The following is a 233748-nucleotide window of genomic DNA, read 5'->3' on the forward strand; positions in this document are numbered from 1 at the left end:
TTCTGGGCCGATCCAATCTCGACCAATGGGAGGCTGGCGTGATCCTCCTGGCCACGTAAGGATGTGAATGTTTCATGAGTAATGTTATGGTGCCTTGTGGAGTGGTGGGGTGGGATACTTCTCCTCACTCCCATGGGTGCCTCAGTCTGGCGCTAATAGGACCATCCCTCAGCGGAAAGGCCGGATCGACTTACACGGCTCTGTGGAAGTAGTGGAGTCAGAGGAGATAGAAAGAGAGGTGGTAATGTTTACTAATACATATTATACGAATGGATTAATGTGATAAGGGTTTGATCCCGTAGTCAAAGTATCACTTGATCCTATAATGGTATGAAATGTTTCAGATAGATGAATCGGGTTCTTTTTGTCGCCTACATGTCTAAACAGAGTCAACTCTTCCGTAGGATGGAGGTCCAGTCCCTTACTTTAGGAAGTGATAAAACTGGACTTTAGTTTGTCATTTTTGTCTGGAACTGAAGCATCTTGATGTAAGCTAGATCGCTTATTTCCAATGAATGGACATCATGAAAAAGTACAATACCTAACTGGCATTGCAAATTAGTTATTTTAAATGGCTTTATGTAGATCTCAACTGTGCAAGAGCACATATTCAGCATAGAAATCAACTCAACCTACTGTATCACTATGGGCAATGGCAGTGTAGTCTTCAAGGAGTCTAGTCTGTCCATTTAGAACAACCAATGGACATATACTTTCAATAGCCATGTAACAGTAATACAACATACAAAAACAGAAATACAGCTTGTTACAGCTTTATGTTGGCACTAAAGCAGGACCAAGTAAACGTGTTTCTGTCTGACCCTGATTCATGTCCAACATAACTGCCAATCAATTGCACAGTAAACACCTACAGTTGAAACCAGAAGTTTACATACACTATATAGAAAGGCACATAAACTTTTTTTTCTCACCGTCTAACATTAAATCAGATTAAATTTTTCCTGTTTTTGGTCATTTAGGATTACCAAAATTATTTCTATTTGCTAAATGCCGGAATAATGAGAGATATCATTTTTCAGACAATTTTTTATTATTTTCTTGAGAGTCAGAAGTTTTCATACATTTCATTAGTATTTGGTAGCATTGCCTTTAAACTGTATGACTTGGGTCAAACGTTTTGGATATGCTTCCACAAGCTTCTCACAATAGTTTGCAGGAATTTTGGCCCATTCCTCCTGGCAGAACTGGTGTAACTGAGCCAAGTTTGTAGGCCGCCTTGCTCGCACATGCCTTTTCAGCTCTGCCCATAAATTTTCAATGGGATTGAGATCAGGGCTTTGTGATGGCCACTCCAAAACATTGACTTTGTTATCCTTAAGCCACTTTGTAACCAGTTTGGCAGTATGCTTAGGGTCATTGTCCATTTGGAAAACCCATTTGCGCCCAAGCTTTAACTTCCTGGCTGATGTCTTGAGATGTTGCTTCAGTATTTCCACATAATGTTCTTTCCTTATGATGCCATCTATTTTGTGAAGTGCACCAGTCCCTCCTGCAGCAAAACAACCCCACAACATGATGCTGCCATCCCCATGTTTCACAGTTGGGATGGTGTTCTCAGGCTTGCAAGCTTCCCCCTTTGTTCTCCAAATGTAACGATGGTCATTATGGCCAAAAAGTTCAATTTTAGTTTCGTCAGACCACAGAACATGTCTCCAAAAATTAAGGTCTTTGTTCCTGTGTGCATTTGCAAACTGTAATCTGGCTTTTTTATGTTTCTTTTGGAGTAATGGCTTCTTCCTGGGAGAGTGGCCTTTCAGCCCATGTTGGTACAGGACTCGTTTGACTGTTGATAATGACACACTCTTACCAGCTTCAGCCAGCATCTTCACAAGGTCTTTTGCTTTTGTTCTTGGGTTGAGATGCACTTTTCGGACCAAAGCACGTTTATCTCCGGGACACAGAACCCGTCTCCTTCCTGAGCGGTATGATGGCTGGACATTCCCATGGTGTTTATACTTGTGTATAATTGTTTAACAGATGAACATGGCACCTTCAGGCATCTGGAAATTGCACCCAAGGATGAACCAGACTTATGCAAGTCCACAATTCTCTTCCTGATATCTTGGCTGATTTCTTTTGATTTTCCCATGATGTCACACAAAGAAGCAGTGTGTTTCAGGTGTGCCTTAAAATACATCCACATGTGTGCCTCTAATTAACTCAAATGTTGTCAATAAACCTATCAGAGGCTTCCAAAGACATGACATCATCATCTGGGCTTTCCCAAATTATTTAAAGGCATAGTAATCTTAGTGTATGTAAACTTCTGACTTTGAAGAAAGTAATAAAAATTGTCTAAAAAAATCCTTTTCTCATTATTCTGGCGTTTAGCAAATAGAAATAATTTTAGTAATCCTAAATGACCAAAAACAGGAAAAGTTTAATCTGATTTAATGTTAGACGGTGAGAAAAAAAAGTTTATGTGCCTTTTTATGTAGTGTGTGTAAACTTCTGGTTTCAACTGTATGTTAAACATATAAACAACCACACTAAGCTTCATGTTAGTGCTGTTAGCTCTGAGTTAGCCTGTTAGCACATTAGCCACTACCATGACTTACAAACCAGTGCTCTATCAACTAGATACCACCTTAAAACCCTGGATTACAACTTGAAATTGAGTCTTACCATCAGTTGTCCCATATAAGTCGCCATAGACTGATGATCTCAACTGTAACCTCCATTAAAACACTTAAATCCAACCATCGTGGTTTATTTGGAGTAATCCAGAAGACAAACAAAAGTGCCCAGTGTGGATAGTTCAGTGCTGTTTTCCTCTCATTGATGGCTCTTCCTTTTGGCTGAAGTCACATTTACTGCTGCTACTACTACTACAGGCTAGATTAGCCAGAAGCTTGTACTCCCAGCTACCAAGAAGTGAGATGGTGCCCCCATCACCAGCCCAAACGATCCATGCCTTTCTGCATGACATGATTCTGTGTTGAATATAATTCCACTACAAGTCTACTACAACTCTCTGCTTGGCCCAGGCATGTTTATCTGCATCAATGAAAAATTCTAATTCAAGTTTTCAGCACCTCCAAAGTCCCCCAGAAATAGGTTTTGTCTGACATAAGCTGCCAATCAAATGAGTCAGCAATGGGCTGTCTTATGTAGATAAACAACCCCAGCTTCAAACAGGAAGTGGGTTGTAGTAGAATTACTTTGAGTTTATATTAAAGGATTCTTGACAAAATTTATTTTAGGGAACACAATATATATAACATGTTATTATTCACTGTTTACTAATCTGGCAATTGGTATATTTTTCACTTTTTTTACCTGCCAGACATCAGCCATGAAATCGTGTGTCTATATTTCTAAGAAGTGAAAGATGAGTCATTATTTTTGTTGGAAAAAAGCAGAAAACTTCAAGCATAAGTGTTGGTTTGTGTAACACACTGCAGCCATGCTGTGGCCTGCTAGTCTTTTAAGGTGATGGAGTTTATATTGCTCCTGACTGCGTTAGCTTCTGGCTCACCCACTGGAACAGAAATCCAGGAATAAGGCCAAAACACTGCAAAAGTGCACAATTTAAATATAGCAGGTTGGTGTTGCTGACCTTAAGCAGAGATATATGCAGTGGGCTACAGAGATCTGTTGAGTTCATGTCTTATTTACTTCACACCCATGGTGCACTCTTGCATGCAGAAGTGGATATACTCTTGATTTATGCCTACAATTTTAGTGACCCATCCAACAGTTGACTTCAGGTATGGATGATTACAAAATCATGTTGAGGGAAGGAAACTAAAAAAAAAGTAGCTCTGCCTGCTTCATTTGCATCAGTAGAACTGCAAAGTCTGGAAATAATAAGGCTTATACTGATGATTCCTCTCCAATAATCAAAGTTTAGGTGGTATGGGCATCTGATGAGGATGACAACTGGTCATCTTCCTGTGGAGGTTTTCCAGACATGTCAAACAGGGAGGAGACCCCATGTGGACCCAGAAATCAATGGATGGATGGAAGGATTGATGGATGGATGGATGGATGGATGGATAAATGGATGGATGGACGGATAAAGATGAATGGATGGATGGGTAGGTTGAGCTTATCTCAAATTGTTTGATCTACCCAAAGTTTTTTTGTAGTTTTTCAAAATAATGCAGGTTTATCCTTTGTCAGTGAGGACTTTAATTTTTGTTCCGTAACGCAAAACGGCTGCAAAATATTTCAGATATGCACTAAAAAAAGATTGATTGCAATTAACTATCAAAATACAGTGATCAATCACAATTGCAAAATAACTGAATTTTAAATATTTGCTTTTAAAAAGTGATCAATTGTGATTAAATTTAGAAATTCATTATAAATTTGTATTTCAAAATATAGTCATTTGAAACCCCTAATTTATTAATGAAAATTGTTCATTTGTCTTGATCCAAATCTTTACAGTGTGCAACACTGAATCACACTTGTTTTTGTCATCATTACCATCAATAGTTCAATGTTAACAATGCATTTTTAGTTTTAAAGCTGTTTAAATTCCTTGTTTATTGTCCAATCATTTAGCTTAAACCAGGTTATTTATTTTCATTGTTTTGTACAAAGTAAATATGTGATGTGATGCCAAGTTTCCTTTGTGCCTGTCACCGTTTGTACCCCTCTCTCTTCAGATCCCAGACTGCATCAGTAAACCGACACCAGATTCCAAAAGTGGCTCCTTACAACAGCCAAGGACAACTCAGTCAGAGTGCTGCATTTGTAAACACATAGAATTACTACACTGAGAGCAAAATGGCCAGAGGCATTCACAAGCAGAGCAGAAACAATTAATGTAGAAGACCTGACTGCTAAATCTATGTTACTGTGTTAAAACAGAGAGGTTTGGGGGATTTTTTTATGCAGCTTCTATACGCAAACACAAACAGGCTGCAGGAGACGGGCCGACTGTGAGATGGTATTTTGTGCTTCTGCTCCGTTGTTGCTCTGTACATCTGTTGATGCGGGTCTTTGGGACCATCTGACAGTGGAAGCAGCTGGGTGACAGGATTTTAGGCTAAGCCCTCTGTCGCTTTATATACACACAAACATGAGCATGCACACATGAGCACACAGAGTCACAAACCAAACACGGTCCTTATGGGACATCAAGCTGGCACGTGCTGGTGGACAGCGGGCTGCAGCTGGCACAGAGGGAAACAAACCACAGTGAACTGACTGTGTGTCGTCTCTGTGTGTGATCGTTGGCACTGCAGGTCTGATATGCCACTGCAGGAATCAGCACACATACTCTGCACCAGGAGGTGGGGGTGGCAGAAGGGGAGGGGGCAGCTTGGGCAAAGGGGGAGTGGTGCAATTTAGGAGTCTTGTGCTGTAGCAGCCTTTATGGGGCAACTGTTAGGTGTGATCAGTGTTTGGGTGCATGTGTCAGCACAAGCAAATGCCCAGAAATGGGGGGAATTGGACTTAACTGTCTGCATTTCTTCTGGCAGTGCCCACATCCTTAAGAGAGGTCTAACATCAGCTTTTTCAGAAAGTGTTTTGAAAAGGCAGGACTTATCAAAATATTCTCGGAAGGTGATTGGAGGAACGTTCTGTCTGCAACATTCATTACAGACCAAGCAGAGCGCACAAACAAAATGATGTATGCATGCGCTTCTCTTGAGCTGACAGGCTACCGCTGCTGCAGATTGTTAATGAGGGAGCTTCTTGATGATTTAAATTGATACCAAGGCCAGTCAGGAGATGTGCAAAAATATCTTCTCTGCCAAGACAAGATAATAGTGTTGTTCTTTGCCCTTGTTTTAAAAAGAAATGTGGTCCAGTTCCAATTAAACTTCCTGCTACAACCAAGCTAAGCTACCCCAGCACCAGCAAGTGAATCCACCAGAAAACCCCACTTGTAACAATCTCAACCTCGTGCCAAAGCAGACGAGAGAGAAAACATCATTTCTGTCATGAAAGCTTTCAGTGTTGCCCTTGTTTTAATAAAGAAATGTGCTGCTGTGACTGAGTAGGAGCTAATCACAACCACTGTACACCCCCTCACACAACAAACCCTGTCCCCGTAACACTCACAACATGCCAAAGCAGGATGACTGGAGAGCCAAAATATATTTTCTATCATGAAAAGCTTTTAGTGTTGTTTTATTTCTTAATTCATGCAGAATTGTTGTCAAATTCTGTTAAAATTGACTCTATACTAGAGCTTTATCCTCACTGCAGAGGAGGCAGCCATTAAAGACTACTAAACCCCGCCCATAGCTACTGCATCATCTCCTCGAATGACTTGGCTTGGTCCGAACAGTGTTTGGTTTGGCACAAACATTGTGGATTGGAGCTTCTCAAGATGGAATCGCCTGAGTCTGTTCTATCAGGATAGCTTATGCTAAAGCTAACTAAGCTAAAGCGAGCCCTGTTCACGCTGCTACTTCCAAAACAGGCCTAGCTCATGTAATCGTACCATAATCTAATGTAGCTAACTTAGCTTTGTTAGCTTTTGCTTTAACTCTGTTATGTATCTATATAAGCTAGGTAGCTTTGGTAGCTTTACCCTTAACTATGTTAGCTGGGTTAGAGTGTTTTCATGGAGGACAGTTCTCTTTCTTGTAAGAAGACTGTTTACTTGGCTTTATTAAACATTTTGTAATTTAGTTGTGCAGGCCAGGGTTATGACTTTTACCATTTGGTATTCTAACCTTCACCTTAACCCAGTGTCTCCCAACCATTTTTCCTTAGAGCCCCCCCACATGTACCTAAGAATAGCTGAGCCCCCCCCCCCCCCCAAGGACCCAAAAGAGAAGAAAAAGTGACACACTGCCACCAAAATCAACATATAGTTTGGTTTCAGTTTCAGGACTTTGGGTTAATAAATGGTCTGCATCTTTAAGTGTAGCTATATAACATTTATTTAACAGCTTATTTTGCTTGCATCAGTCTCATTAATGAACACCAGATATCTTTTTGACACCTCTATCATTTAATAGCCTTGGTGTTAAATCTATTCAACCAAGTTTTAGAGGATTTACAGCAAAAGCACACAACTTATCTTATATTATAAATGCTCCTAATGTAAATGGTGCTAGAGCACAGGCCGTTCAAAGCCTTGGAAGTTTCTCAAAACACATGTCAAATTTAGCAGGGCAGAAAATGTCAGAGGTCAGAAAATGTCAACAAACTGTGAATTTGCATTGGTTTTCCTTTCAGCTCGGAGCTCACACATATACACTCTGTCTACATATTACTGCAGCACTATTGTGTATGTATCACTCATTTGGATATCTCTGGAGAGAATCTGGCCTTTAGCAGCTGGTGGGATGAGCCAAAGGATGAGTTTATAAATCCTGAATATATGCATTTAATATACATACAGCCTTTATTTACATGAGCAGGCAGATGGGAAGATAATGTTCTCTTCACTGTGCAGTTTTTTAAGATTTCATCATGCAGATATATCTTCTTATGTCTCTCCTCACATATACCATGCACGTCGCTTTGTACATACTCAAGTGACAACAGTGCAACTCAACACCCTGTACAGTGATATGCAAGGTCAATATGCACCTCACACAACCTGAGTGACATCAAGAGCAAACTACCTTGAGGGACCAAACCTAATTCAAACAAGCTTCAGAATGAAAAAAAAATGCTACTTCATATGTGCAAATGGAAAAATCCATAATAATTTTCTTTGATTTTTTGCCATTTAATTTTTTGCCATTGCCCTAAAAATAAAAAAAAAAAAAAGAAAAAAAAAAGAAAAAAGCCTTACTGGGACTGGAATAAAAATGTTCTGGCAGTGACACCAGTAGAAGAACTTCACTCCTGTCATAACTTGCAAAATTATGAGAAGCTGAAACAGTTCTATACTGTATGTTAAAGTATGAGAATGGAAAATATTGTTCAAAATAATATTTTTATCAGGCAAAGATGACACATACTTTTATGTAAGCCCATTTCTGCCAAATAAGAAAGAAAAAATGTGAAAGTAAGGCAATTCTTAACAAAAAAAAATCCTAAGTCAAATTTGTGAGTTAAAAGTCGAAATTATGAGATAAAAAGTCATAATATTGGGATAAAAAGTCAAAATTATTAGATAAAAGTTAAAGTTTTGAGACAGTAGTCATAAATATGAGATAAAAGCCATAGTTATGATATAAAAATGAGATAAATCTCATAATTTCAAGGTTTTTTGTCTAATAATTTTGACTTTTTTATAATTTTGACTTTTCATCTCATAATAATGACTTCACTATCTCATAATTTCGACCTTTTATCTCATAATTTCAACTTTATCTCATAATTATGACTTTTTATGTCATATTTTTGACTTTTTACCTCATAATTATGACTTAAGATTTTTTAAAAATTGCCGTACTTCCATGTTTCTCTTTTTTAAGTGGCGGAAATGGGCTTCCATATACATCTTATACTTCCGTGGACTTGTAAGCTTTTTAATCTAAAGCACCGCCTAGATGTGTCATTTAAACTGCAGAGCACTACCTTCTCTTAGTTTTCAACTGTCCCTGCTGCTTTATAAGTCGAAATGCTTACTGCTATGAGTTATTATATTAAGCAAGCATATAAATTCAGACTAGCCAACAAAAAGCCTGATTAGGCTGTACCAGTGTGGCTATGGGAATAATTGCGTCTGCGTCACACCTGTCAACTAGCTCCGTTTGCTAACTGTTAGCTAGCTTGTCGTCCCTCTCGGTGTGTTCTTCCGTGAAATCCTCGACGATTTACCTCCCAGTGAGATTCAGAGGATTACAGTTTCACTTGTCTAGTAAGTACATGCTGCTTGAAACAACTTACACAATATTTATCTCAGTTCAGTGACGTAATTCCTACTTTTAATTTTAAGCTAATAAAGCTGCTAGTTCTGGAGTGGTGCTCTGGTAATTCTTTCTGTTAACGTCTCATTGCTGACAGTTTTTTTTTTTCGTGCTGTTTTTAACAGTATTTGCATTTTTTAAATTAGTGTATTTCTTGTTAAGTAGTTGCATTGTTGTGCACTCTATTGGTTATGAATAATGCTACAAAACAGTCTGCTTATTGAATAATACCAGGAATGTTTTTTAAGAATAAGTATTCATGTAAGGATTAAAAAAAAATGCATCATGGTAAAATATTTAACTTTTTCTTTATATTCAGATATGACAACTGTTTCTCTGTGATAATTTACGTTTAATAGTTATGCTATTAAATAGCAGTATTTTAGAAAAATGCCCATCTCAGTCACCAAAAAAGCCAAAATTTACTTCTTAGTATTGCTTTTGTAGCTTTACAGTTTCAATTCCCCAAATTCGGGGCACTGTTTTATTCACAATAAAACATGAATAATATATCAGAAGTTGAACCTGAGTCCTGAGATATTTTACCACCTCATTTCAAATATTGGCTCATTTTGAATTTGAAGGCATAAGATGAAAAATCTGGCAGGAAGACCCAGTGCTGTTGAGCAGCTATGAACCTCCTTCAGACAAGAATGGGACAACATTCCTCCCCCAAAACTCCAGCAACTGGTCTTCTCAATTCTCTGTTTTCAGACAAAAAAATAAATAAATGAATAAGAGGGGATGCTACATAAAGGCAAACGTGGCCATCTCCTTACTTCCTTGAGACTAGCTGCTGCTTTCAAATCCGAAGCAAGCTAGTGTTTTTTCACACTTTCAACATCTCATATGATGTTTATGTTCTATTGTTAATAGAATATCTATTTATGACAATGCAAATCATTGCGTTTTGTTTTTAATAATATTTTACACAGTGCCACAATTTTTTGGAATTGGGGTTGTATAATACTTCTCAAAACTTGATAAGCAACCGCGTCATAAGTCTGCAATATTTAAATGCTTATTTGGACCTTTGAGCTAATGATAATCTTTATCAGTGGAAAAATATCCTGCTGTTGTGAGGATACTGACATAGATAGGCCTATATTCGAGCTTTCAAATGACCTCACATCTATGTTGCTACTTTAAATAAGTGAAATACATTGGAATTAGACTGTTTTCTCAACATTTGTTCAAGAAGTCAAGAACGAACTATAAAGATTGACTTTTTGTCCACTACTGCCTTTGCTGAAGGAGAACAAGTGAATACATGAACCGTAAATAGAGATGATTTTCCTAATTCCACGGTAGTGTGAATGTAGGTGTGGGTTTTGTTTTGATTATATAAAAGCACAAATCTTTATCTACATTTAAGCCATTTATCTTCGTTTTTCTTGCCACACCTTGTGGTGTGACTCACCTGGTATTGACTCATTTGGTTTGCAATATGTAAGGAAATAAACCATTGATTTTGTAATATCACACATACCTTAGTTGGTTTGGGCTTGTCATAGAAATATGTTGCCTTGAGCCACATTAAGTAAAGGGTGAGTCAGAGCGTTTGAGAAATAATGCTGAAGAGAAAGTGGTTGGGCATATTAAATGTACTGAAATGTTTGTAGGCGGCTCTGATTCACATCTTAAATCTTTGCTGCTATGGAGCTTTTATTGCATGGAATTTAAAAGAATTAACAGAGGTGCTGTGTAGCTTTCTTCACATTTTAACTGTCAGCATCATTAATAAGTGAGCCACAAATCTGCAGCATGTAGGAGCCTGATGACTTGCTCAAGGGCATTTTTTCTGAATGGGCAATACTTGAATTTCCTGCATTCCATTTTCACAGCATCACAGTGGAAAAAGAGCTTTAGCAAAAAAAAAAAAAAAAAAAATCCATCTGAATTTATTTTGTAATATGGAATAGATGTGATTTAGGTTGGATAAACTGATACAACAACGTAAACACACATCCCAGGAGGACGTGCTAGCGAGTGAAATGCTGTTGATATGGCCAGTACATTGTTGTTTACTTGCAGTAAAGTTAAGCTGATGTGATGAAACACAGCTGCTATGTTCTGAACTAATTCGAGGCAAGAAATAGCTTTATGGGTGATGCCAGAAAACAAGAAGTCATAGTGTTTTAGTCTGGAGAAGATAAAGGCGTGGGTGTCTAACTATTTCATGACATGGTGGCCATTTACCAGGACAGTTACGGCCTACCTCAGCGCCATGTTTTTCCTGTTTGTTGACTGATCAAGAGTTAGATAGAGTCAGCATTTCCAATCTGATAATTCCATTCATCAAAACTCCTCATGGCAGTCCAGCGTAGAAGGGGATTTGCTTTTCCCCCACAACCAAGCTACTCGGGCAAATAACTGCACTCCAGTAAGCATTTTTGTGTTTAGGAGTTGGCCATTGTTCCTACTTTAAAGTTTCTTATCCTTTTTCTATTGGTATTCCAGAGGGTATTTCAGAGGGTGGTGCACGTTTGCTACTTTAATATGTCTGTGAGGCGTCCCAAAACCACTGTGATGGGCGTGGAGTTGGGACGGTTGCGCTTGGGCCATGCTCCAAAGCAGGACCATTCTGAGTGTGGCTTGGCGTAGCCCAGCCGGGCCAAACTGTTGATGGAAAATAAATCAGCACAGCTTGGATTGGCACGGCTTAAAGTCAGTGGAAAAGCTCCAAAGTCCAAATATCCCACCCACAATACTATCTGACTGGCTTTATAACACAACTACCAGCCAATCAACACTGAAGCCTGGGTGCCACTGAAGTGGGAAGTGTATGGCATCACTTCCTGTTTCCTGCTGCTAACAGTGTTGATCTGTGCTGTTTCTCATGTTAACAGAGCTAGTGCTAAATTGTTTATTTTCCTTCATTTTTTTTTAAAGAAAGTCAGATCTCTTCATGGAGTCAGATGTCACTGTTAGCTGTTTTCTCTCATAGAAGCGTGTTTTAGTTCGTGAGGGAGACAGCAGCGGCTGAATAATGTTTGAATAGTCTCCTTTATACGACGGAGCTCCATGTTGATGTTTCCTTTATAGTCACACAGTTAATAGCCCTGGGTTATTATCATTTCTTGTAACTTTTTTTAATGGTAATTATGATTTGTGAATACTTGAACACAAACTAAAAATACAGTAAAATCACATCAAAGTCTGAAGTAGCTATGCAAGACATAAACAGATTAGTCAACTCATCACCTCATTAAGTTGGCAATGATTAAACCAGTGATGGAAATGAGTTACAATTTGAGCTTTGTTTTGCCTGATGAAGCTCTAGTACCAAAACGTTGCAAATGAATACTCTCAGTTTCCTTTGAAATGTTTGCTGGTTACCTTGCCCTCCTGTGCACCTGTCCTAAGAAATAGTCGTGCAAAGCAACTCTTCAATTGATAATTTGAGAAGCTGAAATGAGAATGTAAAGGCTATTTAATGATTTAAACAATAGATCCATAACTGAAATAACCATTAATTCTTAACCAGTAAACCAGCCAAACAGCAGACACACCCTTCACAGTCTGTTTTTAGCTTTCTGTGATTTATTGTAGGAATAAGGATTTAACATTGTAGCTCATCAGTTGATGAAATTGACTTCATGTATGCAAAAAAGACAAACTTCAATTTCGCTTATACACAGTGAAGCTAAAACTCATTTTTAACTGATTTAAACCAAAAAAAGGGGAATGTATACTGACCCGCCTTTGCAAACTGATAGATGTTAAAATGTTTCTGTTGACTGAAAGTGTTATAAATGACACTTTAACGTGGAAAAAAAAATCATTAAACTAGAAACCAGTTCAGTTTTAAAATCAATAGTCTCAACTTGAGACTTGAGGAACGAGACCTTGGATAGATGAGGTCAACTCCATCTGAGCTCAATCAGATCAATTACAATGCCCTAATAAAATGGTAATTGAAGGTAACAGGGGGTATCACTTAAACATAATTGATTGATTTTTAAAGTCAAATGATCCCTCATCCATCTAAACTGAGGGGTCTTGGATTTGAATTGAAACTGGTTTTAACATATATTGTATGCACTCAACAGACAAACATGGCAAATTTAAATTTCTACAAAATAATTAATCAACATGTGATTAATCAAATCAATCAAGTTGTGTTAGTGCGAATCCAGAAAATCTGTAAATCAAGGTTGTTTGAGGTCATGCTAGGACTCAGCGATGGCATTTAGCGATTAGGGCACAGCTGGGAATAACTGGAGGATGGAAGTGCTGCTTGGCATGGTGCCCGATGTGACAGCTGACTTAATAAGGAAGACCTTTTATCCTGCAGATGAACATGTGGCCGACAGACAGATAATAAGACAGATAGTTTCTCTGCTGCTGGAGCTAGAGCTGGGGGAGGGGAGTCAGTACCTGGTGTAGGCCCACCTTTCTTTTAGTTGCTTCATTATTTGAGTCAAATGAATATTTTGGTTTGGAAGTTGAAGATATTGATCAACATGAATTAGCTTTTTGTTTGTTAAATCAGCCTCATGGGTTTATACACTTTTGAATAATGAAAATTAAGGTTTTGCTGAAACTGATTTAAATAATGTTTTATGCACTTTGGTCATGCAGCTTTTATCCTTAAACAGTTCAATTCCATTAAAATGAATATGATAGCCAAACAACAGTGTGATTCAGTTTTAAAGACAAAGAAAAACTAAGAAACAAACTGATCATAGACTCTCTAAAGGTGTTGAGCCCAGCAGTTTAATTGTGTAGATTGTCTTCAACTTAAATGGGATCTCCTGTTTCATGATTGCTGGACGGGCAGTGGACTAAGGATGCAGGACAGATTTGTTGTTTGTGTACAAAGTGCTTCTGTATAGCTCTCTTATAGCATTAGCAGTAAAAGGTCTTTAAAATTACAATACTTTGTAGGGCTGAACAATTTATGAAAATAATCTACTTGCATTTTTTTCCCCCTAATAATCTAATTTGCAATTATCTTTAGGTTACTCATCTTATGAGTTATTTAACAAACACAAGCAATAAATCATTCTGTTAAACAACATAACAAATTGTTGTGCAGTCCATTCAGCTAGGTTGGCCTTATGCCCAGCTTTAGGCCGGAAAGTCTGCAATTTAAATGCCTTGTCTGGTGTCTGGCGCAGCCTCAACCTAGACATTTAATTTTCCTCCTTTTTGACTCTCACCTGAACATAGCACAGCATATTGTCCAATGCTGTAACACTTACGGTCTAATGAAAGATTGGCCAACAATTACGATTGGCTGAAATTGGTGTCAAATGGTTATCTGATATATCATTGGTTGACAACATAAACAAGCCCGTGCTAGCTACCTACATGTAATCATGTTAACAGATTGTAAGCATGTTGAAAATACAGACCTCATTAAATCCAGAACAGTCAAGAGGACGCTCATTTATGGCTAGAAGCAGCAAAGATCACTTAAATTTGCATTGTACTCTTTGTCAATGTGATGTGGATGTCAGTACCAAAGGAAAGGGGGCCAGTGATAGGCATGCTAGCGCAGACAAACACAAGAGCAACAGATGAGCTGCAGGTTTATCATTCAGTCAAGCATCAGCAGCCACACAGGAATGTAGATGTGGAATGAAAATTGGCTGAGAGATCTTCAGTGATCACACTACATCATGATAGATCATAGATCAAATTGTCCTTCAATGAATACAGCATCTCAGAATCACTGTATGGTATCATGGACAAGATTGTGTTGTTGCGGGGATACTCTAGAGTCCTATTTGTTGTGATTGCTTCACTAAGTGCTGCAAGGTGTCCTCCTTTTTGGTGCTGTGGAAATGGCCACCCCTACATTCAGCTAACCGCATACTTTGTGCCGATGCTGAGCAAGAAATCTGATGTTTGCAAGTGAAGTGATGGTGGTCAATGATGTCTGGTGTTTTTATGTGTAACTGTTTAGTGCCTGGACCTTTATGATGCCAGTGCCAGCAACAGCATGCTATCTGCAGTGTACTACATGGCCAACAGTGTCTAACCTCAATTTAAACAAATCCTTAATCCTAAACAAGCTAATTGAACTGGCTAGGACAAAATGTTCTTACTAAATGGTATTTCAGTCTCATTCTATTATTGTGAGGACACAAACATCACCAGAACGAAGTGAGTTATCCCCTCACCCTCTGCTCCCCCTTTCTTCCCCCATATGTCTGACTGAGTTCCTGTTCTCATCCACACAGAAAGACGGGCCGCTGGAGATGCTGAGGGAAGAAAAACATACTTGTTTTTACGACATTAAAGGAAGGCAGCCTCGTCACACTGTTCCTGTGTGTGCTACCTTGTTTGATAAGGAAATTGGATCTTTACTTGAGAGGGGAGTTTAATGTGGTTAAAGCCATCATGAAAAGCCAGCAGTAACAGGATTTTATCCTGTGGAGCTCCAGCTGACTGCTGCCGTGAGGCAGGTCATTAGGGAATATCCATTGCGTGAGTGTGCATGTTGTGTGTATGTTTATCTGCCATCTTTTAGACACTACGTGTAATACACTGGAGAATATGTAGAGCTGTAGGACAGCAGTGTACCTGGTAGAGGGTCATATAATTCTAGTGAAAGGTTTAAACATATTGTTCTGCTCAGGTGGTAGATAGGAAATTAAACAGATAGGTTAGAAAGTATATTTCTAAAATCTTAACTGGTTCTGAAAATTTGAGGGATCCCAAGCATGACAAAAAATAATGACAGATTTAAAGGTTTTCTTCTTACCCCTAAATCCCATGTACAACGGCTGTGCTGCAATCAGCTTGCAAAGTGTGCTCTGGAGCAAACTGCTGCCTTTCTAGTAAATGGGCGCACTCACACTGCCTGCACTCCAGCCCAGAGTTTTATATGAAACCACATACTTTATAGAAAACATTTACCTACCAAACTAATCACCTTTGAAAGAAGCAGAAAAAACATGTGATGCCAAATCATCATGCTATCAACATCCTGCAACATAAGCAAAAGGTTATTGGGAGGTCAGTGGGTCACAGAGCTACTACAGTGCCAGTGATGAGGAAAGTTAACTTTTGAGGTGGAAAGCCACTGAATTTCACATGAACCCACACATCTTTTGTGGCAAACATGAACCTTTTAATCTTTCATACCGTACTCACCCATGGGAGGAGCAAATAAATCATGGAATCATGTTGATATGAGCGGCAGATCAACCCTAAAAAGGCAAAGCAATCAGCTGTTTACATACGATTCCTGGGTGAACTCATAGTTCTCCTCAAGCAGCTCAGGGCTCTGCTCCATTGCAGGTGCTCCTGACACACTTCCAGTGTGAGAAAACTGTGAATCTTACAGTTTGATCCTTCTCATGTTATTGAGAACTACCTGTGATAATTGGTGCTGCCAGTGCTGTATTAAACATGAAATAAGAGGAAAACCAGATTAGAAAAATATGCAAAATAGAAAGCAACACAGTAGAGAATAGCCTATTATCTCATGAGAACAATCAAATTAATATGAGAAGTGATGAAAATAAAATGTGAATTTCAGAGTCTTTAAAGTGTTAATCTTGACTCATGTTTGTCAGCGAATGACCAAAGAATAACTGGTGCAAAAACAGGATGAGGCGTTTTATTGAGAGTCTACAAAAGCCACCTAAATACACACTTGTAGCTGCTGCTTCTGCATATCTGTGTATGCCCTAAATGTTGCTAATATCCTTGACCCTCTCTGCTTTTACTTCCAGAGGTTTTTGAATACACCTCGAGGACCTAAGAGGCTGGCAGGTCTCAGCGCTGCCCTGCTGCTGCACCTGTAGCAAACTTTTTTCTCTATGTGGTTTGTTATGTATGCTTCCTCTTCTTTGTTGTTTTTTTTAAAGCAGTTATCAAACAGTTACAGGTTGGGAATGGGAACTGATAAGTTTGTATTGATATTGAAGCAATTATTGATTCTTCTTAGTGATTCAACTCTGTATCAATTCCCATATCGATTAATTCCTGAAAATTTTCCTTTTGGAAAAAGTAGACTAAATAGGTTTCACTATTAAAAACTCAAATTTTTTATTGAGTCTCTTTCTCTCTGAACACTGAACAAGATGTATGCCTCCTTAAGTGAGAGTCAATGACAAGCCCACTGCAATTACTGGCTATAATAAACAATCAAACATCAAGTGTTTGGGGGGAGAACAAGCTAAAACAAAAATGTTCTCTTGTGTTGGAAATGTCACAGTTAAGACAAACTGCTCTACCTTGAAATAAATTTAAAACTAGTCTCTGGATCCTAGATCTCTGGACGTATAAAAATAAACTGATGCCTGGCGTCATTGTTAGACATTGCACGTCGTGCTGTTTGCATCATTTTTTGAGAAATAAGCCCCATTTTCAGCCTCTTGAGGCTGTTTTTGTGACTGTCTGCACGTTTACTTCTTCAACTTCTCTGTTCTTGTTCGCTTCACTGACTGCCTCTTGTGAGACTGTGTTTTTTTAAGGCATGTGGAAGTAAGACATTGATTAGGGAATCATTAAGATTAAATGTAAATGATGTCGATGGATTGAACCAATTGGAACCGGTTCTCTATTCCCATCCCTAGATACAACCATTACCACCACCTAGATTGGCTGTCATCTATGATTGCTGTTTTCTCCATTCATGCTACAGACTGTAGAAAGAATTCAGACATATTTGTTTTTACAGGAACTGAATCATAGGAATGAATACAAATACCATTAAACCTGAAATAGCAAATGTTTATCTAGATCCCCACCCTTGTCATCTTCTCTCTTGTTCCTGCAAGTGTCATTTGAATACAAAGATATAATGTAAAGTCATTATTTTGCCAACTGAAAAAGTAATCGCCTAGAGTCAATGCAGTGATGTTCCCAAATGATTGTCACCAAGCCTTTTCTTCACATTTCCATGTGAAGGCAGCGTATGATTAGTTATGGTTGATAGATGTGATGCATACTTTAGTCAGTGCAATCAGTGCTTAGTACTGTGATTAAGAAGTGAATAAAGATTTAGATATGCAACAATTCAGTGTATATCTTGATTAAACTATGCATGGATGGACAAATTCAAAAAGTGATTTAAAAGTAAGTACCAAGGACCATCTGAAGGAATAACTTAATAACTTAATTGGCTCTCTATGTACATTTTTTGCAGATTAAGTGTTAATTTAAAAAACAATTAAAAGCTGCAAAATCAATTAATATTGTAGATTTCAGGTCGATGGTTGCACGTGATGCAGTATGCTTAACCGAAGGATCCTTGCTCATAGATGATGGGAAATCATGGAAACATTACGTTCTGGTCCTTTAGGAATGATTTGTCCTACTAAACCCCCTTTGTTTTTCTAACCCAGAACCTTTTACTAAAACATGTTTTGCTGAATAAAGAACATGTTTTTGTGTACCAAGGTGACTGTACATTTGAGTGTTCATTAGAGAACAATTTTAATAGTCTCTTGCCAAGGTCAGCGCCTTCCCTTTGCTATGTGTGGAATGAGTGAAGGCCTTCGTTTGCAGTGCCTTCAGCCGACTCCAGAGAGTCGCGCTCATTGTGTGGCAGCCAAGGGGGAACAAAGACATTTCCACTGGAGGAACTTTGGGTTCCTGTCGATAAGGAGGGCAGCGTTGTGAGGCCGGGCCGTGTTTATATGCTTGTGTACAGCGGGGATCTACGGCGCAGCAGAGGCTCGCACTTTCCAGACAACAAGTGGTGGCTGTATAAATAGTCACGCTTGGAGAAACATCAAAGAGAGGGAGAAAATTCCAACCCATGATCAAGATTCCCAACTCGACTGAAGTGAATGTGTTAACTGGGGTTTCGGGTTTTGATCGAGGAATTCTTTGGAACAACCTTAACTCACTTCTCAACGTCATTCCATTTTAATCCAGACAATACCTGGAAATGTTTCTGTCTTTATTCAATAACCTAGTCCACTTACCCTACCAATGTTAAAATTCTATTTTCATCCTTGTACCTTGTTACTGCTGGTTCATTCTTTAGGCAATGATTTGTTTCGGTAGTCTTCTGCTCTACTTGAGTTTATTCTTTTTACTCTTTTGCCCAAGTATTAGATTGAGAAATACTGTAATTTTAATTCTACACCATTGTCCACAGTCATCATACTATTTTGAGCATTATTAAAGCAGGGTTAAGCTCAACTTAGAAGTGAATGTTTGAAAAAGGTTCTCTCATTTTTGGTGTAATATTGCATTTAATAAGTGTTGCAAATGTACCATTTCAGTGCATGTTTTGCTAAAATGTCTGTACTTTTATTCACAGACTGAATTGCACATGCGCTCCTAAACTTTCAAGACAGGTTGCTCCTGAAAGGTTCTGGCCGTCCTGTTCATACATGCATTTTGCAGCATCCAGTAAACAAAACACTTTGACCTACAGTCTTTAAGCAGCAACATTCCTGCAAAGTTTGGCAGCTTTTTTTGCTCTTGTTTCTGGCCTGAATGTGCATATGTATAGGCTGTAGATCTCCATTGTCAGACCCCTTCTCCACTGGCTGGCATCTCTCCAGGCCTGAAGTGAAGCTTACACTGTTGTACCACAGTTGATGGAGGTAGTGAGCCACCTCTGCACTGCCAGGGCCCCTTCAAATAGATGAGTATGGCTGCAGCCCGGTTACCTCTTGTGTCATGACCTCTCCTTTCATACCCTTTTATCTCTCAGGCCCTCAGCCCATTGTCTGTATTTACAAGTAAAGCTGGCCACATACACAATTTTACTCCTGATTGGAGACCAGATTTGCCTCCTCCGATGATTGTGTTGTGTTACCCATGTGGAGACTCATTGCAAGTATTTTGAATATTTTCCTTAATCAAGGATTTTGTGTTTAGCTTATAATAATCCTTTCTACCTAAATAGTAATCTTAAAATGAATTAATCTATCAATTACAATTCTTTTGAGGATGCTTATTCACAGTTACGTTTGTTTAAATGCATTACATTTGTTTTACTCCATCAGAAACCCTTGACTAATCTTCTATCAGATTGCTAATGAAAGGTATGAAGTTTTAGCTTGTACAGGTCTATATCCATTTTCACAGAAATGCCTCTGTGAGGGAAAATTAGCAGTAATCTTTCCTAGGCAGGTTACTGTAATTTTTACAGTAATATTGGCTTTGTACTCTAACTGTACTGTAGGTTTCACTGCTGTCTCCTGGCCTTGTGCTTGCCTATCAGATGATGAATCCAAAGGACATTTATAAAGCTTTGATGATCTGATTGACTGTGACATTTGTAAAACTGTTGGCAGTGTAAATGAGCTTTATCAGTTCAATCATGGATGCTCCCTGGTTACTCCCGTTTTATCTGCTGTTCACTTTATTAAACGTGATCTGTGTCAAAAATCGCCTTTTATCATGGGACATAACCTTTTTTATCTTTACGATTTGGATTTCATGTTTCTTGGACATTTTTTGCCTAGTGTTAAAAGAAGCAGACATGGCTTGTCATGCTGTTCATGCTGTCAGCCTGCTTTAGGAGCTTTATAGATCACGTGAAATGTTTTTGTGTAATGGATGAATTTATATTAATATTTCAGTGGCCTGAAAATAAGACAATATGCAATGCTCATTTTAATTGCAGTATTCATAGATGTGATTGGTCCTTCCTCCATTCAAACAGATTTCCAGCCAGCCTTGCTATGGCTTATCACAACCATTAATACTCTAGTATCTGGGGAGACACAATACAATGAATGACAGCACAGGAGAGCACTATTGAAGTTTTTGTCACCAAAATTGCTGCTATTGACATGGAACCCTCTGAATCTTTCTCTTATCTGGACAGAAGGTCATGTAGCAGGAATAGTCTGTGAATAATCATCCAGTAAATCCAGCCATGTCAAATGTTTGATCTTTAAACTGTTATGACATTGAAATCTTTTGAATTAACATGAGTATTCTATTCTTTATCTGACAATAAAAATGCTACAGATTCTTCTCATTTTGAGCCTCATTCTATGGTGAGGTACTTTGTCTCTCGTTTTAAATGGATGTTATTACTGTTACCAACTCTACCAGCCTATTAAATATCAAATGTTCATTTTTTCCAAGGTGAAGTATGCAGCAGAGACATTTTCGATCTGAAACTGTCAATAACATGCCTTGGAAATCTGAAAAGAATCTAGAGGTGATACCAGGCTATTTTTTGATTTGGCCTTTTGCTTTAAACCTTGAAGACACAAACTTAGAGGAACAAAAAACCCCAAACTGAAATATAAAAGGGAAAATGGTTAGATCCATTTTTAAATAACGGTGTTTTATCTGTAGCCATGTGCAGTAGAAACAGAGGCAACAGCATAATTGGAAAATTGGTTTTTAGATCCAACAAGTCATTGATTTTGTTTCATTACATCTTCAAAATTGGAACCACTGGCAAAATGAGAGTCCAGCATGCTCTTCAATTTCCTCTTGAATTAGTTGGTGTTGGCTTGTGACAGCATTAGAAATCCTAACATCTAAACCCTTGTTCTTATAACCAAGCCTTTAATGACATTCATACTGTCTGCTGTCTTTCCTGCTCATTGATCAGCAGCTAATTGGTAAAAATGTTGAGGAGACGACATAGACATCTGAAGTCTTCATTCACTTACCCTGGTGTTTAGACACAGGCTTTCATGTACCAGATTCCCACGGTTTGATTTGGGACTTTCCAAACTGTGCAGACAGTCCGGGATGGGATGTTCTTAGCTAAAGTCACATTAGCTTTGGTCTCACAGCGGGAAAATATGATTTGAGGAAATCAATAATGAAAACTTCTCCAGTTAAGGGATTTAGTTTTGGAACAACTTTCATGGCACTAGAACAACTTGGTCTTTATTTTAAAACAGAGAATTTTCTGATGTCTTGGGGTCAAGTGATGGTACTTTGAGTTGCCCTTGCCCTGTTTCTCCTTTGTGATGACAAGGCTCTCTGATAATGCCATAAGAAAACTGTCTGTCCAAATTAACATGTCAAAAATCACAGCTTTCTTTTAAATTACTATCTTGTATTTCCTAATCAATCATCTAGCAAGAGAAAGAGGAGTATTAAAAACAAACAGTATTGACCTATAGACCTACAAATTATACATGTGTAGATTTACAGTAACCCATTTTCTATTATACAACGTCTTAACCTGATAACACTTAAAAATAGTTTTCTATCCTTGCAACTGTTGACAGAGAAAAAATATTAACTATTCCTATTTTTTGTCTGTTTTGTTAAACTGGAGTTCAATGCAGGAGATAGAACTTGACTTTGTGCAGCCAGTGGTTTAAGTGTGTATGTTATGATTAGTTGAAATTGGTCGTTTCTAGCTTGACATTATTATAACAGACTGTATAAAACATGGACATAGTCTCAGTGATGTCATCCACTGGTTTCTGGAGTGGCATTATGAAGCCATAGCGGTAGCCATATTGGAAATGCTTACTCTAACTTTTGGCTAATTGAGAAGATGGCAAAGAGGGGAGTCGCTAAAAGACTGTAGAACATATTGAACAAAGCCTGAATGATGTCATATCAGCCACGCCCCTTATTACGTAAGACTTGTTTCTTTCTTAAACTCAAAACAGATGACTTGTTAATAAATAATCACTGCCTTCACAGTGTGTGCCCATAAAGACCTGACATCTTATGACAAAAATAGTATTTGAATCTGGCCTTTAAAATGTTTATTTCTGCTGTAAAAGCCAGCATTTTAACTTGGACATTCAAGGAACTGCAGTTTTATTAAACTTCTGTATTTTGTAACCATGTAGGTTGCTCCTTTACTGAAACATGCCTGTCTGGCTTGACTAGATTAGACTAGCTATTCATCTAGCTGTCACGTTCCAAACAAATGAAAACAACAGGAAAAAGCCGTTCATTAAAGTTCAGAATGCACCCAACCATCTGTCAGATCAGCCTCTCCCCTGCTCCTGCAGACACACCATGAAGTAGTGAAATGAAGGTCCAGTTTCATCACTTTGCACTGAAAAGACAAAAGACCCAAAGATTGTCAAAATGGAAGTGGCCCTGCATAAAAAACCTAATTGTTCATCTGCAGTCTCAGTGAAGTTATGGTTTTATTGTTTATATGCATGTATGAACAACAGCATAAAAGAATGGGTCTGGAAGACACAACAGAAAGATCAAACTGAAAATCAATCTTAGATTTAGTAACAGATCAACAACTGAACTACATTTTTCACTGACCCTGAGCTGAATAACAATGACATTCATGTGTTTGCTTTATTTTGTCCATCTAGAACTCAAAAACTGGGTGTGAAGGGAAACAGACTTAGACCCAGTGACACCAAAGCCACATCTGACACCTGATAAGGAGCTTGAGCGCGGCATGGACACCAGCAGGCTCAGAGCCAAAGATACTATTCATGATGAGGGCTGAGAGTGCTGAGAGGTGAGAGGCATGTGTGGAGAGGGAGAGATGCTGATGTCTTCACATTAGGTCTATCAGAGGTTTCCTGTACGTGTGTCAAGCATGGGTGTGTTTGTGCCTTCTTTCTTTGCCAATTTGAATAATAATAGTAACATGGCTGGATCAATATGTGCTAACCTGATCTGAACAAGTGCTACAGTGTACATCAAGTGCAAAAAAAAAAAAATCACACCACTTTGTGTCATGCTTGTATCCTCAATAAATCCAGTGCAGATGGTTTTATAGTGTTACCAATACTCCTTCCTTCAGTGGCTGTTTTGACCCTTGCTTATCGATTTTTCTCCACAGAGGAGTCAATGCAGAGATGAGCACTACTGCTGCAGCAGAGAGGGTCAGGAAGTTTACAGCCAAACGAGGGAGGGAAGGATTCATACTCCACACACAGATGGAGGAGAAAATGAAGAGAACAGAGGAAGGAAACAAGGTTTGTATCTCAGGGGGGAGCTGGTTTATTTTTAAACACAATGGCTTGGGATAACATTAAAATATGATAATATTTGTGATTAGGGTGTGCAGGGAAGAAATTAATCTGGTTTTATGTATGATTCTCAGAGTTGTCTTTGCCACCTTTTCCTCACAAAAGCTGAGAATTTAATCACATGCATCTTGGCTACTAAACTATCCCATGCATGTTGTAAAATTGCACATCCACATTTGACTAGTTGGGAAACAGGCAAAGAAGAGAGTAATCTTTTACACAGCTCCTGGCAATTTAAGCCTGCTAAAGCATCAATATATCAAAATATTAAACACAACAGGCACATACATTACAACACAAAGTGTGTCTAGCTCCGGAGTTTTCAAAGTGTCGGAGAGTAAGCCTCCCCCAAGAAGAAATTATTCATTTGGTGGACCCCACCAACATACAATAAAAATTGAAAAAAAAAAAAAGATTAAAAGCAACCACAACTTCAAACACTTATGTCTAATCTTTAAACATTTTTAACAATACATTTTTGATATTTTGGTCTGCAAATGTCCTTAAACATCTGCCTTTCCCTCTTATTTAGTGGGAACTATATGTTTTCATTTGTAATTTTTTTTACTTTGTGGATTTTTTTTGTTCAAGGCTACACTCACAGTGCTTCTAGCCCAACTGGGCCTGAGCTAGTAACATGCAGTCACTGAGCCAACACAGTGGAGAAATACATGAACAACATGTCATGCACTTTACTCACTTTCTGGCTCATTTTGAGCTGCTTTTGTCAAATACAGCTCTAAAACACATTGCTTTTGGTTAAAAAATGATTAAGAGTAGCATGTGCATGCATGAGCAATTATACCATTCCAAAGCCCACCTCTTCCATCTGTGCTAGAGCCATAAGTGTACCATGCTTGAGCGTGGTACAAAACAATCACTCAGGTCAAACAAACTGGACTTTGGGCCTCATGTGTGCTTGGATAATGCAGTGATTTCCAGGGTGTGATGACAGCAAGGCCACATGAAATTCATCCATCCATTTTCCACACTGCTCATCCCGTTGAGGGCTGTGAGGAGCTGGAGCCCATCAGAGCCCAGCTGTCATTAGGCAAGAGGCTGGGTACAAACAATCAGGCACACTCAGACCTACAGCCAATTTAGAGTTACCAATTAACCTAATGAGCATGTCTTTGGCAGTGGGAGGAAGCTGGACGACATGTAGAAAACCCACGCATGCAGGGGGAGAAAATGCAAACTCTGTACAGAAAAGCCCTGACAGGGAGGTAAACCAGGAACCCTCTTGTTGTGAGGCAACAGCGCTAACCCCTGTGCCACTGTACAGCCCTTCACATAAACTCAATGCACACTATTTTGTACTGCTATAAAAGGGGGCAAATTTTTTGGGACAACCTCCAGGAAAATGTAGTACTACCAATGAATCTACAGCAGACATTACAGCTAATAAAAAAATAGCCAAGATTGTAATGAATCGTGTCATGAGGATAGCAATGCTTCTTCCTTTTGCCTCAACCTTTCTTTGTCAGAGACTTTAGTGTAAATGTCTTATACAGTGTGTTTACATATTGATGTGAAAGCTTGGGGGTAGTGGAGCACCTTTAAAATAATCAAACTGGCCAAAGGAGAGCCAGCAGTAAAAATGTAGGGAACTACTTGTCTAAGAGAGTACCTTTCCTCCTGTGAGGAACCTTTAGTTTGTGTTGACTTCAGCGCCCCCCGTGGACAAAGTGGTGCCTTTTTTTTTCTTTGCTTATCATATCTTGTACATGTGAAAGTTTTGTATGATGAAAATTTCCTTCCTAATGTCTTTTGACTATGGGTGCACGACATTGAGTTATTGCCGATATCCAATATTTTCAAACTCATTTTAGTGAAGAATCAAGTCGCTCCTGTACTAGAATTGACCTGCTCCCCTTATAGCTCTTTATGCTCTACATTCAAAATGCATTCTGATAACTGTACTCTGTGTTCTTTTTGTCCGTCTTTCTTCACATACTCTGAAACTTACCAACACGGTCCAAACATAACAATACCACCAGTAATCATGGGGGCTGTAGTGAGCAACGTAGCCAATGGTTCAAGCCAGAGAAGCCAAACATGACGGAAAAGAATAAAATGGCAGGATTTTATGGAGCGTACTGATGAAATATTCCTTAATATTGTGTTAGTTGTTAGAAACTAAAAGCATTTAATGTCAGCTTACCTGGGCATAGACACAGTCAAATACCACAGAGCAGCAACAAAGGAGTTGTGGAAGTCCAGAATCTTTTCACTGGAAAATGTTAGAGAAAATTTATTTCTTCAGACTTTGATTAGTCACTTTATCATCCAAAGCATTCTGAAGAATGACTAACTGGAGTGAATAACTAGGCTATATAGAAATGTAAAATCTGGTTGTTGATGATCTGTTTTTCTTTTGAAGTGAAGAAAGAACTTCAGTCTTTTGATAACTCAACACTCCTCTCAGGATCTGTAAAGAGAGAGTCGTTATCACATTCAGAAGCATAATTCATAGTAATACAAGCCAAGGGAAAGGGCGTAAAATGCATTATGAATTGTGGAGGCAGTCAGTTTTATAGTTTGTAATCCATGTCTAAGTTTGACTGAGGCTTTGAACCTCCAACAGAGAAAAGGGAGCTATTGGAGACATTTTTCAACTTTTGATGTCAAAATTCTGCCTAAAGTTTCAGTTTTATCACCCAAGAAGTAGCTTGGTTGTTTTCATTAAGAGCAGAGTGTTTTGTTGTAGATTAAATAACAGGTTTGTATATTTGTTTTAGCATTAGGATAGCAGATGGAGAAAAAGATCGACTTTATCCGCTGCTGTGATCTCTATCTGTCTCTTTTATCCGTTTAAAGATCTCTGAAAATCCAGCCATGTTACTGATGGACATACGTGTGAGTGTACATGTAACAGAGAGATCGTTTGTGTGTCAGGAGGGAGGCATTAGATTGATTTTACTTGTTAAAGTACATGTTGCATTCACATTTGGTAATACTGCCCCCTAATGGTGAATTATAGTCTACACAGCTGAACTGTGTGCAGGACATTTCTTTTGTTTTAGCTACACATGGGCATTTTTTAAGGAATCTTTAGTGCTGGCTGACACAAATTTTTTTTTGTCAGATCAACATTTTAGATCAAAAATGTTTGACCAGTTCATATAGTGTGACATTATAGATCATACTGCCCTGACTGATGGAGACAGATACTCTATTAAAACTGACAAAAAATTGAGGATGACTGAATCAAGGATTTAGAGTTATGTCAAGTCAAGCACCTGCTTTATTTAATCAAGTGTAACTGGAGTTGACTCAAACTGCTTCAATGTACCTGCCTCCATGCATGTATGATTTAGAGCAGTGGTTCTCTGGTGGGTCAGGACCCATAAGTGGGTTGCAGAGCTGTTTCCAGTGGTCGTGATGTGTGCCCGGAAAAAAGTGTCAAATAGTCTATGAAGTGCTTACAATTTATTCCCCTGTGTTTTTAGTTTCTGACAGCAGAAAGGAAACAAAAAAGTTCTTGACAGTTTATTTTCTAAATTAGTCTGGAGTTTTCATTGTTAATGTATCTGAAATTTCACATTTTCATACCATTTTTGAGTTTCTGTGGGCATTTTCCTGTAAATCTAAAGAAAAAAAGTCACCGGGACTTTTCTGCAAATCTAAAGAAATTTGATTTATTTTCAAAAGTAGCTAGTAATTATTTGGACTTTATGCAGCATATTTCCAGGAGTTTTCACCAGAAATATTAGGGATCTTTGGGGGAAACTTCCTTGAAGCTTTTTGAAGTTTTATCTGAATTATGTCTCAGGGGCTTTGGGTCATCTTTTGTTTATTTTAGTTAGTTATTGTCAGGGACAATGCACATTGATGAAAATGGACTCATTAATGTGCTTGATTGTAGCCATAGGCTTCTATGACACTTTTGCTGGAAGGGTGGGGGTATTTTCTTCATTGTCTTTGTTTTGTCATGTTATGTAATGTCTAGGTCCAAACAACACCATGTTTCATTAAATACATCTAATGGGGGAAATCAAACATACATTTATGTTGCAATTGCTCATCAAGGAGTTGGGGGTGGCTGTTTAGGGAAGACTAGTTCAGAACCACTGATTTAAAGAATAACACAACAGGAGGAAATTAAAGGAAGGGTGCATTTAGCACTATTAGAATCAGTAGTAAAGAAAGGAAATTTGAAAAACTGTAAGTAAGAGAATGTGAGAAATAAAAATAGAAATTCAAAAAAATCAGATTGAACTAAAATAAAGACATATATTATTTGAAATTTGTAAATGGTAAAATAGGACCAGAAAGACAGAAATATAGATGTTATTAAAAGAAGAGTTTGTTTCTACATGAAATGCTGTTTTTAAATGTGTAAATGTATGCATCTGAAGCATTAAAGACACAGATATGACTGATACTTTTTGCCTGCTTTTTATGTTAATTTTGCTTTTCCAAATCTAAACACATTAATTGACAGGTAATATATACATGTAAAGAAAAATACAATACTGGATATAAGACTAGCAAAAACATAAAAGAAGAAGAACTTTAAAGAAGATCCATTCAAAGAGCCTTAGAAAATTTAAATTAGACCTACAAATGGCAAAGATGCCAAAATAAAGTAACCACAGAAGACACAAGTCAGTTACTCACCTGAAAAGTGACATGGAGAGCACATTCTCAATAGTTAGTTTATGCCATAGCACAGTCATGTAGGATTGTTGGTTTCCACACAGACGTGGTAGGTCATATCTTGTAAAATCTTGTACTTGTATTTCGTAGCCATTAAGTTATTTTCTCTTACGGTTCACGGCTATTAATTTCATAGAGCAGCAGTCCAGAGGAGTTCAAACACTTCCAAGTGCACTTTTATGCCTCCACCCTGTTGATAGTGGCTGAAGTTTTGTTTTCAGGTTCTTTATACATCAGTATGTACGGGTGTACAGGCCATTCTTGTAAATGCAATATCTCAAGAATGCCTTGATGACTTTTCTTCAAACTTTGTACAAATGTCCACCCGGATATAAGTACGACCCCATTTGATTTTGGAGGCCTCATGTTCTTCCCTTGCTTGTGAGAGCAGTATCTTTGAATTTCTTCGAGGGAATTTCTTCAAACTTTGCATAAATGTCCGCTCTGACCCAAGGATGAGCTGATTAGATTTTGAAGGGTCAAGGTCATTGGGTGTTATTTTCACTCGTTGCCTTTTTCTATGGATCACACTACCACAGAAATCGCTGTAGCCCTTCTTCTTGACCCAGAGCTCTACTTTCACTGTCAAACATTTATGCAGCAGTTCTGGTTTGCGGTGGCAAGATTTGGGAATGTTTGAAAGTAGCGCTGTTTTAAAGGTTAGAGTCTGCAAAGTCTCCAAGTTTTAATAAGCTTTTGAATGCAGGATTCTTCTTCTGTCTTTAATATTCTTGCCCATATTCAATCATCAGTAAATATAAACCCTGTCTCTTGAGTTGTATTCTGTGCACATAACTGTGCCAAAAACCTGTAAAATTAGAAATGACTTTATTCCATGTTTACACCTTTTTGTGTCTGTGCTTTTTGTCCACACAGTCGCTTAATGATTACCAGTGTCCCCCATACAAAAGCACAACAAACTGCCTAATTAATGGAGCATCCAGCATTCCTGCCTTTTCTACGGGCACACAAAGGACGCCTTTTAGTGTCTCTGTGATAAATCAGCTGCTGCAGTCACTCAGTGACACTTGAACACAATGTAACAGTCATGTTTCTGCAGCGCTCACCGCCTCGGTGGCGACGCAACAATCACACGTTTGTGACCTCGTCACTACACTGCTTTTACGTATTGTTACGTTAACCGTGAAATTAAAGCATTAAGAGTGGTTAACTGTTAACTAGGAGCAATGTTAGCAAAGCAGTGAACCAGAAAGCTTTTAAATAATCATTAGGATGAGAAAAAAGTTACCCAGAGAGATATTTTTAAAGAAAATGTTCGGACTGTTCTATTTTAAAGGTCCCATGACAAGTTTTTAGATGGTTGTGAAACAGTCTGAAATTCATACTGATGCTTATGTATGTATGTACTGAGTCAAAGGAGACCTGTAGCAACAAGATTTAATATTTCTATTGAACCATTTTTGATCTTAAGCTGCTGACGGGGGTAGGTGTCACAACACTGATTGTGCTGCGTTTGTTTTCGCGTTTCCACTTCAAAGATTCCAGATGACATATACAGCTTATTCTTAAAAAAAGGCACTGTAAGACTTTTCATGAATAAATAAATACATAAATACATAAATTAAAGTTCCTCACAGGGTCTTTTAAGGACTTAAGATTCTGTTTTGACATTTGCACTCACAGATCAGAACATAAGAAATCTGGGTGTGGATATAATGTTGAGTTAGGACAGTCTTTTCACTGTCAAGGCGCCCTCTTGGCCTTGTCATGGTTGAAAAGGGGCATAAGATTGATAAAAATCTAAAATCAACCTAGACAAAATGTACTTATAAAAAAATATTGTAAATGCCTATGACTGCTGAAAGATGCATGTGGTAATAGAATTAACAAGAAAAACCTCTAAAGTACTTTGTCGAAATAAATAAAATGCCTTTATCATCACAGACTGGGCTTTGGGACCTTAAAAACACATTTAGGCATGTTTGGGCACACCTGCAAAACCCAAAAACCCAGATGCTGACATGATTTCAAGAAAAAGGCATTTCAATCATTTTTAAATCCCATGCCAGGATAACTAATAATCTGCATGGTAATCCTTGGTTGAATTTTTAGCATTTTGGAGATATGCCTGATGATGCCAAAAGGCTTCCCAGGATTCCATGGCACCCTGGTTGAGAAAGGCTGATCCAGGCAGACACAGATTTGTGAGCTCCTGGTGAATTTTCCAATAAAATCATGTTAATTTTTCTCGAAAACTTTGAAGAACACCTCAAAAGCGAACTTGTCGCTGAGGACGAGGAGGAGGGTGCAAGTTGCAGTGCTAGCAGCATTCATAGCTCACTAGATATTAGTCCGACCCTGCAGCCAGAAAATCCACACACTTTCCAAACCTGACTGTGATACAAAGACTAAACATGATGGGAAATTACTTTTTCCCTAAAATCAACGGAGTTCTGGAGGACATTTAAGATGCTAACAGGTATGTGCATGACTTCTCAGGGCGTAAGGACAAGGCAGGAGAATGTATTAGCAACATGGAAAATGATGTAATAAACCAAGAGAATGGCTGCTTAAACAGCTTACTCTCCTTAAATCTACAAAAACCTTAAGATTCTCACATTTGTATTAAAAAATAAGCAGGTTTCAACCTTTGCACCTGCAATTTACAGGATAGAACATAAGAAATGACCCATAAATCAAGGAAATGTATTTCAGATAAATTAAAGATAACACATAATTTAACAAAAAACAAACAGCAAAAACAATCCAGAAGTAACAAAGAAAAAAACCCAAACAAACAATAAAACATAAAATAGTAGGTCCAAAAAATGACACAGTGACAAACAAACAAGGCAGAAATGAAAACAATCAATACACAAAACAACTGTTGATATTTATTTATTCTTTTGGTTTGTTGTTTGCTTGTGTTTGTTTATTTTTTTAAATTTTTTATACAGAAGAATTTAGTTGTATTAGAGTCATTTTTTTTTGTTCCAGACAAAGAAAAAGCCTAAAATATAACATTTAAAACTAATGAGAAAGAGAAATTTTGCGTTAACTTAACAGGGCTTACTTTCAAAGTGTACATGAATGTTTAAAAAACAGTTGGGATTCATTCAGACAATTATAACTCAGAAACAGGTAAAAAAAAATACAGCCAACAAAATTAATCCAAAAACAGAAAAGACTCAACCAGGTGTTTTGTCCCCTACAATCAAAAATATTATCTTTGTCATACTTTTGATGAGTGACTGAATGTTGATTGTACTATTAAAGCAGAAAACATTGTTGCAATATCAACGAATATGTGGACAAACACATGAGATGGGTCTCAGGCAGAGAGGAGCAGCAGATGTGAGGAGAGAGGGTCCTAAAAGAGGAGGGCGGGGGGGCGGTAATCAGTGAGAGAGCTGACAGAGAGAGAGCACTCACCTCCATCAGCTTCATTAGTTAATTATATTGTCAGAGTTCCCATTAGTGCTTCTACACTTCACTGAACTCCTCCCTTTGTATCTGTGTCTAGTGTGTGTGTAAGCCTGTGTGTGTGTTTGTGTGTTTTTCTCTTCTAACACAATAGAGATGCCTTTAACACCGCAGGGATACACAGAATGAATACATTTATGTCTCAAACACATTCTTTTTTAAATGTCAGTCCAGCTCTGGATGTTTATCCATAGGAAACAAAGCCTAATGTTTCACAGGAACAATATTCATAGTATGAATCATTCCAAACAAAAGGGGACAAAAGAACCAAATTTTTTATTATGAAATGTTGGATAAGAAGCTTTGACCGTAAAGATGAGTGTGTTTAGTTTCACAAGCCTGGTCCGACGGGGGATAGTTAGAGCCCTGATCAGGGCACCTAACCCTCGCTGTACTTGTCCTGTCCTCTGAGCTATTTCTCTTCTATGATTGCATATTAACTGTGAAAGAAGGGAATAAAGAGTGGGATTTTTTTTATTATTTCAAGAAAACAAGAGATATTGAGATCTAAAGGTGAAAATTCAAAAATGTATATATTTACTTACTCAATTTATGACTTAAATGCTTGAAATTTTAAAAATTTATAAAATCAAAATGTATTACTTTTTGACTTGAAAATTTAAAAAAAATGTTGACGTAAGAAAACTGCTATAAAAATATCGCAAATGAATGTTTTTCACTTTTTTTTGGCCTAAATCTTTCAATCAACTTTAGTCCTGATTATAACTGCCACATAGTTATTATTTTCCATATTTTAACCCTTTAAATGCTAGTTTGGATACATGGTGTCACTGTTTTATATGAAAATCACACACTAAAAAAATGAGTTATTTTCTATTTGATACATGAGTGGGGCTATAGTTTTTTTTATTACAGTCTTGGATAAATATAAGAGTTGCAATAAATTTGATTTTAATGCATGATTCGATTTTTTTTTTTAATGTTCAGTTTTAAATGTCGGAACCTAATCAGCCATTTGTGGACAAAAATGTCCCATTTACTTCCCTCATAATCACTTTTTCCCTCTGACATAGCAGAATAAAAACATTAATTGTGTAATGTCACTGAGTCACCTGGAAGGAAAAAGTAAAATGTTGTCATTTTTGGTGTACACACCTAGATGGTGCCATGTCCCCATTATAAGCCTTTGCATGCAATACCTGCCATTTTTTGAGTGGTGAAACAGCTATAAAATAAACTGTAGTAATGTTTTTTTCATTTTCAAATTAAAGGTTTTAAATTTTGCATCAGATTTATTAATTGAACACCGTTATTTTCCAGTTTGCCACAATGTTGTTACTTTCAAAGTCAATAGCCAGCACTGAGAAGCATCCATCTACTGTCACGGGTCATTATTTAATTTTTATAAGGCTTTTTAATTCATAAAAGGATGACTAGAGCCTGAAAACTGAAAGCTCTTTCAGTTCTTTTTGCATAATTTGTAAAGAGAAAAGTGTGTCTGTGTGTGTGGTGGTGGGTGAGTTTACATTCAGTTTGGCTTGAAAAGTGTTAAATCTGACACTACACGAAAACAATCATGCATCAAAACCAATTTTATTGCTGATCTTTGACATGTCCTGGACTATGCTTGAAAAAGAAATCCCTCAGCCACCTGACATTTATATTTTTAGAAAATTTCTCTTTATTTGTCATTCTTTCATAAAAATGTGACTCATTGTATTCAAATCGGCAAATAATGGGTTAAAATTCCTCAAATGTTAAAAATTGTAGTCATTTTGGGCAGGACTGGCATTGATGAAAAGAATTTATCAAAAAATTGGGAAAAATATTTTTATATATTTTTTCAATGTTTTATAGTGAACATTTTTGTACATGGTTGTCTTATTTTGGTAGGACATTTATACAGAGTCAGCTATGGGCCCTTTAATTTTGAAATTAAATTGAATTTAAATTTAGAAATTTTTAAAAATATTTAAGAAAACAACCTTCCTACAAAAAATCATACCAATTGCAGCAGCACAGACAACTTGATCATAAATAAAGTGATTTCTTTTACTCCCTTTTGGACACAAATGTCCAGAGTGACACTGGAGAGTAAATGAAAATAAAATTTGCTGTTCTTAATCAACACTTTAATAAAAACTTTCAGAATCTAAACCTCCCTGTTCTCCTCATTATACCTTTGTTTCAATTGAGTGTTAGTGGGCAGACTGGCCACTAGAGGGCAGTGTTATTCTACATGAAAAAATTAAGGAACAATGGCAGATCTCCAAATAGTTTACATGCTGTGAGGTGAGAACCTGACTCTAAAGGAAGGCTAACTCACGGAGTTAAGACATTAATAAATGTCTCTTTATTTTAGAGTCTGTGTGATTATCCCTGCTAACTTATAGTTACAGTGAGGAGGCAGCTAAGTCTCCTCTCTGTACCTTTTTTCCTAATGACCTTGATCTCTTCTAACTCTCTTTAACCTCTACTATTAAAAAAATCAGACTCCATTAGCTCATCTGTAACGTAACAATTACGTTAGATATAACTGAATGACTTAAATGATGCACTGAAAGTGTCTACTTGATGTTATTTAGTCCTTTATTTAATCACCTCCTGGTCTGATAGAGGTGGATTCAGTGGAGCCTGAAACCAACGAGGCCTGGGATCAGAAGTTTCCAGTCAGACTGTCATGGAAAACTTAAGTTGAAATTTGTAGGAAATTTTTGAGACAATGTGAAAACACACCAGCAAATATATCATAGATGTCTAGTGGCTCTAAAATGTATCAGTCAGCAGAGACAAGTAAATGATTCAAGATGTTTACTTACATAGATGTTGTATTGAATCAAATGTATTTCACACTGAAGTGATGCTGCTTTATTATCAGAAAGTCTTTGGCGCTTGAGCACCAGGCAGCAAAATCTTCCCCCCATGGAGTCCAGACACTGGTGGTGGAAGTTTATAATCTCTTTGTACAGCTTAAACTTGGGTTAATGGCTGATTGTCATCCAAAGATCATGGCTTGCAAAGAAAAATATCTCTTGCAGTTTAAGATCAAGATCTGCATAACTAAAAACAGGTTGATGTTTTCAATCTTTTCTATCAATAACTTTCTCTCTACTTGTCTGCAGCTGTCTTTTGAGTGTAATAGTAGTTTTTTTAATATTTGGATTTATACAATTCTCTTTTAATCCAATCTTCTGGGAATCTGATTTCTGTATTTTTGAGATTATGTCTCTGAAAGTCATCAGATCTGTTGAACTTCTTTGGAGTGATATATTGTGTGTTCGTGGGTGTGTCTGGTTTTCATCAGAGACAAGTTTATGACCATCAAGCCAGTCAGTTGAGGTCAGTCCTTGGTCTAAATCCGACCCATGTTCTGGGCAACCATCATCCAAAGTTCACCTTGTTTCACTTATTAGAACAGGATGAAGCTGTAATTTATCTTCTATTTAAATGTCTAGATTTGCTGATTTATTTCTCAGATAGACCCCAGAATGACTTGAACTGTGGTCAGTAAATCTGTCGAGAAACGACTCGTGAAACTAAATAAGTTTATATAAACTCATCTGGAGTTTTACGCCTCCTCAGTCATCAGGATTCCATGATTCATTGGGCAACTGAGACTGGACACAACTATTAAAGGACTTGTTCAGGGAAACTCAGTGGGGTGATTTTATGATTTTCAGGACAGCAGTGGTTAAACAATCAAGTCTAGTCTCTGATTCAGCTGAATCTGAGTTTAATCAGGAGGATGTTGTTGCTTTGAGGTCCAATGTGTGAATGAGGGGGATTTTTAGAAAGAAAGAAGGTTTGATCCTGTTTTTTTCTCGTGTGTCATCACAGCAAAATAAGAATCCTTGTTTTTGGGTAACCCAGAATGAGCCTTTGGTTTTCTATGGAGATAGCTTGCCTTCTTGAAATGGGAAAATAAAACACACTGGTTTCCAACAATTCAGAGTGCACAAATAAAAACATTCATAAGCTATTTTTGTGTCCTGATGATACTGACATCATCAGGACACATCAGTTCAGTGTTTGCATGATATATATGATCCATGTGATGTATAAACAACGTTGACCTAACATAAACTTCACCTGGCTGACACATAATAGTAAATTAACCCTAACCCTCCTCTAAGTCCGGTCTGCCCGTATGAAGGAGAATCCATCCAGAGCTACAGTTGTGTCTGTGTGTAGTGTGCTCAGCCATGTCTTCGTAAACAACAGCATGGTGCTCTGTCGGAACTCCTGATGATGCCGGGTCAACGCTGCCAGCTCGTCCATCTTACTGGGGAGAGATCTTACGTTCCCCATGATGACGGACAGGAGAATTGGTCGATAAGCTCTCCTACTGTTGTGGAATTAATGTCAGCCCGGCACCCCCACATCCTCCTTAACTCGGGGGACATCAGGTTGCTCCTCCAGCCACACAGCTGTGTTACGTAGGGTCTAGCAGCTGGTCCCTGCTGTAAACAATGGGAGCCATGGCTGCTCATGGACTCACAGATGTGAAGTTGCAGAATTTGTAAAAAATGTTGAATGTTGAATGAAAAAAATGTGCTTGGTGTCTCTGGTGCACTAGTTTCACAAGCTCAGGTCCTCTACAGGAGGTCTGGGAGCCTGAGGGTTCTGTGCAGGATCTTAGCTGTTACTAGGAGTGTGCGCTCCTGGATGGAGGCCTCAGATGTTGTTCCCACCCAGCTTTGGGGTTACAGCCCCTTGTGCCCCAATCACTACTGGCCCCACTGTTGCCTTCACAGCCCACATCTTCTGTAGCTCTTCCTTTAGCCCTTAGTATTTCTCGAGCTTCTCGTGTTCCTTCTTCCTAAAGTTGCTATCGTTTGGTACTGCTACATCTATCACTACTGCTGTCCTCTGATGTTTATCGACCAGCACTATGTCAGGCTGATTAGCCATCACCATCTTGTCAGTCTGGATCTGTAAGTCCCACAGGATCTTTGCTTGCCTGTTCTCCTCCATCTTAGAAGATGTCTTCCATCTTGACCCTGGGACCTCCAGTCCATACTCAGCACAGATGTTCCTGTACACTGTGCCAGCTACCTGGTTATGCTGTTCCATGTATGCCTTGCCTGCCAGCATCTTACACACCTAGATGGATTTCCAACAGTTCTTCATCTTTTGCCCCTCCCCCCCCCCCACCCCCCACCCCCCACCACCACACACACACACACACACACACACACACACACCCACCCACACACCCACAACCACACCCACACACACACCTGACATTTGGGTGTCATTGGGATCATGTGACTGCAAGCAAGCTAATGGGGATTGACTCTCTTTTGGAACCAGCACCAGGGCCAATTTAGGAACTGCACTGATGTTGTGTTTTAACAAAAACATACAGCAGGAGCAGGACTTTCCTTTTTAAAGCTTTACAGAAAGTTAGGTAAGACATTGCACTGTAGTATACCTCATCCCTGTGAATCCTACATACCGCTCCTTTAAGTGACTTGATTGTGATGAGATTTAATGGCAGACTGTCATTGCAGCAAATTGTTAATGGATGTTGCTTTGCCGTGTAAAAGGGCAACAGTTCTCATTCTGTTGGGTTTTATTTTGACCTAATGCACATTTAGTTTTATCTTTTAACATTGAGCATGAAACCAGAACTAATGCTATAAGCCATGGAGGCTATAAACTCTACAGACAGAATGAAAAAGCCTAATTTTTATGTTTTTATGCTGAGTGCACTCAGGTTGCTAGTTGCTTTTTCTTTCTATTTTTTTTTAATGGCAGATCATTTTAATTGCTTTTCAGAAGAGCAGCAGTACTCCCACATCACAACATGTACTCAGGGAGAATGCCAGGCACAGCGCTCTCCTACAATAAATAACCTCTTCAGCCTGTTACAGGAAACCAGCAGCAAAACGGACCTACACACATACATGCACACATGTTCCCAAACCCTCTGCTCCATCTGAATCTTTTCATCACACACATAAATGTCTCATACACACTCATCAACCTTTTCTTTCCAGCCAGGACTCACCTTCTTCCTCTATCATTACTGTCTTTGCGATTTTACTACACAGGTACACTTCAGTCCAGCCACACTCTCAGCTACAACTCAGGTTTCTATTAAGTCTTCCCTTCATCTGAAGGCAGAGTTACTGTCTAGACCAATGACTGTATGCAAAAAGGGGCGAGATGTCTCCAGTTCCTCATCTGAAAAAGTAAAGCTTAAGTGTTAGGACATCTTGCACTCACGAGTCATGACACAGTTTAGAGGCAAATTCTGTGCAGTAAAGATTAGCTAGTGGAGCTTGGGTATTTACTTTCATAACACACATTTAACTTACCAATAAAATGCCCAGAATCCCTCTGGTAGGCAAGGCTGTTCACAAGGGGGAGGTGGAGGTCAGAAAAATCATAACCATTTTAATCTATAATAAAATCTATGATAATCATATTTTTATTTATCCTTAAAAAAATAACCACTCTTATCAAAGCAACGAACAATGTTTTTTATGTATTAATGCTATATTAAAATGTAAACCCCCTTTCTTAAAGGGGACATATTTTACCCCTTTGGTCTCAGAGATCCCAAAAATATGCCTGTGAAGTTTTTTGCTGAAAATACACTCCAGTATTGGATTTTTGTATGTCTAAAAAACCCCTCTGTTTTAGCCCTGCTCAGAACAAGCTGATTCAGTGTCTGTGGCTTTAAATGTTACTGAGCTGTCTGACCCCGCCCCTCTCAGGAAATAGATGTGGCCTAATTGATGTGGCTCTCCTGATCCTTGCTGAGAGGAGGGTGGAACTTTCTTCCAAGCGGGAAGGGCCAACTGAACCTGGGGGCGGGGCTAACTCCCCACATGACATCATGAGGGGAAATTTGAGAATGGCTTGTTTTAGCACTCATTTTCTGAAAGGTGGAGAAAGAGAGGGTGGAGGGTGGGGGGGATTTTTCTGGTACTTGAGAGGATTGTGGACAGGCCAGGGGCACATATTTTTGTCAGAAAAGCCTGAAAAAGTGTATTTCGCATAATATGTCCCCTTTAAAACAGAATTACCTTTTAATTGGTAACATTAACAATGTGCTTGGGTACACTAAACTAAGCAATAAGGAAAGTAATGCCAGACTTTATAGCTAAGACATAATGTGTACAAATGTCAGAATGCAGGAAAGTGAAGAAACTGAGGCAGCTGTCAGGGAAAAGAATTTTAAAAAATTGTGAATAGAAAAAAAAGTGGGTGAAGAGTGGCAAAATTGGTCAAAAGTGGCAAACAGTGGGCAACAAAGGCAACCAGTTGCAAAAAAAAATTGCCAAAGTGGGAAAAAGTAGTAAATAAGTTAAAGTTGCAAAAAAGCAGAAAAGGTGGTGAAATAGAGCCAAAAGTGCAAAAAGGCATAGCAAAAATGGTGAACAAGTTGCAAAAAAGTACCAAAGTGGTAGAAATGGGTTAAAATTTGGCAAAGGTAACATCATGCCAGGCTTTAAGAGGTGTTTGTAGGGGAAGTTTTGACCTTTCTTTTGGTTTGTGTGATCCAAATCTTTTGTTATTACTTTGACAGAACACTGGCTTAGGTGGCAAGGCTAGCCGTGTTAGCTCGGCTAAGCGTATCTCCATGCCTGCTTTTATCATCAACATACATGCCTGTATTAACTTACTGTTATCACTGAGAAACTAAAAAGTACCAGTGTGATTTAACGCCTGGCATGTGCTGCTCACCCTCTAAAGGTCAGCCGTGACAGAAGCCAGGGGTGTCAAACTCATTTTGGGTCAGGGCCAGATTTGCTCCAAGGAGAAGTTCTCAGGATAGACTATTTTTTGGCAACATCATTAATACCAAACACATACATATGCTGCTGGCTTGTTTATCACTTTAAATTATTTAGTGTTAGATACATGTACCAACCAATGAGTGCAGCATGAAATCTGAAAAATTCAGACAAAGTATTATGCTGCCATTATATCATGTTTGCATATTTTAATGTTTGTAGCATCCACAAATTAATGACAAATTGATGTTTTTCAAAATTTCCTTTTTTCCTCAAAAAGTCTCACAGGCCTGATGAGACCTGCAGGCGGGCAGTATGGGGTCCACAAGCCTTGATTTTGACACCTGTGACACAAGCCACAAAGTTTATGGCATATGATGCGTTCTGCCGTAGAATGACACGAGCGACTTTTTGTTTTGTGCTCCCCACTTGCTGACCTTGATGGTTTAATCAGTTCTGCTTTGAAAATAAATTGGATTAATCAAATTAATTTAGTGGGTTTGCTCTGCAGTTTTTGTTGTTATTGTAAAATGCATTGCAGCAAAATCAAATTCATGAATATTGTTATCATGTTCTACCCTTTTTTCTCAGAATGCCATTTTTTTCTTATAATTATTGACCAGAATTTCTTCAGTGTTTTAGATTGTTGATAGGATCAAAATCTCTCTCACTACTGTTGTTAATAGACCTTGTGTGGTGATGCCGTTGTCAACAGAGTAACATTTTGGCATCAAGACTTTAGGCGGTGAGTAAAAACAATCTCTGCTTCATTGATTTTTTACAGAGAACCTAATCCTCTGTGCTTGCTTGCTCTCTAACATCTGTGTTGTTTTATCCCCTCTTTTACCTCACCTTTAAAGTTTTGGAGCTTCTTACTGTGTCTTCCTCATATGTGGGTGAAAAAAACACAAACATGATCAGATCCAGCCATGAAGCAGCGGTTAGTCTGAGGACACAACTCTGTATCTGACCTCCACTCCTCTGGTCGAAGTCATTCTTCATGTCTCCTCTTCCTCCACTTATCACTTCATCTTTTATTGTTCTTCTTGTTTATAGAGTGCCATAAGCCAACAGCTGCGTATGTTTTTCCCTTCCTGACAAGGTTTCCTGCTGTATCTCTTTCACTGCTGACTCATGCAGACTGTCTCTGCCCTGTTACATCCTGAACTGATTATCTTGATGGTCACCTGATTCCATTTTGAAGGTCTGCAGTATGCACATCTTGTTGTGATCATCTCTGCATCCTAACACTGATAATTCAGCAAAGATCACTTTTTTAAATCACTGTGAAATTAATCATAATCAACAAAAGACACATAGGCTTTACATTATCTGCTAATTAGGATCAAATCTACTCAGAATCTGCAACAATGACACTGAAAGGATCAACAAAAAACAGTTGTTTTAGGTGATGAGGAAATGTAAAGCTTGACCGTTCATAGCCTTTAGTTTCTTTTAGTCAGAACAATGAGACCCTGGCAAAAGATCAAGGCTGCATGGAAACTAACAAGACCGACACTAAATCTATACCTAAAGGTTACCTGTATTCACAAAGCAAAGGTTTGCAAGCTCCCAGTTAATTCACTCTGAAAGAAGGTCAACTTGAAAATTTAGATTACCAAGGCTGCTTCAAGAAAAATTCAAAATGTTTGGTAAAGAAAAGGATAAAAAACGACCATGATACAGGGTGATGTATCTGAGCATGGCATGAAAAAAAGTCACCAGTGTTGGCTTGTCTAGCAGAACTAGTGTTCAGGTGTGGAGATTGCCCCTAACAGGGCCCTGTGGCCTAAGTGAGCACTAAGCAGAATTTTTAGAGGCCTTCTACATATAAATATACACTATATAGACAAAAGTATTTAGCCTCACTTGTTAATTATAGAATTTGGGTATTTCAATCAGTCCTGTTCCCATAGATGTATAAAATCAGAACCTAGCCATGCAGTCTTCATTTACAAACATTTGTGATACAAAATTGGTCATTCTCAAGAGGTCAGTGACTTCAATGATGGATGCCACCTTTGCAATAAGTCTGTTTGTGAAATTTCATCCCTGCTGAATATTCCACAGTCAACTTTAAGTGATATTATTAGAAAGTGGAAGCGTTTAGAAACAACAGCAACTCAGCCACAAAGCAGAAGCCTACGTAAGTCACAGAGCGGGGTGAGCGACTGCTAAGACGCATGTGTGTTAAATTTGCCAATGCTCTGCTGATTCCATAGCTGAAGAATTCTGAACTTTCACTGGCATTAACATCAGCGGTTACCATGGCCAAGAAAACATTCCATCACCAAGTCTAATGCCAAGCGTCTGATGGAGTGGTGTAAAGCACACTGACACCGGACTGTGGAGAAGTGGAAACATGTTCCGTTAAGTGATGAATCACACTCTTTTTGGCAGTGAAATGGGCGAGTCTGGGTTTGGCAGATGCTGGAGCATGACCTGTCTGACTGCATTGTGCCAACTATGAAATTTGGTGGAGGAGGAATAATGGTATGGGGCTGTTTTTCAGAGTTTGGACTAGGCCCCTTATCTCCAGTAAAGGCCAACCTTAATGTTTAAGCATACTGAGACATTTTGGACAATGCTATGCTTCCAACTTTGAGGTAACTCTCATGTCTGACAATGAAAACAAGTCAGTTTGTCCAAAGGGCCTCTTCTTCTGCACTGTGATTTTTACCTTATATTTTTCCTTGAAGTCCCTTATTTTTTAGCAGTTAGGTGTGCAAGATCCTTGGTTCTCAACTTGTGGATCAGGACCTAAAAGTAGTATTACTTAAGCCATTATGGGAAGGTTGCGGATATGTTCCTGGAAGTAAATATATGGCAGACAGTCTCTGACGTGCTTTTATTTTGAAGGATTTGTCTCCATCTCTTTGTTTCATCACACTTTAATGCTTAATGCTTAATTTTTCAGTTTGTTGTTAAGGAGGAGATGCTGGGTTATAGGCCAGTTGAGAACTACTGGTCTAGATGGCAGCATTAGATTGACTGGGAAACAATGGCTAATGATGTGTGTTCATGCTACTGATACTGGCTGAGTCTGATGTTAAACTGAAGCATCAGTGCTGTCCTAGTAAATTCATTTAGTAAATTAATAGAAAATGCTGCAAAGCTACAAGTTTATCAACATAAAGTTTACTTTATGTCCAAACTGAATGTATGACAAACAACAAAGCTCTAAACAAGGGTAAATTAGAAGTCCGTATTTTTTCTCTTTTTTTTTTTTTTTTTTTTTCTTTTAACAGTAGATCAGTTTTGGTGCTTTTTAGTTCAAGTACTGAAATGAGGTGTTGCAGAGGTAAAGGTGAGACAAGCTGAAAGCATTTCTAATCCCTTCGCCCACACAAACACCCGTTTATGAAACCCTGAGCCGGCTGAATCGATTTCTGCACTGACTCACCGCCACTACAATTAAATCACGGCAGATAAACAGTTCCCACAGTGGTCAGCGTGTGAAACCAGTTACCCAAAATGCAAAGCAGTGGCCTCACAGTCACCTCATGTGCCATCCAGGTTGCCACAATAAGAGCAACAACTTCCCACTCTCACTTCTACAAAGCTGCCAGCATGTGACTGCTGCCCTGTCCCAAGCCTGCAGAGGTCAACGTGAACCTCTGACCTTGGCACAAAGCTGCAAAGCTTGGAGGTCAAGCAGTTCTGTTTCCTTGTTTTGATGCTAGAGAACAGTCGTGTTTATGATCTGCTGAGTCACATGTTTATTTGTTTGTTTGCATGCTGCAATGCCCTAAAAGTGAGTTTTGTAAGGCATTTTGGGCTTAAAATAGGGACATTTCCCCCAAACCCCCCAACATTCCTGCGGTTTCTGCAGTGTTGGCATCAAACAGAAGCTTTGTGTTGCAGTTTATGTAACTTCTCAGCCAAACAGTGGAGGTCAGCTGTTTGGGGTTATGGATTTTGAAGGGGGCATAACTTTTGTGTTCCTCTTACTGATGGTCCATCTCTCCCTGGGCACAATGGACTTCTCCTTTCTCTGTGCCAGCTGTTTCCGCACTCAGATCACTGTCATGGAAAAAATAAGAGAAAAAATCTATTATGATATAGTGCCATGCCCAACATGACTTTGCTTGTTAAAAAATAACAAGCCATTCAAGACGTACAAGAATTACAGCTGATGAATACAGAAAAGAAGAGGATAATAGGAAAAATAATACAAAATAGAAATATGTTACATAACATAAGATGGAAATTGAAACCTATCTGAAGAAACTAGGATAAACATATAGATTATCAAAATGCATGGACATTAAACTCTGATCTTACTGTGTTTCCTCAGCTGATGTCCATCAGCTCTGTCACCTTCAGCTTGCTCATTGTGATGGAAAATCCATCTCTTTTCAAAGATCCAGATCATTTGGCTCAGCTCGGTGAAGCTGGTTGTTTGGCTTCCAAATGGCTCTTTATTTGGTAACAGTGTGGCGATTTAAATGTGGATTAAATGATGAAAAAGGATGAAGGAAACTGGCACTCAAGGAGGAGCTGGTTACTATGTAAAAGAACCTGTAGCACCACATTATGTAATAACGCCGCATTATGTAATAACCCTAACCATAGGACTTAGTGTGGGCTCCAAGGTATGCCCTACCCAACTACCTTGCCCTAACTCTAACCGCTTAGTGACTTATGCCTAAACCTGACCCCCCTTCAGGGCTCTAGACTAAACACCTAACCTTAACCCTAGGACTTAAGGTGGAATCCAGGGTATACCCTACTACATTGCCCTAACCCTAACCGCTTAGTGGCTTACAAAATCCAGCGTTATTACATAATGAATTGAAAATGTATTACATTATTACATAATGTGGCTCTACAGAGCCGTTTAGCAGAACAGGCTGGTTCATGAACAGCTTGCATCACTCGATCTATTGCCCCACAAGGTTTATGATGAAATGAGGATTTATCATGTTTAAAAAGCACCAGATGCTAGGAGGTCTGCAGCTGGTAGCCTCCACAGCAGGTAATTCTATTTAACTGTGGTAAATGTCACTTTTTGTTAAGTGTAGAGATTGTAGTCAATGTATGTAGAAATTTTCTGATGATAATTGCAGTGTACATGTCCATTTAGAGCAGTGGCTCTCATCTGGTCTGGCCTCAGGTCCCACCAGTCTGTCTTACGACTGGCGACCCAACTTTCCAAAAAAATTTTCTACAATGCAACAACGCCTGTTGCAGTTTGAAAAATGATTGGAACAAAACACCTGATATAAAACAGAAAAGGGGCAAAACCTTCTTTTCCCATCATTATGTGTCAATTTTTGCCAATTTTCCAGAGAGCTTGTGAAATGACTTCATCATCATGGGAAAAGTAGCCATTTATTGCGAGAGGGGGAGATAAATTTGTTGAAATATTGATCAAATATTTAAATTTACCCAATTTTACATTAAAACAGGGTAAAATCAAAGGTGTCGATGCATGTCCAATAAGGACTTTTGCCACCAATTTTTTTTCTGGACACCTAGTTGTGACCCACTTTTGGGTTCTGACCCACCAGTTGATTTAGAGCTGTAAAGTACTTTCCTTCATTCCCATTCACCCCTAATAGTTGTCCGCCATTTCATGACCCTCAGAGGACATTCGTTAACATGATTGCAAACAATATGGGTGGTTAAATGCCAATTTTATTATAGGTTTGCCTATTTTCTCCAAGTTAATAATGAATCATACCCTTTTCGTCATATAAATATTAACTAATTCATATTTCAATGTATCCTTTAAATGAAAACATATATTTTGATCAATCTTCGTAGTGTGTGCATGAATAACTTAACGTAGACTATCCTATTTTTCAGCGTTGTTAGGAAGCTGTGGCATCTCAGCTGGCCTTTAAATCTTTTTAGTTTTCCAACAGCTCAAAATGTCAGGAACTGAAGAGTTTGGTTGTATCTGGATCAATTGTAATCCGTTCCCATATGCTCCATGACTCGTTTCATTTTGAGTTATGTTTATTGTATACCAGCATATACATTTCTAATACCAAATATGATCCATAATTGCTGCTGTTGCAGATGGTGCTGGACAAACATGAAACAAAATCCTTGTTTCTGAATCTTTTAATGGAACTATTAAGTGCATTTCCATTGAAATGTTCAGGATTTTCCCTTTGACTGTGATGCCAATCATTTCCTAACCTCATTGTTTTGTCACTCCAACCCAAACCATGCTCTCTCCAAACATCTCCCACGTTTGTTGCTTTTTAAAACCAATGTTTAGTGTTTGTTGGCTACAGGAGGTGATCAGTGCTGCTTTTTGTCAAAATCTGGCGTGTTTTCTTTACTTGTTTAACCAAGCTGGTTTTCTCCCTTTGTTAAAGCACAATCAGCTGTTTAAAACCTCATGCAGTTGCTTTTGTCTTTTCCAAGACTAACTAGATTTTAGACTTAACCAATAGAGGCAATGAAGAAACTGAAGAGATCCAGGGTGAAGCCCCTCAGCCTGGGTTTAAAGTGAAGCTTGCAAGATGCCAATTACAAATGAAGAAGTTGAACATTAGCTCCATAGCTGTGCTAGTTATATTATCCAGTTGGCTTTAATAACACGACCTTAAGCAAACATAGCTAAAGCTAAACTACACAGATAACATAGATGCATAGTTTACGAAGCTGCTTTGTGAGCTTAGCTCTGGCTACGTTAGCTACTAAGCTATGTTAGCTTTAAAAACGTGAGATTAAGCAAACATAGCTAAATCTAAGCTACACAGATAACATATATGCATAGCTTATGTAGCTGCTTTGTGTGCTTTACTTTAGCTGTGTTAGCTACATAGCTGAGATATCTACATATCTTATGCAGCTAAACGAGCTATGTAAGCAATGCTGGCTTTGTTGGAATGTTTTCATGGAGAATGAGCTATTTTTTCCGGTAAGCTGACTGATTACTAGGCTTTTTTAAAAGTTTTGTAATCAGGTTCTGCAGGTCTGATTTTTGACTAAACGTTTGGTATCCTATCCCTAAACAGAAGTTTAATACAATTTTATTTTGAAAGTTTTAGCATGTATTTCCATTCTGAGATATACGCCGTCTCAGATGAACAGTCCTGAGAGGGGCCTTCAGAAATGAACCAGCTACAGCCAGACTGCCTTGAAACAGAGAGGTTTTTGGGGTGAAAAATATTTAACATTTTTGATATTGTCTTGTCCAGTTTTTACCTAAAATTTGTGAAATTGTCCCTGTGTGTTAGTCTGTAACCTGGTGTCCTTGGCAGTACGACTAGCAAGTCTTCTTAAAGGGGCAATGCTCACTGGAATCACTGGGGGCTAGTGCCACTATTTTGCCAAGAGCCTCATACGACTAAACTTCAAAAATACCAAAACATCCCTTTAAAACCACTTTATTTGTTACTACTTTTTAACCAGGCCTGCTTCTCTGTTTTTGGACACATTATGATGTTATGCACTCTATCAGTTTATTCTAGTTTGTACTCTAATGGAACAAGACAAAAACTCAGTAGCTGAATGAAAAAACAAAGAAGTTGATAGAAGATTGCTTGAGATACAGTCAACCTCCACCACGGTGGTCAAAAGAAAATCTGAATATAAAAGTAACCCTTGGTTTTAAAAGTAAAAAAAAAAAAGAAAATCAGTCCAGTGGGCATTTACCTTTGTGCCACAGAGGCGAGGTTATTAAACCAGTGGGTCTCGATCCCTTTTATGTTCATTCAATATGTTCTCTCATTACATCTGGGGGTTAAAAGCTCAATTTGAAGAGGTAAATTGCTCCTTCAGGTCCCTGTATACCAAAATGACAGCCAGAGAGGAGGAACCATTGGCACATCTCCTGGCACAATTTGCACCCTTGCAGCCTGCAGAGCACTCATGTAGGTTTGGTCAGAATGTAAAGACTGAAGTCCATTACCCAGCAATATCAAATGAGCGTCTGAAGCAGCCACCAGATGTAATCACTGAAATTGGATTTTAAGAGGTGAGAAATGAGCACATCGTAATTCTGAATGATTATCTCGCCAGGTGTGGTGCTGGTCCAGGAACAGGAAAAAGCTCTCTTTTTTTTTCTTGACAGAAAATTGCATGGGTGAAAATGCTCTTTGAGAAACACGTACTTGGTGCCTCTGCCTTCAGGGAGAGCAGGTGTCGGGTGAGGAATTGACACTGGAGGATGTATTCAGGTAGAAGAGCTAATACATGTCATATTATGCCCTTTAGTGCCTCTCAGGGAGAACATTAACTCACCTTATATATTTTGTCTTTGGTGATTTAGGATCTGAGCTGCAGCACGGATGATGTTTTCTGATGTCTGTCATGTTGAAGGCAGCTCCTGAGGGCTGAGTACACAAACAGTCAAAAACCCACAATTAGCAAAGTAGATAATCAACCAAACCTCATTGACATAATAGCTGCTGACAGACTGAAACAAAATATTTATTGCTGTTTGAGTGAAAGACAAATTAACAGGAACAGAGTGACTCTTTAAGTAAAAGGTTTCTGCCTAATAGATCTTTATATTCATAATTAAATACACAGTATGTAAATTCTGCTGCCAGAATGCTCTCAGTCAAAAAAGTAATAAAAAATAAGTAGTGACATGCTGCTCAGCTCCTCCACAGCTTATGTCTTGTTTGTCTTGAGGAAACTGGATGATAAAAAACTTCACCCCATAAGGTGTTTAATCAAGTTGTTTTTTTTTTTTCTTGGATGAATCTCAAATAATGAGAGAGAAATATGGCAAAAGAGCTCTTCCTGATTTGTCTTATTAGCATTTCCTGAATGCTTCAAGGCAGGCTAGCGGCAGACCACAGCTCTCAGACGGCCCCTGTCTTGCAGACCACTACTGAGTGATGCCACCTCTGTCAGAACAGAAAAAACATGCTAAAATGTTGAAAATTAAATCATGTTAAACTTCTGGTTAGGGTTAAGGTAAGGGTTGGGATACCAAAAGTTAAAAGTCAAAAATCTGACCTGCAAAACAAATGTCCAAAATGTCTAAAACAGCAGAGTGAACAGTCTGCTTACAGCAAAAAGAGCTTATCCTCCAAGATAACACTAGCCTTCAGATGAGGCTAAAGCTAACAAAGCTACATTACCTACATAAGCAATGCAGCTAGCATAGCTACATGGGTAATGTAGCCAGAGCTAAAGCTAATAAAGCTACATTACCTACATAAGCTATGCACCTAGCTTAACTACATTGGTAATGTAGCTAGAGTTAAAGCTAACAGCTTCATTATGCTATGTTTGGCAAAGCTAGACCTTTTTTAGAAGTAGCTTCACAAATATGGCTTGCTTTAGCTTCAGTAGCTATTATTGTGAAGAACTACAGTTACAGGTGAATGTATAGAGCTACAGTGTTTAAAGCTGCTTAATGAATCATGTGTTAAAACACACCTTTAAACAAGCTGTTATACAAATCACTGCAGCACTGGGATAAAGTCAAACAGACTCCATTGCATCTCACAGCTTTTGTTTAAGTCCAAGACAGGCTGATCAAGACACTTTGCAGGGTGAGCACACTCGCTGTGTGTTGCTGTTATTACCAACATCAAACTTGGAGAGGAGAAAACACACTTGATTACTGCGTTGTATGTGAATAACTAACACAAAAAGAGGACTGTCCTGGCTGCAAGTGTCATGCTGATCCATCTGAGCGGAACTCTATCACATATCACTCTGTTACATTACTTTTATTTACCCAACAATATGATTAGTAGTTTGAGTTATTTTTGGCATGTGCATGCCCTACAACACAATACATTGGTCTTAACTGTTGACGATGGTGGTGTAAAAATCAGTTTTTTATGGCAGAAGTTTTAACAATGATGGCATTAATAGTTTGGTTTACCACCCACCACTACTTGTTAACCAATAAGTCCTATTCAGCTCTACACTTTCTTTAAAATGTCAAATGGCTGCATTGGACACATTCAGAGCAATTCCATTTCTTTAAAAGCCTCTACCTTTTCATCTTAACTTTTACTTACAAAGACCAAACCACTCCATCAAAAATCAAAGGGAAAAAAAATATTTTAAATTTAGCAGTCACGTATATTTCTCCTTTCATTTAGCTGATAATATTTCTGCTGACACCACCAATGAAGAGTCTGAGATTAGCTAGATTTAGTCTCTAGTAGACCCCTGGTTATGCAACAGGGTTAAATTGCCTCGGCATCCTCCCTCTTCTAATCTCATTGTTTGTAGAGTCATGAGCAGTTTTCTCTCTGGACTCTATGCTCATGAGTGCAGAGGAAAGCAGGGGTCAGGCTTCAGCTCTCCTGCTCACTGAGTGAAGGTATGAGACATGGCACAGGTCCAGACCTCTGTACGGCCAAAAACATGCGGTAGTGGATAAACAGTGCTGTAATACTGATACAGTATTAATGCATGGATACAAGATGATGGAGGTTCATTGCAATCGGTTTCTGTCTGAAATGGCATCACCATTCCTCTGAAGAGCTTCTTTAAGTCAGAAATTTTTAAAGCATCTCATCAAGGGGCACAGATGGCCTTGTGTTTAGGTGTGCCCCAGATATGCGAGCAGCCTGGGTTCGAATCCGGCCTGTGGCCCTTACCCACATATCTACCCTGCTCTCTTGTCCCTATGTCTGAGTCGGTCCTCCTTTATCAATAAAGGCACAAATAGCTCTACCCTACAAGGAAGTAAAATTAAAAAATTAATACATACAATTAAGACCAACAATCTGCCGGTTTGGCTTAGAGAGTTAAAACATTGAGAAATATAGATAGAATTTAATTTCTTCTAATGGTTTTTAACCCTTGTGTTCCATTCCTAGAAAGTATTGCATATTTTTTCCATTTTTATGCAGATGACACGTAGCTTTACCTATCATTACTTGAAATCAAGGCAGTTGACCTTTTAGGCACCGGTGCAGACTCTTTCAAAGACATTAAAGCCTTAAATGTCTTAAGGATAAGGACAATGCCTCCTGGTGTCCAATTCAGGAAAGTGCACTTTTTTATGGGTGGATAGAAACCCAAGAGAAAATACCACCTGTTGCCCCAGGGAAAAGATAAATTAGTCTGATTTTTGCCATTCAGTAGTTGGAATATGTGTTCTGAAAATTACCAAGACACAAACTTGTCTAATTTTTCATGTCAAGAAATAAGTGAAGAAGTTGCCCTACAGGAACGTACCATATTTTGAGAAATGTTTCATTAAAAAAATTATATGAATAGTTGAATGAGCTAAGCCAAGCTAACTCATTTGACTGTTCAGATCTTTGTATAACTAACCTGTTTTTATCCAATTATGCCTTTTAGCTTTTCACTTAAATAAATGAATAAATGCATTTGAAAATACCTTTACAATCTGATAGCACTCCATATTGACTAATAAATCATGCTATATTACATATCAAATTGATTAATCTAAATGTATTTCATATCAAGCTGATAAATATCTGGCTCATCATTAGCCTGTCAGCCAGCAAGCAACTTGTTCACTTAGCTAGTGTACCATCACATCATCTCTCCGAGGCAAAAGCAAGAGTAACATTTTTCTTAAAGTATTCGCAGAATATTCTGGACAAAAAAAATACAATGGAGTGGAGTTTTGTAGATATGTAAGATATCGCAGAGACTCCCATAGGAGTGAATGGAAGTCTGCATAACTCACCCCTCTCACTATACAAACAGTGCTGTGAAAAATTTTTCACCCCCTTCCTGATTTTTGTATTTTAATACAAGGCAAAGAAAACCAGAGTAAATACCAAATGCAGTTTTTAAACGATGATTTCATTTATTAAGGAAAAAGCAATCCAACCCCTGTGGGCCCTATGTGAAAAAGTAATTGCCCCCTAAGCCTAAAACCTCAAACTGGTTCTGCCACCCTGCAAGCAAGCATTTTTCAATAACTGGCAATTAGTCTTTCACATCGCTGTGGAGGAATTTTGGCCCACTCCTCTTTTCAGAATTGTTTTCATTCACCGCATTGAGAGTTTTCAAACATTAACGGCCTGTTTAAGATCATGCCATAGCACCTCAATCAGATCCAAGTCCAGACTTGGTCACTGCAAAACCTTCATTTTGTTTTTTAAGTCATCCAGAGGTGGATTTGTTGGTGTATTTTGGATCATTGTCCTGCTGCATAACCCAAGTGTGCTTGTGCTTGAGGTCATGAGTAAATGGTCGGACATTCTCCTTCAGGATTTTCTGGTTGTCCAGGTCCTGAAGCTCCAAAGCAGCCCCAGACCATCACACCACCACCATGTTTGACTGGTGGTATGATGTGTTTGTGAAATGTTGTGTTAGTTTTACACCAACTGTAGCAGGACACCTTCCAAAAAGTTCACTTTAGTCTTATAAATATACAGAATATTTTACCAAAAGTCTTGGGGATCATCGGGATGTTGTTTTTGTCAAATGTGAGTTGAGCCTTTGTGTTATCTTAGTCGGCAGTGGTTTTGACCTTGGAACTCTCCCATGGATACCACCTGAGTCAAGTGAGGTCTGCAGGTCTTTAGATGTTGTTCTGGGTTGGTTTGTGAGTTCCTGAATGAATTGTAAATATGCTCTTGGAATAATTTTGTTTGGCAACCACTCTTAGTAAGGTTCACCAAAGTTCCAAGTTTTCAGTGTTTGTGGATAATGGCTCTCACTGTGATAAGCTGGAGTCCCAAAGCCTTAGAAGTTATTTTGTAACCCTTTCCAGATTTCCTGATAGATGTCGTTGACTTTGTTTCTCATCTGTTCTTGAATTTCTTTAGATGGTGGCATGATGGGTTGCTGTTTGAGATCTTTTGGGCTTCTTCACTTTGTCAGACAGTTTCTATTTAATGGATTTCTTGATTCAACAGTTCTGGCAGTAATCAGGCCTGGGTGTGGCCAGTGAAACTGAACTCAGCTTTCCAGAAATGTGGTTAATCCCAGTTAGTTCATGATGTGAAACATTCAAGTGTGAAAATTTGCCCCCCCCCCAAAATCTCATCTTTATTTCTTCCAGTTTTTCTTGTGCCTTGTGTTCATAAAACACCTTTTGGTGACTTAAACACAGGCAATGCCATGAGCTGGCCTGACACAAGCTGCAACTGTTTAGTTTACACCACTGCAACTGTAGGGAACAGGAAGCCAGAGGAGGGAATACTTATCCAAGGTAATATGGCCCCTTTTTCGTGAACCAAATAGGACGCAAACAGCTGCATTTTGAACCAGCTGCAAATGTTGGAATGACAACTGATCCAAACCCAGAAACAGAGTTACAGTACTCGAGATGAGACTTTACAAAATCATGTATCACCCTCTCTGTGTCACAGAAGAATACACATTAGAGGACAAAGAGCCAAAAGAGCCCACATCCAAAAGCCCAGGATGTCCAAACATAACAATCTCTGTCTGATTTTCTTAAGATTAAGAAAAATAAAAGTCATCTGTGTAAAAATATCCCTCAGACAGTCAAGTAAGGGGCATGGGGAACCCTTACTTTCAAAGTTCAAAGGCATGTAGGTCAGTGCATCATCAGCAAAACAATGAAACAAGACTTTATATCAAAATAAGCTATAGAGACCAAAGCACTTGGCTCACTTATTACACTATTACACTTTATTCATTTTTAAACACCATATTCATTCCATACTTGTCAACCTGATGTTGAGGAAGCAAAATTTACAGCTGATTGTTCTGGCTTTGTCAACATGACCTGATTAATAACTAATATAAAGCCTCCATACAGTTATAAATACACACCTGCTACTGATGAAGCAAAGTGTAAAGGTCATTTATGGTATTTACTTGTGCCTAGCAACAACTGTTAATCATTAATTTGATACCTGAACTTGTGCTGATGAGTAAACTATGTTTGCTGTAAAAACAGTGCTGTGCAGAATTTTTAGGCATGTTTGGGCCAGAAATTTTGGACCATTCTTCCAGAAGCGCATTTGTGAGGTCACACACTGATGTTGGTCGAGAAGGCCTGGCTCTCAGTCTCCACTCTAATTCATCCCAAAGGTGTTCTATTGGGTTGAGGTCAGGACTCTGTGCAGGCCAGTCAAGTTCATCCACACCAAACTCTCTCATCCATGTCTTTATGAGCCTTGCTCTGTGCACTGGTGCACAGTCATGTTGGAACAGGACGGGGCCATCACCAAACTGTTCCCACAAAGTTGGGAGCATGGAATTGTCCAAAATCTCTTGGTATGCTGAAGCATTCAGAGTTCCTTTCACTGGAACTAAGGGGCCAAGCCCAGCTCCTGAAAAACAACCCCACACCATAATCCCCCCTCCACCAAACTTTACACTTGGCACAATGCAGTCAGACAAGTACCATCCTCCTGGCAACCACCAAACCCAGACTCATCCATCAGATCGTCAGATGGAGAAGTGTGATTCGTCACATCCAACACTTTGCATTGCACTTGGTGATCAATGGCTTGGATGCAGCTGCTCGGCCATGGAAACCCATTCCATGAAGCTCTCTACGTACTGTTCTTGAGCTAATCTGAAGGCCACATGAAGTTTGGAGGTCTGTAGCAATTGACTCTGCAGAAGGTTCCCACTCCATCATTTTATGTGGCCTACCACTTTGTGGCTGAGTTGCAGTCGTTCCCAATCGCTTCCACTTTGTTATAATACCACTGACAGTTGACTGTGGAGTATTTAGGAGCAAGGAAATTTCATGACTGGACTTGTTACTATCACAGTACCACGCTGGAATTAACTGAGCTCCTGAGAGCCACCCATTCTTTCGCAAATGTTTGTAGAAACAGTCTGCATGCCTAGGTGCTTGCTCACAAAACAGTGATTTTGGGTTGGTTTCACATCAGATTTCACCTGAACATGATAAAAGCACAGTGTTGACCCCACTGAGTTTCTAAGTTAGCATGCAACAGCTGTAACTAATATTTGACATTAAAGAAAATAGCAGTTTTTCAGTGTTTGAGCTAATGTGAATAAATATCAAAGTTAGTCATTTATTTACTTGAAGAAGAAATTTCAGGATCTTTGCTGTCAGGAATGGGCAGGATTTTTCTTGTAGTTGGAAGGGTTCATGAATGGAAATTGTTTTAACTTGGTAAATCATTTTCAGTCTTTTCCTTAACCCCTTCAAGCCTGTTGTATCATATTTGATACATACTTTTATGATATCTCTATCTAATCAATATGATCAATAAATTACTAAAAAAACCTTCTGAATACAATCTGATAAATGATACAAATGCCCTCAAGTGGTTTATTAGTTACCAAAAACACCTAATGTATCAAATGAGATACAAAAATATATATGTTAAATTTTATGGAAATTTGGATTTTTTGGATTTCAGTAAAAAGTAAAATAATCATTTCTGTCCCAAAAAATTTGAATTTTCTGGCTATAATTTGTGTTTTCAGGCTTTAATGGGCTAACATAGGGAGTGCTGTAGAAAGAGTAAGGTGCCTTAATAAAGGCAGGTTAGTTCAGAAGGTTAATATATAAGCAAAAGAGACAGATCGAAAGGTGCAGTGTCTTCATAAATATATAATGAGTAGTTCAGTGAAATTATCAATGTGTGAAAATTGAAGGTAGCTTCCTCCCCTTTATCTATAGAAGTATGTATGTTAAACTTAAAAATGTGGACTCAAAAGAGCGCTAACCGCTAAGAATCAGCAGTCTGTGCTCCACTCTAAATGTAATCGATTAAGAGCACTGAAATTGAATAATAAGTGTTTGACATGAGCTGGGTTGTGGGAATACTCCTACCAGAAGGTGTGGTTTATTCTGAGGTCTTTAGGCGACTTTCCAAGAACAGCATCAAGTTCACAAAATTATCTGCAAGATTTAACACAGACGATCCATTTCAAAGTAAAAGCACTCGGTCAACAAGAGAAAATGAATGAAGAGGTTAAAGGCTTGACTGTTCTTTGTAATGATTTTTTTTTGGGGGGGGGGGCTTTTTTGCCTTTATTTTGATGGGATAGCTGAAGAGGGACCAGGCATCAATATCATGTCTGGTATGTTTAGGACTTTACCAGGCACCTATGGGTGTTCTACCCGTTAAAGTTTGACTGTTCATGTTGCTCAAAGATAATTATCAACTGTAGTATTTTTAGGCTATGTATAAATCACACTGTTTAACTGCCTAAAGAGGAAAAACAGGTTTCTGCCAGTCAGTGTTGTATTTCACTTTGCACATTTTTGATGCCTTCATTCTGGTTATGGATGAGGCCAGGGGTATTATGATTTCAGGTTGCCTGTTTCATGTCATTTTGATGAATACGACATCTCAAGAAGGCTTTTCTTCAAACGTTCACAAATGTTCACTCAGACTCAATGTTAAACTGAGGAGATTTTGGAGATCACAGGCCAAAGGTCCGTCCCACTGTGCTTCATGTTAATTCATTGCTTGTAAATAGAAGGATTTTCTTTAAATTTTGCACAAATGCCCACTCTGACTTAAGGATTAGCTGAATATGTTTTGACATGCTAGGTTAAGGTCAAAACCATGACAGACCTTTTTCTTTATCTACTTCTATACTTCACTGTCTAGCAGTTGTAACTCTAAGTCCTTTTCACACTTGCACAAAATTCCCTAAAAGTTCCTGAGTATATCTTTATTTTCAGCCTTCATCCTGAAATTTCCCTGCTTGTCCCCTAGGATAGTGGTTTCCCAAGTGTGGTAGGGAACCCTAGTTGAGGTTGTGAGACACTAATGGGGTTTCCAAAAAAACAAGGATGAATTTAAAATGATTTAAAGTGTTGTATTTTACCTGTTATTGTAAAAGTATCCTTAAAATTAGTTCATTCAAGAATAAAACCTAGTGATTGAATGGGATATATGCTTAAATGTAAGTAATGTGCACAAAAATGCCCTTAAGTGTAAATTTGTTCATGATGCTTAGAACTGTATTGAACACTTCAACCATCTTTAAGGTTGGTTGGGGTCGCTTGGCGCTGGCTTTTTGGAGATCACAAGCTGAAAAGTTTGGGACCCCCTGCCCTTGTACTTTTCTCTTTCCTTGCCTTACACCATATTCACACAAAACTCCTGAAAAAAATCCTGGTTTTACCTGCATGGATGAACTACAGGTCTGAATGCAAACAGCAGAGCTTTTCACCCAAACTTTACTCTTAATTTTCCCTACTATTGTTCCTTCCCCCTCTTCTCCCTTGCCTTAACCTCTATTCACACTTGAGCAAAACTTCCTGAATCTACCTGTGTGCAACAGCTGAAATTTTCACCCAGACTTTACCCTGAAATTTCTCTGTTAGCAATATTTATTAAATGGTATTTTACCCATGCCACCCCTCCATTTACTAACAGGCAAAGTGCAGGAAAACTTCCTGCTGACAGGGACAAGTGTGAACAGGCAAGTCAGGAAATTTTCTGGTAGGGTACTGGTTATTCCTCTGATAGCCAAGGCTGTGCCTTTGTTTGTCTATGTGGGTTATACTCATTGCAGTTCATATAATGGTCGTTTATTTTTAGTTGTCTGCATTTTTAAAATAAACTATTGTTACATACTATAGTTTTAATTTTTACTGTAAAACTGTGTAAAGAAACCAGAAAATGATCGAACTTAAGATGATTGAATTTTACTCACTGTATCCCCTACATGTTCTAGATAAAATATATGGCAAATATTTTTGAAGCTGTAAGCTAGAGAATTGAGTGATGTATATATGAAAGCAACGAAAGGTTGGTTTTATTTTGATGGTACCGACCGGATGTGTTGTCTTCGGCTATCTTCGGCTTGACTCGTTTCCCTAAACGCAGCTGCTCGTTCTCCTCGGGGCTGAAAGCGTCCGCCGTGTCTCACTTGAAAGCTACTAAACAGAGGGTGAGTTTACTCCGGACTCGGCCTTTCTGCCGTTCCTGACAACTTCACAAACTCTTTCTGTGTCACTTTACCAACACATGACACCGCGGAGGGACTCTACACTATCAACCTGACAACTTTGTTTTTTTTTTTTCCCGAAGCTGTTGTTTCTAGAGGAAGCGGTAAGAATATATTCACGTTTTTAAGCTAACTTTATTCGTGTTTGTTGACGTGCAGCTCCTTAGGCGGGACGTTAAGCTGAAGTTCAAATTGTCCCAATGATTTATGATGCACTATTGAGGCTACCAGCAACAAGCAGCAGGCCTGAACTGCGCATATCAAACACCTTATTTGTTGCTTGCTAAGACTAGTTAACAGGTGATAGAATAAAACCAAGAAAGGAATCATGTATGTATGTATGGCTTTAATCGAGGAGTATTATTGCAAGCTGTGGACCATTCAGTCATTTCAAGATGTTAGCTTCTTTTTTTATTATATTATTTCTTAAAGTTTCCTGTCAGACTTTATTCAAAAACAACACATCAAATACAGGAAACAGGTAGTGTGGATTTCAATAATTTAACCATATCACATTAATCCAAATAATCTCCTGATCCATCTTCAGGTAAGATTTGTCCACAAGAATCAGTGTGATGCCAGGCCCTGATTTGTGTCTATTTCTGTGCCCTAATGTGGTTTAAAATGAGGCATTGAAGTTTAAACAACCCTAATGTGAATACCAACCACTTCAAAAGGCACTTATCACTGTGTAAACAAGCAGCTGTTATCAGCCAGCTGCTCATATACAGCCCAGCTTTACAGCAGAAATGAGATTTTATTCCTGTGCATGTGATGGTGGATCAGAAAGTTAAACAGCTCAAAAATGTTTTATTTTCTAGGTAATCTACCCAAACAGCTGGTGGATTTCAAGTCATTTTTTTAAACAAATCTGAACCAGGATAAACATATTTGACTTATTTTATATTCAGGAATTTTTAAGAGTTAATGTCGTGTTTTGTATGCACAATTTGTTATCATAAAGTTGGGCAGACAGACTGTTCAGTACTTATCAGTGGGTTTCAGATGTAGGCTCTGGAAAAGAAAAGTTATAGTAAAACATCTATGTTGTATGTTACCCCTAAGTGGACACATCCAGAGATTTTATTGTACTTAATTTTAGCATGATGGTCAGTTTTTGGTTGTTTTCACTAGAGCTGGACTTACTTGTGCCGTTGTCTTGCAACACCAAGGCTGTTTTCCCCTGGAAATGCCACAATTTTTAAAAGATTTTTAAGAAAAAATCCAAAATTTGTTTTCAGGTGTATCAGATTGTAAATGCAGTCGCACATCGCAATATAGTCCAGTCCAGTCTATAAAAGCAATTGCAAAATTTTACCAAATTGTGCAACACTGGATAAACATTTCTTAAAGTACTTAAACTGATTTTAATTAATTTCAGTTCAGCTATTTTTATTGTGATTTGTTTGACCTATGTTACAAATTTGATTTGAATTGTTGTATTGAAGGGAGTGATCATTTTTAGGTAATTCCTATTTTTTTTTAAATAAAAACATATCCATTAATAAGAAAAGTTGGATTTTTGCAATAAATCATTATGAAATTGACACATAAATGTTGACATGATGTGAAAAGCATTACATGTCTGCTGCAAAAACAAATATTGCACCTTCTGGAAACTGCAGCAGTGCAAATTGCGATTTAATCTTAAATCAATTAATTGCCCAGCCTTATTCTATTGTACTTAACTTTGTCTTGGTGGTCCGTTTTAGTTGTTTTCCCAACGTCTTAACTATTTATCCTGTTATGTTGAACAGTTTACATTATCAGGGAAATCTGGTGAAATAAAATGTATGCATGCATGTCCTTCAGTGATACAATTAATATTAGTCCAATAGCAATTGTAATTGTAATGTCTGTCTGTGTGTTTACAATAACACTTAAAAAGTTGCAATTATTGTTGTAGTAAGTATTACTTAAAAGATTTACAAAGCCTACAGAAAGGCCTTCAAGTTCACAATAGTGCCACCTGATTTGAACTTTGTTTAAGTAGGAAAAGGTTTTCGAAAAATCTTGAAATTTTCGATTTTCGAAAATCGTGATATTGACAGCAGTACTGTAAAAACAAAATATTTATGTTTTGAGTTGAGAAAAACGCGTAATAACAACCATTATTCTCTGCATTTTCCTTGATAACATTACAAATAGACTTATTTATCAGAAATCCTGTGTTCTCAATTTTTATAATTTTATTAAAGATGAACGTCAAGACAGAATGGTAAGGACAACCTGCCCTCAGCAATGAAAACAAATGCATACAAAAATAGAAGCCGAGGTTCAGTCAAACTACGTCATATGCAAATGTGCAATCTTTACGTCTTATACAATTCTATGTCACTGTTTTATAATTTTGTAAGAAATTCTGATGCCATTCATAAGCATGTTCTTTCTGGATGTTTTGTCACTATTTCTAAATGTGATTAATCATTTAGAAAGTCTGTAATTGATTACATTTTTTTATCAATTAACAGTACTTTATTTAGATGATTATAGAATGGAAGTGTGTTGAAGAAACGCTACTGTGCAACTCTGTATCCACAGACTGGCACATCCCTCACACTGTTTAAGCTGCACAAATCTGTTGTAAAACTTTGAGTTTAGCTCGCCATCTTTAGCGTTAAAACCAAAAAAATTGAGAAAATGTGGTGAGTAGGAATGCACAACAAAGCCAGGATGATCTCAGTGTCAGCCGATAATAGCTTACATTTTTTTGGTGTTGTGAGATTTAAAAATTTCCGCTGATGTTTGCAGCCATCATCGGTAAATGAATATGATTCCCGAATAATAAATACGTGCAGTTTTAAGCAGAACCAACCAGGCCTGGAAATTAATCAGTTTATTGATTAATCAGCTTTGTGGGAAATCTCAATTCTGAAAAATGAAAATCTAGATTTCCTTTTGGATTTCTTCCATCACTCCCCACACGTTTTGGCCAGTTCAGTTCAAGTTTGACTGGACTGAAATATCATGTTAGGAGCATTTACCACCAGCTCTTCTACTTTCCCTCTTCAACATACAAATAAGAACACATCTGCCAACTACTGAGGTATTTTCTAGTTTCTTTACCAGCATGAGAACGCTACGCTTTCAACAATTGATCAGCTGGTGAACAATGTCAGTTTCATCATGTTTTGCACTTCTGACAAACATAATCCTCATCGTGTCAATAACAAGCCGCATTTACAGGCAGCTCATCCTCCTCTAAAACTACATAGGGAAAAACATCAAAACAACTACAGAAATAAAGTGCTTTTAACAGACTGTAATCTGTCAAAGTTGCTTATAAGATACAACATTTTGCAAAAGTTGTTCAACAAAAAATTGCATTGGCATTTTAGCATTGATTTAAGCAATAACAAAGACATAATGTTAAAAATATATATTTACAGAAAATGTCTTTAAAGAGTCAACAAGTCTTGTTTGTTACTTCCATTGTCTCCTTCAAAACCAGAGAAAATACTGTTGTAAACAAAAAGTGCTCTTCAATTTTGACCTTTTCTCCCAGTCCATTAAATCATTATTGAACAGAACACAACAACAACTAGCAGTAATAGCATTCCTTGAATTCATGCTCCAAATTTTGTTGAACCTCTTTTTCTTTATCCATGTACATACCATATACCTTCTATTTCTGTTCAGTTTAGTAGACTGGCTTTGCTAAATTGAACACCTTCTAAATCCCTGCTTGTTTTAACATTGAAACTAAAACATGAGCCTGTTTCTGTTTAAATCTGCTCATACTATAATGCTTCGTTCCTGGTTTCTCTAACCAATAACTGCTGCTTTCTTGATCTTTTTGAAATGTTGCTTTGGGTTTTTCTTTTTGTCTCCTCCTGCATGTTTTTTCAATCATCATCACCTTATGGGTTCAGTTGTTTCTTTACAAAGGAGTGTAGTTTTTATTGAATAGAGTGAGTCTTCATTTTAAAACGGAAAGTGAGCAGTAAAGTGAGCAGCATGTTTCTACTCTATATTTTTTATCATTGTTGTTATTCAGAGCCTCCTGGCAGGGGAACTTTCACACTGTGTTTTTGAGGTAGACATTATTTTCCTTGTTTCAAGCCATCTTGGTCAAATGACGCATCGTTTTAAAGAGATGCAAAGACATCCAATCTCTTGCTTTGATGCTGTGTAGTGTCACCAAATCTCATCTTCTGCTTTTTACTAATTCATCAGTTTAAGGATGAAGAAGGAAGCTTCCACAAAAGTAGGGAAGTCTCCTGTTGCTTTAACGTCAAATACAGCCCCTGAAGTACAATTTGGCTTCGAAATATAGTTGTAGTCAATGCAAGGCATAAATCAAGCATATAGTTCCCCCTGTTAAACAATTGAATTGGCATGAAAATGAAATGAAATGGCATTTTCTGGCACTGACCACCGCTCACATCCCCTCTCACTCTCCCTAACTACACATAGTATGCTACTGTGTCTTCCTGGTGAACTGGTTCACATCTGTTTCCGCCTCATTTTAGGGAGGCAATTCAATTTTTGGATGGGAATGACATGGCCTTGAGCTTTCCTATTTTTGTGAAAGGAATGCACAGCAGGAACATTTCTGTCTCATCACATTGGGCTTTCTTTGGTGCTGACCTTTGTGTATCATGTTTTTAGTTGGCTACGGGCTTTCTGCTCCAAACTACGTGTGCGTGCATGCGTGTACTACAGGCAGAGTTAAGTCAAGTAAGATTTAGCTTTATTTAATAATTTAGGCCCAGAATGTTGGTCAGATGTTGTTTCAAAGGTGTAGTGCAGCCATCCACCACTGGCCAAGGCTGTAGCTGTCTTCCATACGGCTCTTCCTCCTTAGCAGCAAAGTAGAGGAATTTCATCTCATTGCATTGAGGTTTGGCAGTATTTAACCACTTGACTAGAGTAAAGCATGCCCAACACAGGCGTGTTGACAAGGAATGGATGGTAATATGAGATCCTGGGGTATTTAACTATAGCCACAGTATCGCTTTAATTACCATCATGAAGCTCCACTGACTGTGTGTGAAGATGATGACGCACGTCCTTTTAATGATGTCAAGATAAATATTCAAACAACAACCCTGTAATAAAAAGGACTCGCTATTTTGACATGGGTGCATGGCACTGCTCTCTGTTCCTCTCTAAAAACACTTAAATGTGCTCTGCTGGTTTTAATGTGATCCATGACAATGTGAGTTTAAGGGTGCGTTCACACCAGAGCTGTTTGGTCCGCTTTAACCAAACTCTGGTCCGTTTCCCCGGATAGTCCGGTTCGTTTCGAGTGGTGTGAGCGCTCACACGAACACTGGTGCGGACCAAACAAGCAGACTCTGGACTAGGGGTGCACCGATTGTAATTTTCTGGCCGATCACTGATCACTGATCTTTAAAAAGCCTGACCTGCTGATTCCGATTTTGCCCGATACTGATTTTTTTTATAACTGACAGCATACACCTTCAATGTTCCAATCTTATTTTATTGAATAACATTGAACAATACCCGTGAAACAATACAAACTTGTTTTTTAACTGCACATGAGGTAGTTCTCTGATATATAAGCCCAGTGTTGTTGAAAAGACACTTAACCCAGAATATGAGATTTGCCATTTTGCTGAAAACTCCCTGCCAGAGTCGTACATTTTAGAGAGAAGACAGCCCAGCAACAGACAAATGGGATCCACATCTCCACAACAACGGAGACTTATCTCAGCCTTACTCTTCAAAACACAGACAACGAGTAGTTAAAATGTTCCTGCCTCCAGATAAGCTTTTCCCCCCATGATCACACAGGACAGTTTCTTGAATAAGATCTAAAGACGCTCTCATTTTGTGAACTTGTCAGAAACTGGTCCAGCGTTCATCAGCACAGATAACAGACTAATATAATCACAGCTGTGAGCCTGAATGGTGGACTAGACTGCAGGATTTTGGCCATTTACTGCAAGCAGGATTGGTGGGTTTTATGTAGGTTTGTTTCACCCTCCATGAGGAAAATAATCATTTTACAGTCAGCAATAGTAAACATAACACAGAAAACATTTCAGGACTTTCCATACACTGTAAAAGTATTTCATGATTTATGTATGTTTGATTTGTTAGTGAAAGATTGAATTAAGTCCTTTTCAAAATAAAACTGCTAAATTTGACTTTTTATTGATTTTTACATTCTGCAAACAATTTTATTAAAATTCCAATAGAACAGTCTATTTTTTATCACCAAACTAGTGTCATTTGGGGCTAAATTAAACATTATACAGCTGCTGAGAGGCCATTTCAAAATATTTCAATATATATCGCGTATTGGGATATAGCAAAAATATATTGGGATATCAATTTTAGGCCATATCGCCCAGCCCTACTTGGTGGTCCTCTAAGAGCCGCTCACAGCTGAGTCAGCCACCTCTGTTCAAAGATGTCTTTTCATGCTTGCATAGATTGCTTAGTTTGGGGCTTTTCCTTTGCATTGATCAGCTTGGCTCTACTTGGTTTGACTCGATACAGCAGCCCAGCATGGTAGGGGATTTGCTGTTCCACCACAACCAAGCTACCAGTTTGAGAGAGCATCTAGTGCTTGAGTCAATGACATTAATATAATAATGCACTTAGTAAGCATAGTTTTGTAAGGCCAGAAGAAGAAGCACTGTTCGGTTTCTACTTCAGAGTTTCTTCTTTTTCTTTGGTATTCCAGCAGGTATTTCAAAGTTAGGTGTCCCCGAATGAAGACATACTGCTGTGATGCCACTGTGGCGCACCTGTAGGTGAGATGGGCGCGTTTGGGCACTGCTCCATAGCAGGACCATTCTAGACACTTCTTTCAAACTATCAGTCTTCCCTAGCTGGCATCCTAATGTTGCTGTCCTCAAAAGAATGACCTGTATTCTTTATGTGAACAGCCGAGTCCTGTCTCTCCTGTGTTGGGCCATGCGTTTGTTTCGTTTTCCCAGACTTGACTCCTTGTATTTCTCAGGGACTTTTATGGCGTACACCTCGTTCAATTCTAGCTTTGGCCTCAGTTACTTGAGAGCCGAAGAAGCTTTTTGGTGAATAGTCTTCCAAAAACCTCTGTCAAGTCTATCTAGAATGAGAGCCTACACAATGTCTGTGTAGATTCAACCTTCTAGTTTGGACTGCCCAAGTGTCTAGGCTTTAGGTATTGTCTCAGACATTGATCTGACTAATGTTTTGCAGACTGTGCAGGCTCTATTCATTGGATATGAAATCATAATCTGACTGTCAAAAGTCTTTACACCAACATGTAAACAAAAGGAAAAATACTTTTATCTCTGTTGAATTATGTCTGACATAGTTGAAGTTGAGCTGGGTGAGTAATTTGTGCACAGATAGGTGGGAAATTAACTTGTAGTAGGATTCAAGCTGGTGACATGCACAGCTGTTTGTGAAAGAGTACAGCTATGTAATCTGTGAAATGCCGTGGCCTTGCTCTGTGCAGTGTAGAACTTGCACATTTGTTTTAACAGCCTAGTAAGGCAACAATAGATAAAACCCACAGTGGTCAAAGAGATGGTTACTGAGGTCATTCGTGGTCATTTAGCAACATTTCTAGGTTGTTATGGTCCTTTTCTGCACCCACAGCTGAACCACCCACAGCTTCTCCTTAAAACACTTAGTTTCTATAAAGGATCTGAGCTCTGCTGTATATTATTTTAGTATTTGCTGTGAGTTAGAGCTGGTATTCGTGGCGGCAGGATGAGCAGCGTTGTGCTGAAGCTGGGAGGATTTCTCTCACAACGAGCTGCCAGCTGCTGGATTGTGTGACGGCAATACAAGTTCAAGGCTTTAAAGGAAACAAAAACTCTTCCACATCTGCTTTTACCTCTATATGGTAACGGGAGTAGAAAGATTTGACCACAGTCATGTGTGTTTTTTATTAAAGTGACTCTTTTGTTTAAGGAGTCAGTTCAATAGGTACAGATACAAGGTCACTAGAGACGTCATAACACCTTTTTGTAGCAACCTCTTTATTTTTGGTAACATAACCTGCAGATTATATGACATATCTTCACAAAGCACAATACATTTGCATCCTTGATAGAAAGGCTGTGAACTGATGTAATACTTTCGATCATTAATCATCTCCATGAGTCAAGCAGAAACCGATGAGCTGGAAAACCATGTAATTAAACATCAAACAGAAAATAGTTTAATTTCCTGACTTTTCATCAGTGTGGATGTCAGATACAATGAATAAACCACTAAGAAGACAGAGGAGAAGCCATCCTCCCACTGCCAAGACATACTCTGTGTAATCAACCAGAAATAGATAGTTTGTCAAACACAATATCATCAAGAAGCCTAAGTATTCAGCAGAGAGCGGGTGTAACAGCTGGGCTGAACTGTTTGTATAGGCTTCTGTGTCAGACCTCTCTATAATAAAACAATATTAGGATGAACTTCATTACATGTTTTATGGAAGATTTAATCTAAATAGAAAAACACACCATCTCTTTTGGGTTTCAAACATGTTCATGCTGAAACTGCATGAACACAGATCATTTAGGATCCTTGGAAGTATGAAGTATGAACATTGACACCTTACTACCTTACTTTGTGTCCCACACGTTAACAACTCTTGGGTGGGCCATCCAGGTGTATTCAAAGCCACCCAGGTTTATTTGCAGACATTTTTTCTTTTTTTAAAGTAGATTTATGTATTGTCATCATCTAAGTTTTTTATGCTGTTCTTACAACATTTCCAGTAGCTTCTTGCTTTCAATATTCTCCTGTCTCCTCCACTCTAGGATGATGACTGTGCTATGTTAACACAGCGACATTAGGACTTCACTTGCAGCTGTGATGAGTATGGAGGGAAACATTTCAAAATGCGAGTGATGTTATTTGAGACTCGTCATATATTATTCTGCTAAAGAATATTGGCAAAAAATCAAAGGCAAAATTAAACAAATACGAAGAGACAGTGCAGGATGGCCATCACTAGCAGCCCAGTACAGCATGATTCAGTGGGAAATGCTGCCTTACCCACTTTTTGCACAGGTTTGTGATTTCACTCTAAAGTTATGTTTAGGTTGAAGTCAAAGCCGACATTATGTCGGCTTTGACTTGACTTGAAATGATGATGGATAAAATGGTACCTATAATGAATGTAATTTAAAGGTCACATATTATGCAAAATACTCTTGTTTAGGCTTTTCTAGCAAAGATATGTGACCCTGGTCTGTCCACAATCCCCCCAAGAATCATAACCCCCCCCACCCCCCCACCCCCCATTCCCCACACACACACACACCTTTCAGAAAATGTGTGCTAGAACAAGCTGTTCTCAGATTTTACCCTCATGATGTCATGAGGGGAGTTAGCACCGCCCCCAGGTTCAGTTGGCCCTCCCTGCTTGGGAGTAAGTCCTGCCACATCTGTTAAGCCACATCCATTTCCTTAGAGTGGCGGAGTCAGGCAGCTCATTAACACTGAAAGACACAGAAACAGATAGTTCTGAGCAGGGCTGAAAAAAGTGTTTTTTTTATACACATGCAAAAATCCAATACTGGAGTGTTTTTTTGAGTAACAGACTTCACAGGCATGGTTTTGGGACCTCTGAGACCAATATAAACTTGTATTAAAAATGTAAAATATGTGACCCTTAAAATCTTGATTTGAAAGAAATATAAACAGTTCATTGAGAAAGCATTGTGACCCTCTTCACTTTTTTAAAATTTTGTTATGTTGCAGCCTGATGCTTCAATTGTTAATACACATTCACTACCCCATGATGACAAAGTGAAAACAGAAATTTTGAAATTTTTGCAAATTTATTACAGATTAAAAAAAATGAATCATCAGATCAGCTTTATCCATGCTTTTTTTTCCATTGGAAGCTCAAGATTTTGAAATTCGAAAAATTCAATTTCCCTTGAAACTCACTGCAGTGATACCAAAAGTTAGAGCTACATTTTTATGTTGATAATGATCATTTTATTTCCAAAATGTTAATTTCTAAAATGTTCTTAAAATAAAGAGAAAATACCCTGCTGACCTTCTTTAATAAATCTTACCCCTCTTTTTTTTTTTTTTTTTTTTTTTTTATTAAATCACAATTAAATGCAGTTTTGGTAAGCATGGCAAACTTTTCATCTGACACTGATGCAGTGGCAGAGATAATGAGCAGTTAATATGAATACTGAAATAATTAGTATTCTTATGATGGACTGGTTTACTTGCATAGGCCACTTACAGACATCAGCATTTATCTTGGTCTGTTCTTAAAAACTTTCAGAGACTTAGTGCCAAATACATCCCTCCTTTAAAACTAAAGACAAATTTGCAACGGAAAATCCTTACTTTTGTCAAAGTACATTTTTTAGGCTTTTTTCGTTTGTTTGGCTCTAACCAAAGTATATAATCTGTAAGAAAGTGTTAAGGATTAAAAAATAAGTAGCAACTTTTCCCCCTGTGATGATGATAAGACATGAAAGCATCATCTTAATGCAAAATTAAGTGATAATACTGAAATATATATAGGACTGTTTTGCCATGAAAGTCAAAATTTTTATCTACTGTTTTTTCTTGGGGAAAAATAAACAACTTTACATCTAGTATCAGTTTTCAGTGAAATTCTACAGTTATTTTCGATGCTCCACCGTTGTCATGGATATCTATGAGCCGTTCTTGCTTAACGTTGTAATTGTGAGATGGCAATGATGTCCGCGGCCAGAGTAGTGTCTGAAATTGTTTTTGTGTTTTCGAATAAGTCCACTATAAAGTCCACTATATGCTGCTCACTATGTAGTGGAAAGGAAGAAGGGAATGAGTGTGTGGATTCAGACACAGCCTGAGCTGAAATTAAAGATAGCTGTCAAAATTAACACAGCCAAACACATGATTTAAACAGCACAATAAGCAGTTTTTCTAATTTTATTGAATTATTATTTTCACTTACATTTTAATGTTTATATCATGAGACTCTCAGCTTTATATCAAAAGTGCCTTCTCACTTTTTAAGCAAACTTTCCAGACATTTTCGATAAAATCCTACAGCATGCAAACATAAAACGAACACTCAGTTTTGAATAACAATGAGCAAGATCCCATGAGCTTGCATTAATGTTACAAGCAGCCCTTTAACTGTAGTCTTTCCCTGATTTACCTGTATGAGGAACCAGTCAGCCTGTTACTGGATTAGCTTCAAAGTGAAGCAGGATTCCAGTGTATTGTAGATTTGATGTATGATGGTAGTTTTCTGATCAGGATTTCACGTAGTCACTAGTGATTATTTCATCCCTTGGTCAGAGAGGCCAACCAGCCTGATTTCAGTGAATTAGCTGGAATGTTTTTGGAAAAAAAGTAATGTTCAGCATTGTTTTATAGCTCCATTTGTGTTTATACTCCAATAAGATTTCTCCAATAAACCCTAATTTTATATGATAAAAACAACAATGAAAAGCTTTTCAAAAGTTATGCTCTCCAGTGTTTGTTGCAGCTTTGTGAGTTTAATTGACGACAGCTTTCATCACTGTTCTTTTTACGCTTGCAGCACAAGATTCCAGTTACTCCCACGGATTATTGAGTTTTGTTGGCGAGCCAAACCATAGCTTCTTTCAGCCAGTCGGCAAGATTAATGGCCCCTTTTCTTTCAGGGTAAATGATGACTTCCAGGGGTGAGCTTTATGCCAGAAAAGTGGAGGCAATATGTACCAGCTCTGACTGAAGGCAGACTGCTGCCACCCAGGAATGATTAACTCTGCTGAATCTGCTGTATCAGATGTAGAAACACTAAACTGACATGCCCTTAGATTGTACCTTGAGTTTGTGCGTGTGTTGTGTTTATTGATCCACCAGCTGTCTCTGTGAACAGGATATCATAAATCTTGTGTTCACATTTCTTTGTCATTTCTCAGACACTGTGCTCCTCTAAAGGAAGAAAAATCCTTCTTCAAATGATAATCTCTATCCTACTGAAAGATGTAGTAGCTGATGATTTAAAATTCAGGTGTTTTTGAAATTAACCACAATATATCAAAACTACAAGCACTGCCTGGCGGTTACATGCCTTCTTGAGGAAACAAGGGTTACCAGACAGAAGTATTTGGCTGCTTGACCTTTACACCAACAGGGACAGTAATATGAAGTTGGCCCCCCTTTTTGCCGCTTTAACAGCCTCCAGGCTTTGGAGGCTTTCCATATGATTTTGGAGTGTTTCTGTGGGAATTTGTGCTCGTTTATTCTGTAGAGCATTTATTGGGTCAGGCCTCCGTTCCAGTTCATCCCAAAGATGCTTCAGTGGGGTTGAGGTCAGGGCTCTGTATGGTCCAGTCAAGTTCTTCCACACCAAACTCATCAAATCATGTCTTTATTGTCTTTACTTTGTGCACTTGGGCACAGTCATGTTGGAATAGAAAAGGGCATTCCACAAACTGGACAGTTGGAAGCATAGCATTGTCCAGAATGTCTTGGTAGGCTGACACATTAAGATTGTCCTTCACTGGAGATAACCCATAATAAACCCTGAAAATCAGCCCCATACCATTATTCCTCCTCCACCAAACCTCACAGCTGGCACAGTGCAGTTAGGCGGATAACGTTTTCTTGGCATTTGCTAAACCCAGACTTGCCAATCGAACTGCCAAACAGAGAAGCGTGATTCCTCACTTCACAGTCCAGTGTATGAGTGTTCTGTAGCTCTCCATCCAATGCTTGGCATTGGACTTGGTGATGAGAGGTTGCCATGCAGCTGCTTGGCCATGGAAACCCAATCATGAAGCGCCTGCATAGATTTTGTGCCGCTCTGTGATTTTACATGGTCTTCCGCTTCGTGGCTGAGTGAATGTTGTTCCACATTTTTTCAACCATTTTCCTGGTTGAAGAAAATCGGGAGAAACTCTTGTTATTCCATTTTTTTTTTTGTTTAAACCAAAAATTGGAAGAAATGAAAAAAATTGCTTGTTTTTCTGTTTTTGACCCAATATGGAAAATACTGAAGAACGAGCCATTTTTCAGCTTTTTTGTTTTTGACTAAAAGTTGAAAAAATGGAAAAACAAGCCATTTTCTTGTTCTTTCCACTTTGGTCATCAAAAATAAAAAACAAATAACATTTAAAAAAAAGGGGCCCAATTTTTTTTTTCAATTCTGTTATTTAATTTGCTTCATTTAATGAAATACTTTAGGAAAAGGAAATCATGTGACCCATTGGGAAAGGTGAGCATTGCAAAATAAAAGCCTCCATGTCAAAGCAAAAGCCATCCATTGTGTTTTACAGTATTATAATAAGCCTAAATGCTCTATATACAATATATGATAAATAATGTAATGTGTAAACATGCTGGTGATTTAATGGACTGTAATTTAATTACCTTTTATTATTTTTTTTTCTCATATCGGGTGTGCACATAACAGGCCTTTTACAGCATGCATTTGTGAAATGTGTGTTTGGTGTATACTGTTATGCTGTAAAACAAAATGGATGGCTCTTGCTTTGACGTGGAGGCTTTTATTTTGAATGCTCACCTTTCTAAATGGGTCACATGATTTTCTTTTCCTCAAGTATTTCTTTAAATAAAGGAAGCAAAATAACGGATTGAAAAAAAAAACAAAGATGGGATCCCTTTTTTTGAAATGTTATTTTTTCTTCCGTTTTTGTGACCAAAATGGAAAATTGGCTTGTTTTTCTGTTTGTTTGAAAAAACAGAATATTGAGAGTTTCTCACAATTTTTGATTCTGGTTTCATCCAGGAAATGGATCTGCCATAAAATACACTGACCCTAATTGCTTCCAATTTCTAATAATATCACTTACAGTTGCAAAGGTGTAGCAACTAGCATCAAAGTACCACTCTTGAAGTCTCTGAGCTCTTAATACCAACACATTGTGTATCACAAATGTTTGCAGATTAGGATTGCATGGTGAGGTGTCTCATTTATACACCTGTGGCTACAGGTCTGATTGAAACACCTGAATTCAGTAATTAACAGGTGTGGCCAAATACTTTTGTCTGTATAGTGTTTGTATGGATGTGCAGCCTGAAAACGTACTGACTTCTGCCTCTGTTATCACAGCACAGGGGCATAAAATTGAATGAAAGAGTAAGTCATAATGTAAAAAATAACGCCACCCAGATAAAATTTTGATAGATTTTGCCAGTAATGCATAGCCTCACTATTAATTTAAACCTAACAGTAGTATCAGTCGACAAAACAGTTGAATTACAGATAATGCTAAACAAAAACAATCTAGAATCTCTTTCCTAAAGAAACAATAAATTTTTTTTAAGCTGTCCAGGTTAAACAGACTGTTTCTTACATTAAAAAACAAGCAAAATTTGTTAGCCTATCAGCCTTTTCCATTATGTGCTAGCAACGAGCTAGGCGATCCATCCCTGTCCATCTGAATTGTCTTTTACTTGAAATGCATGTCCCTCTTTGTAAGTCAAATACCTCTGAAGCCTAACTCGTAACTCTCTTCCTATTGCTGCCTGCCTCTTCATCTTCATACAGTCTTACTGAGCTTAAAAAGTAACTATCGTAACGCTAAATGCCTTTTTCCAAGTAATTAAACATGTTTTCTTGTCATTTCCAGGTGAAAAGGCTCTTTACACACATGACTCCATGCCCTACTCATCAAAGATGTGAGACTCATGGCTGGACTGAGACTCAGCACTGAACATATCCTTGCTACTGGGTGGACAGACAGCGGTTTTGTACCTTCTCTGTCCTCTGGATCATATCACAGCATCAATCTCCACTGCTTGCCAGGTTTATAATGTAATCCAGCTTTACACTCGGACTTCACAGTGAGCACAGAGAGATTAAATCAGCTACAGGTTTGAATGGATTGCCAGTCCGGAAATTTACTGTTAGCTCATTAAACCATCCTGGGCTGTGTAGTTTGGTCCACTGGTCTACACTTTTATCATATTTCAAAGTCATTACTCATCGATGATGGCAATCCCACAGTAAATTTGATAGAAGGGGAAATGACACTATCATAGTTTTTATTCTTGGCAGATGATGTGGTAATGTACGCTGTGTAGTTATGATGGCTGTCGCCACATCTCCAGAGAAGGATCAACCTCTCCTCCAGCTCCAGAAGGAGGACTCTAGCCGAGTTGGAAGTTGTGCCCTCTCTCCAGTCCTCACCTCCTCATCGGAATCAAGCCAGCCCATTTGCATCCCCTCCCCTTACAATGACCTGGGCCACGAGTTCACCTCCATACCTATCTACAGTCCAACTATCTTCAGTTATGCCGCTTCGGGGATATCAGACTGTCCCTCCATCCATCAGTCAATAACTCAATCCTTATTCTGGCCCAGCCATGGCCATGTGGGGGCTCCTATATCTCTGCACCACTCCCAGGCTCATTCCCAGCACAGAGAGCAGTCTCCATCTCCATGGGTGGAGCTGTCACAGCTGGAAACTTACTTAAAAAGCAGGTACAATGGTGCATCACCACCTTACTCTTTCATTCTGTTCAGATTGAAACTGATGATGATTTTGTTTGCTTGTGATAATTTTTCCATTCAGTTGTGTGAATTATCAGTCATGTCAACACAGGTCAGCTTAATATCTTATAAGCTAGTTTTGCCCCAAAATCTCCCTAAATAAATCCCCAAAAATAAACTATTGAAAACCTGAATTGTTCTGATACCCATACTAGATCAGGCAATACTTTGATGCTGACTTTAAATCAGGAGCTGTACTGGCAAGTACACCAGTCTGTAATCCTTTCAAGTACAATAATTCATAGCCTGGGAGAAAAAAAAATCATCTCACAATCTTCAAATGGTTTTCATCGCTATGTCAATCAAGAAATCACTATATCTTTATTGTGTTGCATTAACATGTAATTCCAAGACACTGCACAAAAAGAGCAAGAGAAGATTGTACTCTTTGTTTTACTACTGCAAGGACCAAACATAAATCCACACTGAGCAAAGAGATTTGGCAATATTTTGCAGGTTGAAAAAGATGTCTTTATAATGGACAGGGAGTTAAAACAGATTTATATCAGCAATGACAGGTACAATGATAAAAGTATTGGCTGTGTAAGCAAGATCGAAGTACTGATGCTTTTCAACCACAGGAACTTTATCCAGCAACTGGGAAATCTTTGAGGGTATATAAGACCGCTTTTCAAGACTAGATTGTTGGAATATGTGTTGGGGTGAAATAATGACTCAGTCTTTTTTGTTAGTAAGAGTGTAACAGACGTCGTTGTGAGGAGACGTTCTCAGGAGAGCGAGGAGGACGTGGTGTCATCTGGTGGAAAGGCAGACCTCCACTACTGTGCTGTGTGTCACGACTATGCCTCAGGATACCACTACGGCGTCTGGTCCTGTGAGGGGTGTAAGGCCTTCTTCAAGAGGAGCATCCAAAGTGAGTCACAAAAACGTACAGTATCTCTCCGTTTGGCAAACGTAAAAAGGAGAATGTCGGTTTGGTGAAGCTCTAAGTGTGTATTTTGTATTTTTAACTGTCAGTAATGGTTATATGAAACCTTGAAGAAAAGGGGCTTTTATCCTTATGAATTATTATTTGTTTACAACAGTTTTCCCTTTTTCTATTTCAGTACCATATTTCAGCCAAAATGACGCCATGAGCGTTACGATCAATGTTTTTCAACAGATCTGGCCTCAGGACTCACGACTGCCTCTTTAGAGAGATATTGCAACCCACATTTCCTTCAATTTTTAACCACTCAAATTCAGATCCACTAGAATATTTTGCACCATACTTATAGTTTCTTCTTTGCAACTAATCCACTAAAGAATTTGCTCTAAACATATCCAGGCCCACAAAAGAGCACACTCTGGCATATCAGATCACTAACAACAATGACAGAGTGAGATAGAAAGCCAAGAAAAATTTTCAGAAAGAGAACGGGGTCATGCAGAGACATGCAGCAAAACGCACACATATTACATGAGAGGATCATACGGGACTCAAAGACTGGAAACAAGGAAAAAAACACTGACCATACGTGAGTGCCTCTGCTGTTTAAAGTATTACATAGACTAGCATGTTCAGAAATTTTTCAGCCATAGCTGAGAGAAGTTAATCTGTTCAGAGTTGAACCTCCTGCTGTGTAAATCAATATTTTATCAGTTGATTAATTTGAGCATTCAGGATTTGTTTTTTGTTGTTGTTGTTTTTTTAAAGATTTATTTTTGGGCATTTTTGTGCCTTTATTAGATAGAGGAGGACAGTGGATAGTGTCGGAAACAGGGTCAAGAGTGGGGGAGAGACATGCGGTGAAGGGCCCCAGGCCAGATTTGAACCCGGGCCGCCCACGTACATGGGGAGTGACTTTAACCACTAGGCCACGTGCTCCCCAGGATTTGTTTTTTAACAGTGAGTATTAAAGGGGACATATTGTGCAAAAATCTATTTTTTAGGCTTTTCTACCAAAAATATGTGCCTGTGGCCTGTCAGCAAACCCCACCTCTTTCTCCACCCTTCAGAAAATGTGTGTGAAAACAAGCCGTTATCAGATTGTCCTCTCATGATGTCATGTGGGGAGTTAGCAATGCACCCATGTTTGGTTGACCTTTCCCCTCTTGGAAGAAAGTTCCACCCTCCTCTCCTGATCCTGATCAGGAGAGTGGCATCAATTAAGCCACATCCATTTCCTGAGAGGGGCGGAGTCAGACAGCTCAGTAACATTTAAAGCCACACACACGGAAACAGGCTGAAACAGAGGGGTTTTTTGGACATACAAAAATCTTGTATTGGAGTGTTTTTTTCAACAACAGACTTCACAGGCATGTTTTGGGGACCTCTGAGACCAATATAAACTTGTCTTAAAGGGTTAAATATGTCCCCTTTAACAGCAGCTAAAACCAAAACAGGGTACAAACTTCACAAACTTTTCCGATAGTAATTATGAAAATAGCAGCAAGGAGATGTTTACTTAGTACTGAGGATAAGGAGGGCGCACTGGTGGAAGAATGACAGTGTTCATTACGTGCATCACAGCTGCTTTATGAGACAACACCAGCCCTTTACCAGATGCTACAGTGTTCTTTCCTCTCTTTTACAAGTAAATTAAATTATTTTAGGACAGATGTGTTTATATTCACCCAATCGTTGTGCGTAAAGAAAAACCCCTCTATCATCCATGTGCCCTGTCTTTCTCTCTTTCAAAAGAATAATCTAATAAAACAATTAAAATACTTGAGAAACTGACTATGCTGGTATAATGTAGGTCACCAAGTCCGAGAGAAATCTTTGCAGATGCCAGTCAGTCTGCTTGTGTCAAAGACTAAAAGTAGGGCTATTATGTCTCTAAATATACTTTATTTTCCATTAATTTTGTAAGCACACAAAACAGTTTCAATTGTTGTTTTAAACTTTAACTAAATTGATGTCTTTATTTTAGTTTTAGTGTTAGTTGTTTTGTTAGTTTTTGTTAACTTTAATAATCTTGACTGAGAGTAGGTATTGGGACTGACAGCAGTACAGAACATGAACCCTTGTGCTTCAAATAATAACAGAATGTGGATGAAACCATCAAGGGACTATATGTGTAAATATTGAGATCTTTTCTGTTCAGATGTTCATGTTTCTGAGTATTTTGTTTTAATTGAGGTCTGGATGTAACTGCTTGATGGTTGGCTTGCTGCTGCTTACAGGATAAACAAAGTAGCGGAGGAAAGGTGAAAATGTAACTAAAACTAACAGTCAGGGTGACCACAGGGTCTTAAAAGTTTTAAAAGTGGATTAATCATTTTATTGTAAATTAAGGCTTTAATTTAATTGAATATAAGGTCTTGAATTTTGTATCTGTTTTTTATATTTGTCAAAAGAGACTGTGGGCTGTTTTTTTGCTTTTGTTTTTCTGTTTACCTTTAATCACAAGGGAGAATCTGATGGAGCTCCACCAGATCCAGTGTCAGTCTGGATGCTTTTTTATGTTCTGGTTGAGCTAACAGTGAATCCTGTATGCTCCGGTTTGTGCCTAACTAACGAGTTAACTACGTAATCAAATGATGTGTTCTTGTAAAGACTGCTGAGAGGTAGATGGAGGAGGTGGTGGAGCTTATAAAAAACAGCTTTACAGTGAAGTTTTTTTCTTGTGTAACACGAGCACAGCATCTGTTAATGTTTTCCCTACTAGCATCTCAAGGAGAGCTTTATTTACATCCAATAATAACATACTATCTCTAGTTTGTTTACCATGTCACAGATTTTATCATGCACAAAAAATGCACATTAACTATCCAAGGATAATTAGTTAGAAATTAAATGTGCAAGGAGTCTTTAAACATATGAGGGTCTTAAAAAAGTCTTTAAAGATGTTAAAATTAATGTCATATTTTCTCTTGCAGTCATAAAACTCCTAATAACAGTGGGTTTCTGCTTCAGAATGACACCATAATCTGTTCTGCCGTGGGCTTTACTGACCTGTTTTATCATTAAGTTAATGTGTGCTGCAGTCACCTGAAGGGTTGTTGTTTAAGCTTTTTCTATGTATATCATGGCTTCATCACCACTGTAGTATGTTTGTGTCCATTGTAAGGACATTCTGACTTCCATTCAGCAGAATTGAAGGAGGCAAAGACGCTCTGGCAGTTTGATATATAGTCAGTGCCATGGCCTTAAATGACCCTTTTTTCTGTGACTAGTAATTTGTAATTGATTTGTACTTGGTGCCATAAAGTTTGTCTTGAGACTGTTCTACAGAGAAGCTCTTTCATTCCTGAGCCATGAACTTTCCTCATCACAGAAAAAAGGGAGACCACTGATTTGTCCCCGGGGTCCATGTTGTGATAAAATGTCTATATTGTCTAATAGTTTAAGCCCGAAACATTATCTTGTCTTGATCAGAACTTGGTTGTCTGTTAGGAGTTTATTGGTGCTAGCAGTATTTGGTTAAGTCAAGGAAAAGACCATGGTTTTAATTAAATTGTCAAATCAACATAAGTGTTTGAACTTTTTTGTTCTACTAGACAGCACAGGGGGCAGGATATTGCAACAGTCAAGCATGTAAAATTGATTTAGTGCCTATAAAGAAGGTTAAGGGGGAATAAAGAGAAGATTTTTATGGGGTCCTGCCAAATGGGTGCAAAATCACGATCCACTATAAAGTTAAGCTGTGATAAACACATTTTAGTTTTATCCTGTATAATAATCACTCATATCAGAGCAACAAAAAAGAGTTATATCTATTAACGCTGCAGTGCATTACAACCTGATTCCAAGATATGAACCTCTTGTCTTGAAAAAGAATTACTTTTATTTTAGGTGGTGATAAAAAAGTAGCACAACTTAATTGGGATAATTCTGTATTTCTTAAATGACACAAATATGGGTGATAAGAGGCAAATAAAGGGATAAAAGTGGTTAAAAAGTGACAAAACTAAGATAAATTAAGCATTCAGCTCAAAGAAGCATCAGCTTCAAGCATGGTGAAAGAATTCTAAGTCTCTATGAACACATCTATGCCTGTGCTTACCTCTTACTGAACTCTGTGGGGATTTTATTGCTCTTTAACACACTGTATCACAACTTGTAATCTTTATTTATGAGCTAATAAATAGCTCACAAATCAATAACCGATTTATGAGCTTTGGTTATTTGCCTTCCATTTACTGTAGCCGAATCCTGCTGTTAAACCACAGTTTTTATGCCCGCTGACTCAGCCTTCTGTTTTACGACTGTGTTCACAGTTCATAAATGGGCTTGAAAGTATCCCAAAAGAAAAAAGAGTGCAAGCCTTTTATCATCATCCTAACAGAGGAGTTGATTTTAAGGGAACTGGTGCCTAACTCTTGTGGGTATTACAGAACCTCTCAGTGTATTAGGTCCTCAGTGTAGCACATCAACCTTTTTCAATACAGTTAGTTGAGTCTGTTTTTCTCAGTTTATTTTCTCTCATTCTTCTTCGACTTTGGGACTAAATTTTCTCTCTCTTTTTTTTTTTTTTTGTTTTTTTTTTTTTGTTTGTTTGTTTGTTTGTTTCAGGACACAATGACTACATCTGCCCTGCAACCAATCAATGCACCATAGACAAGAACCGCCGTAAGAGCTGCCAGGCATGTCGCCTTCGCAAGTGCTATGAAGTTGGCATGACCAAGTGTGGTAAGTGTCTTTATGTTTTGTTTTGTTTTTTTCTCCTCTCTGAGATTATAGGTTTTTAAAATACTTTCATTCAGTGAAAATTTAGCAGTAACAGGATTAAAATCAAAGGTAAGTTGAAGTGATTGTACTGACTGAACTGAAGTAGAACTGAAACATGAAAATCAACAAAACTGGCTATTTTTGACAAATGTGGACTCTGAGTTATCCCGAGATGAAGAGTTAGAGGCAGTATGTTTAATTTCTGGGTTTTCTCCGCCACAGGTATTCGAAAAGAACGTGGAAACTTCAGGAGTCCTCAGACGAGGCGAGTGTCCAGACCGTCCTCCCAGAGCAGAACTAGCATACCGGGAGTGCTAAATGGTCCAGCAGAGCCTTTGTCGACCACATCTGACCCTCCTGCACTGACCCCAGAGCAGCTGATAGAGCGTATTATGGAGGCTGAGCCGCCAGAGATCTACCTCATGAAGGACATGAAGAAGCCGCTGACTGAAGCAAACGTCATGATGTGGCTCACCAACCTGGCTGATAAAGAGCTGGTTCACATGATCACTTGGGCCAAAAAGATTCCAGGTGTGTATCAAAAACTATTGTAGAAAATAACCACTATTTAAATGAGGCTAGAATACAATATGCAGTAGCCCAAAGCTTTAAAACCATAAAAGGGCAAGAGTCATACAATTTATAGCCTTTTTTATGGAAGCTAATGGATATGGATAGTTCTAAACAACACTAGATGAAGCAAAGGATTTATTGATTCAAATGTTTGTTTCAAACATGTAACAAAGGCAGTGGCTGCACTAATGTTAGTAAAAGGTAAATAATAATTATTATTATAATTACAATTATAATTATATCAGGGCAGTTAGAATAATAAATCTGCAACCAATGAACCAAACCATGATCTCTGTGAAATGTTAAACCCCTGGTATTTACTCATCCAATTCATTTGTACAGTATTTACATGTTGCTGACACAGAAGTGGGGTGTCTTGTCCAAGGGCACATTAACATATGACTGCAAGAGCAGAGAATTGAATGTCAGACATTCTGGTTGATAGACAAGACTATCTCTGACTCTACCACTGATCTACAGCTGCCCCAAACACAAATCTTCATTATTAAGTGGAAATGTGTTTAAAAGTGTTGAGACAAAAATGCAGGGACAGCCATCAGACTCACATGTCTGTCTATTTTTAATACTTGTCTTTTTGGGCAGCCTTGCAGAGCTGAACTGAGTTAATGACTCCTCCTGGCCAAACACACTGATTGCCTGCGCTTTATTTAGCAGTGGGGAGTGCAGTGCTGCAAAACTAAGCAGAAACATTTCTGAAAATTCAGCTGGACAGTGAGGTGTGACATAACTTTTATCATTGTGTTTCCTTTAATCGGCAATACTGCATTGTCCAATAATCTGAGTTTTCAAACAACTGCCATGGTCTAACCTCAGCTGGTTTCAGCCCCTTTTTGAGCCCTCGTGGTGCAGGAACATTTTACCTCAACCTAAAGTGACATGTTTGTGTGTCCTTGGTCAGGTGGAGTCAGTCGTAGCACGACAGCAATCTGATAACAGCACAGGTTGTACCTCTCTGTTACAGTGTGTCCACACTTGAACAAACCTGTTCTTAACCTTTGACCTCTATGGAACATCATGCATGAACTTTTGAATAAGGACAGCAAAGAGTAGCCACAGCTGCAGTGATGATAGTTCTGTAATGTATGGACATACAGTCTGTAATAAAGCATACAAAATTAATGTGTAACCTCTGAGGAAAAGGCTTAATCTATTTTCATATACCCTATTCTTCATATTTAGGCATTATAGACCACTAGAAGTATTACTTTAATCATCAGAATTTTATATACGTCTATTTATGTCAGCAGGACTTTGTACAACAAGACTTGCATACTCTTTCCCTCACTGCACTCTGAGTCTAATATTCCTCCACTGGGTGCCTGGTTTTAATCACCACTTTAATCAAATAATTAAAGACATTCAGGGGAACACCATACAAAATGTGTTTGCCAACAATGCTTTTAAGATTTTGGCATTTTGAATGATGTGTCTTTTTTTTCTCCTTATTAACCCTGCCTTTGTGTTGCTGTTGTTTGCTACATGCGCTGTGCTAAAGTCTTATTCTGCTGCCTAATTGCCTTTTTGGGGGGTTTCTTTATGACCAACAAAACTCTTTTCATTAAGCTAATGTGGTTTCCACTCATGCATTTTTCCATTTTGTGCAGAGCATTATGTGCAGAGCAATCACAAATGTTTGATTATATTTGTCTTTAGGGTTTGTGGAGCTCAGTCTTTTGGACCAGGTGCACCTGTTGGAGTGCTGCTGGTTAGAGGTGCTGATGGTGGGACTGATGTGGAGGTCGGTGGACCATCCAGGCAAACTAATCTTCTCCCCTGACCTTAGCCTGAGCAGGTATCACTGACAATGTCACTTTGCTACTAGTTCACAAGCTTTTCACAGGCGTCTTTGTTGTTTATGTATGATTGATTGTAACTTACTCTATGACTGTCATGGTTGAAAGCCATACTGTGTATCTGAAGCATGATTAACCCACAACCAATGCACACAATTTATATGATGACAGTCCAGTTGTTGTGTGTGACGTGAGTGCCCCTACTGTAGGAGTAAAGTTGGAACAGAATAAGAAAATTGTCTATACATTTTCTTTGAAAAGACTCCCAGACAGAGGTTTAAGTCAGATCAGTTGTTTCATTTGAATGGCTCAAAAAGCTACATAAAATGCCCTCCTCATCTCACATGCACACACAGCATCACCAGAAAGCACAACCAGTAGCTTGAAAATAACAAATATTCCACAAGCAAGTTTTCAGAAAACCAGCTCTTTTAGTGACCCGGATTATTTGGCTCAGCAACCAAAGAGCCAGTTCCTGTAGCTCCCAAGAATCTCTTCTTCTGGTGCAACTTTAGCTTTATAAAATCAGCCAAATTTAGCAATGTTTTGACCTTTAACTGATTTCTGTGCTTCTTATTATCTGGAATTATTCTTAATAATCAAACCAAACCATATCTTTTTCAGAACAAAACTTTTGCAAAATGTTTAGTAATTCAACATTGTTTTACCATCAGGCAGTAGGTGTGCCTAAGGCTGAATAGTGTAGAGTAACAGGATGTCTGCAGGGTCTTAAAGATTATTCATAGTTGATAAATCATTAGCAAAAAACAAGACTTTTAAAAAGTCTTGATTGCAAGACCATAAGGTTTTACAATTTGTAGCTGTTTTCAATGTTTATATTTGTCAAAAGAGGTTGCAGGCTATTTTTTGCATCAGTTTTTACATTAACTTTTAGGCACAAGTGAGATTCTGCCTAAACTCAAACTATGCATAGTGCTTGGGGGGCCTCACTTGAGTGTTTTTTTTCTTCTTTTTCTCTGCACATCAGTCTGGTGTTTGCACAATAATTATGATCCAGGTAATGCATATGCAATGTTGACCAAGTGTAGACTTAACCTGGCCGTCACATTAGTAAAGTAACCCTAACGATATCCATTTGTGGAGATCAGTGCCATCCGTGATCAATAAAGTGCGTGCAGTGTCCACTTGCTCTCACTCTTCCTCTCTCCCTCTCCTGATATTTGCAGCATAGAAACTCTCAACGTGTCTTTCACCCATTATTCTGCAAACTCTCTTGTCAAATGTTAACTTCTAGCGTTGGTAAGTTTATGAATTAATGTTTAAACTCTGTTAAGTTCCTGTGCTGGATCTGATCAGGGATTGATTGACATCATCAAACCTCCTTGCGTAGATCAGCTGTTTTAAAATCTGATCGTGGGTGAAAATAATTAAAGACAACGTATATTTTAAGGTGATTTAACAAAAGAAAGGCTATTAATGATTACTCAGAAGCAAGGTGCAGGGATGTGTGTGAAGGGGTCAAGATCAACTGGTTTATGTTAGATTGACTTTGAGGAGAAGACCCTGATTAAACAGATGGCTTATAAGTGGGATTAATGTTATTATAAGAATAATTAAGCTACAGTGATGATCTTAAAAAGAAAAGACAGACATTGAATTTATTATCTTTATTTTTGCAACAAGGATTTGATCATTCAAAGCAATGACCATTTTTGTGACTTTTTTTTAAATATAAGTTAGTTTTGTTGAAAGACACGGGTCTGTGGTGGTTTTGGTGTGTTATCCTTGATGGTGACTTTAAAAACCGTGTCTTTTATATGTAACTAACTCAGGCTAAATTGCAAATTGCACAGAATTTGTATTTATTGTTACTGTAATACCGAGATGGTTGTGTCTGTGGGGGGCCTCATATCAGAGTCTGCTCAGGGCCTCACTTTGGCCAGGGGTGGCCCTGTCTCTGTTAAATCTCCGCTGCATCCCTAGCTAGCAAGTTAACTATGTGATCCAGTAATGTGTGCATGTAAATGATAGGTAAATGCAAGTTTTCTGAGTAGAGGTTGGGGGAGAAAGTATTGGAGCTGAGGCTGAGGCCAATGCCTGTAAATATTTTATGGGATAATGGGACAAATATGGGACAAAAAAAGGCAGCTTTGCAGTTTAGCTTTTTCCTGATGTAACACTAGCACAGAGTCTATTAATGTTAGCATTGCTTGCATCTTAGAGAAAGCTTTATTTGCATACCTACTGTCTGAACTTTAATTACTGTTGTTTATATCTATATCTCACAATCATGCCCATAACTGTGTCACCAGTGTCACTGGTTAGACTTTTAGTTTTGTCCAAATTTACTCGGGGCCCAGGTCTGATAGAAGTTTTGTAGATGATCAAGTTGCTGTTGTAACGCCTCCTTGGATGGAATGTTTTGTAGAGATCGGAGAAAAGACTTTCAGATCTCTCTTTTGACAGTTTTTGTTTGGAGGTCTTCCTGGCACTCTCACTTTTGACATCGTTTGGATAAATGAGAGGAATGGCCTCTGAACAGTCTTTGGTTGGATCCATCAGGTTCTGATTCCACTGCACTTCTGTTACTGTTCCTTGGTAACTGTTGCTAGGGGTTGTTTGTTTATGTCTGCTAGCTCAAAAACGGCTTTGCTAGCTTTAATTTGTTGATAATTTGCACTTATTTTTCTCCAAAATTTTGGAAAATCCTTCAAAATTACTTTCTTGTCTTGTAGATGTTACTCACTTGAGTTCTTTTCCTTGTTCTGAGTTTTCCTTTTTCTGAACTTGTCCTCCTGACAGGGCAGCGAGGCTAACTGTGAGTTTGTCAGTTTCATTTCATGCTGTTCAGTTGATCTTGATTTTCCAAGGTTTTTTAATGGTTCTCTACTTCTTTCTTTATGATAATTTTCTTTGAAAAGGTTTCTTCTTTCCTCTTCGATTTTTGTGAAAAATTAGATTATTTCACTTGAAAACGACAAAAAGTGTAAATCTTTCATTAGCTCATGTTTATAGCTGCTTTCTCTGTCTCCTAGCAACATCAAACTAAACACAAACAATCACTCAACAGTTTACACTCAAAAGTTTACAGAGTACATTTGATCATCTGTGAGACACTTCAGCAAGTCTTCAAACAACTTGAAATTGAAGCAAGACTTTGAACAAGAAGAATGGAGAAAAACTCAGATACAAGTTCGCTGAGCTGGGCTGAGCTTGTGGAGGAGCAGATGGGAGATCCAGAGAATGCCAGCATGATTTCAGGGGCCAGCAGCAGCAAGAAGACCCTGTCTAAAAAGGTCCCAACAAAGGTCCAGAAAGAGATGGTCATTGCATCACCAGGGGCCAAACAACAGCAGGCAGACCCGGTCAAACGAGGTCTCCACCAGGCAAAGAGCGAATGCTCCCCCTAGAAGAGTTGAGGGGAATACCAGGCAGTGCCAGTACACCTACCAGGGACCCCCTCGACAAGAGTATCAAAGATGTGGTGTGCCCCCTTGGTTTCAAGAGCAACCCGGTCTTAAGAATAAGCTCAAACAGATGTCCGCCCATCTGGAAGATGTGTCCTGCCAACTGGAGGACGAGAGAGCATTATGGGTTAAAGCAGAGATTAACAATGACATCTACGAGAAGAAGATCCATGAGCTGCTTCAGACGTTGAAGGCAGAGAAGAGCAGGCTTCAGCATGAGAATGAGATTTGGATACTGAAAGATCAGCTGAACCATTGGTCCTTCACTGAGACGAACCTAAAGAATCAGCTGAAGGAACAGAGCTGCAGACTGAAAGCTCAGGAGGAGGCCAAACAAGAGATGGAGAAGGAGATGAATGACCTCCGAAAGCAGCTGGATATATATATGTGGGATCCCAGCGTGGCACCTCCCACTCAAGAGGAGGAAGAAGTAGAGCTTGAAGAAACCTCAACGAAGGGACCAAAAATCTCAAGTCCAGCCTCACCAGGAGAGGTGTCCCGTGATTCTAAACAAATGGATGAGCTTTTGGATCTAGTGTCACGTCAGAATGACCGTCTGCAGGAGGAAATGTCAAGATCTCACTCCCTGCAGAGAGAGCTGCAGGAGATCAGACAGAGGATGACTGCAGAAATAGACACTCTCAAACAGGAGATACGGGTCCTCAAGAAAGAGGCCTCCAGTAGAGCCACTCATACCACCCTGCACATGGAGACCTTGACAAGTCAGCTGCAGGAACAGGAGACCATCCAGGCCCTGCAGCAGCAAATACAAAACTTGAGAGATCTTATTGCATCCCAGGACCACCGCCTGAAAGCAGAGATGTTGAAAGCTGACACTCTCACGAAAGAACTCCACAGAGTGAGGCATCAGTTTTTCGAAGCAGACGACAGAAACCTGAAGTTGGAGCAGAAGATGACGGACCTTCAGGAGGAGGCCTTCAGTAGAGACTTGTCACACTGCAAGCAGCTGGAGAGTCTACAGTGTCAGCTAGAGGAGAAAACAACCTGCTGCACTGTCCTGCTGAAGGAGGCTGATGATCTCCAAAGACAGGTGAAGGAACATATTTCATTATGGAGGAAGATGAAAAAGGCTTTCACTCCATCATCCCAACGCCAGTATAAGCAGGAGAGGAGGGAGCAGGTGCTGGACCAGCAGAGAGCCATCCTATCTCCAAATTCCTAAAGGCTGTAACAGGCCCAAGCAGTGCAGTGGGCCATATCTGTCTACTGTCCACTGTGTCTGCAAAGTGTTTTTCTCTCTCTTCGATTTCCTCCAAGAAAACAAAAAATAAAATTGTTTCAGTTTAGTTAGACTTTTGTAAAATGTTCAGACTTTTTGTACTGATGTTCAATGGTGTTCAGCATGAACATTTTTTTTGTTCAGTTTTCACCAGAGTTATTTGTAATACGCTCGATTTAATGATAAAACAAGGGGCATTCTTAAATTTGGAAATTATTTGATCAAATTTGGTTTTAATTTCAATTTAAACATTTACCTTAAGTAAATCAATTCTCCCAGTGAGTATACCTCGCATTAGTTCTGGTTGTGACTCCATGATTCCCTTTGGTTACTTCCTCTGGTTGGGAAATCTGGAATGTTTGATTGATTTTGTTGGAATCAAACCCCTAATGCTGTCGAAGAGGAAACGGCATGTTTTAAATATCGCTCTAAGACACACAGTAGGTCTCCTTTAGACAGTTTTCTCAACCTCTTTGGTTCTTTTCTTAACTTCTGACATTGACTCATTACATGTTTCTTTGAGCACAGATTGATCTTAGGAAAAATGGAAAAACTATACGGTGCTAGTTCAGGTGCATAAAGAGGGTGATGAAGCACTGTGATTTGTTTTGGGCCAGGAACTTCTTTACCAAGAGTGCAGTGTGAGCTGGCACATTGTCTTGATGAAGAATGAAACAATTTTTCCACATTTATGGTCTTTTTTTTTTTTTTTTTTTTTTTTTTAGACTTTTCCTTGCAGTTTTTCTAGAACCTGTTTCACCGGTCTGGAACCCACTCCTCCAAAATGATACCCTTAATGTCAAAAAGAAAATCAACATGGCCTTGAATTTGGACTTGCTTTGTGGTGCTTTCGCCATGCTTGGTGACAATGGTGTTTTCCAATGCATTGACTGCCGCTTTAATGAATTACTGCTGTTAATACAGTGGTCTGATCATCCATCATCCATACAATTATACACTCATCAAGCATACAGCCATCCATAAATCCATCATCCATCCATCCATCTGGGGCGGCTGTGGATCAGTAGGTAGAGTTGGTCTATCAACCAGATGGTCGGGGGTTCAATTCCCAGCTACTGTTATCAGAACACTATCAAACCCATAATACCAAATTTCAGACCTTATCTGCTCACGTTAGTCTATAATAACTTCTTGGGCAGAGGTTTTCTGTGTCCTATGAATAGCAGCTCTTCCTTCTGAGTGGTTCTCAACCTTTTTTCAATGGAGATCCCCCCTAAGTGAATCTAAGAAAATCTGAGTCCCCTATGAAAAAAGAGATGCACTGCAGTCAAAAATTAGGTATTCAGTGTGAGTTGTTTTAAGTGTTTTCATTGTTTAAAAACCTTGCAGAATAGACCCACACACTTGTACCAAATTTGTATAAACTATGCACCAAGTACATTATTATTTTAGTTAATTGATGCAAATCTAGCTCTGATGACCTCAAAACCGGCAAAGCCTTGCACTACAGATCTCTGGTGCCCCCTCCCCAGAAGGCCCCTGGTTAGGATATTACATGATACGCTTTATTGCCCCCTCAGGGAAATTTGTCTTGGACTCCAAATGCAGCAAACATTCAGCTGCCATCACAATAATCATAATAAAAAACTAGAACAATAAGCACAACAATCCTTCTATTTACACAACATCTACCAGTGCATGGATTAGCACATACAGTCATGGACGAAAGTATTGGCACCCCTGGAATTTAATTGCCCTTTTTGTGCTCTTTTTAAGGATGCATGGTATTGGATTGTTGCCAATATGCTGATATTTACAAATAAATCTCAGCTGATACCCATATTGATAATGATATCTAAATTTAGTGTAGACCTAAAACTTCAGTCATTAAAATACAATTTGAAGTTTAAGGATGAACAAATTAACACATTTAGACTTTGGATTTATTGGTACAGCCAACATTTAGTGCTGATATAGGGAGATTTTTATAGCCTAAATATTGGCAGATATTTTTTGGCAGAAATTTCTGTACAGAAACATTGCTAATGTCTTTTTGTTGTTGTATCCTATGTAGGAGTTTGCTTCAATTTGATGGATGGGCCCTCTGCTACCTACCATTTTTACATGATTAATGTAGTTTGTTAAGCTTTGGCACATTTCTGTGCAGCCATTCATTACAGTAACTAATAATTTTCTAATTATAAACACGTTGTATTGAAAAATATTAAAATTTATGTAATCTGTGCATCCTTCTAGCATTTCATTTCCTCTTTTTATGACAATGCTAACTAAAAAAACATCTGTGTGTGCTTTCTTTGTACAATATCACTTTTTTAAAGACATAACTCAAGAGTTTCTTCATGATACTTAACATTTTGTGTTTGTGTGTCAGGGAGGAGGGGAGCTGTGTCCAGGGCTTCGCTGAGATCTTCGACATGCTGGTCGCCGCCACGTCCAGAGTGAGAGAGCTGAAGCTGCAGAGGGAGGAGTACGTCTGCCTCAAGGCCATGATCCTCCTCAACTCCAGTGAGTTAGCACACTATTCTGGCTGTGTGAGTGTTGATGCACTTTTTTTGCCTCATATTATTTCATTTGTGGTATTTGAGATGAATGCTGGAGGTGAGGCAAAGAGATGGATGAATTTGTGATGCTTCCAGTTCAGTGAAATCACAGTCTAGAGTGTGATTTGTGTCTCAGGAGGTAAGCTGATCCGTGTGTGCAGCAGCTGTATTACTTAGCAGATCAAAACCCTAATGGGAACATGGTGTATAGTGTGAGTGTGCTGAAAGCTCAGAGTCACAGGCAGTACCTGTGTAAAGATGAACAGAGTCTCACTGAGGCGGCTCCACGGAGGAGTAATTACCATCAGACTAATGTTTCTGTTTGCCTCCACTGGCTGAGCAGAACAGAGGTTGGTTTTTTGTTCCATTTTAGATTTTTTTCAAGTTGAAGATTTTTGTCCAACAGGGGTAAAAACATCAGAATCAAGGCTTTTAACAAAATTAAGAGGCTGGACCTCAAGTTGACATATCAACAAGAAATCAAAACAGAGTCAGACAAGAAAAATAAGCTTCTGAGACCTTGATGCCCCAGCAAATCTAAATGTTTCTTCCTTTTGAAGTGAGCTCTTGAGGTTATTCTATGTTATATAGTGCCTAAATGCATAGTATGCAACTTACACCACCAGAGGGCGCTTAATCAGTAATATTTAAAGATGACCATTAGATATGTACTGCCCAGTTTCACCTACTTCCACTTTGCTTCTTGTTTTGAATTATCTAGCTACCTCAAACCCCCCACCCCTCTCTTTGTTTGCAGACATGTGCCTTAGCTCTTCAGAAACTAGCGAGGAGCTGCAGAGTCGCACTAAGCTTATGAGTCTTCTCGACACTGTGACGGACGCTCTGGTGTGGGCCATCGGCAAGACCGGCCTCACCTTCCGCCAACAGTACACCCGCCTCGCTCACCTGCTCATGCTGCTCTCACACATCCGCCACCTCAGGTAAAAAAAAAAGACAAACAGAAATTCTTGCTTTGTAATGACCTTGTGTGCTAATCTTAGTTTCTATATTTGATAGAAGAAATTCTCCATTTACTTTTATGGGCGCTATTATGAATTTCAAATGTTGGCCGTTTTCCTCCAATTATCTTTTGTTATTTAGTTTGAATTTATTGTAATAGGAAAAACCTCACTTAGGTAAAAAATCTCAATTTCAAAAGTGTCCTGGCTAAGACGAGCTGCAGCACTTATACACATTGCACAAGGTGAAGAGCTTAACAAATGTAGACATGTTGTTAACATTTTTGCTCCTTCACATTGATCGAAGCAGCATTTTCAGTGAGTCTGGAACTCGTGTGACTTTTGGGGACTTTAATGATTAAATCCACACCAGTAAACACAATACTGAAAGACTTTTTAACGTTTTAATCCATTTACGATCCTTTATTACCGCTAGCTTGAACGCTAATCTGATGGTAACTTTCATATTGTTTACCCTTTGTGAGGGTCTGTCAGCCAATGGCAGGCTGTTCGGTAATCACATGATGCTGCCTAAATAGAGCATAATGGAGAGACATAAAGAGTGTGATGCAGTCCCCTGCAATATTGTTATTATTATTCATATTTAGCAGTAGAGCTCAATAATCAACAGAAAAACAACTTTAGGGTTACAGAAATGCTGTACATTATGATTCTATTTATTGAGCCATGTTCTGAGTCAAGTATAGGTCTATAATAAATGGCTAGTCTGCACAGTGAGTCCAGAAAGTTCACACTAGTATCAGATTGTACTGGGTATCTGTATCGGAATCTGTATCGTGAAGGAAAATAATGGTATTTGAACATCTCTAATATCAACATTTAATCACTGTAACATTCTTTGAGAGGTATTTACTCCTTTCTAACTCAATCATTCATAACTATGGGTTTGTCCTATAGAGCTTGTTTGCAGTCATTCGGTCCTGGTGATGCACAAAATTCAGAAAAGAGGCAGAAAGTGAATGCACCAGTTGGGAATGAGTAGAAGTTAGTATACCTAACTTTAAAACAGGGATGTCTGTAGATGAACTCACGTTTTTTTATAGCTAGTACTGCAACGCGTTTCTGCATGCAGGTGACTGTCCTCGTCTTTGTGTGTGCACGTTCTGGAGGAGCAGTCATATGGAGACTAAAGGTGGTTTTATTAATCAGTCTGGATGTAAAAAATAATATTTATCTAAAGTCCACGACATGTATGGCTTGTTCTTTTCATCCTTTTCATTCTGCGGACAAATGTAGAAATCAGTGGCGTATGATTTCACTGCAATTAATTTGCTGTATGAAAAATAACCCATTATGTTTATGGGATTATTTAAAATGAACATGCTATTTAGAAAGCAATTTTTTTACACTATAAAAGTCTGAGTTTATAATCATGAATCACAACACAAAGTTAGAGACTAAGCATCATTTTAAAAAATAAAATTGAATAAAATAAATGCATGTAAATGAAATAAAAAGAGAGGAAAATCAATCAGGAATTGATATATTAACAAACTTAGAGGAGAACTCCCTAGCCTTTGTTACACTCTTATTCTCTTTTCTGTCCTGTGAACAGTAACAAAGGCATGGACCACCTCCACTGCATGAAAATGAAGAACATGGTGCCTTTGTACGACCTGTTGCTGGAGATGTTGGATGCCCACGTCATGCACAGCTCCCGTCTGCCTCGCCGACGCCCCCAACTGGACTCTGAGGGCCAGAAGGAGGCTCCTGCCCAGCCAAACAGCCCTGGTAGCGGGCCCTCAAATACTTGGACTCCCAGCAGCACTGCAGGTGGAGGTGAACCACAGTAAGTGGTTACTCTTACTGTGGTAAGAGTAACCACTAGTTATGACTAGAGTAACTAGTGGTTACTCGTGGTTACCCAGTAAAGTAAAATCAAAATGCTTTGCACTTTTCACATGACTGATGAGACTTTTCCTGGAACTTTCTACCAAGCACTTAAACCTTTGAACTCTCATTGGTGAATTTAAAGCTTTGGCACTCTTGTGCACTAACTGATGAACTTTTCTCATCAGATAGACCAAACCTGCCATACTCATTGCCTTACCTTACCTTCATGAAAAGCCGGATTGGAACAGGAGGGAGAGAAAACTTCCTTTTCTGCCTCTTTTTCATCCAGTAGCACCAGCACTTGCTTAAATATTGGTGTCATATGTAGCTTTCATGATTCTTTTAGGCTTAGCAGCTTATTTCAGAGCAGATAAACCGTACCATGTTCCAACATGAGGTGGTATTGAGTAAGTCATATCTTTAGGAGATATTAGAATGTGAGTTTGACAGAAATCTCAGTTTTAGTCCACGAGTAAATAAAAAACATGAAGAAATACAAACCAGAAGTGACTCTTTCAAAGAATAATGAAGAGTCCATGCAGGCACATTTTCATATCATCAATATCAGTGACCTGTTGCACCAGTTATGTGTAAGTTGTGGTTGATAAACCCGAAAAAAGCCTACATTAAAAGGTAGGTTCTTGACTAGTAGAGTGTTCCTTTTATGAAATGCCAAAGTGTGAACAATGACCAGCACCAGTCCAGTACAGTCTGGAGCTGTAATCCATGTATAAGATTGATTTTATACCATTCAAATGATCATATTTCCTGTTTTTCTGGGTCTTTTGACACCAAACAAAAACTGTAAAAGATGTTGAAAATCACAATTTCCGCAAAAATGAATTGCAATTTGTAGTTTTGTTTTCATGCTATTGTGTGACATGTACATGAGTACATGATGGCATCACACTGGCATGATTTGGGACTTCTAAGGATTAATGCAAACATGAAATCAGCCAGTCACATGGCAGGAACTATCATACATCCGTATCTAGACATGGCCAAAGGAATCTTCTGAAGTTCAACCGGGACATTTGAGCCATTTTGTGGCAAATAAAGCGATCAGTTAATGTTGATAATTATGAAGGAAAACATTGTTAGACATGCTGAAAGATTATAGAAAAGAAATCAAGAGTTGAAAGCTAGCTGAAAAAAGCTTTGCTGCATCACAGAAGACCACATGGTGGTGCTTTATAGCTCACATGTAAAGGCCTTTTCCTCACCACTCTTTTGTGTTCTGTGCAGTTCAGGAGTTTCTCCTCAGTCCTATTTCTGTCTTTGACTTCTAATTCTTGATTTCAAACATCCTCTTGCCCTTTGAAATAGTTAGAAGGAGTAGGAGGACAACCCTTCAATTTCCTGATGCTTCAATACAACCAACAATATCAAACATTTCTACCCCTCGAAATCTTGTTACATTGAAACATTAAACAAGATCGATGTTGTCATTTTCAAATCTTGTTTTTACTTTGCAAGACATTTTCTATAACATTTGGTTTAGAAAAAAATTCTGTTTGACGGCCATGCAGCCCTCACACTTCACCCTACTTCTCTTTGAAGCTGTACACCCTAGATGTTAGGGTTAGGACTAAGTCCTTGGGGCAGGGAGTGTACTTGGACTGAGCCAGTATCATACCTGTGAACAATCAAAACCACTATTTCTCTTAAGACAACGCTGCACTCAAAGCCATGAAGTTTTGCTTGAAGAAAAAGGAAATACTTTATTTTTTGCTGCAGTGGCCTTGGTATGCACAGTTGTGATGCGGCTTCAACAATCAGGATCACTGCAAGAACCATGTAATATATTCAAAGATGTAGATTTTAAAAACATCTTGATATAAACTTCACTAATTCAGTTCTTTTTTTTACGCTAGACATGGAAAACTGTCTCTGTGTATCCACTGTGTGCTTTGTGTTCATCTCTTTAGATGTTTGTCTTACTATATCTGGTCTATTTTGAGGACAAGATGCCACTATCTTCAGCTAAGCTGCTTGTTACCTTGGGTTCTCAGTCTTGTATCAAAGCAAGTTGCGCCTTCAGTTGCTTCTCTCCAAAGTTGAGCCCAAATCTAATTTAAAAATCTCCAAATCAGACACAGATTTAAAGTGAAATTTTGGTCATTTCTGTCCTAAAACTTTCTTAATGATGTTACAGTGCTGAAGCCTCTTTGATGTGGAAAACTCACCTGTTTTTTTCTAAAGGAAATATTTTTGTCATACTCAGGTTGTCAAATTTTTCCATTCTCTATTGTCCGAAAAAGGCCTATAGAAACCTAAACACATGTCTATGACTCACTATATTTCTACAAGCCATATGTTTCTTCATATTTGATAAAACTTTACTATTCTTGGCTGCTTCATTCTATTTCTACTTTTTTAGTGTTTACTGCTTTGAAATGATTGCCTTTACTTTCTTTTTGATTCTGCACAACATTGCCCAAAATTGGAGAGAATAAGCTAGAAATAAGCAGACCAGCAGATGTTGAAAGCAGTGAAGGGCACATTATTCAGCAAAAGCCAGAGTAAAGTGGGGTTAACATGGGTGAGCATTGCTAAGCTAAGGTCAGATGTCATTCTAATTACTTGGCTAAATGGAGGCACAGGGTGTCAAATCTAACAACTGCATGCTATCTTTTAAAAACTGCAGCATTCTCAGTCTGTTTGTAAACTTAATCTCACGTATGCCTTGAAAAATCATCAGGGAATTATTGAATCTGCTAGTCCTGGTTTTCATATGTAACATTGAATGCAGATGATGGTGTGTTCTCACTGTTTGTTTCTACATCATCAAATAAAGACGACATGTACAGATGACGCTGTTTCTTTGTATAAAGTCCAGATCAACAAGTCAATTTAGTCGCATGTAGGTATTTTACTTAAATATTTAAGCAGAGCTCAGACATCTGGAAGGATCTCCTTTCAACACAATTCACTGACCAAAACAGTGTTTAGAAGTCCATCATCACTTTGTGAAGAAAGAAGGAAACACTTTGAGACAAAGGAGTAAAGACAATCAGTGTTTACTACCAGAAAACTCCGATCATAAATCCACCGTCATAAATAAACATTATATTAATACAATCTGTACATCCACATCATCCTCTAAATCTACATACAGTGTTTGAACAGTGCAGCGTAGAAATGTCTGCTCATGATCTACTCGAGACAGTTAGCATCTAAAAAAATATACAGCTCTGGGTATAAAACTGCTTTGTTAAACCCTAAAGAAACCTTTGTACTTTTGGCCGTATAAAAAATACATTCAAATTCAACCAGTGCCTTTTAATTGCAAAAATAAACTTTTTATGTAACAGTCAAAAAATGATGAAGCACGCTTTAATAACAGCGTTAAGAAAAGCAAAATAAAATGTTGACATAAAATAAACCATGGCAGGAGTGGTTTATGAATAAAAACATGATACAAACACTTAATCAAACCAGGTTTAAACTACAAGTTCAAGCAAGAAAAGTCTTTTTTTAATTTGGTTTCCACCTTCTAATTTAAATCCTGGGTAGTTTTTATAAGTTTGCTCAACAAGAGCAAAGACAGCATCTTCTAATGACTCCATGATAGCAGCCTTTAAAGGCTGATTTATTGATCCAACGGCATCAAACTCTTGGATTTTATAAACTCTAACTGAAGCTTTTTCTTCACATTTGGTGTTTTTCCTGATTAAAATGCACTCAAACAATTTTGTTCACTGAATAAATGGTTCACAATCAAATCTTTAAAAAGTAGATACTAGAATACAATTTATGCACTTTGGACATTGATAATTTTAAAAGCTTTATATATATTAGTTAAATATGTTCGTTCAGTGTGTAAAAAGGCTCATGTTTCTCGCTCATCACGCATGTCTTTACGTTTTAGACTACCCTGGTATCATGTGGGCGGGGGGCCGTTGGTGTAGTGTAACATGGGGTAGAGGGAGCGGGCGAAGTTGTTGGTCGTGGTACAGGTGGGGTCGCTCTCTGACATAGGGATCAGACAGGGGAGGAGCAGGAGGAACAGCAGGAGGAGGTGGAGGGGGAAGGCGGCACGTAGGACTCGATAGAAGAAGGAGCGAGGTGGGGACGAGTCTCTCTTCTCTCTGCAAGACAAATAAGAAACATGAATACGGATAAAACACAATGAGTGGTGGCGAAATCAGTGAGCAGTATCACACAAGCCTGCAAATGCACAAAAATATCCACTCAGTAGAGCTTCGTATAAACCACTGGAAAAGATAGTGACCACTCTACAATGCTCCTGAAATCTGCATCTTTACATGAATGAAGCTATTAAGTTAAAAACACAATTTTTGATTCCCCAGCCATTGCAGTAAAAAAAAAAAACATGCATTTTATGATATTAGGCTTTCATTCAGGAGTCAGTGCTTCAGATTTGAAGTTTTTCCTGTTTGGCGTGAGAGGGAATTGCATGTTTTTTTTCCTGGTTTCCTGTAGGGGCACTATTGTATCAGTTTATTAAAAACTTAAACTTAAACTTAAACTTACTTTTTCTTTTTTTTTCACCATACACAATTTTTTTTTGCACTTAAAATGTCATTTATAGGGTTTAATTCTAGGATGAATCAGTATTTTTGTTTATAATCAGGTCTGATCCTGATTGAAAAATTATTGCAAAAATAGTAGGTTTTTTTTTTTAAAGGTGCAGTTTTTGCATTGCTATTTATGTATGGCATCTTTTTTTGGCCACTTACACCCTGAGTGTAACAATTTATTAAAATGTCAAAGTAAAAAAACATAAAACTACATAAAATTTAAGATTTTGCTAATTATTAACATACTCAAGGCTGTGATAATTCCCTTGGAGGAAACCAAATTTGCATGCAACTTGTGTTTTTGACATGACGAACATGAGGGGTTTAATGCACTCACACTGGCATTTTAAGGATTCAACATGTTATATTTATAATCAGATCTGATCTTTATTAAAAAATGAATGCAAAAGAAGTTGCAAAAAATATGAATGTACTTTTGTTTTATTAATTACGTTGCCATTTTTGGTCTCGAACACCCTGAGTGTAGTGATTTATCCTACACAAACTGAGAGTTAAAGAGAAAGAGACTGATTAAAAAATGACCAGAAAGAAATAAAAGTTACAACCACGACTTTTAAAAGTGTGAATTATCCAGAATCTGTTAAAGATGCTCCGTTGTCACAGCGTTTATCTTCTGAAGAGCTGCATCCCAACAACATCATGAGGCCGCGCAAAATCTGACGTACGAAATTTTAAGACCAAGCATCAAGTTTGAGTTTAAAAACCATTCAGAAAAGAATAAGTACACAAAAAGCTACTCAATCAGAGTAACAGAGATACATGTGACTTGTTAGTTTTCTCCCTGCAGATAGAAATGTGAATAACTGGCATGCTGAGACCCATGAAAACTGTCAGTAAAAATGTGGGCTATTCCACCAAAAACTCATTGCTAAACTCTAACAAAGGTAAAACTGAAGAACGCTGTTGTTTAAAACTTAATATAAGCTAGTTTCTTTGCATTATTTAGGTTAATAAACACAAAATCTTCTCTTTTTTCTTTACCAGTGGTCATTATCTCCCAGACAATTGACCTACATGAGAATATCTTATCTTCAGTCTGTGACCGCGTAGCAGCAAAAGTAATGTTTTTTTTAATTGCTCTATTTAAATAGCGTGAAATGGATCCTGGAGTAGGAAAAATGTCAGTTTTACTCAAATACAAACATTTAAACAGTAAAAGCAGATTAAAACATACTTTCTGGAGCTGTAAATCACAATTTGTTCTGATAACTAAATATAAAATCTGACAGTCTGTGTGCTTACCTTTGAGTAGAGGAGCATTTCTTTGAATTCGTGGCCTCTTGAGAAGCGTCTGCAGAGGCACTTTGGCCCTGAACATCTGATACAGGTTCACATTCCTGCAATAAAGACAAAAGAATCTTTTTCTATTTGCCATCTTTTATTTGAACATCCAGATCTCATATTTTAAAGCATTTTCTTGAGCCTGAATTTCTACTGAGAATAACCCTGATGGGTCGTGACTCTGAACTTCAATGTGCGTATGCCTTACCAGCCGCTGGTTCAGGCTGCTGAGGTCCAGGTCCACCTGCCTCAGCAGCATCTTCAGTTTGCTCCCCGTCACATAAAGCTTCTCCTTCGCCTCCTCGCTCTCCTCAGCCTCATCCTCAGGCTGCAGCTGAGACCACAGAGCCTGCAGGGACGCCTGCTGAGTCTGTCTGCCTTGCAGCTCCACCTGAAGATCCTGCAAAACACAAACGTCACCACTTTGAAGACGATGCATCCTAGTAAAGTGAACTCTTCTAAACATGATGATCTTCTTACTGTAAGTCTGCTGCGGTGCTGTTGCAGGGCCTTGACGGCTGTGTCCGGGTTGTTGATGTCCACGGCGTAGCGTCGGCTCTCTGCGTGGGCCAGCCACAGCAGCAGAGAGTGGAGGCTTTCATGGAACTCCTGGATGGAGGAGGAGAGAGTTCGGTTTCTATGGCTTTGGTTACATGTAAACCACAATCACCATGGAGCTAATTCCTCAGCAGCTTTCTTAAAACAATTAAATGTGGGCCTTGGCAAAAATGGGAGAAAGTCTGACTTAAGACTGGCTTATTTAAGGAAATGCTCTATTGAAGCAGCAGGTTAGCCCCGCTAAAAAACACTACATGCCTCTGATAGTGTAATCTTCTCACCTGGCACTGCATCAGTGTCGTCCTCAGACTGGTGTCCCACTGCTGCAGACCTGTACACGCTCTGCTCCACTCTCTGTTCATACCAGCGAGCTTCTCCTGAAGATGTGGAGCCTCCTGAGCACGTAGGTTCACAGACAGCATGATGGACTTGTAATGACTAAATGTCTTCTGCATCTCCTGTGAGAAGAACATCCATGAATATCAGAAAAGCCTTTGATTTGATTAGATCTGATATGTTTGGTTTTTAAATTTCACCTTCAGTTCTTTGGCTCTGGCTGCCATCTCCTCTATACTGACAGCTGGTTCAGACTGCTGGAGGTGCTCCAGGTGTGGGACCACGCTCTCTAACCAGGAAGTGATGTCATCGAGGTCTGACGTGAACTGTTGGGACTCCTGAGAGTCAGGGCGCAGGTCACTTCTGGACTGAGCCTTGAGCAGCTCCCAGCGTTCAATCACACCTTTGAGGAAACGGATATTCGCTGATGATTAATGATTTGCTTTTCTGTCTCAGAGTATTTCACAAGAAGTCAAATACCAGCAAACTGAGAAATACAGAAGAACTAGCCATGCTTTCTGAACTGACATTATTTCTACAAGCATCTCTCACCGGACTGTTTGTCTGAGGAGTTCAGTCCCGTCAGGCCGAGCTCCTCCGGCTGCTCCTCGTCATCCAGGATCAGAGAGACTCGTTTGATGTTCTCGATGCTGCCGCTGCACTCAGACATGAGACGCAACTGCAGAGAAAACAAACACACATTAAGTTCTAACTGCACAAATAGCAAACAGACAGTACACATTTATATTTTATTATTTCACTCTTACATATCCCGGCTTCAGTGGCGTGCTGGTAATAGTGGGCTGAGCCTTAGTGTGACCTTCTGAGTCCGGATGGAGAGATTGTGTTTCTGCGTCCGCCTGTGAGCGCCATCTCGGAGATTCAAGAGCAGACATGGACCTGCTGCAAACTTTAACAAAAGAGAGAGAAAAAGAATTAACCACAGAAGTTAATGCCAAACAGCCTCAGCCGTTCCTAAGAGAATTTACCTCCTTAACATCTGATTTAAAAATGCTGTTTCACTGATTATTACTCATATCCTGGTCAGTGAGCTGTACTTCTCAGTGAAAGTGCAACATTTCAGTTAATAAACGTTTAGACTAAAACTCTAAACTCAAAATTTAAATTTTATGAACAAAAAATTGTTTTTTTGGGCAAAAAAAATAAGAGCGAAAACCCAGTACCCACAATAGAAAGTTGTAATTAAAGACAAAAACTCAAAATTTCCATATGTTTAAAGTCCTTGTTTAAAAGAACAAAATTATCGAAATTTTCAAATTTGTAAAATAAACTTGAAATCTTTTTAACCCTATTTGTAAATTTATATGTAAAATCCCCCAAATTTATGAGTCATATCTATGTAGGGAGAAAAATTTTAAAAAATTTTTCTTTATAAATGTTGTTATTTAAGAGAAACACTTTTTTTGTTTGTTTTGTTTTAAAACTTGTGAATTTACAAAAATAAACCTGACATTTTTTAGTTCTAATTTGTCAATCTAAAAGAAACTCTTTTACAAAACATATATTTATGGGGAAAATAAATGTTAAAAAGTCAAAACTTTTTCCCCTAAGTTATTAAGTTAAAAAAGGTAATTTGAAAGAAAAACCTCAATGTATGATTTTAAGCATCAATTATTTATGAGAAAAATCTCAAGTTTTAAGTCATAGATTAGTGATTAAAAAAAAAACAAACCTGGGGCGCAGGTAGCCAAGTGGTTTAGGCGCACCCCATGTACGCGGACAGCCCAGGTTCGAATCTGGCCTGAGGCCCTTTACCACATGTCTCTCCCCCACTTTTATCCCTGTTTCCGACTCTATCCACTATCCTCCTCTGTCAAATAAAGGCACAAAAATGCCCAAAATAGAACTTAAAAAAACCCAAACAAACAAAAAAAACCCAAATATTTTTAAAATGAAAAATTAAAATATACATATATTTTTTCATTTTTTAATGAGTCAAGTGTGAGAAAAAGTCATTTTTTTAAGTTTTAAAATTGGAAATGTATGAAAAATCTAAACTTTTTGGTTAAAAAAAACCTGGGAAATTTACAAGGAATACCTGAATATTTAATTTAAAAAAAAAAAAAACATATATTTATGAGAAAATCTCAACATTTTTTTACAGTTTTAAGTCATAAATTTACAAGATTAGAAATATATGCCACCCAAGTCTAAAAATGTTTAAATCTATGAAAAAACAGAAATTTTTGGTTTACAAAGTCATTAGATTTGTACAAGTCCTGTGGTTGAGATCCTAATTAAATCATAATTTTACTGGGAGTGAGCGATTAGGAAATATTGTAATTTTAGCCCAAAATCATCACATTATTGTTAGTTGTTAATCTTTGAACCGATTCTGCCTTAAACTGGGGCTTTTTAGGAGAAAACAACACAAACAAAAAAACACTTTTGTCCATCAAGAACAATGGGCAGATGTGAGGTTGCAACAGTTTAACTAAATTTTTTATTTAGTTAAACTGAACAATGGGCAGATGTGAGGCTGTAACAGTTTAACTAAATTTTTTATTTTTATTTATTTATTTTCTTTTTAAAGCTTTCTAAGCTTAAACCATTGAATTTTTTTTTCAAATGGCCCCAATACACCTTTGTACCTCTGTGACCCTTGTTTGTGGCAAGAGTAAGTGTATATTTTTGCTCAATTCTGCTCAAATTGAGCTCTGTAATTGCAAGGTATAAACATGAGGATCAAAATATGACTCACTGTCTTGAACCCAGGATATGGCATGTGGAACAGTTTATTTACTGTCAACAGAATTATTGCCTCTGACAGAGACGGACCATTGAAAGCCTGAATGATGGTCAGTGGTGGAGAAAAATGAGGAACACATGTAGTTTCAGGCCACAACTTTTTCAGAAATAAAGCCCAGTGAAGTAAAGATGCCACCCAAGAATAAACCACCAGTCCCAGGAAATGTAGGAGCTTGTTCTCCCATGTGATGTCTCAGATACCAGATTTCATGCTCCAGCAACAGGAAAGAGATTACTGCGTTACGCCAAGCGAGACAAGCTGCAGAGTCTGAAGAACTTCTGAGCTGCTTCCTAAACAGCATCCAGCTGATTTATTATCTAAAATTTCTCTGTGGATGAACAATCAGATTTTAGTTAAAACGGCTTATAAAAGGGAGAAAAGGTTAATCGGGAGTAAAAAAATGTCAGGAAATTAAAAGAAGAATGGCTGAACAGAAAGGTAATAAAATAAAAGCTTCAGGTTGCTATGAGTTTAGTTTTAAAAAAATGAGGCTGAATAAATTATTGAGGAAATGAGTGGACTGAAAAAGGGGTAGAGATAAAGGTCAGCATGTATGAGTTGAAAGAAAGGTCATAATGAGGCTGATTTTAGAGCAACAGACGAGATTTAGACCTGTGAGGAGGAGAGGACACGGAAATCTGTGGTTGTGGAAAAATAGATGATACTTAAAATAGTTTGAAAAATGGGAGAAATTTCCAACCAAAAATTGAAAAAGTAGGAAATGTCATACTGAGGGTTTTGACATTTGAAGTATTTTGACCTTTAATTTTGCCAGTTAGAGCCCTTTTTAAAATTCAGACCTGAAATGTGTCAGAGAGAGGAAAAAGAAGCAAAGGTTTGTCTCTGGTGTTGAAGGAGTTTGCAGCCCACAGCTTGTGAAAGAAAAGCAGTGACAGCATCATGTGGAGTGATACACCAGCTTCTGGAATCTGTTTAACGGAGATGTATTTCACCATGAAGAGGAGATTGAAGGGAAGGTTTTATTCTTTAGCCTACCCAGTGAGGAGGCTCGGAGGGCCTCCTGGGCCTCGACAAACTCCTCCAGACTCTCCAACAACTCCACCTCTGGAAGAAGACGGGGTTCAGACCAGAGATGTTTGGATATATATGGTAATGTGTGCATGCTGGTTTGTAAAGTTGATCTAATACTATATGAAATCCTATTAAATCAGATGCTTCATTTGCCATAGTCACTATCAAATTTGCAGGTACCCTCATCAACCTCAGCCACTTTTTAAGAAACTGCTGAAATATTTAAAAGCTCTATTTGTTCTTCTGCAGGAGAAACTCAGATCTTTGTTGTTTGTTTTTATTTTAACATTAATAAAAATTTGTAGTGAAGGTTTGATGATATTTGAAATTAAAAGCCCAAACAGCAACACTGTCTGAACAATTAATGTTTTACAAATCCATTGATTACTTTTGTGTAAATGTACCTGAAAGTGCACTGAAGTAAGTTCTCCCTTCCTCGTCATCATCGTCGTCCTCCTCATCATCCTCATGTGACGATGACCCTCCCACGTCTCCAGTGTGGTCCCACTCTAGTGGCAGGGAGTCCGGGGTTTCCCTCCCTGAACGACAGGCCAGCAGGTGGATGGGTGTGGCTGGAAAACTTCCTAGGCTCCTCCCCAGCCACGGTCGGCCAATCAGCTCCAGGCTGGACTCCAAGGAAAATGTTGTGCTGGAGAGCTCGGGCTCTTCTTTGATTATCTAGGGAGAAAAATATGACATCAAAATCATGTTTGAATATTCTCATCAGTGTGTGTTTGACGGTAACATTAGCTAGTTAAGACTTTTATGATTATGTTAGCAACTCGAGGGATATGATTTTACCATATTATTTCCTTATATTTCCTTGTTATAGGAAAACCAAGCAAATAAAACATGGATGTCTGCTCTGTTGGTGAATTTTCAGTGATGCCCTTAATGTTCGGTAATAATACCAGCTGTGTAGAATGACACATGGAAACAGTATGAGTTTAACCACTACATTAAATCACTAAGGGAAAAAAGAAACCGTCATTTAAAATAAACTGCAGTAATAACGTCATGAGTGGGTTCAGTGCGCGTGAGTGTTCCAGCTCACCGGAGGTTGACTGAGGCGTTGATGGAAGCGAACCAGTCTGCTGAAAACCTCCTGGCAGTACGAGTGCAGCTCCTCCAGCTCATCCTCGATTAGCGCTGCATCCTGCGGGGAGCTCCTCTGGATCAGACCCTCTCCAAACACTATCAGTCCGTCAATACGCTCTGTGTTGAGGGTGATCTCCTTCTGGAAACTCTGCAGGGAGACAGAAAACATGGCTGTATGAGCAAAGGCTGAGGTGGAAATATGAGAGGAATGTTTCAGAAAACCAAGAGGAGCCAATAATGCTGTCAACAGTATCTATAACAGAGGACTAAAAAGAGAAAAACATTTCTAAAGATTTTGTCAAGATTAAAGCAAAGGTAGTGAATTATTTTTCCTCCACACTTGTTTGGAAGAATTAGCTCATGTTCTCTGGTTAAATTGCATCCTCACATTGAGCTGTTGTATCTTTTGATGAACGTCGCTCTCTGAGAAGTGTTCTACGTTGGTGAGCTGAAGGTCCAGCTCAGTCAGCCAAACCAGCATGCTCTCCCTGGTGCCTTCAAAGTCCTCCCTCTGACTGGTGAAATACTGGAAAAGGAAAACAAAAGGATTAATAAGAAGAGAGGAAGGACTGGCATTGAGTCTATAAACTTTGAGTTGACTTGTTGCATCAAATCTTTGATCTTTGACAGTTTTACTGTTTGGAGGAGTTACAGATCAAACATAAAGAAAAGTGATAAAATAACATAAGACCTATGTGTACATGTGGAATTTATCAAGGCTGTTATAGCAAGGGATGCGTGATAATGGAATTTTGACGATATCTGATATGATCATATTTACATGTACGCCATCATGTACGCCAACACTGATATGGATACGGGTGAATCTAAGTCATAACCACAATCTTGTCTTTAAAGGACACTTTAAATGTCAAGAAATGAGGATGAATAGAACATAAGACTTCAGCTGACGTAGGTCTGTTTGGCCTGCCTAAGCTCCATAAACAAATTGGTACATACAGCTGATATTTATAGACAATATATGCCAATATTTAAAGTTATATAGGCTAATAATAATAGCTAATATTGGCTGACATTTACAGCTTATATAGGCCCTTATTTACAACTTATATAGGCTGATATTTTTTCACAAATATGGAATGATATTACTTGTTTATAAAGGCAGATATTTACAGTTAATATAGGCATATATTTAACGGTATATAGGCAATATTTATAGCTTACATAGACAGATATTCACAGTTTATATTGGCTGATATATACAGCTTACATAAACCAATATTTACATCTGACATAAATATTTATGGCTTATATAGGCCAATATTTACAGCTTATATAGGCCAATATTTACAGCTTATATATAGGCCAATATTTACAGCTTATATAGGCCAATTTTAACAGTTTATATAGGCTGACATTAACAGCTTTATTTAGGCTGATATATAAAGCTTATATAGGCCATTTTTTATAATTTATATAGGCGTATATAGATTATAAAAGCCAATATTTATAGCTTACATAGACAGATATTTACAGATTATATAGACCAAGTTTGTATAGGCCCATATTAGAAGCTTACATAGGCCAATATTAACAGTTTATGTAGGGCAGTATTTACAGCTAAATAGGCAGATATTTACATGCTATATTGACAGATATTTACAGATTATATAAGCAGATAATTGTATCTTATATATTCTGATACTTACAACTGATATAGGCCACTATTTATAGACAATATAGTCCGATATTTGCCGATTATATAGGCTGATATTTATGGCTAGAACTGGCCAATATTTACAATTTATAAACTACACTATTTACAGACAGCATAGGCTTATATTTACAGATTATATAGACTGATATTTACAGGTTATATAGGTGGAAAATTAAAGCTTATATACACATATATTTTCAACTTCTATAGGCTGTTATTTACAGCGAATATTGGTCAATATTTACAGCGAATATTGGTCGATATTTACAGCTTATATAGGCTGATATTTTCAGATTAAATAGACTAATATTTACAGATTATATAGCTAGATAATTAAAGCTGATATACCCCTATATTTACAACTTCTATAGGCTGATATTTACAGTGAATATTGGTCGATATTTACAGCTTATATAGGCTGATATTTTCAGATTAAATAGGCCAATAATTAAAGCTTACATATGCCTACATTTACAACTTCTATAGGCTGATATTTACGGGGAATATGAAATGATACTTCCATTTCACACAGGCTGATATTTACAGTTAAAAAGGCTGATTATATTGGCCAGTACTCAAAGACAATATATGCTTTGAAGTAAAGTGGATATAGGGTGATATTTACAGAAGATTTTGTGGTTGGAAATAACTGCAGAAAAACTCATATTTGCTGATACCAATAAAAAGCTTTTTAAGGTAAAGTCTGCGTATCATGCCTCCCTTGTTATAGCTGATGCTGATATTTTTTGTGAGATGGGCTACATAAATAATTGAGCTGTTTTAAGTTCATTAAAATGTTGATAAGCCACTAGTTGGCCTTAGCACAACTTCATCCATTTTTTTTTTTTTGTTTGATCCATTACGGAACAAGAAAACATTAAACATCAAAACTCGATCATACTTGTAGCATTTAAAATATACAGGTCTACTTTTACACATAATTGAACTCACTGTCTAAAATTTTTCAGGCCTGAATAAGTGAGACAGTGCGATGATGACTTATCCCTCTGACTCTCTATCTGCTCCACCTCTGGGAGGCGGTGTGGCTCAGCTAATCAGATTATTCATCTATCATGCCATGCTTCATCTGTCCTGTTTGTACCTTGAGCCTGCGGAGGATGGAGGCCACTCTGCGGTGCAGCGTGTCCCAGCGTCGGTTGCCCTCGTGGACCATGGCTTTGAGCTGGCTGGCTCGATCAGTGCGGTTCTCTCTGGCCAGGCGGCGGTACTGGTTATTTACCAGTTCTAACTGGGTCAGCCGCTCGTGAACCTGCCTCTGGAAACCCTTTATAGAATGAAGAGGGGGATCTTACATCAACAAAAACAGAACATGATAGCTCCAAACTAAATTTTGCACACATGAAATTAAAAAAAAAAAAAAGTAGAATAGTTAAAGTAAGCTTCAAAACAATTTCTTGGCAGAGGAAATGGATGTCCTCACACTTCCAGTAGGATTTTTCCATTGTTTTTGTGATGGAAGAGAGAAAAAGGGAAAACATTCTGTTTGCCTGTGAAACACTTAATCTTTGTAAACTCAGTCACATGAAATTTAATGCTCAAAAATATTTTTTTTTTTCTCTCAGAGAAACAAAACAAAACACAGCCACTTCAGTCCTAACCTCAACACTCACCTCAAACTTCTTGAGCTCCTCCTTGGCGACGGTATAAAGGACATCTGCAGAGTTAGGGCTGGCAGCGGTGCGCTCCGCCATCTTGAGCCAATCCTCAAAGCGTGAATAGTCATCAAGGAACTTGCACCAGAGACCCCACGTCTCCTCGATCCTACAGAGAGACGTCACAGGAGAGTTACTGTCTGTTAAAGGTTAATTTATGACAACAACGGAGCATTTTTTAAACCTCAGTGTGTGCAGATTTTTCATGATCTTTAAAAAATGGCTTAATACACTATAATTTAAATTTATGACATTATAAGTATTACATCGAGCTCTTAATATGTGTGTTTTGCATTTTAAATAGTTAAATAAATGCTAAATAAATAAAATTGGCTGTTATTGTTGCCTGCCTAGTTCTTGATACTGAATTTAGGTGTAGTAATAAATATCTTCTATACTAAGAGCTTCTTCTTTACAGAGCTGGGAGCAAGGTTCATGGATAAATCAGACATAGATGTAAAGCTTAGCTGTATAAAAAGCATACCACCAAAATAAAATCAGAATGAGTTGTAGGAAGAACCCAAAGAAGTGTGCATAATCTAAAACACCTGCATGTAAGGATCAAGAACGGCCATAATTAATGGATTTATGAAATGAAAGAAACAGTTCAGAACATCTGTGTAAATGTGTGTTTTCGTTCCTACTTGAGCCTCCTGTCCAGAGCCAGGGCACAGATGGTCCTCCAGCGTTGGTCCAAGCTGCGACTGGTCTCCTGCAGGGAGTCACTCTCCGCCTCGATGCCACCAGCAGCATCTTCGTCCCTCAGCAAAACATCGCACAGACTGAGTACAGATGCTACGCCCTCTGTGTGCTGCTCAATGTCCCTCTGCAACTCCTGGACGGACACACGGACAGAGGTTAGGACAGACATCACATCAGGTTATAGCAGTGAAACCATGTGTTAAACTTCAGTGCACAGACGCACAGACAGAGGACGGCCTCTCCCAAAATTAAACAAAGGACAGATATGAATTATTAATCATTAAGAGAGACAAAGAGTGAGAGGGAGTGACAGTGAACAAGACAAACAAAGTGGTGAAGAATTATGAAATATAAATGAAGTTAAACTGTAAGAAAAAACAAGACGGGAAAACATCACAACAGAAAAAAACAGGCAGAGGTGAAAGACAGGACAGAGGATTGAAGAATTACGTCGCTGTATTTTAGGCTACCTGCTGTTCAGCCAGTCTCTTCTGAATCTCCTGGTGGTGGCACACACTGTAGGTGATCGGTCGGGACAGCTCAGCTTCAATACGAGAAAGCCAGGAGCGAAGATTACTCATGTTCTTATCAAGCTGCTGCACCGTCACCAGAGTCTCCTTCAGCTTCTTCACCCTAAAACACAAAAAAACACAAACATTATTTTACTCATTTGCAATCCTAATTCCGTATTTTTGATGTGTATGTAAGTCTGAAGAAACACATGGACCAGTAATTACATACTTGAACTACAATCTAATGCAATAACTCCCAACTAATGGTCAAATTCTCTGCCTGATGAGACCGGTCTGGGATCCGACCCCTACCCTTGGGCCTGGGCTGGGCTCGAGAGAAGTCAAAGATGTCTTTGTCAGACACGGCAGCACAACTATTTATTATCCTAGATTTGGGGGATTTTGTTGTTTTAAACACATTTTTCAAACATTTTTCCAGTTTTTCTACTTCCCTTGTTTCCCTGGTGCAGACCAACAGCACAAATTGCAAAATATGCTGCCCAGGTCCTCTGGTCATGTATTTTTTTAACTGAAATGTATTTGAAAAAGTACACCCCAGGTGGTGTATTTACTTAACATTACATTACAGTTTTATAGTGAGGGAGAAAAGCAGTTAAAAGTGGTGCTGCCAACCTGCTCCACTCCTCAAGCACAAGGTGATGAAGCAAGCTATCAATCAATCAGTTTTTGTTTATATAGCACCAATTCAAATCAAAGTTATCACAAGACATTTAACAATAAGGGCAGGTCTAAACTGTACTCTCTGATGTGGCCTATAATAAGAAAACAGCTGTAATCACCATACACAGCACTAGCAGTATGAAGCCCCGTTACAGTGGCAACAAAAACATTCCCTTAAAGGGGCAGGAATGTCAAACAGAACCAGACTCATGTTGACAGCCCTCTGCCTAAGCCACACTAGGGTTAGAAGCATGGTGCAGTGGGGGACAAGCAAAGAGGACAGAGTGGCATGCAATTACACAAAGCTGTGGGTAAAAGAAGCAAATACTTTTACTGATCATCTGTTCTAATGCAACTCAGTTTATCAGTGAAGCTGTCGGTTAACAGACTGATGTTCTTGAGAAAGCTCATGCATGCTCAGTGCACAGTGACGTCTGTGCATCAGCTTGTCGTCCTCGCTGCTCTCCTCATCATAAATAATAAAAAGGCCATGTCTTTAATGCATGCTTCCTTGTTGCGCTCATTTAGACCTCCTCTAAACACATTTCTGTCATCAAAACAGGTCAAAAATGTAGGCACAGAAATATGGTTAATGTGAGGGTCTAGGCTGAACCCTGAGGGCTCTGGTAGGAATTCTGAGCCTGATCTAAGCTCTGCTGTAAGCCCATTTGACCTTTGATCTATTACGCAAGTTAAGGTGGTAAAAATGGCATCTAAGTATCTCATTCTAATATATGAATTATATGGTTCTTTGTCCCAATTGTCAGTCTCTTAAATGCATTTGTGACCCCACTGAGCCCTTAAAAAACAGATTTTTCTTTAACCCATTAAAAACATTTAAGCGTTGGTTTTTACAAATCTGTGCTTTTTTCTATATTTGTTATTAACAGGCTATTAAGATTTTTGTAACCTTGATATGTTTTGACTGAGGACGATGGTAGGAGGGTAGCAGTCAAAACACGTCAAGTTAATAAAAGTCAACTTATCTGTCAACCAGAAAATCCAGAAAATAAATTTTTTTCCTGAGACAGCATTCATTTTAATGCACCAAGAATTTGTGTTGCATGAAGTACAGTCTAGAACTAGTATCCCTGTTTTAAGCTGTTTTATTTAACTGTTTTTAAGAAAGAGAATGAATAATACAGGAGCAGGCTTGTCCAGCCTAAAACTCCGATGTCGTATTGTATGCATGGCCATTATTTACTGATATAGGCTGATTTTAATATCAACAGAACTTTTCATATCTGCTGCATCAGCCCTCAGATGACAATGATAGGAAGCATGTAGTCAAAAACGTGCTGGGAAAGTTCAACTGGGATCATGACATGCAACACATTACGCAACACTAAAGAAAAACTGGAGCTTACACAAAATAATATTTAACTGTTTGTAACAACATCCTACAAAGAACACACACAAACAGTAACAACTAAAGTCCTGCTCAAAGCATGATGGGAAATAAATCATGACTGCATCTGGCAGTACTTGGACAAATGAAAAAAAATGTTACTAAACATTAGGATGACCTTTTTCAGGACTGTGAATGAAACCATTAAAGCTAAAGTAACTCTGTAGCATCATCCAAACAGACTAACGTTCATCTCTCTAGATATATTCATCACTAATGAGGTCCTTTAATAAAAGATCTAACCGAGCTGTCACACATGAGCACACTCCTCTCATCTATAGCCGTCCAAACGTCCGGCATCTGTTTGGACCCTTTCATGTATTCTTCAGCCTGCCTCTTAAACTCTCAGCTGTTTGTATTATTTTGGTCAAGAGTGTCCCCCTCTCAGCCCAGACCGGCCCCGCTGGACCTCGACAGGAGAGGAAGGATCAAATGTGGAAATTAACTCAAACTCCCCAATGGGGCACACTTCAGGCTTTAAAGCCTCTGAAGAGAGCTTTTATTGTCCGAGGCGTTGCTATGACACCAGTCAGTGTGGCGCAGAGGGAGTGTGTGTGCTGGCTTCCATAATGGGGCTGGTTGCCATGGTGAAGTTGAAAGTTGTAGTGTAAGGTACCTGAGAATGTTGTAGATCAGGAACACTTGGACTTTCTTTCCTATTTATATTTTTTAGTTTTTCTTTATCTCTTACTGTAAGTAATTTTGTTTTTAATGCCTTTCTGTCTTTTCCTGCAGCTTTCCCCCTTTTCTGTCTTGATTTTTTTCTTTATTGCTGCTTAACTTTGATCATTTTCTTCCACACATCTTTTTCTTTCGTTCACTTGTTTCTTCTCTTCCATGTCTTTGTTCTTTTTCTACCTTTGTCTGTTTCTTTTTTCTCTTTCTTTGTTTTTCTGCACATAATGTTGACTTTTGAATTCTATTCTTTAGTATTTACATTTACTTTTGAGAGACCACAAAGAAAAACCATCAGTCTCTCACAAAATAAGAAATTTTTCCTGGTTGAATCACCTTTTTATCTGCTGTTTCTCTTTCTTAAGTGTCAGAAAACATCTTTAACCCATTTAGACATACGTAACGTTCATATGTACATTGTAGAGTGGATGAGACGCTAGTGTACTTCAAACCATTAAGACCTGATCTAAATATATCAGCACGCTTTGGATAATCCCATATTTTTTTTAGATATGTGACTGACTAATTGCAATGTGTGTCATTAAAATACATGACAAAAGGCTGGCAATGTGAAAAAAAGTTCATAAATTCAAAGTTTTTGAAGTTCAACAATGACAAAGACAAAGGCTGATTCGAGTGAGGGGAGCAGCATGGATGCTGCTACGGCAGCATTTAAGATGACCTGAACAATGAGTCAAAAACCCAGATTATGCTGGGGCTGCAAATCATCTAGTCAAGGTTCTGTGGATAAGGGGTGTGTTTGAACTTAAGGGCAAAGTCAATGGTTTTAACTTTTGACTTTTGACTATATACCTAAATAGAGTCTAGCTAGCTAAGGTAACAGATAAAAAACTCCATAGGGTAGATCTGATTCAGACTTATCCTTACCAACATGAGATATAATGAGCTCTGAGCTTTAAAAAACACAGAATATTAAAAACTTTAATAATCACTAGGCCACTCCTCTTAGTGAGACGTTTACAAACTTTAAAAGAGCTAGATTAATGCACTTTTAAAAAGACGTTCTTTCGCAGCAGCTTGGACTTATAAATCAAGGAGAGTTCTCTAAAAGGGGATTGAAAAACTGCATTGTTGGCTTGTGCACAATAGGCACAGGTGTTGGATTATTGTAAAGAGAAAAAAAGACCTAATTAATTCAGACCTATAGAGAAAAAAAGACTAATGTACAGTATGTAGTCAGGAGACGTTTGGTGTGTCGTTAACGTGTCGTCATGTTTACGGCCGTGTAATGAAGACACAATACTGTCACTGTAAATCCTGTCCAGAAAATACTCTTCCCCTCCGCAGATACAACCATCCTCGCTCACTAAATTGTCCGTCCCTCTCTTTCACTCCCTCCTCCACCTCTGACAGCCTAACAAAGACCAGCAGCTTCACGTGGAGGCCCAACAAAGACACAAAACCCGGTCAGGGGTCCTCGATGAGGGACAGGATGAGGGCAGAATGGATGGAGAAAACAGAGCAAAAAGAGCTGTAGGATAAGTCGGGATATATGGTTGAAGAGCTGAGTTAACGAAGTACCGCAGACCACAGGAGGGCTCAGAGTTATTCAGACGCTAAACTTGAACTGACGTTTACTTTGTCACTGTAATAAAGCAGCTCTTTACTGTACAAGTGCCTCTTTAGTTCACAGCTTTCCTTTTACATGACTAACTAGGTGTTGGCCTACAGTCATAGGGTCAGAACATGCATTACATAATAGTGATGTTAGACACTTTGACTACTGGAAGACCCTCCATAATGTCTGGATTACAGTAGCAGCTTGCATTTCTAAAAGTGCTGTAAAAATCCCATCTTCTAGCATATATCTTAACTTCAGTTAATGTCTACTTTCTACTATTTGTTTTTATTTTTGTTTAGATTAGTTATAAAGGTACTTGTTAGGCTAAGTCTCCAGTTTTATTGTAACTCTGCTTAACAAGATCAAAAATCCCCTGCACTGCACTACGATGCTTTTCTCTTGACCACAACTTTTCCAATAATCAGCAGGAGGATGTTTCCAGTAATAAAAGTAAGATTAAAACTGTGAGTCTTTCCAGTAATAAAAGTAAGTTTAAAACTGTGAGTCTCACTTTAACAACAAACCAACAAAAATAGACAAAGTTAGCCTAGGTTCGTAAATAAAGCTCAGTGTCAAGAAGGATGGCCAGGGTTTGCATGGATCTCCCGTAAAATCTTATTTGCCAATCTAAAAGCCATGATTGGAAATTTGCCTTGTCAGAGGTTGGATTTTAAATAAACCATTTTGCCTTTGTTTCAACATGGATCACAGTAGCTTTTTCATAGCAATTTAATGCAGGACTTCTTTGAGTAGTTATTTTAGACATTAGCTGCATTTTCACTGCAGTTTTTCACAAAATTAAAACGCTATTTCAAAAACTTTGACTAAGTACAATTGCGCTTTGAATGTGTTTCCATTAAAGGGAATTTTGGACCTGAGCCTTGCAATTCTCATAAAATATCATCTCTGAGTCTCCACTGCAGGGAAGCTGGGCGTTCAAAACCTTCTGCGTGTTGGTACTGTTATGATTACAGCAACAGCAGTTGCCTTGACAATTTTGAACAAAAGACGAAGACAACCAAAGATAGTTCAGAAGCAAGTATTTATGAAAAAGCCACGTACAAGGGTATAAGTATGATGCAAAGAAAAGTCTCGGTCTCTGCTTAATTAGCTACTCATGAAGTAGATTAATTTCTGACTTAAACGCTCGCAGAGCGAGAGCAGATTCCGTAACGTCAGGGCATATTTACTGTAAAAACCTCTCAGCTGATCATCAGATAATCCATGAGAAATAGAGAGAGAGCTACATGAGGAAAACTCAAGTCTCAACAGGTCAAAGTCTGAAAACTTCACAAAGTTTTATCAACTCCTTTCCCTTATCGATCTCCCCCATAGTCACTGATAATGCACCTGCTCAGAATCACATGATTTCTCTACTGGATTAACATTTCTTTAAGACATGACAAAAACTGGCTAAACAAAGAAGGAAAGACAGGAGTTCAAGGAGTTAAAGCTGAATGTTCCTGGCTTATCTGATTGTTTTTTTTTTATTTTAAAGCTAAAATCAAAGTCATTTAAACTCAGACTAACAGCGCAATGTGCCACACTTCTCACTGGCTCTCTCTCTTCACAGTGCAAATAATGATTCATGCTTATTGTCAAAACAAGAGAATTACATATAATTTCCATTACAGTGAAAGACTGATCTTCACAGAACTAACCTGGATAAATAAAAGTTAAATATAATTGAATTAACATATTTTGTTTTGCCAAACAAGCCTCAACAGGAGAATCTCAATCTGTTATCATGAGATACAACTGTTGAGTCAAGTTGTAAAATGATTAAATCGTTAAAATAAAGCCTTTCTTTAAATGCTCGTCATTTCTATAGCTTATACAAAATATGTACTACGTGCACTGATAAAATGTGTATTGTGTAACTTTTCAGAGAGCATTTCCCCCTGTTTTTAACTTGTGATTTTCCATTAACTTTAAATTTTACTGCAAGTCTTATCGACTTATTTATGACATCCATCTACACTGTTCTTATCTAGTTGTTCCTGTTAAGCACGTTGTTATCTGAGTTAAGGCTCCATATAAATCAAGTTTAATATTGCTATTATTTGTGTGTATAACTTAGTTTTCCTTTTTCTTACTGCGTGCAACAGATTAATGAAATTTTCTGCCTGTTATTGTTGTACATTTAGAAACACAGTCCTTCTTGGGGTCAGCCCCCCTTTAACCTGTTTATGTAATATTTGAGAGGCCCCCCCCGACTTAGAGAACCAGCGATTAATGCATGCCGACAGACCCAACCCCCTCCCATTCTGATCCCCCTTTCCTCACGTCATCCTACAGTCTGACAGGGTAGAAAAAGAGGGGGTGGAGTCATTGTCCACACGAGGACATATGGTCCTGTCTGAGACTTAAGCACATCTTTTTCTTGTTGTGATGGTTTAGCTGTGAAGTTGTTCTTCAGCGGGACTGTCCATCTGTCTGAGGGGGGGGTCAAAGGGGGGCAGTAACAGTTCATCATCATAGGGGCTTAACCTACAGTCTGTACATTAGAAGGCATGTACTCCTGACAGCTGCAGAGCACAGCTAACACAACAGCAGGTGGATGGATTCACATTAGCGCTATTGTTTAATTACACCCTCGCTGTTAAAGCCTTTTAGTTCATAATGATGCTTTTTGATGCAGAGTGGCTTTGCTGTGAGAGGTGCTTGTGCAAGAGGCCAATTATGGGACGCAATTAAGGGCGTAGATGACAGCTGAACTGCATAACCTTTTAGACACACATTTAGATTTTAAATGCAACAACCATTTTACTATTTACCTCTGAAAAGTGCTCTCCTGATGATATCCACAAACATTAAACCACTTTCAGTACTGTTTACTTCCTTTCTGTGCTTTTTTTAAGAGCTTAATTGTTCCAAACAGAGATAAATGAGCTGAGAGTGGTTATATCAGTTACAAAGAGGGTACAGCTTCATTGTGGCTGCTCTTACCTGGCTTCAATGTGGTGGAAGAGGTGGTGCCAGCGTTGGTTGACTTCCTGCAGTGAGCCGTGGACCTGCGACTGCTTGGCCTCGTCACTGGCTAGCAGCAGCTGCTCTCCAAGCTGCTTCAGGTGGCTTTTATTCTCACTGAAGAGGTTGATTTCCTCCATGCAATCCTGTGGAAACAAAGCATGATACAATTAAATAAGCTCTGTATCTTCTACCAAATTAAAACACAGAAAAAAGCTCCTCTGTGTAGTTTCTTTAAGGAACAAAGGAACATTACCGTTAGCTTTAGAGACTGGCTGGTTTAATGCCACTCAAAGGGTTGGGCAGAGTTTTGTTTACTATGTGAGTTAGGTAAAATTGAGAGTGAGACTAATTTGCTGTTTTAATGTCCCATCTAGGACGACAGAAAGGATGCATGTTTTAGGAAAAAAATCCTCCATTGATGCTGAATTCTTCTTGTTGGATGACTATAAAAAATACTGGTGTGTCCTTTAGAAGAGTAACCTTTACCAGGCCTTGGAAAAAGTCGGAATAAACTGTTTACTCCTGAGCTGTAGACTTCGAATGGATTGTTTGACCACTGTAACTGAATATATGTGAACCCATGAGGGTTGGGCACTTTAAGTAAATGGCATAAAAAACAGCACACAATCCACAAATCTCAAACTGCATAAGTTTTTAGAACCTTACAACGCCTAGACTACTTCATATATCTACAACAAGGGATCTCTTCATTAGCCGCCGTTGCTTGCTATACATCAAACAAGGCCTGCACGTACTTTTTATGCTTCATTGTCATCAGAAAACATGATTGTTTGGATCTTTCTATGAGCAGAGACAAATATTTCAGCTTTAAGATCAAAGATGGATCCAGATGATGACAGACCTGAAATCTGGACAGTCCATCTGCTTTGCAAAGTCAAAGTTTTTCATGCATTGGCTTTACAATAAATCATCATTTTCCTCAACATAAAGTAGATTTGTAAAACAGGAACTGCCATATTTTCACCAGATATTGCATGCATGCTTTAGGCTCATGTGCAACATCTAAGAATATGTGCCATCACTTTAAAACAAAAGTTATTGACCTCAGTGCCAGTTTAGCTCAGTGGGTAGAGCAGGCGCCCACATATAGAGTCTATAGTCCTCCGCCACTGGTCACGGGATTGATTCCCAGCCTCGGTGCTGTTTGGTGCATGTCTTTCCCCCAATCTCTCTCCCCATTTTTCCTGTCGCTCTCCAGCTATCTTAGTTGAATGAAAGCAAAAAAAGCCTAAAATAAAATATTAAAAAGGGTTATCAGCCAGTGGAACCTTTAAGGGTTGACTATAACTTGGCTTTAAATAGATAAAATGTTTGATAGTTGGCCTATTTTTGGATTTGGAGTGATGGACAAGAGAGTGATTCATATTTCACCTTTTCTTTCAGTGAATTTTACCCTAAAATTCAGGTTATTTATTTTTAGAATAAATTGTTTAAAACACACCAGTACTGGAGACAGTGTGGACAAGTGAATACCAACAACTTGCATATTTTTTGGTTCTATGCAAAACTAAAAAAAATTCAGGGATACAGTAATTCAGACTCTTGAGATTTGTTATTACCAGATTCTTAAGGATCCACGGGCTCTGTATCCAGGCCAAATTCCCAGTGATATAATAGAAAACAAGGATGTTTTTCTCAAGGAAGTGACACACAAAGCTCAGCACAATGGTTTGGCATTTCAGACAAAATTTATTCCATGGAAAAATTGACCTTTTGTTTGAAGAACAATTTAAGGACTTCTAAATCAGTGCTGGAGTAAATGAGTTAAAAAAAACAAAATAGGGAAAGTCTATGATGATATCTGCTGGGCAGAGAGACTGCTAGTGTAGAAAACCATAGGAGGGTGCCCCCTGGAAAACAAACATTGTTCCATGTGTTTTTTTTTTTGTGTGTGTTTTTTTTGTGTGTTTGTATGTGTTACTTATTGTATTCTTATTGTACAAGTACAGTGTCTTATTTTGTTTTATTATCAATGCCACAATATCCCTTATTGATATGGACCAGTCTTGAAGCACTGTTTTGTTTGTGTTTTTATATTGCTCTTCTCTGACAGACAAACAAAAAAAATTACCAAAATGATAAATAATTAGTGTCTCTATTTGACTAATCTTGCCTAGTAGAGCTTTAAATTGCCTGCAAAATTAAAACAATGTGGCTTGAAAACAGTTTAAATTTTTGAAGCATCCAATAACAAAATTACCCCCTCCAGTATCCCCTTTATTCCCTTCATTTTAGCCCTGGAAGATTCTTTAATCACCAGGAGTAGTCATCTTATGTAATCAGATAATTATCAACAGACTATCAAGTGTCTGAAATTTTCATTCCATCTAACAGTCCAAAACAATGATCCTGTGACACTGAAACCAATGATTATCTTGTTGACAAAATGAGCATGCTTGCCTCATGATGAGATAAAAAGGTACAAAAGGCTTCATTCACTGAAAGGACAAGTGTTGTGTAAGAACAAAGGGCATGCAAGTATTCCTTTCCAGGACACCATCTGTTGTAAACAACATAATCCACGTTGCTCATGTATGGATTTTAACCTACACTAGTGACCTTCAAACCAAGAAATGTAGGTGGATTGGGGCTGTACAGTTTGTTATTTAGGAACTATAGAATGAAAGCAGTATCCCATATTAGAGGGCATACATGGGGCATGACAATATCATAATATGTGCACTGTAAGCTCGATAGTATTTGTCATAGTATTTAAGTTATGTTAATCCTAAATGGCTAGCACCCATTAAATTGAGTTTTTTTAGTGACGGTTGTGCATTCTTTGTCATCAAAACCACCTGTTTAACTGCAGTGGGAGATATAAATATTTTTTACCTTTTTCAGTTTCTCCACCATCTCCTCGATGCTCAGATCTCCACTGTGGCACACCTTGTTCTCCATCTGGGTCAGCCAATCACAGAACTCTTTGTTCTTGTCGTTGAAGATGGTCCAGGCATTGAGCCGGTCTGCAATTTCCTGCCGGCGCAAGGATACCTGTGGAGAGTCAAAGAGGTGCTTTGAGCTTTTTTCATATACAGCAGTCAGAAAAATGTAAAACTAAAGAAGTAAAAGTGCTCAAATTTTTACAATTTGCAATACCAAAATCCATTATGTTACTTGAATTTGAAGCTCATGTGGGAAATGGCTGTGGCTGCTTTTTACAGTGAGTGATAGGTTTGACTACTGTATGTGTAAATGTACCTCTTTATCCACAGGGAATGCAAAAATCAACACAAACTAAAAACTCCTCAACAGTCACAGAGTTACTCCGTCTGAGTGTCTGAGAATAGAACTTTTATCTCACGAGCACCTTGCTGTAACTTTACTGCTTTTCTGTAACTTTTATACAGCAAGAAAACTCACCGTGATGAAGTGCCTCACCTCAGATGCACATTTGCACTTATCAATGTAAACTATCTTAAATGATCATATCTACCTCATGTAAATATATATAAATATATATGCAGGAAATATGAGAAGAGCGTGGGGGATGATATGCACCAAACATGGGTCAGGATTGGAATTTAAAACCACAACCAGTGGACCAAGGTCTGCAGTCTCTGTCTGTCCATCCGTCCATCCGTCCGTCCATCCATCCATCCATCCATCCATGGGTCTGTCTGTCTGTCTGTTTTTAATCTACATAAGGAAAAATCTGTATTCCAAACTGTGGACATTGACCTTTGCAAAACTGATATTTTTTAAATTATTTATTCGCTAAACAATTTGTTAAATCTGTGATAGAATTACAGGTGACAGCTACACACATAAAGGTCTCCACTGTTTGACATGTGCTGACAAATGCCTGTCCACACTCAAACAGGGTTCTTTATTGTAATACTTCCTGGTATGTATCCAGGCAACACTGACCTAATTCTACTACACTACGGTACATTCAGTAGATTTAATTTTGCCTGTACAATGCTGAAGAAAAGTTGTAGCTTTAAAATCTGTCATGCAAAGAAAAGACCATTTGATATGACAGATTTCATGAGCAGACGTGGATAAAAGCAGCAAAATGACCTGAATATTAAATCTTTTCTTTTATTACATTAATGCAACAGTGCCATTAAATCTCCAGCATTCTCAGCAATAAACTGAAACAAGCAAAATCCCTCAGGGGGGAAACCCTAGAGGCAGTTTGATAAAATTAACAAGGTCCATTTTCCTAATGACAGCTTAATGCCATGAAAACACCCCATTACACGGCTGACGGGGAGAGGGGGGGGGGGGGTTGATGATCTTTTTGAGGTTAAAGGGCTTAGCAAGTCCCCGGGGCATGTTTCAACCTGCTATATTTTATCTTTCACTGGCATTTATTTGATTTAAATGAGCCTTGCTTTGGTTTTAATGTACAAACACTGCTGGACCTTTGTTAACTCTGGAGAATTTAGGGTGCATTGTGAGCTGCTGTCGCCCTGTGAGGACTTTGTGCTCTCTCTGGAACAATAGAGCCTGTTCCCCTGAACCCTGTCAGCCCAGCCAGGCCATCTGCTCGTCGGACCCATTCCAGCGGCTTCCCCCACCTACAACCTGTTAGCTACACAGAGCAAACTGCCCCCGGCCACGTCAGGAATTAATAATAGGGATGAAGAGTCTGTGTGATGCAGCAGCTGAGGTGAATCATGGAGGCTTCTGCATGTTTCTTTTCATTGCTTTGTGACATCAAAAAGTCCTGAGTGTTTTATAATGCTTTATATTTTAGGTGTGTTTTCATCAAACCCCTTCAGCAGAGACTCATCCATTCTTTTAGTAACTCAACATTAATATGCTAACCAGTCCTTTCCAGCTGTTTCCTTGAGATCTTGACATATTTATCTTGTATCCCAGAGCTGAAAAAGCACAAACAACCACATAAATAGGGTTATCCTGCTTCATTAAAGAGGGCAGTTGCAGCATGGCAAAGTGGTTTGGTCTGTTAAGATGTCAGCTAATTGTTTTGTTTCTTAGAAAATATGAAATTTTTCCATTATAATAATGAAAAAACAAGCTCTGTTACCTCAAGAAAAGAGGGTCAAGATCTCTACAAAAAATACATATATTGACACCCTTTTCATAGAAAATGTATAAAATAAAATGTATGGCTACACACAGTTCTCCATGCCTTCTTCTCATCCATTTTTATTTCTGCATTTCCTTTTTCCTCTTCTTGCATCTGCCTCTCTCTTTTTCCCATCTTCTTTCTCTCAGCATTTCTCTCTTCTCTCTTTCTGCGTTCCCCTCTTCTATCGTTTTTGCATTTGCTTCTCAGATTTTTTTGAATTTTCCTCTTCTATCTTTCTGAAGTTCCCTCTTCTATCTCTCTGCATTTCTCTCTGTATTGTTTTCCATTTCTTTCTCCAATTTTTCTGCATTTCCCTCCTCTATCTTGCCACACTTCCTTTTTCTATCTCTTTGCATTTACCTCCTTTATCTTTGTGCATGTTACTCTTCTGTCTCTCGCTTATAGCTTCAAGTTTTTCCCCAGTAAAGTGAAGTTAGGGTCACTGTAACGTTGCTACATGTTGCATATTACTGTGCTCATAGTTAATTACTGTTGGGTCTTTTGAGTAAATATTGTTATCAGAAGGCATGGTCTAAACCTGCCTGCTTGTAAAGTGTCTTAAGATAACTTTGGTTATGAATTTGTGCTATACTGTAAAGATTAGCAGATTGATTGGTTAAATGCTTCTGTGGTATTTGGATAAAATTGAGCAAATTAATCTGCACAGCATAGCAGCTACCTTGGTTGTGCAAATTAACAAAGACAACTTCACAGAGGTGCTTGCATCCACATTTTTGTGTAGATTCTATGCATAAAAAAACCCATAAAACTGGAAAAACGGTCACCCTGATAACTGTTAATGGTTTTATACAATGTCTGCATCCGTTTTTCACTTAATACATTTATAAATTAATGTATTACTGATGTTTTTATAGCCTGAGTCTGTGTGTCTGTGTTTCTTCTTTCTCCCTGGCTGCGGAACAAAGTTCCCATAGTGGACAACAAAATTGAAGTTGAAACCAGCTGCTGATGCTGCATCTGAGAACCCGCTTACTCCTGCCAACACAGGAGCAGGTGGATTCAAACACTCTCACTTGGAACCCAATTAGCATGAGTGAAAATTAACCCTTAACCCTTATAACTGACAAAAATGTTCAAAGCATGTCATACACATAACTGTTGGTCTCTCTGAAACAAATGCATTTGTGTTTAAGCCAAAAGACTTAACTGTAGGAATCTGATCCTGTCTATGTACAGTGGAACTACTTTCACTGTTACTGTAACAGAATTAACAGGCTGCTCCACTTCATTAGCTTCAGTCAGTCTGAGCCAGGAGCTGATTTCAAAGTGAGGAGCTGTCAAGTGGTTCTGAAAGACTTAAAACTTCAGAAGGCTTCAGTTTTCTAAAGGCTATGGCAAAAAAATCTTACTTAAGAGAGGATTTTCTGACAAAAACTCAAGTCTAACAGTACTTAATTTTGGTAGTTCTGCTGTAGGAGTAGTAAGAAAACTGAATAATTTGACCTGTATGAAAGAAAGTATAAACAAAATGATCAAATCACTGCAGTTTTCCCTGAAATGATGTGCATGTGCTGGCTTTTTCTCAAACAAATGCTTGTATGCGTGTGCCTGAGTGTGTGTTTGAGTGTGTTTAGCCCCAGTGGTGCAGAGGCTTTGTGCTGCTGGTCACCGCCAAGACACCGGTGGTGGCAACTTTTCCCTCCTTCTCTCCCCCCTCCCTCTGTCCAAATATCCTCCCTCTCCACCTGCACCCTCTACAGCCACACTTTCTCTGCTTTATATTAAGTTTTACAGCCTCTTTCTCTACAAATGAGTCTTTTCTTGCGGTCTCACCTTTGTGCACAGCTCTTCCCACTGAACGTGGAGTTGCTCCAGCTGCTGCTCCAGCAGAGCCGAGTCACCGGCCGCAACGTACTGCGACAGGTCCGTCTTCATGGTGGCCAGTTCCCTCAGTCCTCCAGCCAAACGCTGCAGAGAGAGCTCCGTCTCCTGCATAACACACATAAACATACACTATAACACGCAGTCAGACAGCCATGTACGAGCTGCACGAGCACGCTTCTCTAACTCTTTCCCACTCTGACCGTCCAGATTAAAGAGCTGTGGACAGGACAGGGGGAGGGTAGAGGGGGTAGAAAGGGGGAGGGGAGTGAAAGCATGGGGGTATTAAATAAGGGAAAGGGGGGTAAACTGAGAGAGGGGCTATGGTGGTGTTGGTGGGGGTCGGTCTCTGATAAAAGTTGAGGGTTGGGGGAACTTTGGTCAGAACTTTGGACACCGACTGGCCTGTTTGGCTTCCTTCCAGCAGATTCATGCTGCTCATTCATTGAGACTTACTGTTAATTTAATAAACTATTTTCTTGCATTTTAAAATATAATAAATTCTTCATGTAAAAACTCTAATTAAACCATCATTTTCCAATTTCCATCCAAAACCATAAAAAATTCTGATTATATAGTCTTAAAACAACATAATTCCTCCTCTGCAACTTTTTTCTGCAGAAAATCTAGCATAGATTTTGTTGCAGTACATTTATAGCTTCTTTCATTTTTGGACTTTTAAAGAAATCTAAACAAGCTGCTGCACAGATAATACTAAAAGTTTATAAAGACTTTCTCTTTGGCGCTCTTTTTCCACAGACATTTGCTAAAGAACATGTAAGGTAAATACACACATGCTCATCCCTAATCCACACCCCTTGAAAAAAACACAAATGAATAAAAACAAAAACAAACAAAATGCAACACAGATGAAAACAAGGAAAGACAAAACAAAAGAAAGTAAAGCCAGAAAAAACAGACCCCTCCAACAAACCAGACCAACACAGCGGATGCACTCAGATCCCTCTGTTGAGAGAATCCATAAAACTGATTTAGAAGTTTTTAAAGCCAAAATCCATATGACGTTTCCTTATATTCGTTCTGCCTTTATTTCACAATGTTCCAACACAAAGAGTGCACTTGGGTGGGCTGCCCTTGGCATATTTACAGCCACCTAAGTTTATTTGCCAGCCATTTCTCTTTTTAAAAATGTACATAATAACTGTCTGCATGAGAGAGATAAGCCACTAGAAGATCCCTCCTGAAAATGAATCAATAGTGGTGCAATAACTCGTCTTAAAAAATTCTGCTTTCTTTTCAACATTTCTTTGCAGCTCCTTGCTGCCAAGAATATTACGTACTCCTGCATTCTGGGATGATGCTTCCTCTGAAACAATAAGCCTTCACACATGCAGCTCACCTGCAGTGAGTACTGGAAATAGAGTGAAACATTTCAAAATGCATGTGATGTTATTGGAGCATCTTTATGTTTTTTACATACACTGCTGACAAATATAGTTAAAGAGCTACAAATAATGACACGAGGGCTGTCAAAAGATACAATTTTTAATCGCAATTAATCTCAGGATATCTGTTGTTAATCATGATTAATCACACCCTTTATTTATGGCATTTTAAGTTCCACTATATTGCATTTAAAACTGGTTTTGTGTCATCTTGTATTTTTCTACTCTTACCTGAGGGTAACCGACCACCTGTTTAGATACAGACTGATATGATATGTAGATTGAAAATTTGAACATGAACTTAACCACAAGAAAAAGGAACTTGTTATGGATTGGAAAGGAAATAAGAAGATAGTAAAAAGGTAAATGATTGATAAAACAAAGTGCAGATGATCTTTGACTTGTCCACAGAGCTGTCTGTGTCTTTTTTTTAGTGAAATGAGACACTAAGGATCAGTGGTGGATTTATTTTACATAGAAAAGTGAATAAAGGAGCACCCTCCCAACACTAAACTTCTAAATGGTGCACGACAAAAAAGATTGACTTAAACTGAGAAGGTCAGCACTCAAAATGTCCACGAGTTGAAATGCATCTGCTGTGCCTTAAGCCTTAATAAACTGCTCTAAAGGACATTTTGGATTTATTTAACATCACTGTGGCTGCAGAGAGACCCTGCAGTGGCTTAACCAAAGTGTGCTGAAAGGGACACTCAAGAATGCAATTAATTGCAATTTTTAAAAAATCTGAGTGGAATGCTGTTCTTGTAGTCAATGTCATCCATGATAAAGCAGCTTGAGAATTCTTCCGTTCACGGACTATTGCAGGGGGCATGGATGTCCACCAGTTTAACAAGGCAAGATCTGTGAGCCACTATTTATTCCACAAACATGGTAAAAGGGAAACAGAGACATGCAAACAATGAGACGTTAACTTGATAACAGTACCAAAACAAAGAGAGAAGGGAGGTAACATGACCAAAACATATGAAAGGGACTTTATGTTTTTTATGACGCCAAAAGAGAAACATCTTCTCACTATTCATATTATTCAATTTCTCAGGAGTACCAATCAATCATTTCATTCTTTAACAGCAAAAATGTATCTCAAGACACTTTACAAAATGTCTTGTTATCATAGGTATTATTATTAATATCAATTTTATCCATTCTATTAACATGTGGTAATGACCAATAGCTACATACTAAATGTCCTTGTTTCACCTGGAGAAGCTGGTACTAAGCATACTTATAATGAAATAACTACACTTAAAATAACTTTATTTCTGATCATTTTCAGAAATTCCTAATGTAATTCAAGAATAGAGCTGTGTGCCGCTATTTTTCTCTGATCATTAAGAAGTGTAATGTCACTGGTGCCCAGAGCTAAATCTAAATAAAGCGAGATGACTCTCTGTCATTAAATAGCACAGCACTGGAACAAATGAGGTTTAAGGCATGCACAAAAATTGCACTTTTGCAAGGCTGTGCATCCAAATAACTTAAATACACGTGTGGTCATACTTTGCCTCTTTTGTCACATTGATTTAACTTTTGATTAGTTATTTAAACATTGCAAAATATCTGCCTTCTTTTTTATGGCTTTTTGACTCTGCCTCTCTGTTTCACATGTGCTTTGTGAACAAAAATCCCCAGGCCCTCTCTTAGTTCGGCAAACAACAGCACAGACATAAATCTAATCACATGGAGCACATTCATAATTTCTGTTCCCATGCTGATTAAGGTCCCAAAGAAGTCATGAGGTTTTTTTTTTTTTTTTAATCAAAACAGAAACATGATAAAATCATCTAGTTATTTGTTCATTTTCAGGAAGTGATCATGGAAATACCCAAGCCTTTTTCTTTAAGTAGACAAAAAAGTGTAGATTCATGGTAATGCAATTACCTGGATTTGTTTCTCTTCCTCATCCTGTGGTCGTTGAGGCTGCAGTAGCCTGTTTTTCATCTCACCCATGTCTGACATGATGCTGGTTATCCTCTCCTGACACTGAGACCACTCCTAAATAAACAGCAGAAAACAGCAGGAAAGCATTGAAGAGTCAGTTCAACAAACATTTAAATGTTATATTCACTTACCACAATAATCCTTGCTGCTATAAAAACGTAAACACATCTCGTATCATTAAAATGAAATAAGGATGACATTAATGATGGAAGTGGTAATTTGTTGCCTTTGCAGTAAAAGGAAAAGAAACAATGCGGTGTGCTTCCTTAAAAATGTGTTTCTAAGTCCATGAAAAAGACAAGATTGTGCAATACAATCTCTGGTCTTCATTTTTAAATATTCCCAGAAACATCAATCTTTCAGATGCTCAAAGAGTGTTTAGTAAAACTAAATCATGCATGGAAAAGAAGACAGCTTTAATATTTTAGTATCTTAAGTCTGGCAGTATGCTTAAATAAAGCCAACTTTATGTAGAACATTACCACAAACAGAAGACCTTGCTGTTCATAAAAGCCTTAATTTTAATCGGTGTAAACTGATGATCTCCTGCTGTCAGCTCTGCTTTGTGCATTAATGCTACTCTGTGTGATCTCTGACATGTAGCTCAGAGGGATTTCCCTTCTCTCTGGTGGATCCTGTTCAGCTTAAAAGGGTTAACACAACTTTCCCTGACCTTTCTGGCCTTGAGCATCAACACACACGCTATAGTAATTTTTAAATTATAGTGATTTGATCTAAAGTATTATTACAGCAGTATTTGTAACTGCTTTTTCCTCTGCTTTTAAATAACAGAAGTTCTCTTTAACCTTATTTGTAGAGTATTGTAGCCCTATTGATTCTAGGTATGCCCATTTTGCACTTCTATATGATATATAAAAGGGGCTGTGTTCACTGATGGAATGAAAAGGACAGACGCTGGAAAGCAGCCATTTCTACATGTGGATCATGGTCAGATTTGAGCTTCTCTTTGATCCCTCTTGGCTGGAGGTCTGTGCCAGGGCAACCCACCAGATCCTGAGTGTGTATGTGCGAAGGGGATGATCAGGTCCTGGATATGGGTCACGCAAAGCTGACACCTCCTGCTCTCTTGTTAATACTGTAGCACATGCTGTCCTTTCGCTTTTTGTCAGCCCAAAGCGTTTTAGAGGCTAAAACTGTCACAAAAATCTGCAACTTTCACAAGATTCTGCATCAAGATAGAGGCTTTACATTTTTAAGAAGTGTAAAAAGACCATTTCTGAATAAAAGCTGACCCTGGGATTTGTCCGATTGATTCACATGGTTCATTAGCCCTAGTTAAAGACCATTCTAACTAACATATTCATGGAAAGATATTTCTGAAGGAAAATTACGGTTATTTGCTCATTTATATTTGCTTTTCTTTGACTTGAATATCAGGCGACTTTATGAAATTTTGAGTTTTATTTAGCCATTTGATTTGTTGTTTTGTAAATAAACTGGGGCTGCATGGAGATGCAGGGGTTAGCACTGTTGCCTCACAGCAAGAAGGTTCCTGGTTCACTTCCCGGCTAGGGCCCTCATGTATGGGTTCTCCCCGGGTACTCTGGTTCCTCCCACCACCAAAGACACGCTCATTAGGTAAACTGATCACTCTATAAATTGACTGTAGGTGTGAGTGTGAGCATGGTTGTCTGTCTCTATATGTCAGCGATTGACTGGTGACCAGTCCAGGGTCAGCTGGGATAGGCTCCAGCCCCACCGTGACCTCCAACGAGATAAGCGGTATAGAAAAATGATGGATGGATAAACTGGCTTTTGACTGGGATCCTTATTTAGTTAAAAGAACAGTATGTAAATATGAATACAAAATATGATGATTACCTCTTGTTTTGGATTTAGGTCCCTTTTCATTAGAAAGACTTGTTCATTAAAAAGTGTACTCCATAGGGAATACTAACTAAATTGGAAACCATTTGGTTAGGACAAAAAAGCTTTTAAAGGTGTCCTTCCTGGTTTAAACGGCAAGCTACTTTTGGGATTGCTCACAGCATGAACCAGGAAAGGTACTTTTTAAAAATCTAAATTTTTGGGGGCTTTTATGCCTTTGTCCATAGAGAAGGACAGTGGATAGAGTCGGAAACAGGGACGAGAGGGTGGGGAGAGACACACAGGAAAGTAGCCACCCCAATAAAGACACTTTTAAGAGTTTTTCTCTCATTACAAGAAATTCATCCATGAAAACAAAACTTGAGCACATAGCATTGGCTCAGGCAGGCCACAGTGTCAAGTGCCGCCTTGAACTGAGATCAGCTGATCAGACGCAACCCCTTATCAACTGACTGCCAGCTGAATCAGCTACATTTTCTTTTCTTATTTAATGTTTAGTTGTATAGGGGCAAGTATAAAGCAAGGGAACTGTTGCCACACACTACAGCATTGATAGCCAGAGCTAATTTGCAATGCGCCTCGTTAGCAATGTACTTGTGCTGCCATATGTAAGCTACTCTGGCCAGCTTATTAGTGTTGTAGTACACAAGAAAGGTCCTTGTCTTGAGACTGGTCTCAAGACCACATTTTGAATGTCTTGGTCTTGTCTCGGACTTGAGAGCATTTTTACTTGATCTTGTCTCAGACTGGCTGGACTTGGGATTTTTCATCAAGAGCGGTCGAGCACTGATCTGCTATTCTTTGACTTCATTAATGTGATAATAAGGCAAAGCACTTGCTAAAACAACAAATAGCTACACCTGCAGAAACTCAGACATCAGTCCATCTTATTTCTAGTCCTCTGAACACGTACTTTAGGCCTCATTCACCTGACAAATCTAGATAAACATCTCATTTTCAGATATTTAAAATAATTCTGGACTTGCCTGTTGCTTTAAATACATACAAGGATTTATTTTTTACAAGAAGTTAGTAAAACAAATTTGTTAATATTTAAGATTTTTGCATGTTGTGCTTTGAGAGAGTTGCAGACACCTTGTTTTTATCTGTCAGATTTATTCAAAAGAAAACTAAAATTACTGAGAGAATTGTCTTTAACTGTTTGACCCTGTCATGGTTTTTTAAAATTGATTTTTATGGTTTTGGTCTCGTCTTAGTCTCAGCTTGTCTCGGTCTAGGTCTTGACTTGGTCTCAACTTTCAAAAGTCTTGGTCTTGTCTTGGTCTTGGTGCACTCTGGTCTCAGGCAAGTCTTGGTCTTGGATAGTGTGATCTTGAGTACAACACTTCTGCTTACTCTCTGCTGCTCTGCCCTCTGCAAGCTGCTTGTGCAACCCTCCTCCACCCCAGCTCCTCCATTATGCTAAATCTGAATAAATCAATGTCCTGCTGCTCTGCTCAGGGTTTTTTGTTGCTTCTGTCCCTGCTGTAGGCTTTCATTGTATCCACAGGAAAGGCATAGAAAGGATGTGTGCTATTCCTGCTTGATGCTTTCCACGAAGACTTGTAAAAGGGCGAGGGGATCACAGAACAAATACAAGGCACTAAGTGCAGCTTTTAATCTTCAGTTTAAACCAAGAAGCAAGCTACAGCGGGCTTGATCTCTACTTGACCTGAAAATGCCTAGTAGGGCTGCAACATTATTGGCGTGGGTCAAAAACTATGATTTAAAATGTTAGTTCAGAACCTTTTTTCCACTAAGTAAATTATTTTGACTAAATGTAATCACTTTAATTGAGAAACACTTGACTAAAATATTTTAGAGCTTTTGTCGACTAAAACTAGACTAAGTTCATTTAGGTTAAAAAAAGGACTCACAGGTGCCCATATACTGGGGCTAGTGTGCTCAACACAGTGGTCGCATGATCTCGGCACTGTTTGGTGCATGTCAAGTAAAGGCAAAAAAGCCCCCAAAATAATGTACATTTTTTTTTGCAAAAATGTGACTAAAACTAATGAAAATTTAAACCTGAAGACTAACTGTAGGCTGTCAAAACTAACACAGGGTGGTTGAACTCACATCTGCCTTATGTGGTAGACTTTATCATAACATTAAATATTTTCATGGCAATAATAAACAAGTAGCACCTGTTACAGTGGCTCTGTCATGAAAGCTGCCACAAGAAGACACGCCCCTTTACAATTACAAAAATTAAGAATTTCGCTGCCTTTGAAAACTGTTGGAAATATTTGCGCTAATGAAAGATGTAAACAAAATTATATATATAAAATATATTATATAAAGTATTCACTTTTAAATTAGCATAGAGGATTAAGTGCAAAAAATCAAACTCTTAATGTACATTAAAAAATAAATAATTGCTTTATTCTAAATGAAAATGTTGATTCAACGATTTTTCAATGAAATGTATGTTCATTTATTTGTTTATTTTTATTTATTTCTGTGCACATGGGATTTATGATTTGTTGTGAAAGAGCAAAGGTGACAAATGTGCTGGTGAGGTAGGAAACCCGAAGGACTTATGGTTAAACCTCTCCATATTATAAAGAGAACAAAGAATATAATCAAGAAGACATTGTGTCATTGCAGCAAGTGTCTTTGTCTTTGATTTAAATAAGGCCGGTACCTGCACAGTGTTGTTAATCAGGTCTTTTCTCCTTTCCAGCAGTGAGGTGGTTTGTTCCCAGGATTCCTGTACGTCCTGCAGCTCTGACTGCAGTCGACTCTGACTCTCTGAATCTGTCATGGCGTCACATAAATGTCTTCCAGCCTCCATCGTCTGATCATAAACAGTGGAGTGCATCCGCAGAGCCTCTTCACCGCACTTAAAAACAAGACCAGCATTTTATTCAACAGAATATAAGATCTGGCATTCATATCACAACTCTCAATACAAACCTTGTAATCATCTGCACAGCTCTGACGCTGATGCACTGTGTGCACATTTGGTCCTGCAGGGGGCAGCAAGGGTCCGACGTCCCTCAATAGTCTCTGCAAAAGTTTTGAACCACGGCTGTAGATTCTCCACTTGCCAACATGTTCTTTTATTGAGGATCTGCGCTCGCCTGCCAGAGCCAAGGTGTTGGACCAGCTGTCCCTCAGACGGGAAACTTGTGCGATGAGTTCAGATCTGTGCGAGAGATACAGCTTTGTTTTAATTAAACAAGAAAGGGCATTGTTACAGCTGAAAAATGACCTCTAGCAAAGAAAAACATGCTAATTTGTCAGTATTTTCTCAGCTAGTGTGAATCAGAAATGGAATCAGAAAAACTCTATCCCAACTAAATATTTTGATTTGACCCACGCATGTTTATAGCCATTGCATGATATAATTCATTGGTTCCCAACCTGGGCTCCGGACTCAAAGATCTGAAGGGGGGCGCGAGGCTTTGTCTGCCCTGAGGCTGCCAAAATTAGATTGGCAAATTTGACAAAAAACATGATAGAGCAGTTATTTAGTAGTTTATACAAAGGTCTTTGGATAAGAAAAGCATGCATTGGCCTTTTTTTTAGGGTTTTATCTGTGAAACCATTAAAATCGAAGTTGATTTTTGATGGCAGTGTGTCACTTTTTCTTCTTTCTTGGGTCCTGGGGGGGGGGGGGAGGGGGGGCTCTGCTTTTCTTAGCTACATGTAGAGGGGGCTCCAAGGAAAAAAGGTTGGGAAACACAGATATAATTCATTAGCTTTCCTTGTTTATTGTTCAGTTTGAGAGGATGCATTTTTTTAATGTTAACCTTTTATTCTTTTAACAGTAATTGATAAAAAAAAACCTTCTTTTTTAAAGGGAACTAACATTTAAGAGTTGTGAAATGTTTGTACCACATTCTACTGTTGATTTTAGAAAATATATAACAATATTTCAACCTGCCTGTGTTATGTTTTAATTCTACAAAATAAAATGCCTCCACCTGCTGATGTGGTGCTCATTTATTAGGGGTCCTGGTGCAGCAAAAACACATTACTGAGTCTCTTATATAAGGTTACTATCCTAAACTATGACTTAAATATGATTACTACAAGAGTGGAAAGATTCTGTGATCCCCATGGCCTTTTTGGATTCATATTAGACTCCATGGGCATTTGAGGATTATAAAACTCCCTGAAAAAAAGAAAATTCAAGTCATAAAATAAATACGGCAATAAAAAAAGAGAAAATTACAAAAAGGTCTGTCATACTTCAATCACATGAAATTGCTACATCGACACAAAGTCAGCAGGATTTTAAGAGGGTGATAAAACCTGAAGCAGCAGCTCCAGCAGGGGTTGGAAAAAACTTTCCTTTTACTCTTTAAGAGCTTTACAAGCTTCCAAACACTGAGACGAAAGAAGATTTACAGAAGTAAAAGACATCTAACTGTTTCGGGGCAGGAAGCACCTGCACACAATGTGTATATCATGCCTCACTGTCGATCAATACATGTGATTACTCCAGGAGAAGAAGAGAAAGCAGTGGGACAACATGAAATCTAATTACTTTATCAAGTGACAGCCTCTATGAGGGATATGAGACCGTAAATCAGCTTGATCTAGTAACTGGGACAATTTTAACAAAATCAGTTTTGTTTACAGTGACACACCAAAGGTGAGCCAATATGTACCACCAGTTTCAGTCCAGATACAACAAATGAGCAACTGAGAGGAGCATTTTTCAACTCCAATGGAATAAATAGATAAATAGTAACATCAATCTGTTCACATTTCTGTTTGAAAACAGTAACACTTTCTATAAACTCTGTTTTTATACTGTATTCTAACATATTATGGGCATACTTATAATGCATTGTAATGCACCTATAATCCTCTACAACTATAGTTATAAGCACCTATGTTTATTTATAATGCTCCTTGGAAATATGATAAAAATTATATACAGTAGACCCCTTACTTCCAGATTGTCTTGGTATAGTTTTCTCTGCTTCTCTATTTCAAGATAAATATTCTGAATCAAACAGAAAAGCTCAAGGAAGCTGATACCGTTGCATGACTTTTTGGGTAATTATTGTAGCAAATAATTTACTCAGTACAACCTTCACAAGACAAAAATGGAAATAAAATCTTGTCTCTTAATCTTCCAGCTTTTTTGCAGCCAAAAGTTTGATAACTTTGATTAATGGGAGACATTTTAGTGCCAATTTGGAACTTATCTCTTGCAGTTGTTACAAATGAGACGAGCAGTTCAAAGTGACAAGCCCACTGAACTGAGCAAATTCAAGAATGCCATGATCCTCTATGAATTTACAACCTCGTTCTTTTAAAGGTGACATACAGTGCTTGACAAATTTATTAGACCACCTGTCATATTTGTCTTAGAGACCATCCAGCATCATGAAGTGCTTTAATGCAGACCCTTTCATTTTCAGTGAGCTCTCCACGTTTTACCATTTTGAACAGGAATGAGGAATTTCAAACTGAATTCACCTTTTTTACCCAAATTTGAGCCGGCTCACTGGGCTTCTCTGAGAAGTCAGAAATGAACCAAGCATAACATTCAACCACTAAAACTCATTTTTCTGTTCAGAATGCAAGTAAATAACTATAATTTGACATATTAATCAAGAAATAATAATGTGCTTTACTATTTTTTCAGGTTTTTGTAAATCAGTAAATTTGAAAATTTATGGATAACAATAATAATTATATTTTAGCATTAAAAATATCATTCGGGTTAGACAGCTTCTAGGTATTGGTGTATTAACCACTGCAGAAACATAAAAAAATGATTTTGCTAATTACCAGTGCTGTTAATTTAGGGCAGCTGTGGCATAAACCTTACTTTGGCTGGTGGTCTAATAAATTTGTTAAGCACTGTATATTGCAAAAATCACTTTTCCAGGCTTTTCTAACAAAAATATGTGCCCCTGTACCTCCACAATCCTCTTAAGTACCAGCAAAATCTATTCCCTGCACCCTCTCTTTCTGAAAATGTGTGCTGTTATCAGATCTTCCCCTTATGATGTCATGTGGGGGGTTAGCCCTGCCCCCAGGTTCAGTCTGCCCTTCCCGCTTGGAAGAGTTCCACCCTCCTCTCCTTATCCTCCTCTCAGCTGCCCCATCTATTAAGCCACATCCATTTCCTGAGAGGGGCGGAGTCAGGGGCGGAGTCAGACAGCTCAGCAACATTTAAAGCCACAACAGACTTTAGAGGCCTGTTTTGGGGATCTCTAAGACTGAGTTAAACTTGTCTTAAAAGGGTAAAATATGTCCTCCTTAAAATCAAAGACAGACAACCAGGTAAATTTAGAGCTCAAAGGAAGAAGTGGCACCAAAGCTGGACAAAGTATTTTATTTACTCTTAAAGTGAAACCACATCACATTTATGGAGGTTTTTGGAAGATGGACATCTTGGTAGAGTGTTTCATTGCTTACCTTTTCTCTGGTGTTTCTTTGTCCATGAACTCGACTGCATGACAGAGAAGACTCTGCAAAAGCTGGTTTCCAACATTCAACTCAGCCTCAAGCTTCTTCAGGAGAAAGAAACAAGAGGAGAGAAACATGATGACATTTGGGCACCAAATCTTCATCAGAACTTGTATCTTCTTAAGACAAAAACGCCATACATTTTGATATCAAAATTGCAGAGTAATGCTAATATTTCAAGCAAACTTTTCATCACAATTCCCGACATTCGCTCTTTCTAATAAACAGCAACAATCTCAGTCAAATAATAAATATACTTCTGTGCTGATGAGGTCATTAACTCAGCTTTCCAGTGTCTTAATTACAAAGGATTAGGGTTAGAGGTAGGAGTTAGGAGAAAATGCCACCTAATTAGCAGAAAATGGCCAAATAATCACAAGGGTTAGGGTTAGAGTGTAAGGTTATGTTTATATATATATATATATATATATATATATATATATGTATGTTGTATATGTACATATATATATATATATATATATACACATAATACCACTTGATAACCAGACAATTGCCAAAATATAACAAGGATGCACTTGATATTTCTTATATTATTACTAGGTAAACTTCTTTAATATAACCAGGTTATTACTTAGTAAAATGCCAGCTTATCAAAAGGTTATTACCACCTTTTTCTTGAGAAATTAATGAATAATAATCAAGATGCTACCAAGAAAACTTTGGTTGTAATTAGACCTTATTAAATTTTTAAAATCTGAATTCTATGTTAATATTGTGTGTGAGATTGTTAGAAATAAGAATAAATAAAAAAATTACTAATATCAAAGGGGACATATCACACTCATACATTTTTTTGGTAAAAATAGAAAATGTATCAAGCGCCAGCAACGATTATAAACCAGCTCTAAACAGACTTTCTCAGAATGAACAAGGGACCTTGCTGGCTTATTTCATATTTCATGGGCCTGTAGATAATATAAATACCCAAATATAAGTGCAATAAGCAGGCTTTTTTAAGATATGTCCTCTTTAAGAGGGTGGTTCCACTTGTTTTGATAAAAATTTGAATGAATGTCTATTAATATGAAAGAAATGCAGATTCTAAAAAGTACTTCACCTGATGTACTGTGAGCATCTCCTGAAGGCTAGAGTAACTAAGAGGCTGTTTGGATATTAACTCCTCCTCAAGCTTTCTCTGAATAGTCGTCAGGCTCTCACATTTTTCCTGGAAGCTCTGAGAGCACTGATACTCAGCCTGCAGCTTTCTGGAAATAAGAGAAAAGTACAGCATGTCTCATTATTTTAGACTTTTCGTGAGTTTAGCATAAACATTGCATCATTCAGAGCCAACAATAGCCACAGTTCAAAATTTTTACATATTAGTTTAAAAGTTATATTCATATCTTGTTAAAAAATCATGTATGTATTTTTGCAAAAATAAAAAACCCCCCATAAAATCTATGATTTTAAGCATGGACACAAAGAAATTGCGAAAATGTTTTTTTTCCAAGCCCATTAATTTTTGTGTGTGAACTTTTTTCGGCCAAACTCTCACCTGTTTATGTCAGACATGTGAATCATGCTTTTAGCCCACTGCCTGTTGAGTGTTTTCAGTCTGTCTGTCTCCTTGTTCTTTAGTGGCATGAAGCTGCTCGTCTCTCTGACGTCTACCAGTGACGCAAACAGGTCACTGAGCTCCAACAGAACCTGCTACACATATGAGGAATAAAAAATAAAACATTTTCGCATGGACCCAAACCATCCTTGCAAGGTCACAGCTTTATTAACTTCACACAACAGTTAGACTGTTTCTCATATCCAGTGGGCTTGGATTTATTTTACATCCACCAGGACATCACCACATAGATGGTGTCTGACACAGCACCTCAAAACAAAAACTCAGACAGTGATTGTCTGTCACATTCCTTATGGGACAATCAGAGCAACCAAAAGTATACTATTAATATTATTGTTCCTCCTATAATTTCTGTTCCCATTTACTGTCTAGGGTATAATCATGCTCTACATGTTTTAGCTACGTCTCCTGTCACACTGGGGTTTAGGCCATTCATTGCAGGTCTTAAAGTAAGCTATTAGCCATGACCTAAAACCTATTTTTTTTTCTTATCATATACTTGTTTACATTTTGGCAAAATCACATACTAACCAGACATAAACAACATATCAGGTGTTGAAACTGAGACATTTTACTATTTCATGAAAAATATTAGCTCATTTCAAATGTGATGGCAGCAACACATCTAAAAAAAAAACAGGGACAGGGCTATGTTTATCATTGTTTAACATCCCTCTTCTGTTAACAACAGTCAGCAAACTTCTGGGAAGAGAGGAGACTAGTAGCTGGAGTTCTGGGAGAGGAATGTTGTCCCATTTTTATCTCCTGTAGGGTTCTAGCTGCTCAACAGTTCTAGGTTTTCTTTGCCAGATTTGTTGTTTTATAATGCACCAAATGTTTTCAATTAGTGAAAGGTCTGGAGCCAGCACTTGGACTATTCCACTGTAAAGCTATGCTGTTTTGATAGATTTGTTATATGCAATCACAAGCATCCAATACTGACCTTCAGCATTATCCATTTGCACAAAGATTCTTCAGACTCTCTAAAACTATTGATCATATTTTGTACTGTTCATTGTGGGATATTCAAAGTCGTCACAATTTCATGTTGAGGATGTTTTTTTTTTAAATTGTTTCACAATCTTTGAGGCAGCTGTTTGCAGATTGGTTAACCTTTGCCCATCGTTACTTCTGAGAGATTCGGCCACCCAAAATTGCTCCTTATATAACAGTGTATGTTGCTAATTTACCTAATTAGTCGCATTATTCACCTGGAGTACCACTTACTTTTCTAGCCCTTTCTTGCCCGGCCCCTTCTTTTTTGCTATGTGTTGCTGCCATCAAATTCAAAATGAGCTAATATTTTAATTAAATTGTAAATTTAACCATCTGATATGTTGTTTATGTTCTATTGTGAATAAATTGTGGGCTAATGAGATTTGCAAAATCATTAAATTCTGTTTTTATGTAAATTTAAAGCAACGCCCCAACATTTTTTGGAATTGGGGTTGTAGTTACCTGCAACCATATAATAAAGAAAATCTAAAATGTGATAGTTTTGCAGCAAATTCAGAAGCTTCTTCTCGATTCTGATTAGATTATAATGTACATTTTTTAGACATAACTGTATCATGAAAGAGCATTAGTCATGTTGAATTTAATGAAATATATAAACCATACCCATTTGTTTGATATCACTGGGTTATGTTAACAGCTCATGCCTAATGTTTCCTCCCTCTGAAGCCCTGTTTAACTCTCTTACACAGTGTGCATACTGTACCTTTGTACTGTATAGTAAAGTTAAAAATCAGAGGGATTTTGACCAACCTTCACAGAGTCTGTGTCATTTGAGCTGGCGTTCATTTTATTCTGAATGTCTTGTGTTTGCTTCTCAGCGTCCTCCAGTTCAGCATGAAATTTTTTCTGCTGCTCCAAACACTCCTACACAAATACAGAGGGGGAGGATGTTAAGTCTATAAAACTTGATTTGCAAAGTGCAAACATGAAGAGAGTTTGACAGTTAATTTTCAGGAAAGCTTTAAAATTATTATGGACTAGATCAATTGAAAATAAAGACAAGAACCTGAGAGGGGCCCTAAAAAACATTTTACACTTAAAATCACATTTTTGAAACATTTGAAAAAATGAAAGTGACATTTCATCACATTTCCTCACCTGAAGACTTTTCTTTTTGCCTGAAATTGCCTGGCTCAGCAGCAACACATCACGAGACAAGAGTCTGGTCTCTGATTGGATTAAATTTGCAGCCAGAGGTTGAAGTCGTCCCATTACACACTTTGAGGCAGAAAGGACATTTCCCATGCTGCTTTGCAAATTTTCAGCAGCCTCTTGCAATGTCTGGTATATGGGAGTAAGGAAAAACACAATTAAATGACAAGATGGGAATATTAAGATAGGAAATCTAAATTTAAAAAACCCATACAGTAAAGTAGATTAAAGTTTGCATATTGAATGTTATTACTTGTGTTTTGTGCTCCCTATTTTTTTTTTGTCATCAATGCATTACCTAAGGACCTTAATATTGAAGCTGTTTCATTCTGTTTTTCCCGATTAGTTGTGACTCAGGGGTTCCAAAATACATGTTGTAGAGGGTGGAAATGGAAAAAAACATGAATGGAGGCTCCAAAACTTGTTTTTCTGCCCAAATGTGCATAACAGCTTATGATGCAGCATCTGATCTACCCAGGTACAAGTAGTGCACAAGAAATCAGAATTGCATTGACAAATAAGTCCATCAGTGATATTTCTGCTCATGAGAACGTGCTGTTTGTTCCTTTCCAAGAATAAGGGACCAGTCATTGTGATAATTAAATCTTGAATGTAATACAAAGAGTCTCTGAATCAGCAGAGCACATGATGAGTCAAGCAGGGAATGATGGTAATGGCACAGAATTAATCATGTTATCGAACTTGGTTCAGTTTCCTCTCTGTGCCTTTCAGTGATGCAGATGCTAGTTAATTAAAATACTTCACATTTTCAGATATTACTGAGTTCAAATTTAATCTTGATGATTATGGCTACAGCTTGGCTATAGGCTACAGATTTAGCTTTCATATTTTCTGTTGTGACAGCATAAGGATGTACTGTAGTCTGACAACAGACTTCTAATTTTTTGAGCTAGAAGGAAGCTCACAGAACGTAACGTTTGAAGATTCCTTAAATTTTTACTTGGACATCAGATGTAAGGGAAACTTAAAAGCCTGGACTTACCTCCACTGAGTGAGCCACATCCTGTGTGTCCTGTTGAGGTGAGGATGACAGAAGCACGTCCCACTGACGCCTCAGTTTCTGCAGGTTCATGGAGCACTGGTCAGAGAGCTGAGCATACTGCTGCCAGAGAGAAAGTGTCTCTGCAGTCTTCACATGTTCGTCTTTTAGATCCTGCAGCAGAACCTTCCACCTAAAAGAGACATTCTACATTAGTACTGTATAATGCTGAAATGATTGTGTGCAGGTTTACACACATTAAAATGATAATGTGTGCAAGCTGAGGATCCAAAAAGTTGAGTAATCCTTCTACTAATAATTTTTTATAAAAAAGCACAAAGTATACAATTGTAAGTATTAAAGATTATATCTTACTATTAACTATCATCATTTTGATGTCCCCTCTTATAAAATACTTTTTGGTTATAAAATAGATACTACAGGGTTTATACAGAAAATCTGATAATAAATTCAAGACTTTATAAGACTTTTTTAAAGACCCCCTCCATACATTTTTAGACCCTATCACATCTTCAGTTTGTAAGCGTTACAACCCTGTTAAGTATGTGTTTCGTGCTGATTGTAAGATAAAAATGTGACACAGAAAAGAAAATGTCAGTAGTATTTCTTACTGTATGTGAATTAGGCTGTCGTGGAGCATTTTGAGATTAGATCATGGGAAAAAAAGACACTGGTTTGATACCATAAAGCAGCAGGAAATAGATGTTGTACGTTATACAACTGTTTTTTAACTGCAGAACAAAATGCTATGGTCCTATATTTCTGAATTAAATACCTATAATACATTTTAAAAGCCTTAATTTTTGCTAAATTAATTTATCAAATGCAAATACTTTGTACTTTGTACTTTGTAAAAGCCTGCAGAAACCCTGTTAAGTAAACATGATATATTTCACGTTACCTAAAAATGCCCTTAATGCCCTATTTCACATTTCTTTTTTGTTCATATATTTTATCATCATTTTTATTATGTTTTCATGTCTAATTTGAGCCTTTCTCATACACTGTGTGTATCTTATTTCATATTTTCTTACTTTTTGGATCTTATAATTAATCGTTTTTTTACATTCATTTTTCTGTTTTGCCCTTTTTAATAACTATTGCTTTGTTTTTCTGTTATTTATATTTTGTATTCCTTGTCTTGTTAATCCAAATATCATAGAAATATCACATGTACAGTATGTTATTTTTTCTCTCTTTGGATCTTATGAGTTATTTTCTTGTTGAGTCTTATGTATAAAATTTTTATTTACATTTCTTGTCTTAATATAAGTTCATATTTATTTTTTAACCTAATTTTTAAAATTTATTTAGTTATATACAGTGCAGTGAAAAAGAATTTGCCTTTCTGATTCCTCTTTTTTTTTTTTGCATATTTATCACACTGCCACCACCATGTTTGACTGTTGGCATGATGTTCTTTTTATCAAATGCTGTTATTTTTACCCCAGATGTAACAGGCCACACACCTTCCAAAAAGTTCAACTTTTGTCTTGTCAGTCCACAGAATATTTCTCCAAAAGTCTTGGGGATCATCAAGATGTTTCTTGGCAAATGTGAGACGAGCCTTTGTGCTCTTTTTTGTCAGCAGTGATTTAGGCATTGGAACTCTCTCATGCCATTTTTGCCCAGTGTCTTTTTTATGGTTGAGTCATGAACTCTGACCTTAACTGAGGCCAGTGAGGCCTGCAGTTCTTTGGATGTTGTTTTGGGTTCTTTTGGGACCTCCTGGATGAGTTGTCGTTGCACTCGGAGTAATTTTGGTTGGCCGGCCACTCCTGGGAAGGTTCACCACTGTTCCCAGTTTTCTCCATTTGTGGATAATGGCTCTGACTGTGGTTTGCTGGAGTCCCAAAGCCTTAGAAATGTCTTTGTAACCTCTTCCAGACTGATAGATTTCAAAACTTTGTTTCTCATTTGTTCTTAAATTTCTTTGGATGGGGGCATGATGCGTTTGTTTTTGAGATCTTGTAGCCTACTTCACTTTGTCTAACAGCTTCTGTTTAAGTGATTTCTTGATTCAACAAATCTGGTAGTGATCAGGCTTGGGTGTGACCAGTGAAATTGGACTCAACTTTCCAAGAACTGTGGTTAATCACAGTTAACTCATGATTTAACAAGGGGGGCAGTTACTTTTTTACATAGGGCCAGATAGGTTTGGATTTTTTTCCCTTAATAAATAAAACCATCATTTAGAAACTGCATTTTTTAATTTACTTAGGTTGTCTTTGTGAGATATTAAAATTGGTTTGATGATCCAAAACATTTAAGTTTGATGAATATGCAAAAAAAAATCAGGAATCAGAAAGGGGGCAAATACTTTTCACAACACTGTAGCTTTTCCATTATATATTATTATATATTCTTAAATTCTTTGTTTTTTTTTTTTAAATTTCTATTTCAATGTCTTTCTTTGCTAAATGTCTTATTTATGCTCTTAAAATGCTCTAAATGTTCTTATGTTTTTAACTCTGAAAGGACTTCAATTGCTTTATAAATGATTAGTGCTACAAAAATAAATATGCCTTATCATATGGGTATATCATGAGTCATCTTTAATTATTTTATTTGAACATATTTTGCATTATAATGTTAAACTTCCTTTCATTTTTATTTGTTTTTATAAATTTTTGTATTCTAATGACCTGTGTTTGCATTTTGTCATTCATTCATGTAATATCTTTCTTTTCAGACAGTAAACTTCATTATGTTATGTGTTTAATAACTTATTTTGCTTGATGTCATACAGTTTATTCATTAAAATTCCCTCGAATGATGCCTGCAATTGTTTGAAGAAATAGTTTTCTGAATTTCTCTGTGTGTTTGGGATTTATCTATAATCTTGCCTCTGACTTTTAAACTCATAGCAAAATGTTATAATTTCACAGCACTGACCGTTTTCTCTCTCCATCCATCTGATCCCTCACAGCCTGAGCTGTTCCATGATGTAGATTCTTCACAAGACTTTCACAAGATTTGTCCAAGGTCACCCAAATCTCTCCCTCCTTTCCGGCTGTCTCTTGGAGTTTCTGTGAACCAGAAAAACACCTCTAACACATTCCTTCCAGAGGTGCATTTACTTTCCTTCATCCGTAGTGTAGTATGTGCCAAATACAGAGAGTTTAAAGACCATCAACGCCCACACCTTTACCAAACCTGTCAAAACTAGATGGACAGGCTTTCAACTTCAAACTGTTACAGCTGGCTGTTTCGGAAGAGTTGAAAAAAAATCCTTTTGGCTTTTCTAAACTGCAGCTTACAGCTTTTTAGCCTTTTAAAGCCTTTTAGACTTTCATTAACTTCCTGAAGGCTTGAAGTGGCAAAATGGTCCTAAATTATTGTGATGGTTATAACAATAAAAAGTGGCCTTTATGTGGTCTCACCTGGAGGAGGTCATTGTCTACTTCTGCCTGCTTCAGTGAGAACAGAGGAGCTCGCTGATGCTGCAGAGCACAGCGCACCCTAGTGGTGTGCATAGAAACCTCCCTCAGATCTCGCTTGAAACATCCCCACTCCTCCACGGTCTGTTGAAGAGTTGGTGTCAGAGCTTTGAGCTGCAAATCACACAGAGATGGACAGGTTGATGTCTGGTAATGAAGCATTTCTCACTCTTTTCTCAGCTCTTTTTTTGAACAAAAATAGAAATTTTAGCTCAGATTAATAAAGAAGTGTTGAAAACAATGACATTACCTGCTGACTGAGATCCTCACAAGCCTTGAAAGCTTGCTCTGTCTGGCTGGAGAAAGACACATCACAGGGATAATCCTCTTCCTTTTCAAGACATACTTGTTTAAGTTTCAACTTCTGCAAAGCTTCTGCCACCTCCTTCATTCTGTTTACAACAGCCTGGAAGGAAAGCAGAGCAGTCTCAGATGAGAGGAAAGCAGTCAAAGAGACAGTTCAAACAAGCACCTGTTTACATCCTGTTACTGTACCTCTGACTCCTGCAGAGCCTTCTGTGCCAGAGTTTGACTGATGGGCTTTTTCCAGAAATTGAGCTGCTTTTCTTGCCGTCTTATCCAGCAATGAAGGCGCTTTAACTGCTTTTCTCTGTCTGCACATGTCTGACGCATCTGTTCAGCCTCTCTAATCTAAATGGAAAAAGATAAAATGTTGTAAAAACGTGTAGAAATAGAAATATTCCTACATGACGATTGAAGCACAAGAAGGCTTTTTTATTGTCCAAACCCACTCACAGCTATTATTTTCCTCCCACTACACAAGTGAACAGGTAACTAAGCCGAGGTAGCGAAATAGCAAATAACAAACAGCCAAAGTAGATACAGTATTATAGCACTTACAGTTCCCAATGTCTATGTGATAAGAAAACACATTTCCAACAGATTTTTTTAACATTTCTTTTATGCTTCAAGACTTGTGCCAAAAAAGACACCTTCAGTACTTCTACCTAGTTCAAAACAAATGTTGGACCTAGGACCCTAGGAGAAGGTAGCTTTTTTATCATTTGAGTGCATATTCTACAGATTTTGCAATATACAGTAGCTACATAAAGCCTGACAACCCACCTGGCTCTCCAGCTCTCTCTGAGCATGCAGCCATTTCAGTCTCAAGGCACCAAGGTTCTCTGCAAACTCTGTACGTTCAGAGCAGTGGGCCTGGACGTCCGCTCCAACCACCTGAGGCCCGGATTGGCACAGGAAGTCAAGGAGGAGCTGCCCATTTGTCATACCTGTCTTCAACTCCTGGAAGAAAAGAACAGTAAGAGAAAAAAAGGAGCTGGCTACTGTATACTATCAGGCACTGAGGTCCATCACAAACCTGAAAGCCCTAACTCATCATAATACTCTGTATGACTGGCCTTTATTGACCACTTCTAAGCAAAATCACTGGCAAATCCTTATTTAAAGCTATACTAAATCTGCTTCTGTCATACTTGTGTGATTTTATTCATGTGACAAGCACTGGAAGATACAGTCTTCACTCTGTGACTCAGTTACAAGACTTACTTTGCTATCTGTGCCTAAAGTCTGACATAAAACTGCTAAAAGGGTTTTCAGACACACTGCTATTCCAGCCTGGAATCTACTGCAGGAACATTTGTGCCTCTGGTGACTGGTCTTTCTAAATCTGTTTTAAAGTAGATTAAGAGAGTTGGAGGAAGATGCATCAGGTTGTGGATGTTTTGACTGATGATTTTCTACGCTGTGATCCAGGTTTTGGTTGATCTGAGTTTGTAACTGCTCCATCTGTAACTTTGTTAATTGTGCTGCTTCCTGTCAATGTAAGAGTGAAATATAAAAGCAACGCACATCATCCACTGTTGACATCATAAAGGTACCTCCCTCGTGCTGCTGTAACTAACTAAATGTACACATAAAACAAGTGTGTTGTATGCATACACTACTCTAACTTTTGCTCTTAAGCACAAATGAAAAAATGCAATAAACATTTGCATCTTTGCCCTTTAAGGTAGAAAAGTCTGCATAAATACTAGTCACAGCAATAATATAATAATGTTTTAGATAGGGAAGACTCAGTCAGTAAGCCAACTAGCGTCTTCACACCCCTTTGCAACCTCACATGTAATGAAACATATTCTACCAATTACCTAGCAAAACTTGTGCCCTATTCTATATTTTCTGCAGAATATATCAGCTGATCTTCACCATAGCGAAGGCTGCTTAAACATTAAGGTATCTTCATCAAATAAGTGCAAACTCAGGAAAAGACTGAGAAAATGTGCCCAACTTCTATAAAAGTGCCACGTTTTAAATTAAAATGTGACTGAAATGCCTGTGTAGAAAGACTCTTGAAAACACCATGTTAACTGTGGAGGTTTGAATACCTTGTAGTGCTGCAGGATTTCACTGATCTGAGCAGCATTTTCAGCCTTGTGGACAGCTTCTGTCTCCTGGTTCAGTCGAGCCTCCTGCTTCGCAAGCCAGTCCTCCAGATCACACAGCAGGTTTAAAGGAGGCCACACTGCCAGCAGATGCTAAAAGACACAAAACAAGCAGTTAAAAACAATTATAGAAAGCATTAAACTAAGGTAATATTGGCTATGCTATAGTAATAAGTATTTGAGACAAAATTAGTTATTAATCAATTAATGAAGTGATTATTTAACTAATCAAAACAATAGAAAATAAACGCAGGGACAGATAAGGACTAAGTGCATATGCCATGATGTTTAGAGAGAGAAAAAAACTTAAATTGTTGTCACCAACATCATCATTTTTAGAGAGAGCAAAAGGATGAAATGATGAAAGCAAAGTAGACGGAAGATGCATACAGGATAAATAACATAAAAAATGAAATATTTATTCATTTTACCAAACTGCTCCCTTTTAATTTCATTTATTCAGCTAGGTAACCACCTCATATCAATTCTATGTTTATCTGACTTTAGTTCCTGTCTAAGATCATAAATCATTCTTTGGTTCTCTGGTGATAACTGGTGTGGAATAATTAAAAAGAGTCCTTCACCTTTCATACTTTCTGTCTTAAATCACCTCAAAGCTGATATCAATGATGTGAACACTCCCCTTACAAGAAAGAGGCGATTACTCCAGGCCAAATTGTTTTTGAAATAATCTACTTCTCAAGGAATCTGGACCCATAAATGTCTTGACTTTGAATATTGTAATAAATAAAGTCATTTTGGATGAAATAATTAGAACTTTTTAGAGACAGTCATTTTCAAAGACTAAGACTTGCAGACAAAAATGTATATTATCTAGAATACTGGATGCCTCAGAATAATTTAATTATGAAGCAGATTAACCATTTAAAGTCACAGTGTATATGTAAAATCTGTCTGAAGATTGTATGAGTACTCTACCTGCTGCAGTCTGTCATGTATCTTAGACTGATCAGTGGTCAGCTGGCTCCAGTTTACATCCAGCTGGCTGAGCTGGGCTCTCAGCCTGGGACAGTCTGCTTCCCTCATTTGAAGCAGCTGAGAGGCGTCTTGTGACACAGATGCCCTCTTCACTGACATTGATTCTACCTCCATGAAGAAGTCCTGCAGAAAGAAGGTAGAACTAGTCAGAAAGCTTCTTTAAGGTGTGATTTATGCCAGGGCTGCCCATAGATTTAGCTGGACCAACCCTAAAAATGGGCCCTTCCTAGTGGTGAATCATTGATGGGATTAATACGTGTGTGTTTGTTCATTCATTTTGGAGCGGAAAATTGTGCCAAGCTGTTACTGGTTTCTGATGTTTAAATCATATGTGCAATATTTAACCAACTTTTCCCACTTTTTCTAACCATATTTGACACTTTTCATCAATTTTTGCCCATTTTTTTCTCTCTTTTTACCCCTTTTTGTCACATTTGAATCTATTTTCATCACTTTATGCCACCCATTTTTGCCACTTTGACCATATTTTTGCCACTTTTTTACCCATTTCTAAATCTAATTTCATCTCATTTTCTGCCCATTTCTGCTACTTTTGACCAATTTTTGCCAATATCTGCCTTTGTTGTCTATTTTTGTCTATTTTGTTGTCTTTTAAGCCCATTTTTGCCCATTTTAAACACATTCCACTGTTTAATGCATTACCACTTTAAACCAATTTTTGGCACTTTTAACCCCTTTCACCTTTTTGTGATGGTTTTTGACACTTTTTTAAAGATTTATTTTTTGGCTTTTATGCCTTTATTGGCTGGACTTGAACCTGAAACGACCGCGTACCTGGGGTGCGCCCCAAACCATCAGGCTACCTGCACCCTGGTTTGCCACTTAAAACCCATTTTTGTCACTTTAAAGTCATATCTGCTGCTATTTAAATCCCATTTCACCACCTTTTCTGCCCATTTTTGCCTTTTATTAATCCATTTTAATTCTGTTTAAAGCACATGGCATGCAACTAAAATGTGGTTATCACAGCGTATCTTTACAATGGACTAAGATTTTTTCTGACCTCCATAGGCCCCAAATTTGGCTGGACTCCAGAAAGCTCTCCCCTTATGGGCAGCCTTGGTTAATGCATCTTAAAGTGGTGTCTTACTTTAGTGTCACAAGCTGTGTGTTCATAGCAGCCGCCATAAAGCCCATAACAAAATAGATTAAATATCTTTTGCTATCCATCTTTGTCAGCTTGAATGTGAGTGCTGACAGTGTGTTGTTGTTTTAGAGCATAAACATTTTATTTGTTTTGGTTAAAATTAAGTTAACTTTAATAAATTTCTGACCAGAATATACAAATTTCGCCTTAAAATTGACTTTTTACATGGAAATTTTTTTTTTCCCCAATTTGTCAGATTTTTCTGGAGACTGAGGGTGCTTTTATAAACACAAGAACCAAAAACAAATAGAAAGCAGGTCTTTTTGCCAACAAAAAGGCCATACTGTATTGGACAGAAAGGTCTTACCAGCAGCTCAATCAGACCGTTGTTAACACATTCTTTGTTCAGCTCAGAAATATCAGCCATGTTTGACCAATTCTTCAGGCGTTTATTGGCACTGACCAGCCAATCACTGATGGAGGTGAAGTCTTTCTGGAATCTTTGGTTAGAATGAGAAAAACAGAACAACCAGTGAGGCAGAGCATGAAATAGAATTTCAAATGCTAAAGCATGGCTCCTATTCTGCTGAATATAACCAGAGATTGGTGTCATGTGGTTTAAGTGCTGTTATGTCATGGATGTGCTCTGCAGAACAACCAGTGATTGGCTCATGAGGGAACAACTTCCTTAATCTTTCCAAGATTAAAGTTTTGGAATTTGTGCCCATTCTGTAGAGCATTTGTGAGGTTAGGCACTGATGTTCAATGAGAAAGCCACAATTTCCATTCCAGTTTTATAAGGAGGACAGTAACCAGTTCTTTTTAGGAACTTTTAAAAAGTCGACTGTTATTGTAAGAGACTTTTTCACCTGGCCTGCCTGTCCTGGATGTCTCTGCAGCGCTGAATCTCCTGCTCTGTCCATCTGTAGGCACTCTGCCATCGCTGCTCCACGGCGCCTCCTGTGTGACTAACTGTGGCAGCAAGCGCTGGCTCCGTCTGCAGTGACTTCCTCTGATCCAGGAGCAGTCCTAAAGCGGCTCGACTCTCATCCAGCTGGACCAGAGTTTGCTGAGAGAGAAGATAAGACCATGCTTAATCAGAGTTTGAATCAAACTATGTTACAAGCTCTTTGAAAAGCAGAATCCACCTGATATTAGAAGAGGCAGCATAGAAATGTGTCTGTACATAAAGTAGAGAAAATTGTGAGTTAATACACTTTAGACTGAGTTAGACTGAATATGCCTAAGAAAATCACTTATTTGGTTCCACAATTACATTTATTCCTTTAAAATGGTCAATCTGGTAGGATTTAATAGAAGTTTTTATTTATAAAGAGTATAGTATGCACCTGCAGTGATTCTGTGTATAAATTCTAGAATTTCCTCTCTGGGGAGAAATAATGTCTCATCTCATCTCATCTCATCTCATCTCATCTCATCCATGGCTTGGCTCAAAAAAATTAAAACCCCATTGGTCAGTAGAGAAGACTTGTAAAACTAGCCCACTAGAGACTTGTTATACTTTAAGTCCTGCTGTTAAGAAATAAAAGCAATCTGGTTGCCTAAGTCATAGGTATGAGATAGTCATCATTATGAGACAATTTTAAAACTTGATTTTGTGTCAGTAGCAGCAGCAGGACTCAGTAGCACGCCCAGTGAGATTGTACCACACAAAATAAGAATGAGCTGTTGTCCCGGTGTGTGAACAACTGCACACAATCAAACTAGTTTACTCAAATTGACATTTTAATGTTTTTTAATGTGACTAAATAATATTACAATAAATATACCTAATCCAAATGAATGCATCTCCATTAAAAGGTTGTGAACTAAAGTGGGCTGGTCTGAGCTGTGAAACTCGAGGGCTGAAAATAAATCCAACTATGTTACTGTCATCAGCATCAGTCAAACACAACCCTGAATCTTCCCTCATGTCTGTGCTGAGGTGTTGATGTGTTTCTAACTTCTTTAAAGTGTAACTGCTATGAAACAATCAGGAAATAGTATCTTCTCCCTCTGTATCACTGAACTGTTAGCAACTGGACACCGGCACTTGCTCTCTTTTGATTGCTAAATGCTTCATGCTATCTCTCTCTGTATACGGCATCTTCTTCTTGTCTTTTTCTTCAAAATGATGGTACCTCGATATTCAGGATATTGTTTTTTTTAAGCAATCGGTATCAAATAAATATTATAGTATTGGAAAATGTACACTTTTACAAAGAATGGTCCCTTTTGCAAGGAGGTATGAAGCATAGTTATTGCAAGATTTCCACCACTTTCAGAACTAATTTGACATTGTTATGAATTATATAAACAGTGTAATAGAGAACAGCATTATTGTGTCTTTTGCATGTGCTAGTAATGCTATATAGACAAACACTTCATAACAATTATACATTTTTAGATATAGTACATAACAGATTTCAATTTTTCTGACCCTTTTCATTGAAAGATAGAAAATATCCTGATCTGCTCATTGGAGATTAGACAGAAACTTAAATTTTTCAAGGCGGACTAGCATGATTTATAAGTCTAAATTAGTTTTGAAATCATAAATCTAAGCAAGCAAAGCACTACAAATCAAAACACTGCAAATTTCCTGTGTAGATGATTAGAGGAGATCAATCAAAATGAGAAAAGCAATAATCTCAACTCAGAAAGAGCTAGATAAACAGAAGAAGCCTGTTAGAGAAGATAAACATGGAATAGTTTATGTGAGATGTGGGAGACTTTACCTGGCAGAGATCTAAACGGTCCTGTACTAACTCCTCATCGTCTCCCTCTGGCTCTTCACTGCTAATGAAGGCTTCAATATCATCCAGCAGCCTGCCAAGTTGACCACAATTATCCTCCCACCGGATCCACTCCTAAAGCACGTACGAAAACAACACCACTTTTGAGTAAATTATGTTTGATATGTGAGCACAAACACCAAATATAAGAAATTATTCCACACCCTCTTGTGTTTTTGTATGAACTCTTATGGCCTTTAGCAAATGTGCACTACAAACCTGGATCCTCCTTTGAGAAGCCACTTCTTGTTCCAGAGCCTGCTGCTGCAAAGCTTTGGCTCTGACTTCCAGCTGGACCCGCTCATCCTCCTGATACTCGAGCGCTCTTGGCTCACACAGGAACAGATGCTGAACAAAAGCCAACTGAGATCTGAGGACCTGCAGGAGCTTCTGGGTAAAAAGAGACAAGACTCATGACAGAAAGAAGGGAAATTGATGCAAAGTAAACCTGGTCAATAGAGCAGGACTATAAATGTTACTTAGGCCAGATTATCTAGGTTTAAATATACACGGAAACCCAAACTTTGTCGTTTGAGGCAGACACATTGCTTTAAAATCCACCATGAGGCTCCTCTACACTCCTGGGAAAGCGCCTTACATAAATCAGGTCTTTCCTGCCTGTTGAGCAACTTGTTGAAAGCACAAAGAGATACCTTATGTCTGCAGAGATCGGCTTGAAGTTGGCAGCGGTTATGGACCTGGTTCATCTGCCTCTCTGTGATGCAGTCTTCACCCAGCTCCAGGAGGCGAGTCGTCCCCTGAAGCAAGGACTGAGAGGCCTGCTGTAGTTTCACTTTTTCCCCTGGACCCTCCCTCAGATGTCTGCCCAACACGCACTGCTGAGAGAGGCAGGGAAAGCACAGATGTTAAAGGAAATGATAATAACTTTTTAGACATGGATCTTGCATCAATTCTACTTTATTAGGACTTCTACAGTTAGTTAGAGGTATTTTTTTGTACTTGTGTTACTTGGATTTTCTTAATTTACACTGATTTGTTGCCTTTTAACCAGTAAAAAAATCACTGTGTCATCAAAACCAAGTAGTTTTATCCCTTTACTAGAACTTACCTCCTTGTGAAAAGTTCAGTTTGTTCTTATAGGAAATTAAAAATCCTTTACATATATTTACCAGGCATTTTACACTAAAAACAACAAGCTGTAGAGTACTTACCTCCAAACTTGGAGCATCTTTTATGCTAGGGAAAACTTCACTTCTTCCCAGTCCAAACTCGTCCAGGATACACGTTTTGTTGAAGGGAAGCTCCTATGAGGCAGAAAGTACCGATGAGTTTAACCAGGGCAGTGAAAAAATTATTCTGACCCTGGACTTTGGTTAAAGTAATAACATTCAAACAAGACAGATCTACTTATAATATTGTTGGAGCTAATCACTTTATCTTTAAATTTTGAAAACTTCCATTAGTTATTTCCCTTCCTTTTTTTTTTTTTAAAGATAAAGGATTATTTGGTAGTGTTATAATTTAAATATATTTTACTATTTATTTATGCTTCTATTTTAATGGAATAGATGAGTTTTGGCCACCCACTAAGATGTTCATAGATAATCAAGGATGCTAGAAACTCGAAGGCACCAGCTTATAGCTAAGATTTTATTTTTTTGTTAAATAAACAGAAGAGAGGATATAATTTTATTTCTTGGACAATAGCCTCCTCCCTCTTCTTTTCAATGACATTATTTTTATCCAAAGGCCCTCTTGTGAATTATATTTCATGCATGAGGTCTTTTTTACTTAACTTGATTATTTTATTCAACCACTGACTAGGTTTTTGTTGTTAACCATTTATCCTATCATTCTTCCTCTTTCAGCCTCTTATACATCTAATTTTCATTTGGTATGGTTTTATTTTGCAAATTTCAATTCTTTTTTCTTCTTCTTCTTCTTATTGTTATAATAATAATAATAATAATAATAATAATAATAATAATAATAATCTGGTCTTCCTCAATGATACTTGAGGAAGACCAGAGCAACAACTAATGTGTTCTGTGGTGTTTAAGGGCTACTAATATACAGTGTGTAGAAAAATACAACTCTAAAATAACATGTTTTCTGCTTTAGTTTTAATCAATTACTTTAATTGCATTTATGTATTACTTTACCTGTATGTTACCTGATGTATTCCATCTATTTTATCTGTTTACCTTTTGCTTTCATTATTTTTTTCTTGCTTTTAGTTCAAATTTTCTAGACTTCTCTCTGTTTAACTTGACTTTTGATGCTTAGTCTATTATCCTCCTGAGTTTCTGCCCTTGGTTTTTCTGACAAAGCTTGTTTTAATCATCTGTTTTAAAAGAGCAGTATTTAGGTAGAGTTGTCACTGATATAGGCCAAAATCAGAATTGTTAAACTACCTACAGCTACTTAAATTTCATATGTGTGTAGAAGTAAAAACAAAATGATAGAAGAAAACACAAAGACTTGAATACTGTGCAGCATAATTGCTCCTGTTTTAGATTATTATCATTATTGCACTGAAATAAAAGCAAAACTTGAAAAACACATTTGAATGAGAGGAGTTATAATGGCTCCCCCCTCTGTAAGGTGCTGCAGTTTTGTTTTTATATTTTCTAAGCAGTGTATTTTTTGTATTTTGAATCTAAATTTGTAAATGAACTATTCAATGCATCTCTGAAACAAATTAAGTAGAGTTTTACATTATTTCTCATAGAAATGCTCCTATTTAGCAGTATATATTCTAAAAACTTGAACTACAGAGTAAAAACATTTTAAAGTACAGTGTGTAAGAAAGGTTCAAACACTAATTCAAACAGTGTCTACTTTCACTTCATCCAAAAGAAATGGTATCCAAAAAAACAGCTGTTCGACTTAAGTATTGTACTTTAGAAAATGTTTTAAAAACAACAGACCAAGAAATTGATCACTGATGTCTAGAGAATGTTTTTAAGCAACACAATAAAAGTGAATGACTTCCACACCTGCTGCTGGTTCGTGATGTCCAGATGTTCAATGAGCTTACTGCGTGATAAGGTGAAGACCAGCTGGACTGTGTGTAAACAATCCTGCAGGGAGGTCAAACAGCTCAGAGCCTCTGGTTCCTCATTCGAAAGCAACGGTTTGGTGTTTGACTCCACTTTACTCAGGAGCTCAGAAACAGTCCCCAACTCTGCTGATAAGCACTTCAAAGATTGGAGAAAGAAACAGTAAAAATCAAAATGTTGAATATCCAAAGCAACAGTAAAAGGACATTAAACGTTTTTAAGTTTATAGTGTCTATGTGTTCTTAGAAACACTAACTCAGTCACCTCATTCTGTATCAGCTTCAAACGAAGATCATCTTCATCAGAACCACCAGGAGTCACCAAAAAGTCTGTCAAAGTGTCCAGGCAGAGGAGGACCTTCCTCACAGCATCATACAACTCTTGACTCACAGCTGGATCTGAGCTGTCAGCAGAGCTCAACTGGAAAATGAAAAATATGCCATGAAAAAATATTATTGTTTGGAAATATTAACTAACCATGGGAACTATTGCCAGGATTGGGTAGGGTTACTTTAAACATAACTTGTTACACTACTTTGTTACATACTCTTGAAACCTAATACATTAGAGTACTTTTACTTGTTCCACTTGTCTGTTATAAAAATGGCATGTAGCCGAGAGTCTGCCTTACAGTGTGCAGACTCTGTGGTCAGTCTCAGCAGAGTTTATGCCCCTTAACCCCTTGAAGCCAGATAATTCAAATAATAGCCAGAAAATACTCATTTTTTTGGAACTGAAATGTGTATTTTACCTTCTCCTGAAATCCAAAGACAAAAAATAGAAAAATATGCCATACAAATTTCACATGTATTTTTTATGTCACATTTGATACATTAGGCATTTTTGACAACTGATAACCCACTGGAGGGCATTTTAAAAAGTGATTTATCAGATTTTATTCAAAAGGTTTAAAAGCAATCTACTGATCATGTTGTGTAGATATAGGTCTCATAAAAGTGTATATCAAATATGATACAATTGGCTTTAAAGGGTTAACCTGAAAACATCACTAACAGATGTACAAACCATCACAGCTCTTCAACATGCTCACCGTCTGACCATGAACTGGACAGAGGCATACAGTATCAAATGAAGGCTGTGCATAACACTGAATGCCTCATTGGAAAAGCTGCACAGCTGTTTCAGTGAAAACTACTATTGCTGCTGAACTAATATTTCACCATGATAATGTTCTTGTCTTTTTCATTAAAAAATAAAAAAAAACATAGAGGGGATAATTCAATTTCAAGATTTCTCTCTGACATCTCAGCTAGCAATGTGTGTGTAGTGAGACAGTTAAGGTTACTTTAGCTGGCATTTGTCTTTGGGATCTTTATTCCTATGTCTACGAGAGAAAAGGTAAATAGGGCAGTTTTTTCAGTAACAGATAACTTTTATAAAAGTTATCCGATAAGTGCTGTCAGTTCATTAAAAATAGTAATGTAATTATGTAGACTAATTAATCACAATTAATCACATATGTCGATAATTTGAGAAAGACGGCATTACTGGTAGATTTAATAATAATAGTAAGAAAACAATCAGAAAGGACAAGTTTCTGAATGGCTGATCGTCCACTTACTCATCAATCTAGGATGGTGTTAATCTAAGGAATATGGATTTCATCCATCATAAAACTTAAGAGTACAGAGAATTTTTACACGTCTTCCTATCAAAGTTACAAAGCTGCTTTAGCTGGTTGTGTGACAACACCAAAGAGCGATTAATCTGCAAACATTTTTAATTGACAGCACTACTAATAACAGATTAGACAGATATAGTAACTCATTACAGTTTTCTTCAACTGACAAAAATGAACACATTACGTTAGTCATAACTATAAAAAGTCATCTTAATACTGAGTTTACCTTGTATGCATTACTCCCAAACACTGCTCATTGCTGCTCATAGAGACATTTTTTTTAACTTAAGTGTCTTTAGTTTATTGTCAAACTTAAAAAAACAACCTCTACTGTTTATACAGTACCTTTACATTTTTGCTAACAGTAGGAATAAATGATTCCAACATGAAACATCAAAGAATGTATTTTTTATGTAAAGAAAATCAATTTGAAGTAGATAATATTTTGGTAAGTTGATCAGAAAAGGTTTGTCTTTCACAACATGACATTAAACCTCTTACAACTGTACTCACTATTTGTGTCAGCATGTTGATGGACTCATTAGTCTGATGGAGAGCAGCACAAGCAAACACAGATGCTTTTTGTGGAACCTGAAATAAAGTAGAAATATGTCAGTGAGGGGGTAAGTATGATTGACCCTACATGATCCAGCTAAGGAGTTTGAGAGGTCTTAGCTCTGCGTCTTCCTCCCTTGAGGCTTATCAGCTCACATACTTAATAGCTTCTATTTCAGTAACAAAATAACCATGTTTTTCCTTGTGACACATTAAAATATTTCAATGGCTTCTGCAGCCAGTGTTGTACATTCTTCAAGACTCTTGCAACTGGTCTTTCAAAGAATTATGATTTTTTTTCTAAATTTTAAGTGAAAGGAGCACAAAAGACCAAACTGTCTCTTTCTACTCTCACTTTATCAAAACGTCTGGTGACTTAGGGTTTATCCTACTGCTGCCATGGAAACAGATGTAATCATGATATCTCCACTTCTTAGAAATAATTTAGCATCAGTCTATTTTCATTTCTCTTCACTCATCATTCCCATTATCTCTCCATGCTCAGCTTTAAAATTGATCGAGCTCTGATCTGATTATTTTCTGTGTTTTTCTACCTTTTCATGAGTCTCTTCCTCCTCTGATTTTATCAGGTCCTGATGCTCCTCCTTCACTTTTTTCAGCATGGTCAGTTTTTGAGAGATCTGGGTGTAAAGTCGACTCCACCTCTGCGGCTCTGTGTCGTTTTCTTCTTGTCCAGATGAGCTATGAATCAATTGACACAGAATATATTTGAGGCTGCAATGTGCTTATCAGTTTGCCATCAATCACATGAGATGTAAATTAATCTTTTACCTGATTGGCACCTCAGGTGACTCCTGGGCTTGTCGGGATTCCTCTACAAACCCACTCTGAACGTTGTCCACTTCAGTTTGCTCCTTGAGCTCATTCAGATTATCCTGGACATGCAGGGGAAAAAAGGAAGAAAGGTCAAAATAAAATATTTCACTGCATTTTATTTACTGCTTCCATCATACTTAACTTAAATATAACATACTAGCAACACTGGATAAGAGTTTATTCATATTCAGAGTTTTATTCAGTTGCTAAAAAAAGAAGATTTGGTTGCACACTTTATGCCAAAAAATGTTTTAAATTACAGCAAAGGCCGTCAAATGAGTAAATTCGTTAACTGCAATTAATCTCAGAATTGCTATAGTTTACTAAAATTATTTAATTTAAATTCAAGTCAGTTGAGTTATAAGAATAAAACAATTAAAGAGTAAATAAGACCAAGATAAAATCATAAAACAGTGATAAAAGACTGACTCCCTGCCTTGGGAGCATACTTATTTTGCATCACTGTGGCTGCAGGGAGATGCTGACATGGCTTAACCTAAGTGTGTTATAAAGGACAATACAGCATGCATTTTATGCAATTAAAAAATAATTATGAAGCTTATCGGCGTTGTGACGATGGCATTAATGCTGGCAACCCTACTTACAACTTTTGTCCAAGAAGGCTTCTGTTCATAGTCTTGTGATTTGATAAATTTGTTTGAGGCATTGAGAAAATGTTCAAGCATATCCTCATCTTCTCTTTGCTGTTTTTGAATCAACCTACAGCACTATAACGTGCGTACAACCCTTCTAATCAGCGTAATTTTACACTTTTCAAGTTACACAATGAAACTTTTATCATCTTCTTCTGCTCAAAGTTGGATGTCACTGACTACTACTTCTGTTTCTTACTATTTCTGCTTTTTAGGGACTGGTAAAATTTCTGATAAAAGTTTGAAAACTTGGAGAAAATTCTCCCAAAATTACAGAGTGCATTATTGGTACAAAACATTCCTTTTTGTAGGATTTATATACATATTGAACCTTTAATGTGATGCATATTACTTAGAAAGGGAAAATGGAAAAAAATAAGAAATAAAATGTGTCTAGAAATGCTAAATTTGCTGCAAACACACTAGCTGCAAATCTTTCATGCCCTCATAGATGTACAGCTATTCTCAGTGAAATGTTCTTAACTGTCCTAATGTTTATTTTTTTTTTTTGGGGGGGTGGGTGGTGTTGTTTTTTTAAACTAAAGTTGGAGAAAGGCATCAAAGCCATTCCTTTTTCTTCTGCTGACACGTACCAGATCTTGAGGCATTTCTGTGGACAAAGAATGATCTTTGTCTCTCTCTAATATATTTTCCTCAGATGCCATTTTGGAGTTGGATAAAGCTGTGGTTCTTAGAGGAATCAGTCTCATGTCTTCTACTGCAGCCGCTGCCTGAAGGGGCTTTATTTGAAGGTCTGAGCTGAGGTTTTCATGTTGTGGTGATCCTTGTTGGTCCTGTTTAATCTTGTTGTCAGCCGCAGTAATGAGCGACTCATCTGTCACAGTTTCAGGGCTCGATCTATTACCAGAATCAGCAACTTTAGAATCCGAAGTTACTGATGTGGAGCCAATACTTCCCGATGCAGAGTCTTGTGAACCAAGCACAGGCTTCACAGATAACATTCCAGCATCTTTTGAGCTCATCTCCACTTCAGAAATTATCTGACCTGGCAAACTCTCCAGCTTCTGAAAGACCATAACATGTTAGAAAATATGAGATGATATTTTACATAAAATTACCTTTTTTTTTTTTTTTTTGCAAATTTAGTGAAAAAAGATGTGCATCAATATGTTGTTGTGCATACTTCCTCACTGTAACCTCTGCACTACTGAAGATGATGAGCTCTGGTTATTTTTGAAATAGTGCTGTCTGAAGAGCATGTTAATTTACACTAATTAAATGCAGAAGAAATACCTCATTGAAAGTGGTGAGAACTGAAGGTAGGCAGTGTGATCCCATAAAAATAGTTTTTAAATTATCTCTTTAAATAATGTGGAATTCAATAAATTATGACGGTTAAAAATAATCAACTTAAGCTATACAGCTATATTCTTCCTAACATTGTTCATAAAAGCAATAAGTTCGATTTAATAATCACAAAGTCAATCACAATTTACTTTTTTAATCAGTCTACAGCACTATTTTGAAAATGCAAACTCTATCAAGAAAAGCCTCTAGGAAAAAAACACTGCAAACACGTAAGTTTGGGGGCTCTAAACAAGCGTGCAAAATATCCAAAATTCTTTCTGGTGAAAAGAAAAAAAATATCTTTTTACCTTAACTCCTGACAGAGGCTCAGTTTCAGTAGCATTCTCATTTTGCACATCTGAAGCATCAAGTGTGTCCTCTGGGTCCTAACACGTGAACCACATTAACATTAACATACAAATATAAATGCAAAGCATGCACACACACACACACACTTGCTCGTTGTACAGTGTGTGTGTTTATCAGTGAGACTGAGAGAGGACGGGTTTCTGCAGAGGAACAGATTTTAAGCAGCTGCCTCTGACAGTGAAAGAGAGGATTCATAAAGAAACAGGAGAGCCAGTGTGACACAGCGTGTTTTAATCAGGAAAAAAAAAAAAAAAAATCTGAAATCAACCAAAGAGCAACAATATCACTGTGGAAAATTATTATGTAAATTCAAATAGAAATAAGGAGGAAAAGAGGAGAAGAAAAAGCCCATAAATTTTGAGTTTCATTTCAAAGAAATATAATAAATATGTCAGGATTATGTTAAATCAGAGCAATTAAGAATTACTTGCCAAGCCCTAAGGGCAACCATTGGTAGTTTTGAATCAGACAGATTAAAATATTCAGACTTGTTTAAACCAGGGGATGGCAACTGGGGGTCTGGGGGCCACATGTGGCCTCCCTCCTCACTAATTGTGGCCCCCAAGTCAGTTTCAGATATAAAAAGCTGTGAACTAGGGAAATGTGCCAAAAAACTGCCATGTCAATGTAGAAATAGAAGAATTCTCACTAAAATCTTTGACAACTGGGTTTTTTCATCTCTTTGCAAGAAATTCTACATATTTTTCAGTCAGGAACAGTCTAGTCATACATTTTTTCACATTTATTGCAAAATGGGTTTACGGATTTTCTTGGTGGAGAAGGTTCTCCTCAAAAGATGCTCCCTGGGTTAGTAAAGTAGCATGCTTTGACTTTACAGGGAGCACATGGCTAGAAACCCCCATATGGACAAACACATTTATGACAATGTGTACTGAATACAACAAAATTAGTTCAAGTGCAATTAATCTATAGTAGCATGAATCTGAATATGAAGGAGCAGCAAGCTTTATGCTATAAAGGAGGAGGCTGGGGTGGAGGAGATTAAGCTTTGCCAGCAGCAGCAGTGTGGTGCAGCAGCATTAATGCAAGCAGGAAGAGGTATGTCATATTTAAATACACCTCTGTATTGAGAGAAAGAGCTGTGATTGGTTGTGGGAGCTGAGAGGCGATAACTGGGATCAGCTGGCCGTCAGCTGATTACAGCTGGGCGTTTGATTGCCGTGTCCCGTGCGAACTAACGCTGAGCTTCTGCAAAACTCTTATGGCGCATTACTAAATGCATTTGAACAAAATAGGGAAATATACTTTAATATCTAAAATATTCACTTCAGTGCATTGAGAATGTAGTTTGAATTCGCTTTAGTTATTCATTAGCTTTTCAAGTATTATCATTTGCATTTGAGTATGAGAAAATGCTGATATATTACATTTCATGAAAACTTTTATCTTTTTTCCTTTTGTTCAAATCTAACTTATCATAATAGTCTAATTAAGAGTGTCCTACTTTTTTTGTTTTTTACAATTTGGCCCTCTGGCAGCCTGGTAAAAATGATTATGGCCCTCCTGGTAACCAAAGTTGCCCATCCCTGGTTTAAACTGCAAAGCATGACATTCTGAAATGAAACCCAAAACAAAGAGGAGCCCAGAAACATGCTCTCCTGAGCAGTGGCTGTTTTCAGATTTACCTCTGGTATACTGCATGTTAGTGTGTCAGAGGAGGACGACGAGTGACAACTGTTGTTCTCCTCATCTTCCTCTTCCTCTGAGCTAGACACCTCAAAAGCCTCCTGCTTTTAGTGATAAGGGTGAACCATGTGATCAAAAGTCTGATTTAAAAGGATATTACCAAAAGAATTGTTTCATTTTTTTCTTAAATATATTTCGATAAATGCTAAGTCCCAGTGAGGTGCAGTTTATTCACTTCTACTCTTCATTTTATGTTGAATGATAGGAATTTGATTTGAAGTGCTTTAAAGGAAGCCACTGCATGCCTAAAACTTCGCTGAACGACAAGAAATAGACTTCAAAAAATGAGTCTTTTAAGCAGGTCTTTGCTCAAACTAATCATTCATAATTTCAGATGCACCATTTGAAACAAATGCAAAGTTTTATTCCACTGCGTAGTCTGAAACTAATGTGAATGTGACTCTGTGTGACTATTCAGAAACTACACTAAGCTAAACAGTCAGTTTCTATAACTGAAGTGCTTGTTTTACATACATAGAAAAGTTTGAACTGGATATATAGAATAAGAAGGTTAGATTCACAAAATTCAGAATTAACCCCAACAATAAACATTGTATTTAAAGATAAAACGTTTCCAGGGAAAGTTTTAAAAATTCAAGATATTTCTTGGATACTAAGTCAACTTCCTTCAAGGATTCTCAAATCTTGATTATTGTTAATTATTCAAAATAACATCTTTTAAAATTCAGCAAACAGTTGAGCCTGGTCTTTGTTTTGTTGCTGCTTAATTATTTCCAAACAGCTTGATTAAAAGCGCTTCAGATTTTAAGAATGAAATGATTAGTGATGATGCGTTAATTGATTAAATGCAAAGTTATGTCTCATTCTCCGTTTTAAACATCACACATGTTATTGTTGAAGTTGAATGTAGCACGATATGAATTTGACTCTTTTTACCTGGATAAGGCTTTTTTGTGCAGATCGTATTTGTTTGGGGGTGTCCAAGGTTTTGGAGATGCTCAGATCCTCCTCCTTTATCTTGTCCTGAGTTTGTAAAATGACAGAGTGAACAGAGAGAAACACACAATCAGGTGATGTGAAAAGGGGAAAAAGTTACAAGAAAAAAGATATTCAAGGTTTCACGATGTCGATGTGTCACAGGAAAAGGATTAAAGACACTGAAGCTTTGGTTATTCTAATAAAGCTATATAACTTAAATAATATACATAAATATACAAATTTTTGCTCTTGTTCTCTCTAAAATAAAATCATTTTTTAATCCACATGCAATGTAATTCAGACTTCCATACCTCCAGCAGGGTTGCCTGTTGCTGAGTGAGTTGCTCCAGCTCCTTAAGTTGTTGGAGCAGCAGTCTGGCTCTGGAGAAAACCAGCAGGCTCTCTTCTGCTCCCTTTGGGACTTGAAGATCTCCTTTGCATTTCTCCATCTCCTCCAGCGTCCTCTGCATCGACTTCACATTGGCCAGGATCACCTTTAAGATGAAAAATAGTCTTTTACTTAAGATTACAGAGGCCATGTTGAGTGATATTGCAAATCCGTGATGGATTCTTTCAGTGGATAAATTTTGCCATAATTAAGGTTGGGAGGATAAAAATTCAGACCATTAGTTGCCATGACAGAAAACCTTTTTTTTTGCATTTGCAAAAAATTTCCACTATATTTCCTTACTGCTTGTACTTGGGTCTAAAATATTAATTTATTGGAATAATATTATATAATGATGCTGGTGGAGACTCACATTAGTCTTAAAAGTACAAATAGTTGCAACAGAGGCTTAAAAAAATCATAAAATTTAGGTAGTTTTCCACTGTTTATAAAGGATGAGTGGCAGAACAAATGAATTATTGTCCATGTGTAGACACTAGCCTCCAGTGGTCAAGATCTTATTTATCAGTACTGAAAAATCATTGCTTAACCCCCTGAGAGCCTGCATGTACATATGTGGACATTACATTTGGCTTTCCTATAACATAGCAATAACTTAACAATAACAGTTTTTTTTGTGATAATTGTTCAAATGTGCCTTGAAGTTTAAGTAGTTTGCTTGAAATTAAAATATTACTTTGTAAATTTCTTTGAGGGATATAGTTTCATATTTTGGAGAGTTTTCCTGGAAATGTTATAGATTTTTTTCTTTTTTTGGAAAATTGTTTGGATTTTCTGGGGGATTTGTTAGAATATTTCAGGCATTTTCAGGGAATTTGGGAGCTGTATTGGTAATTTTGGGGAATTTGATCTGAATTTATTCAGGGAAATTGCTTTGAAATTTTATGCATTTATTTAAAAATGTATTTGTATTTCTTTTTTTCGAGTTTGATTGGGATTTCAGGGCTGGTGTCCTTTGAAATTTTCAAGAATTTTTATGGCTATTTTAGGGAATTTGTTTTGATGTTTAGGGAAATTCTAGGTAAATTTCCTGGAAATGTCAGGATGTTTATTTGTAAATGTTTGGGAATTTGATAAGACATTTGGGGGAATCTGCTTAAAATTTGTCAGGTATTTAGTTTTCTTTCTTTTTTTCTATTCTGTTGTTTTTTTAGAAAACAGGTTTGAAGTTTCACTAAGACATTTGGGAAATATTTGAAGAAATTTTTGGGGACTTTATATGGCACTGGTTCCCTGTCTGCTCTGTCTGCTTTGAGGTTGCAAAGGCTAGATTCATTTGTACTGTTTAAATCACGATAAAACACTTATGAATAGTTCATGCAAAGGTCTCTTGATAAGAAAACCTTTGTGTGGGGCTATTTTATATTGATTTAAACAATGAAAACTTTTAAATTTGATGTTAATTTTTGATATCTAAGTATCACCTTTTGTTTGTATGGGTCCTGGGGGTCCTCAGCTCCTCTACGATACAAGTAAAGGGGGCTCATAGGAAAAAAGGCTTGGAACCACTGTTATACGGGATGCCTTTACAAAAACTGTTTGATAATTTTCAAAGAAATTCAGAGAAAGAAGGTATTTCTTTTAAAATTACAGGAAATTTGTGAGGATTTTGGAAAGGAACATTTCAGAGAAATTCAGAACTCTATACTGGATATTTTGTTCATGCTATCATTAAAATAACAAGAAAACTGACCCAACCATCTCAATGACTGACACGATTATTACTGAATTAAAAACCCCCAAACAGCTGACCAACTGGCCAAAACATAAACTCAAAAACTGATCCACTGCTGGATTTTCTCCAGAAACAGGGCCTACAGGAGATTTTACAGACATCATTTTTAATAGACATTACTTCCTTTTCAAAGATAAGTCTGAGCTTTCAAACTTATCAGGTCTTTCTTATCCCAAATATGTAGGAGAAAATTAAAAAATCCAACCAAAAGTTCAGGTTTCAAGAGGTTAAGTCTTAGCGAACACTGAGAAAGAAGTTGTAGGATGTTCAATGTTTTTGTTTCAAACCTTTATTATTTTTATTTTTATACCATTATTCATAATGGAAATTGGATAAGTCAGAAGTTGGAAAGCAACAGAGTGGAGGATGACATGCAGGAGCCACAGGCCATACTTGAATCCCAGCTTCTGCTTCAAGTACAACAGTTCCTGTCTCAGCCTCAGGCATGAGGCTTTGACCACTGAGCTATTGGTGTGTACAAGATGTCATATTAGTCTAAGAGAAACCTGTTTATCTCCACCCTTGATATTAAAAACATTCCTGTGCAGTAAATTCCAGTGCAACAACAGCCAACCTTGCATATATAAATGCTTAATGAGGCAGCAACTTTTAAAACTAGTAAAAAAGCATCATGTAGGAAATCACCTGTCTGTTTTGCAGGTGTTCTGTCAGAGTGATGTCTGCGTTGTCCATGGAGGATAAAATGGCTCTGATCTTCTGGATATTCTTCTCCATTGTCTTCAGCTCCGTTTCAGTTTCTTCTACCACCTGAGCAGAAAATTATTACTAACTCTTTCAGGACTAGACTTTAAACCAACAACAACCAAGTTTTTACCTCAGCAGCCTGCAGGAGCAGCTCCAGTGGCTCCAGGACTTTGTTTTGCATGTTGTCAACCTGCTGGTCACTGTGGTTTAACTTCTCCTCCTGGGCGCTGATGTCACACACTGCAGAGACCTCATCCAGGACTGGCCTGAAGTCCTGCAGGGCACTTCTGATCCTCTCAGAGTCATCAAGGACCAGCTGCAGTTCAAGATTTAAAAATACAATTTATCAGACACTAAACATAAGAAAGTAGATACGATACGCCTGTAGCTCACATGATAAATCATGTCAAAAAAGACTGGCACCTGTAGTAGGATGCAATGGAAATATAAATAAACTCCATCCATATTTAAGTGTTTTTAATGCAAACAAATAAATCCTGTTGTTAGCTATGAAAAATAATTTTACTAGAACAGACATTTTTATTGCAGGTCTTCAAAGGTATTGGTTTCATCTGTATGATTGCCATCAGGTTTCACTGACCTGCAGGGAGTTTGCGTGATTCTGGAGACTTCTGGCTGTTGTGAACGAGCAGGGAGCACCAAGCCATGACTGAGCCTCATCTAACCAGCAGGTGGCGCTGTGCACAATGTCTTCAAACTCCTGAAGACAGCCAGGGATCTAAAGAATCCAAGTTTCATGAAATGCTTTGAAAGTGTACTCTCTTTATTGACATGCCGTTAATGTCCATTTTCATGAAACGTTAAAAGTCCAACCATTGCTCTTAGTCCATAGAGTATAAAACAACATGTTTTTTCTGCATTCAGTACACTACATTACAGTGTGAATATAACCTAGTGATACTGACCTTGCTGAGGAAAGCGGTGCGTTGCTCGGCCATCTGTGCTGTGTTCTGGTAGAGCTGCAGCGGCTGGGTGAGCTGGTCCATGAGTAAGTGAGCTTGATCTGGATGCTCCTCTGCAAGATCCTGAACTTCACTCTCCAGGAGCATCAGCCGGCTGTGCCATGCGTCCAGCTCATCCCACACACGCTGGAGAACAGACAGTGTGAAGCATATTTCTTCATGAATTCACAGATTTCTTGTTGTTTTGCACATCAGAATAATGTCCATAAATCCTCATATTTGAATTCCTCTCATATTTGTTTTCATGTGTCAAGTTTTATTTTGACCAGTTAAGCATTAGTTGTTTTTTAAGTACAAATTGAAGAAAATTTTGACAAAGAGAAAAAACAGCTGATAAATAGTCATGGACTGGCATCCAGTCATAGTCCATAGCCAAATGTTGTAAAGCAGGATATCATCTAAAAAGAACTTTAAAAAGTGCTGAGAAAGCTTTGTTATTATAGCTGTAGATTGATAAACAATACTCAAAGGCAGCCTTCACAAAAGAAATCAAAATGTGCTGAATGTAAAAGGAGGTAACACTAAATTCTCATGTTTTCTGTAGAAGCTATGCTGCTCAGATTTTTATTTGTAATTCCATCCATCCATCCATCCATCCATCCATCCATTTTCTATACTGCTTATCTTGTTAAGGCTGGCCATCCACAACAATATTTTAAGCCTGATCTGAGGCAAGATTTGCCTCCCCCCATGATCGTGAGGGCGTATCACGAGTGGAGCTTCATTGCAAATTACTATATTTCTGATTAATCCTCAAGTGTGTGGTGTCAGCTCGATTATTTTACTGCTCTAAATTGCATCACAGCTTCCAAGACCCCGGATTGTAAATTTTAAACGTTTGATATTTATGATTCTAGGTCGAGTGCTTCTGGCAAAGTACCCACAACAACCACTAAGAGCAAGGAAGCGTCACCAGCCAGATCATACGTACTTTCATCGCTCACAAACAAAAACTCAACTGTAGCTTCATTCCAGCCAGGATTTCATCCTGAGTCTCTCCCTTGTTTTATGATGTTTGCTGCATCTGTAATGCATGCCAGGGCAGCCTGTTGTGGAGGTACAGCAAGAGGGTATCAACAGACATACGTATTTGTTTTTTTTTTTCTGTAGTCACATGATCACTGAGGTCATCGGCAGGTCCGCAGGTATGTGGTCTTCAGTGATCTGACAGTCTGGCTTAGTCTAAAGATGAAAAATCATTTGAAAATGTCCTAATGTTTGTAGTCTCCCATGGTTTAAAATCATTTCATAATCAATATGGCATGCTATAGTTTACCTTTTCTTCTTGAAGTCTAAAAAAACCCTTTAGCCTGTGTGTTGGCTTATCAGACAACACACACACTAGTATTTCTGTAAATTTCCATAATATACAAATACTTATTATTGTTATCTTGATTAAAGTTCCAGTTTTTTTGCAATAATTCTCCACTTAAGGCGCTTTGAGAGTGCAATTTCCCTCCTCTGAGAATCTTCATAGATCTGTTTCCTGCTTGTGTTTTTGGCCAATCACAACACAGCTTATTAGCATCAAACTCAGTGATAGACATCAAGAGGACTCCAGAAATATGTAGCTAAAATATCTCAATCTCCCCCTTGTGGCTGGCTGCAGTATAGGTGATAGGGACTGATCTCATTAGTAAAAGCTTAAAGTTCCATTAATTTTGGAAGCAAATAATATTTTTAAAACATTATTTTAATTAGACAAAAATATAGATTTTATTGCGGTTTATTGCAATGTCCGGCCACCATGGCATCAGTCAAGAAAAAGCTGGCTCTTGTGAAAATGGAGTTGATGACCCCTGGTCTTGTGTGTGGCCGGTGTAAGTGTCGCAGGTTTTTGTGTAATTTTGTGCACAAATTTCCTATATCATGGTTGCTACACACTTTTAAGAATCAAATTCAAGACTTTTTAAGACCTTTTTAAGACCTGAACTAAGAGAAATTTTTACATGGCAAATGGTCAAAAATGAAAAGTGAGTGAGATTTCTAAGTACACAGGACAGAGCTGAATGTTCTGGTTTATGAACTGTAATTGATATGTGAAATGGTATAGGGCAAAGACTTATTGGGGACATAAACACCATTATTTGATGATTTCTGGCACATTTAATGCCTTGTTTCACTCAATATAATGTATAGTGCTATTGAACATATCATATGCATCAAGCACATACTCTAAAAATAATGATCAAATCAAATAGATTTAGCTAGAAAACAAACTTTGTTAAAACTTTGTTAAAAACATCAAAGCTTGAGGTGGCTTTAGAATTTTGCACTGTATTGTATTTAACTTGGATAATTTGACATATAAAACTGTGTTATAATGCTTTCAAAGTAGGTAAAATTATGTGAACACACAAAAAACCCCATGAATACACACCTTGAGTACTAGTTGAGCTTCAGTGGCGTTTGGACTCTTCTGCTCCAGTAATATTCGGACTTTCTCCAAGCCAGAGCCCAACTCGACCATCTGACGATTCAGCTTCTGAACCGGGATGCTCTTCTCCATGAGCTACAGTGACAAAATAAAAGCATTAATAGACAAATATGTGATATTTGTTGAGGAAATATAGCATTAAGAAAAGAGTTATTTCTGCTTACAATTACCTTCTCCTCTTCTTTTCTCAGAGACAGCTGAACTTGTTGTAACCTCCTGCTAATGTCAGACGGTATTTCAGCGTACCGTCTCTGCACATCGTCCATGATGCATTTTAATTTTGCCTTCTGGGAGGACAGATCCTTTCTGAGCACCTGTCAGTGTGGAAATGTATGGGGAAAGTTTGAAAGGGCCGGATATGAACTATAAAGACACTGCATGAAGAGATGAGGTCAAAAATGCATCTGTAACCGATTTTTTTCTAAATTTAATTTACTTATTTTCCAGTTAACAGTGGAAGGTAGCTTATGACAGGTCCTCACAAGTTCTCCAAAACACAATGCAGTACAGCATACACAGTACTGCTGATTTTCTATACTTAAAAACACCACATTAGGTCTAATTATAAAAGCCATATGTGCTCTTTAGACACAACTAAGAAAAGAAGCCGACAGATACAAATATGGCTCATAATGGAGCCTGACCTGTTGTTTGCTTGGATTTGAACAGGCCTCTAGTGAAGTGAGTATAGCCAACACATGTTGGTCCACCTCCTCTATTTTCTCTTGGACTTGCTGTCTCTCATTCTCCTCTGCCTGGGCTGCAGCGACCACCTGCTGGTTTCTCTCCTTCAAGCTGTGGATAAAAAAGATCTTTCAGCATCTCTGATATTAATGAGTTATCATTTTCCATATCAAATAAATCCCACCTCCTGACATTCTCCTGGATCTTCACAAGGGATTTCCCAACAGGTCCTGGGCTGATGGGATCATGGGAACTAGATAAGCTTAAGGCGTGCTCTAGTCGATGCTCCAGGGAGGCCAAGGCCTGCTGTTCCTGTTCCAGCCCAGCCTGGTGCATCTCAGCCTGAGCCAGAAGCTCCTGGGGTTCCTCCTGAGTGAAGCTTACGGTGGAGGAATCAGGAACTTCAGCCTGAAGACTGGCCAAGAAGCTGCAACACTGCTCCATCTAAAGAGAGAGAAACCAATCTTCATCATATTTATAAAATTATATATTTTATCAAAATTGTCTTCAATCTTGATGTCCTGGATGCTGATTGAACATTCTCATTGAATCACAAAAGCATCTACACCTATAGTTAAGACAACAAATTTGCCTAAGAGAAAGGAAAACTGGAGACTAGCTCTACAGTGGAGATCTGGTAGCACTAATCCAGAACTTTTTTCTGCTCACACAGCATCAATAAAACACAACAAAACAGAAAAAACACCAAATATGGCAATGTTAATAGCACATCTTGGATTGAGTTTTTGCATTCATCTTTTCAGATGTTTCATTGATTAAATTAGTTCATATTCAGATGAAAAAGATGCACTCTGTATTTGTTAAAACTCACACTTGTAGTGATGTCCTTCCATTCCTCTCCTCTCTGTTCTGTATGTGCCATCAAAAGGCCAATACCACGCCGTAATGACACCCAGCGCCTCCAGAGGGCACCCAGTTCGCCATCCTTTCCAACTCCACAGCCCTGCATCGGACAACCTGCTCTCAAGTCGTCTATTTTAGCAGCAAGGCAGCGAAGATCTTCCATCAGGAGCTTTGAGTAGTGAAGAAAAAAAAATCTGTTTGGATCAGGTAGCATTTTTTTTGATACGTGACATCAAAACACCAAGTGAAGTCCTCTAAAAATGGTGCTCAAATTAGCTGCAAACCACAGATTATATAAAACATGGACACAGTCTCAGCTCTGTGACTAAAGAGTTCTGAAGCCCAGTGACTGTGGTGAATATATTGTCTGTGCTACAATTATCTTTTGATCAGACTAGTAACAGGCAAAAAGGTAGGGTAGAGGTGGGCCTATGGCATCCACTGAACAAATTTGCTTTTTGTAGTGGCTGTTAACATGTTCATTTCTGCTGTAAAGATGGGCACTTTTAATACAGGACACGATGGCGATTCCATAACTTTTGCAGCAAACCCAAAGAAGACACTTGAAGAACGGCAGTTTTTTTTGTATTTTTTCATTGACTTTTATTTTTTCAACACAGGGTGTTGCTGTTTGGTATAAACAACCATGAGAGTTAAAGGGATACTTCAACATTTTGGCAAATTTGCCCATTGCCATAATTCTTGTAGTCTTAGTAATAGGTTTGTTTCCTTTAGTTGTCGGTGCAAGCTGTTTCTAGATCTGGGAGGACCGTTGAACCAGCTGCACCCTGAACGCTATTGTAGCAGACGGTATTCCAGCTTTCCCTCATCAAACTCATCAAATACACAATCCAACAACTCCAAAACGCTCTCGTGGACAAGTTGTGACCTGTACATTCACCACGTTATGAAATAATAACGTATAATTATGTAACATCAAGACACGTGAAGCAAATACTCTGAACTATTTCTTGAATGAACCACTGGGCGGAGTGACAGTGCAGCAGTCATGTCTGGAGTGTAGTTCCGGCTTTGCATTTAGCTTTAAAACATCTTTGTCTCGTAATGTTCCATAATTGTTTCATAGCGTGGTGAATGTACAGGTCACAACTTGTCCATGAGAGCGTTTTGGAGTTGTTGGATTGTGTATTTGATAAGTTTGATGAGGAGAAGCTGGAATACCGTCTGCTACAATAGTGTTCGTGGTGCAGCTGGTTTAACGGTCCCCCCAGATCTAGAAACAGCTTGCACCGACAACTAAAGGAAACAAACCTACTACTAAGACTATAGGAATTACGGCAATGGGCGAATTTGCCAAAATGTTGAAGTATCCCTTTAACAGCCATGCCCATTGTGACACACTGGTGTAAAAATTTAACCTTGCAAAGCAGATGGATACGCCCGTTTCCGTGTTTCTCACTGGCGAATCCGTCTTGCAAAGCTCCCGTCTAAACCATTTGGGCCCAGTTAGAAAGTGACAGGACCAATCAGCAACGAGGGGAAGTACTTTAGGGCGCGGCAGAGTCGTGACATAAGCAGGTAGCAACAAGAGGCCGGTGTAATTATGGCAGAGGACATCAGTGTGGATGCCGCTAAAGCACCAATTTTATCAGAACTTGACAGCACTTCTTGTTAAAAGGAGAACAAAGAACAGCAGTGATTTGTTTCCTTTTCAAAAACGACAAAAGTCGTGTACTGACATATCTAAAGTCGCCATGGTTCGTGTTATGCAGTTCTATATGGAGTTTATTCCTCAGTAGCTGCGCACGCGCACCTCGGTAATACCGACAATGTCACGTGTTTTGTTGCTCTGGTTGGCCCATAAAGATGTGACAGAACGTTCATCCAATCACCCTCCAAGTTTTTTGTCAAAGGCTCAAGGTTTTAAAACAACTCCAGTGATCACTTTTTTCGATTTTCCCTTTTTGATCTGAACATAGAAGCAATAAGAAGAAAAACCAACCACTTTTCATTTATACATTTTGGGAAAACAAACAAAAAAACAGTGGTGTGTTTTTCACTTATCAATTTCTGATTCTAAATTTAAAATCCAACTGCCTGAAAGGGCCAACAGAACAGTTTTTTCTGTGATTTGCTTTCTTATTTTTAAACAGTAATTGGGTGACAGGGTTTTTCTTGAAAGTTCATCGGCCATAAAATACACCAACCATTACATGATAAAGCGTTTAATAACTAAAAAAAACAAAACAAAACTCCTTAACCATACCTTTGCTCTTTTTTGTTGGGCAACACATTTATCATATGATGTGATTTGTTCTGCAGCACATTCCGATAGCTGAGACTCAAGCACTGACAGATGCTGTCGAATGTCATCATGACACCTCCTGTGGCTTTTTTGTCTTTCTTCACACCTATGACAAATCAAGTTTAGATGTTTCATAGTTCACTTATGGAGCAGAAGACAGATATGTAACTATGATGATGCAAGACAAAGCTGCACGAAACACATAAAAAGAGATAAAACACCAAGTACCTCTGCAAGGACTCTAGTCTGAGCTGGGCTTGAGCCTCCAGTATGGCTCTTCCCACTAACAACTGACTGAAGATGCTGATGTGGAGATGCTCAGTCTTTGAGCGAGATAAGCAGGGTTGTTGGGGCACCAGATCCAAAAGGTGGCTGATATGAGCCTGAAATCCATCTTCAAGCGTCTCTAAAGCTTTCTGAGTCTGTCTTTTTTCCTCGGTACAGTCCAAAAACCCTCCAGGAGCTGAGAGGAAGGTGGCTTCAGCATTATGAAGGAAACTGATTGCACCTTGTGCAGCCCACCGGTAATCTTTCAAGGACTCTCGGGCTTGAGATAAACTCTCCTGAAGTATAAATAGCACATGATCAAGAAAAGTTTTAATAAATGATTTGGAAATTTTGGCTTTTAGGCCTAAAATTCATGAAAGTCTGTGGAAATAACACAAAACACTTATGCTTACCATTCTTTCATGGCACTCTTGCATGGCTGAATCTCGAAGAGAGTACAGGTCCTTGTACTTCCTCAGGTTAATCTTTTCTTTTCGACTCAGGCCCTCCAAGACCCTTATACCCGACTCCATATTTCTCCAAATAACCCAACACCTTCTTAGTGCAACATCGATGGCTTTTTCTTCTGGGCTGACAGGTGTGGCTCGCTCAAGCTCCTCTCTTGTTTGCTGGAAAAACCCTATTAAGGCAGGAAGTTCAGAGCTAAAACGCAGCCCCAGCAGAAGCTTGGCCTCTAAATCTTTGATATCATCTGTGACAGAATTCTCCCAGGACACTAAGGTTTCCACAGATTGGCGAATACTCTGCTGCTCTGAATTCAGCTCAGTTGGGTTCAATTCCGGAGCTATAGCCTCCAGCTGGTCAGCCGCTTCCTGACACTGTGTCTTCACCAAGGGAAGTTCAACTAAGAGAGTTTGGCATTGTCTGAACCTCTGACCCAAGTTTATTCCTTTATCTTTGGCATGCTGGATTTGCTCTTTGGCGATGTCTCTAGATTTCTCCATTTGGCTCTTGAGGTGCAGATATTTGTCTTGTTCAAAGGCATTAACACTCAAAGCTTTGCACTGGTCTTGCAGCATCCCAATTTTGCACAACAAGAAGCTTCGCTTGGCCTCCTGGCAGTGCTGAATCTCTTGTACTTGACACTGCTGCTCCATAAGCATGTGCTTCCAGAGGGCAGCTGTTGAAATGGTTTCCTGTGTTAAAGGGAACTTTTTCTGCTCCAAATCAGCAGAAATTTGGTTTAAACTTGCCTCAATTGTTGAAAACTCCTCATCTGAAGAGGTTCTCTCATAAATCAGCTCCTCTAATTCCCAGCTTGTTGCTTTCTCAAGAGCTAATAATCCATCTAATTCTGTCCAAAGGCCTGACAGCCTGTTGACAAGATAGCGACTCTCTCCTGGACTTAACCCTACTGCGATTTCTTTGCATCTTTCTGCCATTTCTTCCACCAGTTTTATAGTGCTCTCAATCTTCATTGTGGTAAATTTGTGACTTTTCAGCTCGCTCTCCAGCTCTCTAATGTCAGCTTTTAAAACATTGTCGACATGCACACAGGGGTCTCTTTTAGCATGCATTTCTGCAAGCCAGGCATCCATGCTGGCAAGTTGGCATAACATTTTCTCCCTCTCAATTAGATTTTTCTTCATGGTATCAAGAACATGATCCAAGCTGTCAGCGATGGCTTCATACAAATCCTCCACGGTCTTAAATACTTGGTCAATCTCCTCTTTTTCCATGCCAGTGTCCATATCTTTCATCTGTTCAACTTCCTCCTGCATCTTGGACCTTCGAGACCAAATATCCGTTTGAAACTTCTTCATCTCAGAAATCTGAATCCTGGCCTCCTCTGGGAAAAGAGCTAACTTTTTCCCAATAGAGATGTGGTTTTCTGCCTGCTTGGCCCATGTGATCAAATCTTGTAATTGCTTGTTCATCTTAGCAGAAGAGCTGTACGTTGATAGGTCAAGCTTGCTCTTGGTGACGTTTATCAAAGACCCCACTTCTTGAAGGTTATGTATGATCTCATCCTTCTCTTTCTGACCCAGAGAGAAAGTGACAAGAGCGTCTGCTTCAGATTGTAAATGCAGATAGAGCTTGTTGTACAGTTTGAGGTCTGTGGTGAGACAGACAAACTCTAAAGCACTTTTGCTGTCGTTGCTTTCAAAGTCAGACGTCTGAAGAGCCTCAAGCTTTGCTTTTAGCTGTTTGGTGTCTTTTATGATGAGAGAGGTTTGAGAGGTGGAGCTTGAAGAGTGCTGCAGAGCTCTTTTGATACTTCCTTCTAAAAGCCTCCACTCCTCTTGGACGTCTCCAAGCTGGGCAAGAAGAGCACCTGAGCTCTCAGCATCGCTCAAATGGACTGATAATTGACTACTTATCCGGAGGAGTTCGTCCATGAGGCCCTTCTTCAGTAGCATTGTTTGCAGAAGGCCATTGAGTTTATTTGTTTGGACGGCATTGCTTCCCAGAATATCTCTGTGAAAAAACAACAGGAAACAAATGCAACAGGTGACAAATCCCCTTGACTTAAAATTAAAGAATTACTTCAAATGATTACTCACAGGCTCATTTTTTCCTTCTCAACTGCCACGACAGCCAAGAAAGCTCGAATGATCTTCATCTGTTTCTGATACTGTTTGACCTCGTCCAGCTGTGCTGTTTTGACCTGCACTGTGGCAGAAGCATCCAGTAGTGCAGCACTACACTGAGCTTCAACACTTTTCAATGCATTTGGGGGACAAATCCTGGAACCATTGCTACTTTTCATTGTAGCCACTTGATCCTGCACACAGCGCCTGTAGTCCTGCAGTAAACAAAACAGCCATCAGCTTAGATTATGAAGAATTTTGTGCATTTGTGCCTTCTTTTGACAATAAATCACACATTAAAGAAATTGGCTTATATTTAACTTAACCTTAGTTTTACATGTACGGGTGGCTAATAGACGTTGTACCTCTGCCTCCTGCAGTTGTTTGGCCATGGCATTGACGTCAAGCTGTGCTGGTTGATAACGACATGCCAAAACTTTTTGGACAGTCCGAATCAGTCGAATCTCTGCTTCACCAGGAGAAAACTTCAGGTACCAATTCAAATCGATGTGAGGAGTCCGCTATGACAAAACAGACAAAGAATAGAGAAGGGAAACTTATCTGAAAAAATGATTGCATGCTGCAGGATCGTATGACAATAAGTTGACAGCGCAGGGGTTAGCGCTGTTGCCTTACAGCAAGAATTCCTGGTGTGCTTCCCAGTCAGGGCCTTTTTGTGTAGAGTTTGCATGTTCTCCCTGTGCTTGCGTGGGTTCTCTCCAGCTTCCATCAAAGACATGCTCATTGGTCTGACTGGTTACTCTAAATTGCCCGTAGTGTAATGTACGCTGCCTGGTTGTCTGTCTCTACGTGTCAGACTGGCGACCAGTCCAGGGTGTACCCTGCCTCTCACTCAATGATAGCTGGGATAGACTCCAGCCCCCCTGTGACCCCAACAGGATAAGTGGTGTAGAAAATAGATGGAAATGGATGGATCAATTGCCTTGGACGTAATATTACAAATGCTTCTTCTCACTTTCCTGCAGATGACACAGTTATCTATTGCTGTGTACCTATGCCTGCACAAGCTTTTACAAATCTTCAGCATGCTTTTAATTTAGCCCAAGATCAGCTTTGTTACCTTTGTGTTGCTCTAAATTCCTTAAATCCTGAAGGGGCAGCAAAAGGAACACTGAGAAAACTGTTACTAAATACAGTAAAGAAATTGATTTGGGTTGATATCTTCTTTTAAATATCTAAGGTTTTTACTTGACGAAAACTTTCAAGGAATATATTCAGGATTTTGCTAAAAAGCTGAAAGCATTGTCTGATTTTTCATACAGAAACAAGTTGGGGGATTGAGTTAGGGAAAAAGGCTTTAAGGTTTTCTGCACCTTTTGCTTGGAACAATCTGCAGACTGAATTTAAACAGCAACTCATGGTGACTCTAAATGTTTTTAAATCCATAGTGAAGCCTTTTGTATCCAAACTATCTGAATATCACTGTTAAATTTGATGACTTATTATTGTTTTTATCATTTAATGTGTACTGTATTTAATTTGATTCGGTGTATTGTTGTTGAAACTGTGGATTTCTGCCATTCTTGGTTAGGTCTCTCTCTCTGATCTCAATAGACTAACCTGGCTAAATAAAGTTTAAAAATGCATAATAAATACACGTGTATATGTAAATGGGTAGATGCGACATGTGGTTAAAAAGCACTTTGAGGGGTTAAAGCACTATGCACGGGAGTGGAAAAGCACTATACAAGTCCAAGTCCATGAACAAATGGTTTTCTGTTGATTTAATATTGATTCATCTGCTAATCATTTTAGATTTAACAATAAACATGTTAAAAAATGAGCAAAATAAAGTGTTCTGTAAAACTAATGATATGAGGTAACCAGATAAAGTTAGTTCCTCTAAACAGACTTTAAAATATTTGTCTAATTGTCAAACTGGTCATCAGGGTCTCCAGAAATGACAAAAGTTGCATCCTTTTCCCAAGTTTAGCTTTCTCTGCTTCACTTTTATCAAGCTTGTACATGTCTACATAAGAAAAAGTCTGTCTAACATTAAACAAAATCACAATTAACATCAGACAAACTGTCTTGCAGCAGGCCAAAAGATGTTCTTTGACTAATGACTCTGGAGGAAATCATTGTATCTCATACAGTATGTCCTTCCTGTGAACTGTCATGACAGCAGCATCATGGGAATACAAAAACATCCATCGAAACACTGCTTCTCTTATCTGTCAGTGTTTAGAGTAGCTGTAATCATCCACTTTGGTCACTGAAGCTCTGGAGCAGCATGAAAAACCATGGCCAATTCAAGTGTATGAGGGTGACTTCATTTTTAATTTTAACAAAAACTCCAGGCTAACTCCTGCAGAATAACTGATAGAAATATACTTATGGCTACCAATAAATGACCTTCAACTGGAAAGGTTTTCCTCTCTTGTACCAAATTGTTTCAGCTAATAAATGTTTTTTCCAAGTTAAACAGAGGCAGGAGTCTGCCTGTAGTTTTTAAAAGGACACATTATGCTACGAATTTTTCCTCTGATTGTCCCTTTTTTCAGATAACAGAATAAGAACGTAAATATTGTTTCATACTTGAACTGTGCTTCCAAACAATCCTCTCTCAACACACTGTAAAGTTCAGACTAAACCAAATATTTTATTAACCTGTTGCAGCATGTTCTTAAAGTCTAGAGTCAATCTAACATAGAGAAGGCAGGAAAGCTGTTTGAAAGACACTTCATACTCACATTTATGATGTTGCTTCTTTCCACCAGGCTCTGTATCTCTCTCAGAATATCCTGCATGGTGGACTTGTGTTTGCAGCTCTCAGGTGATCCACCTGTCACCTCCCCGGCTGGTAGATCAGCTTTCAAACCAGGCGCTGTCCTCTCAGGCTCCATGCTTTCCTGTATCTGAGGCTACATACACAGAGGACAAGGGTGTTGACACCTCAAAGCCTCCTGCTCTCCCGTGTTTGTCCACAGATAATAACATAGCTTCCTGCTCTCTCCCTGCTCCACAGTGGTATATATCATGGTGGCCTGGCGAGTCAGCACAGTTAGCAGAGGAATGTGCCTGAGTAGGGAGCAGTCTGCCTCAAGGGAAAAGTCTTTTCAGCTATAAAGAGTTGCCTCCCTTTCTTCTACAAAGAAACAAGTGATCTGTTATAACTTGGTTAATCGGGGCAAGCACCAAAACATGACTCGAACTGTTTGGTGACTCGATTACACACAGGGGAGGTGCCTGGAGAAATACTTTTGGTAGGACTGGGGCGTGTCTTAGAGCAGGGAGCAGGGAGCAGGTAGCGCGGGAAGACAGTTTGAAAACAAACAGCAGGTTTCTGTTTGACAGAAAGAGGATTATTTTAGAGTTTGTCAGACAAGTTTGGCCAGAAAATACCTTCTCTAAAGCAATGAAGACATTTAGCTGTATATGAATAATATATCAATTTTAAGCACTTATTAAGTAAGCAATAAGCTTAATTTTTCGAGAAGTAAATTCTCACATTTCCAATGACTTTAGCTGAAATTTGCCATATTTTGCAAAAGCCCTAAATTGACATTCATATATACATTTCATTTACTCAATTTTCCCACTATATAAAACAACTTCTGATTATTTTCTAAAGATATCCCTTGTTTTTCCTGTTATCTCTAGATGTCCTGATCTTCCCATTTTAACAGGTTATTTAGAGATAAAAAGGTTTTCTTGTGACAATGGGATACTTCTCCTGCAATCTAGGAAACAAAAAAACAATATTCTGGCAAGTGTAATAGACTAGACAGCCAAATGCATGCTGCCATGTTTCACAATAATGATAAATGTCTATCTCTCTGTAACTAGTTCTTCCTTCTCCAGGGATCTCCTAAGTTCCTGAGCATGGAAGCTTTTCAATACTGAACAAAATTCAACTACAGTCTTCCACCAATCATGCTTTAATGTTATAAAGTTTTGTTTTTAACTCTATGGGCTCTTTGTTTTGTGTATGAATGATACTCTACAAATAAACCTGTCTTACTTAGCCTTACTGCCAAACTTTAACTCTGTTATCCTCTCTTTAGCTGTCGTTTTCATTTTAGTCAATTTTTGCAACCCTCCTCCACCCCAGCTACCTCCACCCAATTTAACAGGTGTCCAAATCATGCATCCCTTTCTTCATTTCCACCAGTGTCTCGACTCCATCAGGGATATCATGTCCTGCTGTTGACCTCACTATCCCTCTGAATACAGGAAGACTTCATGATGGAACCTAATTACCCAAGATATTACACATTTATTTTCTAGTTTTGTAAAATAAAAAGTAGTTCACTGAAAAAAATCACATTTCTCCCGATTGAAATAAGGTAATTTAAGATGATTTATGCTTGTTTTGTAATATTGCAACCCCTGGTATATGAGAAAAGTCAAGATCTCAAGAAAACATCTTGAAGTTGGTGCCAATCCTCCGTCCTGCCCAATGGTGCCCTCAGGGGACTTACTAGCTACATCTACGCCCTACTTCTTCCACAGCGTCAATTTTAGGCCGAAACATGTCTGAAAGCTATGCAAGGAACTGTATATATGTTTAACATTTGATAAAAGGGATTAAAAAGTGATTATTCTTGAAAAATACTTTTATTTTATACTTTTATACAATAGAGTTTATATATAAGATCAAAGACTGTCAAGATTAATCAAGTTAAAAGTGATTAGTTAAAGTCCAAAATTAGTGCACTAATTGTTTTTAATCGTGATTAATCTTGTGCTTTGTTGTCGTTTCAACACACTTTGGTTAAGGCACATCAGAGTCTCCCTGCAGTGATGTAAAGTTAACCACTGCTCCACAATGTCTTATTTTACTTTAAAACCTCACAGACGGCTCAGTGGACAAGTCAGACAAGATCTGAACCTTTATGACTTTCTATTTCTTTTTAAGTATAACAAGTTCCTTTTTGGGTGGTTAAGTTTAAGTTAAAATCTTAAATCAGGTCTGTATGCACATAGAAAGTCAGTCACCCATAGTTTAAGATGGTAGAAAAATCCAAAATGATACAAAAACAGTTAAAAAATGCAAAATAGTGGAGTTTTAAGATGCAATAAGGGGTACAATTTATCAAAGTATACTACATAAATTCTAAGATTAATCGTGTTTAAAATAAGGCCATTATTATTTGTAAATGATAACAAATGTTAAAGTGTAACAAAATTAATTATTTTATAGGTTTAAATTGATGAGGAAGCTAAATAATTAACTGTAACTAATTTATGGAGCAGGGGTGGGATTATGTAAGTACATTTTGCTTCCTTTTAACAACCAAACACATCTCTCATTTCAGATTCTCACTGTTGAAAATGTAGGAACAGTTTTTGCAGCATGTTGTTCATTACTTTATCTGACACCTACCAACTCAACCAATCCTCGCCAACTGTGGCTTCATACATTAAAAAATACCCATATCAGCATTGTCACTCTCTATGCTGATCTAATGCTCTTTTTAGAGTCACAAACAGACATCGATTCTAAACTGAGTCTATTTTATAAGGAGCAAAAAAACTCACAACAAAAGACTGAGTTTAATTCTAATAGGACAGTAAAGAAAACCAGTTAATGATTTCTCTTGAATAGAAATATTTTGGTGTTAGGAGCAACATGTTTGGACTCTCAGCACTCATACTGTGAGACAAATATCAGCTGTTCACAGAGCGAGAGGAGGGCTGTCATTACTCATGATAATAACAGGCTGTTTGTGGGAAATTCCTCAGGTCCTTTGAGCATTTCTGCTCATAGTGCAAAAACACATGCACTAAAAGAAGAGCTCTGCATGGAGACCTTTGGCTAAGCACCACCAGTGTTGTGTCTGGTTAGAGTGAATGATGTAAACAGCAGACAGGAGACCTAATCGTATGGTAAGGTTCTGTTCTCTTTCTGAGATACTGACAGCTAAAACTGTGCTTTTTTCTCTTTCAAGCCCTCCTATCTGATCTATTTAATCTTTTGTGCTACTGTAAGTTGGTTTTTACAGTTTTACATTGATCCCATGTAACAAACAAGCTGATACACAGTACAATCTAGCTTGCAACAGGAAATATGCGTTTCTTTTAGGTAAAAAGGTGAATATGAAATCGGCTTTTGGCAAATGGTATGACATTCAAATGCCAAACGGTGGGAGGAAGAAATGTAGCAGGGGAAATAAATTTCAACTAACTCCTGGATTGAATTTAGGATAAAATTATACTCTCCAAATGTCAGATTATGAAGTTATATTGCATAATGCACCCTCTATTAAGAAGAAAAGATAAGGAGAGGACAGTGGTTTGGAAATGTCAAAGAAGACCATTTTGATTGCTGTAATTTGGGAGAGCAAGGCTGTAGATTAGGACAAGCCATGTGAATCTTCTGCCAGCAGGATGAAGTTTGGACAGTTTTTCAAACTCATGCAACATATTTAAAACATCTTGCACTCTTGTAAGAGTTTTTGGCTATCAATGTTTCATAAGTGAGCCTCAGTCCTTCATACTGAACTGGAACTGATGAGGAAACCTCCACTGGCACTGCATTCTTCATTACATGACCATGTAACACAGTGCAGCAGAGGCAGATCTAGTCCTCTTGTCTTAATTGTTACAGACGTTATTATTCTGCTCTTTCTTATTAAGTTATTAACAAGGCCCTCCACCTCTCCACACAAGGCTCAACCTGTCAGCAAAACGGAACCACAAATGAAACTCTGTAATACTGGAGTCATTTTTATGGTGGGAGGCGGTGATGACTGCGAGGTCCACTGATTTATACGCATGCAACTTGGAGTGATCCTGCAGCTCTCTGTCCATTAATAAATGATTTCTCTACTGCTTTTCACAAATTTAAAAAGCACTGTTGCCTAAATGGAGCACAAATCCACCCGACTTCCATGAACTCTTAAAGAACCCCTAATTTGTCCCATGTCTGTGCGTGAATGTCTGTATGGCTGTGCATGTGTGTATGTGTGTCGAAATGAGTAAATGTCAGTCAGTGTGCATAACGGATCACTTGTGTTTATGTGGGTAAGGGATACAATGCTATTAATTTAACTGTATGATAATTCTGGATGAACTACTTCAATGGGGTCTGTCACATGTTTTTTTTTTCTTTCTTTATGGAGCAATAATTTTCACTTATTGAAAGACATTTTCTGTTGAATGTATCCTAATATTTTGGCCCTGACTCACAATAAAAGAAAAAAAAAAAGAAAAAAAAAAGAGATTTCTCTGCTACTTTGAATAAAAATCAAGAAAATAGGCCACTAGATAAAATCAAGACACTCATTCACTGCATGACCATGTATCACAGAAATTAATCTTTTAATTTTATGTTTAAATTTTATTATTCTAACCGGTCTATAACCAAGGCTAATGTAACTCTGTCGTATATGGACAGACTGCTTGTATAAAGCTACAGCTGCATGATTTCTTCTTATGGTCTATGTCTTAAAATAAACATCTCTGTGTAAAAGTGTGCCTGATTATCTAAAAACACAAATGAGGAGACTCAACCAAACCAGAATTTTATCATGGTAAATGCAGGAAGATGAAAAAAGTGTTAGGTGCTTAAAATATTTGGGGGACCTATAAAATGTCAAATATTTAAACATTTTATGCATTGACCAACAGTTTGCTACCAAAGAAAAAAAAACAAACATAGTTTGCTTCTAAACTGAGTATTTAAATAGTACAGGAGTCATCAACTTCATTTTCACAAGGGCCAGCTCTTTCCTGACCGATGCTGTGGGGGATGGACATTGAAATAAACTGAAATAATATCAATATTTTTGTTTAATTAACACATACTCATAAAAAAAAATATTCCTTCCAAAATTAATGGAAATTTAAATCCTTAATAGTGAGATCAGTCCCTTTCACCTATACTGCAGCCAGCCACACAATGGCAATTGAATTATTTAAGCAACATATTTCTGAAGCCATCTAAAAGTGTCGCGATTGGCCAAAAACGTGCAGGAAAAAGATCTCCTGTGAAGATTCTCAGGGCTGGAGATTGCACTAAAAGAGCCTTATGGGGAAAACTGATGCAAAATACTTCAAGTTTAATCAGGATAACAATTAAAAGTATGTGTTTACCATGCCAAATTACAAAAATAATAGTGTGCTTCTTGTCTGATAAGCCGCTAGGATGAAAATTTTATTTAAACTTCAAGAAAAAAAGCAAAACAATATCATGCCATATTTTGCCCTCTAAAACTGTCTGGATTTAATACTCCTCTGGGGGCCGGATCGGAAACCAGGTCCTCCAGACCTCTAGTTTATGAAAACTGAAATAATATATATGGGAAATAAGATTGTTTGTTGGTCAGTAACTTAATAATTAGCCTTAAAAATCCCACTGAAAAATAATCGTGATAAAATCAAAATCATGATGCAGCCCTAAAAAAATAGAGATTCGATTTTTCCCCTATATTGCCCACACGTAGTTGGATGTGATTTTATTTAAGTCAGCCATCTTTAAGTCATCTAAACTTCAACTTTCAAGAGTGAAAATGACTGAAATGTGATACAAACTAAAAGGCAAATTTATCTAAAGACTAAGACTAAATTCAAAATAACTGCCAAAATTCACACTGTTCCTTGGCACCTTAGGGTTGATATTGTCTTGTTTTTAGTTAACAAAAATTACAAGCAAACTCCTGCAGACTGTTCTAGTGAAAGCCTGCTAATGTATTTGTGACATTGTGATAACAGTGTTATCATTCATAATTCAATCCAAGCAACCATCAAACTTGACCTGACTGTTCTGCTCTCCCTTTGTCTTTTCAAATCTGTTGAATGTTAAAATAAAGGAAACTTTGTTGTCTTGTGATATCAAAAAGCAATGCATTATCAAACATTTCAACAACCTTTGTGAGTGCTGACATGAATAAATAGCCACCCTAAAGCCATGCCTGCATTAGTCAGTGCCCCAGTTTAGCCACCCTGGCCAAAAAAGTTTGTATCTGAAGCTCTCTGGACCTAATATCCCTATCTGAAAGGTGTTAAGATCACTTTTTGTCAGGTCATACAGCTGATGAGTACACAATGATTATTTTAGAACCTTTCTCCACCTAGAAGAGAAATAGGGAAAAGAAATAAACTGTAAGGTTACTTATAAATCATTATCTACCTGTGTCTGCGTCTCTCCTGTGTCCTCCAGTGAAGCAGGTATCCGTTCACGTTCTTCTAATGGCAGTATCTCCTCATGTCGTCTTTTGGGCAATTTTGAGAGTTCAAATTCCGGGCGTTCAAGGCCACTGTGGTCTTCCGTGTTTTCTCTTGTACCGTTGCTCTGAGCCATAGTCTGCTGTTTACTATCACTGGCAAGTATTTGTGTCTCTGTTATGGTATCTCCCTCCACACTGCACAAGACTGAGCTCATTGTTTGCCCTTCAGGCAGACAGAAATCTGTCATCTCCTCTGCTTTGACATCCGGAAATGTCACTCCAGTTGCATGTGCACCAATGAGCTGACTTTTAGCAACACTGACACATGGTTCGGAGGAATTTAAGACCTCATCGTGCATTACCGCATGGGCTTCTTGGAATGATAAATTGGCACTTGTGGGTTTTACACCCTCAAAGAATGTTGTAACATCCTGCAGAGGGTTTTCTAACAGCGATTCTGTCATTTGAGACTCCTTTAATGTAAGAGTATTACTTATTTTTAAGTTTGTTTCATCTGATTCAGGACTAATTAGAGTTGTAAAGAGGCTAGATTCCTCCTCAGGAACTCTGATACTTGAAGCTTGTACAAGTGGAAATGTGGGTAAATTTGGACTACAGGACCCAGTATTTTCCTTTTCTTGCATGTCCTGTTGCTGAAACTCTGGAGGCTCCATGTCCAACACTTTCCTTTGGGTTTCATTGATATCCCCATAGGAATTCTCTCTTCCTTGAGCATCACTGCCTGCTGTATAACCTCCAGATTGTGCTTCTGAATATAGTGATTTCAAGTCTGCCTCATCTGATTCAGAGCTGATTAATGTTGCAGAAAGTTCTGATTTATTCTCAGAAAATTCTGGACCAGAAACAAGCTCTGTATTCCACACTCCCTGTGTCCAACGGAGTATATCAGCGGCTTCATTTTCCTTTATCTGCATGTCCTGTGGCTCCATCTCTAACACAATTGTATAAACTTTCTTAGGGGTTTTAGGGCTCTCCTCATCATGTTTCTGTTGTGTTTGAACATCTGCAGCTGTCTTACATAGTTCAGTTTGTGATGCTAGATGTTCAGACACATTTTCAGGGCTAGAGAAAGGGACGTTGTCTGGCCTGGATCGAACTAGGGACATGACATGAGGTGCTGGATTGATTTCTTTGGCAACGTCTGGGATTGAAACTGACAGTTTCAGGTCCTGGATAGAGCTACTGTCCTCCTGTAATGGCTCAAGGTTTTCTTTCTGGACTATAAAACCGTTGTTGAGAGGAGAAAGAAAATCAGTCATTAAATGTTTGTTATTTCCTGAAAGTGTTCTGTGCTCACTGCTTGAAGGATCACAACCATCATCATCACTGGGATCTTTAAGACCAGGGTTAATCTGGAAGTTTGTTTCTGTATTTCTTGGAGTTGATGTTAATTTTTTGGAGTCTTGTTGGGTTTCTGATTTGAAGATGTCCACAGTATGGAGGTGATTAGCACCTTCTTTGGCTGTTTCTGAAGTACATTTGGTTATGATTTGATTGTATTTCTGATCACTTGGAGAGTTTTCCTTGCTGGATGCAGAATCAGCAGGAGAAGGCATAGCTTGAGTTTCCTCAAGAGTTTCCCTTTCACTTCTTAATGTTTCTTCAAGCACTCTTCTCAGCAAAGCTTGGTCAGTCTTCTCTTCACGCGGGATTTTAACAACCTGTGGAACAATGAATAAAAGAAAATACAAATTACCCATAAAACTTTAGATTTTCATGCTAAATGGTAACTTTATGTAAAAAAATTAGAAATTCACCAGGCATTTTGTCAATTCTTCAAGTGCAGATGAACTTTCATGAAGAGCATCCAAGGCACTTTTCTCCAGTCTTTCTGCCACTTCTGATCCCAGACAGTCCAGAAGGAAATGGTGATCAGAGAGCACATCACCTACAGCTTTCTGAAGCCTCAAACCTTCATCTAGAGCAGCCTGATGAAGCAAAGACATGTAATATAGAAACTCAAAAATGTCATTTCAAGTTAAACACTATGTATGAAGATTTTTGTTTTTTAAAGATATATTTTTGGGCCTTTATTCATAGAGAGGGACAGAGGATAGAACTTGAAATGGGGATGAGAGACAGGGGGAGAGACTTGAGGAAAAGGGGCCACAGACAGGAGTTGAGCCCGGGTCGCCTGCGTACAGAGAGGATTCAGACCCCCTTCACTTTTGTTAATTTTGTTATGTTGCAGCCTGATGCTACAGTAATAAAAAAATCATTTTTATTCTCATTAATCTACACTCAGTACCCCATCATGACAAAGTAAAGACAAAATGTAACAAATTTTTGCAAATTTATCAAAAATAAAAAAAAATATGCCATTGACATATGTTTTGAGACCCTTTTGCAAAAACACTTTAAATTTAGCTCTTCATTTCATTTCTCTGCATCTTTGCTGAGATGTTTCTACACCTTGATTGGAGTGGTAGATTAATTTGAATGGATGTGGTTTGGAAAGGTACACACCTCTATACAGAAGGCCTCACAGCTGACAATACATATCAGAGCAAAAATCAAGCCATGAGGTCAAAGGAACTGCCTGCAGAGCTCAGAGACAGGATTGTTGCAAGGCACAGATCTGGGGAAGGCTACAAAAAAAAGTTCTGCTGCACTGAAGGTTCTCAAGAGCACAGTGGACATCATAATTCTCATATGGAAGAATTTGGGCACAACCAGGACTCTCAGGGCTGGTCGTTCAGCCAAACTGAGCAATCAGGGGAGAAGGGCCTTAGTTAGAGAGGTGACCAAGAAACCAATGGTCACTCGGACTGAGCTTCAGAGATCCTGTGTGGAGATGGGACTAAGATCCAGAAGGATCACTGCAGCCTCACAGATCTGGGCTTCATGGCAGAGTGTCTAGATGAAGCCTCTCCTTAACACAAAATGCATGAAAGCCAGCTTTGCTCTCCTTTGTTTTTGCAAACTCCAAGCATGCTTTTTTAATAAGAATAATAACGTTTTTTTACTGTAGCATCAGGCTACAACATAAGAAAAATGAAAAAAGTCAAGGAATGTCTGAATACTTTCTGAATGCACTGCACATGGGTTGCAACATAATCACTAGGCTATCTGCAACCCATAAGTCATTTTGGACAGTTGTGTAGGGTCCAGTTTAAGCAATAAGACTTTTTTTTTTTTTTTTTTGGCTTACTGCTCCATTAAGTTATGATTTCACAGTCTGACTTCAAGGCAAATGCCAAAGTTGTCTTTCTAGCATAGCACTGGTTTTAAGTAGGTATGGGATTACAATTGTTGCACTCTTAATTAAGCCAGCTGTTCCCAAATTAGGGGCCAGAATCCTCCAAGGGGTCATGAGACTATGAGAGGGGGCCCCAAGAAGCCTTCCAAAAACAAAGAACATTTTTAAATGATTTCAAATTGTATATTTTACCCATTATTGTAAAAGTAAATGCAAAATAGTGCAATTTAAATTGAGAACACAGTAATTAGGTGAAATTAAAGTCATGTTCGAGAAATCGCAAGTATTTTCTTGAATGTGCATGGCAGTGGGCAACTATGCTTCAACCAGCTCTAGGTACAGCAGGGGTCCCCGGTCTCTGAAACCATGATTTGGGGGTCACAGGCAGAAAAGTTTGGGCTCCTCTGAAATAAGCATAAATGCGCTAATTCTTTAACAAGCACAAAACCCAAACTAAATTTATGTCTGAACTTTATGAAAATGTCACAGGTTTTGCAGATATAAAGTCATGGACTACATCAGTGTAAAAAAAACCCAGAAAAAAGTTAAGAAAAAAAAAAAAAAAAGAAACCCTCTACAATAAATGCACCACAAGGAACTAAGTGCCAGAGAATATTAATGTTGTGAGATAAACAAACCCATTACTGATTTTTACTGTTAATGGAGTCTTTCAATTGGACAAAATATTAGTCAGCCTGATGCACTAAACAAAACACAAAAACTGGATTTCTTGTTAAAAATCACTATTTTCTTTGGGGCTATTGCATGACTTGCTTTCATTATGTTTTGATGATCCATACATTTCAAAGTCTGCTGCATAAATGTGGCTATTTTCTTTTCTCCTTCAGCTTAATTGTACAAATAAAAAGAAAAATGTATGAACACATCTGTGTGTTTTTTACCTTGCTGGTTAATGATGGTTCAGCTTGTTTTGTTTGGCTCCACTTCTCCAGCTGGCTGATGGCCTCTCTCATCCTGTTAGCAGTCTTTTCTACGCACTCATGCTTATTTTGCAGAAAAACAGACCTGAGGCTGAAGGGGGAACAAGACAGAATACAAACATTTATCCTGGGAAAATTAAAACAAGCAGAGAACTGCTATCCCTCTGCTCCAGCCCTTTCAATGCTGTATCAGTGAATGAGTCTTAATTTAAACTGTGGGCTTAACCTCTCCATCAAAGCCTCTTGCTGTTTTAGTACTTTTAACATTAAGCTTCATGTTTGCCACGATGAACAACAGCAAATTTGGAATAAGAAGGTCTCTATAAAAGTCCCAGTATTTAAATTAGGAACTGGGTTGAGAATTTCCCCGTCTTTCAATAATTTCTTAACTCTAATTTAACCTGTCTGTCAATGTGTAATTAAGATTGCAACTTTCATTTCTTCTGATTCAATATCTTGGTGATTTATCGTTGTAAAGTGCAGTTTTTCCTGTTTTGAAATGATGTATAAAGTACCTGTCAAGGTCTTTAGTAGCTGCTTCCAGAGACAAAGTGACATCTGCAGGCAGAATTTCTTCTGTGATTCTTGACTCTTCAGACTTCTGCAGATCAGAAACTTTTGCAGCCAACTCTGTCAGCCTGCTGTCACAATCCTGAGAGACAGAAAGCCATCTTTAAGAGAAAATGTCTCCTATAAATATCTGTTTAGAGCAGGTGAGTGGATGGATGAACCCTAAGCTTGGTGTCCGCTGTTACAACACTTAACTGTACCTGTAATTTGCACCACTGCTGTCTGAGCAGGCTGATATCAGGTAAAACTTCACAACTCTCATGCAGATTTCCCAAACTTTCCCTCAGGTCTTTCACTGCTTTCTGCACAGAGCAGACTTCTTCCTTGACTTGTTGAGCTCTTTGGTTTCTCTTTGTGAGCATAGTCAGATTTTCTCTGATACTGCCTTCTAGTGCCCTCTTGTGGTTCTGAAGGTTGCTGATCTGCTGACAGAGGCTTGCCTGCACCTCGGCTGTGGAACTGGCTGCTGTAGAGTCCTTGAGTGTAACAATTTGTAAAAGGTCTTTTTCCATGTCTGTTACCTCTTGTAGCAAAGCCTGATGAGTGATGAGAAGGACAAAGAAACATGTAAACATAGGCGGCTTGGAGCTATGAAACTCAAATCCTTTAATAGTTTTTTTTTTTAATGGTTTTATAACTAAAGCAATGGAAATTTAGTGTTTACTAACTAGAGCTTACCTCCAGAGCTGGTGCATCACTGGTCAGTGAATTTAAGTTTCCTTTCTGGGTCTGACATGCTGACAATCTTTCTTGCAGGGAAGTCAATCTTTGGTGGCAGTCCTGTATTAACTGGCAAATTTGTTCCACATCACACACATCTTCCTTAAGGCTGGAACCTGCATCCTGCAGAGATTTCAAACACATCAAGCCTCAGTCAGAGAGGATAGAGGGCTTCACCAACTTGTTATGATTTTACTAAACCACTGGGGGTCATGTTTTACTCTGATTAACCCCTTCATAACTGTCAGATAAGCTCAAGTATCACAGATCTGTGGTGTAATGGTCATGAATCTTCTTTTCAGTTGTTTTTTTAATGTTTACGATAGTCTAAAACAATAATAAAAGTCTGTAATTGCTTGTTTTTGCTGATGCAAAAAAAAAAAAAAAAAAAAAAAAAAAAAAAGATATAGCTCCTAAGAGGTTCACTGGAATTCAGGGATGTACAAACTATGGCATGGGGGCCAAACGTGGCCTATAGTCTATTTTTGATTGGCCCACTGCAAACTCTAAAATTAAATGAAATGTGGCCCACACAAGAAAATGAAGGTTGTGCTTTTCTGTATTGTACCTCTTAGTTTCAGCACAAGGCAGTGCAACCATGCTAATTCTGTAAACAAACATTTTGACAAGAAGAATTTACTCATGTGCTTTGACTAAATTGAAACAACACTGTAAATGGTAAACATATTGGCAACCAAAATAACTATATCTTGATTTTTAGGGCTCTGACTGATTACCGCAGTAAATGGCAGTACCATTAGTGCTCCAGGGGCAGATGTTAGCCTTTAGCTAGCCATCTGAACATACTCATTCACAAGGCATATCTCAACCTGCATTAGATTGGCTTTACTAAATTTAATATTGTCAAGGTGTGGAAAGTAGCCCCACCATCCTTATATATTTCTGTGTGTGGCCCTTAGTGGAAAAAGTTTGGGCACCACTGTTGTAATCTCACAATATGTGAGGTCAAACAGACCTTTAGCCTCAGAAATGTAGCCAGTACACCTTCTTGTCCAAGCATAGGTTTGTGCTAAATTTTAAAAAATTCCCCCCTAGCATTCTTGAAATATGATTCAGACACACTTCCTTGTCCTACAGGGTAAAATCAGTTTTGTAGCAGGAGCACATAAGACACCGTACACAAGAACAGCAACTATAGTGAAACGAGACCACATTTTTAAAGTTACACCAGATCAAATTTGTGCACCAGATCTGCAGTGACCTTGACCTTCTACAAACAAATTCAAAACAGTTCATCCTTGAGGCAGACTTGGCATTTGTGTAAGTATAATGAAAATCCCTGAAAGCATTCATGAGATACCACGTTCCTGAACGGATGGTCAGTTTGACCAACCTACAGACAAACATCATGTCTCTGGCTCTGCCTATTGCTGGCATGGATGCATAAAAATGCTTTCATACCTCGTACTATGTCTAGTATTTAAAATAACTACCTAACAGACCTTCAAAATTCACAACATAAAGAAGCTGGTGTTTCCCTTTAACTGTAGCTTTGTTGTGTCACTTCTTAACACAGTTTTTTTGTTCTCTTTTCATTATTTTCATGCTGTTGTTTCTATATGTTAAAAGGTTTTGAAAGCTATTTTTGTTCCACCTTGTCTGAATGCATCGGTTTTTAAATAAAATTGTCAAAGTCAAAGACAAATCACTGTCTTTGTATAAACAGAGGAGACAATGAAGCATTTGTATACTCTAGTCCAGGGATGGGCAACTTTAGTTACAGAGAGGGCCATGTTTATGTTTCTCTCACAGCCAGGAGGTCAAATAATTACAAATTAAACTGCACTCTTAAATAGATGCTTAGAATAACTCATAGCATAACTCACAGGAACAGATATCTAACATTTATAATCATTAATTAAAATTCATTTAATAATGCTAAATCTAACTAGCTAAAGACAGACTTAGAGTCAACTTAAGCCACCTTCTCAATCAAAAACAGTTTTTACTGCCTATTGAAGTATATTTTACTTATATTTTCATTTTTGTTCCTACATGAACACAGTAGATTATACATGTTTGAAGAAGCAATTACAGCCAAATATATCCAATCATTTCTTGCACAGAAAAAAATTACACAATATTCAGAGATTATTATAGAAATATTTCATATTTTTATGAGTTATTACTTTTTCTGCATGGTGTAGCATCAGCAACTGAGGCTTTGTTTGTTCTTAGCTATTTCACCTACTGCTCTTAGTTGTTATTTTAGTTGTTGTCATTATTCTGCATGTTTATGTCTGCCTTACAATTTGATTTAATGTACGTATGTGGCTGCATGTCTCTGTCTACCTTACTGTTGCTGTTTTTATACATCTGTGCTCATCTCTGTCCGCTGTAACAGTTTTTATTTTCCTAATAGCATATATGTGAGTGATTAAAAATCTTAGTCTTTCTTTCATTAGACTAATATGGTACTTCTTGTCTTTAGCTAACCTTTCAAAGCACATTTTAACAATTTTTATCGTCACTGACCTTCTCAAAGAGAGCCTTCTCTTCTGCCATAGTGCTTATCACGGCCTGAAAAATATGTCCACAGTTTCCTAATTTTACATTTTACTCTACAATCACAGCAATTTGTCACCGAACACGTAGAAAGAAAGAAGACTGTGCTGTCTCTCTTCTATGTGCAAACAAATCTTCCTTTTCAACGACAATTGGACACTCCTTTTTCAAGAACAAGTAGAAACAAATGCAGAGGAGAAGAAACAAGTGTAACCACACCCTCCTATAACTCCACACACTATGTGGCTACAGTTTCAGGGCTTAATGAATCAGTTTGTCCTTACTGGAGCAGGTTGAAGTCTCCCATCTTTGAAAAGCTGAATATAAGCTTTTTCACCACATGAAGAGTCCACAGTTTGTCTCGGGTCTCCAGCAGAGGACTGAGCATACTTTGACAGCAGATGAGATGTTTGGATATCTCTGCTCAGAGAGCTCTGCCCCTCAGAGGAGACATGTAGAACATTTGTCAGAAGGTTGTTGTATTTCTCAAGTAGTTTGCGACCCTCTTCTACCAGAGTGGACTCCCGGAGGTTGCTGTTTTGTAAGGATGATACAAGCTGATGTATTTCCTTTGTCCTCACACTGTGGAGGAAGAAGTAGCAAAAACGTTAATGCTTGATTATTCGCTCTACATACTTTCAAATGTCAGTGAGAGGACAAATATTGAGCTTTTTTATTCTTACACAAAGCTATGATGAATTAATGCACACGTGTTGAAAAGAAGAGAAGAAAAAATGCCCATCCTGCATGTCTCAAGTGTGCATTAAGAGGAGAAATTCAGTTAAAAGTTTTTTATTTTTTAGTTTAGCGGTAAAAACGATCATTGCATGTTGAGACACTGCATGATACTTAAAACCGTATCACATGTGAAATGATGCCGCAGTAGCAAAATGTCTCAAATGTAATCTGTACAAAAGAATCTCCTGTTTGAGGATTTATTAAGCAAAAAGTGACGTTTCAAGCCAGGATGCTCTTTTTCAGTGAATACACAGACATACAGTACAAGTGACCCAACAATGCTGATGTCCATCATCTACTAATGCAAAACCAAGAAAGAGAAATATGCAAGACTTTAATAATATAATATATACAGTTTTGTATGTTGTTATTTAAACTGTGCATGTTTCTGTTCCTTGGTCCCTCGTTAGAAAAATGATAGACTTCAGCTGAGTTTGGTAATGTACATGTTTATGTAGTGGCTATTTGTCAACAAAAAAACATGTCTGCACACCCTTTTTGCTCCTGTATGATTGTCCATGTGGATCCAGCACCCACTAAAGGATATGCGTGACATGTAATCTGCCCATGCAGTGTTATAAGACTGTATTAAAAACAAAAATACTCACTGCATTTTAAAATGGCTAGCTGCTAAAACCATAAATAAGAATAACAAGTAGGTAGTGGTTATTTGTACCATTAAAGATACCTCAGTCTGTTTGATGTCATTCAATAGGCTGGAAAATACCAGGTCATGTCACTAGGGACGTGTCAGTCATCGAAGGGCCTAACAGGCTAAACAACCTCCTAATAGCTGACTCATTAGTCAAAATCACAGCACAGAACTACTGCAGGAGGCTAGATCTTACTTTATTTGTGAACCGTGCGGATTTTAGTCGCTGCTTTGTACAAATTTCTGCTCCTAAATGAACACTTTAGTATCCAAAAGTTTCATGTATATTTAGGAGTATATATTTTTTATATTATCTTAACCCTGGGGCAAACATCATAAATAGACTTTTTTTGACTGTAAGTTCTTGTTTACATAAATGGATAAACTTCTGTCTTAACACACTGAGTGTCTAAAGCATTGTTTCCCAATCTGTGGTCTGTGCATCACTTGGTTTGTCTAAACTGTGGTTATAAAAATTAGATTAGCATTAATGAAATGAAATGAAAATGAGGCACTGACTGGGTAAACACATTAAAAAAAAAAGAACAAGTGTGTAGGCTCATTTGGTTTGGAATTTACCAGTGAAAACTTAAAATTAATGATAACTTTTGACATCATAAACCTTTTTCCAGGTTCAGGGTTCCAGGGTCCTAGGGAGCTCAGCCTTTCTTAGATCTGGGTTCCTACAGACTTTTAAAATCCAAGTTAGAACCTTTAAAGACCTGAACTAAGAAGATGACCACCAAGACCACTTTTTGCACAGAAAATGGTCAAAAATGCAAGGCACTGAGATTTCTCTGTACACCGAACCAGGGCAGAAATGTCTGACTTCATGTATTGTTTAAGAAATATCAGATGGTATAGGGATTCTGAACAGTTAATACAGCTAGGCTACATACAGTCTGCACTGCTGTAAATGTTGTAAATAGCCATGTGATGAGGCATATGAGCATTAAAGAATGATGAAAATCAGATAAATTGGCTACTAAACTCAAGGCATGTCTTCTTCAAAGCGCCATCTAAAATTTAAGACCACTCACTGGTGAAAATAATACATTTTAAGACATCCTCTGGCTTTACATTTCAAAGACATTTCATGGATCTGCAGAAACCCTGTCAGATACGTATAAGGGAGGGCTGCACATAAGAAAGCATGGGAACCACTAATTTAAAGATATCCTTGATTCACATGTAATTCTTATTCATTAAAACAGCTTATAGCTTGAATTAAAAAAAAAGTTTACCTATGTTGAAGTGCTTCCTCTTGCAGAAAACTCAGGTCTTCCTTATTTGCTGATTTTTCCTCGACCACTTGCAGCCATTGTTTCAAATGTTCACTCTCCCGCTGCAGCCTGCATGAATACATGCATGTGCATGACAAACACAAACATAGCACGTGAACAATACACTGTTTAAAGCTCTATCACAGAGAGAAAATTGTTCTGCAGGAGGATAGAAGCCTACAGTAAACAAGTTAAACTTGTCCTGCAGTCATTTTTTTAACATCCAGAGTTTGGACTGTATGAATCTTTGAGGCTGTTTCTACTCAGAGACTGGCTGTCACATGCACAGGTTACTGGATCAATAATCTATGTGCAAAAATGTAGTTGATATTCTGTATTTTTCAAATGCGCACAAATGCAATCAAAACCCAAACCTATACTTCTTTTGTTTCTATGTAAATGTAAGATATGCTTAGGTAGATAGGGCTGATGTGAAACAGTGATAAAAGACTAAAATGAGGCTGTATTTGTAAGCCCAACAATAAACCAGAAAGAGACCTAAAACCAGCAAAATTAATGTTTCAAACTATTTTACTGATTTATCTTTGGCATTTATTGCACATAGATAAATAAAGGTATAAGCAATAAAAAGTTAATGAATCATTCTAATCATATGAATATAATGTTTACTATTTATGGTTTAACATAGAGTGATTATTTTGGCCAAATGAAATGTATTTTGCATGTGTAATTAAAATTTTCTCACGGTTCTTACTCTCAGACTTCTTCCCTAATGATCAGTCTAGTTTTACCTGCTTGTTTTCTTTGTACAGATCTCCTGATGACAATCTTTAAAAAGACACCAAAGTAGTCGGTGCTGCTCCAGAACTATCCGCCCAGCAGCTCTCTTTTAGCTGTACTGTAGTGTGTAAATGCTTCTTGTTGTGTTGAGTGATGTGTGTAATTATGCCACATGGTTGAAAGGACATATCAATCAGCATTACTACATAGATGTTTGAATCTCTACGACACATGGCAGCTGCTTTGAAACATAAACTTGAGTCAGCTGAACGTGATGTACGTTACCTGTCGAGAGCCTGGATGTTCCTCTCAGTCTGTTCCTCAACCTCTGAGAAAAGCTGGTGAGTGTTTCGGACTCTCTTCTGCAGTTGAATCCCGTCTGCAGAAAGACTCTGAAGGCTGTCTGAACTCCCTATGGAGGAAATAACACGCAGATCCTCCAACACACTCTCTGCCTGCTCATCCTGAGTCTGGAGCTCAAATAGAAGATCCTGTAGAGGAAAGAAAGGTTTATGTAGTAGTTAGCATTTTGAAACATCAGCTGATGATGTTTACTACAATGTACTAACTAAGAAATTGGCTTCTATAATTATCTTATTATTAAACTTCTGAGCCTGAAGTTAAAAGTTTTAAAAGTGCTTACAGCCTCTCAGCACTGTAGTGGTTAATATTTAGACAATAAATTACAGGACATGAAAACTAAAAACAAATATTTATTTAAGAAAAAAAAAAAAAACCTTTTTCAAGGTCAAATATAATTTTGCTTGATTATAAATATGCACAACTGTTGGGGGACTAATCAAATAGATGTTTTACTGCATCCTTTTTTGGATTGCCTCCTCTGTGCTTTGCAGTGGATTTGCTACTTCTTTACAAAATTCTCTAAGTTTCATTAATGATGATTATTTCAAACATTTTGCTGTCTCTATTGTCAATATTGCCTTTAGTTTCTTACACTTAAAACCCAGTGGATAATTGATATCATTGTTGGTAGATATTAGCTTAAAAAGTGAATTATAAGTATAATCGGACATGAAAATTTCTGCAGATATTTACAACTAATATTTGGCTATAAAATCGAACTATATCTGCTGTGAATACTGGATGTATGAACAAATAAATTAGTGAAAATTTAGACTGGAACAAGAGATCAAACTTTAAAGTCTTTTTTAAGGACCAAGGTTTATTAATCTGTTCATCCTAAAAGCTTAAGTTGTGTGTTTAAAGGACTGAATTTTTAAGTCTGAACTACATATAAATTTGAGATCTATTTTGATATTGGCTAAAATTATATGGCATATTGGATATAGGCAAAAATGTGATACCTTTCAACCCTAAAATGCATTATTAATTAAGCACATTTAAATACTTAAAAGCTATCTTGGCTGCATTGAAGTTAGAAGCTTTATAAAACAGTAGAATGTCCACATTTATTAGGACAGACCTTTAGTTTTGCAAGGACTGTTCCAACATCTGATCCACTGAGAGTGAGGAGGGAGTCTTGGATTTTCTGGAGGGAGTTGGTGCAATCAGCCATCCTGATGGTGATTTGTCCTTTAGCAGCCACCATCTGCCTGTAAACATCCTCGGCTTCAGAGGCAAGCTCCTTTAGCTCCTCTGTCTTCTTCCTCATCTGAGTCTCCACAACCTAGGACACAAATGACAAAGTCAATCATGTTACCTGTTTTGAATCAGCATGAACAATGATTGACACAATTAAATGGCACGCACGACTTGATCATAAAGTTCAAAAACAAGTTTAAAATGGTGCCAGTATAACTATAAAAGTGCTAGGTCATATTTTGCCAACATGTACTGCAGCAAGACCCTAAAACCTGCAAAAATAAGACATTCATGGACAGAAAAAAGCTTCTCTAGTGTTTAATACATCAAAACGTTATTGATATATCTGAGAAACAGACAGGAGCTGAGTATCTGGCCATCCAAGTAGTTTCATTCCATTGTGAAACCCTTTCATTTCAAATAGAAATCTAAATCAAAAGCTGCATACTGTACCTGCAGCTCCAGAGGGGGCTCTGTGCTCTGAAGCAGCGCCTGAATCTCAGTGGATCTTCTGTGGAAACACTCCATGTTGTCCTCTTGGGCTGAAATCTCATTCTGGAGACAGATGGGACGAAATGATCGTTGTTTAAAGCAACTGTAGACAACTAGACAACATTTATCTTCCCATGACAGTTCTGAATAAGTGTATAAAAGAATGAAAAAAGGAAAGTAGTTTCACCTGTAAGGCTGTGATATCTTCCTCTGACTGAAAGGATGGAGACTCAGCAAATACTGACAGTTTATTGGTGGTCCAGCTTTCTACCTCTGCTCCCAGCTGGAGGACCCCCTCCCACAGAGTCAGGCCACGGTGAAGGTTTTCAAGGTGGGAGTCTGTTCTTTCTGATATCTGCAAGAGTTTGAGATGGAATGAATGCCCGCACTCAGCCAAGGAAACATAACATCAAAAACATGCGGTATGAAATGCTAAGCATTAACTTTATGAGAGTTTTTTTACACTTGAGATCAACATTTTTTTTACATAAACTTTAAAAGTGGATTGTTCCCTCTGAGTGGGGAGAAAGTCTCTGCCTCAGGTGAATGAGGTGAGAGTCTCTGGGTCTGCATGAGTGAGGGTAAAACAGAGCATGAGAATAGAGGTGGATTGGTGAAGCATCAGCAATGTTTAGGGCGTTGAGCTGAATCGCTGTGGTGAAGAGGAAGCTGAGATGGAAGGCAACGCTTTTGATTTACCAGTAAGTCTGTGGTCCACCCCTAATCTATGCTCATGAGCTTTGGGTAAGAACAAATCAAATCACGGTTACAAGTGGCTAAAATGGGTTTCCTCTGAAGGGTGGCTGGGTTCACCCGTAGAGACGGGGGAGGGGGGGTTCAGACATTTGAAGGGAGCTAGGAGTACAGCCAACCTTGCAAAGCAAAAGGACTGTACAGATTCGATAATCTGTGTATCATTTGTTCATTTATTATTTACTTGATTAAAAAAACAACAAAATAAAAATGGTTTGTTTTGTATTGTTTTTTATTCACAAATGACAATAAATAAACAAAAACAGTTCATTTTCTCATTTTTCGACTTCAAACAAAGGCAATATACAAGAAACCATCTGTTTGATTGATTTTGATTTTCATATTAGGATTAAAAAGGAAAAATAAATATACAATGTTTGGATATTGCTATTATTTTTTCTTTTTTGTGTGAACAGGTTCAGGTGTTGTGCTCAGAAAAGCATGCTGAGAACTACATGCTCATTGCATCACAGAGCACACATGCCCAAAACCTTTATATGTGGGAAAAACAGTATTAGCATCCTGCCCTGCTTACTTCTGCTGTTTCTCTATCATGTAGGTGAAAGAATGTTTTTGTTGTTGTTGTTTTTTTTTTTGGTATCTGCTTCAGCCAAAAACCAAAATATGCGTTCTTTTTCATATTATTGTTTTTTAATTATTGGTTAATTACCAAAAAAAGAAGGAAGCATGGATTTTCCTTGTCCACCATCAAGAGGATTCATCTTTCAAAGCTAAGAGATGATACACTCCTCCAATCCTTCCCATTCACAGAATGAGTCATTGAGGAGAAGGAGGCAGTACACTGAAAAAGTAAAACAATGCTGTTGTAGGATTGATGTAATTTTTCGTTTTACAACAGCCTAAAATTATTGATTTGTTCATTAAATCCAAGTCTTCTAAATTATCTTAATGGTTGAACCTATATTTTTCATTTAAACTGGCAGCTGGATACCAAATTAAATTCTGTCATTGGATCAATGTATTGTGGCAATCCAGGAAGCAGTTGTCTAGAGCAGGGACTGCTGAGATTGTTTGGTACAAGGGAATTCAATCTTCTGATGTTCTATAATGTTCATGTTTCATTGTGGGGTTGTAACGGTGCATGATTTGTTTGTTGGTTCATGTTTTTGGGGGAGGGTGTTCTTTTCAAGTGTCACACCATGAGTGAGGGGGTTAATGGTGCAGACTACCCTGCCTGTATATGTGTGTGTGTGTAGTCGTGTCAAAAATAAACTTTTGCTGCTCATGTTCACTGCATGAAAGCTTGTCTGTGAGCCATTTCTCACCACAGCTTGCCAAAGTGTTTTTTATGGCACCAAGCCTGCTGTGTGCATTTGAAACAATGCCTCGAGTGGATTTGAGAAACATTTGATGCATCAGTAGCTGCCACTTTTAGAGTGGCTCTCCCTCTACACTCCAGCACAGGCATTTAGCGTTAACTTACGTGTTGAAACACGTCAGTTGTAATTAAGGGAAATTTTTATTTTTAGTTTAGGACAATCTAAAAGAATTAGGTTTGCTAAACATTTAAACATAGTTTCTATGAACTTAAAAAAATTACATTTACCTAATTAAAAAAAAATTAATTGATTCAATTCAAAATGTTTCATGTGATTGATTACTTCATTTTTTTTAAAGTTCAACCAATGTTTTACTTTTTTCAGTGTAGCCATGGGTGTGGTTTAGTAAAATCAATTGCAGGTTTGTAAACAGCTGGTGAAGGGATTAGCATAGAGGCAGCTGTAGCAGCAGTTTGATCAGAACTGGACAACATTTGTTTATTTAAAGAAGGACATGGGACCACAATGAAAACTTTTCTTAGGGGGAAAGATATTTTGGCTCTTCTCCTGATCGTCTTCAGCAAGAGTTTGATATTATTGAGTTTTCTACTTATGTAGTACCACACCTACTACATCATTACAGCCACTGCTCCTTTACATAAAAGGGAGCCATTTGAGCTGGCTCCAGCATCTGATAAGGAAGCTTCCTGGTCACCTTTCAAAAAGAATATGCTCAACATTTTTTGTACAAATTAATCTAATCTAAGCTCTTCTGTTCAAGTAACTTGAAGAAAATGTTGAAAATAAATAAATAAATAAACGTAAACATGTCCACTTCTTTTTCAGTCGATTTAACTTCATACTCACATCCAGCCAGCGGTCCATGAGAGCATCTGCTTCCTCCTCATATGAGATGATGGTGCATTCTGGGATCTGACGCAGATGAGTGTGTAGCTGTCTGCAAACACTGCGAACCTCTTCTATCCCGTCACCAAGGTCGCTCAGCTGTACTTTTGTTTCCTGGACCTTGGAAACATGCACAAATAAGACACACTATTTATGATCAATCAACAAAAGAGGTGTTTTCCTTCACTATTTAATGAACAGTGTGCTTTACCTTAGTGTGCAGTCTCTGCAGGTTGTCTTTCCCCATGTAGGAAGCTTGTTCATTTATGGTGCTCTCTGCTTTCTGTAGGGTGCCACTCAGTTTGCCACGAATGCCCTGAAACCTCTTCAGCAGCTCAGTTAGGACGCTACACTGCTCCAGCCTGGGTATGGTCGGTAATAACACAAACACAGGTCTCAAACGCAAACACAATACTATCAGATAATTTTAAATTAGAATTAGGAGTAAGAACAGAAACTGCTCTCTTTACCGCTCAGTCACAGCTTTCGTTGTCTCCTCCCAGACCTCTGCCACTTCTCTAGTTTGGCTCCCATCAGAGATCCCTGCTTGTGATGCTGCTTCTTGAAAGTGCTGCAGCTCTGCATGGTGGCCAGCAAGACGACTCTCCAGCTCTTTTAAGGCACGTATCCTGGAGCAGAGGACATTAACATTAATATAATGAAATAGCTACATACAAGAGAGTCATATCACCAATGTTTATCTCTAATGTTATGGCAGTGTGTAAGATTAATAATTAATATTAACTTAATAAACTTTTATGTGCACTACACATGGCATAAATTGGGTGAATTTAGACAAACTATTGTTTTGACATTTTGTCACAGGTCAAACTTTCTTACCTCTGTTGCAGAGCAGGCAGGGTGGGCTCCTTTAACCCCAGCTGTTCAGCTGCAACAAGTATTTCCTTCAGTTCTGCTAACAAGGCAGCTCTCCTCTGAACAAAACTCTCCGTCTTCTCCTCTTCTTTCTTAACCTGGCTGTTTCTTCTGCATCTCCTATCAGGTTTGGTTTTTATATCAGACTGAGCCTTTAGCTCTTCCTCTCTTTTGCTCTCTGTTTCATTATTTTGTTCCAGTCTCCTTCTTTTGGCCTCCAACTCTGACTCCTCTTCCATTATATTTGGAGATAGATTCTCCTGCTGCTGTGCTCTTTCCTGTTCCAGTAAATCATCCTGGGTGTTTGTCTGATGTGTCTCCATAGGAGTCAGTGCTTCATTCTCCTGGATTTCCTCCTGTCCCGACAGAAATAGCTCCTTTTCCCTCTCCATCTTTTTGTGTCTCATCGACTCTTTCTCCACAGTTTGCTGGAACGATGATGTCACCACATCCTGGCACGTCACAGCCAAACCATGCATGCTCAGAGTCAGCCCCGCTGCTTTTAAGCTGCTGTCAGCTTGTTCTGCAGTCGACTGTAACTTCTGCTGCCAAGAGTGTCTCTCCTGCTCCAAGTTTGCTCCGTTGTGCTGCCTGCTGGGGTCATGCTTTGCCAGCAGGGTTGGGAACTCAGCTTTAACTTCCCTAACTGTGACCAGGAAGCGATCCAGAGCCTGAGCAGCTGACTGAACCTTCTCCAGCTGCTGTCTGAGCTGATCCTGATGATGGACACTGCTGTGCAGAGCCTGACCAAGTGATGGAGGGAATGTCACTTTATCAGCTTGTGCGGATAGATTTCCCATTTCAGACTGCAGTCTGACATCCATCTCCTGGGGAAAGAAAGAGGGATTAAAACGATGTTTGCAAATTTTAGGAACAGAATTTAAGGGTTAATTGTGTGGGGCAAAAGCATACACATACCTTTAAATTGGAAACAACTCCAGGATCAGCCAGAGAGAGCGAGGAGACGTCCACAGACTCCTTGATGAGCCGGTTCAATTTTTCTTCAATCAGTGCCATCTGATTGTCTGCAGACTCCAACAAGTCAGCAGCATTTTCTAAAGATGACATCCTACAAGAAGTCAAAGAAAAAGCAACTTTGATAGTTAGAATTAGTAGTTATGAGGTAAAATACTGAATAAAGGTCATTCATTCAACTTGTGCTGATGATTAAAGGTCTAGAGTGACTAATTAATGATAGGGATGCAATGGTGGATCAGTTTAACATCGTCCCTTTTGACAAACATCTACTACCTCCAAATAACGTGGGCATGAATGGATGTCTTCAGGAAATGTTTATCTGCTGTGTTGTACCAATTTGAAGCTAGCATAAAGGATGATTCGGAGATAAGAAATTATCATTGGGCAGAAGATGTGACCTATCAGACAAATTCTGATCCTTTATTTGGCTCAATTTTAAACATCAGTATAGTCATCTGCCCTGAATTTTACAATCAGTGCATCCATATTAAATAACCTTTTGTATGTACAAGAGCCTTTGACTAAGGATCTGTCATTATCCCTGGGAACATGCAAAATGCTTATTGGACAAAAAAAGACTTTGGCAAAAGGGATTTTTCTTATTTATACACGTTTACACTCAGTGTCTATTTTAAAAGATTCTTAGAATATTACAAAGTCAATCGAGGGCTCATTAAAACAGTAAATCTTGTGATATTTCTGTAAATAATGTGAAGTTTGATGATTGCTATGGACTGATTGAAGTATTGTAATAACCTTCACACAGCTGCATAAAAAATAACTGAAATACATAAAAAAAAATTGATGACAACAATGATTAAGATTCACACATTGTGGTTGCATAATTATAAATGAAAGATCTGGTGCGAAAACCCATTGAAACTGGGTGTTTTAATGGGTTTTCAATTTCAATCCAACAACAACCATTCCTATTAACATTGACATCTTAAGAGTCTATGGGCTAGTACCATAATGTGGCTGCCAAGTAATATTTGATTAAACTTATGTAGCAGCCAGTATTGTCCTTTAATCTGCAACTTCAGATTTTCTTTTCTAAGATTTGTTTTTGGTGTTTATACCTTTACTAAAAGAGTTAGGACAGTGGGTAGAGTCAGAAACATGGACAAGAGAGTGGGGAATGATGTGAAAGGAGACACAGGCCAGACCGCCAGGCCAACTGTGTCCAGCAACTTCAGATTCTTAAGCGTAACGAATGCAAAGGTTTCACTTAGGAATGATAATGTAGTGGTGCTTGGGATTCACAAGGCAACCGCCATGATATCAGTATCGGCAGATAATAGCTAAAAAGGTCAAATAATGCTATTGGCAGATATGAAAATTTGTGCTGATATTTGCAGCTCAAAGATATTAACCGCAACATATCTGCAGCATAAATCACAGCAAAATTATAGATTGGCAAAAGTTACAATATAGGAGATTGCTTAGGGCGCCACACATTCAGGGGTCCATTGTGAGCCCTGAACATTTTGAATGAAGCCCCAGACATAAAATAACCACCAGAGTGTCTACTTCCCTGCTCCTCTCTCATCTCTGCTTAACTCAGCCACTCTTTGTGCTGAAGACACTTTTTACAATAAATAAAAGATTTGTATTTATCAGTATTAGTATCAGCTAAAATGAGTTTGGAAACATTGGTATATCAGCCATCAGCAAAAATCAATTATTATGCATCCCAAACAAAAATAGTTGTGCATGGATCCCTGCTAGGTAGGATAACAAATATGTTTATGTCTTTCTAACCATTAGAGCAATACTTTACCTGCTCTGCAGGCACATTTGTTGTCCTCTCCACTGCTGAGTCAGCTGCTCCCAGTCTCTTTCCACTTCAGCCTTATTACCACTGGTCATCAGCTGAGGTAACTGGGAGAGCTGGGCATACTGGAGCTCAAACTCAAGCCATAGTGCTTCTGTCTCCTGCTTTAAAGTCTGTCAAGAAGCCAATAAAAACAATCATATCCATTATGCAGTGAATTGTCCTTTATTAGCCAATGATAAATGACATATGATGTAGATTTGCAACAAGAAGCAAAGTAGCTTCATGGGGTCTAAAGGCCTTTGAATATTGAGTCGTTTTTTTTTTTTTTGTCCCAAAGTGCTGCACATTGAAAAAGTAATGTGATTTTATGTTGTATTAATCATCTTTGCACACTGACTTCCAAACTTTTAGTCCATCATTATTTTTTCAGAACAGGTTCTGCGTTTTTCACCATCCACCCATGTCATTTTTGGTGACTGACTATACAGAGCTGTGGCTGCAGCTCCCTTCCTATCTCTTTCCCTTGTAGTGAAACTTCACTTTAAATGCTGGGCCCAAGCATTCTGTAGATTTCAACCATGGAGCATACAAGCATGGAAGACTGAACTGAGAATACGTGCTCTGTCTCTCAACTTGGCACAACATGGTGATGCAGAGCTAGTGCAGAAAACAATCACTCTGTCTGGATGGATGGACCAAGTGTTGTTTTTTTGAGACATTTTTCTTATACGGCAATTTTCACAATGAAGTGGAGGAAACCTCATTAAACTCAGCTTTGAGACATTTAAATAAAAAAACAGATCCAGTCTGCAAAGACCTTAATTGTGTCAAATGTGTTAATATACAGCATGTCAAGAGCTTCGACTTACCTGCAGATGCTCTCTTTGTTTCTGCAGGTTGGAGATGTTGACGGGCTCTGGACAGAACCCCTCCAAATGGTTTTTGTTCTTTTGGAGTTTTGATCTAAATACCAACAAGGACTTTCTATACCTGCAGTGAAAGATGTACGCATTGTTTAGAAAAGAAATTTTTTTAACAACTGTGTGGAAACAGAGCTAAATGCAAAACTTGTGACATCAGGCTGAACTGAAGTGGGTTTATTCATACCTCATCATACTACAAATAAGGTTGATTTCAGACTGCTGTGCGATTAGGGGTGCTATGTTTTTAAATATCATAAAATAATATTCCATGCAATGATAAATCAAATTAGCAGTCTATTTGAATAGTGCTTAAGTTTAGAAAAAAAAACACATTTTGAAACTTGAATACAATTCCAGGAAGAATCAAAAGTTATGATACCTGTTTCAGTACCTTTGCAACAAAAATGAAATTCCATGCACCAAATATCAATAAATTTCTACATTTTAAGCACCAATAAATAAAGGCAAACTCCTGCACACTCTTAAAATTGTACAAATATTAATGATTGAAATAATGGAGAAACAGGTGGTAAAAAATGTCAAAGCATCAAAACTTTAAAAAAAACATTCAGCAAACTAATTGTTGTGTCAATTTTTATTTAAAAACTGTGTTAAAATACAGTCACTTTGACAGGAGTGTGATGGTCCAGATGAAGCTGAAATGATAGGTTCTAGTTTTAGATACTCTGCTAATCTGTCAGGTCTTAGTTCACTCCTCACATGCTATAACACCTTTAAACACACAGACAGTAGAATCTACCTTTCCAGTACTTCCTGTCCAGTAGAGTGCTGTTCCTGTGTTGGGGTGACAGGCTCGGGGATGATGGTCCACTCTGGCTCCTGCTTGGTCTCTACGGTGTTGCCCCTGACAACAGCCTATGAGATGGGAGAGTCACATTGTGATTGTGCTGTAAAGAGAAGAGGCAAAAGATGGAACGACAAGCCTATCCAATTACTGAGGATTAGCACCCTGCAGCTGCTGCTGTGTCTTCTGCAGGTCACTCACAGCAAAGGCACTGCTGGGGCTTTATCTGACCTGCAACACTTAGGGGAATGCAATTATACAGTAAAGGCCATTCACATGGGGCAATCGATAAATGCAACGAACATAATCAGATGTATGTAAAACAAATCCTAGTATTTTATTCTACGCAAACATTACACAACACAACACAACTTAAAGGCTTTAAATTCAAATCTGCAATGTTTATAGAAGAAAAGAAAATACAAAGACCTTAAAAAATGCATGTTTTTCAAGTAAAATCATAAAAGTAAAACTATATGAAAGTAAGCTGAATTTAAAGTCCTCATGCTCTTATTGATGCTGCTGCTCATTAAAACTCTATATTAAAACTTGTGTGGACCTTTTCAATTCTATTGGCTTCTCTGCTGCTATAGTAAAAGTGTATGTGAGGAATGTTTATTTCAGCAACTCTCTGGACACAACCATTGCTTTTAATGCTTTGCTGTTTATATCCTGCACATGCTTGAGCTGCGTTGTGTATATGTGCGACAAAAAATCTCATATTTCTTGGCACAAGCAGACGAAAACCTCAGTTATTGAAAGTTTTCACATGGAGAATGTCATTTAAAAGGCCTGTTTCTGTAACATGCTGTCAATACCTGCTACTGTACCCTGTGGCAGCACTTTCAGGCACTTCAAAAATGCATAGGAATAATTGTTCTTGTTGCATAAGATCTCGTTTGCTTTTTTAAACATATTTAGATATTAATATTCAGTGTAATAAAAACTCCTCAAGGGGCTTTAAACATCTGAAATGTACACTAAGGTCACTTGACTGAGTATTCTCCCTCACACATATTCTTACAGCACATTTATAAATAAGTATCAATAAAGGATAAAAAACTAAAAAACTATTAAACATTTAGTTACCTATAAGGGCAGAAGTTTTAGCTGTTTTACTTAAAGCCTAACGATTTTTCTTTTGTAATATTCTCGTAGAACGGTAGTATGGTTCTTAAATGGTGGGTTAAACCCCAAAAGCAGGCCGCAAAGCCTGTTTTTTTATTTTAAAGATTTTTGGGGGCTTTTATGCCTTCATTGACAGAGGAGGACAGTGGATAGAATTGGAAATAGGGATGAGAGACTAGGGTAGAGATCTGTGGGAAAGGTTCCACAGGCTGAACTTGAACCAGGCCCCCTGCATGTATGGGGTGTGACCTAACCACTAGGCCATCTGTGCCCCGCAGAGCCTTTATTCAGTTAATTTTCATGGATGCATGCTTGGAAACAAGAAATCTTGGGTTAAAAAATGCCTTGTAGCACTGTTATTTTTAGGGAGTACTAGGTAAGTAGTAGAGTAACTACTACCCTGTTGCCACAAGCCATGAAAGACTAAGTATAGAGAAATGTAAAGTTTGATTTTATGCTGGCAGTTAGCAAAGCGTGACATAAATATGGCACCAAATACATAAAGTATAGGTCTTTTAGGTGGAATGGGACCAAGATGAGTCTTGTGCCACTGAGAAGACATACAGTAATGTTGTGTACTATCTCAGGTCCAAACTGCATCATTCTTCACTATACATACAGTATGTGAGATATATGTATGAGAGAGGTTGAAATTTTTGACATCAGGGCCACCCATGGCCAAAGAGAGCCCCTAAGCAGACTCTGGTACGAGGCCCCCCAACACTGCCCCCTGTCCCCCATCATCTGAAATCACCTGAAACAATATGTTATGATTTGTTTTCATCCACAATCTGATTTTAAAACAGCTGACTGCATGAGAAAGTTTGAGGGTGCAGGAACATTGAGAACAGTGGGGGAATTTACGGGACAGACATTGATGAGGGTTTCTGTGCAGAAAATATGTGTGACACCCAGGTAAAGTTCGTGCTTGGTCAACGCTGAATATAAATGACCTTGATCATATTTATCATACAGTACTGGCCTGATGTGCGGGGGGAGAGAAGAACGTGCCTGTTTGTTATCATAGAGGTGCAGTCAGGTAAAAAAGGCTTGACCAGTAAAGAACCACTGTATGAAATATTACCTCACTTCCTCCTTACTATGACTAAAGTAACCAGAAATGCTAAATTTAATGCAATAATGTTTTGGGATAGAAATTCTGAAACTTTAATTTATAAATCCTAAATAAATAGGGTAAAGATGAATATTTTTGACCATGTGAAAAATGTAAACATAATGGAAGTTGCAATATCAACTTAAGCATACTTCTAAATCATACTGAGTCATTTCTTTATCTGAATAAAGGTGGACTTAAAAGCATCACAGATAGCAAGTTACTGAAACTAACAAAGTAAATTAAAAAGTTAAGATAAAGAAATTAAAATGTAAACTGCATCATACCTGTATCTGAGCCTGCGTTGGCTTGTCGCTCTCTGTGATATCCAGAAGACGAGCTGTCAGCTGCTGCTCTTTGGCTCGTAGTGCAGGTTTAAGATTCCTCCCAGACTCACAGCGTTCATCTATCCCCTCAGCTGGGACCTCCTGAGCGTGGACCAGGTAGATATCACTGCACGGCTGCACTGACAGAGCAACACTTATGGGTGACGGCTCTTGTTGTTGGCTGTCAGGGCTTTGTTTCTGTAGGAGATTGTTGCTCCGCTGTGTGTCGGCCAAGGTGCCAGTCGCTCTCAGCGGGGTGTTCGCTCTGAGCTGCTCTCCCCTGCTGAGTTAAGAAATGTTCATGGGGGGGAAGTTAGGGTCGGTCAGTTAGAACCATTCAGTTCTACCGGCAACTCATTAAGATTAATAGACTTGAAGGATTACAAAGTGACAAATGTTAATAGATAGGCTGTCTGTTTCAATAAAACAACGCAGAACAACTCCAACTTTGTAAAGGCTTTCAAGTTATCTTAAGGGTATACATATTCCCACATTTCCCCTGGGTTTGGTCCAAATATGTAAAATATGAAGAATCTTTCACTTAAACTTAAACTAATCTAACACAAACAAGATGAAATGCTGGTGGAAAATGTAGCAAAAAAAAATCGTAACAATCGGAGTTCTGGTGTCAGCAAATACAACATCTTGTCAATGATTACACAACCTTGTTTGTAAAAAAAATCACTGAATCACTGAAATTTGATGTGATGTTTCCTGGGATATTTTTCAAATTAAAGACTGTAATTCATGGACACAGTCTCAGTGGAATCACCTATTGGATTCTGAAGAGATGTTTTGTGGCTAAACAATGGCAGCAGCTGTAATGGAATGCTATTGAATGCTATCCCCAGATCATTTTTTTTTTAATCTAGTAGCAAAAAAATGAGATAAAGAAGTGGAAGGACTTTAGCCCCCTGTCAAACAGGCAAAATGTCCAAATCTTTCAGTCAGCTCAGCTTTACCCCCAAATTACCAGTATGCAAATATATGCAAGACTTTCTGTAAAAATGGACAATTTGATAAGGGACATAAGGTGGACTTCTTATGTTTTGCTGATAGATTTAAAGAAGGTCTTGGGGAACTGCAATTATTTGTAAATTTGCCATAATTACCTCATTTTTCAATACTAGACGCTGCTTTGGCAAAACATGAACAAAGGTGTCTTTATATATGATCTTTATTAATTGGGTTAATGATATTTTGACTCCCAAGAATCAAAACACAAACAAAAATCTGAATGTTGTTCAGAAAAAATAAATTTTAAGTTGCTTTTCCCCAAAGCTGTAGACTTTCAGTATGTTGTGCAGCTTACAGAAGAATTCTCTTAAAAGGAACCCTGCAATTTTAGGACATTCTCAGGTCTCAGAGTTTGGTGTCAAATGTCAGATGAAAAAGCATCAAGTCTCAGAAAAATCTCTATCATATGTCAGACTTCAGATGAAAAGGTCTCAGGAAAAAAAGGCTTCAGATCCCAGGGAAAGGGTGTCAGGTCTAAGGAAAAAAGATGCCAGGCTTTAGACAAAAAGGTTTCAGGAAAAAGGCATTAGTCTCAGGAAAAGAGGCTGTAGGATTCAGAAGAGAAGACGTCAGGTCTCAAGGAAAAGGTGTCAGGTCTGAGGAAAAAAAGATTCCTGGCTTAAGACAAAACAGTTTCAGGAAAAAGGTGTTAGTCTCAGGAAAAATGGTTGCAGGTTTCAGCAGAGAAGGTGTCAGGTCTCAGTAGAAAAGGTGTCAGACCTCAGATGAAAAGGTCTCAGGAAAAAAGGTATCAGAAATAAAGTTATTTTCCTCTGAATTTTATTCAGAAGGGAAATACAGGATACATCATCCAAATACTGTGGGATGGGAAGGACAATGAGAGGGAAAAGGTAGTGATGTCGTCTGTCATATTGTGACCTGAATGCAGTTTGAGTAAGGACTATTCGGAAGAAGTTACTTTAATGTAGATCAAGAGGAATACAAGAAGTAAGATGTGTGATTAGGAACAATGCAGCAGCATGACATCACTACCCAGAGTGCACTGCACAAAAATTGCAGCCTGCATGTCTGTGTATGTTCTCATTCATCCAAGGTCATGGTCATCCAAATCTTCGTGAAAAGGGCAGTCCAGTTGCCCTTTAAACAAAGAATTGGGCAGCCTGCATGTGGACAACATACATATAGAGTGGCAAATGTTAATCTAATAAGGTCTGAATATGCAGGGTTTCCTTTACGATGCACACATTAGTTTAGTTTTATGGAATAAATGTAACACCATGCACTGTTTGTCCAAACGCATGATCTTACCTGTCAGATAAAAGCATTGTGTCAGTATGCTGTGTTTCCTCTGTTTCATGTGACTCCCTTGGTTGGTCTGTAGTGAGACATGCAGGTTCTCTCTGTATCAGAGAGTCACTCAGCTCCTGGAGTGACTGGGCTCGTTCTTCAGCAGATAAAGCTTCATCCATGACAGCCTGGGAAAAGCCAGAGGAAGTTAACTATTGAACCACTGAAATCAAATGATCTCTTTAGGGCTACCTGATCTTTTTGTCAAAATTGCACAGTTACACAGATATAAATGTTAGAAAGTTAGGTGAATACCTGCTGCTGCAGCACTGAATCAGGGTCAGTCTGGTGAGTGGCTTCGTGCAGATTGTTAGTTTGAGTTTCACATATCACATCAGGAAATGACTGCTTTCCCGCTCTGATCTGAGACCATAAAATGGGAACGAAAGCAGCAATTTCTCTGTGTACATCCTGAGTGTGACACAAACAAGCAGACGTTTATATGCAAGAGGTGGCAAGCTATCATGAAGACAATAAAATACTGGGTTACTTATTAACTAGGTTCCCAGTTAGTTATGAATGTGTTATGCTGTTACAGAAGGTTTAACCCTACAATTCACAATAAAGAAAAAAGTTAGATAAAATATCTAAAAAATTCATGTTACTTTGACCTTTTAACACCTCATTGCACTGGAACTATCAAGGGTTATGCTAAGCTTATTAGCCCACATCAATCTTTCCTCAGTGGAATAAGTATTACTACAGAAACTGAATATAATGACAGTGATAAGAAAACTATAAAATCCAGTTTAGATGTATTTTAGCTCTTGATAAACTGTATGAGTTCAGTCATAACATTAGTTCAATTAATATATTAAACCTTCAGTTAAGACAGGAGTGGATAAACCTTGTAGCCATAACAGTATACTGCGTAAAGTCCCTGCCATACCTCCCACTGTTTCCTGACTGAGTCAGATAGAAGCATCAATTCCTGTAGCTGGGACCCTGAACAAAAGGCCCCAAACCCTTCCACTGCACCCAGGAACTCCTCAAGGATGGCAGGCTGCAGAACTTTTAAAGCTTTCTGCACAGAAGGACACAAAGCTGGACAAACATGGACAAGCACAACAAGCAGCAGCACAATGCAAAACACTATAGAAGTAAACAGATGGGTCTGAATTGTGAAAATGGATTTTAAGTTTCAAAAGTCTGAATATTCAAACATTAAAGACCCTGTAAAGTAAAAGGCCACTGTGTTATGAACCCCCAGGTCTAATTTCAGTCAAATAAAACATCTCTAAGTTTATAAAATTAAGCTTCAAAATCATGAAAAATGAGGCAATTCTACTCCAGGATGGTGTGGGCATGTCAGTTGAATGAGCTGAAGCCATTCACACTATTAGCCTGACCCTTGACCTTACATTGACCTCATGATCAGAGCACAGCTGCCTTACTCAGTGCCAGAGAAGAGACAAAGTCCGTTTTCTGGCTCAGATCTCTGTTATGATGCTTTAAATGGTTCATAGGCCACTGTGGCTTATAGATTTGGCAAATTTACCTTACAATGAACAAAAAAAAAGCATTTAACTGTTTTTTTACTGTTATTTTTCAATAAAGGCAGTGACATCAGCTAACAACAGACTGTACTGAGATGGACTGCTCTGTGATTTCATATTGTAGTGTTAGAGGGGCGGGGTCATTCTCTACTGTGAGCTGGTGACATCACCAGTCCACATATTTGCCCCGCCCAAATTAAACCCAGCCAAGAAAGAGGTGAACAAAATTTCTTTGATCTAAATCCAAAATTCAGCCACACCTAAATCTTAGTGTTTTCACGTTTACAGCAACCATATTCCAACATATCTAGTGTGTTAAGACACAGATTTTGGGTTTTACTTTTCAGGGTCTTTAAAGCAGCTTTCATGTATCTGTGTATTATACAACAAAGTGGAACAAGATGGGTTTACAGTCATTTTGAAATACCTGACAATGAAAGCAATTTCATTCGGGTGAGTAAAGACTCACTAATTTTGACGTTAAAATGTATTTCAAAAGGGAAAAGTGCATGGCCATGAATCACCATTCATTTATTAACTTTTTTAATTTAAATAAAAATGAAGATTTCAATGTAATTTACTTCATATAGGAAAAAACAATTGGATTTGTTCTATGTAATTTTCAAAGCATACCTGTTTCTTCTTGGCTTGTGCCACTGAAATCTCTCTGCTACCAAATAGCTTGATGGCTTGCTGGATGCGTCCCTGAAGTTGGACTCTGGCCTTCTGCAGTCTGCTCTTTGCCATTGACTGGGCCTTTGAATGAACCTCACTGCGGTCCATAACTGGTGGCAGTGGAGGTTTTCTTTCACTTGGTAGAGTTTTTATTTGGCTGATTTTGGATTTTATTCTCTGAGGTTGTGAAGGAGATGGGCTTCCTTCCACCTTAGAGACTGGACTTGGTAAGTGTTTAGATAGAGCAGGACTTTTTGGACATGTTGGTCCAGCAGGAGCTAGTTGTTTATCATGTTGACTTGGACTTGGAGCTCGAACGTTGGATTGGGAAAAAGGCTGAGGTTGTTTGATGAGTTCAGATTCAGCTTCTTTTGTAGCTGGAGTGACAGGAGAGTGAATTTGCTGTGCTGGTTCCATTAAAGCCTTTGGCAGCATCTGGACTTGGACAATAGCTGGCTCATCTTGTGTAACAACTTGTTGGAGAGCTTTTGTCCTTTGCTGAGGCTTCTGAGATGAAAACCCTGTTAAAATCCGATTTGGGTTTGGGGTTCGCAGCATAACATTCCCAATCTGTTCAACATGTTTGGTTCTGGCAACAACAATTGACCCTGGCTTTGGCTGAATCCACTGGGCTTTTCCAACATGCTGCTGTAATCCAAGGGAGCTTAACATTTCAAAGATCCCCTAAAAAACATAAATAAATACAAAAAAAAATTTAAATAACAAATATGTGACAAGTACAGAGATGCAGATAGCCATACATAGCTTACACTCACTTGGCTTTTGGAAACCGCCTCTGAGATCCTACTTTGCATGCAGGAGGTACTGAGATGGTGCAGAGGAGAAGTTTTCTGTACTTGTGCCACAAGTTCCTGCAGATCCTGGCCCTCATCTGTGACCTGGTTCTCCAGCTGCATGCCTTGAGAGAGCAGGGCCTAGAAAGGATATAACACATATACTCAGTTTCTTGTGTTTTCTATTCAAAGACACAACACCTGGAGCATTGGCAATGTTGTGAGACTCTCTAGGACTTGCTTTTTGTGTGTCCCAAAGTTACATCAAATACTCAATATGTGGCCCAATAGTCCCAAAAAATCATTTTAAACTCTGTTTTATTAAGTGCGCACATAACTGGTAAAAGGTCAAATGTTATGAATAAGATGAAGAGGCTCTCCTATTTCATTAGTTATCCTTGCTTAGAGGGAGTCTATTTGAACTGTATTTCATTACAGCATTGCTCAAACCATTTGTGGTCTAACCTTCTTAGATACTACATGTCCATATGAGGACATCACATTTTGGCTCTCCTACACAGAGTAACACATTCTTATTTTAAATAATGGTCCAGTATGGCCATTAGAGTATGTGTAATTTGCTTCAAATGTTGGAAGAATTTATGCTGAAATTTTCATTTTTAAGGGAATTTGGGTGGATATTTGGGGAATTTTGGCTTTAAATTTTCATGGATTTTTAGGGTATTTTTCAAAGAGATTATTATAATTATTATTACTATTATTGATTTATTTATTTTTGTTATGACTATTGTTATTTTATTTATCATTATTATTTTTATTATTTATTTATTTATTTATTTATTTATTTATTATGAGTTTAGGCTTTATGATTAAGTTTGACTGAAATATTTGGGTAATATTAGAAAAACTCTGTGGCACTTTTTCCTGGATATGTTGCAAATATGTTTAAAAGTTTTCACATAATTTTTGAAATAATTCTTTCACTTTGTGTGGATTTTGGAAAGGAAAATTTAAAAGAACTTCAGATTTTTTGGGTGGAAATTTTGTTGATGCTTAGCTTTAACAAGTCCTTGTGGTCTATCCTAAAAAAAAAAAAATCCTCCATCAGCTTTTAAACATACGATGTCCAACTTATTCCAAATAAGTGAGAAGACTAAAAATGCATTCAAATCAAAAGCTCAGGTCTCAGGAGGTTATTGGGAGGAAAGCAGTGAATCAACCAGTTTAAGACCAAAAGATTAAAACTGAGGACTAAAAGGGTGAAAAATATCAAAACCATAAACTTCATTGCAAAAATTAACCTAATTTGTAATATTCAAAATAAAAATCTGCAAGATGGTTTTCATTTAATATTACATATTTTGATCAAAAAAGAAAACTTGGATAAAAAATTGTTAAGCTCAACACCCGCAAAACTCAAACTTCCATCCTCCAAAGAGCTAAAGAATCATTTGTTATGGCTCAAATACAAAATCTACAATAATGTCTGAAGTCTTATTTTACTGACTTTGGCTGAAGATTCCAATGCAGGCCGTCCTGTCTGCTTCTTCTCCTTTAGTTGCTGGTAACAGTCCAGAGCCTCTGTTCTCCAACAGTCCAGCTCAGCCAGACGGCCCTCCAGTCTGGATGCAGCATTCTGCAGCTCTCCACAGGCTCTCTCAGCTTCAGTAAGCATCTATCAAACAAAGAAATCACAATGGAGACCTCCTTAGAGTTTGTGACAAGAAATAACATAACGAGCAGAGCTAATTTAGTTTAAATTAGGAGAAGAAATGGAACTGTTTAAATGTATGACTGTTAGAGAGTTTTTGCACTACCTGTGGGATTTTGAAGTCTGAGGATGGACTGAGAGACGAAGCATCCAACTCTGACATCTTTTTACTCAGTAGCTAGAAAGACAAAGTACAAAAGTAAAACAAATGACCAGCTCAAGTAGGGGACAGTTTTATAATCCATGCATTTATTTATCAGTATTTTTACAAACCTGTAGTTTCTGTCTGTTAGCCTTCAGTGGAACTGAGGCCACCTCCAGTGGCAGTCTTAGTAGCACGCTGGCCTCCTGAGTCAGTGAATGCATCGTTTGAAGATACATGGGGCAGACACTGGGCTCTGATGACACCTCCTGAGAGAGACATGCTTGACATTTACAACTCTCGAATTCAGTCAGGACCACTCTTGTCATACATTTAACCATTTATTGCAAAACGGGTGTACAGTTTCATTTGGCGGGGAAGGCTCTGCTGAAAAGATACTCCCTGGGTTAGTCAAGCAGCATGATTTGACTTTCCAGGTAGCACATAGCTAGAAACACCCATGTGCATAAAAACATTTATGACAATTCTAACTGAATACAGTGAAATCAGAAGCAATCAATCCATTGTAGCATGAACCTGAATATGAGTGTGCAGCAAGCTTTATGCTTTAAAGAGAAGGCTAGGGTGGAGGAGGTGAAGCTTTGCCAGCAACAGCAGCATGGTGCATATGCATTGATCCAGGCAGGGATTGGTGAGAAGGACATCATATATAAATGAACTGATGGCTGAGAGAAAGAGCTGTGATTAGCTGTGGGAGCTGGGAGGCCATAATTAGGATCAGCTGGCCATCAGCTGATCCTGGCTGGGCGTATAACTTCCATGTCCTGCATGAACTAATGCTAAGCTTCATATATGTCCTGTTAAATTTTTGATTAATGTTTAAATCACCCTTTGAGTCACATCTTAAATTAAACTTAATGTAAGGAAAAAAGAAGCCTAAACAGATAAAAACTATATTAGTTCGAGATCAATGCAAACTGAACTATGAGGAGCTGATCCACTAAAGGATAGCACTGCTTTTGCATCCACTTAAATCATAAGAAACATCTAATTCACAAACAATGGTTAAATGCACCCTTATCTGCACTGACTAGCTTTCACTGCTGTTGCTGTCTGTATTTCGACAAACCAAATATACACTCATTCAAGAACAATGTGACCCTTTTCTTTGCAGATAAACATCAATGCTAAATGCAAGACGCTAACAGCCATGTACAGAGTGAAGTAATAACCATCTACTAAGACTAATATTTATAAAGAAAAGTCAAACTCATGCTACAAAGCTTCTCTTCCTACCTTACTCATCACCTTTCCCTCATCTCTATGTGAACAAAACTGCTCCAACAGCATTCCAGCACAGCTTTGCATAGAGTCAAAATGCAGAAAGCTTGTCTCCACATTCAAACCCAAAAGAGGAGCAAATTGCACTGAGCAGGGCAATTTATGGGTGTGTTTGTGCCTGAATGTCATTAGCCCTGTGTGCTTTGTGAATTAGATTTTCAAGATGGAGCAGATAGCAAGAGCAAACTATGCTAAACATTTTGGGAACAATTAGGAGTCATAGTCTAATTGTAGTGAATCAGGCCCAGAATATTTCTACTCTCTGCTTTGCTTCATGTAACCTCTTGACTCCTTCTTAAGTTTATGTCACTGTGGAAGGACCAGAGAGTGGTTACACTCACAAACTTTATCCTCTTCATGCATTCAGCCCACTGCATGTTGACTTTGCTGAGTTGCGCTGTCAGTACCAGGCTGGTTGAAGGTTCTGCTACTTCGATAAGGAGGTTACCCGCTTCGTTTAGCTTGGCCTGACATGATGTCCACTCACTTATATCCTGCAGCTTTCAAAACAAAAGACAGAACAAAAGGTGGATCTCTACTTTAAGATCGCTACTTTATTGGTTAACTCAATTATTTTGTGAATTGGTTATTGCAGCTTTGTAAAGAATTCTTCCTGAGTTATTCATTGATACCTGGTCATGTGAATCTAGTTTCTGTGCCAGCCACGTCTGCAGAGAAGTCATGCAGCTGTTGTAAGTCTCCCATGCAGATATCGCCCTCTCCATCATCTCTTTAACAGCCGTCACAGCCTGTTTTATTGACACAGCTTCTATTTCTGCTTCCTTTGCCTGGCGATTAACAAGCTGGGATTCTACAGCTGGAAGGGCCAAATTTTCAAAGGTCAATCTTTTTGAAAAAAATCCTTCAAATAAAATTGTTTGGCACTATATAAAACTCAATTAACAGACACATAATTTACACCTACTCAGCGCTGCTTTGCTGGTGTAAGCATTTGCCTTTGTCTTTAGCTTTTGAAGAGCCTCCATCAGAATCAGAAGTTGGCCTTGGCGGTTTATGGTTTCCTGGAAAGCAAATCAACACACGCATCGTTTGTCAGATAATTCTTTATTTAGATATGTGACATATTCTTTTTTTTAATTTTTTTTTAAATTAAGTAATGCAAAACATATCATGACAAGTGACATCACACAAGAAACACTTTACAGACACATACAACAAAACTTGGTGTAAACATTTAAGACAGTGGAAACAAGCAGGAACTAAACACATACAGTACTGTAATGTTTTAGGTTTAGGTTTAAATTGAGGGTCTGTATATGTGGGTATGCGGCATATTCTTAACTGAAGCCAATGATATAAATCTTCTAGTTGCTAGTTAGTTTAATATCCATTTCTACTGCAATAAAACTACTAAAGTAGTATTTTTAGAGCTAATTTGAAAAGGTTATGAGTCTCGTTTTCAGATACTTACATTCCAGTCTTGTAGAAGCTGAGCCACTGTCTCCTGGGACCTGTAGGGAGCTCTCCAGGTCTGAACTTTAGCATTAATGCAGCCCAGGAGACTGAGCACAGTGTGATGAGCTTCCTTAAATTCCAACTTGATCCCTTGATACTTGGCAGTGACTCTGATATCTGTTAAACTGTTAAAAAAAGAAACAAGGCATCAAAACATTATAAGAGGGTCTATTGGAACCAAACTGTGCGTATTTTTATTATAAAAACATTTTAAGATGGTCACTTACCGTCTTTTTATCTCCTCATATTTTTCAATGGGCACAATTAAGTTCCCAGAGTCATCCATGTTTTTGTAGTTATCAAGTGTATTCACATGATGGCTCATTTCTGTTATCAAAGTCTGAAATAAAATATAATACATATTCAGACTATAATTTTCAGCTTCATTTCGCCACACCAAAAATGCTTTTATGTTTGCTGTTAATATTCGTCTAAATCTCCTCCAGTCTTGTGCGAAACCTGTTGAACCTATATGTTTTTTCAGTGTTGTTTTAACCTTTAACTTGTCCTGCTGAGCTCGTGTTTCTTTGGCAGCTTCTGCATGATCTTTCCCTTTTCCTCCTTCTTCTGTTAGCGCCTCCTCCGCACGCTGCAGCCACACGACAACAGAGTCCAGAGGAGGAGGAAGACACAAGTCCAGGTCTGCTTTACATCTCTGCAGCTGTACAAGAAAAACAAATAGCCACGTATGAAAACAGAATCTGGTAATTGCATTGTAGTGTGATAATGCTTTGTGAGTGTTTAGCAGTCATCTGAAGCATAACAAAGGAAATTAATTGGGCATTAAAACATCTAATGCTGAAAAAATTAAGCCAAAATGGAAATGCAGAAAATTACAGATCCACAATGTGCACTTGAGGTTCACTGCAAAGGCCAATGAATCTTAATCAGGTCCCATATTAAAATTTTATCACAGTGGATGTCCTAACCTCATCTTCTAGTCGATCCCATGCTGTCCTGAGAGCTCTCTGCTCCTGTCTCAGCTCAGGGCAGCGCTTTATGGCAGCAAGGAGAGTCAACACTGGTTTCCTCTGCTCAGTGAAGGAGTCAGAGAGTCTCTGAAACACCTAATGACATTCCCATTGGTCTTAACAATTGAATAATAAAAGAATAATACATTCAGTGTTTTGCCATTAAGATTATATTCTCTGACTTACATGATATTTCTCTGCAAAGCTTGAATTCTCTGTAGCTGTCTGTGCCTCTGACAGTTCCTGGTAGGATTGTTGAAGCCAGGAGGTAACCTCTTGAGCTCGCTCACTTTGGGGGACCTAGATATTCAATTTGAAATGTGCCTCAGACTTCTCCAAACAGCAAAATAAAAATTATTTTATGAATTAAGGAAAGCTGATACTTGTTTTCAGTACAACATGCTTTAAAATAAGACATAATCTCCAACACTTTGATCATCAGTCCTATCAAAAAATACTTTAGCTTTAAAAATCTACAGATTCTCAATCAACTTTAAGAGAGAGTTTATTGTCTAAATTGCAAAATTCATGTATTTGTGCAATTTTTTGGTGATTAAAACAAAAATGACTCAATACTTGGTGCCATGGACATGTATATTTGTTACTGGGACATCTGGGATTGCTATTGTTACATGACTGGTACTATATTAAAGTTTAAAAATCGGGTGTTGTGTCAACCCTATGAAAGAGTGAAAGAAAAAAAGGTAAGACCTCTTGGCTTGGTGAACACTACCTGGCGTAATGGTGAGACAGCAAATGCTGGAGTAAAGTGAGCAGGCAAGTTGACAGGTGGGAGAGAAGAGGGCTCGACCAGAGGAAACAACTAAACCACCAACACCGAAACAGAACAGAACAGAGAACATAAAAAACAGAAGATGTTAGGTTTGAGGACTGAGCAGGGAAGGGAACCAGCAGGATGACACCGAAGATATTTAAACTTTAAGGAGAAAAGATGGTATTTTGATGGCAGTTGTGTTGAGAGTTCAGTAGTTAAGTCCTCAAAAGGTGTGACAGGGAAGGTAAAAATACTGATTTGGCAGCCTACCTGTAAATGGTCATCAGGTGACGGCATATCATTGGAGTATTGGAGAAACTGTGCCACATAAGTCATAAGTGACTTCTCATCAGGGTCTTTAACATCGACATCTGACAAGAAAACAGTTTAGTAAAGAGCAGAAGCACTAACAGAACATTTTGCAGAAAAGCTACAAGTTGTACCAGTGTCTGCATGGTGACATAGAAAGAGATTAAAAAATGATATAGATCATTAAAATATAAATACAAGAGAGCATAAAGTGACAATAGAAAGCTGAGAGAATATGTAACTGCCATTAAAACCATAATTAAAACTATCATCACTCATCAGAAGTGAACAGAAAAATGCCTAATCAACTGGTCAAATCAAAAGTAACCTTACTACTGTCAATCAAAGGCCCAAAGTGGCACATTAATGTATGTGCTTAAATAGAAAAACAAAGCGACATTCTTTGAAATAACACTCTTACAGCTATAACATTCAATGCAATTTTAGCTTCACTTATATTCCAAGTTAAAAAGAGGTCCACTATGACATGGGATGGTATTGTTTGGAAATACAGTGCACCAGTGTCCACAATACATAAAAAAATCTTCCTCACCTTGAGGCTCCAGCAGGCGGGGGATGTGGAGCTTCCTCTCAGCTAGGTGAAACGCCTCCTCCAGGTTCTCCTGGTTGCTTCTGGATGGAACCAGAGAAAGATCAACCAGCTCTGGTCTGAGAGAGCACAAGATGGCTAAGAAGGCTTCTCCGCTTCTCCAGCTCTTCTTAAAGTCCTTTACACTGACAGAGCAGCCAACCCTGGAGAGAAACAAACCATAGAATTGAATGAAGAGAAGGGAAAGGAAGCTTTCATTAGGATTAGTGATTTAGTGACAAGCTTATCCATCTGTCTTCATACTGTGGAAAGACGAAAGGACAATTAAGAATCAAGTCATACAAAGCTAAAGAAAAGCATGAGTGGTGTGGTTTTTACTTTTTAAATGAAGTGTATAACCAACCTTTGGCACTGGTCCCTGACCCACATGAGCAGGGCCTTCTTGGCGGATATTCTGAAGCGTCTGTGCAGAGGTGATGTGCGGCCTGCAGGGACAGGACTGGCTGGGACCGGACTGCCAGAAAAGGAGTCCAGGCTGGTCAGAGAGTCGAGGGAGGAATGACAAGAGCTGTAGGAGAGAGTGCTGGCCAGCTCCTCGATCTAAAACAGAGACCATGAATATGGGATGCAACTGATTTGTTAGACTGACTGCATATCAAATTGTATTTGTCAGATATTTTATAACATCTAAAATAAAATTTAAACAGACAGAGGATGTTGGAACAGGTCTGTGTTGGAGGAAATGCAGAGAAAAGCTTGCAGACCACTTTTAAATATTCTTTTTCACTTATCAAAGGAGAGGGAAATGTTCACAATATTGGGAAAAAATGGACTGTGTTTGCAACTCTGAAAAGTGATTATTTAACTATTTCATGAACTGGCATGTATTTTTATCAACGCAGTTATATAGTAGATATATGGATGACCAACTGTTTTGTTACATTGTTTTTTATCTGTTTATAAAAATGAAAAATAAAAATAAAGCACACAAAATTTATATATTTGTCTATTTTAAAAAAATCTATTTCTAAAGCATCCATGGAGCATGACAAGACACACTTTCTTCAAGTTCTCTCTGCATAATAGCAGAAGCAGTGGGAGGTTTACATGTAGTGGGATTATTTTACCATCAGTACTCACATGACAGTGGAGGATGACGGTCCATATAAGGCCGAGGATAATGGAGGGCCGTCCATCTATGATATCTGGGATGTTTATATTCACCAGTTTGATCTACAGCAAACGACCAAAACATATATTAATTCGCTAAATTGATGATTTTGATCACGTTTATTAAATTTTTGTGTGGAAATGTACCGATTTTTTCTTGAGAAAGTTGAGAGCTGTCTCGATGTTGGCCCTCTGCTGGAAAACCCCTCGCCCCCTCTGTCTTTTCTGTGGATGTGAATAACAACATCAGCTTTTTTTGTGATGATAAAACTCTTCAGTATATTTTTGTGTTCTTTTGTTTTCTTGTAACTAAATACTCTTAATGAATTTCTGGTGTAAGTTCAGTCAGGAAGACAATGAATTCACATTTTTAATTGGAGCTCACTTTAATCTATTCTTCTCTACAAAATTTCAGCTCTTTTGTGAAAGCTGGGGAATCAGCTGTCTCATCACCTGGCCTCATCTAATGAATAGCATGGTGCCACTCTCTCCTCATTAGCCAATCATCACTCTGTTCTCTCCCAGTTCTCTCATGCTGATATCTTGTGTGCTCCTCCACCTCCCCATCTCCTTCAATCTTTGCAGAATCTTAAGCCATTCAATTCCTTGCCCATCCGGTCTCTGCAACTATTAAACCCACCACCAGTGTCTGGACTCCAGACACTGGACACTGCTTGAAACAGTAATTCCTCGATCTCAAAAATCTCCCCATAGAGTCCAAGCACCAAAGAACTTCTGTCAAGATTAATTTCATTCTAACACCACAATCAACATAATTGTAATAAACAATTCCTTTTCAAATTTGTCTCTCCTGATTGAACTATTATTACTGATCAGTCCCAGATTAATTAAAGGAGTTTGGAATCGATTCAAGTCCAATCCTTTTATTGACTTACCATAGGTTGACCAGTCATCACCTCCAGCAAGTCGAGCAGCTTTGACCCATCCTTCAGGTCAGAGAAGAGGTCTGACACAAAGGAGGGAGGACATCTCTGCAGCAGTACACAAAACAAAGTCTTACTCGTTTATCAAACAAGTTGCAAGAGAAAACTGTGTTTAGAAATGAGAGACTTCTATTACAAACAGTGTTTGATCTAAAACAATTATGACATCCCTTTATTTTGAATCTCAGCTGATTAAGATCCATGTAAAACCTTTTTATTTGCATTCACACCACAAAACAGTTGACAGCATATATGCTGAGTAAACAGATGCATTAAGATATATGTGAGTGAGACAGCATGGGCTACCTTTAGAGGCATCTGGTGTTCAGTAATAAAGGACTTTTAGCAAAGACTTCCTTTTCCATGTATTGCCATTATTTACAATCCAACCAGGTTGTTTTCGGAGATGACATCTAAGAGCAGATTGTTAGAAGATGTCTCTTTGGATGTAAAGATATTGATGCTTCTTGATGCATTCTGCCCCGTTTGCTCTCCAAACAGATGTTTTTCTGCATACAGCTGATGCAGGAAATGCTAGTGAACGGTACAACTTACACTACAAACAGAATCAGAACACTTCTGATATCAAAGTTCAGTGTCATGCACACAGAATCAGCATTTTTAGGTAATGTTGGGGTCCTTGTTGAAACATGGAATAGTTTTCTTATTTCAGGAAGTGGCTAACTACAAATGTGTCTGGGCCCAAGCTTCATGCCAAGTCACAACACTGACTTCTGTCCTCTCAGGAAGAATGTCTTGTTGGGGGTTGTCAGGAGATTGTTGTAACAGATGGCAGGTTATGAACCAGTGGTTTCAGTCATATGGGCTTGAGGGTTATGACGAGGTGGCAGGATTCAGATTACGCGCTGTCCTGCTTCACTGAAGCACTATTTATACTTCGGGTGAGAGTCACAAGCGGCTCAGTGTCTCAGGTCCATGTTGATCTGCTTCATTACACCTCAGCAATGAGTCAGCATGTCTGCAGCTTGCTTAATATCAGTTACAGCTTCACCACAGCAGGGTGATGTCATGTCATTTTTTTCCAGCAGTATCTTTGAAGAGTTCTCCACAACATGTTTAACACAGACAACAAGTAAAACACTGCGGAAAACACATTTCAGCACTTTGGAGTTGGTTTACTTGTGATATAAACTTAATTATTTCTACGTTTTGGAATATATAATAAGACAAAATATTTCAGACTTTTTTAGAATTGTGTGTGAAACATAAACCATGCAATACAGCAGAGTTTCCCTCTTAAATGTGACCTGATGCCTAAATACAACAGTTTATCACCGTTCCTGCTCTGCATCCTTTCTCTAAAATAATCACTAACAAACTCCAAAGACATCCAGACAATCTCCACAACATACATGTTGCGTGACAGGTGCCTGTGTATAATTTCTGTGGAGGGATAATTAGTAAACTGCATGTAGATGCAGTGGCTAGTACTGTCCCAGTACAACAGTGAGGTTCAAATCCTGGTCAGACAGGACCTTTCTGTGTGGAGTCTGCATGTTCCCCCCATGTATTTGTGGGTTCTCTCTGGTACTCCGGCTTACTCCCACAGTCCAAGCAGGGTGCTAGTTAGGGTAATCATTGGCTCTAAATTGTCCGTAGGTGTGAGTGCGAGCGTAACTGTTTGTTTGTCTCCTTATGTCAGCCCTGTGATTTACTGGAGACAAGTCCCTGGTATAGGCCTGGGTGAAACAGTTTTATAGTTAGAATACATTTGTGGAAAATCTAGATTTTAAAAACTGAAAATCTAGATTTTCTCTTGAGATTCTGCTGCTGCTCCCCTAGGGGCCTGTTTGAGTACTAAACTTATCAGAAATGTTGCATCAGGATGAGAAACATTTGAACTATTATTATTTATTACTTTATTTGACAGGGGCCATGCAAAACAAAACTGTCAAGCCAGAGTTAGCTATAAAGCTAATTTTCATCTGTGGTCCCTGGGCAGGAAGATGTAAAAGAATACAAATACAAAATACAAATGATAAAAAACAAACATACTAGTATTTAAAACAAAACATACTCAACAACAGTCCATAACTAAAAACAACACATTTAAAATTACATTTCATTGTCTCTAAGATTGATGCATTCAGAGAATTAATCAGTGATCACATGATTGTTTTTCCTTGAGCCATGATTTCAGTTTACTTTTAAAAACACTGAGGCTTGTACAGTCTCTGATATGGGTAGGAACTGAGTTCCACTTTTCTGCTGCTCTGACTAAAAATGCAGACTGTCCAAATGCACTTTTCCTAAGTTTAGCTGAACAGTTTCCTCTTGCTGATGCCCTGGTCTCCCTAAGATTGTCCCTGCAGAGTAACACAAATTGTTTAAGTGGTGGAGGGGCCTGATGATGAATTAATTTATACATCAGACACATATCTGCATAACAAAGAAAACTGTCACAGGTCATTAAGTTATATTTCTTAATGATGTTACAGTAGTGGTAGTTCCTTGTTTTTTTATTCAGAGTTTTCAATGATTGTTTGTAGAGAGTGTATAATGTTCATGTGTCATGTCCACATTGTTCATGCCCCGCTTGCATTCCTAACGTCCTTCCCCTGGTGCTGCCATGTTTGTTGTACTAACTCTCTCCTGCTCTATGACCGTCACCTCTGCCGATCTCACTTGACAAACAATTGATTTTATTTTTCCATTGTCATAGACTTCAGTTCATCTGGCAATTAATTTGAAAAAATCAACACTTGGTGGACGAGACGATATGATATATCATCAGACAAAATATCACAATGCTATGCTGTATCGATTTTTTCTCCCACCCCTAGTGGAGCTACATAAAATCAATGCACGCTGTTTGCATTTTAGAAAGCATGCAAACTTTATGAGTCTTTCCAGGAAAAATGTTACTACTGATGAATCCACACCAGACGTCATGACTACTATAAGAAAGACAAGAAAATATAAGAGTTCTATCTTACACTTGGTCTCGCCCATAGAAAGCTGGGTAAAGAGGAGAGCCACATTTATACCTTTGCCACAACCTTTCTGTGTGAGATAGTTTTTATTTTGGATATCGATATATGTTTAAGAGTTGATATGTGTGGGCCTGAAAATATTTTATCTGCAAAGAGGGCACAAGATAGCGTTTTGTAAACCACTGCGCTAAAATAAGTTTCAGAATAAAGTCAGATTAACAAAAGAAATAATCCAGCCTACTACAAATAAGGTAAGGTAGCAAATTCCATTCTGCTGGATTTGCGGGCTGGTTCTGTCATTTGTGTGGGGGAAAGTTTTGTATGAATACAAAAGTAAACTTTATTCTTAATACTGATGAATAATATGATGAAATACTCCTAACACTAAATAAAGTGCACTTTAAGGGAAAGTTTGAAGCTTTTATTCAAACCAAAAAATGGGAAATTCAGTTCACTTTTATTGATAAACTAAAAAAAAATTATAGATTATTTATTTTTCATTTGTGGTTCTTTTATATTTTCAAAGCAGGGGAGAAAATGGATTGAAATAAGAAGCTAGGATTGGTTAGATAAAAACAGAGATTTTAAATTTATGCCTGGTTGAGTACTGGACAGACTGATCAGAAATGATCAGTCCTACAAAGGTAACTCTACAGAGTGCAAACACAGTTGTTACGTTCCCCCCCAAGAAAACACAAGTTTTATAAGAAAGGTCGCTAATGGGGAAACTAACAAAAACTGCATGAACAAAACAAAATGGGTCTTGGGTTTCGAAAAGGTGGTAGGGGATTATTGCTCCTCACTGCCACCCACTAAGTCTATCAAAATGATAGAACTAAAAATTTGACCCAAAATAAGGATAGGTGGGAGTCATTTTCCAATAAAGCATAAGTGAAATAAAATCTTTTTGATTTTCCCCCTCACACACAAACCAAAAGCCCTGAAACAAAAATAATCTTTTTTTCCTTAAACTCAAACACAAATAGAGAGAGCCAACTGATGGTATTGACCCTAACACACTCAAAACCCAACCCAAACTGCGCAGCAGCCTGCTCCCTATATAGCCTCCCAGCCCTGCTGATTACCAACAGCTCTCAGCTGGGAGCAGCCACCTCAGCTGCACCAACTCTGCCTAAACCAGCAGGGGAATTTTCACTGGGTTTTTGTGGGGGAAAAAATAATCTAGTTTCTTAAAAATCTAAGAATTCATAACACAGTGGCACTATTGTAAATTTAAAGGACTTTCTGCTGGCATTTTTATAAACATTTCAAGTATGACTCGATGCAAAAATAACTGCAGCCTTTAATGTGATTCTGTAAATGCACAGCCTGGCAGGGTGACTGTGACTGCGACTAGATAAGCTGTGCAGCACTACTCCAAGTACAGAATATTTGATGTACACAAAGATATTTACTTGTGTTCCAACTTTAGAATCAACCAGGAGTTTTTGATTATCAAAAATAAATGAGGATGTCATTTTTTTACATGCAGTTTTAAAATCTATTTTAAAAAGGCACAACATTTTAGACCAGTTGTAAAAAAGCATCATATATGTGTGAAATGTCAACATACCTTAGAGAGTTGAGCATTTATCCAGTTGGTGAATGTCCTTCTTTGAATCTGGTCATGCTCCACTGGTGACAAAACAGAGAAAAATATTGATAATCTTTTAACATCTGGAAGCAATTAATGCAAATATAAATAAAACTGCTTTTTTGGATGGTGTGAAGCATTGCCCCATCTCTGAAACACAAAATTAAATATAAAAAAAGTGTTTGCCAGCTGTAGCAAAAAGTTGCATGCAGTAAATGACTACTTTATTTACCTTTGCTGTCTCAACTCCATCATATGGCGTCCTATTTTTACATTTTATTTTTGTTACTTAAAGGGTAGTAGCATGCAACCTCAATTTAGAAACAGTAAATAGGTTCTAATAAAATACACTCTTCTACCTTTTAACAGCATGGTTTATTATTAACACTTCATGCTTTTTCTGCACAAACACATAAATACACAATAAGAAACACCTATAACACAAAGAAAACTTAAAAAAGGGGAAAAAAAGTTGATCTAAAAGTTGATTTTTCTCATCATGAGACTGTCTTTTTTCAACTCCAGTTTGATTGAAAACACAGATGAATGCAAACAAATGCTCAACGTGCAAATGAATGACGACATATTCCTCCTGGCCTTTCCTGTGTAGAGCATGCTGCTGTTAACTCAATAATAATCCTGAAACATTCAGAACAAACAGAGGAGCCTCAGCTGAGCTGCAGGCGGGAAATCAGATACTTACCAGCAGCAGCCCAGTGACACACTCTTTGACCCTCCATACTTATTACTAATAATCATTAAATCCATGTATAATGAGTGGACTTTTAACAACATAGAGCTGCTCTCTCTCTCTCTCTCTAAAACACGATCACACAGAGCTGCAGGCTTTCTATTCAAGCTAAAGTAGGGCTACTGGATCTGGATCTGGCTACACGCCGGGATAGCTTCCAAGACAGCGACAGACATAGATACTGACTCTCACAGAAACAGCTAATATACACAGACACACTCATGGTGATAATTATCTCTGAGACACACATATGTACACACATAGTGAGGATGTTTTGGTCATACATGGTTCCTAAAAGGGTACTAGACCAAAACCTGTAAGCTTCTGTAGCCAAAATATAACCTGTTACTATTTATAACATTTTAAAAGCCTTCCTTCTTATGGGATCACAGAAGTGACAGAAATATGGAGGGAGGAATAGAAATGTGTCTGCTGAGCATGAAGAATGGATGAAGGCAACATACCGTTTTGATACTTATCCATACAATGACACAATCTCCATTATTTGAATAATAGCATCAAAAAGGGACAAGGCTTTAAAAATTTACATCAGTTTCACATTGTACAGGAGTTTGATTACATTTTGTGTTATTTAAAAACAGGAAATTACCCAAAAACTGGCTGCCTACACAGGAAAATCTGGGGAGTTATTTTTCCAGGGTGAAAAAAACAGTTATATTTACGCTTTTTTGAGTGTATTTATCACCAGCCACCAGCACAACTGGGAATTAAAACCAAGCGGCAACCTCTAGTCCTGAAAAATGAAGCCAATGTGGAAATGCAAAAAATTGCAATATCATGATTGTCCACTTGAGGCTGGCTGCAGGAACACTGGAAGTCCCATCTGGACACCTGTTAAACAGCTGGTTTTTACCCAAGAAATAAACTGGTTTACAGCCTGGATCAAAATACCAAACGTGTCTCATTAGCTAGTGTCCTATTGTGTTCTCACTTAGCACTGATTGGCGTGTCTCATTTGACTGACAGATAGCTCAACAGGCAGAGGCTACGTTTCTGTCAACCACAATGCTAGTCTACGGTTAAAACACATATGAAAAACTTAAACCACACCCACTGAAGTTTCAATTCAGCTGCCATCACTTATGGTCAGTCACAGTCGCAGCTTGTTAGGTGTCCCAGCTGCAGCTAATACTTGGCAATCAAAGTCTACACACCTGGTGTTAAACTTTCAGACACAAGTGTGTATGACAGCTTCTAATCAGGTAACCTGGGCTCTCTTCAACCTTTAAAGGTCACATATTTTACTCCTTTAAGACAACTGATTGGTCTCAGAGGTTCCCAAAACATGCCTGTGAAGTTTGTTGCTGAAAAAATACTCCAGTATTGGATTTCTGCATGTCTAAAACCACTCTGTTTCAGCCCTCCTCAGAGCAAGCTGTTTCTGTGCCTGTGACTTTAAATGTTAATGAGCTGCCTGACACCACGCCCCTCTCAGGAAATGGATGTGGCTGCCAGCTTAGAGGAGATCAACTTTCATCCAAGCATGGAGGGCCAATGAAACCTGGGGACAGTGCTAACTACTCACATGATGTCATGAGGGGAAATCTGAGAATGACTCATTTCAGCACAGATTTTCTGAAAGGTGGAGGATTTTCTGATCCTTGGGGAGATTGTGGACAGGCCAGGGGCACATAAATTTGTTAGAAAAGCTTAAAAAAGTTTATTTTGCATAATATGTCACCTTTAAATCTAGTGATTATTCAATGAGTTCTTTTCCTTGTCTAACTCCTTTTGTCATCTTTTTTTGCAGTGTGTCTGTCTCTCTGCCAACCACCAGCCAGTACACTCACCATTGTTTGCACTATTGTTGTTGTCAAAAAACTTCTTTTACCCCACTACACTGTCTAGTGCTCTGCTCTTGGGTCCTTATCAAATGTTCATCACAATTGTTTCTTTAATATTATAATATTAAGTCTAACATCTATATTTGCACAAAAAGCGTCTATTTTTTCCTCCATTTTTAGGTGCGAAGGCAGGAGACTTATCCATTTAGAGTAAAGAAACAGCTCTATGTAAAAGGTTACCCAATTCTATGTGGAGAAGAAAATAGTTCTATAATGAGTAGGAAACATTTCTATAAGGACTGAAAAACAGCTCTATATGTGGTTCTCAACCGGTTCAGTAGGACTCACCAACACCTCCATAAATTGAAAATGCGAGAGACAGACATTCTATTTTGCTCCATTTGCCATTCAATATACATTTTGGTTGTTTTTTGCAGGTCTCGAGATACTAAGAAATTATCATAGGAAAATCAACTTTCTTCAAAATATTTCTATCCAAGATGAAAGGATGAAAAGGTCAAGATCTCAAGGAAACAAACAGAAATTACTTGATGTTTAATTGATGTCCTGATGAAGACTTGTTGGTAGATATCCGTGTTTTATAAAGGATTTTTATAACATCAGAGTGCCTCGGACTCTCAGTTCTGACTGCTATCTATACTATGGACTGTTTTTGATAACTTAACGGGCAAGCCATCGCTCCCTTTTTTTTACCTATCATCCTGAAAAGCACCTGATCCTGGTGACATAATTTTGAATACTTTTGATCCCATGCAGTACTCACCCACCTTTTGTTCTGCATTTATTATGTGCCCTAAAAAAAAAAAAGGAAAATTAAAAATCTACGGTCTGCCGGCTTCAGTGCATCCTAGATATTTTGCCATATGTTTTTGCATCATTTTGCGACCTACTGAAAACAGCCCCACAACCCACTTTTGGGTCCTGACCCACCAGCTGAGAACCACTGCTACATAGTATGAAAAACAGCTCTGAAAAGTTTCTGTGTTGAGTAAAAAAAAAAACAGCTCTGCAACAAGCAGACTTTGTTCTGCATTACTCTGTTTTGAGTACAGTTGCTGTCGAGTTGCTGTTATTTTGTTAAATCATGAGGAACATAATCATCATTAAGAGTTAGATAAAAGCATTTTTATGGTAAAAACAAATCTGAACATATTATTCTGCAAGCAGAGTGAATTTTACTCCAAGCAGACTGGGACCAAATGTTTTATTTCTCAGAGTAAAATTGTATTCAATTTGAGAAAAATGTACTCAGGTACATTTATTGTAGAACTTCTATTACTGTCACTGTTGTCATATCAGTTATTTTTACAGTTACATTTTACTTGTTGCATCAAAAGCTTACATTCTGGTATCACGGCAACCCTGCATTGGATGTTGCTCAAATTTTAAAAAAAAATCTGCGTGGGTCACTTTCATAAACCTCTAACCTCTACGTTCAGTATCTACATTGTAGAAGTGATTATTTTACTCAAGAGCTTTATATGATGAGTGTTTGTGCTCCCATTAAATACAACCTGCTAAATTACATCCTGTGCTCCTATAATTATGAACATGCTGTTGATACTATTATGATGTTTACATAAATCTAATGATGGAGTAATTTTCTCAGATAAATCAGAGAAAATCACTTTCAGATTTATGCTCTCACACTTGTAGAAATCAGATCCTGTGATAACTCTCCCTCAGTCAGTTGCCCGTTTGTTTAAGAGCTTGCCAAGGCAGAAAACTTCCCTGAGTTTTAATCACTGGCCTCCACCCACTTCACTAACATGCCCAGGACAAAAGAAGAAGGAGGCTTCAACACATTTAAAATCTCTTTTAGCTTCAGGCCTTTGTGAGAGTTAGAAGTCAAATATGTTTTCTCCATTCCAAGTGTAATTATGGAACTTTGTTTACGACAAGCATGAACTTATTTCATGTTGGGTGTGTTTATATAACTTTGACAATGCACTGTAGGTGTTAAAGTTATTAACATGGCATCATAAGTTAAACACAGGAGACTCTGGTGACCATTCAAATCTCATTCTGAAAAGTTAAAGCACACCGTTGACACTGGGCATGAATGAGACATAATGAGCAACGTTCTGCACAACTTTTCCCTTAAAAATGGCTCATGAATAAAAAACAAAAATGATACTCGTAAGCTTCATTCAGGCACCACAAGAATTATAAGACCAGTGCAGGTTTTCTGTATGAAGTAGTAAAAGTCTTGAGGACTCGAGATGTTGTGTAGTTCTGTTGCCAGCAGTGAGAAGAATCAATTATCTAACTAAATATGATGTGGTCTGATTGAAGACCAGTTCTACCAGAAAACGAAATGTTTCATCAAATCGAAACATGAGTCACGTGGAAGCTTATTGGTGCAGACAGAAGAAACACGTTGTCCTATCACATGAATGTTTTTTATATGAGAGCATTTGAAAATACAGTGGTTAATATGTTTTGTAATTTAGAGTTTACAATTTTTCATATCAGGCGTATACCAATTAAACTTTGCAACCAAAAATCTCTGATGATACACAACTTGAATGTTACAGCTGTTACCTAAGGAACTAAAGAAAATATAAATGCTCACACGTATCACAAAGTTTTTCTTATATTGCTACTTGTGCAACTACATGGCTGATTCTTATTTTTACTGAATAACACAAATGTTTGTTTCTTTGTGCAGACTTCATAAAGATTGGCATTACTGTTGGATGCCTCAGAGATTAGGGCTCTGAAACTTTGGATGACTCCTCCACTGCAGCATAATTGGATGCTATCATTTGCAGTTTCTCTGTGTTTTGGTTCATTTCTATGATACTGTGTTTTTGTTGATAAGATTATCAACATTACTTTAATTCTGTCATACATCTGTAAAAGGTGCTATACTAGATTAGAGTTACTTTCTTCCTTACGTAGAGGGCTGTGTTTGCATTAAAAAGTTACCTTTAAGTATGATTATGTAGAAATTTATGCATGGAAATGCAACTACAGTAGCTAAGTACACCACATTCCACATTATTATGCAAATTGGGTTTTAGTGTCATAAACATTTATTTTTTTGTTTTTCAGTTAAACTTGTGGATGGTATTATGTGCCAGGGCTCTGTGGATCACTGAAATCACTCAGACATCTGTGATAATTAGTTTGTCAGGTGAGCCCAATTAAAGGAAAACTGCTAAAGAAGGATATTCCACATTATTAAGCAGGCCACAGGTTTCAAGCAATATGGGAGAGAAAAAGGATCTCTCTGCTGCCGAAAAGCGTCAAATAGTGTGATGCCTTGGACAAAGAATGAAAACGTTAGATATTTCATGAAAATTAATAGTGATCATCGTACTGTGAAGAAATTTGTGGCTGATTCAGAGCACAGACAAGTCCGTGCAAATAAAGGCATAATGATGAAGGTTTCTGACAGACAAATTCATCAGATTAAGAGATCAGATGCTAAAATGTCATTACAAAGCAGCAAACAGGTATTTGAAGCTGCTGGTGCCACTGGAGTCCCACCGACCTCAAGGTGTAGGATCCTCCAGAGGCTTGCAGTCGTGCATAAACCTACTATTCAGCCACCCCTAACCACTGCTCACAAGCAGAAACAGTTGCAGTGGGCCCAGAAATACATGAAGACTCATTTTCAAACAGTCTTGTTTACTGATGCATGCTGTGCAACCCTGGATGGTCCAGATGGATGGAGTAGTGGATGGTTGGTGGATGGCCACCATGTCCCAACAAGGCTGTGACATCAGCAAGGAGGGGGCGGAGTCCTGTTTTGGGCCGGATTCATGAAGAGAGAGCTGGTAGGCCCCTTTAGGGTCCCTGAAGGTGTGAAAATGACCTCTGCAAAGCATATAGAGTTTCTGATGACCACTTTCTTCCATGGTACAAAAAGAGGAACCATGCCTTCCGTAGCAAAATTATCTTCATGCATGACAATGCACCATCTCATGCTGCAAAGAATACATCTGTGTCATTGGCTGCTATGGGCATAAAAGAAGAGAAACTCATGATGTGACCCCCATCCTCCCCTGACCTCACTCCGGTTGAGAACCTTTGGAGCATCCTCAAGCTAAAGATCTATGAGGGTGGGAGGCAGTTCACATCAGAACAGCAGCTCTGGGAGGATATTCTGAGACCTTGCAAAGAAATTCAAACAGAAACTCTTCAAAAATACACAAGTTCAATGGATGCAAGAATTGTGAAGGTGATATCAAAGAAGGGCTCCTATGTTAACATGTAACTTGGCCTGTTAAGATGTTTTTGATTCAAATAGCTTTTGATTTCTGTTAATATTCTAATGCTGCAAATTCAACATATTACCATTTTCAGCTCTGTTCAACCAATAAAATGTTTTGAAACTTTGTTGTGCGTAATAATGTGGAACAGTGCATTTTGAGTTTTTTATTTTAAAAAAAATCATTATCACTGAGAGGTTTGTTTAATTGAATTTGAATTATGCTCTCACATATGACTTGAAAATTATACTGACTGCCATTTGCATCGACTATTTAGGAAAATCAGAAAAAAATGTCATTTGCATAATAATTTGGAACGCAGTGTAGATCATTTCCAGTCTTGCTAATACAGAGGCTGTAAGTTTACTATTGTTTGAATCATCACAGAAAGTCTTAAATATAAACTGTGAATCACTGACACATAACAAGCCAAAAAAAGCACAACAAAATGCTGATGACAGCCAAACACCACCTTAATTTTCACTTTACACAAACAAAACAAGGCACTGACATGAATTAACCCTACATGCCACCTGCCAAAAAACACATTTCTCATATGAATTTATCATGAATGTGAGACTTATTCCATATCAATGCAATGTAAGACACAGAAACAGTATCTCATTACAGTTTGGTCACCACTGATCCCTGTAACAACACATCACATGGCCCAGCACATATAAAAGCACAGAAATAGACTGACCTTGGAGGAGCATGTGCACATTGTCAATGTCCAGTGGAATGCCTCCATCGTCTTCTTCTGCGCCACCTGAAGCCATGCAGTCTCCGACCACAGCAAGAAGATCAACCTCAGAGAGGTAAAGAAGTCTTGGATTAGTAAATCACCCACTCCAGAGAAAGGACAGAAAGCTCGGTGTAAATGCCACTGAGCATTTTTCCCTAAAACTTTTGATCTAACTTGCTCTGCTGCCTGATTAGTCATGTAAGAGTGTAAACGCACCCATCCACACCCTTACATTACCACATGCAAGTAGACACATGCAAATGCTCAGACAAAGAGCCCAAAGAGGAGTAATTACCCTGCTGTATGGAAAGAGCAAATGCAGGTATATAAAAATAGATGGCCTGGTCACGAAGCTTTAACATACCTGTAGTGCTGGAGTCACTGAAGACAGCTAAAGTGCACAGTGCATTACAATAGAGAGTGCACAGGAAATGTCCTCAGCTGTGTCCTTTCATATTGGCACAACTCTGCATGGATTGACTGCGTTGAGTCCCTTCAAATAGGAACTTGGCCTTTAGGGGCTCATAAATGAAACAAGGTGCCTCCTCTCTATTGGAGCATGAGGACAAAAAGACAGGGAGTCCCGCCTACATTCACTGTAGGCCCAGATCACTCCTGCAGGCTAAAATACACAAATAATCCAAAAGTCATATCCTCACAAATCCTGGAGTTGAAAAGTTTAGTTTCTGGCTTTATTTGCAATAACAGAAAATTTGACTGCTGCATCCATTGTGTATCTTCCGTTGACTTCTTCCTAATGTTATTTCTACTTGAAAGCCAGAGCAAAAAAAAAGTAACAAAACAGAAACAGGAATACTGGGAAAGGCTTTAGTTTTTTTTAGATGTGAAACTTTTGCAGGGGTATTTCCAACCCAGGACTATGCAACAAAGTTTTAAAATAATAACAATGTTATTGCACTTTTACTTTTATTCTGAGATTCATATTAATTATAGCAGTCTATTCAGACTTTGCAATACAGAGTTGATACAGTTAAAAGTAAGTAATAGCTGTGAGTTGTTTTCGGATACCTGCATTGATATGCATGCTTAAATTAAAATTTAAATGCCTCCTGTTGTTGACACAATTTGTAGTACCTGAAAAGAGAGAATGAAGGAAATGAAGAGTAGAGCATGCCACACTATGCTACCTTTACCCTTGAAAGTAGTGCCAGTGTTTTATTTGTTGCTTCACTATGGTGATCAGACAAAGCTGGTGGAAAGTCTGTGTCCCACAGAGCAGCTGCACCCTCACCTCAAATTCCCAGCGCTATTATGGTAGTGGTACAGGTGTCAAAAAGTAGAACGAGTTAAAAGATA

The 233748-nt window shown here is 38.1% G+C and overlaps 2 protein-coding genes across 6 annotated transcripts; one reads left to right on the top strand and one right to left on the bottom strand.

Annotated features, from left to right (window-relative positions):
- The first annotated feature begins 8478 nt into the window (after positions 1-8478).
- On the top strand, positions 8479-93531 carry esr2a (estrogen receptor 2a). 5 transcript variants are annotated; one of them, XM_041804837.1, is made up of 11 exons: positions 8479-8749; positions 22997-23148; positions 23476-23611; positions 71790-72643; positions 73405-73586; positions 78174-78290; positions 78552-78860; positions 80577-80715; positions 87738-87871; positions 88664-88847; positions 90442-93531. In XM_041804837.1, exons 4-11 carry the CDS (start codon positions 72246-72248, stop codon positions 90677-90679), a joined length of 1701 nt encoding a protein of 566 aa, XP_041660771.1. In that variant the 5' UTR covers positions 8479-8749; positions 22997-23148; positions 23476-23611; positions 71790-72245; the 3' UTR covers positions 90680-93531. The 5 variants fall into 5 exon arrangements, with proteins under 5 accessions (XP_041660771.1, XP_041660772.1, XP_041660774.1 ...); XM_041804838.1 differs by lacking the exon at positions 8479-8749 and adding an exon at positions 16508-16557; XM_041804839.1 differs by lacking the exons at positions 8479-8749; positions 22997-23148; positions 23476-23611 and adding exons at positions 57200-57216; positions 57357-57377.
- A 455-nt stretch (positions 93532-93986) lies between these two features.
- Positions 93987-216215, bottom strand: LOC121521096 (nesprin-2). Its single transcript, XM_041804835.1, has 101 exons — positions 216119-216215; positions 215850-215962; positions 215579-215747; positions 215072-215168; positions 214779-214963; positions 214488-214646; positions 212976-213113; positions 212809-212880; positions 212499-212666; positions 211013-211171; positions 210195-210920; positions 208955-209089; positions 208321-208476; positions 208027-208193; positions 205702-206023; positions 203128-203243; positions 202314-202434; positions 201448-201614; positions 199608-199758; positions 198654-199516; positions 198284-198442; positions 198025-198175; positions 197775-197933; positions 195062-195229; positions 194836-194937; positions 194264-194467; positions 193105-193310; positions 192040-192147; positions 189690-189987; positions 186838-187002; positions 186360-186695; positions 186105-186241; positions 185551-185680; positions 183207-183377; positions 181392-183110; positions 175009-175179; positions 172660-172815; positions 172268-172509; positions 170156-172181; positions 169704-170038; positions 169437-169581; positions 167178-167378; positions 166530-166789; positions 166306-166456; positions 165832-165975; positions 165605-165736; positions 163168-163350; positions 162843-162980; positions 162372-162557; positions 162182-162304; positions 159704-159886; positions 159351-159437; positions 158393-158497; positions 156686-156763; positions 155663-156094; positions 154372-154475; positions 154134-154281; positions 153538-153615; positions 151647-151802; positions 151320-151520; positions 149532-149624; positions 149013-149195; positions 148579-148749; positions 148303-148434; positions 146434-146633; positions 145932-146064; positions 144397-144579; positions 143401-143550; positions 142121-142297; positions 141530-141685; positions 141285-141440; positions 140978-141148; positions 140490-140623; positions 137577-137766; positions 136520-136702; positions 136172-136285; positions 134324-134478; positions 133886-134033; positions 132757-132851; positions 129286-129517; positions 129014-129211; positions 124459-124572; positions 121103-121258; positions 117100-117258; positions 114220-114386; positions 106883-107045; positions 106355-106545; positions 105669-105819; positions 105140-105322; positions 102748-102885; positions 102316-102507; positions 101666-101939; positions 101226-101294; positions 98227-98369; positions 98012-98138; positions 97660-97862; positions 97405-97581; positions 97046-97174; positions 96774-96965; positions 96527-96621; positions 93987-94810 (listed from the first exon to the last, which is right to left on the bottom strand). The coding sequence occupies exons 2-101, from the start codon at positions 215945-215947 to the stop codon at positions 94603-94605; spliced, it is 21132 nt and encodes a 7043-aa protein (XP_041660769.1). The 5' UTR covers positions 215948-215962; positions 216119-216215; the 3' UTR covers positions 93987-94602.
- Positions 216216-233748: the final 17533 nt, after the last annotated feature.

Source organism: Cheilinus undulatus, linkage group 14 (assembly GCF_018320785.1).
Source record: "Cheilinus undulatus linkage group 14, ASM1832078v1, whole genome shotgun sequence".
NCBI lineage: Eukaryota > Metazoa > Chordata > Actinopteri > Labriformes > Labridae > Cheilinus > Cheilinus undulatus.

Coding starts and splice junctions, on each gene's coding strand:
- esr2a (XM_041804837.1), top strand. CDS start 72,246: ATGATGGCTGTCGCCACATCTCCAGAGAAGGATCAACCTCTCCTCCAG. Junction 72,644..73,404: donor GAAACTTACTTAAAAAGCAG/GTACAATGGTGC, acceptor CTTTTTTGTTAG/TAAGAGTGTAACAGACGTCG. Junction 87,872..88,663: donor CATGATCCTCCTCAACTCCA/GTGAGTTAGCAC, acceptor CTTTGTTTGCAG/ACATGTGCCTTAGCTCTTCA.
- LOC121521096 (XM_041804835.1), bottom strand. CDS start 215,947: ATGAGCCATCATGTGAATACACTTGATAACTACAAAAACATGGATGAC. Junction 214,647..214,778: donor AACTAGATTCACATGACCAG/GTATCAATGAAT, acceptor TTGTTTTGAAAG/CTGCAGGATATAAGTGAGTG. Junction 156,764..158,392: donor TAACATGCAGTATACCAGAG/GTAAATCTGAAA, acceptor TTCACGTGTTAG/GACCCAGAGGACACACTTGA.